Below are 286,570 nucleotides of genomic sequence, written 5' to 3' on the forward strand. Positions count from 1 at the left end.
CGCGATGACGTCCGGGCGACTCAGGAACAGCTGGTGCACGTTACCAGGAACACCTCCCTCATGAGGCACAGCTGCCCCTGGTGGTCCCTTCTTTGGGGGGGTGTCCCCAGACGTCCCTGGAAATGCAAGGGTCCTTCACAGGGCAGGTGGATTCATCGTCAGCATCATGCTGCTTGGATGGCGTCGTTAGCAGAGCGCTTCCTGATCTGTCAGTTCTCTGGGGTCTGCGTGGGAGGTGGGCTTGTAAGTTCTGTTGGGTGTAAAACGCCAAGGATCCTGGCCCCAGGAGAAGGGGAGGGGGTGGCATTTCCCAGGAGCCGGGAGGGAGCTCTGGGGACCTGGGTGAAGGCGCCTCTGCTCTGCATTTCAAGCACAGGTCCCAGAGTCACAGATGGTTGGGACAAAGGGACCCAGCGATCACCCCACCCAGCTGGTACTTTATAAGCAAAGAAGTGTGACAGCTGCGAAAGGAGAGTGCCCCCCTGGCTGGTGGCAGCTCGCTGACCTCTTCCAGGTCACCTAGTCGACTTGCGCGCCTCACCGATTGTCTTCCTGATTAAAGATCAGATGCTTCTAATTTCAAGTCAGTTAGGAAGTGTGGAGAAGCATCAAGGCAAACAAAAAACACGTGAAGGCTGGGCACCCAACAGAGACCAGCAGTACAGGAGGGAGATGTCAGAGCAGCAGAATGGGCAAGCAGGAGGGTCCGGGCAACCCTCTGTCCCCTGAGAGCCACAGCTGGCTTCATACCCTGGCTTCCTGCTTACTCTGGGGCTGTGTGCCCAAGGCACCTCCTTCTGTGCTCCTCGGCATCCGTGGACAGAAGGTGTGCGGTGTGTTTTCTCTTCCTTCCTGCGAAGGCTGCGTCCCTGCTCATTCCTAGGCAGGACCGTCCAGCCCACCAGCCTGGGGATCCCTTCGATGCACTACTGACTGTGATCACTGCTGTGTTCTTACGACATCCCAACAGATTCCGAACTTCAGGAGATGACCTATAAATGTGCATCTTTAAGGTAGGTGGCTCTGTAAGAGTACAGACACAGTGGAAATGATCAAAATGTTCTAAGTTTACTTTCTAAAGATACAAAATCAAAATGATTTCATTTCCTAGACAGTCCTATGGATACCCTGTGCTAAATTTTCACGAGCATCCCATTTCAGTGGTGGACGGATCGAGGAAAGTGCCGAGGCAGCTTTATGTATTTCCCCACAGCACTCCTGCCAAGCGCTGCTTGCCTGTGTGACTGCCCATCCCGCTCGGCGAGGGACGTGAGTCAGACGCTTGCTTTAGCTTCCTGCCTGGCTTCTTGCTGCTCATCTCTCAAAACGAAGCTCTCAGTCTTAGTGTAATGCCAGCTCTCATGTGACTCCAAAAAGCTCTGCTATAAATACTGAAGTTCTGAGGTGATCCTCTCTTTTCTTCCTTTTCATTTCTTGCACTTGAACTAGATTTTAGACATTCCTGTGAGAAGGAATGTCTTTAATCTCCAAGCATCCCCCTTAGTGATAGCTGCCAAGTGTTACTTCAGAGTGTCTTACTATGAGACAGTGCTATCTACTTTACTAAACAATATGCAAAACCAGCCTACAACATTCTTTTGGGGTGCACTCAGCAGCAGAAGGGGAGCAAATATCTTTAGTTTCATTATCAAAGGAACTGCATCGTATCTGTTGGTCAGATGAGACTGGGGAAGGAGGGTCAGTGGTGCAGAACTGACGAGACACGGCCTGGTGCCCAGCTCTTCTGGGACTTGCCGTTTGCCATCCCCGGGGGTCCCCTGTGTAGGGGCCCTCTTCTCACCTGCAGCCGGAGGTGTCCCCATGGAGGAGGAGACCACAAGGTGCCGCCTGCACACCGGTGAGGGGCAAGGGGTAGTGTGGGGCTCGTGACCCATCAGGGACCCAGAAGACATGCAGAGCCCAAGGCTGCCTCCGTGTCCAGTGTTGGGTGACTTCCAGGCCCTGGCAGCGTGTGGGGTGCACATGTTGTAGTCTCGTGTGAGAGAGGATGTGAGTGTATGTAAGAGTGAGTGTGAGGTACATAAGAAAACGTGTGTGAGAGAATACGAGAGAAGATGTGTGACCTTATGAGTGTGCAAAGATGTGTGTGAGAAAATATGAGTGTTGGCAAGTGTGTATGTGGAGAGTGGCTGAGATTGGGTGTGTGTGTGAGACTGTGGGTGAGGGATTGTGTGTGGGCGTGAGATTGTGTGGAGGAGAGTGTGTGAGATGAGTGTGGCAATAAACCATTTCTTTTGGCATTTATCCCACTATTTTTAAACAGAAGATAAGGACATAGTTTTCTTAGCATTATCCCTTCCACACCTGTTTTTCCTCTTGACTGTGTTCCTATAAAGACTCACAGGCCCAGGAGCCTGGCACGCTCACAAGCATCTTTATTCTTTGGCGTCCGGTGGGCAGTTCACTTGGAACTGCATTGCGTGGTTGCAGTCATTCCTCTTTAGAACTTTGAGGTCGTTGGTCCATTATCCTCTAGAATCTAATTCTGTGTTTGAGAAGTCCAATGCTATTCTGTTTTCTGAACTTTTTAAAAGTGACCTTTTTGGTGTTTTTCCCTTTCCCTCCCAGGAAAATCCTGGGATTCTGTCTTTGTCACCACTGTTCTTACATTGCACAGTGATGTTCTTGATGTCAGTCCATTCACTGGGTGGATACTTGGTGCATCCTTTTAATCTGGAACTTTCTGTCCTTCAGTTTGGGGGACAGTTCTGGTATTCTTTCTTTTGTGATTTTTCTCCTCCATTTTTTTTTCTTTCTGGAACCTCTATTTATCAGCAGTTGAACATCCTGAATTTATCTATTTTTGTCTCCTATTTTCATGTGTTTTCTTACTCTACTTTCTGAGAGATTTTGTCAATTATATTTTCCAGTATTTCTTTGGAATTATTTTGTTTCTGATTTTATATTTTAATTTCCAAGAACTCTTTTAATTATCCTGCATTCCTTTTATATAGCACCTTGTTCATGTTGCATGGATAAAATACATTCTCCTACTTCTGCAAGGACATTAATTATAGAATGTTTTCTGGAATTTTCTTCTGCTCCCTGCACTGTTCCCTCTGAGTTCCTTTGCTCTGTTTTGTCTGTGTCTCCCATGCTGGCATATTTCCTCAAGATACCTGGCAATCTTTAGTTGTTCTTGTTAATAAGAATAGGTCATGATCAGAAGACTGAGAATTCAAGCTGATTTGAAACTCTGTGGTTGATTGCTCATTCTTGCTCTGGGGCCGGAGTCAGCAAACTTTTTCTGTAAAGGACCAGATAGTACATATTCTGGGCTTTGTGCACCATAGAGTGTTGCAACTACTTCATCCCTGTTATGCTGTTGTAGTGTGTTGTAATGCAAAAAAAGAAAAAGAAAAAAAGCTATGGACAGCATGAAAACAAATGAGTATCACTGTATTCCAATAAAACTTTATTGGCAAAAATCAGGCATTGGGTGGATTTGCCAGCTCCTGGTGCAGAGCCTCACCCATGCCCTCAGCTATACCTTGAGACCAGCACCTCCCTGAACCAGTTTCTCCAGAGAATAGCTCTCCAGTCTTCTGTGTGGGTGGGTATGTTTGGGTGAGCAGCTGCCAGTACACACAAATTACGGCAATACAAGTTCCTGGAGACACCACACCTGCCTTTAGGTCTCTCCTTTACCCCTTCTTCCAGAGGTAGACGGCACCTCCAGACCCGAAGGATTGGCTACTGCTGACTTCCCACTAAGCAAACTTAGCTCCATCTTTTTCTAATCACTAAGTCAGGTTCCACTCACCCATCTACTTTCCATGTCTCCAAACTGTATTATCAATTTATCATGTCTACTTTCTTTTTCTTAGGAGTCTGAAACTTTTTTCCCCTTGCAGTCATTTTGGTATGATTTCAGGAGGACACCAAAGTATCATGTGCATTCAATCTGCCATATTTAACCAAAATCCTCCTGGGATGTTTAGCATGCCAACCAAGGTCTTGGAGAGAATGATGTCATGGGAAGGAAAATTTTAAAAAGGAAACAAAATGTGAAAGAAGAGAGAATGGAGGCCAGAAAGAAAACATTTATGTTTTGGGGTTTTTCCCCTAAGCACAGAGCAATGAAACATTAAAGCATCTTTTACTATGGCCTTCATTCTCTAAACAATTTTTTAAAAAGTAAGAAATAAAATAGTAAATAGCACTGAGAGAGACATTTTGCCTTAGAGACTGGAGCTGAAATATAGACAGGTTTCTCTAATTCACTTTCTCTATGTTTGCACTCAAAGAAAGCCAAAAAAATTGTACTAAACATGAAATATAACTTTCAGAGACCATTACTTGTGACAATAGTATTATTTCTGACAGTATTGCAGTCTTTTTTTCTTCCTGGAAAATTTTAAGGTAGGAATCACACTGAGATCCGATGTACAGCAATCACTGCTGTGGGATGACGTGAGTGTTAATCACTGCAGTTGTCTGCCAAGGTGGTATCGTTATTCCATCCATTCAGAAGCAGCACAGTGGTTCTCTCTGAAAGGTTCCCAAATCAGAACTTAATGTCATTATGACTGATTTTATACAGTTAAAATGCCATGGGATGCTTTCAGAATTAAATAATTGATTTTTAAAGCTCTGCTCTTTAGAGAAAGAAGAGAAAATAGCAATGCTCCAAAAACAAAAGGGTAACATCCCGCCACCCACCTCCCCTTCCTTCCGTCTGTCACACACAGCCATGTGCCCACGTCGAGTGTACACGCACACCCCAAATGTGCCGCTTTCCCCTGGCACAAAGTTCTCTTATTTAAGGTGAACTAACTTAAAATTTTAGTATATCTGAACACTGACTTTGAGGAACCCTGGGGCCAGGTGCTCAGGGCCCCGGAACTTCCCGGTGCGAGGTGCCCGGAGGCTGGAGAGACTCCCACGCGCTCTCCCCCTTCGCTGTGTCATCCCAGTTTCTTGGCTGTAGGTGGAGTTCAGCTTGACCTTTGGTTTTTCTGGCTGTTGTCAAAAGGATGGGGTGAAGGCAGGAACAAGCTCATTAAACCCACAAATCCAAGCCCAGACCTGCTCGCTGCCTATCTGATGAGCTCTCTGTCTGCACGGAAGGTAGCGGTTGCTCAAGGTCACCCTGGGAAGTGATGGAGCCGGGACGGGAGGACCGTGGGTGCAGGCCTCACGGGGACCTCGGCCCCAGGGTGCCCCGGGGCTGAGCCGAGGAGGCGGGCTGGGGGCCTGGGGGCCGATGCCTCCTAGGGCTTGTGCACAGGAAGAGCCCTGCTGGATGGCGGGCTCTTGGCCTGAGTGCCTTTGCCTGAGGGAGGCCACCTGACCTGGCGGATGTGCTGCCTCCTCCGCGACCTGAGGGGGACCAGCCATATAGGCCCCCAGATCCTGTGATTGCGACGTCATCGTCTGTGGACTTAGTTGTGATCTGTTGTTGTTCAACGTGTTTTCTGTGAAAAAGAACACAAACTCTTTTTAAGCAAGAAAACCCTGTGAGAGGCCAAGTTATCTAAGTTACAGGAGGTTTCCACATGGCTTTCAGTAAGACACTTAATATTACATGCACATCTCAAACTGCTCATCAACTGGCCATCTCCTTCCTTCAGCCCTGGGTCCAGTTCAGCACCATGTCCCACAGACTTTACCACCCTCACGCCCAGTTGCCCAGGGTCAGCCTGCATCTCCCCTTCTCTCCTCTTCCACCATGGGCCCAGCCACCTTCAGGCCCACGCCTGCCTCCCTCGACCGCACAGCCAGGGCAGCCAGGCGATGGCTTAAAACATCAACCAGTCGTGACCTGCTCCCACTCACGCCGCCGCCACACCGCGCTGCTGCAGCGCAGAGCCACACTGGCCCTTCCCTGGCTTCCTGGGCTGCCCTTCAGCGGCACGGATGTTCCCGCTTCTCAGACAAAGTCCAACTTTTCCTACCCTTTGAGCCTCCCTGATTGCTTTTTATTGAGGTGAAATTCACATAAAATTAACCATCTCAAACTGTAAAATGAAGTGGCATTTGTGTCTAGCCCAGAACCTGTTCATCTTCCCAAATGGAAACCCCATCTCAGTCACTGCCGTTCTCAACCCCTGACCTACTTTCTGTCTCTGCCCATCTACCCATTCTGGACATTTCCTGTAACTTACGTGACGTGGCCTTTGGCTTCCAGCTTCTTTCACGAAGCCTAGTTGTTTTCGGGTTCGTCCGTGGTGTGGCGTGGGTCTGGCTAGACCACAATGCATTTATCTGCTCAACAGCTGATGGCCATTTCGGTTGTTTCCTCCTCTCAGCTACTGTAAACAGTGCTGCTCTGAACAGAACATTTGTGGTCAAGTTTTGTTTAAGTCCCTGTTTTCAGTTCCTTGGGGTGTATACCCAGAAATGGAGTTGCTGTGTGTCAGGACTTTCTCAGGTACCGCCGAGCTGGTTTCCACGGCAGCTACACCAGTTTACCCCCCATGAAAAGTGCCAAGGGTTCCAGTGTCTCCACATCCTTGGCAACATTTGTCATTTTCCATATGTTGACTGTAGCATTTGAGAGGGTGTGAAGTGGTGTCTCATTGCGGCTTGATTTATATTTCCTTATTGACTAACAATTAACAATATTTCATGTGCTTACTGGCCATTCCTATATCTGTTTGGAGAAATGTCCGAGTCCTTTACCAATTTTTTAGTTAGGCCGTTTGTCATTTCAGTTTTACGTTGTAAGCATTCTTTATATGTACTAGTTAGATCCTTACGGGCATATGACTTGCCAATACTTCTCCCATCCATGGGTTGTCTTTCCATTTACTTGGGACAGTCCTTTAATGAAGAAAAGGTTTAATTTTGACCAAGTCTAATGCATCTGTTTTTCTTTTTCCTGTGCACGCTTTCGGCCCCCAGCTGAGTCCGCTGGGATTCGGACAGGACGGCGTTGAGTCTGCGCTCACTCCGGTGACAGTGCCGTCGTGCACGGTCATGACAGCATCAAGCCTTCCATTTGCCCAGATGTGCGCTTAGCTCTCAGCTCAGTGGACACTGTCTGCTCTGATTCCTCACCTCGTGTGCATGCACCACCATGCAGGGCTTAGCTTACCTGCCTGCTTGGCTGCTTCTGCTCAGTCTCCATCCACTCAAATGAAAGCTTCCTGGCAGCTGCCATGCCTGTTTGCTCACTACATTATCCCAGCATCTGGAATCGTGCTGGCACCTTACGTAGGTGCTTAATAAATATGGGTGATGATGAGTGAGTGAACAAACAAGAACCAGCTTGGGGAGCAGGGTGGGCCTGCCAGGGAGCAGAGCTGGAATGGTTCTCCCTGCTGACCAGGGCTGACGGGCATGGGGTTCGTGCTCCTGGCATACAGATGCCCACAGACGAACCTTAAAACTCTTAGGGCTCTGAGTTTGTTAAATGTAGGTTCACCTTCAAGCAGTAGCCATAAGAAAGTACATTGAAATTATTTTCATAGTTAAGAATTCACTAAAGACACCTCATTGTTACTACACTTACATTTCTTCCCATTTTGCCCTAAATTGTGTATTTTTCATCAACCTATTGATGCAACTAAAAGCCAAATGAAGTAAAAAGTGTGTCTCCTCCTTCATCTGTCCATAGTCCCTACAGTAAGATGAGCCATTTGAATCTGGAGGCCACAGCCACAGTATCTCTTGCCCCCCACATGATGAAGTGGCCCCTGGGCAGTGGCACCCGTTTCCTGCTCTTGTTCCTGTGCACCAGACACCCACTTGCCATAGTCTTTCTCCTTTCACTCACTGACTCTCCACCAGCTCAGCCCCTGGTCAAGTAGGAGGCACGGCATGCAGGGTATGGGCGACAGTGGAATAAGCCACCCAAGGGCTGATCATGGCCCAAGTGTGCAGGGCACGGCTGAGACTGAAGCTCCCAGAAATGTGGGCCTAGACCCACGAGGGCTAACAGACAGAACGTCCCCACAGCACACGTGTTGGCAGCAAAGGCGAGCCCTGACACTGGGAGACCGCAGGGCAGAGAGGCAGGTGAACCCCCAGGGAGGAGCTCATCCTAAACCCAGGGAGCTTATAAAAGAAGGAAGAGATGGGCAAGTGCCCAGGTCCCACTGGGAAAGATGCAGAAGTCAGGAAGGGGACAGTGGTGCCTGATTTCTGACACGCTCTGCTCTTGTGTAGCCTTGCTTGGAAGGTGAGGTGAGATGCACAACCATGTGAAGCAGGGAGAGGCAGGTGCTCGGTGGCAGCCACATGTGCTTTTGGTGGGGTTCCCAGAGGTCCTTACCACCAGCCTGGAAGTCGTCACTACACTGTTGGAGGGGGTGATGTTTGAATCTTGGACTCCTTTGGGAGCCCCATCCTTTCGGCCATGTGCCAGCGCACATGCCTTCTGGTGTGCCCTGGCTGAGCCGCATTCACACTGAAGCTGGGAGCACTCGGGGGTGGCTGGGGAGCTGCCAACACTCCCACTGCTGGCGCCCTGGCTGCGTCCTGCCCAGCCCGGCAGAGTCGCTCCCACTGCCCCCCACCCGGTCCTGCCAGCCCTCAGGTGCCCTCCCTGGGGCGGGGGGTTCCCTCAAGCTGGGTTAGCGTCCTTGGAGAATGCCATGTTCTTTACTCTTCTGTTCAGTGAGCTGGTCCAGCCCAGAAGGAAGGGCAAACTGGAGACTGGCTCTGATGGGGTGAGAGGGCAAGCCTGCAGTGGACTGGTCGCCTCGTTTGCCACCTGCCCCCAGGTTTCCAGGCAACGGCTCAGAGGAGTGAGGCTCACTGCTGTGTCCGCAGCTTGGGATACTCCTGCTTATGAACATGCCTTGGTTTTACTTGAAAAATAACAACTGTTTTAACCAAGGATCTCTTTAATAGGATGTTATAAAGCAAGTTAGGTAGAAGTGAAAATTCATGTCTTTTAGAAGGGGTCATACATTGACCTCCCAGGAGGGCAAGATCCTTGCACCTGTGCTCCTGACCAGCCTCTCAGTCTGCCTGTCTGTCCTCCAGGCACAGGGCCTCCTTTTGATTATTAACAAATGGAGACTCCAGCTAAATCACGTGTGGGAAAAGAAACTTGGAGGAATCCTTACATAGGCCCTAAGTACGAGTTTCGGAGGAGTCACTGATTGGGTCACCCACACAAATTATTCTTATGTGGATCAATAACTGAAACATTGTCTTCAAACTCCAAGAGGAAATTGCATGGGATATATAGATGAAAATGAAAAGCAGGCTTCTGCCCAGGACATAATGAGAGCTCGGGATGAATTTGAATCTGTGCACAATGGAGCCTTTCACACTTCAGGGCAATTGAAATGTCAAATAATTCTCAAGGCATAATATGTGGCTTGTCAATCCCCACAGAATTCTTCATGTTCTTTGTACAGTGGAGATAGAGTTGGAGCCAGGGGTGGTGAGAAGGGGACACTTGTGCAGAGCCCCTCCTGCCTCCCACGTGTGCCCCTCAGCCCCAAGAGCACCAAAAGGGCACGCTTCCAGACTCGGGATGGAGGGGGTGGACCCAGCAGCCTCGGGTTGGACGTGCTCCCCGAGTTTACAACCACAGACGAAGTGATTCACACGAGTCACTGATTAACCACTGCAACAATGCTCCCCGTGGTCAATACATAAAATACGGACCAGGCAGGAAAGGGCAGCGACTCCACTCCCGCAAAAATGGTCAAAGAGCTGAACGAGTATCCACGTGACAAAAGGCTGAAAAGACCAGTGAGCAAGTGGAAAATGTCCAACCTCACAAGTTGCTAAAGTGGAAAAAATATACATATGAGGTCACATACCTTTTTGCGCTATGCAGGATGGCAAGGGTTTCTTTTTGTTTAAATACTGATGCTGAGCGTTGGCAAAGATGCAGGAGGTGGCACACCCCACTGCTGAGAGCACCAGCGATGATGCTCCAGAGTGACTCACGCTCACGGGTGGATGCGGGGGTGTGGCGGCATGTGAGCCATGTACCCGCAGGGGCTCGTGGGCAGTACACGGTGTAGCTCCAGCCCCAGCCCTTCCACAGGATAAGAACTTAGAACCGCCCCGATGTCAGCTCACGGGGGCACGGCAGAGCCCGCTAGGGGTTGTCTCTCTTTTTCTCCATTCCCTCTGCAGCGGGAGGACTTCGTGAGGTTTTTACCTTTTTTTTTTCTTACTGGATTCGTGTGCACCAAATCGAATTATCTTTACCCTGGATTCAGGAACATTATCAGGGTCAGCTCCTGCATGGTGCTTTTCACAAGTGTGCCCCTGTACTACGTAATAGGGCCCTGCGAGCTCAGCGTGAAAGCTAAAGCCTTGGCGGTCACTGCGCGCCCCTAAGCGCTCCGCCCCTCGGGCCTCCGCGCCCTCCTCCGGGCAGCCCCAGGGTGACCCTCTCCTTGGACTCCTTCTCACATCACATTGCCTCGTATCATATGTGTGTGTATATATTCCAGAAAGTAAATTTCTAGTTGATTTTTAATTTTGCAAAAAAATCTGTCACACTGTATGTCATCTTTGAAACTTGTTTTACTCATTGAGTATTTGCTGCTGAGACTCGTGCGTATCATCGTGTGTTGCTGTGATTTCTTCACTCTGACTGCTGCGGCTTTCCGATGACATCATGGTTTATTGATCCACGTTCCTGTTGGTGAGCATGGGAAAGGTTTCCAGGCTTCTGCTCCTGAGCAGGGCTGGTACTGCAGAATGAGTGCGAACACATCCCCACCCACACCGGCTGGCACACATCTGCAGCTTTTCTCTATTGCACTAGCTTCCTGGGGCTGTCATAACAAAGTACTGCAAACTGGATGGTATAAAACAACTGAAATTTATTGTCTCAGTCAGGAGGCTGGCGTCTGAAATCAAAGCACCAGCAGGGCCTGCCCCTGGGGAAGGATCCTTTCTCGTCTCTCCCAGTTTCTGGTGGTAATGTTTGATTCCATTTATACAACATTTCTGAGTTGACAGAATTTTGGAAACGGAGACTAGACCAGTGGTTATCAGGAACCCCTGAGATGGGGGTGGGAAGGTAGGTGGGCTACCAAAGGGATCCTTGTGCTATCAGAGCTACTCAGCACGTTGACTGTGGTTCGCGGATACACAAACTATAAGGTCATAAGATTGTGCAGAACTTAATACCCACAGGTGAATGCACGTGAAATGGGGGACTCTGAAAAGATCTGTGTGTGGCATGTTCCGGTTGTGATATTGTTCTGTCATTTTGCAAAATGGCATTTGCGTTCAGGATTAAAAAGGCAATTTGTTTACCCCATATTTGTTTATATCTTTTTGGAAGAATTGCTTGCCATTAGTGCATGTAAGTAAGCAAATAAATATATGAGTGAATCCTGTTGCTCCCCTTCCTTGGAATGCTGCATGGACTAGCTCATTAACAAGCAGCTGGAATGAAAGATGGGTTCTCGGCATGTGGAGCGCCCTCTCTTGGGACGTTTAATCAGGGCCTCATGCTCAGGAGCCCTGCGTGTGTTTTTCTACCCACAGCAGCTCAGTACAGAGGCATTTCTCTTTAGATTGGCAGTGACACACGGCACTGGCCCTCAGGTTCAGCAGCTCAGGAGGATAACTGCCTGCTCAGATGAGGGCTCCACCCCCCACCCACCCCCCGCCGAGGGATGCCCACAGGTCGATTAGATAACACAGAGTCGGGTATGCCCACCAAATCTGGGGGCAAGCCATCCAGCCAGCTTTTTCCAGCACAGTAAGTAACGGCTATATGCTCCATTTTAGCCACAGAAATACTTCCTTCGGGTTTGTGTAAGCAACTGTGGCTTCATTCTCTCCTGCTTTCTGTGGGTAACAGCTGTGCGTGAAGAAGCCTACGGCTCGCTCTGCACTGGCTTCCGTAGTTCAGACCCAGATTCTCCCAGGGCGTTTATCTGTACCCCCACCCCCAATCCTAAACTCTCCCCGTGCTTGCAGAGTACAACTTAGAAACCTGCAATGCCTCTTAAAGCGCCCAGCAACAGTGCAGCAGGACACAGCCTGAGCTGGAGGGAACAGGGAGGACCCTGTGGAGGGGCCAGCCCAGTGGTGACACAGGGACATGCGGGCTTCTGGGGTGGCCCAGCCCAGGACGTGTGCCCGGAAGATGCAGCTTCTCATACAGCAGAGCACACTGTCCACCTTGGAGGGTCCTTCAGGTCACCACGTTAGACGCGTCCCGTGGAATCGCCGCAGGCACCCTCCTCCCACGGCTCCTTCCAAGCCCAGTGCTGCCCCCATGCAGCCCCAGTCACCACGCTCCCCCCTGCGCTCTGGCAGCCTTTCCAGCCGCCTGTCCCCTCTCTGCAGTCTTTGCCGTTTGCCTGTCTGTCCTGAAACTTCTTGTCTTCGGTGTGATTGATGAAGGGAAAGGTCTGTCCCTCTTGTACAGTAAAAAGCCTGACCTTTAGGGAGATAACTGCTGAATGCCCCAGAGGCCCTTCTTTGGCTGTTACTGGGTTTTTTTTTTGTTTTTATTTCTGAGTTTGAGGTCCTATTGCAGACGACCATGGTCAACAGAAATGGAGTCATGCTATATCTGTGCATGCACAGTTTATGCCAAGTTGTACTAAGTTAAAATAAAATACTAGTAACTGTCCAGAGGCCACTTGTGGACAGGATTCACGCTCATTTTTCACCTTCCAGTGCAGTTGACCTCTGTCATGTCCCCAGGCCAACCAAGTCCCACGTTTACTTTTTCTACACCTCAAGGCATATGCAAGACTTCTGGCTAAGAGGGCTCTCGAGTGCAGAACCAGCATCCCCCACCCCGGGTGCGGGGCTCCCCCACGCTGTCTGCACCTGCCCTTCTGGGTCTAGGCCTCCTGGGCCAGCAGGCCTCCGGCCCTCAGGCCTGGCTGTCCCCGTGTCCGGGTCTCCTGGGCGCTGAGCACCGGCCCCTCTGTCTGGCTGCTCACTCTGACTGACAGCCTCTCACCTGGTGCCTGAGTCGGGCTGGTAGCCCTGCCTCCACCCTCTGACTCTCCCCCGAGTCTGTTATCTGGTCCCCACCCTGCGTGTCCGTGCACACCCCACCTGGAGGCCCCAACCCGGGCCCCTCTCGCCCCCCACTGCAGCACTCTCTGGGCCCGCTCCCCATGCCAGTCGCTTTGCAGCCGCCGGGGCGCAGGCCTGCTTGACTGGGCCCTGCCGAGCTGCCATCAGACAGCACCCTGCCTCGGGGCAGGCCGCACACCCTCCCGCATTCACGACCCAGCAGTCCGCGCTCAGGAGGCCAGACAACACGGCCCTTGGGCAAGGCCATCCAGGGGACTTTGCCCCTCGCTCTCAATGGCATTATTATGATACGTGCTCTAAGCGACTGGCAAACCCTCACATCGACTCTTCCTAAAGGGTGAGAGACATTTATGGTGGGAAGGGCCAAGCAGAAGTCCCTAAAGCGGACCCCTTCCTTTGCAGCCCCACCAGGTAGCTCTGGAGCAATACCACAGTCTCGAAAGCTGTGCAGCTTCAGGGCTGCTGCTGAAGACCGCACAGGTGAGGAGGACCCCGTCATGTCCCACCGGGCCACTCGTCAGCTCCTGCAAGGAGCCAGACGCATGCATGATGGTGATGACAACTGTGAGCTGCGCCAGGGGACACGGTGGCCAGGCTGTGACCCAGCCCCTCCTCCCAGCCACCCTACACCTGTGCAGAGCAGCCACGGTGACAGGGACGGATGTGGGCCACTGCTCGCCAAGGGTGGGCCGGCTCCTGCCCCCGCTGAGTGCGCGCTGAGCCCATCACGGGAGGCCGAAGGAGCCCGGGAGCTGCTTGGTGGCAGTGTGGGTGAACCAGACGGCTTCTTCCCTGGTGGGGACAGTGATTTGCCCTTCCTGGAGCAGACCACTCTTCCAGGCAGTGCTGCAGCGGGGCTTCTGCGGAGCCTGCTGTGTGCACATCAGGTCATGCCCCTGGGCTTTCTGACCCTCACCCAGCAGATGGCTCTGCCTGCACTTCAGAGGCTCCTCAGAGGTTCCCCACGGAGGTCCACAGTGGCACCAGGCAGAGGGCACAGCCTCACGCTGGCCTGTGTCCTTGCTTCTGCACTAGGGTCACATTCCCAGTCATCACCTGCTCACGAGTGTCAGCCACAGGCTTGGCTTTTGGCTGAACAGGATGAAACACCAAGATCCTTGTTGGGTGGAAAACAAGGCAGTGATGGAAGGGGGTCTCCCGTGCCCCCCTGACTGAGGAGAACGAATCCTCTAGTGTCCTTCCCAGGTCTTGTGAACACGTGCCTTGTCTGACTTCTTGATACTGCTTTTGCCTCTAAAGAAATCGTCACTCACTGAGTGGATGGGGTCCTTCGGAGAGTCGAAGAGCATGAGCCTCTGAGGAAGACGGCGATGAGGAGGGAGGAAGGCTGGCAGGCAGCGCAGGGAGGCATTCCGGGAGCTGGGGGTGAGCCAGGCCCAAGCCAGCATGGCACCGTCCAAGTCTGAGGCCAAGAAATGTGTCCTTGGGCGGAACGACGGCTGCCCTTTGCTGCAGGCGTCTGCGTGCTCTGCGCTGTTGTGTTTCACATACACCGCTTGCGCTTCATGACAACCTCTGCGGGAGGCACTAGGGGCCCCTGGTCATGCAGGCCAGGACAAGGCATGATGACCCCTTGGTCTGCTGGCTTTCCCAGCACCCAGACCGGCGGGCCTGGCTCCCGAGACTGGGCTGTCAGGTTAGCCTTGGACTGAAGTTTCCATCAGAGATTTTTCATAGTGTTTTGTTCGTATTCATTTCTGTTGCTAAGTGTGTTTAGCCTGACACATCAACACGCAGTATGTTCGTCACGCGGTGGTCACAGTAACCTCAGCTGGGCTGGTGATTTTCTACCTACAAGTTGTTTTCTTCAGATCTCAGCTCAGGATAAAGTGCAAGGTTCAGTTTCCTTCCTCTTGTTGGCTAAGTGTCAGACCTATCCTGCTACTTTGGCAAAGTTTTTATGTAGCAATTTCCTGCGTCTTAAAGGTAAGCTTCAAAAGTCATTGAGTAGTGGAAGTGTCAGAACTAGAGAACATTAACAGTCACTTATTTTAGATTAATAAACTTATCCCCCAAGAAAAAGTGACTTACACAATGAGAAAATAACAAATCACCCTGAGAACACTAACCTCCTGTCTCCTATCCAGTTTCTTTCTGTGATGTCACTGTCCGAATAGCTCTCGGAAAGAACTGCTATGCCATAGAAAGTTATATGCCTTTGCTATACATCATTTGAAATTAAAACTCATGTTTGTTAGTGTCCAAAACTTTGCTGTTACCAACACCTACCTCTGGGAGCAATAATTATATTAAGGTACCTTTATGGACTAAATGTTTGTGTTCCCCCACCAAAATGCACCATGGGTCATAATAGCCCACCTGTTTTAAAAGAGACGACTGACCAAGGGTGCGGTCTGGGAGAAGTGGGTTTTGCTTTGCTTACTGATGCACTAGAATGAATCTGAGTTATTGCTACTATTTTGTTTTAATTGGGGGATTTAAATTACATTTCCCGAAATGTTTTACGCATACCACAAATGGCATAGGAAATTATTTTAGGTGACATTCTAACAGATATGTTTTATTTAAACATGCGTATTTTTTCCTATATATTAAAATATATTGTAAAATACATATTCGACAAAGAACTGGTACCCAAAATATACACAGTTAAATTCAACAACAAGAAAAGGAACAACCCAATTTTTAAAAAATGTGTAAAGAACAGACATCTCAACTAAGAATATACACAGCTGGCAAATGAACATGTGAAATGATGCTCCACCCAATGCTATCAGGGACATGCACGTTAAAACTGCAGTGAGATCCCACCACACACCTGCTAGAATGGCCAAAATCCAGAAGGAACCCTGTCAACGCGGATGCTGGTGAGGGTGTGGGGCGCAGGACTGCCTCCTCTGCTGGGGCCACGAGATGGTGCAGCCCCTTGGGGGACAGTTGGGCCGTTTCTAACAAAACTAAACACTCTTACTATGTGATCCAGCAATCATGCTCCGTGGTGTTTACCCAAAGGAGCTGATGATTTATGTCCACACAGAAACCTGCACACGGATCCTTATAGCGGCTTTATTCATAACTGCCAAAATCCCAAAGGAACTAAGGTGTCCTTTGATAGGTGAGCAATCAACTGTGGTACATCAGACGATGAAGTGCTTTTCAGCACTAAAAAGATATGAGCTATCAAGCCACAAAAAGGTCATGGAGGAATGTCAAATGCACATCATTGAATGGAGGAAGCCAGTCTGTCCCAACTACGCGACATTCTGGAAAAGGCAAAACAATGGAGACCGTAAAAGGATCAGGGGCTGCCGGGGATTGAAGAGTTGGGGTGAGGTGGAGGAGTGGCCAGGAGGGGCACGGGAATTCGAGGTGACACTATTCTGTGCGATCCCGTAATGGTGGCTACGTGCCGTGCATTTGTCAAAGCCCTAGAACTGCACAACACCAAGAATGAACCTGAGTGTAAAGTCTGGAATTTAGTTAATACTAATTATTCATACTATAATAGATTAACTGTAATAAATGTACCAACTAATGCAAAATTTTATTAATAGCAGAAACAGTGTATATATTGGCACGGAGGGTAACGGCAACTCTGTACCAGTGGCTTAATTTTCCTGTAAATCTAAAACTGTAAAGAAAATCTAATAATTAAGAAAACATCAGAGCTGTTGCTCAATAAGCAGGTGTTTCCTGTTACTGTAAGCGGCAGCCTGGGCCAGTCCAAGGGCGCCGGAGGCCAGGCCTCCTGTACGGCGCACGCCGGGCGTGTGCCTTGCTCCTGAGGGCGTGCTGGTGCCGGTTTGCCAGCAGGTGGCGCTCCTCTCCCTCCCTCGGCCCCTCTCACCCTTCTTCATATTCTCAGTTCTGTTCCTACCTTTCCCCTTTTCCCTTTCTGGGTATAAACCATCATGTCTGGATCTGGTAACATGGGATGGAACCTGGCCCTGGTCCTTTACACGGCCGGGGCTGCAGAAAGCCTAGGGGCCAGGAGTAGGATGAGCCCAGAGCCGGCTTCCCAGCTGCCCCTGACTTGGCGCCGGTGAGAACGGTGCCCGCACAAGCCTCAGGGCCCCCACGGCTGCCCAGGGCAGACAGCGCAGCCGACCTCCGAGCCACACCTGCCCCTCTGGGCCCCTGCACCTGTGTTCCATCCTCATCGCCCCGTGCCCCGGCCGTCTTCCCTGTGCTCTGGGCTCCTGCTGGGCCCCCCCCGTGCCCACACTCAGTCCTCCGGGTGTCCGGTATCTTCTGAGATGTGCTACCTGAGACCTGGCTTCGCTTCTGGCTCCCCAGCCCTGACTGGGGCGAGTTCACACCCAGACCACTTCCCCCCACCTCCTACGAACTCCCCCTGTTGAAGAAAGGGATTAAAACATCCGGATTTAGGAGGGTAAACAGACGCAGCCAGCAGTGCAGGTCTGATCAACGTGATTGCTGCGGGGTAACTTGGCTCATGACGCCACACAGCCTCGAGTACAGGTAATACTGTGGACACAGGTGGAAGGAGATGTGCGCTCAGGCGGCAGGATTAGAGGGGATCATGCATCTGATAACGGAAAACCTGAAATCTCCTTGGAATATGGAAAAAGGCTAATAATACATGAAGTTGCATTAAAATCCAAACTTGAATTTCTCAAGTAACAAAAACAGGTCCCAGAATGGAGAAGATACATAACACATTTATCTGATAAAATATTTGTATTCATAATGTATAAAGAATCACAAATAAACCAATAAAAATATATATAAATGTAATTTTCAAAATAGGCAAAAATAAGGACAGGCAAATCACTGATGAAGAAAAACAAATGAATACAATTTCAACCTCACTAGAAATTAGGGAAACTTAAACAAAACCCCACAGGTTAGCAAAAAATAAATCTGATAGTACCAGATGGTGATGAGGATACAGACCACCAGGAATTTTCAGACACTGTTGGTAGGAATGTAAATTATTGCAACAATGTTGGAAAATCATTTTAAACTCCAGCAACTTCACTCCTAGAGCCCACAATATTTATATCCACAGGAAAACATGTATAAGAGTTTCAGAGCAATATTATTTGTAATAGCTAAAAAGAAATTAGAAACAGCCCAAATTTCCTCTAGAGTAGAAAAAAAATTATGGTCGTACAATGGAACTGTTTATAACGGTGAAAATGAACAAAATACGTATGTCATCACAATATTGAAAGAGAAAACAGATGCATAAAAAATATATAGCATGATACCACTTACATAAAGTAGGCAAAACAATACCACACTTAGCTGAGAGATACAGACGTAGTGAATGGATAAAGATTGTCCTGCCTGCCAGTGGTAAACTCTACGTCTGTCTCTGTGGGTTATTCTTGGAGGGAGGAGCAGTGGGGGGGAAGGTGGCACACACAGGGCTACTCACAGCTGTGAGGGGGCACGGCATGGCCCCTGAAGTTGTGCAAAATAGTACTTGTGAGGACCCAGGCCTCCAACCCTGGCATCGTGGTAAGTTGGTGACAAGTATGTAGGAATTAGCAGCAATTTTATACCCTTTTATGCAGTTTGGTGTGACATAATAATGCATTTTAAACTTATTTTAAAATCCACAGTGCAGGAGTTAGACTATCCAAATATTTTAGCTCAGGAAGGACAAGGTAATCAAATTTCTTAATTTTAGAAAGATAACGCTGTTGGCAGGGCGGGAGATGGAACAGTGAGGGGGCGTTTGGAAAACAGCTAGGAGACGACAGCCCCAAGACCAGAGGATGCGGGTGAAGACTAGGCTCTGGCAACAGGGCCCGAGGGGAGGCGCCGGAGACAGAAGCGGATCGGTGAGGAGCTGCGCGCAAGCCCAGGAGGCCAGAGGGAGCAGGGCCTGTGCAGCTGCGCCAGCAAACGCTGCGCTAGGGACCCAGAGCCGCCGCGCAGGGGCGGGTGTGATGGGGAGGAAGGTTCAGGGGCGCAGAAGACGTGCTCTGCTGCGGGGCTCGGCCTCGGGCGTGGGGAGGCCCGCCCCTGCCGGGAGGCGTGGCTCCGGAGCCGTGGGCGGGGAGCAGGGCGCGCTCCCGGAAGTCAGGGGGACGTGGGCGGGGCCGGGGCGGGCCGCTTGGGGGCGGGGCTCCACTCGCAGGGAGGGGCCCGCGGAGGGCCCGCGGAGCAGCCGAGCTCACGGAGACCCTGCGGCCTGCGGTGGGGGCCGCAGACAGCCTTCAGCAAGGCCGGCAGGTGGAGGGAGAGGAGCCCTGGACCCCGTCTGCGTGTTCCGCAGAACTCTGGGTAGCGAGAGGTTTTCAGGTGCAAGATTTCAGGTGAGTCCCGCAACGGGGGAAAGCGACCCTCATCGGGTGTGAGCAGCAGGTGGGGAGGGAGGGCCCAAGGAGGCCAGGAGAGGGGCTGGAGAAGTGGGGGACGCGCCCCTTTCCTCTGTCACTCAGCAACACGGTGACAGGCGCGGGCGCCCGGCTGGCTGAGTCTAGATCCGAGGCAGTGGGGCGGGACACTGTCCTCTCTTCTGGTGGGCAGCGTCTGTGCCTCTAACCTCCCCAGAGAGGGGCAGCTGGCATCAGTGAGCTGCACAAACGAAGCTGGTGTCTGAGTTTGCTAGTGAATCATTACTACATTTTCACTGTTATTATAGCCAGTGTAACAAACTCCTGTGATCAATGGATAAAAGGAACACCCCAAACCTTGGGAGTGTATGTGCCCCAAAGCCATCGACATCAAACGCATGACATCATAGTGTTTGATGTTATATGGCTGAAGCATAGGGCAGTCCTAGAATATTAAAACTGCACGGGACCTCACACAGCCACTCATTCAACTTTCTCATTTACAGTTTGAGGCCTGGAAAGGCAAAGTGATCTTTCTGGGGTCACACCGTCTGACATCCGTATTTTCTGTGACATGAAAGTTCACTGTCAGCGACTATGAGGAAGCTATGGAGGAAGCGTGTTGGAAGTTTGTGTCGCGGAGCGACTGTCACACTCCGAGATGTTGCCTGTAGGACATTCCTGTGAACTGAGTGTGTGTGTCAGAAGGATGTGGTTTGTGGTGCCTCCATCCCACCTGAGCAGGTGCAGCTGGGGTTTATTTGAGGTCAGTAATAACAATAATAATAAGCAAACAGGCTTAGTTTATACAAAACCTCTTATTTTTAGGAAAGAATTGGACAGTTGAGGGTTCCCTGCCTCCAAAGATGAGATATAATTAAGAACATTTCTGTGTTTTATCTACTCAGGAGAAAAATGACCAGACTCTTGCTCCCACCAAAGAATGAAAACAGCTTATCTAATGTTCTGGAAGAATGAACCAAAGCTATGAGCTAAGGCTGCGGGCTCGTAGGCCTGGAGAATCGTTAGAGTCAGCATCCCCAAGGAATACGAACACACATGGTGTCCCTTTATCTAAGTGGAAGAACACACAGAGATTACACTTTGGAAATGATTGCCTATGTACTTAAATTCATACTGCACAATTGCCCTTGGATGTTTTCTGGAAAGAGAAATTCAAAAGGTTTATAGAGTTCATTTAAACAACATAAATCTGCATTTTATTTCACTAAATGGGAAGGCATGGCCACAGAGTTTGGAAAAGAGTAATACTTAGTTGTGTCAGAAGGGATGTATTTCATTGTCCCTTCCTAGAAAGGTTATTACCTTCCCCAGGAGTCAGTGTGGCCACAGGACACACACGCTGGGCTGTTCCTGTAAGACCTCATATAGTTTCCTACTGACATGAAGCCTTCAGCAATAAAATGAAAAAAAAAATCGCTGGAACATGGGTCCTTGATGAGTGTGCTTTATATGAGGAGTGTGCATGTTACGTCTTCTGCTGCATTCTCGTAGGAAATGGAGTCATAGTTGAAATAGGGATTTCTGCCTCAATCCTGAGAGCAAGTGAATAAAGGGAAAAATACAGTCAAAGAGCCAGAGGGCTGGAAGGTGCTGGTCTGGGATCTGGGCATAAACACGGACCATGGAGACAGAGCTGGTGTGGGTACAGATCACATGAGAAAAGCTCTGGGTTGCAGATCTGGAGGTCTCAAGAACAGCTTTGTTGTTTATTTCTGTGAACCTTGAGCAAGAAAGTTATTTCACCTCCTTTGGCCTCAATGTCTTCATGTGAAGTGGACTAACACTTCCTGTCTACCTCAAATGGTATTATAAGGATCAAGTGATAGCATAAGTGAAGCATCTTATTCAAGAGGGATAAATAAGTATTATTTTGAAAGTGTGAAATTTCAGAATGCCCCCAAATTTAATTTAAATGCCTCTTTGTCCCTATTATTTTGTTAGGATTATATATTTATATACAGAATTTTGATGTTTTGCCTGTTCTAAAGGATGATGATAATCTAGGAAAAGAAGGGAAATGTCTTCAATATGATAAAGAGCAACTATAAAAACCTATAGCTAATATCACAAGATGGTGAAAAACTGGCTTCTTTCCCTTACAACATCTACCCATTAGAACCAATAGTAGAGGGTCTAGCTGGTGCAGTAAAGTAAGAAAAAGAAAGAAAAGGATTGATATTGGAAAAGAAGTAAAACACCTTAGAAATCATAATGATTTATTTTAAAAAACCCATATGGAATCTACAGAAAAAGCTTCTGTAACTTATAAATAAATTTAGCAAGGTTTTAGGATTAAGAGCCAATACTGAAAAATCAATTGAACTATCAATTTGAAGCTAGATAAACAATATATTTAACATAACATCAGAGACACAAAGTCCTTAGGAAGGATATATTTGGCAAGACTTGACCACTGAAAACTACAAAACATAGCGGAGAGAAGTTAAAGAAGACTTGAGTAATGGGGAGTTACTGTGGCCACAGAGTTGATAACTCAATATTGTTAAGGTATGAGTTTTCACCAAATCAGATTATGGATTCAAAGCAAATGTATTAAAAAATCTCAGCTGGCTTTTTTTTTTTAAGAAATTGACAAGCTGAGTTTAAAATTAGGAAGTATCAAAAGGACTTGGAATACCAAAATAACCTTGAAAAAGAACAAAGTTGGAGAACTTACACTACTTGATTTGAAGACTTATAAAGCTACAGTAATACAGTATGGCATTGGAGAAAATATAGATAAATAGAATAGAACTGTGTCCAAAACAGACCTGTACACATATGATCAATTAATTTTAAACAATGATGACAAGGCATTTCAATGGAAAAATGATAATCTTTCAAACAAATGGTGGTGGAATAGTTGGATATAGTATACTGATAAAAGTGAAACTCAACCTTTACCTTATAGCATATACAAAAATTAACTCAAAATAGAGAAAACCTTAAAACTAAAACATAAGCATAAAAGCGACTTCCAGGAAAAAAAAATCTTCATGATATGGAGTTTGACAAAATTTGACAAATTTGACACAAAAACGAGGGAACAATTGACACTTGGACTTCAAAAAATAAAAATATATGCCATTCAAAAGACACTTATGGAAATGGAAAGGCAAGCTACACACTAGGAGAAAATATTGCAAAACATATATTTAACAAAGAAATGATATTTGTGATAATCAAATAACTCTAAAACTCAATAATGACCATCCAGTTACAAAATGGGTAAGAGATTTGAAAAACATCACATCAGTCATGATACATGGACTGCAAATAAACAGAAGAAAAGATGCTCAGCATCATATGTTATTAGAGAAAGAGAAATTAAAACCACAATGAGATACCATTACACACCTTCTAGAAAGACTAAAAATCAAACGGTTGAAAAACAGTGTTGGTGAGGAAGTGGAGCAGCTTGATACATGTTGCTGGTAGAAATAAGATGGTGCAGCTTCTTTGGAAAACAGTTTAGTAGCTTCTGAAAAATGTTAGACATACAACAACTATGTAACTGCCATTTCATTCCTTCATATTTATGAAAGAGAAATGAAAGCATATGTCCATGCCAAGACTTGACACAAATGTTCACGGCAGTTGTATCTGCAATCAGGCCAGCATAGGGGTGAGGTAAGTGGAACATTTGCACAAACCTTGGAGTGAGTGCCTTCTTAAATTCTGTGCACAAGTTTCTCTCACCCTAGCCTGGGTCCTGTTGAGAGTAGTCAAAACCTGAAAACAACCGAAATGTCCATCAACAGGTATATGGATAGAGAAACGGGTACACATACACAATGGAATACTATCCAGTGCTCACTTTGAGGCACATATGGTAAAATTGGAATGATTCAGAGAAGATGAACAAGGCTCCTGAACAAGGATGACATGCAAATCTGTGAGGCATTCCATAGTTTTTTATAAAATAAATAAGTTGTGGGCATATAAAGTACCCCAAGGGATGACTAATACTGTATTGTGCATTTGAAAGTTGCTAGGAGAATAGATCTTGAAAGTTCTCACAGGGAAAAACACTAACACTGTGTGGTCATGGATGTTAACTAGACTTATAGTGTTGATCATTTTGTGATATATAATTATCAAATCATTATTGTATACCTGAAACTAAAATAATGTTATATATCAATTATATCTCAGTTTAAGAAAAGAAATACTATTCAGCAATGAAAAGGATCAAAGCATTGATTCATACAACATGAACAATCTCAAAGTAGTTATTCTGAATGAAAGACATTAAACAGGATACATATGGTATGTTTCCATTTATATAAAATTATAGAAAATGCAATCTAATCTTTAGTGGCAGAAAGATCAGTGGTTTTCTGGGAAATAGGGAGGAGGGAGCAGAGGGGGAAGAGAGTACAAAGGGAACAAGGAGGTATTTGGGTTGATAGGACATGTTCACACCCTGATTGTATTGATGGTTTCACATCTGTATACATGTGTCAAAATTTATCAGACTTCACCCTTTTGTAATATGCTGTTCATGTATGTCAATTATATCTCAAAAGTGCTGTTAAAAATAAAATGAGACACAATAAAAATTTAAGACATGAAGCCTTACTGTATCCTGATTGGGAAATTAAGACAATTTAGAGACAATGGAGATTATTTAAATGTGGACTAGGTACTAAATATAAAAAGAGATTATTGATACTTTTAGGTATAATGTATTATGAATAATGTAAGAAAATGGCAGTATTCTTAGGAGACTCATGCTTAAGTATTTAGGGGTAAAATGTGATGTATATAGCTTGTTTCAAATAGTTTAACAAGAAAAATACATAGATGAAGGATACATTGCAAAAATATTAAGACTTGAATCTAGGTGTTCAGTATATAGGAGTTCATCATACAACTCTTTCAGCTTTTTGGGTATGCTTGAAAATTATATCATTAGAAAGTTGGAAAATTTTGTCAAGCAAATTTGATAAAGAATTAAATTACAAAATATAAAGAAGAAATACTAGAATTATCCAACTCAATGGATGGGCTTACTTGAAGACAAAGCAGGAGATAAAATTGATAAATTGCAAAATAAGTCCTAAAAAAGTATACAGAATGCAATACAGAGAGAGACAGACATTATTAAAGAAAAATTAAGAAATGTGGAGAATAAAATGAGAAGATAAATTTGGTTGGAATTCTAAGAGAAAGAGAAAGAATGAGGCTAAGGCCATATTTGTAGAAATAATTCCTGAGAAAGCCCAATGACTCCCTGAAAGTATAAATGAAAGAATCCACTTTTAGGCACACCCTTGTGAATCTGTAAGACAGCAATGGCTGTGAGGTCTTAAAAGCTCCTAGTAAAAAAAAATGGTGACTTCCACTATTTACAATAGCCAAGAAATGGAAGCAACCTAAGTGTCCATCAGTAGATGAATGGATAAAGAAGATGTGGTACATACACACAATGGAATATTATTCAGCCATAAGAAGAAAACAAATCCTACCATTTGCAACAACATGGGTGGAGTTAGAGGGTATTATGCTCAGTGAAATAAGCCAGGTGGAGAGAGACAAGTACCAAGTGATTTCACTCATATGTGGAGTATAAGAACAAATAAAAACTGAAGGAACAAAACAGCAGCAGACTCACAGAACCCAAGAATGGACTAACAGTTACCAAAGGGAAAGGGACTGGGGAGGGTCGGTGGGAAGGGAGGGACAAGGGCGGGGAGAAAGAAAGGGGGCATTACGATTAGCATGTATAATGTGGGGGGGAGCATAGGGAGGGCTGTGCAACACAGAGAAGACAAGTAGTGATTCTACAACATCTTACTACGCTGATGGGCAGTGACTGTAATGGGGTTTGTGGGGGGGACTTTGTGAAGGGAGCCTAGTAAACATAATGTTCTTCATGTAATTGTAGATTAATAATAACAAAATAAAATATATATATATATATATATATTTTTTAATGGTGACTTCCAAAAGGACAAAATTGATAACTGACTCTTCATCACCCATGATAGAAGCCAAGCTAGAAATGGAGTATTTTCAGTGGGTTGAAAAGAAAAAGTACCTTTTAAGAATGAAGGCAAAATAAAGACATTTTTAGATGAGAGCAAAATAGACATTATGAGACTGTTTGCTACTAGTCACGCACACTAAGTGAAATTGTAAAGTATGTATGAGACAGAAAGGAACAGTAGATAAGGTCAGAGATTCAAGGAGGAATGTAGGCCCCAAAATTTGTAATAGAAATAGGTTTTCTAGACATACTAGAGTAAATAAAATAATAATACTCTCTGCACTTTAAAAGTAGAATTAAAACAGAACAACAATAGTATACAAATTAGAAGAAGGGTGAAGATATTAACATTCTACTTTCATAAGTATATCATTAACAGAGTATATAACTTTCAAACTAGTAAAGGGGGAAAAATAGCATTAAAAAAAAGATGATCCAAAAAAGGCAAGACTGTAGAGAAAAGTAAACTCAGATGACTTGGGACAAAGTGAAAGCAAAATATAATAAATATAAATAATTGTCATACTGTATTAAAAAATAACTAACACCAGAAGATAAGTACAAGAATACATATAGCAGCATGTTCATTAAAAAAACAAACCACTAAACAATTTAAAAGTCCATCAACAATGGATTGAATCAATAAACGATGACATAGTCTTACAGTGAAATACTGTGTAACTGAAAATAAATGAACTTCAGCTACATGCATCAGCTTCAGTGAATCTCACAAGCACAATATTGAGCAGAGAAGCAAGAGATAAAAGAATTTGAAAGAACTTTAAGAAAAGTTCAAAAGGTGGGCCAATTGACCAGTATTTCATTTATTTAAAGACATCTAAATAGACTGTACAACCATAAAGGCAGGTACTCCTAGGAGGAGGATGCCCTCAGGGAGGGGCACATATGGGGTTTCCAGGGTGTTGGCTCTTCTCTAGAAGAGAACCATCTGTCTGGTGGTTCCAGGGAGCTTATGTTTTATGACCCCTTTTAAATATCTGATATAGTTACTAATTTAAAGGTGAAATGGAAGAAAAAAGCAGACCTCCTGGGAACCTTCTGAGACATCCAAGAGGATGAGTCTAGAAAACCAACCTACATACTACCTACCAAGACTGAATCGTGAAAAATAGAAAATTTGAGCAGACCAAGTAAGGAGATTGAAACAGTAATAAAAAATCTCCCCTAAAGATAATTCCAGGATCAGATAGTTTCACCATTGAATTCTACTAAACATTTAAAAAGGACTTAACATCAATCCTTCTCAAACTCTTCCAAAAAATTAAAGAGGAGGGAACACTCCCAAACTCATTTTACAAGGCCATTATTACCCTGATACTGAAGCCATTTGCCACTATAAGAAAATTATAGGCCAATATTGCTGATGAATATATATGCAAAAATTTTTGACAAAGTACTAGCAAACTCAATTCAACAGCACATTAAAAGGATCATACACCATGATTAAGTGGAATTTATCCTGGAAAGCAATGCAAATCAATAAATGCGGTATACCAAATTCATAGAATGAAAGGTAGCAACCATATGCTCATCTCAATAGATGTGGAAAAAGTATTTGACAGAATTCAATATCCTTTCATGATGAAAACTCTCAATAAATTGGGTGTAGAAAGAATGTACTTCAACACAATAAACACCATATGTGACAAGCCCATAGTTAACATCATACTCAATGATGAAATATTCAAAGCTTTTCAGATCAGGAACAAGACGAAGGTGCCCACTCTCACCGCTCCTCTTCAACATGGCCCTGGAAGTCCTAGCCAGAACAACTAGGCAAGAAGAAAGGAAAGGCATCCAAATCAGAAAGGAAGAGGTAAAATGGTCTCTGCATACAATATGATCTTATATATGTTATGTGTGCATTAAGTATATACATGGTATATACTTAATAAGGAAATAATCGTACAAAACTACATAGGGATAGAGCTGTCTTTCACAGTGAGAATCCTGTAACTAATCACATCTACTTCATTAGGGTTAAGAAACCTAGACTTCAGTCTTCTATTTGCTGTTTGTAGTTATGTAGGGGTTTTATCAGTTTAGGTACTCCCTTTGATTATTTTTTCATTTATCCTGATTTTATCTATAAACTTTTCGTTGATATATGTAAATAACTTCAAATCCTTGTCAAAGCAAAATAGGGTATATACATTTCTACACACTATTCAAGGTGATTTACAAATGGCCCTGGATTCTTCTGATCTGCCTCCAGTCTATTTTCTCAGCCTCATAGCCTACATCACCTCCAATACGTATATGGAATTGCTGTCACTTTTTGTCTAAATTTGCAGAGACCCCTCCTTTACTGCATCCAGATATGCTGGATTAACAGGTAAAAGGACTTGGTGAGTCTTGGATTTGCTTACAGGCTATGCAGACTTAAGTAAACTACAAACTCCTCTGGACCTCAGTGTCATTCTTAAAATGAATGGTTCCTTGCAGGACTGCTAAGGATTTAAAAAATATCTTTTGTAAACAACTAAATTGTAAGAGAAACAGCAGACGTTAATAATTGTTAAATCCCTTTAGCCATTCACTGGCTGGCTGATGTGCGATATTAACCTCTCTGAACGTGTTTCTTAAAAAATGTGGTTATCTGCCTATTTTTTTCAGGAACTGAACATAGACAAACATCAGTGAACATACATAAGGCACCTGACAGAGACTCCTAATTTTCGTTTTTTTCCTTTTTTACCCTATTGTCTCCACTTGGAGAGCCCTGTTGGAATGAAACCGTTCGCAAAAACTCAGTTAAAAGAGGGTCTCTCCTACTTATTTTTTAAAATTGTAATTAATCTTGCCCTTGCCAACGTTCTCTGCACGTTTTTATAAACCTCTTATTATATTTTTACGTTTCCTCTTTCTTGCCTCTTGGCTACAAGTTTGTTTGGGGTTACAATGTTTTACTTTTGTATTCCCTTATAATATCTTGCATGTAGTTGGGAATCATTATTTATTGCTTTGAATGAGTTTTTCCGAGGACACTGAACGATGACAGACCTCTTTGGCTTGAGCAGCCGTCACGCCTCCTCCGGGGAGCCCGCCTCTCCTTCCCTCACCGGCGCTGTCGAGCTGTTAGGATTGTGCGGGAGTCAGTGTGGGCAACCGCCACAAAAATAAAAGTTCAGCACATCTGAAATTATAACTTTTAATGTATTTCATCAGACACCAGGCACATCGGTGACCTGCAGGAACGTCCAAGACGGTCCTCAGCCCAGGGCCCCGGGCGCGCGTCCGCCGGCCTGCGGAGGGAGTCGCCCACGGCACCGCGCCCGGAGCTGCGGGAGCGCGAGCTGAGCCCGCGGCGAGGGCCCCGCTCGTCCCCTTCCTTCTCCCTGCCGCCTCTTCCTGGGGAGCTTCCTGACCATCTCTGACGGTTAAAGGGGTGCCTCTCCCGCTTCCTGTCCCGCCCGCGTGACTTCAGGGGCCGCACGCCGGGGTACCGCACGCCGGGAGGCAGCGGCTGCCAGGAGACCCCGGGCCGCCCGCGCCCCGCGGGCCCGAACCGCGGAGCGCGCATGCGCACGGCCCCGCTCCCAGCCCCCACCGCGCGCGCGCGCCCGACGCCCCCAACGCGGCCCGCCGGGCCATGGCACCCGCCAAGGCCGGCGCGGCTCTGGCCCTCCCGTTCGCTCGCTCGGGCGCGTTACCCCCGTGAGGCCCGCGGGCGCTCGGCCCGGGCTCGGCGGCCGCCCGCCTTCGCCGCTCGGCCGGGCGCGCGCCGCGCCCCCGCGGCCGTTCCCCGCGCGTGCGCGCTCCGGCGGGTGCATGCGCGCGAGTGTGTGCGCGGCCGAGGGCTGGGCCGCCGCCGCCGCCGACGATGCCGCGGGGCCGCCCCCCGAAACCCAGGGAGAGCCAGGCGCGCGGCGACACCGGTAAGCGGCCCGGCCGGCCGGCCGCGCTGTGCCGCTCCGCGCGAATATAGTCCCCGGATGAGGCGCCGGGAGCGGGCCGGGCCGGCCTGGGGCGGCGGAGCGGGGCCGGGGCGGGCCGGGGGCCGGCAGGGGGCTGCGGCCGGGAGGGGCGCCGCGCCGCCGCCGCCACAGCTGCCGCCGACGTCTGACTGCGGCCGCAGGGCGCGGGCGGAATGATACGGCGCGGCGCGCCGGCCCCTCCGCCGGCTGGGCCTACTTTCCGGGCCGGGCGGGCGCGGCGGGCCGGGGGCGAGGAGCGCGCCGCGCCCCCTCCCGGTGGAGGCCGCGCGCGGAGACGGCCCTGCCCACGGGGGCGGCCCGCCGGGCGGGACGCGCGCCGGGGTGGCCGGCGGGGAGGCGCGCGGGCCTGCGGCGGGCTCTGCGTCCCGCAGCCTCGCTCCCACAGCCGGCCGCCCGGCGGGTGACTCAGCGGCGCCTTCGCGCGAGCGTGGATGGGCCGAGCACCGCCGACGGGCGGCGCCCGGACAAAGCCGCGCGCTGGCGGCGGGGCCCCCCGGCGCCGGGAGGAAGGCGCGGCGGCTGGGCGCGCGTTGGGCACCTGCTCGGAGCCGAGGGGGCCCGCGGTTCGCAAGGCCCGAAGGCCTCGATCCCCGCCTCGGCTTGGCCTTATTTTATTCAGTGTTTACGTTTCTGTTAATACGCCCGCTGCCAAAACCGGTGTGAGGTGCGGCGCCTCGGGCGCCCCGGAAGGCGGGGGGTAGCGCGAAGCTGCCGTTGACGTGGGGCTGGGAACGTGTTCTTCCTCCGGCCTCAACTGGTTTGCCACATGGCGTCACCGTTGACCTGGTTTTTTCAAACCCCAACTGAAGAATGATTCTCATGCTCTTGCTCCTGAAGACACTTCATAATTAAATCTTGCAGCTTCTACCTCAAAAATGTATTTCCTGTGGGCCCTGTGCTTCCCATGCGGAGTCCCAACCCCATCGTCTCTCAGGCGGGCTCCTCTAGGAGCCCTCGGGCTGGGCTGGGCTGGGCTGGGCTTGTCCCTTGCAGGCCCCCTACAAGCCCATGTCCTGTCCGCCCTCAGGATCACTTTGAAAGGCAGATCAGGAGGCCACACCCTGATTCAAACTCTTAGGTGAATTGCTCATCCCTTCAACGTGGAATCCACACTCCTGTGGGGTCCTGATCTCGCCCTTAACGGGGCTCCTTCCCTGTTACCTTCTGGACCCTTCTGTCGTCTGTGTTTTCACTGGTGCCACAGGGGAGTCGGTGCCAGGGCCTTTGCCCTATTCCGTTCATTCGGTAGGTCTCAGCGCCTCGGCGTCCTAAGAGAGGCCTTCCTGAAACCCGTGAGCCTTTCCCTGCTTTACACCCGTCATTCTCTACCACAGGGTCTCAGTGTGGTTGGAGCACCCCTGGGAGGGCCTGGACACACTCGCAGGGGTCTGCAAGGTGTGCTCACAGTGACAGGAAGACAGCTTGGCTTCCCCAGTGCTTCACTTCCACTGGGATGGAACAGGAGCAGTTAGGGGTGAAACTGCTGACGCCTTAGCATGAGCTCAGCTGTGACGGAACCAAGCTGCGTGAAGCTGCATTGTCTCCATGTGTTTCGTTCATAAACAACGTATTACAACAGAGAGAATCCAGAAGCAGATCTGAGGATCCACCTGCCTTACATACTAAGTCAGACATTTCAAAGATTTGTAGAAGTGAAAACTCTTAACTTTTTTTGGAGAATATATTTTTCACAAAATTTATGTTAACGTGACAGATACATTTTTAAATAAATATCTTAACAATTGTTCAGTTTTAATTTCTAATAGGACAAATATCAATAGATACAACATGTATAAACCTAAGGTCTTTTGTGTCCTCAATAATACCTAAGAATTTGTGAAGGGGTCCTGAGACCAAAATGTTTGAAGACCGTTACTCTATCAGTTTATTCTCTCAATAATGTTTCTCCTAATTTGAAATTATTTTGTTTTGTGTATCCCCCATTATGAATCTTATTCCTAAGAGAAACCTGGAAGGTCGATGGGGATTTTTACAGATAGGGAAAATGAGGCTCAGAGGTTAAGGGATTTGGAAGGTCCACCCAGCAAGGAAGTGGCAGACTTGGGATTTGAACCTACCTTTGAGTTCAAAGTGTGTATTTTATTGTTCTGCCTTGATAAATATAAAGCCCTACATACAGGTTAATTCATTTATTGAACAGATATTTTAAAGCTCTGTGATAGATGGGCACTGTGGCAGAGGCTGGGGGATGCAGAGTTCAAGGGAGACATGATCTCTGCCTTGGCTCTTCAGGGCAGCATGTCCTAGGACGTCAGGAACACTTCATGGCAGCAGGGAAAGGTCAAAGGTAGGTCTCCCAGAGAAATTATGTCAAGAATGAAATCTCAATAAATAATTAGAAGGCCTACTCAAGAATATCTAGGACTTAAGTACAGGAGTCCCTGCTCACCCTTGGTTTCAGTAACCCCTTGTACACCGAGGTCATCAGAAGCAGATGACCCAGTGGTCGGAAGGTCAACAGCAGCCTAACACTAGGTTGCAATCTCCATCGCCTCCATCATCTGCCTCCATCTTTTCCTGTAGGCATTTCATCATTTCTCATCAGAAGAAGGGTCAGTTCTATAAATAAGATATTCTGAGGGAGAGACCACATTTACATAACTTTTATTACAGTACATTGTTACCATTTTCTCTTTCATTATTAATCATTGTTAATCTCTTGCTGCCCTAACTTACAAAGTAAACTTTATCATAAGTGTGTATGTACAGGAAAAAACAGTATATATAGGGTTCTGTGTGCTCTTCAGTTTTGGGCTTCCACTGGGGGTCTTGGAAGGCACCGCTTGCAGATCCGTGGGAGCACTGTAATGGAGTAAGCATCATCTCTCATTTGGTGGGGGAGTGCTTACTGAGTACTTGCTTTGTGCCTTTCCACATGAGTGAGATAGGATTTCTTCACAGTTATTTTAGTTTATGCTTAGTAAGCATTAATGTGACCTTGGCAGGAACTAATTTGGGGATCTTGTATGACTTCTGTTTGTTTTTTCCAATGGAATGGTGCAAAACGTTTTCCCTAGCTTGGACCTTAAGTTGGACAGTTTCTGTTTTCTGTTGGAAGGATATTTGTAATACTTCTTTTCCAGAGAGCTGAGATGGAGGGACCTTGAGCCAAATAAATAAATAAGTCCTTTCTTGCTCAGATTACAAGTTAGGCCATTTTAGATTTTCTTGGATGAATCCAGGAACTTTGTACACTTCCCTCCGAGAGCAGGAGACTACTGGGATAAGTTAAGAAGAGGAGAACTAAATTCTCACAAGGCAGCAGCAGACGTAGTGCCCTAGGTTTAAGGTGACTCGTCTGCCTCAGTGGGCAAAATCAGATACTAGATAGAGGTACGTAACAAGGGGAGACATTCTGCTTAAAATAACTTCCTCACAATATCAGGTATCCAAGGATGAAAAGATTTCTTCATAAAGGAGAAGAAATCTTCACTCTCCATAGCTGAGCTGTTGAGTTAGGCAGAAACTTGGACTATTTAGTATTTTGAGGAAGGTGTGGTTAGATAACATAAAATCTAAATATTTTATGATCCTGGAATCAAGTAGTGAGTTAACGTGGCTTCAAAATCTTGGTCTTTGACCCAAAACTAGCCTGCGAAAGCCATACTAAACCATAATTCTTCGTTAAAGTCAATTCAGCAGTTTTTATGCCTATTATGTGTCAGGGTCTCTGTATACAGAATGTCAGTGGGCTCGTGGGATCAGCAGTGCTTGCTGAGCTTCTTTCAGCCGTAGAACTTGACGTGAAGCTGCGGTGAGGCCTCCGTGGTGGTTCTTACCCAGGGCGGTGCGTCACGGCGCCACCTGGGGGCCTTCAGAGGTCTCAGGACCAGGCCTGATCCAAGTCCAGTTGGATCCAAGTCTGTGAGGTGGGACCAGGCATCACTGCTTGTAAAGCTCCCAGGCGAGTCTGCTGTGTGCTCCGTGTTGAGAACCACTGGCTGATGGTAAAGTTGTTCTGGTTGAAGAGAGGGAGGCTGAAGAATTCAGAAATAGCCCACAGCTCTAAGTGCCTTCCCTTAAACTGTCTCTCAGCATACGAAAACTATGGCTTTAGTGGATTAAGAATTTAGGTAATCAGCTGCATGAACAGGCTGTGTGCACTTAATATGAAGTGACTCCATCGGTGGGTGAGAAGCCGCTGAAGGTGGTAGGGACTAGCAGTTAATAGCTCTAGAGATTGTGGGGAATTGCAGAGCTCTTTGTCCACAGGGGCAGGCTGCTGACTGCTCCATTTAATTATTGCCATAGCTTATGGTATTTTAAGAGACGCCAGAAACTTGTGTGTGTTTTGAAACCTTTATTATTGCATTTGAATAATTAATGAATGGAACATCATAGAAAAGTGCACAGATTTTAAGTGAAGACATTAGAAGTATCTTAAAAATCCCTGCTGTTCTCCCCAAGTTACTGCTGAGCCTTCCCACCAAGGGTTATGACTTTTTGTTACCCACTTCCATAGGTTAGTTTTACCTGGTTTTGAACTAAATTGAGTCCCTAGTTTATACCCTTTTGTTTCTGGCTTTATTAATTTTAAATTTGTGAGATTCTCTGTGTTACTGTATAGCAGAAATGTGTTCATTTTCATAGTTGTATAGTATTCTATGAACATACTGTCATTTAATTCATCCTTTCTACTATAGATAGTAGATTGTGGAATTCAGTCAAGATCCCCTGCCTTTTGTAGTCTTGTTGCATGCATTTAAATTATATATAGTTCTTAGAGCTCAATAATAAAAAAAGAGACATTTGTTTTTTATTTTTGTGATAAAATAGATATAAAATTTGCCATTGTAACTACTGTAAAGTATACAGTTTATGGGTATGAGGTACTTTCATAGTGTTCTGCTAAGCTGTTCCGCAGCCCACAGCTATCCATTTCTAAAACTTTCTCATCACTCCAAATGGAAACTTGCTACCATTAAGAAGTCACTTCCTGTTCCCTGCCCCCACCCCACCCTACCCCACCCCTGTTAATCACTAATGTTTTCTGTCTCAGGATTTGCCTATTGTGGATACTTAATAAAATGGAATCAGGCAATTTGTGGCCTTTTGTACCTGGCTTCTTTGAATTAGCATACTGCTTTGAGGGTTCATATATGTTGTGGTATGTATCGGTATGACAGTCCTTTTTATGGCTGGATAATACTCCATTGTGTGGCTATAACACATTTAGTTCATTTGTTGATAGACATTTATGTTGTTAAAACTTTGTGGCTATTGTAAATATAGCTGCTATAAATGTTTGTGTGCGTGTTTTTGTTTGAACACCTGTTTTCTGTTCTTTTAGGGGTATACCTAGGAGCGGAGTTGCTGGGTCTCATGGAAATTGCGTTATTGAGGAGACAGCAGCCATTCCACAGCAGCTGTGCCATTTTTCATGCCCACCAGCAGTGGGTTGGGGTTACAGTTTTTTTGCAGTCTCACCAACACTTGTTATTTCTGCTACTCTTTTTACTTCAGTCATCTTAGTGGCTATGAAGTGGCACCTCATGCAGTTCCCTAATGATTAACGGTGTTGAGCATCTTTGCATGTACTTGCGGGCCATTTGTGTATCTTTGGAGAAATGTCTATTCAAATCCTTTACTTGTTTTTTAATGGGGTTGTTTTTGTTGTTGTGAAAATTCTTCACATATGCTGGATACTAGACCCTTATCAGATACATGATTTGCAGATATTTTTCCATTCTGTAGCTTGTATTTTCACTTTCTTAATAGCATCTTTTGAAGCAAAAAAGTTTTATATTTTGATGAAGTCCAGTTTGTCTATTTTTTCTTTGATTGCTTCTGCTTTTGGTGTCATATTAAGAATCCATTGCCAATTCCATAGTCATTAAACATAGTCATTATGTTTTCTTCTAACGGTTTAATAGTTTTAGTTCTTAAATTGAGGTTTTGATCCTTTTTTTTTTTGTATATGGTATGAAGTGAGGATCCAAATTCTTTCTTTTATGTGGATGTCCACTTGTCCCACAACCATTTGTTGAAGAGATTGTTCTGTCTCCAGTGAATGGTCTTGGCACCTTTGTTGAAAATCAGTTGACAGTGGATGTGTGGGTTTATTTCTGGACTCTCAGTTTACCCCATTGGTCTGCATGTCTATCCATGTGCCAGCACTTTACTGTTTTGATGTTATATTTTATACTAAGTGTCAAGTATCCTTTACACTAAGACACTTTAAAACAAATAAGAGCCATAACAATCCCTCCCCTGTTGCCTAAAATCGTTTTGCAAACTGCTGTTGCTACACTTGTCATACTTAGAAAACACTCTGCACAGTTTCAGTTTCAGGAAGTATGTGATTGCTCATTGTTAAGCAGCATGTGAGGGCCTTAATGCTCGCGGGTGCATTTATCAGCTTGCAAGTGCTTAGCAGAGACATTAGCAGGTGGGGTGAATAGATATGGGGTCAGGTATATTGGTATTTCCCAGGGTGGTGAAATATAGGCACACTGGCCTTCATTGTATTAATTTTCTGAAGATTGTGATTTAGGAGAGCATCCGGGCTTCCTACCGCATGACTAAGACAAACGTCCTTATTAGCTTTAAAGAGATTGTGCTTAAGTTTTAAGGCTATTTATGGTAGAAAATAACTCATAGTATATATAAACGCCTAATGCCTTTATCCCTCCAGGGCTTCACTGTGGTGCTGAGGAGCATGGAGGGTAGTAGAAATTCCAGGGATTAAAATAGTGATGGCTGTCTGGTTTGGGATCATGCTCTACTCTCTAAGGCAGGAGTCGGCAGGCTTTTTCTGTGAACGGCCAGAGGGTAAGTGTTTTAGGCTTTCTAGGTCCTAAGGTCTCTGTTTAACTGCTTAGATCTGTTTTGTAGCCTGAAAGCTGCCGTAGGTAATACATAAACCGATGCATGGGGCTGTTTTCCATGAAACTTTATCAGAAAGACTAGGCCATAGTTAGTTGACCCCAGTCTAGAGGAAAAGACAAGAATACAAAAGAAAGATATATATTATAGCACTAAACTTTTAAGTAACTTTATATATGTATATAACATACAGAGAAGAACAGAAATTGTGTTCAGCTCAGTGAATTTTCACGAGATATTTCTCATATAATTAGCACCCAGATATATGGGCTATAATAATAATCCATAAAATTACATATGTGATTTCTTACATTACCAAGTGGGACAGTGACAGCACCCTACAAGTCCCCATTATGCTTTATCCAGTTGTACCCTCACAACACTAACACTGTCCTGATGTCTAACCAGATTAGTTCTGCCCATTACTTGAATTTATGAGATGGAGTCATACGGAATGTTTTCTTATGTCTGAGCTCTTTTGGCCAAAACGTGAGCTTCAGGTGTCGCTGTTTATAGCAGTAGGTTGGTCACCCTCATTGTTGAGTAGTATTCCATTCTGTGAATGGCTTCAGTTTATTTACCCTTTCTGCTGTTGACAGGTACTTATGTTGTTTTTAGTTGCTGGCTGTTGTAAATAGTGCTTCTATGAGTGCTTTTAAGCGTGCCTTTCGGTGCACATGTGCGCACCTTCCGAGAGGAGCACCTGGGAGGGGAGTTGCTGTGGTACACGGTTTGCGCATACGTGGCTTCGGGTGGTGCTGCCTGATGAGTCTTGAGTGAGTGGGGGGATTTTCACCTTTCTAGCAGGATATGAAGTTTCCAGTGGCTCCATACCCTCCTCAATTCTTGGCTTTATCTGTCTTTAATGTCAGTCATTCTGGTGTGTTCGTTTCTTAATTTTTAAACAGTATTTTTTGGTTTCACATTTATTATATGGGAGCAGGCATGATTTATCAACATCATCTTTCGATGAAGACTTGAGCTGAGTGATAGGCAGTCTGGTTTTCAGAGTTGAGGCTCTTGACCCCAGTTTTGCATTCATCATTGTCCCCCAGTCTGTGACCTGTAACCCATATTTTAATCTATAGATAGCCATTTTTCAGAGATGTGTGTCCTGAGCATACAATATATGTTTTATTGGAAATCTGGACTAAATCTTGGAATGGGCTATCCACAAATTCTCCGTAGCGCTCTTTAGCTCTAATTGGCCGCTGTTGCGGTTTAACCTAAATCACATGTTTGTGGAGAGTATCACCCAGGTGTGCTTTCAATGCTCATTTTGTCACATTTGCATTTGCATGGTCTTCTGTTCATGCCTCACATTACTATGTTTTTAATGAATATCAATCCTCATTCAAGTATTTGCTTTTATTACCTGTAAATTTTTATTTTTAAACAAAGAATTTAAGCTCAGGTAAATATTTAGGTACTACATACACATTATCTACATTTAGCAAAGTACAGTATGTCAAAATTGTAACAATAAAACGTCAGGTATCTGTAGCCTCACCTTGCTAATCCTGACCCTATTGGGGATCATTTAATGAGTTTCTGACTAGGTATTTATCTTTTTTTTTTTTTTAGGGGAGCAATTGAGAGGCTTTTAGAGATAAAGCAAGAGGACAGAGCACCTGGCTAAGGCCAGGAGGGGACAAGAGAGTCCCGGAGTGGGGCATTGTCTAGGGGTTTTATAGGCGGTTGAGAGACAAAGGGCTTGGGATGAACACCTGCTGATTAGTTCCAAAATGTTTATCTTTGAAGAGAAGGTAACTTTCTTAGTAGTCTTCCTGGTTATTTTTTACTGTTTGATTTCCTCCCAGGATAGCAGCTTCCTGGTCTGAGAGCATACCACATAAGACTGCCTGCTGTGCTCCCAAGGTGGGCTGAGTTGTTATCTGTTTGTTAAAGAGCATGTTAAGAAACTTATTTTTTAACTAATTGCGTTTTAAAATGCAATCTTAATTTTCAAGATGGAATCCTTCCTGTTTTTACTACGTTGTTTTGGGCTAGCTTGCTACCTTGCCCAGGTTGCAAATCATTTGTTTAGGGCTGAAGGAAGAAAAGCAGCACCTGGGTAAAGTCAGAAAAACAAGCTGGGCCCCCCAGCAGGCCAAAGCAAATCTCACAATGGATTATCTTGCTTTGGTTTTTTCGGAGGCCCTCACCCTACTCTGTCTAAACCCACAGTCCCCGTCTCATTCTCCCCTCTACAGATGGAGACACTAGCTGCTGCTAGGGAAAGGGGGTGACGACCGCTCTGGCTGCTTCATGCTGAGAGGGGGCACAGTAAAGGGTGCAGCTAGGTCTCCATCACTGGTCAGTCCAGAGGGCCTCGGAAGGTTGGCACTTCTATCCTGGGTTCTATTTCCTTCACCATTTGCAGTTTTATGGCTTCAAAAGGATTTAGGAAACCAGCTCCATATTGTAGTAGTCGATGGACTTCAGGGCCTGACATAGCTTGGACTAGCTTTCGGAGGTCCTGGAGTGAATTAGAGACATTTTATGAACAATTTGTAATGTACATGCAACACCCAACTTTAATTATAGCACAGGTCCCACCTGTGCTGCTGTTAAGATGTCTAGTGCCATTCTATTTTGTGTAACTGCTTGGCTCATTAGTTTAACTTTAGTATTTAGGAGAGCTATTCCTTGGATAGTGTTACTTAAGGCCTTTTGAGTAAAACTGGTTAAGGATTTGATATGCCAAATTACATCTTCTAAACAAGAGATGGTAAAAAAATGGAGGCTAGGTGATCATACCAATGAAAAACACTCCTAGTCCATTGATGTTGGAGGCTGGGAAGTTTGCAGGGTGTGGGTGTAAGATAAATTCTTCTACAAGCTTTCTACAAGTTTCCTTTTATATTCAGTGTTCTCCCTCTTAAATAAATAGCTGTACTTTAGAACAATTACCTTCTTTTACTCTCAACAAAACGAATTTCCATTCTTTATACTTTCTCTTATTAAAACACACATCTTTTTAGCAAGTAGAGATGTTTCTTCTTTAAGTAGCTTTAATTAGACCTCAAAACCATTAGGAACTTTAATTTTCAGTTAACACTGATAAGTGGGCTATTGTAAACTATTGCACTAGCATTCTTTAGATTAACAAATTCATGAACACACTTTATAATTCCTGACACCATGTGCTTTACAGCATAATGTCTAAGCACAAAATATGTCTACTTAACTTAGCAAAACTTTTAAGATTCTAGGTCACTACAAAAATTTTCAGGCTGCAGGCAGGCACACACACTGCAGTACACAACCACTAGGATGTTCACTTGCTACTCCAGGCTCACCCACTCCCAACAACCACGCCAGACTACTTACAGAACGGCAGGTGTGGGGAGGGGTGTAGGGTCGGGAGAGAAAGGAGGCAGGTCTGGGCGTTGGGAAAGAGGGCGGTGAAGGCGGAAGGAGAGGGGAGGGGGTGGTGCAGCCACCGGAAGAGGAGAGGAGCAGGACGACGGCATGGTTGGGAATGCAGGACTTGAAGATGGCAGCCACACGGGGAGGACAAAGAACTTAAAGATGGTGGCGGAGGGGGTGGGGGTAGCGAGCTGAGGGAGGCGGGAGACCGAGGTCCTCGGGTGGATCTGAAAGTAAGGAGGACTGGGCGGAGTAAGAGGCTGACAATCCTTAACTGGAGGTCGGGCCGGGAGAACCTGGGTCAGTGAACACTTAACGTAAAGGTCTGGGCAGGAGCGCAATGTCCAAAAACCTGCACATATGGGACTTCACCCCACTCTCCGCTCCGGTGGCAATAATTAGTCAAGTCGGTGAGGAGGCCAAAATCGAAAGTTCCCTCAGGGGGCCAGCAGATTGGTTGTCCAAGGGGTACTGAGGCCCGGCCTCAGAGCAAAGGAAGACCAGCTTCCGTTTGCGGACTTCCCGGGACAAACAGAGTAGCCAGATTAGGAATGAGACACCGCTGTGGGGTCGGAGCCTCTGCTTTCAGGGGCTGGTCCCCCATGTCTGCGCCGCTCCCCAACTAATCCCGCTGAGAGGAGCGCCCAGCGTCCCAAGCACGCCAAGTCAGGGGAGATGGCCTGGGAGCCTGGGTGAGGGACGTCTCCCCCACCGCAGGGCCAGGGGCGGGTATCCCGGATGCCTCACCTGGACGTAGCTACGATTTCTAACGGACCAGGTGAAACGGAGTTGGGAAGGGAAGCAGACCGGGGGAAACTGAGGGACTCACCGGAAAATAGTCCACGCAGCGGAGAGCAGGCTGAGGTCCCGGGTCGGGGAAGGGGGGGGCGGGGCCCCGCACTCATGCTCCTTCCCGGGTTTTCCGGCACCAAGTGTAAGATAAATTCTAGCCAAAATAAGCAGGCGACGAGAGGCAACAAAGGGCCAGGCAGATTATTTGAGCGCAATCCCGGGCGAGGTTCACCAGTCTGCGGAAATACAGGCTGGGGAAGTCGTGCGCAGCCAGACAGGCAGGGAGTTTTTAAAGAAGGCAGGGGCAGGCAGAGCTTAGATTTGCAGCGGCGCGAGGATTGGCGAGCCCAAACACATTTTTCAGGTTGGGAGGGGGCAGCAGCCGGGGACTTTGGCACGTCATCAGGGTCGGACGTGCTCACCCCTCCCTCCGGTGCCTCCAACCTTACAGTGGGGTTTTCTTCACCCACCGTACTTGCAACCAGGGAGACGTTCAGTTACTACACTTTAGTTCGCTCGTTCTTAACAACCATGTTAGATTACTTACAAAACCTTCACTAAACATGACAAAGTAAAGTCTCTCATTAAGCATTCTTTTCTTTTGAAAGATTTAAGCTGGGCTGTAGTACAGGAAATAAATTTCTGTCTCAGGGAGTCTAGTTTAAAAACCTCCCAATTTTTGAGGATAATGATGAGCCCAATAAGTAGAATAGATTTCCAAAAAAAGGACTTAGAAAACCAGTTTTATATTGTAGTCGATCATGGGACTTTTGACCATTTTCCTTCCTTGTGGCAAAATAAGTTTAGCTGCATAACCTTATTGTATTGTATACGTTCCTCAGAGGGCCAAGCCGCTCCATCAGAGAGTTTGTATTAAGGCCAGGCTTGTGTGCCGAAAAAGATAAGACACTTCTTTTTCAGGCTGTGGGATCAAATTGCTCCCAATTCTTCAGAATGCATGCCAGAGGCGTGTCTGGCCTTAACCTAGAAGAGGATGCTCCCTCCTAGAAGAGAGAAGGACAGGTATGCGACACCTGGTTGGCCTTTTCTGTGCGGGCGTCCCCTCACCTTGGAGCCTGGGTGACAGTGGTCAGTCATCTCCTCTGCCGGGCCTACTGGACTTAACCACTCCTTACCAGCGTGGCCTGCACCTTGCCTCGATTCCCCTCTGGCCTTCCCACTCAGCAAGAGTCGCCTTGGAGCTCTGGATTTAGTGGGACCTCACCGGTGTGCTCCTACTTTACGCCTTTTGGGAGTTCTAATCCAGACCCTAGTTCCTTCTGCACGGGCTTTAGCATAGTACACTCGAGATCGTTCCTTGAGAGGCCCCTGCCTGTCTGATAAGCACAGGGACTGTGTGACCTCTTGCTGCCAGAGCAGTGGTCGCTCAGAGTCACAAGTCTGTTCTCCTTGCCTGGGACTGCAGAAAAGGAAATGCCTAGCCCCAGGATGACTGCCTTTAAGGAAGAGAGGTCAATAGAATAGAGCCATTTACATGCTGGGCTCAGTTTTCAGCTTGACTACTTCACAAACCTCATTTATGCTACACAGGAGAAAGCGGCACAGTCTCAAGAGGACTGCTTCGAATGGGGAGCAGGGGGACTTTTTCTAAGGTCAGAGATAAAATTCAGACAGAGGCTGCCATGGACGTTTATGAAGGGAGGGGGTCTATACGCTCAAACACTAGTTTCTGCCACTGCCTGGGAATCATCCTGCTAGTCACCCACTGTAAGAAATCTGACCTGTGAGACAAAAGAGGTCAGGGGTCGTCTGCAACTCTCACATAGGCAGCAGCCTAGCCCGAGGTTCACTCAGCGCCATCGGATCAATGGGCCGGAGCCGAGATTCAGGGACCACTGTCTGCTAGTCTGGTCCACCCTTGGAGTCCGCGGGTTAGGACGGGAAAGTAGGAAATCGGCTTAGCCACTCCCCAACATTCCTGTCCGGAGACGGGGGATCAAGAAGGGGCAGACACTGGGAAACCTTTCACCCGAGACTTCAGACTGGTAGCTGACGCTAATTGCCTTTTAAGTGGCTAACGGGTACCCGGACACATTTCATGAGATGAAAAGTACAGCATTTAGTCAGGAATAAGCGAAGTGTAAATCTCCTACCTTGTGGTTGTGGACATGGAATTCCGTGAAACTGATGAAGTTAGAGGCACACATAGAGTGTGGGAAAAAGTAAAGAGTGGCCCACCTCACTCCGAGGTCAGGGCGGCCTGAAGAGGCGGGCTGGAGGTCAGAGACAGAGAGACACTCCTCATGGACACCCAGCTGGGCTGTCGGGGTCTGATTCCAGACACACGGGCCTTTGAGGAGCCGCCAAAGTGTAGCCTCAGCCTGGACTCTCACAGGTGCCCACGGCCTTCCTCAGTCCCTCGCATCTGAGGAGAGGCCTCTGAAGGGAATCCTGGCCTCCGTTCAGGTGACTTTCCCAGCTCCCAAGGGAGACGGGATCCACTAAGGGAGACGCAGGGGAACCTGGCGCTCGAGACTTTGAGATCGGCAGCCAGGCTAGTCCCATGTAAGTGGCTGACAAGCGCCCAATGCTGGTGCCACAGACGGCTTCCTTCTATAAGGACGGTGAGAGAATAAGGCAGGCTCGGATGCCGATACTCACCTCCGAAGTTACCCCAGGCGAGCTCCCAAAGATGATGCCAGGGTTCTTGTTCACGGAGTTGAAGAAGGAACTTTGCAAACACTCAAGGTAGGAGAGCAAGTGAGAGGCTTTTATTTAGAGATAAAGTGAGGACAGAGCTCCTGGCTCAGGCCAGGAGGGGACAAGAGAGGCCCCCAGGTATTTATCTTTAACTCTGTGTCACAGGTAGATTTCATATCATTTATCCTGATACCAGTACCAGGGTTCTGGACTATAATTATTAAAACTATGCTTTCAACAATGAAGGGACTCAGGCTTGCCTCCTAGTGGTATATGTTTTATATGGAGAACATAGTCTTAGGCTTACAATTGGTATAAAATACTGTTGATAAAGTCCAAGTTCATCTGCTGTTTTTACATGGTGGAAACTGGGTTCTTATCTCAGAAACCATGACCTTCAGAGGTGTGGAAACATGATTAATCAAGAGAGACCCTGAATTATGAGTTGAAAATGACTCCTAGTTCTGTACTGGCTAATTGTGTGTGATTTTAACCAAGTATCTTAATTTCTCTAGGGTCTTAGTTTCCTTAGCTATTCAACAAAAGGTATGGACTGTATGACTCACCTTCCCTCCCAAGTAATGTGTATTTCTTACTTTGTAATTTAATTCCTTTTGAACAGGTAATACATTAAAATGGTTCAAAAATTTTAAATATGTAAGTCCTCTTTCCCAGTCAGATAGTTACCTTTTTTACAGGCAACTAATGCTATTTTTTTTTCTGTAGTACAGGGATATTTTATACACATCCAAGCAAAAGCATGGTGTATCTTTGCTCCTCCGTTCTTTTTTAAAGAAATGATATCTAGACCATATGGCTTTTCCCATTGATTACATTTTGAGGATTATTTCCCATGTGAGTATATTTCATTTCCAAGTGAGTACCTGCTTAACAGTAGATATATTTGAGCAGGTAACAGGTGAAATTTGTCAGTGCAGCAGCCTCCCCGATGCTGTCCGCTTGTCCGTGCAGGCACTGTTTGAGTTGACGGATGTTTTCTCCGTCCTGGAGGGAAACAGGAGGCTGTGGCTGGTACCGCATGGCTACTAGTTTAGAGGACTGGGTTTTGTGAAAGAGAGTCTCCCAAGAAACGAATGTAGCTGCATTTCAGTGAGCTCTGAGGAACAACCAATGGCCAAGGTATGTGCAAAGTAAGAATGGTTGGCAGGTACCGAACAAGCTGGAAACAGTACCTCTAACAGGTAATTCTGAGGTGGAGGGCATGAGTCAATGCGGCTACAAGTATAAATTAGAGATACTGGTTTTGGGAGCTTCAGACAACTGGGAAGAGACCATAAAAGCCATTAACTTTTATCTTATCTCCAAATATTTGGCAGCCATTTGTTAGGCACACATTTTGTGCCAGGTCTTGGGCGGGGCTTTGGAGACCCAGCGGTGGGGCAGAAAGGGTCTATGGGCCCGAACACTTCAGAGTTTTACCTGAGCTCTGCTGATGCCTGAATGCTGGCAGATGTAGGAGGAGTGAAGGAAAAATGGGAGAAAAGAAAGTGGAAGGGAATTAAAAAAAAGGAGATAGACTGGCAGAGGTTGGTCAAAGTGGTGCAGCTTAAAGTAGGGGTGATACTGTCAGACTTCTTGAAGACGTCTCTGGGGACTTCAGGGTGCGTTATATGTCAGAGTGAAAAAGTGGGAGCAAAACCTAAGGTGGGAGGAAAGGAGGGGATGATGGGGGAGGGGGTGTCTGTGGAGAACAGAAGATAGGGAGGGAGATGAACTGTATTTTGGTAAGATTTTTATTCAGAACATAAAAGCAGATAAAAGTTTGGGGGTAAGCTAAGTTACTTTAGAAACTGAAACTGGTGTATGTCTCATTTTAATATTCAAAATGCCTCAGGCTTTATGGATAGCTGAGCTCTTAAGTGCACAGTGCTGAAGAGTCACCAGGAAATGCAAATTTGAGTTAAGTCCACGGAATGCTGTAAGTGTGGTAGGTTTTGCTGCAATTTTGAATGTACTGCAGACAGACATTTTGTACAGGAGATCAGCCTCGGCTCTTTAGACTGGGGATAAGGACAGGCCTTTGCCAGTAAGACTCAGCGGGCCAGCCTTGTCTGCTGGGCCTGGTCTGGGCAGAAGAGCGTTCATAAGATGGGCTCATCTCGTCCCTGGTCAGTACACATCAGGCCTGCCTGTCGTGCTGGGACCGTGTAGCTGTGCAGCGGTGAGCCCGGCAGCAAGTGGCAGGGATGTGCAGCAAAGAGAAGGATGTGTGCCTAGAGTGTCGGCAGGCTCTTGTCGCCGGGGCATCGAGGGGCAGACACAACTTTGAGAGAGGCTTTATTATTTTGGGGGTGGTGGATGGACAACTATTATAAACTATTGAAAATCTCTATTTTGATTTTGAAACTAGTCTTCAAATTTTTCTCAAGGAAAACAAAGCCCAATTTCTGATTTTTCATTCGATCAGTTTTTGTTTAATTGTCACAGTGAACTTGAGCTCCTTGAGCAGGAAGGGTGAGCAGTTGCAGAGACTAGCGGCCGTGTTTGTGTGAGGTCATGGGGCCCACCACCTGGCACCCTGTATCCTGCGTCTCCGGCACCAGCAAAAATCTTACAGTGGTCCGTGCCCTGTCCCCTGGGGGCAGAAGTGCACAGTTGAAAAACACTGTTGTAGATGAACTCAGACTTGAGCGCAACTAAATGCAGGTAGCTTTGTGCTTTTTGTGTGTGTCGAGGGAGGAACTGCAGAGAATACCCGTTCCGACTGGGAGACTAGGCGTAGGGACTGCCGAGAACCCCCTGTGAAGCTCCTTAGCTGCCTGTCCTCAGGGTCGCTGGCCAGTAAGGGGCTGCCGTTCATTTGATTATACCTCTACCTGGATCCCTAGCCCCTTAAAAAATCTGATGATCCTTGTGGTTGCAGATACACCCACCCCCCAAAAAACAATAGACATATATGTGGATGTACAGTATTTGTGTATGGTTTTTTCAGGGTTCAGGGACCTCCTGAAGCCCATCCTAAGGATCCATTAATTTCATAGACCTCTTTCTGAACAACTGCTACTCTGGGGACCAGAAATTTGAGTGAACTTGAAGAGGTGGTGGACAAAAGGGGTAATTTTGAGGACCAGCACCCTTCCCAGGAAGGACCAACACTGGGCAGAAAGGAAGCCAAGTGTGGATGACAGAGGCCCACCCGGTAGTGGGAGAAAAGCTTCAGACCTCTCAGTGTGAAGGGATGTGGCCACATTTACAAAGCATGTTCCCCTAATGCTAAGTGACAGTCTAGAGATGCTGTGGAGTTTAGCGTAATGCTCAATGTGGAAACTAAAACATGTTTTCTTTTTTGTTCCCTCCAGTTATACTTTAATTTGACTTACTGTTTAAAATTTGTCTTTGAACCAAATTAATATTTTATTATCCCTGGGGTAAGGGACTTACTGAAAAAGTTTTACATTGGTTTGTGCTTTGTTAGAGAGGGCAGTCTTGCTTCTTAAGATAAAAATCTTTTCTGGAAAAGTGTTAATTCAGAGGCAAAAACGACATCCTTTTTCAGTTTTACATGTGTGGTTTCTTGTCTCAGGGTTTCATCTATCAGTTGCAATTACAATTAAATCCCTTCTCACCTTGGAGGAACATATTAAATAGTTTCAAAATAGAGGCTATGAAAATTGTTTAATTCTATATCCAAAATAGCCTTTTAATTTTGCATTTTAGTAATTAGGTTGAGGAGCTCTTTTATTATGGTATTCAGACTCGAGGTTAAAATACTTGCTACCGAATTTTCAACAGATACTTGTACCTTTCTAACCTTTAAACTCTTTCTTCCCATAGTACAAACTTTACCAAGGGGAATTAATATATCAATTGACGTGGCCCCAACAGTCAGTTTATTTAGGCCTGGGGAGTCAGAAAGCATTTTGTTACCAGTTTAGTAGAAATTTTGAGTGTACGGCCTTTAAGTAAAATGTAAATAATATTAAGAATAAACAATTAAAAATTATTTGTATCTTTTCCTTAAGTAGACTCCTTTTGTTTGTGAATAGATTTGGAGACTTTCGAATTACATTTGTATTTCTTGAAACTGGAATTTGCTTTACTCGGGGCTCTGTCAGGAGAAGTTCTGAAGCTGTGGCCAGTTTCCTCCGCCTGTCTCCGCCCCACCTGCCTTCCTTGGGGTTTCATGACTCTTGCTTTAGCACAGATTCTACTGTAGGCGAGGAGGTCAGTGAGATTCTACTGTTGGCCAGGGTTGGAATTGCAGGCTGTTTTCTCAAAAGAGGGATTTAAGGGTCTATAGCAAATTTGGAGAGCCTGTGTTTATTACCACATGGGTGTTTAAGAAAGAGAAGACTTAAAATTAACCCCTACCCTACTTCCAGACTTCCAAATTCTAATATTTTGGGGTCAAATTTGATACAAAGAGTCATATGTGACCTATTTCTAGTCTTTATATAGTCAGTATGTATTATGTATTTGTGCCCAAATTATAAGACTTGTAGTGTACTTACTTATTTTAAAGAATTGTAGAGGTATAGGATATCTTCATTTATGACAGTCTTGACAAATTTTTGTGGTCATCACATATTTGTTCTTATTTGAAAACTATTTTGTGCGTATAGCCGATAACCTAAGTGGGTTTAGGAGCGCCCTGTGAATCCGGTGGACGGTGCAGAGGGCGCTGGTTGCTCGCCTCTTCAGCCGGCCCACGTGAGAGCACAAGCGTGTCTCTGACTCGTCTTGCTCTATAGTGGTTTTCAAGTAGATTGAATTCGTGAATTAGCTTGTGTATTTCTGACAGAGATTTGCTTACTGAGTGATTTAAGAAACAGCTTCGATTTTTGACGAGTTCTCAGTGATTTAGAGGTGAACTGCCTCCACCATTTGTAGAGACTGTGAAATAAAATTAAGCAAGTAGGCAACAGTAAGAAACATGGCTTTTGTGTGTCTGTGTGGTATCATGCTCCAGGAGTTTAGTGTTGGGTTTCTGAAAACCCTGTGAATGTGTATGTAGAATTCTTTTGTCCTGTGCCCCAGTCATCTCCACATTCCCCATTCCTAACTTAAAAACATGTCAGTTAAAAAATTCAAGATATCATTAATTTCATCTAAAATCTCTCATAAATCTGACATAATCTGGTTTTGTGTATGCTGTGAGAATAACAAATGGTATTTATTCTCTGTGCTTACACAATTTTATAGATGGAATTTTAACATTGAATGCGGAGAACACTAATTATGCCTATCAAGTTCCAAGCTTCCATAAGTGTGAAATCTGTCTGCTGTCTTTTCCAAAAGAGTCCCAGTTTCAACGCCACATGAAGGACCACGAGCGAAATGACAAGGTAGGATTTTCTAAAGGGATGTCAGGAATGTGAACGCTGAAACTTGGATATACTGTACAAGTCAACATGCAAAATAAAAATTTTTCTCATAATTTAGATTCCTGAATTGTGGGCATTTTATATGATATAAATAAATATTTTGATATTTTGTTTTTGGTTCTAGTTATATTCCTGGTATTATTAGATAATGAGAAAAACTGAGAGCTTGTCCAGTGAATCTATGTATTGAGGCTATTTGGGTGGACAAAGAACTAATCTTCAAATACGACTTCTTCAGTAGTTTTGGTTTCATACATAACTGAATACACATACCTTGATATGGATTTGTCTTTCTCTAGCAGGAAATGTTATGTGGTCTTGATTTTAAAATGGTACTCGAGATATTTCAGGTAGAATTTCAGCAGGGAGCATCACTATCTTAAGTCAACTTGGGCCCTTTTTTTTAGTGCTCCTTGTGGGATGTCGAGAATTTTAGCATCTTAATGAAAGACCTGCCTGATAGAAAGTACCATTTACAGTTGCAGTCAGACAAGTGACTGCCGACTTGCTCCCAGGTCAGGAGGATGCAAGCTAGAGGCTGCTGGAGAGCAGAAGAGGGCCAGGGATCTCCCCCTGAGAGCAGGATGTGACCTGCCCTGGCCTGACCTCCCGCACGGGTGACAGCACTGTGACTCTCATGATCCACACTGACCACTGTGCACCTACAGGCATTTTCCTTGCAAGTTGACGGCCTGAGGTCCTGACTCCTTAGGGTCTTGATCCTTCAGACAGAAATACCAGGGATGGCTTTGTCTTTTGATTAGTAATTGGGAGCATGCCTTCCATTTGGGAACATCTTAGGCTGGTAAAACCTAATGAACACTTTTTATGATTTCTTAGTTTGTTTCCAGCCGTGGAGTTGGTCAGGAAAGAAGGGAAAAGGCCTGATGGAGTTGAGGCTTCTCATGTCTGTGTTCATAGACCCTTGTGGGCAGCATTTCTTCTATGCAGATGTGTTGTCCTTAGAGCCCTTGAGAAGTTCTGTAAGGAGCTCTACTCTGTCTGTTGGATTTACTGACTTCAGGTCAGAAAGAGACTTCAGGGGTTCCTTAGGAAAACGTCTGCAGGTTGTGGTGCTTGTTAATATCTGAATGACTTACTGTGGACAGATTGTATTTCAGTGGCTTATTGACTTTTCTCTCCAAATAGCCACATCGATGTGACCAGTGCCCCCAAACATTTAATGTTGAATTCAACCTGACCCTTCATAAGTGCACCCACAATGGGGAGGACCCCACCTGTCCTGTGTGTAACAAGAAATTCTCCAGAGTGGCGAGCCTCAAAGCGCACATCATGCTGCACGAGAAGGAAGAGGTAATTATTTTGGCCTTTACTTTATTGACTGATTTTTAAAGTGCATCTCATCCTTAGGAGGATTTTAAACTAGTTTAAAAAGCCTTTTGTATAGATTTCAAGGAATTAATTATCATTAAATTTGCCTTGGCTAATCTCCGGTTCATCGATAAAACAGTTTGTTTTCTGGCCGTATCAGTACTTTAGGGCAGAGACATATTAATGTCTAGTATATCTGGAGGATCAAAATGATGTCCACATTGGCTGGCAGAGGTCTCTCCCTCACCCTCACTTTTTTTTTTTAACAAATTAACTTTCGTAGGATTCTGCAGTAGCCAAAAGTAAGATTTCTGCCTCTGAAAATGGTAGAATTTCCTTACTTGGTTCATCCCCCAACATGTGGGAATTTGGCAAAAGAGGAGAAATTTATGATGACCCAAAGCAGTTTACACTTCAAAGTGAACAATCCTGAAAGGTCCCAGGTTAGTCTTGGGACAGCTTTAAGGCTGACGGGGCTGTACTGCTGATGTTAGAAAAGAGATGCCCCGTTGCTGGGGTGGGTAGGCCTGATTTGAAGTATAAATGGCTGTTGCTTTAAAAATATTACTCCCCCCCTTATTATTGTAGAATATTAGCAAAATGCAAAAAGTAAAAGGGAGACAATAAAAATCATCTCTAATTCTGCCATCCAGGGATAATTACAGACAACTATTTGGTGTATTTTCCTCTTGAGACAGAAAAACAAATACAGTATTTACATTGCATGTAAAAAATGTGCATGCTAAAAATTGAGTTCATACTTTCAACATAGGTTTGTATCCTCTTTTTATATATGCCTTCAATTTTTGATATAAAATAATTTACTTTTATCTTTTTAAATCTTATTATATAAGTAATGCATGAAAAAAGCTAAAAACTAAAGATGAACTAAAATAACAGTGCTAAGAGAACCAGTAAGCATGCCAGTTGGAGAGAATGTATGAACAGTCGTGCAGGCTTGTTTTTACTATACAGGCTTTCCATAATAGTTGATTTACTTAAGAATAGTTTTTTAATACAAAAATAGTTGTGCTACTCTTTGTGACCTGCCCTTTTACCTTAATATTTTGTGAATATATCTTTCTCCCGTTTTGCTCACTATATAATGAGTCTTTTCTCTCTGTCGGTATTTTAAATTAGTTTATTAGTCTTTAGTGTCTAGACATAGCATAATGATGTTTAATTATTCTCTTTTTATTTAACATTTAAGTTGTTTATACTTTTTCAGTGTTATAAATAACACATCTTCATATGTATCTTTAATTATTTCATTAGGATACTGTCTTGCCAGTGGGCTTCAGCCCTGGGCAAGTTCACTATGAATTCAATGTGACCAAAGAAAATTGACAGCAGAACACTCTTTGGGGTGAAAGGGTTAGACCCAACTTTATTTCCAGGTGGCAGGTCAGTCAGTAGAATCCCGTTCACTCAGCGAGTCTGCATGCAGCAAGCCAGTCTCTGCCTCTGGGCCCCTCTGTCCGCACAGCTGTCCTCTGGGCTGCTTTGCACAGTCATCCCGCACAGCTGTCCTCTGGGCCTCTGTCCTCAGTGCTGCCACCACTCCAGCCTCTGCTCTGCTCTCCTGCAGCCTTGCAGCCCTGCCACCGTGTCGCACCCAGAGCTCTGGGCAGAGCTCTTTATATAGAGTCAACAGCCATGTATTGCCCACAGGTGTGCAGTGAGCTAGTCAACCAGGGCCAGGTGAGAATCCTGGCCATAGGAACTCTCATTTTATCCACAGATAGATTCCTACAGTTGGCTTTACTGCATTAATGAGGCTTTCCAAGTTCTTTATAGAATGCCACATTGTGTTCCAGAAAATGTGTGCTGCCCTATGCCTTCTGCAGACTGTAGGCATGCCTGTCTCACTCAGCTGCAGCACTTCAGCAATGACCATTGTTTAAGTTTTTAAAAGCAGAGATGTTTGCATTAAATAATAGTATATTAAAATTTTGAACTAAGTTCTGCACTTGCATAGTGAGCAACCACGCAGTAGAGAAGGATGTGAAGAGAGAAGCTGAGTCCCTGCCGCCCCTGGCCGCAGCTCCCCTGGAAGTGGCCTCTGTTAGCAGTCCCGGTGTGTCCTTATGGGACATCTCTATGCCCCCTGTGACTGGCCCACACTGCTTTGGGCATTTTTTCTTTGGTTAACTTACCTTAGGTATTGTTTCCCACCTGCTCCTCACAGAGCTGGCTCCTTTTTAACAGCCACATGGTATTACATGGCACACATGTTATTATAATCACTGTTGTTAGACATACAGGTTGTTTTCAGCAGTTTGTCCATACAAAGCTACAACAAGCAATATGTTCTCATTCTTGTGAAATACTTGCTTTGAAATACTTGCCAAGTCTAAAATTATTATTTTTTAAAATCCTACCATGTCCTCCGGTGCTGGTCCACACACATAGCTCAGAAATTGTGAATTCACACTGGTATCTCCAATGCCAGTCCATGTTACAGGGCTCCCTTCCTCCACGGCGAGGAGCCTGGCTCTTCAGGGCGGGAGCATACTCACGCACTCATTGTGCCATCCTGTGTCACACTGAAGCGGTGGTCCAGTCGCTTGGCCCACACCGCTGAAAGTAAGCCTGCTAAGAAGCATCTTGGATTCGGAGTAAGTACAGGGTCGTTCAGCCAGCGGGCTTTCTAGTTTAGGCCCACCCCTTTCCCATCCTTAAGCTCTGCAGTCCTCGACTAACTGCCATCAGTTGGGGTTAGGTCAGTGTGACCACAAAGAGAGCCCAAGGCAGCAGGAATTGAGGGCTAGGGATCTATTCTGATATTTGGTTGTCAGCTTACTAGTAGAAGCCGGAATGACACAGAAGGTGCGCTCTGAGCCCAGCCGGTCTCGCGCCGGCCCCGCCCTGCCCCTCAGCCGCTCCCTGGCCCACCTGCGGTTTCTCTCATTTCTCTTTGCTGTGTTTCTCTTTGTAGTGATAAACAAATGTTTGTGTGTTTCTTATTTTCCTTTTCTGGTTTATTGATGTGAACTTTAGAATTTTGCCTTGTTAAAAATCAGTTGGTAGTTTTATTTTGATTGCGTTAAGTTTTTAGATTATTACAGGGTAGAATTGAACATGTTTCCAATACTGAATCTTTGCTGTCAAAACATCGCTCAGCAATGTTTTGTTCACATGGGTTCAGTACATTACTTAAATTTATTCTTAAATGTTTTAAGATTTTACTCAGTATCATTCGAGGGGTCTTTCAGTAATGTACTGTTTGTGATTTGTGGGAAAGCAGTGCAGTTTTGAATGTTAGTCTTGCAGTCTGCCATCCTATCAGATTGGTTTTGGGGTTTCAGGTATACAACCTCATTCTATAAATAATGATTGGGTGATAAGATTTTTTGTTTTGTTTTGTTTTCAACAAGCACATGGGGGTTTAAAATGAAAGTATCTTTTGATCAATATTATTCATCACAATTTATAGTAAGAGCCTATCCCTTGAAAAATTTCACTCTTGAAAGAATGGTACAATGGATACTCAACTGCAGTGAAGTTTACCTGATTCACTAATTGTTAAAATTTGCCAGCTCTCCGCTCTTCCCCTTTTGAACAATTTTAAACTAAGTTGCTGACATCATGTCACTATTTCACCTCTAAATATGTCAGTATTATTTCCCTAAAAACAAGACACTTTAATTTATCCTCGTAGAATAATCGTCACACTCAAGAATTGAGCCCTTTATGATGATCTGCCGTCACAGGGCCCCATCCGGAGTGACTGACATGGGAGGGGGAGACGTGAGTTCCAAATGGAAGAGGCTCCGCTCCCTTGGGCCCTGGAGGACAAGCATGAGGCTGGGCTCCCACAGAGTGGAAATGCAGTTTAGTAGTGAAATTGGGCAGTTCCTGCTCCATCAGAGCAGGTTCTCAGTGTTCTGTAGTCGTAGCCTCCTTAGCCTCATGTCTCTGCAAGTAAAACTGAAGCCAAAACGTATGAGTTCTTTTCAGTAAGTAGTTACATCCAAACAGTCTAATGAGTATTTGTCTTAATAGCTTAGTAGTCATGTGAAGAACTAACCATCTGTAAATTGGGTGCAGCACAGCCTTTTAGACCCTGGCCTTTCCTCTTCTGCATGGATTCTGTCTCCTGCTTTTAACCACAGAAGCTACTGAAACCCAGCTCAGAGACGTGGCATGAACCTGAGCCACATCCAGCTGGTTCTTAGCATGGCATGGGACAGTCGGGCATCGCATTTCCTTTGAGAGTGCCAGCCTCCCTTGGACTTTGTCATGGTGCACTGGCACCTTGCTCCTGGTTGGGACTGTGGCTCGATAGCCTCATTTTTCTCTGTGAAAGGAGACATTGCTCTGTCTTCACAGAAAAATGAGGTGGTTGGAGTTAGGTATGGAAAGCCTATCTTGGGAAGTGGAGCAGAATCTGGCTTGGGACAGATGTGTGGATTGTATTCCATGGAATACATGGTGATTGCTGGGAGCTGATCTGTGTTTGTTGGGTGGGAACGGGAGTGTACGGGTTCCTTACAGTGCCCCTCAGGCTGGGTAGGAGAGGAGATAGCTGAATGCATCAAGACTAGGGTTTATGAAGCGTGGTTTATGGAATAACAAAGGAGTCCAGACAGTGGGGATGTTGGCAAGAGAGTTGAAATAAAATAACATGGTGTAGGCTGGATAAGCAAAGAAGTGAAACCTGGTGTGTGTGTGTGTGTGTGTGAATCCTGTTACCATCACAGGGACGGGTGAAGATGGGGAAGCAGTTCTACAGGCCCTGCATCTGGGCGGGGCTGCCCCCAGGTGATGGTGAGCCCCAGTGTCGTCCTGTAGACGAGGCTGCTGGCCTCTCTCCAGCCCCTCCAATGTCCACCCACCCACAGTCACCAGGGCAGTGAGATTTACTGCCTTCCGTTCTTTAGAGAAACCTTTTAAAATTTACTCTGATTTCCTCCATTACCAGAAAGAGAAATAGCAGTAATCCATCATTTCCAGAAGTTCTTGGGTTTTTATACATTATTTTCAAAATCTTCCCTTCATTCTATTTTCTCTCCCACACACTTTGTCCAAGTTCTTTTCCAGATTGTTCCCCAGAATGGCCTTCCCCTCCTTCCCCTCTGATTCCTGTCCCCTGTTCACCTCATGTGCTGTGTCGGGTTTTGTTACTCTGCTCAGCTCTGTCATGCCATCGTCTCGTGAGGCGGGAGGCCGGATACTGCAGGCAGCTCACCTCATCAGAGCCCTTTCTTTCTTTGGTAAAACTCCAGTTGCCTTTGTCTTTGACTGTTGTGGTTGAAAGAATGTACATATTCCATAGTTTCTCACTTCCTTTGAGGACTCTGTGTTTCCTGAAATCACTCGCCTCTGTGTTTCTATGACTACTACCCATCCTCTGTTTCCTCTTTTTGAATATAACAGGTTCTCCCTCAGGTCAATAAATAGTCCCAGGAGAAGAAAAGGGTGGGGTAGTCAGGAGAGAGGCTTTGCAGGGCTATGGGCTGAGGCTGCTGCCCAGAGCTGCGAGGTCCTCACCTTCCTGGACTCCGCCAGCGTCCGGAAGCGGGGCCGTGATGCTCAGTGACCTGACCTTCCTAAGTCAGTGCAGGAAGGTCCTGTCAAAAACATGTTGAACAGGAATTTAAGACTAAGGGTTTTACATGAACAGAAGAAAAAAAGGGCTTGGCTGAGTGTATTTCAAATGTGAGAAGTGTTTAGCATCATGTAAAATATAGGGTGCTCTTTTTTTTTTAATGACTGTATCAGGGTAGAGGTTCAATGTTTTGTTCTCTCACCCAGTAGTCTAGGGCTTTAAATGTTACTTCTGTCACATGATTCACAGTGAAAAGGGGAGGAAGAGGAGCCCTTCTGCCCCTTTGAGGCCTGGTCTGCAAGCTCCTGTCAGTTGTGCTGATACACCACTGAGCTGAATAGTCATCACACAGGCTGCTTAGTGCTTAGGAAGCCTGGGAAATAGGGTTTTAATTGGATAGCCATATGCTCAGCTAAGAAACTATTACTGTAATATGGAAAAGAAGAATAGGTGTATCTGAGCACAATGACCATTCTTTGCATATGCTAAAATAATAGATTTTTGGCTACCTTTGTCTATTTGATATGTTTTTATACCTCAGTTAATTGACTTGAGTATGGTGTATTAGTAATAGCTACAGGATTAACTCCTGACTTTTAGCCATGTTTAAGAATCCAGCTAAGATGGAGCAGCTCTTTTATCCCAGGTTGGCCCTTTTACAACTGACCCTACTTAGTGATGACACAGCCAATAGATGTAGAAAGACTCTAGAAGGTGGAAAGAAGAGGGCAGGTGTCTGTGAGGCTTCAAGACTTGAGGAGCAACGAGGCAGTGAGTTGACCGGGCCAGGGTGCTGGAGAAGCCTTCTGCCAACAGGCATGGATGAAAATCTCTCCAAGAAAAGCTGGTTCCCCTTAGCCAAAACCAGGAAAAGAGTGGTCTAATAGCAAAATCTTTTTGTAGATGCCCACCCCACTCCAGTCAGTCACCAACTGGAAAACTGCTCAGGGAAGCTAAGTGGAGAGTGACTTATACCCCCTCCTGCTCCTGTGCCTTGGAAGCTGATGGCCCGCTGCCTGACTGTCTGGGACTGAGCAGGGAGCTAGTCTCTCATCCATCTCCTGGCAGAAGGAGGAGGAGCTGGATTCCCCCAGCTGATGGTATTAGCAGAGCCCGGCTGGAAGCTGACTGTTGATCAGAAGCAGGCAGTGTCAGAGGCTTGGGGGAGCTGAACCTTACCCCGCCCAGCAGCCTGAGACCCAATCAGGTGATGCAAGATGGACTAGTCTGCACCAAGCTTTCCTCCCCTGGGATCACTGGTGGCGTTAGTGGGGCCTTATGACGTGAGCCTTCACCTCCCCCCTGCTGCTGGGCCACATCTGAACAGGCTAACTGCTGACTGCCTGCTATAAGATAACCTAAGATCTAGAATCTCAGTGTGATACCCTACATGTCCAAGACACAACTGAAAATCACCCTTTAGACCAGGAACCAGGACAGCCCCAGCTCCAAGGGGAAAAGAGGACAAATACCAACACTGAGATGACCCTGATTGTTGGAATTGCTTAGCAAGCATTTTAAAGCAGACACCATAAAAAATGCGTAATGAATTGTCTTGAAACAAATGAAAAAAATAAAAGATAGAAGAACTAAAGGGGAATTAGAAAACTGAAAAATTCAGTGATTGAAATGAAGTCAACTGTAGCACTCAACAGTGGAATGGAAAACACAGAAGAATCAGTGAACTTGAAGACAGATCAATAGAAATTACTTACACTGAATAACTGAGGAAAATAGAGTGAAAAAATCAACTGATTCTCAGGGAACTTGGGACAATTGTAAAAGATCCAACATTTGTATCATGGAAATTGTAGAAGGATAGAGAAGAGTGTGAGGTTGAAAATATACTTGAAGAAAATTAACCCAGATCTGTTATAAGGCATAACTTCACATATTTGAGAAGCTGAATGGACTCAAAGATAGATCTACACCAAGATACATCATAATCAAACATTTGAAAACTAAAGACAAGAAAATACCTCGAAAGAGGCTAGAGAGAAATGACCTGTTGCCTATAGGGGCACACCAGTTCACAGGACAGTCAGCTCATCGGAATCCTGAAGGAAGTGGAATGCTTTTCAGTCGTTGAAAAAAAGAACTGTCCATTGTGAATTTTATATATGGTGAAGATGTCCTTCAGGAATAAAGGGGAAATAAAGACATTTTCAGGTGAAGGAAAATTAACAGAATTTGTTGCTAGCAGACCTGCCGTTTAAGAAATGGCTAAAGGAAGTTACCCAGACAGAAAGGAAGTGATGTCAGGAGGAGGCTTGGGAAGTCAGAATGCCAAGAGCAGAGGGAAGTTAATTCTGTGGGCAGCTTGGATGTTTTGGGTGAGATTAACTTTTCGATCAGTGACTTTTAAGTAAACAGATTTTCCTCTGTAATGTGAGTGGACCTCACCCATTCGGTTGGGGGCCTGAGTAGAACAAAATGCCTGGCCTTCTCCAGCAAGAGAGAATTCTCCAGCAGATGCCTTCGGACATCCTCCGCACCACGGCCCTCTGGGGCCTCTAGACCGCCAGCCCACCCTGCTGTTGGAGGGCCTGCTGGCCTCCAGTCCCGTGAGCTCGTTTCTTGTAATAAATCTCTTTCTCTGTATGTACACATCCTATTACAAACTTCTGGAATGAGTATAAATAAAAACTGGGGTGAATACAATACATATTCTTCCTCTCGAATTCTTACTTCATACTTATTGAAGCAAAAATTACCATAAACTACGCTCAGTGTACATAGGGGGAATACCTAGGACAGTTCTATTTAAAAGCGGGAGAGGGTTAAAGGGGCCCGAATGGAAATGAGGTTTCTGCACTTCCCTGAAAGAGGTGAAATGTTGATGCCAGTAGGTTATGCCGATTACGAGAACCTAGAGAACCTACAAAGGGCTGTACTAAAAAAGACCATAAATGAGTCGAAATGAATTCTCAAAAATTCTAAAAGTAGTCAAGGAAGTCAAGGAAAGAGACACAGAGGAACAAGAAGCTGAAGCACCCAGCCAAGAGTAAGAGGGCAGACTTGGCCTTTAAATGGCTTTACATTGTGGTCTAAGCACCATCACTGGAAGATTGAGGATGATGCTTGTCTCCAGTCACTTGCTGTCTCCGAGAAACTCTAACATCAAGTTGTCCCACGTAGCTCTGGATGTACAGCAGAACTCAACGAGTGGCAGCTGGGGAAAGTATTGCTTTTTTAAAGTATTCACCATTTACTGTTTTGTCAGAGAACCTACGGGAGGGCCTTCCTTCCTTCCGAGGCTGAGCCTGCACACGCAGCGTGGCTGGTAGAACATGCAGAGCTTTGAGTTGAGGAAAGTGAGGATTCATGGGAGGCTGGGGATTAGACACGACAAGATAAGGCAGGTAGAATGCTTAGCGGTGAGCTGGGTCTGGGACATAGTAACACAATGCGCCTGAGACCTTGAGAGTAGGACTGAGGTTGCCTTCTGGGGTCACACTGAAATCATCACGTAATGGACTGGAGAGGTAAAACGTTACATTTAAATGGGCGCGTGTAAAGTATATCTTCAGTGAAATCGATTTAAAAATAACTCTAAACGTATTTTCTCATATGTACTTGCAAACTACAATTAGCTTCTTAATGTAAGGTGTTCCATTTCCAGGGTTTTACTTCTAGAACACTGTAAGCTAATCTTTCCTTACTGCTCTTTTGGGATTGATAGTCTAAAATCTGTAGTGGTCACTACTCTGTCAAAATAAACCTCAAAACCAGAAAAGTAAACCAGAAAAAGACTGTATTTTAAAAAATTACTTGGAAATGTTTTCTTAAAATTCACGTAATCATTGAAGTTTGCATCTTTTCCTGCTTAAAGGGGTGTTACAGGGTGTTCGGGGAAATGGCACATGGTCACAAGCTCACAAACACACTGCCCGCAGGAGGCGGCCGTCCAAGCTCACTGGGCCTCTTGACAGGGACCTGGGGCTGCAGGGGCTGGGAGAAGGGGTGCGTTATATGGGGTGGGCTGTAGGGTTACCCTGGGCATTGAGCACCATTTGAGGTCAACAGAAGCAAAGTCCTATAGGCAAGGAACAGACTCGCCATCTGCACTTACAACGTAGAAAATACGTTCTCAGGTTGACTCCCTAACTCAAGAGCTATCTTCTGCACCCTGTGGACACCATTCACACCTCGAGTGTGATATAAGAAGGAAAAAAGTGTTTGTTCCAGAAGAAAGTATAATTTGTGTATCAGCCCTTTACAATCCTAGGTTTCTAAGATGCCCTTGCTCTGAAACGTTTGCTCTGCTCGCCGTCTTTCTCTGGCAGAACCTCATCTGCTCCGAGTGTGGGGACGAGTTCACACTGCAGAGCCAGCTGGCCGTGCACATGGAGGAGCACCGGCAGGAGCTGGCAGGGCGGCGGGCCCGGGCCTGCAGGGCCTGCGGCGGTGAGTTCGAGACGCCGTCGCAGCTGAAGGAGCACATGAAGACTCACTGCAAGACTAGGTATGAGCCTCCCTTGGGCACGGTTAAAGAGCAATCGATGCAGTGTGTTTTATATATATAATATGTACTATGATATGTAGTATATGATGTAATATTAATACATATACAGATATTATATATATGTATATAAAATAAAAATTGGCATACTTTGCTGTAATTGGTTAAAAATATTGGCTGCTTTAGAAACAGGAACAGAGCAGCTAATTTGGTGTGATGGGAGGATGTCTTTTATAGGATGTAGTTCATGAAAGATAAGCTTGAAAATTAAGATAGGAGTCAGCCTGGCTGGGTAGAAACTTTTAGTTAGTATTATAGTGTTAAAACCTGCGGCACATGGTACTGGCGATACATTTTTATAGACAGGTTACAGAGTATGTAACGTGGATTCACGGGTCCAAGTCAGTGTATTTATGAATTCATGTATTTATACTGACTGTTTCATGAATTCATGTATTTATACTTACTGTTTAGAACTTAATAGGTACCCAACACTGTACTGAAAAAATAATTAGTATGTATGTAAATATTTAGATATAAATCTTCATTTAGTCATTACAGACAGCCCATCAGGCCAGGATACTTTTTGAACCCATTTTACAGATAAGAAAACCTAGATCAGAGAGACCAAGTCACTTTCTCAAGGTTTTACAGCCTGTGAGTTCCAGGCACTGGGATTTAAACCATAATAGTCTGGTTTCAGAGTTTGTAATATTGGCAACTGTGCCTATAATCAAATACATGTACACAGCCTAGTAAAACTTAACGTGTTTTTCAAGTTTCGTATCTGACTATTCCTGATTGTATGTCGTCACTGACACTTCCTTTCCTTAATAAGGCCAAAGGCAAACTTCTTCCCGGCCCTTGGTGCTCAGGCCAGCTGATGGCGGTGACCAGCTGTCGCGCCCACTGAGCCGGTTTCTCCGACAGGTGGTCAAAGCCCACCCCAGAGGCCTCTTCACCTGCCACACGATCAGTTGAGCTTGTCCCCACTCCAAGCCCCAGCCTTAGGGAACAGCTACACCTTTAGCAGCCACCCACACCACAGCCTCCACGACGGCGCATCCCACACTGATTAGCAAGTTTATGAAGTGCCCAGACGTCGGAGTATGATTTATCCTTAGTCTCTGCATTTCAGACTCCTATGTGGACTGAACATCTCCGTGTGGTCAGCTTTCTCTTCTGTTTCCCTCTTCCTCTGCTGTGCCACTGCTGACTCATGTGGTACCCACCTAACGCGTCAGTGATCTTTAAACCCCAAAATGTAATGCGTGCACTCTGTCCCACTAGATTTTTATCTGATGAAGTTTAAACATAGGCAGTCTTGCTATGTCTGAGGGTTTTGGAGACATGGTTGATAATATCTATGTGGTCAGCACACAGTTGATTGCACTGACTTCTGGGTCTTCCGGGATCGAGGGCAGTGACCAGCTGAGCGGACCAGCAGGGGATGGCGGCCCCCAGAGCTCCTGCTGAGATACAATGGGTTGCTCTTGGGCTGTGCCGGGAGGGCGGGGCAGATTGGTGAGGTGGCTGTTTTACGCAGGCCTTTCAGAGGAGGCGCATTTCAAAGGAGATGCCTCAAGGGGTCCCTGCAGATCTAGGGAAGGGAATTCCAGGCAAAGAAGCTGACACAATCTTAGCTGCAGTGAGCCTTCTGCACTGGAAAATGGAAAGGGGGCCAGGACCCTGGGAACTCACTGCAGAGAGGCCTGGGCTGGGGCTGAGTCTGCAGTGGGCAGGGGTGTGGGGCCTTCGGCTTCCTGGGAATGACGATTTGATCCAAACGCAGTGGGAAGGCCTGGAGGCTGTTACACGGGGATGGCTTGCCCGGCCTTGGGCGTGGCTGTGGCTGCTGTTTGGGGGGGGCTGAAGCAGGAAACCGGCGACCAGCGCAGTGGTGGCTGGGGACTGAGAGATGTGAGCACGTGGGGGTGTTCATGGGTAAACCAGCGACTTTTGGAGATGGGCTTGAAGTCGGCAGAGGGAGAGTCTGGTGTGACGCCTAAGGTTTAAATTTGCACAGCTGGGAGTTGCCGTTTCCCGTCCTGGAAAGGGCAGTGTGGGGCTAAGTGCAGAGCTGTGTCTGGGACCTGCTAGGTCTGAGCTGCCAGTCAGCCATCCTCAAGGGGAGGCCCGGCGGAGGGTTAGGTTCTAGGTTGGTGCTCGGAGGAGCGTCGGGTGGTGGGAGGTAGGGCTTCGGAGACTGTCAGCAGCTGAATGGTAGTGAAGGCAAGGAGGTGGCAGTTACCATGACGATGCAGAAGTTAACACCTGCGGTCTCCACATTTAACCACCACAGGTAAAGCTTTGTCAGAGGCACAGTCCAATTCCCACTCCCCAAAAACCTAAATTTCTATTTTTATTAGGTATGCAGAAAATAAGTTTTCTGATATTGAATACACAAAATGTGTGTAGGACCCGCATGTGTGTGCATGCACACAAACACACACTTTCTGTGATTGAGTTCTTATTAGGGCATGTCCATCTGAAGACCAGCCAGCTAAACTCCCTGGTAGGATTCTAATTTTGAAATTCTAGTACAAGGGAGATGACCTAATGAGTATTCCCCCCATGTCACTCTAGGGTGTCAAGTACAAGGTCATACAATCGGAACATTGACAGGAGTGGATTCACATACTCATGCCCACACTGTGGAAAGACGTTTCAAAAGCCAAGTCAGTTAACTCGGCATATTAGGATACATACAGGTATGAAATACATCTACTTTTGGGTGATCTGTGATATAGGTTAAAGAAAGGAAATGTGCCTAGAGCCAGCTAGATCTGGAATATAGCCTTGGCTTTTCCATAGTTTGCTGTGTAATTTGGTGTTAACTTTTAAGATTTTGAGTAGGCGGTAGGACATATGAGCCTGTAGTTATGGGGAGATGTTTTGGCTGGAGGGATAGGTTTGGGTGTTGAATCTGTGTAACAGGTATTTCTTTTAATCCAGCTGATGCTCACACTGTGTGGAATTACATTTTGACCCTTGTTCTCCCTCCAGGTGAACGGCCATTTAAATGTAGTGAATGTGGAAAAGCTTTTAACCAGAAGGGGGCCTTGCAGACGCACATGGTTAAGCACACGGGTGAAAAGCCCCACGCCTGTGCCTTCTGTCCTGCTGCCTTTTCTCAGAAAGGGAACCTCCAGTCACACGTGCAGAGGGTTCACTCTGAGGTAAACCCCCCCACCCCGTGTGTGTGCGGCATTCGCGGGGTGCAGCATGTGGTGCTTGAGTTAATGAGTGAAACTGAGAAATTCCTTTCTACTTCGTAAATGCAGATTAAGAGATTGTTTAGAGCAGACCCTCTTCAATGTGTGTTTGTGTATGTGTGTGTGAGAGGAATTTGGCTTAGTGTATAAGGAAAAAGTATAAAACATTAGCTCATATCTTCGACAGGCAGTAAACTTTGGTGAGTAAGTGTTTGAAAATAATCATAGTACCTTTGCTAGTTATGATCCATCAATCTGAATGTTAATTTACTTCATCCCTCAAACTTGAAACACTATCAAGTGTATAAAATTGAAAGACAGGAAATGAAATCGAGGAAAAATGTATGGTTCCTCTTGCTGGTATCGCTGAACCTGTATTTGGCCCCCTGCCCCTTTTTTGTCAGACGGGGCCTGGTCTGTTTGTTTGCCTCCGTGCTGCCTGTCACCTGTTTCAGCAAAAGGGGTGGTTGCAATTTTTTCGTTGTCTACAGATCACACGATTCGTAAAGCCTCTGGAGTGTTTCTCTTAAGCAGGTTAACCTTTGCTTTTATTAATTGTCATGACTTGATGTCTTATTTACAGTCTAATGGTAGAATACAAAGACATTTTAATCAACACCAGTGCTTTCTTCAGGGCTCAGTTTATTTTTATGTAACTGCTTTGCAGAATGAAAACATATTTTTAAAAGCAAATGGTAGCTTTTAATTTTTTCTTTGGAATAATGCCTTAAGTAACACTGAAATGAAAAAGAACCTATCTAACAATTGATAAACAGATTCAGAATTCCATATGAGTGAGTTACTTTTAAAAATGAAGTTTTATTATCTAAGACCCAAAGATACGAGAAGGGGCATGTAACTATCAGAGAGGCAATGACTGTGTGGAGAGCAGTTTCCTTTGGATCAGAGGAATCGTTTGGGGTATAACTCAGCTCATTCAGCTGCCTCTCTGTAAAGATGAGGCTCAGGAGTAATGGCATATTGTGTAGCACCCACAGAAATCTCACTGGACCTTTAGAGTAGCCCTGTGGGATCTTAATAGTGCTCCTGAATTTAGAAAACCCCTTTAGGCAGGGTGCGGTTGCCTGTCACCCAGCCCTGAAACCCCCAGGCTTGGAATGCTCCAGAAACAACCTTTAAAGGTTAGGAGGCTGTAATGCCTTACATTTGGTTCTTAACAAGGTGCTAGAAATAGAATGGGAGTCCTATCCACGGTCAGAGAGGGCTGATCAATGTTCAAGACAGTCTTCCTGATTATAAGAATTATGGGCTTGAGTAATGAAAGAGTATTTCAGGGGCTCTCTCTGTGCTTGGATGTTCCCTTTATTTTCCTTTTTCTGTAGTCCACTTTTGCCTTTTATCATAGTTTTAAAAAGTAGTCGTTTCTTGGAATGCTTGGAAAATTTGCAGTATCAGCAGTCGCTGATATGGAATATTGGGTTAGTGATGGGAAATGTGTACGTTGTATGACCATCTTTCTAACTTACATGTTTCAGCCCATGGAAGGTTTAGTCAGAGTAATAGTTATATCTGTCTGCCTTCATTATTAAACATTGTGTTTCACCGTTTAAAAAATTGAGAACATGAAAAATTCAGATGTTTTATTTTTACTAAGTTACAATAACTGAGAGCTATGTTTGTTTGTTTCTTGTTTTTAACTGCTAAACCAGTTCTATTTTATAGAAAAGACAGTGACATGTCAGGTAATCTCCTGCTGGCAATATTGATTAGAGTTGGGTCATTGATTATAGAGCTATCTAATTTAAAATAAAAAAATGTTAAAGAGATTACTTCTGTTATTTTTAATGGAATGGTCAATTATGACTTGCCATAATTTAAATATTTTTATGCAATAATTAATTGTAAAAAATCATTTTTTTCTTCTTTATTCTTTAAGGTCAAGAACGGCCCTACATATAATTGTACAGAATGTAGCTGTGTATTTAAAAGTTTAGGTAGCTTAAACACTCATATCAGCAAGATGCATATGGGTGGGCCACAGAGTTCAGCAAGCTCTACAGAGACTGCTCACATTTTAACGGTAAGTTTAGTAAGTTTGTAGATGGAAGGTTATTCTTTACCACGTCTGTAATCAGTGAAGGCATTTAAAATCGAACATTATTTTTAGAATATTATTTAGCACCATAAAGGTGCTATGAATGTTTTGTATATGGAGGCAAGGTGCTACTTTCTGTTATTTAATTAGTGAAAGAAAATCAGTCTTCAACTTCAGAATAATAAGATGATCCTAATTTATGGACTATCATTGAACCAGTAGAAAATATGACAAAATATAATCATTAAGTTAAGAAATTATAATTCCTTCAGTCTATATTATTGATGATTATTATTGAATATTCTTTATGTTATAACTTAAGAATCAGTTATCCTTTTTAAATAGTATTTCTCCACGTCTAATGTGACAGTGATAATTTTTCCTCAGACTGGACTTTTGGGAAACTAAACTGTTTTCCAGTGCATGTATCTAGAATGGTATGACTCAGAACACAGGTGCTTTGATTCTGTGTTCAGAGGACCTGGGCCTGTTACACACTACCCTGTCAACTGATAATAAGTGGCAAAATCACATGGAATCTTAGCAGCAGTGGACGTTGAATACCAAGTCTCAGTGGTGTTTGAGCTTATCAGTGCAGTTGGCTTATCTTAAGTCAAGGACTGGCTTCTACCAGTATAGAAAATAGGCCTCCTCAGTATGTAGTTCCGAAGCTTAAGGTTCATGATTAGGGCTTGCTTCTTTTTTCTTTTCTCACAATATTTGCAGCTTGGGGTGACTACTCAGCTTATTGTCCATTAAGGAGAATGTTGTGAATAAGTTCTAAAACTGGAGAATAATTAGTTTCATAAGTAAGTCTTTAGAATTCTATTTTAGACTTTTTAAAATAAAATTTTTGGTGTGTAAATCAACCAAGTATTAGCATTTTCACCATTTCCTTTGGTAATCTGCAAGTCAAGTAGGTAGACACAGTGAATAACCTGTGTTAATCAGACTACTTTTAAAATTTACATTCTCAATAAAAAGCTGAAAGTGTAGTATAGGGGCTTGGGGACCTGGACCCCCACCCGCCTTGTTCCCTAATCTGCGCGTGGAAGGGCATCGGAGTCGTGCCGCCCTAGGGCCGCCCGGCCCTCCTGCAGCCTGCAGGGTTGCCTCTCACCCGCCTCTCACGCCTCGCTCCTGCCCTTTCTGCTCTACTTCTGAGGGTTTTCTTCAGCTTTATCTTACGACTCTCTTACTGGATGTTTTCTTCTGTGTTGCTAATTAGCTTTTTAACTTCTGAGGGCTCTCCTTTGTGTTTCTTTTTTAAGACATTTTTTCCACGTTTGATATACGTTCCTCAGAAATCTAATTAGTATTTTCTTTTTAAATGTTCTCCTCTGCCTATTGAGTCACATGCCCTGGGTCACCTCCCTGCTCGTCTGTCAGATAGCTTGTCGTTCCTGGTCACCTGCTTGTATTCCGGAATTAGGCGACGGCAAACAAACTCACGTGTGACTGTCGGTTGGCCTCCAGGTGATCACACACATTCGCATGTAACTGGCCAGGGAACCAGCTTTTAAGCTTGCAGTCCCTGGTGACAGAACCTAAGAGACTTTTTGATTAGTCTGGGGAACTCAGTGCCACAGAACGCACCCTAGTTCTCCCCAGATAATTTATTCATTTTCATCTCTTTTAGAGGCAGTCCCCATTTTTGCCTGAAGGTCAGTACCTAGCTGCCATCTGTTCTGTGGAGGAAGACGGGTTCATTGTCAGTCTTAAGTACCTTTTCCACCTTATTTCTTTTCTGTAATTAGTAGACTTTGTCTTTTAGAGTAGTTTTAGGTTTACAGAAAAATTGAGCACAGAGAATTCCCATATACCTTCCCCACCAAGTCACCTTTATTAAACACCTTGCATTGCTGTGCTGCGTTTGCTAAAGTGATGAATGATTACTGATACATTATTATTAACTGAGGTCCATAGTTTGTGTTAGGGTTCACTCTTTTTTTTTTTAAAAGAACAGTCTTTTGATAAGCAGGTGCATGTAGTTACAGGGTTCACTCTTTGTGTTGTACATTCCACAGGTTTGACAGATGTACAGTGTCCTGTGTCGACCATTCAGTATGATGCAGAATAGTTTCTGTGCCCTCTGCTGTCTTTTTGACATGGCATTTCAGATTTCTGACTTTCTGTGAGATCAGACTCTCTCTCCCCTTAGATCTTCTTGGTCATAGTTTTACAGAGCAGTTATTCCTCCAATACCCCTGTTTTCTGGAAATTTGTTCAATCTTTCTGACCCCAGTGGCTTCTTTCTTATTTTCTTTATTTTCTAACATTTTTCTATTCTTTCATTTTAGTGGACTAACAGGATGATGAGGTTTGTGTGTTCAATCTACCATCTTGAATTGTAGTCTGTATTACCACTTAAAAAACTTATAAAAAATTATAGTAGAAGAATTCATTGAACATGTTCTTTTAAGAGCCATTATTGTGCCTAACATAAAAATTACTGAGGATTTTTTTTTGAAATTTGTATTTGGGATATTGTTAGATTCTAATGTTCATGGGCAAGATATGCCTGTTTGTTTTATTTTTTTTTAATTGAAGTACAAATGAATATAACTTTACATTTTTAATGAAAATGTTGCTGTGTTTCAGGCCACGCTGTTTCAGACTTTACCTCTTCAACAGACGGAAGCCCAAGTCACGTCAGCTTCGAGTGAGCAGAACTCGCAGGCAGTGACCGACGTCATCCAGCAGCTCCTGGAGCTCTCGGAGCCGGGGCCCGGGGAGCCCAGCCAGGCCCCCCAGCCGGGCCAGCAGCTGAGCATCACTGTGGGGGTCAGCCAGGACATTCTGCAGGTGAGGCCTGCTTACCTGCTCTCGTCTGCTTGTCAGAGATTGGGTATCGTTGTTGAAAAATAAATACGCAGAGCTTGTCAAAGTAGAAGTATCTGCATTAAAAATGTGTCCTATATTGAAGCAAAATATGCTAATTTTAATTAATTATGGACAATGCAGAATTCTTCTTAATTTGTTAATTTTTACACAGTTAAAATTAGTTTTAAACTAATTTTTTCTCTGTAAGTGAATTTACTTGAAAAATGTAGGCTTTTCAGATCATTCTTATAACTCTCTGTTGACAAGCATAAGAACTATTTTATTCTTTCTTCAGGTTCGGGTGTAAGCGTTCTGAGAGTCAGTCCTGCCCCCTCATCAGTGTATGCGCGTCTGGTGCCTGTGGGGGTGGGAGCAGAGGGAGACGGGCACAGAGGCTTTTCTGCTTGTCCTGCCCCAGTCCAGCCCTACGTGCAGATTCTTCATTTCTGAACAGAGATTGTCTTCCTTTTTCTGTTTACTTATTGTAAAAAGTAACCTTTCTCCTATCTGTACCCCCGTGATGACAAGTTGGCAGGGTGTAAAGAGTCTCAGGATATTGTGACAGCTGATGTCTTCAGGGTAACCCCGTGTGACCTAGAACATGAGCCTCAGTCTAGTTAGAAACAGCCATGGGGGTCTGAGGCGAACTGTCCAAAAGTCAGTCATTCATTTTCATTCCCTTTGGTTGAGAAATGCAAATGCCTGCCCTGTTGCATTTTGGGTAGAAATGAGATGTCAGGTAGGAAAAAGAGACGTTTGAGCCCCCAAAGTTGGAAGTCTTGCTTTTAAAAAACTACTTGGAAATGTAGATTTTTGTTCCTAGGAGGGTGGAATTAAAATTCTATAGGGGAAGCTTGATCACATCTGTGTAATTGATGTTGGTGGGCACCTCGGCCATCAGATGTCCTAACCTGTTAGTTTTGTTCTGTCTCAGCAAGCCTTAGAAAACAGTGGGCTGTCTTCAATTCCAGCTGCAGCTCACCCGCGCGACTCCGGCCGTGCCAAGCCTTCTGTGGCTCAGGCTCAGCACCCAGACGCGCCCAACGTTCCAAGTGAGCAGACCGAGCCAGGCGCAGAGCCAGAAAAAGAACAGGAAGGCCAAGAGAAGCCGGATAAGAAGGAAAAAAAGATCATAAAGAAGAAATCACCATTTCTACCTGGTAATTAAAAAATGCTTTAAGGTTTAGGGGCATGGGATCGCCTAGTGTGGTTTTAAGAAATTCGCCCTCCTTTGTTTCTTCGAAGATGATAGTTGGTTGAATCCTCTGATAGTATCTTCCTAACAGCATTCGTGTGATATTTAAAATTAAAAACCGCAACAGTGGTAAAATGTGGGCTGCCTTCTTCCCCACGGTGAGAGTCTACTCGCGGGCACTGGGCCTTCCAGCCCAGCTGTCTTAGACTCCTCTCCTTCTGGATTTTTAAAGAGGATGATTTTAATGTTTCAAAATTCAGTGTGGATTTTTATGGCAGGTTTGTATAGAGATCTTTCAGATTTGGGGGTATTCCCTTCGGTTGTTAGCTTATTAAGGTTTTTTGTTTTCTCCTTTATGTTGAATATTATTAAATGCTTTTTTTTCTTATTGTTATGACCATGTTGTTTTCCTACTTTAATCTGTGATGTGGTAAAATCACAGTAACTAAGGTGAAACAAACCACATATTCAGTCTAGGCTACGTTACTTTCCATTTCTCTCTCTTTCTCTTTTTTCACCTTCTTTTTTCTTTATGACACATTTTTTAATTTGGCCATTTTTTTTTTCAATTTCACTATGTAAAATATACTGTTTTAGAAAAAAAAGTGTAACACCAGCACTTACTAATAAACCTGTTCATTTATGGAAACACTTCTTTCATAGAGTACACATTGGTGTTGAAACAATTTGAAGAAATTGTAACAATTTGAAGTAATTGGTATCTATAAAAAGTTTTAATTAGTATATTCCCCTATACTTTGTGTGTGCCAACACAAAAGAAAATTAAAATTTTCAAACATATATTCTGCCATTTTTAAAAAGTATACTGTTTTCCACAGCTATGGTCCTTTTGGAAGACTTGACTTGAAGTCTCAAATTTAAAAGACATTAAGGTAGGATAACTTTGCTGTAAGTTTAAACAGCATTTTTATATAGAACAACTTGAGTTGGCATGCAGGTAACTTCTCTCATTGTCACATTCCTGTATTTAGGGAAAATTACATGAGTTTTACAGGAAAATCTCAGTACATATACTGCAATAAAACTGAAGCCGTGTTGAAAAGACCAGTTTGGATGGCACAGTAAAATGGCCTCTTTATGCATTATTAACTGGAGTTCCTGATGATGGAGGCAGCACAGGGAGATTTAGTCCTTAGGGCTTTGCTCTCTGAAAGAACATCTTTAAGTCATTCTTAAGAACGTTTGCATCAGGCTGCTAGAGAGCTTGCCCAAACTCCTGAGTTGTTTGTGGAGCTGCTTGCCAGGGGGGCGTGTCCTCTGGTTGAAGACGGGAACACATTCTGGGCCCCGGTCAAGGTGGGCTGTTCCCAGAGTCCCTCCAGGTGCAGGCAGAGTCTGTGCAGCTGCCCGGCCGGGGGTTTGCTCTGGAGGCGCTGGGAAACACGCTCTGTGCTCACGAGCAGAATCGGCCACTCCCCACAGGCCAGTGTCAGCTTCCTGGGCTTCTGCTAGCTTTGAGAGGCTGAGAAGGCGTGTCTCTGTGCGATGGGGTCTGGAGATTCCACTGCTCCTTGCCGAGTGACCTCTGCGCCTTGCTCTGCTCCGACTTTGCTCATCCCACTGCCTGTGGCTGTGTGCAGAGGAGCAGAGTGCCCCCTCTCAGGCTGCAGACTGGCGTTTGCTGCTCATGGGGGCAGTACTTCAAAAACTGCGTGAAGCATGGGCGTGAATATGCATTGTAAAATGATGATTCCTGTGTCTTAAAAGTTGGCCTTAATCTGGTTGATAGGGGAATGAACTCCTGGTGGTCTTCTGCTTCAGTCTTTGAGCACTAATTCTGAGGTGGATGGGGAGAATTTCTCCCTGTAGGGAAATAATCATTCAATGAACTATACTTCTGAGAATATTGTTTTGTAAAAGACTTCTGGGGGCTGGTAAAAATGCCTGCAAGCAGTGCAAATAGACTTTGGAAAAGGATCATCCCACAGTCTGCTCACTGCAGAAAGCTGCTGGTTCTGCATGCACATTGAGCAGTGTGGTTGAGACTCTAAGCTAGAGATGCCTGCCTGTCTTCTTCTTGTGTCAGCATCCATTTTTCTAACAATTTAAAATTTCTTCATTAGTAGAAGTCAACAGATCCCTCATAATGCTTTCCCCCTTGCTGGGTATTCCCTGTAGCCACCAGCTTTCCAGCTATCTCACAAATAAGTAGTTGATTATGGCTGCTAATTAAGGACTGGTAACTCTTCTCAGGTGGAGAAAGCTCTAGTCAATCTTGTATTTATTTAGAAGATCCTCAATTAAAGGATTGCTTTTTTGTTGCAAGAATGAATGAGCAAGTCTAGACAGCAGTCAGCAGTTCTGTGCGTTTGGACTGAATGCCAGGACTCCTATGACCCAAGGACTGCTGTGGTTCACCTGTGAGAACTCCTCATATTGAACCATAGTTGGGAAGAATTCCAGTGTCACAGGCACATGCTACTGGGAACTAACTCCTGATGTTAGCAGAGTTCGCATCTCCCGCGGGGCACTAGCTTTGGAAACATCACCTGGAAAGTGAGCCCCATGAGGTGGTAGGAGAGCTTCTGCTAACTTACACAGCAGTGTTATTGCTCTTCCTGCTTCCATTAACCGTACGGTCCACCCATTCTCAGGGTAGAACAAAGACTCTGCCAACAGTCTAGCAATAACTGGTGACAACTGAGTGACGTGCCCAACAATAACTTCAGCTGTTTTCTATTTACTACAAGCATGGCTTCACCTTTACCTCATTTCAAACTTAGATTCTTCATCGTAAGTCACGTTTTCCGTAATGGCCAGTGTGATTGCCTCTACATCAGCTTTGGCTGATCGGAGAGCCCCATGAACAGGGTCCAGACCTGAAGATGGTAATCACAGCACCCAGTGATGGTGCGGGATGCCCCCATCCTCAGGACTCAGCAGCTACGATACCAGCACTGCTTCGGTAGCCACACCAGGGCTGCCTCTTGAGCAGCCTGAATGTCTCCACTCTTAAATATTTGAGTCCACTTAAGTTCCATTCCATTTCCAGCTTAAAAAATCTGGCCAGGAAGTCCACATCATCTTCCTGGTCAATGCTGAAAAACCTAGTAGACTGTGAGACTTGACAAAAAAATTGTCCTAGTTTCATTTCATCAAGTCTTCCTTTCTGTACAGTTTCAAATAAATGGTCACATTCTTCCTCTTATAGAAGTTACACTTGCATGTGACCTAGCTGCACACTTACAGACCTATCACTGGATATAGGATAAGTCCCTAAGAGGCCACCCACTTCAGGTCATTGACGTATCACTTCTGAATTAGAGTCCTGATAATTTTGTAAGGTTTGGTACCATGATTCCACCTGGTTTGGAATGCACCGTTCCCAGGTGGCATCTTTATCAGTGTTCCTGCAGCCTCCTCTGGTGTCTACAGCACGTGATGACCCACCAACTGGGTCAGTAGCCATAAGGATTCTGTGATACAGAACCACTCTCTAGGGTTTAGGTCCACTGCTGAGAAAATGTCAACCACCACCACCACCAAATAGGGCCATTTAGTAAGATATCGTGTAACAAAAAGGCAAAGATGTAGGCTGTATTATCTTATATGAATAAAGGTCTTCTCTGGGTCAATAGTTGTTAGCTTGGAATATTTGTACTTAACTTGATGTAGTACTTGGAAGAAGAACAACCTTCTGGGACTATCATGGTATGTCTTCTGGGCTGGAACCTCTGTGCACATCTGCCAGGCATCTGGGGAGTCTGACTGCCTGAAATAAGCCAGGGCCCTTTCCAAAGTCTGAGTCAGCATTTGGGTTGGCACTGAAAGAGTCCGTCTGTCCTCCCCTGCTGCTCTGGGCGCAGTGTTGCAGATACAGTAGGTGTGCCCTCCGACCCCACAGAGGAGCCCGTGTGCGTCTTCCTTCTCACTCAGCTCCACCCCTGCCGGCACCACCAGGGCCTTCCCGTCTTGTCAGCCTCGTGCTACACATGGCTGCAGCTGACGCCAGAGAGGGAGCGGGCTGTGTCCCCTGGCACCTTCTCTCACATGGGAACTGACTGAGGAGTGAGGAGGCCACATCCAGGACCTCGGTCTCCTGTGGGCAGGCTTTCCGTGTCACACAGGCTTTCCGTCATCTCCCTACCAGCCTCTCAAGCTCCGAGCCTGCTTGCTGATTTCCCCTGGACATCCCATGCTCCGGCCATGTTGGATTCAGTACCTGGCTTTGGGAACTTCAGACCTTGCTTTCGCTTCTTTTGCCTGGAGATGCACCTCAAACCAGGTCCTTCTTGGCAATCAAATACTTGCCTTTCACAGCTCAGCTACAGAGTCATGTCGTGCATGCAGACGTTTTTGAGGGAGGTGGACCATGGGCAAGGCTGTGCTGCCCGTGTGCCCACGTACGCCAGTGCAGATTCCTGCCGTAGCGCACCGAGTGCTCCACCACACTTGCGTGGTCACACCGCTGTACCTCGGCCCCCACAGGGGCAAGGGCCTCCTGGAGTGGCACGTGGTCCTTACTGAACATGCAGTCAGTGCTCTCCTTGAAGTCGCTGGGGGGACAGCCCTTTATGAAAGCTTTCACTCAGGCTGTAGAATCACACAGACCTCAGTGTGCACCCTGACCTTTTCCATTTATTGGCGTCTGAACTTGGTTAAGTTAACCTCTAAAATCTGTAAAATGGGGGCAATGATAGAATAAACAGAAGAAAACGGAATGAGAAAATCCATGTAAGGTGTGCAGAATAGTGCCTGACACAAGTGCTTAAGAAATACATATATTTTCAAAATTTTTAAATAGATGAAACTTGCTCATGCCACACAATTCAAATGATACAGAGCGGTGTACAGTGGTGAAAAGCCCCTGCTCATCCTTGCCGTCTACACACCCTCCTGGGGCAGCCACCATCACTGGGGTCTTCTCCGATGTTAAGTAAGCATAGGCATGTTTTTATATATAACATCGTTTTTTTTAGCAGAATGAGCATCATACCGCATGTATTATTTTGCAGTTTCCTTTTTTCAACATGATAACTTCTTTTAAGGGAATTCCATTTTATGGATAAATAATATTTAGGTTATCTGCAATTTTTTTCTAATAAAAGCAGAATAAATGTAAGTGTATCTGTTGGGTACATTTCTGGAAATGTCATAGGTTTGAAAGAATAAGTTCTGTGAAGATTGTTTTAGGGTTTTAATTTTGAAATGATTTCAGGCTTAAAAAAATTTTGCAGAAACAATGAAAGAATTCCCATATGCCTTTCATCTAGATTCTCTCCAAATCCTATCATTTTCCTTCATTTACTTTTCTTTACCTGTATTTCCTGAGTTTTCTGAGAATGACTTGCAGATACAATACCCCTTTAAGTTCTTCAGTGTGTATTTCCTAAGACCAAGGGCAGTTTTACATAACAATAGTATATTCATCAACAGAGTGTGAAAATGCATCCAGCCTACAGATCTTATTCAGATTTCTTTGTGTCATTCATGTGCTTGATGACAAAAGAAAAAAATTCATAAACTTGAAGTTTGGTAAATATTGCTGGTTCCCCTCCAAGGGGTTGTATCAATTTATAGTCCCAACAACAACATACTGGATGCTGTTCTCTCACATTTTTTTGGAGGTTGTTTTCAAACTTTTGGGATCCTTTTCACTCATTTACTAGATTAAAAAATTCTTTCTTTTTGTAGTTTTCATTTATCTTACAAGGAGTAAGGTTGAGGAGCTTTTCGTGTTGAAGGACACCTTTCCAGTGTTGGACTGACTCTTGCCTTTTACTTGTTATGATGCATTAAGGATGATAGTATTTTGTGATCTATATTTGTGGCATATTTTCTTTTCTAATTTGTCCTTTTGTGTTAAAGAGGAACATATTTTGTCTTTATAAGTCAAATGGGGAGAAGTGTTTTCTTTCTATATAGTCAAATTTGCCAAAGTTGTATGACTTTTGGGCTTGTGTAATACTTATACTTCAACATTGACATTATTGAAAAATAACCTGTTTTATCTAATGCTTTTATATTTTCATATTTTAAACTAAATCTTTGACTCAGTTTTATTTTTTGTTTCCAGATGGGCACCCAGCTGTCCAAACGCCATTTATTAAATAAGTCATATTTTCCCCATCAAAATGCAGTACCACCTTTATCATACATTACACTCTCAAAACTACATAGGTCTTTTCTGGGCTTTATTCTGTTCTGCTAACCTGTTTTTTTCATTCATGTGTTCTGGTACCAAATGGTTTTACTTTTATAGTGGGCTTTCATACCCAGGAGGCCTAGTCTTCTCTTGTTACACTTTTTTTAAAGTGTAATTTTGACTGTTTTCACGTATTTATCTTGTCATGTATACTTTAGAATCATCTGCTAAAGTTCCAAAACTCTAGTTCTCAAAGTCTTACTGTTATTTACATGTAAGTGACTTAACCAGGGAGAATTATTGTCTTTGTGCCAAAGAATAGAGTATGCAGTTCAATTTATTCAGATTTTTCTTTCATGTTTAAGTAGTATTTCATTTTATTCTTGATTTTGTAGATATAAAGGATGTTGATTTTCATGTATTAAAACATGGGCCTCCTTTTGAGTTTTAGTGTTTTTTTGATATGTAGTATCATTTATAAATAATGATTTTACCTTTTCCCTTATAGTTTATACTTCATATTTCTTTATCTTATCTAATTTCTTTGGCTACTATCTTTAGAACATGATAAATCAATGTCAGTGATAGTGAACTTTTTCCTGACTTTAGATTCTTTTAGTATTTTCCTATTAAGTCAAATGTATGGAGATGTTTTATTCACCTCTTGCTATTTTTGGACTATTTTATAAATGTTAAGACAAAGTGTTGAATTTCAGCAATTGCTTTTTCATCTTGAAGATGATCATAACATGTTTTTTCTTTTTAAGTGTATTACTGTGTTTGATGAGAAAAGCTGTTGCCCAGCCTCAGGATAGTTGCTGTGGGGAGATGCAGAGCTGGTCTTCGGGTCTTCTGGGGCTTGGCCATCTGGGGTCAGACTGAGGGGGCCAGACCAGACATGCGCTCGCCAGGTGTGAAGATAGCATCAGAGCCGCCAGCTTGTAATCTCTGTTCCTGTCTGTTCCCAGAGATAATTAGAACCTGGTGACAGTTTTATGTCATCTTATGTCATTAAAGATAGGTTTTCATTTTTGTTTGGAAAAAATCTGCTTTTGGTGGATGCTTTCCTAATTTTAGCTAGTGAATATTACAGTTCTCGCTCACCTTTTTATGCCATGCTTTTTGGATTTTTCATAAGGCTTTTAGGTAATTATTGTACTTTTCTGAATTAATTCTTACATACTTTTTTAAGCATCTTAAGCTTTGGACTTCCTTAATATAAATAATAGCACCATAAAATAGATGTCTTTCTCTCACTTTTAAAATCATTTCCCTTCCTTCCTCCTCTTTTTTCCCTTGCGGTTTGTGTATGTTCCCCTTTGTCCTTGTCTTTGTGTCACTGTTTATTTTTAATGCTTTTACCTACCATCCCTCCTGTGTTAATTTTGCAAAGAGCATTATATTTAAGAAAATAGATTTTTTCTCTTTACAGATTCACTTGCTCATAAGAATTCCTTGTATTTACTGATAAGAAAGAGAAGGAAATAAGAGATTTTCATTTTCCATAATAAAACCATGTCTGTACAGACACACTTAGAGTTAAAATCTTCTGAAGGATTTCGTAATATAGCCAAAATCCTTTTAATTTAAGTGGATTCTTTACCCTATAAGTGTCTATTTGATTGCACATGACTAAATCTAATAAAAATTAAATAAAAATGATTCTGTTGAATTTTGTTTTTGAAAGTTTTTATATTTTAGAAATCATTTTACTTACTATATTTCCATAAATTCTACTTGTGATTTTTCTTCTGATAGGAATAGTTTTAAGCCTAATTCAAAGTTGAATAATAATACCTAGAGTTACAAAAGAGAGAATTTTCGTATTTGGTCACAAACTAGTTCATGTCATATATGCTGCTTCTTTGTCTTAACTATTTGTAGGTTCCCCTGTATAGCCTAAGAATTTACCATTTCCTAAATATTTACAGTTTTATTTTTTTATTAGTGATATTAGATAGGCTCAAACAGTACTTATTTCCAGTTCACCCCTTCTCTTCATGTTCTCTGAGTTAACTTCGGAGTCATTTGATCACATCTACCCTCATGCACATTTATGGTGAGTCTCTGCCGCTAGCCCTGGTTTATGTCGCCTGCCCAGGTAGTGCTCTTACCTCTCCCAGGCTGGGATTGTTTTTCCACAGGATGGGTAGGATTCCCTGAAGATTGAACGATAATCCTCTATAATTTCAGTGATTATGGAAATCTCAGCTTTTTCCATAATGGATCATATACCTGCTGTGGCAAGAGGCATACAACGTTGTACAGGCATGGTGTGCTGTTTTAATCCCACCCTAGCAGGACATTAAAGGGCCTTAATATTTGGTGTACCATGGTTTCTAGGCCAAGCTGGACGGCTTTTGTTTAATTTTGCTCCAGGCTCAATCCGCGAGGAGAATGGCGTCCGATGGCACGTGTGCCCCTACTGCACCAAGGGGTTCCGGAAGCCCAGTGACCTGGTTCGTCACATCCGCATTCACACCCATGAGAAGCCCTTCAAGTGCCCACAGTGTTTCCGGGCCTTTGCGGTAAAGAGCACTCTGACCGCCCACATCAAAACGCACACGGGCATCAAGGCCTTCAAGTGCCAGTACTGCATGAAGAGTTTTTCCACCTCGGGGAGCCTGAAAGTGCACATCCGCCTCCACACAGGTGCGCCGGGGATCCTGGGGACGGCCCTCGGGCCGCAGACTGGTTCACCCGGAGTCTGTGGATGATAGCTGACACTCTGAGGACTCCTTTTTCTGTGTTTAAGTATTTATGATTATCTTCTGCAGACGAGGCATGAGGTATGGCTTAATGAGGGAGGTGGTAGCAGGACCACTTGGGAGGAACGAACACTCAGTGCAGAGAGAGGAGAGAGAGACTGTGTGGGGGCGCCTGGAGGTGGAGCCAGGTGAGGGGGGCCTTTCCCAGGAGGACCCATCATCCGCAGGGTGGGGGACCGCGACACCCCGCGGGCAGGGAGGCGGGCCTTAACACCGCTCTGCCTCTCAGGTGCGTTGTGATCAGCATTAAGGCGTGAACGCTTTTATGTTCAGGCTCCAATTTTGTTTATGTCAGCTTTATTGAGATAAAATTCGTAGATCATGAATTCACCCTTTTAAAGTATACAGTCCAGTACTGTGACCTGCACTGCCACCTAAATTTGAAACATTTTCTTCATCCCCAAAAGAAACCCCACACCCATTAGTAGTGACTTCCCCTGTCCCCTCGGCGTTTCTGGGCCGAACTGACCATGTGGAAGAGTCCCTGCAGGACCTGGAGTGGGTCGGTGGTGCTGTGTGTCCCATAGAATCTGCACTTTCATTTATTGATGGACATGTCAGTGAAGGGAGTTTTCTTCGGAGAAGGGAAGTGATAGCAGAGGTTGTTCAGACGATGTTCTCACTGTCATCGCACAAGCAGCAGCATTGTTTACAGTCCTAACAACTGCCGTTTGCTGCCGCTGACTGGGTGCTTGGCACCGCTCAGCACCATTTCAGACATTGGTGTGCACGGCCTGGCAGCACGCCTGGCGGTGGCATTACTCCAGCACGCAGGGGATTGGAGAGAGAGGGCAGTCTCGTGCACTTCGGTATCCCCAAGGGCTGCTAGTTGTTTGAATATCCACATTGTACTAGGTAAGGTTTTCGCCTGATAGCAGTAAATATTCTTTTTTACTTAGAATGCTCTTATTATATGCCTTATCATCTATAATATGCACTGTATGCAGACAAGGGAAAATAAGTCTATTCTAGAATATCCATAAAATAATTAGCATCATCTGACAAATTGAATGTTCGACTCAATATTAAAATCCTAGAATTTTATGTTGGCATTAAGTGTTGAGATGTGTTTCCTTGAAATAAATAATTCCATGGTTTGCTTTCATTTCTCGTAGGAGTCAGGCCTTTTGCTTGTCCTCACTGTGACAAAAAATTTCGAACTTCAGGCCATAGGAAGACTCACATTGCTTCCCACTTTAAACACACGGAGTTAAGAAAGATGAGGCATCAGCGTAAACCTGCCAAGGTTCGTGTTGGCAAGGCAAATGTTCCAGTCCCTGATATTCCTTTGCAAGAGCCAATTCTTATAACTGACGTAGGTAAGATTCTCTCCCCTTTGGTATCTTGCAAAGGGCATATAAATATTATGATCTACATAGTTAAATAGTTTTAGGCATGGTGTTAATGTATTTTTTGTTAAGCACTGTTTTGCTTTAGGAGCCAGTGTGTTCCATGATTAATTAAAATCCTAGCCCTGTCTAAACTATTGCTTAAATTATGTTCCTAAGAGAGAAGTAGTATGTTAAGTGAAGCTATTACTGTATAAATCCTCACTGAAGAAACGTATCTGCCACGTTGAAACCATCAAAGATGGACAAGTGCTCTTTATGCGAAGCACATAGCGTGCTCCGTTATTTTCACCTTAAAATCCTTACATGGTATGTAATAGATTACTGGGGTGCTTTAATCTTTGGATTCAGAAGTACTGCTGGCTTTTAAGGGTTTTTTAGACTCAATGTTACTATGATTTTGTTTATTAACTAATAGTAAAATACTGCTTATGAGAATCTTCAGAAAAATGATTTTTGTGCTAAAACAAATTAAGTAAACCTCATTAATTTTTTGTGATGACATACATTTTTATGCAGTTCTGTATTTTATCATTGTCTTAGACAAGATAATCCAGTCTATGAATTACATTAATGCCAAATAAAATATAATTTATTATGAAGATCAGATGGTATAGAAATATTTTAGATTAATATAATTTATAGTCCACTAATGAGATGATTAGCAGTTGTCTAGAAGCATAATATCAAAACTATAAACCAAAAACAATTAGAAGAAAGGAAAAATATTCAAATCCTGGAGTATAAAAGAGATCCTCAGATCAGCTTAACAAAACAGTGAAACTCGAGGATTTGAAACATGTTAGCTTTTTAGAATCTTTTAGTCTAAAATATACATTTTTAAGTATGCATGGATTAGAAATTGATCACATTCTAAGATAGGGAACTTTCAAATTTTCAAAAGTTGATATTGTACAGGACACAATCTTTGATTACAGTTCAATGAAAATATAAACTGATAGAAAATAGTTATTTAAAATTTAATTATATGGAAAAGAAAAACTAAAAACTACAATTATATAATATAAATGAAAGCATTATATACATAGATTGGATGGACCAAAACTGTCATCAGAAAAATGAAGACTTTTAAAAGGTATTTACTATAAAATAAGAAAGAATAAAAAATATACATATAATTTAAGCTAGAAAAATTAAAAGAAAATAGCAAAAAGGAATTAAGTAAAAAAGAAGTTAAGATAGAGGACAAAATTCTAGTGAACCTAAGTAATTAAAAAATTTTTTTAAATGAACAGTAAAATAGGTAACATGCCACTAGTAAATCAAAGACTGAGAAAACATTATATTATGAGTGAGAGGCTATTAACACAGAAGCACATGAGATAAAAATTGTTTGCAAATACTGTACAATTTTTGCTAATACATTTGAAAATTTAGATGAGATGGATCATTTCTAGAATAATGTACTTACCAGAATAGACTCCAGAAGAAATGGAAAACCCCAAAACACAATATTGAAGATCATCTTCCCCAAAATACTGATGATTTTATGTATGATTCTTTTAAACTTCCTAGGAACTGTGATTCTTAGAGTATTTAACTGCTATGGGCATAGAAACTCCCTATGACGCCCTTCTCTGCTTTGGTGACTCCCAAAATAAAACAACAGACCACTGTCACTTAATGTGTATTTAATCTTCACCATAGTCTACAGGTTCCCAGTGTTTGTGTTAGTCCCAAAGTGCAGAAAAATGTCTGAGAGTCAGGGCAGATTAAACATTTTCTAAATAGCCCTAGGATTATACTTGATACTTGAGGATTACCCTCTAATTACCATTTTTTTCAGGTTGCCATGAATCAAGTTAAACACCCATAGTTTTTCTTGACTTTAAGCTTATAAATCCTTAGTTGAGTTAAACTGGAGTCCTGATTGTCCAGAACTTTTCCCAGGGTTAAAATGGGGTATATCTGTTCTTTGGCTTCAAAGACCCTCGCATCTCAGGCCAGACCAGTGCAGGTGGAGTTCTCCTTCAGTCCAGGCTGAGTGAGACGGGGCCCTGGTTCACAGAGGCAACTCCATGTTGTCATATGTAAAATACTATAAATGCTTATTTTTATGCCTAACTTCATTGTTATTTATACTTGTGTCTGTCTGTTGAGCTCCTTGGGAATTCTAAAGAAAATATGTGACTGTGATAATCTTTGGGAGACAGATTTTGATAAAAACATGACAGAGAAGGTTTTAGCATAGATGAGTTAAAATTATTTGCTTAATTAAGAAATGAGATGTTCCAGTTCAGGGTAGTTAGCTAAAACACAGTGTGTTTTACAGTAAGACTGTCACTAAGGAAAGTATTAGAATGCATTAAAAAGTGCTATACCAACTAATTTAATCTCTGCATATTAAGGGAGCACTGTTGGGTGGTATTGTACCATATGGTCATACATTTTTAAAAACTTCTAGAGCTGCATGAGAACTTAATAATCTTTACACAAAAAAAGTTTCCTACATTCCTCATTCCTTATTTTCACAGATGTAAAAATGGGCTCGAGAGAGAGTTATAACATTGCTTTTAGGTTATATAACTAGTTAGAGTTCATGGTAAAACTGGAATCTGGATCCTCTGACATTCAGACCAGGACACGCTCAGCAAAGCTCATCTCCTTCCTGCACACATCGCCCTTGCGTTCTGGGCACCAGGTGGAGAAGAGCGCACCGTGATTCTCAAATAGTCATTGTATCTTAGAGCCGAGCACCAGTAGTCTTTATTAAACTTGAATATTATGTAGTTTATTGCATTTTGGGGATTGTATTTCACTAGATGTGTGATGTCTATTATACCTTAACTATTTTTTCTTCTAATTCAAGAACTAAATTTTAAATAAAATAATGTACAGACTGGGGAAGTTTTAGAGTCAAGGTGGTGATAATATTCTGAGGAAATTCACTACCACCATCATAAAAAGTTGAAGGATTCATCACCACCAGACCTGCCTTACAAGAAATGCTAAAGGGACTACTTTGAGTGGAAGTAAACAAACAGTAATTAACATCATAAATACCTAACTAGGTGGTGTAAATCTTACTGTCAATGGTAATACACAGTCAGGGTTAGATTCTACAATATGGTCCTGTGGTGCATAATTTACTTACAACTCTAGTTTTAAAAGTTAAAAAGGAAAGAACATAGTGAAAATATCATAACTACAACAATCTGTTATTAGTTACATAATATTAAAAAACCATATAAATTTTAACAGCAGTAACTTAAAATGTGAGGGAGAGGAAGAGTAAAAGTTAAAGTTTATGAATTTTATTGGATTTGTTATCAGTCTAAAATAGGATGTTATGATTATAAAATAGTTTGTGTGGTCCTCATGGTCACCACAAGGGGTCACCCTTCAGTAGTAGCACTAAAGACATGATGAGGAAGTCAAAGCATACTGATTCCAAAAGAAACCAAAGCACAGAAAAAGGCAGCAGGATAAGAAACAAGGAACAGCTGGTCTACAAAACAGCCAGAAAATAATGAACAAAATGGCAGTAGTAAGTCCTTACCTATCAAACATTATTTTAAATGTAAATGTATTAAATCTCTATTGAAAAGACATAGACATGGCCAAATGGATTAAAAAACAACATCCAATGGTATGCTGCCTATAGGACACTCACTCTAGCCTTAAAAACACACATGGAATGAGAGTGAATGGATGAAAGAACACGTTTCAAGAAAATGATAACCAAAAAAAAGTGGGTAGTTACAGCAAACAGAATGGACTTCAAACTAAAAATGGTAAAAAGAGACAAAGGAGGAGGTTATTCTATAATGATAAAGGGGTCAGTACATCAAGAAGGAACAACAGGTATAAATATCTATGCACCCAACATTGGAGTGCCTAAATATATAAAGTAAAAGCCAACAGAGCGAAAAGGAGAAATAGACAGTAATACAGTTATTGTTGGGAACTTTAATACCCCACTTGCAACAATGGATAGATCATTCAGACAGACTCAATAAGGAAACAGAAGATTTGAACAACACTGTGGACCAAGTGGGCCTAACAGCCCATTCTGTCTGAAAACAGCAGAATACACTTTCTTCTTGGGTGCATGTGGAACATTTTCTAGGATTGAGCATATGTTAGGCCACAAAACAATCTTAGCATATTCAAGACTGAAATCATACCATGTATTTTCTCTAACCACAGTGACATGAAACTAGAAATCAACAAGAGGAAAACTGGAAAATGCACGAACACATAGAAATTAAGCAACACACTCCTGAACAACCCATGGATCAAAGAAGAAATTAAAGGGGAAACAAAGATGGAAACACAATGTCCCAGAACTTGTGCGATGCAGTGAAAGTAGTTCTGAAGGGGGCATTCATGGCGATAAATGCCAACATTAAGAATCAAGAAAGATCGCAAATAAACAACCAAACTCTACACCTTAAGGAATTAGAAAAAGAACAATAAACTGATCCGTAAGTCTCCAGAAGGGAGAAAATAATAAGGATTAGAGCAGAAATAAATGAAATAGAGAACAGAAAACAGCAGGGAAGATTAACCAAACTAAGAGTCAGTTCTTTAAGAAGATAAACCAAATTGACAAATCTTTAGCTAGGCTAGCCAAAGAAAACAGGGAGAGGACCCAAATGGACAAAATTATGCGTGAAGAAGGTATTACAACTGATACCCCAGAAATACAAAGCGTTATATGAGGCTACTGCGAACAACTACATGTCAACAAACTGGACAACCTGGAGAAAATGGAAAAATTGTTAATAACATACCACCTACCAAGACTGAATCGGGAAGAAATAGGAAATCTAAATAGACCAATTACAAGAGTCAGTCATCAAAAATCTCCCAGTGAAGAAAAACCAAGGACCAGACAGCTTCACAGGTGAATCTTACCCAACATTTAAAGAAGAATCAACACCAGTCCTTCTCAAGCTCTTCCAAAAAATTAAGGGGAGGGAACATTCCCAAACTCATTTTACAAGGTCAACGTCATCCTGATACCAAAACCAGAAAAGGGCACTGCCAGAAGAGGAAGCTATAAGCTAATGTCTCTGAAGACTATAGATGCAGAAATTCTCAATAAAATACTAGCAAACTGAATTCAGCAGCACATTAAAAGAGTCATTCACCATGATCAAGCGAGATACATCCTGGGGAATGCAAGGATGATTCAACATTTACAAATCAATCGGTGTGGTGGTATATGACTGAAAGAAAAAATCCTATGATCATCTCAGTAGATGCAGAAAAAGCATTTGACAAATTCATCCAGTCATGATAAAAACTCTTGACAAATCAGGCATAGAAGGAATGTATCTCAACATGATAATAGCCATACGTGACAAGCCCACAATTGGGAATGTACTCAGCGGTGGAAGGTTGAAAGCTTTTCCTCTAAGATCAGGAACAGGACAGGGGTGCCTGTTCTTACCACTCTTACTTGGCATAGCACTAGGAGCCCTTGCCAGAGCTGCCAGGCGAGAAAAAGAAACAACAGGTGTCCAGAGTTGGAGAGAAAGAAGTAAAAAAGTCTCTATTGTAGATGGCAAGATTTTGCATATAGAAAATCCTAAAGACTCAATCCAAAATATTAGGTCTAATCAATGAACTTAGTAACATTGCAGGAGACAAAATTAACACACCAGAATTAGTTGCTTTTCTATACCATAACAATAAATTTTCTGAAAAAGTTGATTCCCATTTACAATAGCATCAAGAACAATAAAATACTTAGGAATAAATTGAACCAAGTTGGTGAAAGATCATTACTCTGAAAACTACAAGCCATTGATTAAGGAAATCAAAGAAGATACAAACAAATGGAAAGGTGTCTGGGTTTATAGATTGGAAGAATTAATATTGTTAAAATGTTGATGCACTAAAAGCCATGTGTTGGTTCAGTGCAATCTCCATCAAGATTCCAATGGAATTTTTTACAGAAGTATTAGAAACACTCCTAAACTTTTGGGGAACCACAGAAGACCCTGCATAGCCAAAGCCATCCTGAAAAGAGCCAAGTAGAAGACCTCACACTTCCTGCTTGTGAACTACACTATAAAGTGGTAGTCATCCCGACAGTCAGTGCGGCTGCGACCAGACGGAGGCCAGGGGGATACACTGTAAAGCTATAGTCTTCAAGACAGTCGGTATAGGTGTGACCACAGTGCTACACTGCAGGTAGGCCAGTGGGATACACTACAAAGCTGTAGTTATCAAGGCAGCTGGTGCTGGTGTGACCACAGACAGGTAGACCAGTAGGATAGAATATAGAGGCAGAAATAAGCCCAGGCATACACAGTCAACTAAATACTTGAGGGGACCCAGGAATACTCAGTGGAAAAAAGACATCTCTTCAATAAATGATGCTGGATATTCACATGTAGAAAAAAAGAAACTGGAACCATATCTTATATCACTCAGAAATTAACTCAAAATGGATTGAAGAGTATTGAAAGAAAACATAGATGATAAGGTCCTTAACATGGGTTTTGGTAATGATTTTTTGGAAATCACACCTACCTAAAGCACAAGCAACAGAATAAAAAATAAACAAGTGGAACAACATCAGACTAAAAGGAATCTGCACAGCGAAGGAAACCATCAACAAAGTGAAAAGACAACCTACACCTGGGAAAGAGTATCTGCAAACTATCTATATAATAAGGGCTGAAGAATTGACCATCCAGTAGAAATGACACAGCTGAGACCTTAGGCTCTGATGTATGTTTAATTCACCCATATTTTTTTTCTTCAGAGTTTGAGGCTTTATAATTAGCCTAATTTTTTAACAGAACTGTGTGTGTATAAAATTATTAGAGGTAAAAACTAAAGTATCTGAAAAATGAGGCCTATTACTTTGCTTCCTTAATAGCTCAAAGTAGAAAACCATCTACTCCCCGCCGAGCAGGCTCAGAATCATCTTGTGGGTGTTTCAGAATCCATATGCCTGGGCACCACTGCAGAGACTGTAATTCCAGGTCCAGGGGGGAAACACTACACTAAGGTAGCAGTTGTGTATACTAGATTGTGACAGTGCACCTATAGAAGCAATCAGAACACCCATCAAAGGTGTGCTCAGTGAACCGGGTGCATTCGTGCAGTGAATTCCTTGTAGACATCCAAAGGGTGACGGGGATGACTGCAGAGGTAATGATGCAGAAGAATGTTAATGTGTATGTGAAGTATGACAGGTAATTACAGAGCGATGTGCACGGTCAGTCTCAGTCCTGCGTGCACAGCAGACTCCCGTGTCAGTGCCTGCAGTGCGTGATCACGGTTTTCCCTGTGCTGTTACTGGGCGGGCTCTTCTACTGCTCTTTTTATGACCCAGATTATTTAAGAAGGGGCAAAAGGACTTGCAGGTCATGTCAGGGTGGATTGGCAAGGGGCTGGACAGAGGGATTTGCCTCATGGAGTTGCAGGCAGGACTGGGAAGGAAGGGAAGACAGACTGGGAAATAGAAGACAGGCCCAGACTGAGGAGATGCCTCATCAGACTGGAAGAACAGGTTATTAGGAATGAGGGTGAGGGCTTGGGGAAGCAGTATGACTAGAGACTGACTGTCATGGAAAAGGAATGATGAACTAAACATTCTGTGAGGTCATTGTTGGTGATAGAGAATTTATTTACCATGGAAGCTGCCGGAAGGAGAGTGGGGGGTAGATGGGGTGTTTGCTGCAAAGGTGAATGCTCCCCGCATCAGGGCAGTTGTGACACGGAGAGGAGGGACGGTCCTGGGCCTTAGGAGGGCCTGGTGCAGATAGCCAGGCTTCAGCCTCTGGGTGAGGCTCTGGAGTCATGCACCGGGAGAGCCGGGCCCCAGGGCTGGCAGCAGGTAGCCGGTGGTCTGTGCGCTGGGACTGAAACAGGGCAGCCCAGGGCCTGGTTGCTGCTGTGAGACCACAGCCCTGCCATCACATGGGCTCAGTGGCTGTATTTCAGAGCTCCAGGGAGAAAATCACCTGAAATCCTTATTTCACTAACTGACCTCAGGTCTGACTAGTTGGTAAGCTTTTGAACAGCTCCCCTACCTCCACCCCCACCTCTTGTAAAGCACATTCTTTTTTGGTGTGGGAAATGGCAAAGCAATAATTTGTTTTCTGACTTGTGAAGTATCTTATTTTTCCCCTATGAAACAGATGTAGGACAACAAAATTACCTTGTGAATTTAATTTATTTTACCTACTTCCATGAATTTATGTAATTTATATAACTAATTTATGTAACTTAAAAACAAGATTATCTCACTTTCCTATGTTTTTTTCTCATTTTTTAATGTATATATTATTGTCTAATAAAGCATGTAAAATTAATTTTTCACATTTATATATTTGTACAGTGCATTTTAGTTGTGGAAGGAGAGTTTTAACATTTTTTATTGGAGCTTATCTTAGGAACCATTCATTCCGTTATGTTCAACAAGAAGCAAGAAAATAGCTTATCAGATATTATTTACCTTTTATAATCTTAATTAAGTGGTACTTTTATGCCAATAGTTATGGAACCTATTTGCACAAAATTCCAAATAATGCTGCTGTGCATTATATCCCATAAGACCTTCTGCTGTGAGCATTTGAAGTTTACACGTTCATCAGCTTAGTGGTGACCCGAGGTACCACTCTTTTTAGTTGCCATTTGGGAGAATATTCACATTAGTTTTATGTTTTCTTCATAGACTCCAACATGATTCCCTGAACACAGTAGATGTCTAATAAAGGTTGACCCAAAGACATAAATAAATGATCTTGGTTTGAATCTGTGCGTGCTTCTTTCCTTTAAGCCCTAATTTTCCAGACCCTGAGAACAGGATCACCAATTTGTCTGACTGTGTAATTATGTGCACTAGTTGGTGGGTCCGATGTGGCCTCAGGGCTCCGTCCGTGACTGTGGGGTAGGTCCCAGCTCAAGGCGGAGTGGGAAAGAGACATGAGACAAGCAGTGCAAGAGCAGATGAGGGAACAAACTCTGATGGAGAAGTAGCAGGGGTGCAGAAACGGGAAAGTGTGCATTTGTTCAGAAAAACAGCAGAGCCTCGTGAAGGAGAGGCGCCAGATGAAGCTGCATGTGGAGGGTGGGTGCGGGTGGATGGAGAGGTATGGCTAGAGAGGGCGCAAGCCAGCGCTGGGATACCATGCGAGCAGCTCTAGTAACGAGGTGCTTGATAGTGAGCTGTTATTGGCATTTGAGCAAATTGCAGTTGGGATCATGGCTTCCTTTAGTAAAAATGATTTTCTGTCAGTGATATGAGAAGGGATTTGAACAAACTGAAAAAACAGGGATTTGAAATCCTGACTAACCTGAATTTGGGATATGGTTATGGAAAATCCATGACTGCAAATGCCCATATAGAAGGTACAGAAAGAAATCCATTAAAAATTGGTATTAGAACCAGGGGAAGTAACTATGACAATGTAGCTATTCTTTATGTGAAAAATCTCTATCTTATATTAACTTCATAAGCATTTCCCAGTAGGTGTTCTTTAAATAGCCAGTTCCTTCCTAACAGTTAAAATATCATTTAATTCCAACACTGGAATCTATACTTGAACTCCTCCAAATTTTCACCTTTTGGGCAAAGCAGGTGCCTTGACATGTAACTTTTTTAGTAGCATTGGCAATAAATTATTCCTGATTTTCTTTTGGTTTGTAGGTCTTATCCAGCCCATTCCAAGAAACCAGTTTTTTCAAAGCTATTTTAATAATAATTTTGTAAATGAAGCAGATAGACCATACAAGTGTTTTTACTGTCATCGTGCATATAAAAAATCTTGCCACCTTAAACAACACATCAGGTAAGGTTACATAGATGGAAATTTAGTGTAATTACAGTGATTTAGTGATCTGGTGACTTACAGAAATACTAAGGATAGTAGTGTTAGCTTTTGATAACTTAAAATGTCACATTTGACCTCAAAATGTTTATTGGTGATTGATATTTTTATCCTTTAGTGTCTTGACTAAAATATTTAACCCAGAAATTGCCATTTAATTTTTTACACTCCTAATATATTTGCATTATTTGTGATTTGTAGGACATGTCTGTCAAAGAAGTATTTGATTTACTCCATTAGAATTATGTTCTTTAACAGTTTTTCAGGTGTATTCATCAGAGTTTAGATCAGTTCTTTGTGTTAGCAACGGCGAAAAGACAGTAGAAGTTGATCATGAGACCCAGTAAGGTGTCATGAGAAGAGTTTAGAATGTAGAACAAGATTTGGGATCCAGTTCTTGCTCAGCTGTATCCAGGCCTGCGGCTTTACTGGGGATCCCTGGAGCCCTCCAGGACTCAGGTGATCTTGTTGGTAGAATGTGGAGAGTTGTACCTTTGCTGCTTAGCTTAAAAAGGTGATGATCAAGTGAAATAGTAATGAGAGTGCATTCTAGAATACAAAGCATATAAAAGTGTGAGAAGCTTATTCATTAAAACTTTTGTTCTTTTAGATCACATACAGGTGAAAAGCCTTTTAAATGTTCTCAGTGTGGAAGAGGCTTTGTTTCTGCAGGAGTGCTCAAAGCCCACATCCGAACACACTCTGGACTAAAATCTTTCAAGTGTCTGATATGTAATGGAGCTTTCACTACTGGTGGTAGCTTACGGCGACATATGGGTATCCATAATGACCTTCGTCCCTATATGTGTCCCTATTGCCAGAAAACATTTAAGACCTCACTAAATTGCAAAAAGCACATGAAAACCCATAGGTAGGTATAATCATGATGGTTGCTTTTTAATAATCTTTGTGATTCCCAGATGGTGGTGGATAAGGCTTTTAAGAAATAATTATCTTTGATTCCTATATTATTACTTCTAGCTAAGATGTATGGGCTAAAGAAACTTCTATATGTATGTCAAGTTTTTATTGAGAACCATAGACTAGAGCATTAACATTTTTATTTTTAACATTGAAGTAGTCCATACTGGACTAAATGCTTTGCAAACTTTAAAAAAAGTGCTAATAGTCAGTAATAGATGAAATGCTAAATACTAAGACTGTCTAGTGTAATTAGGTAGTGAAGAATTCAAAACAGGAAACCTTAGTCAGCCCTGTGATTTCTTGGCATATCATTAGTGTCTCTGAATCATAATTACTCTATGTTGTTGACTTAAAAAGAACATATGTTTTCATGCGTTTTAGCTATCACATAAATCCATCATCAACACCAACTTACATTTGTACATAATTAGAGGGCTATCTAATCTCTAAATGGAGGGCATCCACAAAGCCATCACAGAAGTGCATTTGTGACTATGTCTGCCACTTGCCCACTGGGTTTCTGTGGGGCCACATTATTCTGTACTGCAGAGGAAAGCCCAGGTAAGGTGGCCACATCCTAGGAGGCGCTGCCAACAGAGCTGCCTGGCCTGTCGTGAAAGGATGTCGGACTGTCTGTCCTGGAACATTTCCTTCTGGACCGTGTTTTGACCCAGTTTTCTCTTGCAGATCTTACACATAAAACAAACCCCCCAAAACATTAAAGTAAGTTAGCGCGACAAAGTTGTTTTAAGACTAACCACCTGGGTGCTGAGGGCATTTGGCAGCATGGGCTTCCTTGATTTGAAACTATTGGGTAGTTAGCCGAGAAGTTTACCTGCTCCTTGAGACCATATAAGAAGTACAGTGTCAGTGGTGTTGGTACAGGGGACTTCTGCCAATTATATATCCAGTTATACTTGACTGCATTTTGTGGAGGAAGTTACGTGCCCCACGTGCATTCGGGGCTGGGCATTTGTGGTTGCACTGATGCTTAGGATGCCGAGTCTCGCTCACTGTAGCAGGATACCAGGCTCACGAGGCTGAGCTTGGGTGTGACCTTGCCTGGTGGCATGTAAGAATGTTTTTCTTTGTCGAGAAGCCAGGCCTTTACAACATTCTTCCTGTGGTAGTGTTGGGAGTATGTGTTTAAGGCCCTGTTTGTGGACTCAGTGGCCAGTGGTATGGTACCTGGGAAGGAAATCAGCTGTTTAGCTGGGTCACCTCTATTATGGGGAGTGTTGCAGTGGCCACTGCTTGTCATGGGCTGTGCGGAGGGACACGTACCACGGCCACGTTAGGAGGTAAATGCATGATGTGGAGGTGACGACCCAAGGACTGGCAGGCCTGTCAGGTGTAGATGGGGTTTCTCACAGAGCGTGCACCTGCAACTTGCCTGCAGGCAGACAGTTGCCCCAGCATTTCATCCCCGTGCTTGGAGTGTTGGGGATTCCTAAATATCACATTTGGCTATGTGGGAAATAGGCATGACACGTTGCTGTAGTAAGCGTCATAAAAACTCCACAAACCAAGCAAACCACAGAAAGCCGGCTTCCACCAGCTTCCGAACACATGTTTCCTCCTAGCCAGGGGAGTGGGGGAAAACGTGTGAACGTCATGGTCTGCCTGAGCGGTGGCCGCATAGTAAAGACTGTGTGTGTGCTCTAACTCTCCACTGTTTCTATTATATTTTTGTTCCCCTTTCCTCAGTAAAAGTAGTTGAGAAGTGACTATTTTTGACGTCAGAAAATGGAGAGGAGAGATTTTGTTTGGAACTAAGAATGGAATTCTGAGTAGGCAGTAGATTGTGGAATCAAGCATATGGTGGAGCCTGTATGGGTCTGATCATGATATCTTAGGGGAATAGACCATTAACGTCTTAGGTATTTTACAGCCTGTTAGATAATTATTTGAATTATTGTTTTAAGTACTTTAATTTGGTCGCTGAATTCACTGTTCATTTTTCTCCTTGAAAGAGATGTTGCTAACCTTGTTGAAAACATACTGGACATATTTTGTATACAGAAAAGCAATATTAACATGAATAATGGACTCGCAGAAAATCAGGGTGACCAGATGCCTCGTGGTCTGTGTTCTGTGGCCCCAGACATGAGACAGCAGGATATAGACCTTTGCCCCACATATGCACCACATGTGTTTATAATATTAAAATATATAATATTAAAATCTGAGAGGTGCTGCCTCATTTTGTACAATTCTTTTTGAATATTTTAATCCTGAAGAATTTGAGTTGGCATCTTTTCTATTTAAACAAAAATTTGAAACTTCAGGTATGTGTGCCCTTCATCCCCTTTTGCTGCCTTCATGTCCCTATAATCTGTGAAAGCATTGAAAGATGAGGGAACATGATTTTCTTCAGAATTGTTAATAGTATTTATTTTTCAACTAGATTGCCTCACAACTTCTAAATGAAATATTTAAAATGCAAAGTGTTACTCAATGAACAACTCGCAAAGTAGTAGTCCGTGCAAGTCATTTTTGTCTGCCTAACTTCCTGGGTTTTCACTGATTTTTTGAAGATACGAGCTTGCCCAGCAGCTCCAGCAGCACCAGCAAGCCGTCTCCGTGGACAGCAGTGCCGTGGACCAGCAGAGCATGCACGTTTCCACGCAGATGCAGGTGGAGATCGAGAGCAACGAGCTGCAGCAGACTGCCGAGGCGGTCGCTGCAAACCCTGCGGCCATGCTGGGCCTGGAGCCACAGCACGGCGTGGGCACCGGAGAGTCGGGACTTGGCCCGCAGTTGACAGAGCAGCCCTTGGAAGCAGATGAAGGTGAACACTTCAGGAGTTCTAGCTGGTGGAATCATCCATGCAGTTCTGCAGCCCTTTATATGCACTTCAGTCTGTATCAGTATCTCTCATCTCTGACTTTTCAAGCCAGATTTGTGATTGAGTATGTGTGTGTGCATGAGAGAGAGGGAGAGGGTTTGACATGTGTATAGAATCATAGGAAGAGGACCTTTCAGCACACACTTCTTTGTAACCTGCTTTTATCCCTCACTGTGTAGAGCATAGCCTTCATTTTTAGTAAGTATACATCTGTGCGATCGTTAGTATCCCAGCACAGGGCGCTTGAAGTCTGATTCACAGTTGGGTGCAGGTCTGCGAACTGTTTGTTACTGGCCTGCAGGGACATCGGGCTCCCGCCCCAACACCTTGGCCATGGAGGATGTCAGCTCAGCTGTAAGCAGTGAACTTAGTGATGTAGCCGATTTGCATCTAGCACAGACTTCTTGTCTCATCCCTGCTAACAAACAGCTTGCTGCCCAGTCTACTGTGAGCAGGACTTTATCCTCTCCAAAAAGCTTTAAAATAGTTTTTTAATGTAATTGCATTTAGAAACTTTATAGAAGAAAATTGTCTAAGTTGTAGGATATTAAGGTGATATTCTGAAAGTACAAAGATAATGCCCATACCCCCTACACACATACATTGCCTTTCTGCTGTTTTTTCACACAATAAGGAGGCTGATTTTTAAAAACTCTCTAAAGTGTCCTTTTGGATAGACTGATAGATCTAAAATAACTTGCAAATTATGACTTCCCCCTTCTTTTGCATTTTCATCTGCAGAGAGGTTTGTGGCTCCACAGCATGCACTGCAAGGGCACATGGATCACTTTGAGGAGCAGGCCCCTCCCCCGCAGCCCTTCGAACCGGCCGGCTTACCGCAGGGTCAGTGGGGTCTTCCAGGGGGCACTTTTCAGTGAGCTATACTCGGTGGCTTTAATTGTACAGTGACCTTCAGTCCTTCTTTAAGGCCTCTCTGGAATTTATGGTTTCAAACTAAATAATGCTTTGCATGGAATGTGTGCGTGTTTGTGTGTGTGCACACGCTGTTTTGCGGTCTGCTCAGATTATCTGGAAAATGACTTTAACAATCATTCTACACAGAGTTTCTAGCCGAGTGGAAACTGGGACTTGGGGTCTGAGTACTTGCAGTTGGTCTGTAAGCCTGCACTCCAAGGATGTGGGTGCTGAGATATCAGCCTGCCGATGAGAGAACTAGTCCTGATGCTACTCCAGAAAGTGGAGGTGTCCCTCTGATCATCCTTAGTCATGAAACCCATGTTTTCTTGGCTTTTTTAATGTAACTTTAATATTTTTCATAGCATTCATATTTTCTAATTTTCTCATTTATTTCAGGTTTTACAGTGACTGACACATACAACCAACAGACTCAGTTTCCACCTGTCCAACAGTTACAAGATTCTAGTACACTGGAATCCCAGGCCCTCTCCACGAGCTTCCACCAGCAGAACTTGCTCCAGGTGCCCTGCTCTGATACGGTTAATGTAGTGAGTATTCATAGAGGGGATATTGCCCTTGATTAGCAGATTCTGTTTTATTCTTCACTTACTGGAGAGGGCATGCTAACTTCTTTTAAGATTATTGTGTTACAGAGAAGGGACATAGTGGATCTGTGGCAACTTGCTGCACTGATGGACAGTGACTGCATTGGGATATGGGTGGGGACTTGATAATATGGGTAAATGTAGTAACCACATTGTTTTTTCATGTGAAACCTTCATAAGAGTGTATATCAATCATACCTTAATAAAAAAAAAAAGATTATTGTGTTACCCTTGAAAACTTGAATGTTTAGCATATAGGGCTTTCTTTTCCCTTAAAACATTTAAGTTTAACTTAAGATTTCATTGCCATGATGTGCCTGTACCTTTTTAGTGATAAGTCAGGGAAGTCGTCAGAGTGCTGTGTCAGTAACAGCTGAAGGATGTGATGTTGCTTTAGTGATAAAACCTAAATACTGCTCTTTGTGAAATCTTAAAAGAAATGTGTTAGAATGAAAATACAACCAATGCTAACATACTAAAAATAAATACTTAAGTGCATCATTTAAATTTTTTTCTTAGGTTGGAGACATTTAAGTTTTTTGGGGGGTTTGATTTGTCCATTTTTGGAAAATTTTCAATAGTGATAAAAACATTGCCCATTCAGTTGCTTTCTCTTTTTATAAGCTACTGGTGGTAACTTTGCCACGTGGTAGCCCCAGACCCACCAGTGAAAATTTCAGGCATGTTTTCTTAGCTCAGGACTAACATGATGGGCAGCAGATGCTGAATCTGGGTAGTGGAGTCTGTGCCAGGGTAGCTCCCTCCACCGCAGAGGCTTCTGGGTGAAGCTGCACCCCCAGTTCAGCAGGGGCAGAACAGGGGTTATCTGAAGTGGCTGTGGAAGTCGGGTCCAAGCTGCTGCGCATGCGTGGGCTCCCCACTCTTGACGTCTGTCTTGAGCCTGTTCCATCCGCCTCTGCCCAGTGAGCATGGATGTTCCCTGGCGGGTCAGGAATCATCCACCAGGCCTTTGCCTGGCTCTTGCTGTCCTGGCCTGCGCTGCAGTCCATGTCAGGAGGTGGTTACCGGGTGCTCCCAGGCTGCTGCTGCCCTGGGTGCCGGAGGTGCTCTGTTTCCCCGTGGTTTTGGGACAGGCGAGGAGACTCAGTATCTTCAAAAGCAGGACTTCTATTCACTCTCAGTAAGAATAGAGGAGATGAAAGAGTAATCTCTTATTAAGATATATTAAAAGTGAAAAGTGTGGAAAGATCATGCTCCTTAAAAGAAAATAAGTATTTTTAAATAAAATTTGTATAAATGTTTTTTGTTATTCATCTGGCCAAACCATTGCCATGAATGACTTGAGGTTCCTCCTTTTAAATCCACACTGATGAATGTTCTTAGCCCTAATTGTTAGTTGTTTGGTATTTATTCATAGATATTCAAGTAGTCTGTTTTATACTTGTGCTAAATTTTAGACAACTCGCTTGATTCAAGAGTCATCCCCAGAGGAACTAGACCTGCAGACTCAGCGGCCCCAGTTCCTGGAGGACGGGGAGGACCAGAGCCGGCGCTCCTACAGGTAGACGCCCACTGGCCCTGTGACCGCGTGCCGAGGTGGCTTCCCCTGCCAAGGGCTCTGCAGTTTGACTCTTACAGCTTCTGAAACAGGGTCCGTTATCTTCCCTAGCTCATAAATAGAGCATCTGACACAGAAAAGATGAACTTGTTAAATTTTCTGCAGCTAATAAGTGACAGGGCCTAGTAAGTTGAGGTTGCAGCAGCCTGACCAGTGAGGCTGCTCTGCTATGGCTTCTGTCACCACCTTTTAAGCCTATTATCATGTTTTCAGAAATAACTTTAACTTACATTGAGACTTTCTGTCAAAGTTCTTAGTGTGCTTTATATATAACGAGCTGTGTGCCCCAGCTCAGCATGACTAAAGACAGATTTTAAATCAGTTCACCCATCAATCTTCGGGCACCCATTCATTCAGCAGGAGGTACGCAGTGCCATCAGAGTGCCACGTACATTCCAGATACTCAGGATACCCTGGGGAGAAAGAGAGACTCCTGCCCCAGCTCACTGTGGGACATGTACACTGATAGTGAATAAAATAAATACATTTTTGTGAAGTTAAATATCAGTATGTATGTAATATATAAAGCAAAATGGGTGTATCTTTATGGAGATGGTCTTGGCTTTATAATATTTTTATTTTTGCTTAAAAGACTTCTTAAATTCTAATATTTTTTTCCAGAGCCATTTAACTAAAACCTATGTCTCATTCCTTCATAGTTACTCTTTAAAAGTGTTGAGCTACCTTATCTAAAAAGAGTGGTCTTAAGAATTTTGAAATTGGTTAAGCTTTGCTAATAATGTTAAGCATGTAATTTTTGACATTCAGGTATCTTTGTTTCACTTTCAAAGCATGTGTTTTTCATACAAGATCTAAAGTACCTTGAACTAGTATTCTTATACATTAGCTTCTTTAACTTGAGAAGTATATTATCCTGAAATCTCTATGAATTTATAAATTCAAAACTTTTATTAGAGCAGTGTTCTGACTTTGGGATTCATGGATTCTGAGGGGATATGCATTGATGGGCTATAGGATTTCTATGCCTCTCCTGAAATTTTATGCACACTTTTATATACTCAACAAGTATTTGTTTGCCAATATTTAATTGGGGACTTTGCACTGTTATTTTTAAGTGAGATTAGTGTTTTCTCATGATTTCTTTGTGGCTGTGCTTGGGCATTGCTGGGTGTATAGCTTGGCATCATTCATGCATGCAGTTGTTCAGCATGTATTAAGGACTTGTTAGGTACTAAGCCCTAGGACTGTATTAGTGGGTGAAATAGGAAAACATGCCCTGTCGTCCGAAGTTTGCATCCTAGTGGGAAGAAATAGCAAGTGAACTGTACAGCAGATGAGCTCAGGAGGCAGCATTGCCATTGCAAGGGAGTGGTGGCAAACTCTGGGTATGTTTAGAAGGTAGAACCTCAGAATTTACTGGTAGAGATGTGAGAGAAGAAGGGTTAAGGATGACGACTAGGATTTGGACCTGAGCAACTAAAAAGATGAAATTACTATCCCTGGAAAGGGGGAGACCCTGGGGAGCAGGTTTTGGTGTCAAGACTAAGACTTGGAAATGGAAAAAGTAGGGAAATATAATTGAATACACTTTCTAAATCATTTTTTTTTAGTTTTTAATAATGTGAATAGGAATTTTGAAATCTATAATGATTTCATCCTTAAAGTAATTTTCATATAGTCCAACAACTGAGGGGAAGCTATACTGTGTACTTGATACTATTCCAGATATCCCGGTAAACCTGTTTTGTAAAGTATTTTATAAAGCATACAAGGATAGAAATTGGCATTTCCACGTGTCTAGACTCGGGAGTGACTCTGACCCTTAAGCTGTGGTGTCACAGCAGCTTACATCTTAGCAAAGAAAATACCACATAGTCAATGTTCTTCCTGTTATGTTTAAAAGAATAGTTTCTAATTAATCAGATATTTGGCCTGCTGGGAATTGCTATAGGACTTACTACTTTTGAAATATTAAAATATGTGTAAGACTACAGATACTCTGAGCAGAATTAGCTCTAAAAAATTATTATTGCTAATATTCCATAATTTCTTAGATACTGGGGAGTGTACCTAGTTTCTGTGACAGTTATGCCTGATCTTCTAATGATTGTCGGTGAGGATTGCTGGCTTTTCTCCTGTTCTCAGATGTCACAGTTGTAGTTGTGCTGTGAACTAACGTGGTCTGTACCCTTCATGTTGTGTTTATAGATGTGACTACTGCCACAAAGGCTTCAAGAAGTCCAGCCACCTGAAGCAGCACGTGCGCTCACACACCGGGGAGAAGCCCTACAAGTGCAAGCTCTGTGGCCGTGGCTTTGTCTCCTCCGGGGTCCTCAAGTCCCACGAGAAGACACACACAGGTCATTGTCTGCCGTGCCCCGGAGATAGTATGCTTTTCCCTGTGTTCACAGGGTCGTTCAGCTCACCACTACCTACCTCTGGGATGTTTTTATCACCCCAAAGAAACCCTGTGCCGTCAGCAGCCACCCCGCACCCCGTGGTGTCCCCAGCCCGAGCCACCCTGGTCTTTCTGTCTGTGCACATTTGCCTGCTCTGGGTATTCCACATAAAAGTGATGTACGACGTGCAGCCTCTCGTCACTGGCTTCCTTCCCTCGGCATGTGTTCAGGTTCATCCGCGTTGTAGCATGTATCTGTACTTCACTGTTACCGCCAGATGACATTCCACTGTGTGGTGGCCACATTTTATCTGCATTCATCAGTTAGACATTTGAGTTGTTCCCATTTTTTGGATACTAAGGTTAATCCAGCTAAACATTTCTGTATATGTTTTTATGTGGACGTACATTACATTTCTTGTTAGGAGTGGGACTGCTTGTCCCATAACTGTTTAAGCCTTTGCATTTACCAAACTGATTTCCAAAGTGGCTGCACCATCTCCTGGTCCACCAGCAGTGTGTGAGGAGCAATTTCCCTTTCTTGTCGCACTCTCTCCTACTATGACCGTCCTCCTAAGAGTGAAGTGGTGTTTAATTGTGGCTTGAGTTGCCTTTCTCTAGTGTCTCATGCTGTTGAGCATCTCTCATGTTCTTATTGAGAGATGCCCATTCTAGTGCTATGCCATTTTTAAATTAGACTATTTAGATTCTTATTATTGAGCAAAAGCTTTAAAAATATATTCTTTATTACATATATGATTTGTCACTAAATATATCACTTTTATCTGTTTAATACATTTAATACATAAATAATATATCTGTTTAATATCAGTGTATATTCTATATTAGACTTTATTTGAAAATAAAGGTGTACTGCTTAAAAACAGGAAGATCTTATGGACTAGTCCGTTGGTGCCTGGGGAGTGTTTTTAATGGCTCCTGGGAAGACAGACCGAGGTCCGAGTATGTGGGGCTTTGAAGGCCCTGCTAAGGGGCCAGCATCGCCCACGGAGAGAAGCCACGCACAACTTCTAAGGAGCAATGTCAGAGCCACTCTGTGGTTCAGAAAGTCAGGGCCACTGAACAAGTAACAGAGATGAGAAGAAAATACCCTTCTTAGCTTGCTTCCGTGTCATCCATCCAGAGGGGAGAGTCTTCTGTACTCTAAGGCAGAGTCCACAAACATGCTACCCATTTAAATGTGACAAACTGAGGGACGAAGAGAATGGACATTTGTTCAGAGAAATGCTCTCAGAGGCTTTAGTTTCACTAGCAAATGTAGTATGACACATTCTGTCAGTTTCCATGTTCTTAAAATAAATAAGTTCCTAAAAATAGTAGACTTTTCAAAAAGATAGTCTTTAATTCCATGGCTCCCCGAACATCTTTGCCTTCGCTGTGCTCGGTGCCCAGCACTGACGTCTGGCGTGGCCCTGTTTCTGTTGTCACAGGAGTGAAGGCATTCAGCTGCAGCGTCTGCCACGCATCGTTCACGACCAACGGCAGCCTCACCAGGCACATGGCGACGCACATGAGCATGAAGCCCTACAAATGCCCGTTCTGTGCGCAGGGCTTCCGCACCACCGTCCACTGTAAGAAGCACATGAAGAGGCATGAGCCAGGGCCCTCCACTGGGCTGGCCAGCGGAGAGGCGGAAGGAGGAGGTACTGTCCGCCTGTGATCCACGGCTCGTCAGCCAAAGACCAGCCTGGTGATGAGCTAGTGTACAGATTGCTTGTAAAGTCAGTTAATTTTTTCTGATTATGAAAGCAATACCTGCTCTTTGAAAACAGATTCAGAGAGGCCCAAAGAGGAAACGTCATCTGGCCAGTCACCACTCGCCAGGCCAGTAACACCACTGCTGGCCAGTATCCCCTCCACACAGACACCGTGTGCAGGGAGCGGTCCTAGCCCAGCAGCGCTGTCTGTGGTGGTGTTACCCACGCAGTCTTCCTTCCCCTGATGTCACCGCCATGCAGGGTGGCCGCAGACACAGATGTGCCGCACTTCCAGTGGCTCCATGCATCCCGTCGTCTGCTCTCACTTAGTTTCCCATTGCCGGGTCTGTAGCTTTCTCTAGCCTTGCTCTGCGGCAGTGACACCAGCGTTGTGGTGTGCGGCAGCCCTGGGCACAGCTGTGCCCCCACCTTCCCTTTCTCATCGACTTGACACAGAACGCTGTAGTCAGTCGCTACACAAGCCGATGTGCCCGCTTCCCACTCCGGGCCAGGGGGCTGTTTTGTGCTCACACTCTCCCTCCTCAGGTGGTTTCTTTCTGGCAAGTCCCCAGGTGGGTCCTGGCGTGGGAGTGCACATGCTGTGCGCCTGGGCATGGGACGCACACACCGTGTGAGTGTGCGACTGCCATCCATCTGTGTGCAGGGTGCCCTGTGCTAGCTGGGGTGCGGGCCTGTTGGCTTTCTCAGTAGAGTAGTGGTGGCAAAAACTCCTTACCATCTCAAACAGAACTTAATTGAGTTACTAATTTTAACATTCCATACTTGTTTTGTTAGAAACTTAATTTTTTATCAGGATTTGGTCCTTTTCCTGTGTTTTGTTTAGATGTGTGTGTGGAGGAAGAGGAAGAAAATTCCGAAAGAAGCGCGTCTAGAAAGGCCCGTGCCGAGGTCATCACCTTCACAGAGGAGGAGACCGCGCAGTTAGCCAAAATCCGGCCACAGGAGAGTGCTAGCGTGTCCGAGCAGGTCCTCGTGCAGTCGGCCGCCGAGAAGGACCGCATCAGCGAGATGAAGGACCGGCACGCGGAGCTGGGGGCCGAGCCCAAGTACGCCAACTGCTGCTCCTTCTGCCCCAAGAGCTTCAAGAAGCCCAGCGACTTGGTGAGGTGAGCCGGGGGCTGGGCGGGTGTGGCCCACGTGGGCTTCCGGCCGTCTTCATTGCGGAAGGGGACTTGGTCCAGCGCAGTCAGATATTTTGAGAGAGAGACCACATTCACATAACTTCTGTTACAGTATATTGTTACGATTTTTGTTTCATTATTAGCTGTTAATCTCCTACTGTGCCTGATGTATAAATCAAGTTTTATCATAGGTGTGTATAAGTAGGAAAAAACAGTGAATGTAGGTTCAGTACTATCCATGGTTTCAACCATCCACCTGAGGGTCTTGGCACGTGTACCCTGCAGATAAAGGGGAGCTGCTGCAGTAACAAAAAACAGAAAATCCCTGACGGGGGAAGCCCGGTGCTAAGCCTGTGGCTCGCAGAGCGGCAGCCATCCTCCCACCCACAGGACGGCAGCCTGCGGGGAGAGCAAGGGCACAGCGGCCAGCAGGTTCAGGGCAGAGGAGGCGCCGCCCGCAAGGCCGAGGGTCGGCCGGGTCAGCCAGGTAGTGGGCGCACGGTCACGCCCAGCAGAGTGCAGGGCTGGGCACCGGGGTGTGGGGAGCAGCGGAAAGGGCCCTGGGCGTTACCTTAGCGTAACGGCAGGGCTGCCCTGTGCGGGAAGGGGAGCGCTCGCACTTGCTGTGGGAGAGAGAACTCATGGGGGCGGTGTAAGGCGAGTAACAGCAGGAAGCACCGTTAAGATGTGAAGGCGGCGGCAGCAGACCGCCTGCTCCTCCTCGGCTCTCGGGGCTCCAGGGCTCGGGACTCATCCCGTGGGCGTGGGGGGCAGCCGCAGCCCTTGGCCCCACCCAGGCGGCAGGGTGGTGTGAGGCAGTGAGCGGGGGCAGGAGAAGCCGGCTAGGGCCAAGCAGCCCCAGGTCCCCAGGGCGCGCACGGTGCGCCGGAGAAATCCAGGAGGTGGCCGCTGTGATCTGGGTGGGGGGCGGGGGATAGGACACGAGGACGGTAACCTGGGGTGAGGCTCAGGGCGCAGTGATGGGTCTGGAGGCCAGCCCAGCACGTAGGCGTGCCCGGCGCAGAGGACCTGGTGAGCCAGCAGCAGGGGGGCGGTGTGGGATCCTGATGAGGGCCTGTGCTGGGCACGGGTGCCGTGGGACGGGCTGGGCCGCCCTCGGGTCCCCGTGCCGCCGCGGGCCCCGCAGGGCTCTGGCCTGTGGGTGGTGCTGATGAGCAGGCAGGACAGGAGGTCAAGGAAGCAAGAAACCGCGGTCCACTTTGTGCTAAGGAGGCCGTTATGCCCAAAGGGGCAGGAAGGCAGTGGCTGTACAAACACGGAAGTCGGCACGTCCCCAGGGCCCAGGAGACGCCTGCCGGCATCAGGGAGCAGGAAGTGCGGCCCAGCCTAACAGCCGACAGCTTGCGCTCAGGCCGCCCTTCTTTCTGAAAGCGTCGGAGGCCAGGCTCCCTGTTCCATGCCGAGCAAAGGTCATGGGGCAGCGGAGCCCCGTCGCGCCCTCTGCTGAGGAGCCAGCAGCCCGCCCCCCAGAGGCGGTGCTCTAGCGGCCTCGTGCGCGCGCTTCGGAAACGCCCCACGCCGCGGGCGTCGGCTCGCGCGGTCCGGTCTGACGTCGTGCGTCACCGAGGCTCCGACATCTCCGTGGGCGGCACCCGCGGGCGGCCTCACCCTTACATATGGCAGCGGCGGGTTCTGCCGCGTGGGCGCGCCCAGCGCCACGGTGAGCACCTGGCCTCCGGGGTGTGGAGGCCGCAGGAGCGCCACAGCCGAGGGGCTCCGCGTGCCGCCGCGCGGGCGCCAGGACTCGGGCGGCCCCTGGGCGGGCGGCGCGTTTACGCCCATCGCTCTCCGAGGCCTGTCGCCAGACCACCAGCTTACAGCCGGTCATCAGCCTGTCGGGGCAAATGGCATCTCATTTAATTCGCTCTTCTAAAATTTGCGCCAAGTGTGGGCGGACACCTTTCCATGCGGCTTTTGGCCGTGTATGTTTCTTCTCTGAGCTGCCTGAGCCCTGCCCATTTTATACTGTGGTATTGTCTTATTGCTGATTTGTAAAAGCTCTTTGAATTTGAGGAAAGACCCAAAAATAGGTCTGGTGGATTTTTTTTGCTGTCTTTTGGATTTGTTTTTGGTGGTTTTTATAGAGAGAGAAATTTGTTTTATTTGGCCCAATTTATTCAGTACAGAGCAGCACACAATTTTTACTTATGGATAGTTGTAAGTTTAAAATAATGAAGTTTGTAAATGTGTGTGACATTAAAAAGAAAAACTCTCAATTGCAAATACTTTCTGGTTAGGCACGTCCGGATCCACACTGGAGAAAAGCCATACAAGTGCGATGAGTGTGGGAAGAGCTTCACTGTCAAATCCACTCTGGATTGCCACGTGAAGACGCACACAGGTAAGCACCCCTCGGTATCCGTGGACGCCTGTCACATTTTATGTCTGTTATGTATTTTGTATACACAAATAACTCCAAAATTACAGAAAGCCTAAAAATCAGGAATCACAAAGATTTGTGGACATGGGGAAAATGGCCCGCGTGACCCCGAGGAAGAGGAGCCAGGCCCGCGCGCCAAGCCGTACGTTTCCCTGTGTTCTTAGTCAGGCTTCGGGGCCGCTGCTGACGCGACCACCTCGGTCTCACTTCAGCCGAAGAGATTTGGTTTGTCGAGGAGTCATAAAAACAGGGGATTATTGTTATCAGGTAGCAATTATTTCATGTGGGAGGAAATCAAAAGGGAAAATAATTAATGTGCAGTTTTCATGGCCATTTTCTTCACGTTATTTGAGGACCTGAGGGTTAATTGTCCTAATTAAACTACATTAAGCCTTCCCTTCCTGACTTCACCTCCTGTGCCCTGGCTGCTAGGCCGTCTCCGCACTCCTGCCGTTGGAATTCCCTGCCCCACCGCCAGCCCCACTCTGAGCCCCCGTTTCCTCATGTGGGAAGTGGGGCTAAGAGTAGTGCCCCCCTATTGGGAGTTCAAACTGCTTAGAAAAATGGCACAAGGAAAAAAACTCTCAGTAAATGAAAGAGTAGTTATTGCGATTCATCAGGTTGTAACTCTAACTAAATTATATTCTTAATGTTTGCCTATAAGCAGAATTAACCACAAGAATACAAGTGGAATTTCATACATTTATGTAAAGCGCTATGATTCTTTCCTGATGGGTTAATACTTAAGATTAAATGGCCGGACACATGCACTCACGCAGCAGGCCTCTTCTGTGGGCAGCTCTCCTGCTGTTTCACCCGGCTCCCTGTGTGCTGGGGGGGTCAGGAGAACCGGCCCGCCTGCCCTCGCGGTGCCGGGTCCAGTGTGCAGACTCGCCCTGGGCAGGTGCCGGCAATGTTGGGATTCAGTGTTGTCTCCCAGGCTAAGGAATAGAAAGAAAAGTCTTTAGCAGTACTTTTCAGAGCTTCATTCTCCACTCTGAGTTTCTGGGGTGACTTCAGAGGCCCTGAGCAGTATTAGGGTACCGGGCCTAGGGTGAGCCCTGGTGTGCCCATCTCCGATGAACATCAGTATTGGGTCCCGGGAACCGTAGAGGAACCCAGAGCCAGGACACTTGCCTCCACCTGGAGACACTCCAGGGCCGGTCTGCGCTCAGGGCAGGGCCTCAGGTCTGCATACATGGCCTTTGACACACACTGTACGCATCAAAAGGACTAGTGTCCCAGGAACTGGGTATGCACTGTGGGGTGCACGGCTCTGCGAGCTCAGGGCGCTTTCTCCTAGGTGGTGTCTCTATGTGCTGGTGTCTGGGGTGCCCCTTCACGGAAAGGAAAATAGAGGATGCTCAGCTGGGAGTGTGCGCTTCGTGGCCAGAGAAGGATGGCAGCCGTGCAGGGCTGGGCCATTCAGTCACCTGCCCCAGGGCCCCCTGGCGCGCAAGACACCATGAACGCCCCAGTGCTGTGATGGGACTCAATCCAGACGGTCAACTATGTACTTTTCTTACGTCTAAGTTTCTACGGCAGCGTTATCCCATCCCTAACGTCCTGTAGGAGAGACTCTCCTTGAAATGTGTGGGGCCACCGAGTCCGCGCGGCCCTGTCCTGCGCCCCTGGCTGATTCTCGGCTGACCTTTTCGCAGGTCAGAAACTCTTCAGCTGCCACGTGTGCAGCAATGCCTTCTCCACGAAGGGAAGCCTGAAAGTGCACATGCGTCTGCACACGGGAGCAAAGCCTTTCAAGTGTCCCCACTGCGAGTTACGCTTCCGTACGTCTGGACGGAGGAAGACTCACATGCAATTTCATTACAAACCAGACCCAAAGAAAGCCAGGAAACCGGTGGCCCGAAGCTCACCAGAGGGTCTCCAGCCTGCCAGCCTCCTCAGCTCGTCCTCCGCGGACCCTAACGTGTTCATCATGAACAGCTCTGTGCTGACGGGACAGCTGGACCAGGGTCTGCTTCAGCAGGGGCTGGTGAGCCAGGCTCTGCTCCCCGCGCCCGTGGCAGGTGAGCACCGGGCTGGGGGCCGGGCGCTGGGCCTGGGCCGCACCCATGTGCCTCGGAGCTGCTGCCCCATGAGGCAGGGGGAGGGGCTCTCGCCCGGGGCCCGGGGCCCGGGGCCCGGGGCCCGCCCGCCTCCCGCTCCTGCCCCCGCAGCGCTGCTTGGTGTTAGCTCCGTGCTCCGCGCCTGCTGCCGCTGGCCCTCCACTTGTTTCTTTCTCGACTTCTCACAGATTTAACAGTGAGGTGTGCAATTCATGCTGCTCATGAACATTGTCTAATATGCTAGAGTTTTCTAATTGCTGCTGGGTCACACAGCGCTTGAACAGCATTAAATTTTAACCAATAGGGTTTTTTGTGTACTTCAAATAGCAGCAGATGTTAATAGCTCTTAGATGTCTTATGTGGCTTGCTTTCTGTTTATGTGATCTGTGGCTTGATTAAAGCCTAATAACACAAAATTATTATTAGTTTTAAGTCTTGGGCTAATCAGTGTAATCTCTCTGAGCCTGGTTTCCTGATATGTTTAAAATGGATAATGTTATTACCTATTTCACAGGGTTCGTTTTGTGGTGATTAAATTAGATAATACATGTATGGTATAAAGTAAATAACAGTATTATTCATTACGTGCATCATACTGATATACATATAAAACTTATGTATTTAAAATACCTTATACACATGGAATTTTTCTATTTAAGAAGTTTTCTGATAGCCATTCGTGTTCTGTCTCCGCAGCTGGTGGCGACTGGACCGTGTCCTTGACGGACGGAAGCGTGACCACTCTGGAAGGCATACAGTTACAGTTAGCTGCCAACTTGCTTGGACCAAATGTTCAAATTTCTGGAATCGATGCCTCCAGCATCAATAACATCACGTTACAGGCATGGCATCTGCTCTGGTTTTCCGTGCTTCCCTGTAGGCTCTCTGGTAGTAAGCATGCCGTTTTCATTGTAAGTGTCTGTGTTGCTTTTCAGATTGATCCAAGTGTTTTGCAGCAAACATTACAGCAGAGCAACTTGCTTGCTCAGCAGCTGACAGGGGAGCCTGGCCCGGCCCCACAGAATGGCTCTGCTCAGGCAGCAGATGGTACGGTCCCAGCCAGCGTTGTCATCCAGCCCATCTCAGGCCTGTCCTTACAGCCCACGGGGACATCTGCCAACCTGACCATAGGCCCGCTGTCTGAGCAGGACTCCGCACTGAGCTCCAGCAGCAATGGTAGGAGCCATTCACAGTGTTGATTTTGACCACGAGAGTTTCAGCTTCTTGCTTAGAGTCACATAGTGGATTTTAGGGCACTCTGCCGCCATTTTCTCCTCTTTGTAAAGCTCAACAAATGAATCAGGTGCCCGAAGGATAAAGTAAGCTTTTCTCGGGGTAAATGGTGTTAACCGGGTGTGTGTGCATGGAGTGCTGCCTCATGGGAGCAGTTTGGTCTGTGGACTTCCTGGTCTGCATAAGGCTTTCTTGTTTGTTTCGATGAATGAGGTAGAGGTGACTAGTGCTGTATTTTGAATCTTTCTCTTTTTGAAATGACAGTTTTACTAAAATATTTTTTTAATTTAAAAGGAGAAAATTATTCTTTTTTAAGCCCAGCTTTGTTTTGTTTCATAACGATGACCAGGGACCCAAGACCTCTCTCAAGCGATGACCTCCCAAGGCCTGGTGTCTACCTCCAGTGGCCCCCATGAGATCACTCTGACCATTAACAACTCCAGCCTGAGCCAGGTCTTGGCTCAGGCTGCGGGACCCACGGCCGCGTCGTCCTCCGGGCCTCCTCAGGAAATCACCCTGACTATCTCTGGTAGGTCACTGTGGATCTCACGCACCCTTCCATCTGCAGTTTGAGTGCACCTTCCTGATATTTCTTGTTCTGCAACACTGAGCTGTGCATAAACCAGAGGTCAATAAGTGTCTACTTTTTGTGAGAAATTCAAGTTTAGTGAAAATAACATAGCATTCAAGCCCAATACAGAAATGAAAAATGGTAGCTCCACATGCCACTTCCAGTTTGAGTTCTGCTCAATAAAGCTTCATAATTCTTGCTCATGCTCCATTCAACTGAAAGAATGTAATTTGTGTAAACTGTGTGCACCTGGACAGTAGACACCTAATCTTTTGTCTTCCCCGAGTCCCACTTAGATGACATAGGAGACTATTGGTAGTTAAATATGGTAGAGCGCTGAAAAGTAGGTAAACAGGTAAATACCCTTTGGCAGTGTGGGGTCACTTGAGATTGGCAGACAAACCCTGTGTGTCCATTACCAAGCTAGCACAGGCCGTTTCAGGCTATAAGGGGCAGTCAGATTTTTCTCTGTTGTATCACTGACTCTCACGCTTGCCCTGACTGTGTTAGTCTGGAGCGTATTTTACAGGCATCCTTTTGCCCATGTGCTTCTTAGCTACAAACTGTTTATGTCAACCAAGAGTCATTTTAAATTAGCAACAATTTTTATGACCCTTTCTATGTGCTGAGCACTATTCTAGTAACTTTTACAAATATTAGCTCATTAGTATCTATTCATTAAAGCCTCATAACAGTCTTAACCTCTAGCAGGTTATTGTTAGAAATAAGAAAAACTCCTTAGGAGTTGGAATAACTTCCCTGAAGATGTGGTGTGACCATGGAGTGAGCAGCCATGTTTTCCCTGAAAAATACCCAGAATAATGGTGGACAGAATACTGGGCCCACCCAGCCATCAGAGTGATCCAGAATGGGATTATGTTTGTTTCGGTGAGATTTCTGTAAAAATTATTGGACTAGGAGGAAAGTAACTTAGAAGGAAACCAGAAACTTTTTTTTTGAGGTTACTTTATTTCTTTTAGTATATTAGAAACTTGAGGAACTATTCTTGGATGTAGCTTTGCTTTTGAATGATATGCAGTGATTTTTAGATGCTATTGGGTAACAGAAATTAACTTTGAATTTTATATAATTCAGTGACCTTCCTCTTTTCATTATGTATGCATCTGAGTTGTAGTGCCAGAAATGTAGGTAAGTCATTTTGAGAAAATTGTTTTGTTCAACAGTTGGCATTATCTGAGTATTCTCGGGGTGTGAGGCAGTGCGTTGGCACTGTGCAAAAAATCACAATGCAGGATTCTTGCTTCTGGTTCAGAAAGTGTTATCTATTTGGTTTGTGGATTGTGCTTCTGTTTCTCTTGTGTTTTCCTATTAATGATCCTTTAGTTATTTTGTTGTTTAACAGTGTATTCAAAAGGGTAGATAAATCTAATTATTTTTAAAATTTGGCTTAAAAAAATTACCCTATGACAAATTTTTTAATCAGTTGATGAGATGAGGTTTGCCCCAACTTGGACCTTAAGATTTCTTATTTTCTCAATTCTCATTATTATGCATAATGAGAATTGGCTACAGTGACTCTAAGTCAACATTTCCTTATCCTGTTCTGAAAAGGTGTGAAGCTTCTACCTTGTGGCCGTCTGTTGAAAGCATCTCGATGTGCTGTAGAAGTTTTCAGTCATGTTGTAGGATGTTCTTTTGTCGATGAATGCATAAAATTATAAATGCCTAAGGATGGTAGAATGCCCCTGTTACTTCAATTAAGTATTTCAGACTTTTAGCAATTCATAAATCATTTGAGACAAAAATTAAGCATGGGGTAAAACGCAAGGATGGTCCTCAGTGTCTGCAAATTATCGAGCACACATATAGTAAAAAATCCTCTTACCTGATGCTTTTAGCCCAGTTACCAATAAAAGCTGTGTCAAACAAAGAAGTGATACCTGCGTACTTTGCACATTCATCTGCAGGTATTTCGAATGGGTCTGCTCTGCTGATGGGAATTCTACCACCTTTTATGTCACCCGTATTCCCACTCATAGTGCTCAGCTTCATTTCTTCCTTCTCTCCCTTTGGGAGGGCATGGGACTGGTGGTCCGTGTAAAGCAGAGAGAGATATCGTTTTGTTTTTCAATGTTTTCACCCCTCCAGTTTTGTAACTTTTCTTGCTTATACCTAACTTGACAGCAGATTTTTAAGAAGCAGCTTGTCTTTGTCACGTCTTCCTGAGGTATTCAGTTTGGTTTTCACTGAAACATCGACAGGTTTTTTAAATTCTCATGTTTGTTTCCATTGTAGTTGGTTTTGTTGCACAGTTAAGATACCTGAGGAAGCTGGCATGTGCAGGTTCAGAGCCAAAAGCCAATGGCTCTTGGTAGGAGTACACCACAGGCACACTTGTGTTTGAGTGTGTGCTTTGGGGCATCCAGGGTAACGTGCTGGCAGGAAACCTCACGGGGAAACCACAGCGTCCGCTGCTTCCAGAAGCCACCTGGGTGGAGGCCAGCTAAGCGAGGCCTAGTACCATTTCACAGTGTCCCTTTGAGCCACTTAAATGCGTCTTTGCGATGGCTAGTGGTCCACCAAGTAGTTAGAGCAGAACTCTGAGAAGGCACTTGAAAATACTTCGCAGCTTAAGAAGTATAACAAATACTTTGATTTAGGGGAATGTATTTCATGGTTTTCTTTTTTTTTCTATAAATATTATTACAAATGAAATAGCTTTCATTTTCAACAAGATGTTGTTATGTGTTTACCACACTTGCCAATATGTAAATTAACATATTACTTTCAGATATCACAATATTAATCTCCATTTAGGTCCAGATCTTATGCAACACAATTCTAATGGAAGTAGTGAACTAAACGGAAGCGTAAGGTTGTCAGCACCTGCAATCAATAACCAATCTACAGGTGCCACCTTAACGATAAGCAATGATCAGCTTCTCTCACAGAGGGGAACAGTAAACTCCTCAGGCATGCAGCTAATGATTTGGCCATGGAAGACCCTAGAAGATACCCTAGTTAAAGGGCTGTGTGGCACATCAGTGGAAAGAATCGACCATCTTTTAGCATGAAGATGTGTTGGCCACGTGTCCCCTCATATTTAGTAGAGTTCCACAAGATGAGTGGCTTCTCTGTAACTCAAGGGTATAGAATTCTCTCTAGAGTTGCCAACCAATTAATAATTCTACCTTTTAAGGAATGAAAAGTAAATAATCTTATCCACATACACAAGGCATTGTACATTTATGCAAAGCTGTGTGTTGGTGACTCCGTCCTGAAGCTGCCCCTTCTCGTCTGGGCCGGAACCTGTCAGCTCGTTGCTTCTGCTCTGCAGTGGCACTTTCCTGACACCAGCTGGCAGTAGGAGAACGAAATTAAAAGGACATCTTTCTAAGTGTTGAAGTATAGACCTTTAAAAAAAATAAAAATAAGTGAGCCCAGTTAAAATAAAAAGAGCTCCAGTAAATTAAATTGCAGCTTCATAAGTAGACACCAACAGTTTAGGTTGACACACTAATCTGGCTTTCTTTACCTTGTAGAGATTTCATTAATTTCTTAGCCCTCTTATTTTCCAACTCCATATATACTTTTGGAGAAAAAATTTAATCTTTAGATATACTTGTAAGCTAGATTTTTTTCATGCTTAATTGAAATGCTTTCTTACTCAGTAATCCACTTATTCAGTAAAATATTGTAATGTGTACTATGTGGTAAGAATTATACTAAATCTGGGAACATAATACTGAGCAGGGCAGACATAGTGTCCATGCATTTTGGATCCCTGAAATAATGAGGAATTCTATTGAAGTAGCCATAAAGCAATGTAAAATTATAGCAGAAGCAGTATATAAGGGAGAGAGAATGGTGCCAAGAACAGGTAATGGAGAATTTGGCCCAGTCTGGGTCCATATCTCTGTAGATGTCCGGGCTGAGAGGAGAGAGGCCTGCGAATGTGGGGAATGTTTCCCAGGGAGGGGTGTGGGGCTCTGCAGCCAGGGCGGCTTGCTGGACTTGGGGAGACCCATGAGGCGGATGGCGTGCTGCGAGATTTAGCTGGAAATCCAGGGAGGCCGCGGGCATGCATCTGAGGGCCTGGGAGGAGCTCTGGGTCCAGTCCTCATTTGCGAAAAGGTGAACAGAGGCCTGAGTGGTAAAGACTTGTGTCCAGCTCACGTGCTGACAGAGCTTGGCAGATCCAACTCAGGACGCAAGGCCAGTGTCGCTGGCACCAAGGCTCTGCCCTCTGGGTGTCACCGTGTCACCTTTGATCTGCCTCTGTTCCTCGCTTGCCCATTTGCTTGCTGAATTTGGGTTATAGAACCTAAGTCTTTTCTATTAATTTGAAATAAGAGAGGCTTCTTGTTTGTTCTGCTTTTCAGTTAAGGAGAATTTTGCTTTACATTCTAATTGACTATGACTACAAGCTAGGACTTTCACGTTATAGTTTGTTCTGTGATAGGCAGGAGAAGGACATCTAAAGTGCCGTCACATACTATTAAAGTTACATGGCAAACTTTGTATGAAAGTCATGGTGTATTATATCTTTTTTTTAAAGGACTAGACTTTGTGTTCTTGCCTATCATCTCTAAAATTCTAGTTATAGGCTGTGAGTTTTTCACCTTTCCCACTCTACATGGTGCCTGTTGGACTTGGAAATGTATTTCTTGTGCGTGGGCCAGAGTACATAGCTCTCTTGCTCTGGTGCGAGCCTGTTCTGGCTCGTTGGGGTCTGTGCTCCCTCGCGCTTCCTACACTGCGGGGCATACTGGCCATCAGTGCTGGCGTCCTCGTGTCCCCGGAAGCTCTCATTGACATCTTCCATGAGGCTTTTGCAAATCAGTGAAAAGACAAGTACAGTTTTAGATGTTTTCATTTAAATGGAGTGGTTTTTTTGTACCACTGTCTGATCCTGGATGTTTGCTACCACAGCAGATGACTTAATTTAAAATTGGAAGTTTTCTCATCAGCACAGAGAAAGTGTGTGCAGTGAGAGCACATGGATGGTGAGGACTCCGTGTTTGCTGCCAGCATTTCTTTAAACCACTGTCTCTGCTCAGTTAGACAGGAAGTATTCACCTCAGGAAGCTGTGCCCCCAGATTCCCAGGGAGGGTCTTGCACGCGGGAGGAGGTGCTCAGGGCAGTAGTGCTGACGGCGACAGGTTGTGTACAAGGCTACTGTGTATTGGGCACTGATGTTTGTTTAAAAACAGCAAGCATACCACTTTTTCTTGATTTGATTTTCTTCTTTCCTTTAGACTTGCTGTTTTAGAACCAGCTGAGAACATTTCACTCTTTGAAGCCACCTCAGCTTAATTTGGTGCCTTATTTTTTGTTTGTTTGTTTTTTTAATTTTTTGAGGGATTTGGTGATACCATAAAAGATGAGCTCATAATTTAAAAACATTAGTTTAATAATGTAATATCAGCTATTACAAGTTTCAATAGCAGGATTAATTTTATATGATCAGGTTAGTTGTATTATTTGGCATCTGTGAATATTCCTGGATATAGAAAGAGATTCTTCATATGTTGAACCACTCAGTCCTTGATATCAAGTAGATACCTGTACAGAGGTTTGCATATTCCGTTAGTACTGGCCGTGATGAAGTAGCTGGTCCCATCTAAAAAGAGATGGCATCTTAATGGGCAGTATTTATCTTAGATCCAAAGTCAGCCCCAGACCCAGCTTAAGAGCACACCAGTAGGAATTGATATTAAGCTGGCTTTGTTTGAGATTAAATTCGCTTCTTCTAAGATAAACACTAAAATAAAAACTAAGCCTTGCCAGGTAACACTTGCGTAGCCAGTCATTGATTTCAGAGCATCATGAGTGTGCCTGTGGCTATTATTTTTAATTCTCTGTGTGAACAAGGCTTGGTAAGTCTTACCAATCTGGGGGCATCTCTGGCTGTTTGTACCTTAACCAAAGGCACTGAAACCTGTTAGGGGTTTGCGAATAGATGGAAGCGTGGCCTGCAGCAGAGGGTTCACATGCAGGGCAAGAGCACGTGCTTCCAGTCAGATGTGGGGTGTGGGCCAAAGGGCGTTCCAGACAACATGCAAGACAATTTCTGACACAAGTAGTTTTCCCAGAAAATGGTTGAATATGATGTGACTTCCATTTCAGAGGCAGAAAATTTGATTAATGGAGGCTTGAAATTGAGCACAGCTTTTTAAGTAATTCATCTCAAATTGGTATTATTTTTTTGTTCTTCTCTGACACCACTTTTAAAATAATTTTGATGAATAACCTGAGTTCTGCTTTAGTGAAAGACCAATTCTTTACTAGTACCTTGTAAGTTTATTTTAGCCTTCATTTCTTCTAGATTTAAGTGTGATCAATTGCTTATTTGCCAACAGCTCAGAAACTTTCCTGTTTCCCATTTCTGGGTGCCTTTTAAAATTGAGGATATTCTCCCCACTTTTCATCCAGAATGAATGGTCAGACTAAGGCCTCTCTCCTCTTCATACCACCACCTCCCCCAGCTCTCCTGCCACATTTTTGTTAATCTTAAGAAAAATTATCTCCTATCTTTTAAACTATTATGAAACCTTCCAAAATTATAGGTATGTTTCCTTAAAAGCGGTGAAAACTTACCCCAAAAAAGATTTAAAACAGCTACATTTGTTGAACTTACAGAATTGATGACTCTTTTGAAGGTTACCATTTTTGAGTCAGAATCTAGGACTTAGACTGTGTGACCTATCCTAGAGGAATAGTGGTTTCAGAGAAAATCAGTGGAACTCAAAAGTGAGTCTATGATGTTTACTTAAGTACTGAACCTTCATTTTCATGTTGAGTATTTAAATTGAATTTAAAATTGTGGCTTCTAGAGCTTTGAACAGATCTTTTATATTGAACCAAGGTAATTATAATTTGAATTAGTTACTTAATTTTATGCTTAAGAACATTTCCAGTTTTCCTGTTTTATCACATGCTCTTTTCCACCGAGTTCTACTTGACCTGGTATCATCCTGTTTGGGAAAATCTCTGGGACTGAAAGCATTGCTAAGGGATCGTTCCCCACACTAAGTTGAAGTGTGATCTGAGTTTAGTTTCCCCACTGAGCTTTGTGTCAGGATTCATTTTAGGTAAATAAGCACACAGGCTTCTGTTTTCTCTTTAAATTTGTGCAACACAGTCCTGGCCCCTCTTCTATGTTAGTCATCAGGGAGCCAGAAACGCCTTCATGGGGGAGGGGAGAAGATCTCTGGTTGCCTTATTCTGGGAGTTGGGTGAGGTTTGGAGTTGGCCTTCCAGGTTGGCACTGTGCCCCTTAAGCTTTCACTTTGCTCTTCGTAAACAGAGTCCTGGTGAGCCTCATACAGCATGCTTCTCCCAGGCCAGTGGGTGCACTGCCCGTCCAGCCATCCAGCCAGTCTGACCCTTAGTGACCTTGACCGCACACAGCCCTTCTAGCTGCTCATCGCCGTGTTCCTCAGGATTCCTCTTTTTAATCTCCATCCACTCACACTACAGTCACACCACGTTTGCAGATTAAGGGTGTGTGGAGGTGACGTCAGAGGGGTGCAGGGCCACCCTATGTGCTGGTAACTGGGGTGCTCAGAGCATACGGCCTCCGCAGATCCACACTCCTCCTCCCAACCTAGGGTCCTGGGAGTCCCCTCTGCAGAGCGGGGCGAGGCGGGAGGGCTGACGAGGTGGGCGTGTAGCCCCAGTGGCCGCTGCAGAGCAGACTCCTCGCCCCTAATGGTTCTACTGCTTTTGAAGGTTCCAGGTCTGTGCAGCACAGTGTGGGACTCCGGGAGTGTGGATCTGTGGAGGCATTGTATCTGGAGGACTCCAGTTACAAGTAAGTAACCTGGCTCCCCACCGGCCCTGGCTCTGAGCACGGGCTCTGGCGGATGCCGCCCAGGTCGCAGTGTAGTATTTCCAGGGGTCTTGTTTTGTTTTATTTTTAAACCTAGTTAGGAAATGGTATTTTGAGCTTCTTTAGTTATCATCTTGGTACCTCTAGCACCTCGCCCAGGGGCTGACATAAGTGGATGATAAACTGTTTCTCAGATGAATGGGAGGATAGACTATGAGACTGTGTGGGTGTTAGTGTGTATGTATGCACGCATGTGCATGTGTATTAGGCTTACAAATGAAAACTTTAACAAATGGCTTGGTTGACCTTGGATAATCCCATTCTAGGCCCAACTCATTTGCTGGTAGGGTGCATGAGTTTCTGTTTTGTACAAGAAAAGTCCTTTCTTTCCCAATTATGTTCCAGATACCTTCCTTTCTCTTATCATTGGCTACAAGGGGGAAATTATGAAAATGTTTTGTTGTCTTTCCAAAGAAAATTCAGCTGTCATGCGGGATAGTCAGTGTTACAGGACAGCAAGAGGTTACCTGCCTGCTTCAGGACAAGTAGGTGTGCGGGAGGGGGTGTGGCCATGGGCAGAGGCGGCTGGCTTCGGCACCAGGGACCAGCCTCTGCTCGGTGCAGCATGTCTGACGCCTCTCTTCAGGCTGCTCTCGGGGCCTGGATGGGAATGGTGTCCTGGGGAGTCTTGTCTTGGTCTCCTTCTGCATTGTCAGCAGTGACTGGGGCTGTAGGGCCACATTTCTACTCTTCTTTCACTGTTTTCTTTGTCTTTATTATACCTAAGGAGCAGAGTATACTTATGTATAAAGATACTTGAGACTACAAAAGCCGTGTCATAAAATTGGGATCAAAGATTCTATGATTCCCTTGATGCAGTTTCAAAGGTGTAGGCAGCTGAAATGCAGCTTAGGACAGATCAGTCCCCTGATGAGAGCCGTTCCCATGCCGTTTAATGTGGAGGCATCCAGCTCTTCTATTGATCTTGTTTTGCCTCTTTTGTAGAACTTAATACTACAACTGGGAGCCTTCCTTCCACCACCCCGATGTCTCCATCTGCCATATCTGCTCAGAACCTGGTCATGTCTTCATCAGGAGTGGGGGGAGATGCCAGCGTCACACTGACCCTGGCTGACACTCAGGGCTTGCTCTCCGGGGGACTGGATACAGTCACACTCAACATCGCTTCTCAGGTAAAGCGCTGCTCTGTCTGCGTGGTGGGATTGGGGCACTCTTTCAGAGCAGTCTTGAGAAACTTCATTGATTTATGCTTTCCTAAATATATATTCTGAACATTTTCTTTCAATTTTCAAGTGTTTTCTTTTCTGATTAATAAAAAAGTAATATGTTAAATGCAAAAAGGGGAAAGCAAGAAAATTCAAACACTACAGAAAAGTATTTTTTAAAAAACCCTCTACCCAAATATAACTATGATTAACATTTTAGTGTATATATCCTTCTGAACCTTTAAGGATGTTTTAGAATTTTTACATAAACGAGTTCATGTATATATCATGTAGTGTAAATGTTCCCCCTCTTACTGTGTTGTGAATATCTTCCCTATCAATGATTTTAGCAGTACAAACATTTTGATGGCTATACAGCATTTAGTTGTTTACATGAGTATACTGAGGGGTGTTATATTGCATTCCAGGTTCCAGTAAATAGTTGTTTATACAAATTCTTGTGCCCTTAATCACTTACATCTGTAGGTGACTCCTGGTGGGAGATAAACTGGATTGAAAGGTGTACATTCTATATAAGGTTCTGAACTAAGATGCTGAAGACCTTTCAGGCTTGAATTAGAAAAATCATTGTCATAAATTATGACTGATCATAATGAAGATTTACTATAATGAAGCTATGTCAGAATTTTGGTAGCTGACCTATCAAGGAGTTCCCATTCCTATATGCCTGCCCCCGGCTGTGGGAACAGCAAATACAAACAGCATGAGAAAGTGCGTCTGCCCTCTGTCCGACCGGGTACATCCTTGTACTGTCCTGGCCTCCGCGTCTCAGGCTTGCTGCACAAGAAAGGTGTCCAGGGGAAGCACCTGGAGCAGGGTTGGTTCTGTCCTGTCACAGCCATGTGCTAGCTGCTCCGGCCCTGGAACAGTGACTGCCCGCATCTGGGTCTCGTCCTTTGCTCTGTACAGCAGTGGCATGTCCTCCACTTCACTCCTGGGGTTCCGATCAGCACAGCACAGATCGCTGTGGGCAGACGGCCCTCTCAGGGTCCCTCACGGAGGTAACCCCCCGCCCGCCCTGAGGGGACACAGGGTGCCCTGCAAGGGGCCCGGGTGCTCACTTGGAGATGGGCTTCCATCTTGCCGTCCAGGCTCTGTGCCAACTAGCCCAACAGCCAGGGTGGGGTGGCCCCCTTGCTGCCTCCAGGACCCCGCAGGGGCAGCCCCCACAGGCCACGTCTCATTCTCAGCTGCCTTCCTTTCCCGAGGCTTAGCAGCATTTCTGCCACTGGAGGAAAGAAGGGTCTTCCTGAGTTTTCTATAGTGAACAACTGTTTAAATATTTTAACATTTATTTGTTCATATATATTACTCAACACCTATATGTCATGACATTATTATTACCCTTCTAAATATTAACAGTCAGCATTTTAGAATTACTGTTGGAACAAAAGAAGCCACCTTAAGATAGAAGTCACTGGTGTATTTTTCTTAGATGCAGGATGTAGGAAGCTTGTTTCTTTCATGGTGAATCACTGTGTTTTCCTATTTCCTATCCATGGTTCTAGTCACTCCATCACAGGGCCAGATTCGGGTCATCTGTGAACTGGGGCAGGTGGGTGGAGGACAAGGGGAGGCTGGACAAAAGAATACTCATACTTACTTGCCATACAAAGAACATATTTCCAGTCCAGGTGCATAACTACATAAACTTAGTTTAGTTAATTCAGCTTCGCTGCTAAAATACTGTTTTTACATTCACACACTAATAACTGTAAATACAACCTTATATTCCACTCGCCATTTGAAAGTCTTAAAGCCTTAAATAGGTGACATGCCACCTTACCACTAACCGTTACCAGCCAGAGTATGGTTATGTTTGGGAAGGGACTACCGTCCTATGACATATGTTAGCCTCTAGGGTCATTGGTATTTTTCTCATTGTACACTTTTAACTCTAGTAGTTAAACAAGTAGTCATGTGGTAACAATGATTTAAAATATAAACTTCAATGAAATTTAATGCCTTTGAATAACTTGGGGGGGGTGATCTGAAAAAGCCAGAAAACCATTTGTTTGTATGATTACAAGTTTATTCTGTCCATTAAATTATATCGCTTTGAGAATTAATTATTCATTACTGTTAAAGTGAAAGTGCAGGGAGTAGTTCTGAACATTTGCTAGGTTCCATTTTTAAAGGCTGGGAGTGTCTGGCTGGGCCCTGCCCCGCTGTGCACCAGCCAACAGGGGCCTTGCTGGCAGGGCTCCGAGCTTGGGGCTGGGGATGGTCCTGCTACCAGGAAAGGTTCTCCAAAAAGGGCTTCAGAATGAAATGTTAAACATGGCCATGTCCGCGCTCTAGTGACCCAAAGGCCATCAAGTGGTACGAAATGTAATATTAAAAATTTTCAACAGAAACTTTACAGCTTTTCTGTAGCTACTAAACTTCATTATACTTACACTGATTCAATACTCTTGAAAATGAGAAAACAGATCAAACCTTTCTTAGCTTTATGAGTGGCATTTTTAAAAATATAATAACATCTTTTTATTGCACAAGTAAAATCATTTTATTGTTGAGGTTAGCGAACATATGTGAAAATATCTGTAAATTCGTGAATTTTTAGGGTTGTTTACCATCATAAAAATTTGACCTGAAAATCAAAAGGTGGTTATGAGAAATTAACCAGTTTCTAATGATAAATGTTTGATAGAGGTAAGAGTTATTCACTAAGATGTAATATCAAATGGTTTAATATTATTCCCTTAAAATTACTCACAACATGTGCTACTTGAATTTAATGAGAAAATAAGGACTCTGAAATGGAATCAAATGTCAAGAAATCAAATGACCCCACATTGTTCTCCAGAGCACATGAAAAAATCAGGGTTTCCTTAAAGGTACTGAGAGGAAACAGGAGTATAAGCATATAAATTACAAATTTTAAAAAGTTACAAAAATAATATTTATTTATTGAGTATCATTTTAAAATTTTTTCTTTCTTTATGAAATCCACAAAAGACAGTTGTTCTAAAGACAAAGCAAGGCAGTCTTAAATAATTTACTTAAATAATATTAAATATTTTATGTCCAAGGGTCAAAGTTGAGTCCATAACAGGAGAATGTTTAGAAAGAATACATTCTTGTAAGTCCATAATTAATTACAATTTAAAATTTGAAAGTAGCCCAACTTTAGAAGAATATTATGCAAGACAAGTGGTCCTTCTGATGTGGAGCAAAACTAGTTTATTTAAAGATATAATTTGTTGAAGTGGAAGTTAAAGTGCAGTGATGGGAAATAGACCTGCATTAAAAAGTACCTTTGTAGGGAAGTTATAAAAAACTAGTTAATGAGTTATAAAGATTTCTTTTTCAGTTGCAAACCTGAGATGGGTTTTTCTTTCCAAACTTTGAACGCCGGCGGTGGTGGGAGCCAGGCTGCTCACAGTTGGGGTCACTGCTGGGCCACTGACTCTGGCAACTTTATATGGAAATAATGCAAACAGACACTTTAAAAATATTTAAGAAAGCAAAGTGATTTTTCAGTTCTTGTTCTGTAAATAAAACAAACTAATTGATTTATTCTTGAAGGGAATTCTGTTTATGTAAATTCTTGTAGAATTTTTTTTAACTCTATTAATGCAGTTGGCCTGGTGCAGAACATTTAAAACTTGATATATTTAGACATGTAAATGTAATTGTGGAGGTTTTAATAGTCAAAATTTGACTTCAGGCTGAGCCAGAAATTGACAAGTCTCATTAAAGACTTTTAATGTGCAAAAAAGCCAATTCTAAGCAGCCGCCTTGGATTTTAGTTAAAGTGGACCTGTTTTCGCCCAGCTGGGTAAGGCCGTCCTAACTCGTGCCCCACCTGGCTTTCATCTTCCTACAGTTTCTCATGCTGATCCTTATCGGTTCTAAATATCTGGACATTTTCATCAAGGCACAGGGTTTATTTTAAGTCTATTAAGAGTTGTATAGGTCAATGAAAGTATGAATTGCTAAGAAAAAATATATAGAGTACATGCAAATAGTAAATTAGGTTTATTTATAGGTGTTCAGTAGCAAGTCAAATATGTCAGCACACCGTCAGTGTGGCCAACCCTTGGTCATTTTTAAACAATCTTTCCCAGATCGCACATCAGAATTTGGGTCTCACCGTCCAGAGTTGCCTCAGCAGGTGTGGTGGGGCTGGAATCTGTGTTAACCGCTTCCCTCCCACCCATGGGATCCTGGCGCAGCTGCCAGGCCCCCACCCCTTGGCCGCGCTCACTTGCTTGACGGATTCATGGGCACTTGGGGAAGGAGAGTTACTGTAACTTCCACCTCAGTGTGTGTAACCGAATGTGACAAGGAAAGAAACACAGCCAGTAATGACAATAAAGCCAGAGTAAGTGGCTCTCAGGTGACACGGTGTTAGCAGATGCAGGTCAAGGGTGTATTTCATCAGATGCTTGCTTTTGAATGGGGGTGTCTGCATTTAGGGTACTTAATATTAGTCCTTGAAACATCAATGAGAGGCTGATAAGTTATTGTATTCAGGGTGTTCTTTAAATTAACCTTTTTATTTTGAGACAATTGTGAGAAATAACACAGGCCCCGTTTGCTCTTTATCCAGTCTCCCCCTGTGGTAGCATCTTGCGAAACTGTAGGGCATCACTACCACGTGCTGTCCCTGTCACCACCACCACACAAACTGTGTCCCTCCCAGCAGGCCCCTCAGGCTACTCTGGGGCAGCCACACCTACCCACTGTCCCTGGCGGTGCAAATCTGTTCTTCATGTCAATGATTTTTTTCATCTCAGAATGAAAAGGAATTGTTATCCTCTTGATAAACCTGCATAAGAGTCTTAAATATCTTAGATTTTGGCTAAGATAATATATCGATTTTTTTGCGCCAACACTAGTTCTTACATGTGTCAGAATTTCTGGCCAGCAATTGTATTTGTTTTGGATTAAATCAAATGAGATGTGAATTTACTAATTTTGATTGGCACCATTTTTCCAGATGGGGTGGTCTGATACGAGTGGTGACAGAAGACACATAACAAAGAGCTCAGAAGTAACAGCTGTTGGAAAGCAGCCATATTCAGCTAGCTTCCCTGTGGAAGGGACATAGTGAATGTGAAGCTTTATTGTATATATAGGAACTTTGCAGTATATTCCACCTATGTGCAAAAAAATACTAACTGATAGGTATATGGGGATGCCGAAAATACCATCGTCGAGTGGATATGGGTTTTCATTTCTCTTGGACTTGCTGGTGTTGCTGTGGTTGACTTTTTGAGGACTTGCCGGCTTGGTTTCCAGAGCAACTGTACCATAAACGATCTTTAAATGATTACTGGGTTCTATAATGTCACAGCCTCTAAACTAACCATTCTTTCCCAGGGCCAGCAATTCCCAGCCCTACTCACAGACTCCTCCCTCTCCGGCCAAGGGGGTACAGGTTCACCTCAAGTCATCTTCTTGAGTCACACCCCACAGCCATCATCTGCTTGTGAAGAAATCACCTACCAGGTACAGAAGATACGTTTTTATTCATGATCATTTGTAGTTTTTTATTTTTTTAAGAATTAAGTTTGTTTTAATTGAAGTATAGTTAATATATTGTCTTATATTGGTTTCAAGTATACATCACAGTGATTCAACACTTACGCACATTATAAAATCCTCACCCCCACTGGCATAGTTACTACCTGTCAGCACTGGAAGATGTCTCAGAATCACTGTCTCTATCTCCATGCTGCACTTCCGTCCCTGTGACCAACTTAGATTATTGAGAATTTTTGTGCCCTATTATCTCCCTCCCCACTCACTCGCCCCAAACCCTCTCCCATGGTAACCGCAGTCACTTCTCAATGTCTGTGAGAGTCTACTCCTATTTTGTTTATTTTACTTTGTTTTGTTTTTAGATTCCACAAATAAGTAAAATCATATGGTATTTGTCTTTCTCTGCATGGCTTATTTCATTGAGTATAGTACCCTCTAGGCCCATCCATGTTGTTGCAAATGGTGGGATTTCTTTTTTATGGCTGAATAATATTCCATTGTGTATGTGTACTGTCTCTTCTTTATCCACTCATCTATTGATGGACACCCTGGTTGCTTCCATATCTTGGCTATTATAAATAATGCAGCAATAGACATAGGGGTGCATATATCTTTTTGAATCAGAGATTTGTTTTCTTTAAGTAAATTCCTAAAAGTAGAATTACTGGGTCCTACAGTATTTCTATTTTTAGCTTTTTGAAGAACCTCCATACTGCTTTCTACAGTGGCTGTCCAGTTGACATCCCTACCAGCAGTGTAGGAGGTGTTTCCATTTCTCCACATCCTCACCAACACTTGTTATTTCTTATCTTTTGTTTGTTGGCCATTCTGACTGGTGTGAGGTGATGTCTCATTGTGTTTTTGCTTTGCATTTCCCTGCCAATCAGCGATGTGGAGCATCTTTTCAAGTGCCTGTTGTCCACCCATATTTCTTCTTTGGAGAAATGTCTGTTTAGGTCCCCTGCCCATTTTTTTAATTGGGTTATTTGTTACTTGGGTATTGAGGCATATGAGTACTTTATATACTTTGGATGTTAATCCCTTTGTTCTTAGATTTAAAAAAACATGGATTCGGAAGGTCTGGGGTAGAGGGTAGAGGGTCCTGGGGAGTGAGGAATGGGCGCGGAGCCCTGGGAGGTCTTGGGCAGCATGTGCTGAGCGGCTTATATGGAATCTCATTGCGTGGTTGTTTTTCCGTGGGGTAGGGTTGTCTTACCATAGGTGAGACCTAGTGACTAGTAGTGTATAAGTCTGGTTTTATATTCACTAATATGTCCTTATATTTGCCTCCTGATCACATGTCACCTGGCCACTTGCTTGTGTTTAGTTCTTGAAGGTTTTCTTGTGATACCTCTGCTGACTCTCTCATATCTTGTTGTGTGCATGTCGTGTTATGTGTGTAGTTTTTCATATACACATTAAGTATGTGTGTGTGCGTGACTTGTCATTTGACTAATCTTTTTTCCAAAAACGCATGTTTTGTAAGGCTAAAACATTCAGCGAATGGTAGTTTGAAATACAGAAGTATCTAAAAACTCTTCCCCTAAAACTTTTCAGGGTTAGAAGTAAAGTATTCGTCATAATCTCTGACTTTATGAAGCATGAAATTTTATACTTAAGTAGTTTTAGCAAATGAGTTTCAAGATAGTTACTCACTGATCTTTCATAAATCAGACCTCGGCGTCCCTAGGAGTCTCCCCCAGTGACCCCAGTAGCCAGAGCTCACCTAGCTGGATTTTCACCTCCTATACCTTGAGCACATTGCCTTGGGGGCCGCCAGGACCCCACTCAAGTTCAGTGATGTGTTGGAAGGACTCGCAGGACTCTCGGAAGCCGGTCGCGCTCGTGGTCACAGGGCAGGGGCACAGTCGGATGCTCCCTTCTCGTGAATGGAGGGTCTGACTCAGAAGCCGTATCTGCGTGTGTGTGGGCGGGGACTGGAAGCGCTACAGGAGAATGTCCGGCAGCCTGCTGACCGGGGCTGGTCGCCGTACCTGGTCAGGCACCACCTGCCCGACCCGTGCGGTTGCATCCACAGCCACAGAGCAGCCGTGAGTGGCATTTACTCTAGTGGTTTCCAAACTCCTTTTGACTCAGAAGAAAATGTACTCCATGCAACAGTCTGAACACACACGTTTGGGTTCCTTTTCTTTATACACAGACGCTTGTAACTACACACACACCTGACACAGGTGTTTCAAAATAGTGCCCACCTTTTGGCAGGTGACATATTGGCATTATCTTTGCTCTTCTGATCTTTTCTATTCCTTTTTATTACAGCACAGATTAATAATATTGAAAACCTTGTAGAAATCTTTTGTTGTTATTTTTCTTTAAATTTTATCTTTTTCTGTATATTCTGGTATTAGGAAAAAGAGTATTTGATAAATGGGAAATAACAGAAATATTGACTAATCCCATCAGTTTTCTTATTAATTGTCTGTGATTATCTTTCACTAAATCATGACATAGAGATTTTCATCTGCAAACTGAACTCTGTAGTTCATGAAAGCTGAGTAGTAAATCCCTCCTGCTTTATTTATTTACTTTTAGGGTGTTGATGGAATCCCATTAAAATATTTTGAAAACCTACTAATTGATTGTAATCCAAAATTTGGGGAAAATGTTTTAATTCAGTCAAAAGCTAAAAACACCTTTCCTACTAAGCATTGTTTCTTGTGCATTTGGCTGAGAAAGACCCTTGGGTGAAGCCAGAGTGTCCTCAGCAGTGTCCCCCGTGCCAGCCTCAGAGGCACTGAGCGTCTGCTGTGTGCCAGGCGCCCCCTCAGCACCCACCTGCCAGCTCATCAGCGGCCGCCAGCCCCACATCGGGAGGCACTCTCTCCACACAGCGCTTCAGGGCACAGCACAGAGGCCACGGTAGTGTTGGGGCTGGACTTGCGCCCGTGTGTCACGCGCTTGTGGGGCTGTGCTGTGCTCTGACCCCTGGGCCCAGGGCCCTTCCAGCATCCTGAGCGACGGGCGCATGCCAGCTAACACGATGCTGAGGTCCCTGGCTGACCCAGGATGGCAGACTTCACTGGGGCTGGGTGGATCTGGCATCATTTTGTCATCTGCGATTCACAAAGTGCACCAGTTGAGTAAAGACATGGGATTTCTGACCCTCCCCAGGTAGCTGACGTCCCTACCAGCCTGGTCCCGACTGGCCAACCCGAGAAGGAGGGCCGGCTGCACCAGTGCTTGGAGTGTGGCCGCACCTGCTCGTCGGCCGCTGTGCTCCTGCACCACAGCAGGGAGGTGCACGGCCGGGAGCGCATCCACGTCTGCCCCATGTGCCGGAAGGCCTTCAAGCGTGCCACTCACCTCAAGGTACACCCGCGTGGGCTGCGTCACCCCCAGGGCTGCAGCTTTTTCCCCGAGGTCAGACACGCTCAGCAGGTTCTCCAATTCGGTAAAGGTCACAGATCTTCCTAGTGGAAAGAAAAGATCAGAGTAACAAATTTTTCATTTTCTTTGAGGAAAATGTCGATGGAGGTAAATGCATTAACGAGGGTCTTTTACTTTTAATAGGTCTGTTGGGTGGACAGAGGAACGGATTGCATATTTGTGTGTGGTTCAGATCAGTGTCTAATGCAAATTAAAGTAACATTTAGATACCATTTCTCACCTTTGGGAGTGGTGGCTATAGAAAACCTGTCAGCACCTATTGGTGTGGGGAGTAGGGGCTCCCGCACTGCTGGGGGACTTGGCACAGCTTCTTGGGGGGAATCAGGTGGTGCCCCCAAGGTTATCAGCCACCTCAGCTGCTCAGTGCTGCGTTGTTTGTAACTGCCAAGGGTTGGAAACCACCGAATGCCACAGGTGCACAGTAGCTGAATAAACTGGGCATCTCGGGGTGGGGGCGGTGTGCACAGTGCGGCGTGACCTTCAGGCCAGTGTGCCCTGCTCCCTGGGTACTGCAGCAGCACCCTCTGGCCGATGCACCGTGGATCCCAGCTCCCCCTTCGGTCTGGTGCTTCTCACCTGTCGTCTGCCGATTTCCTGAGCTGAGGAACCCACCATTTATATACTTTGAAAAGAGGGCTCCACGTTCATCTTTAGACACCGAACACGGGTCGCGCTCTCCTTGCAGAGGCTGTGCCTGTGAGGGTGTTGCATGCTGCTGACGAGCCGGGCCCCGTTTGAATTGACTCTACCACTGAGAATCTCTGTGACATTGCTGGTCAGGTCACGTGACATCGACAGCTTCCGTTTCCTAATTTACAATGGTATAAGGCTATTAGTACTTACATTTCTGCTTATTTTGAGGAATATAAAGTGCTCTCATGGTGCTTAGCTCCTAATAGGGAGGATAGAAATTACTCAAATTACCCAAAAGGCTGACCAATAGAGAATCAGCCCTTGTAAAGAAGCAGTAGAATAAAAATTGGTAAATAAAATGTCTTAAGATGTTTTAAATAATATATATAACTATATATAAGGTGTAACTTTCCCATAAACATTCTGAAATGGTATTACACAGTTTGAAAGACTATCTGCCATTTTAATACCTTTAAGCTACTTTCTCTTGATGACCTTAAGAAATTTGGGATTAAAAAAAATCACGTTATGCCAGAAAATAAGGAAATGCTATCACACACACACACACATCCGGGGAACATGTCGAAGGCACAGAGGAGCCAAGTGGAAGAGCACCCAGTGGCCACAGGTGGAACACTTGGAGCAAGAAAACAAAGACTCTTGGATTGTAACCCACAGTACAGAATAAGTATCCGTAGATCCTTGCTGACATAAGCATGGTTGATTGAATAAATTAAGGAGAGAGGAGACAAATCTCCCATGCAGAAGGATTCCAGGTAAACTACGTAGACATGCCCTAAGAGAGCAACCTCCCCACCCCTACGTGTGAGCTGCAGGCAGTCCCTTCCCCTCCCTGCCAGAGGGCACATGTTGGCAGAGGGTAGAAGGCAGACGACTGGACACTGGAGGAAGCTGACAGGCATCACCGCAGCCAGGGGGCCCGGGGACGCCAGTAGTCATGGAGCATGGTGTGAGTGTCCTTGAGGCGGCGGCCCATGGCCTCGGGCTAATCCTAAGAAAAATTTCAGGCAAATTGGCAGTTGAGGGAGGTCCTCCGAAACCAGGTGGGTCATCCACGACAGGGAAGCTCTGAGACCACTGGGCGCGTGGCTCCCCTGCCGAGCCCAGGCTGGCCAGGCCACTGGGCTGCACCACCCCTGGTACGGACCCCTGAGGACACTAAACGGGGAGACTTTTGTCCTTGCTGACTTGAGTTTCTGAGCTGATTTTCCTTTACTGTTTAATGTCCGTAAAGTTCCCTTATGTTAACTATGTCTTCATTTCTGTTGTCTTTAATAGGAGCACATGCAGACCCATCAAGCTGGTCCTTCCTTAAGCTCTCAGAAGCCCAGGGTGTTTAAGTGTGACACTTGTGAGAAAGCGTTCGCCAAGCCGAGCCAGCTGGAGCGGCACAGCCGCATCCATACAGGTGCGGTGGGCAGGGCACTGTGGCTGCAGGGCCTCGGAGCAGACTGCAGGGTCCGAGAAGGCAGGGTGCTACAGGGAACGCCCCTTTATGATGCAATGCGCTCTTATAAAGCACGGTCCACATACTCCTCTTTTTCTCTAATTTTTCGTCAGTGTGTCATGCTAACTTTGCCAAGACAATATTTTGCTCTTTACCTTATGACTATGCAAAATAGAAGCCTTCCAGTTAAGGACTGCCTCACTGGCCGGAAACACTGATAGCATCTCCCAGGCCCCCCTCCCGGGTCCTGTCTCCCAGCCTCCCCCCAAAGCCCCATCTCCCAGGCCCCCCTCCCAGGTCCTGTCTCCCAGCCTCCCCTCCGAAGCCCCATCTCCCAGGCCCCCCTCCCGGGTCCCGTCTCCAGGCGCCTCCTCCTCCTGTCTTGGATGACTTCACATCTGATCTCTCCCTTATACCTTCAAACTCTTCTTTATTGGCTTTGTTACCCCCTAAGTCTGCTCAAGTCTTTCGTCTTAGAGAAAACAAACAGACTCCCGTCTTTCTCTGCCCCTTGGCCCATCCCTGTGGTGACCCACCTGAGTCCACAGACACACCTTTGCCACTGGCTCCCTGAGGCCAGGCGTCAGCCCAGCATTCAGCCCGGCCCCAGGCCTGGATTCCGAGGGCTGCCCCTACCTCCGAGCCTGCTTCTGCTCTGCTGCCCCAGCCCTGCCCTGCTGTGGGCGCCACAGTCTCCCCAGGCCCACAGGGCCAGCCTCCAGTCTGTGCTGGCTCTCCTGCTGCTCCCACAGCCCTGTGTTTACACAGTGGCCAGACTGAAGCCCAGGAGACAGATAGAACCTTCTTCCCATGTGAGCACCTCCAGGGAGCCAGGTGTCTGCCAGCGGCCCGCCAAGCCTTCCTGACCCGTACCTCTGTCCTGTGCGCCCCGGCTCTGGGGAAGTTCCCTGCTTACCTTGGACCCCCCACTCCCACCCCCAGAGGCCCCGGCCAGCACAGGGGGCCTCATGGTGCTAGCGGACATACACCATCAAGCCCTGCCTGGGCGCTGGCCAGGGCAGGTGCTCCGGGAGCCATCGTGGCGCCGCGTGCCGGCATGGGACCCAGGGGAGGGACCAGGAGGCAGCTACGCAGAGCGGGTGGGGAAGGACCCTCCAGGGCAGGAGGAGAGGCTTGTGCCGAGCCCTGCGACAGGAGACAGCTTGGCTCCAGGGCCTTGAGAGCAGGTGGGACAGCCCGGGCCCCGGGAGGCCCACTGGGAGGGGAGCTGGGCACTGGGGGCCGGTCCCAGGGGTGGGGCCCACCGAGGCAGGTTCCCGACACCTTGCCTTCCATTTTCAGTTTCTATAGTAACTTGAAAGCAGTTAAATAGCATAGTTTTAAAATACTGTGTAAATCATACTTGTAATTAAGTGGATTTGATATCCTCATGTCCTTAACAGCTTTTTGCTTCACTGTCCAAAATGTATTGGGAACATTTTGTTTAAACCGTATGGGCTCTACCTTATTTCCAATGCTTCTAGAAAACTCGGGCACTGGGACTCCTAGGGCTTCGGCGGCTCCCCTCGGAGGGGATTCGCAGGATTCCTGGGAGTCAGCGTCTGAGGGCAGCAGCAAGGCCGTGGTGGTCCTCCGAGCTTGCACGCGTTCTCCAGGATCATCTGTCCTGGAAGTGCCGGAGGGCGGCCTCAGGAGGGGCCTGACGTGACTGTTCCCCCAGGAGAGCGGCCGTTCCCCTGCACCCTGTGCGAGAAGGCCTTCAATCAGAAGAGCGCCCTGCAGGTGCACATGAAGAAGCACACCGGGGAGCGGCCCTACAAGTGCGACTACTGCGTCATGGGCTTCACGCAGAAGAGCAACATGAAGCTCCACATGAAGCGGGCCCACTGCCACACAGGTGAGACGTGCTCCCAGCCGGGGGGCCAGTTCCACGGGCCCCGGGGACGCGCTCACCAGACGGTCCTCTCTAGGAGCAGGCAGTGCCCGTCCCCTCCGTGGCTGCCGGGAGCCCCTCCCCTGTGGTCTGTGGCCTGGGGCTGGGGTCAGGCCAAGGCCAACCTACAGGGGGACGGGGGTGGGGGGAGCTGCCTGCATCCTGCACCCCCGAGAGCAGGCGCGGGGGCGAGTCTGGACAACACAGGCCAGGTGTCTCCATACTGACTTGCTGGCGTGGATGCCACAGAGCAGGTGACTCTGCAGGGGGCCACTGCCAACTGCGACTGCCTCCATACAGCGCCTGGGAGCACCCCTGGCCTTATGCAGGCAGGCCTAGGCCCCGGTGGTAGCCATGCGAGGGGGATGAGCTGGGAAGGGTGGGAGTGGCTGGGCCTTCGGTGCTTCCACAGAGGAACCCCAAGTGTGCGGGTGGCATGTCAGGGTCACTGTGCTGTCGCAGTGCTGTGGGCCATGGGTGAGGTCAGTGTCCAGGGGCACAAGACTGCATGCTCTGGGGGTTTGCCAAAGAAAAACAAGAGTCCGACTCAGATGCCCTAGTGCTCCCTGCCTTACATGTGTTAGAAAAACCATGCGTATCATTATTAATATAATTAACTGTCAGTTGCTCGTCACTGACCTGTTAGCAGAGCCTTCGCGGGAGTGAGCTTCTGCCACAAGTGCCCTCATGTTCAGAATTCAGACACCAGTAATTGTCATTACCAACAGAGTGATTTAACCTGCAACTCAAAGTGTTCTCTTTCCACTGGGATGGTGAGCAAATCAGTTGGGAAATGTGCCCTCTCTCTTTAGGTGGCCTTTATCTAAGTGTGATTAATTTTGTGACACTGAGTGTCTCAGACTCAGCCTGTCATTTCCTTGTCTGCACCGCAGGAGCTTTGCAAGACTCTGCCAGCCACCAGGAGCAGGGAGGAGAGGAGCTGAGCCGGACCCTTCAGCTGGAGGAGGTGGTGCCGGAGTCGGCAAGCGAGTGGCAGGCCCTGGCCAATGTGTTCTGACGCTGCCTGATGGCACCTGGGGACCCCGTGTCTGCAGTACATGTTGTGAAGAACAAAGCACTTGGGATTTCTGTTTTTGAAGCTTCAAGTGTTAAAAATGTTACCACAGTAGTTTTTAGCTATAAAATTATCTAAAGAATCGTCGTCTTTTAGAGACCTACAGGAAAAACTGGGGAAGACGTCAGTGCGGCGTCTCCTCTGTCTGCAAATCCCTGAGCTCAGGTACTGCAGTGGGCGGGCCTCCTGCCCTGCGGCCATGTGTCTGGTGTAAGAGAGGTTGACTGGATCCTTCGGCCACTGTAGTGTGATTTCTTTGTATTAGCAAAGACAAAAATAACATGGAAAAGTTAAGATAGATTTTCCTTCATGCTTTCTGTTATAAGAAGCATAGCTTATAAAACAAACATAAGATAGGTGCGTGAAGTTCAGAAAAAATACTAGAACACAGAGAAGTCTTTCCATTTTTTTCTCTGTGCATTTTGAAATTAGAACTTGACTCTTTTTAGTCTACCATAAGTTAATATAACTAATTATCTTGAGAGATGGCTGGACCAATTCTCTCTCCACTGCAGATCACCTAGTCTTTAGTTAGAAGAATGCAGCATCTGGGGCATAACCAAGGGCAGTTGTAACCCTGACATACAGATACGGACCCAGCTGTCTGCACTGGACGATGCCACCCTCATTTCAGAAATCAGTATTCAGGTACTTGGGTTAGATTTTTTCAGAAAGCACAAGCCATACATTACAAATAGGAAGAACAGAATTGCCTCCTAGGAACAAAGTAACTACGGCCCTGCCCACCCAGTAATTAAGAATTATATATGTAGTTTAAGGATGAGAACCCATACAAGCCCCATGATTTTCTCTTCATGCATAAGCAGGTGTATTTTTTATTTCAGGGAATTCTTTGATACCATCAGTGGTGCCACAGTAAACTTGTCCCAGACCAGACCCCACCCCGTGCTGGGTCGGGGTGTGTGTGTCCCTACAGCATTCCAAAGATGGAAAGTTCTTTATTTCATGTGAATTTCTCCTTTGAAATTATTTATATGTTCTATATATAAATACATATGTACATAGTCAGATATATGGGCCTCTGTGTGGCTGAACAGTATATTTTGTAAATATAAGCACTAGTCCTGGCTACAGAGCGAGAGCACCAGTGTCTCCCTCCCTCTGAGCACTTCAGATCAGTATTGTATTCATTTTCTTAATAAATGGATATCTTTTTCATTGTAACATAAAGCTGGGGTTGTTTTTTGTTCTCTTTTTGTTTTCCTGAAGAATAATTGCCTTTATTTTCTCCCGTTGCCTCCCTGATTTCAGAAGAGAGTGGTGTTGTTGTAACTGGCATGTGGACTGTGTATATTAAGGGAGGAGCTCATCTGGGATTCCTAAAGAAAGAAACATTTCACTCTTATTTTTTGAGAGGGCATCTTTGGATTCAAAATTTTTGTTGTTCACTTTGGCATATGTATATAAATAATATTTGTGATATAAAAACTTGTTATGTAAAAATATTTAAGTCAGAGAACTGTTAAATAATATTTCTTTTTTCAAACTGCTTGTGTATTGTATATTTTTTTAAGGAAAAAAGCCTTATTTGACTTATTCTTGTGATACTGGATTTATTATATATCCTGAAGTTTTCTTTGAATGTCAGTGTGTATACCTGGCTGTAGTTCAGTATGTTCAGAATAACTGTAATTGTGCCAGAGTTTTAAAGGTTCTACTTCTAATGCACTTTTCTTTTATAATTTTGTATTTAAAAATTTTAGAAATATTGATGAATTTTGGTGAGCAAATATCCCCAAAGTTGAAATTACTAGAATTAAAAAAAAATTATTTGTCCTTGCTAGGTTATTTATTTTGGTTGTAGCATTAAATATCATCTCAGGAGAGTCTCTAAAAGGGATTTAATTCCTAATTGTACAGAAAGCATAGTTTAGGGAAACTCTATTGGTGACTGCCTGTTTAAGGCCTTACCAAGTGAATCTAAAGCTAACTTTTATTTTGGTTTAAAGAAAAGGAAAAAAAAATCTATTGATCCATTTTGTGAGTTTTCTTAATTTATTAGCAAACATGAGACATTAATGTATTATTTCGATTTATTTCCTAATTATAAAAGTTGCTGCTTTGCAAAACATTTCTTGAGGATGTAAGGTTTTGTAAAGACATGATTTCACTTGAACCTTTGGTGGAGTACAGATTGTTCTTTGTATTTCACTCATTGATTAAAAAGTCTGATGAGATTTCTGGCCTCCTGCATAAGCAGAGTGCTGAGGATTAGATAACTATTTTTAGAAATACCTCATCATAGCATATCTGCTTTGTAATAATAATAAAAAGTGAAGCGAGGAAATGTGATTTTTTAAAATATTTAATATAGAATCGTTTGGCACATGAATTAATTTCAAGACAATTTTTAACAGAAAAGAACTTCAAATCATATTTTCTGGACCTCTGTGAAGTCCAGACGATGAAGCTTAACCCTTGCAGAGTCTGTTTGAAGAGCTTCATACCTTAAAAATCAGGATGGGGCCAATGACAGGCATGTCATCTCTTTTAGCTACATATGTCATTACTGTCATTCTCATAATTGGCCATGCTGAACAATACCCTGAACATTTAACTCCCTCTGAATGTTCACGACTGTTGTTAGCCCACTTTTGTGGTAGAATAACTGTGAAGCACTTAAACAGTGGAAAAGATGGGTTACCTTTCCACAGACACTGCACTTAGAACTGGGCACTCCTGCGATGGGGCGGCAGCTGGTACGCACAGGATCCAGCCATTAGGGATGCACTAGTGGGCATATTTTCATAGGCTATAGATTAAAATAACATCTTTTCAAAATGTAAACTCAAATGCTCCTACCCCCAAGCCCTCCTTTTCCCCCAATTAACACTTGGGTGCTTGGACTGGAAGCAAGAAAATCGTGCACGGAGTAGGGCCAACCTGCCGGCCTCCAGCTCCAGGTAGGCCCATCCTCTGGCCGGTGGCAAGGCAGACGTGGAGGTGATCCCATCATTCTATCCAGCTTCCTTTCATCTGTTTCCAGCATTTAACCAGGGAAGGTTCCTTTGGTACCATGTCGTGGGCTCTCTGGCCCTCTGTTGTTTGTTAAGGACATGTGGACCTGAGCTTTACAGTCCCACCCGGGGTCCCCGACTTCGGCCGTGCTCCTACCCATTCCATGCAAGAGATGCGCATAGTAGTACAGGTGCAAGATTCAAAAAGCAGTAGATTTCTCTTCCATGGATTTTCCTCTTTGCGGAAGACTATTTTCCCTTCATCAAAAGTTAACTGAAGTTTTGATCATTAGTATTTTATCCCTTTTCTAAAATCTATTGTATAAAGTGAGGCAGAGATGAAATGTAATTGATACCTTCTGAATTGAGATTTCTTCTTTTTGCCACTTAATCTCTATTCATGTAATGTGCGTTGGAGTTCTCAGAATAGAATTTCTAAAGTGCCTGACTACACACACGTTTGGGGTCTCTCTCTTTACCTTATTCTGAAGAAAACTAGCTTTTTGCAATCTAGTTACACCTTATTTGTTTAAAATGTGAGGACAGGCATACTTTTTTATAGGGTTGAGAAGCCCAGCATACCCCTGGTGAAGATGTTTTTTCTGCCTGGTAAGGTTGCTAAACCGAGGGCCTCATTGTCCCTGTTGCTCTGAAGTGACCCCCTCCCTGCCCAGTGGCACCGCCGCAGAGACCCACACACACACCTTCACATGGAGGTGCTGGTGGTGTATTCGGGTGACCAGTAATATATTTAAAGCACTAAACAATAAAGATCAAGTGGCAATGTAAGAGGCAGGAGCAATGGGCAGTAATCATTAAAGATTGTGCTTTTTAACCTTTTTTATGTGTAAAGCTTTACAGCATGAAGAATTGTGTATTAAAATCAAGATTTGTAATCTAGTTGACAAATTCTAAAATGACAAGTGATTGATTCAAGATTCACCACTAGAGAAAATTTTAATTTTTTTTTATTTACAGAAGAACTCTCTTTAATCTTTAAAATTGTTTCATGGTCTATTTATACATTGGATGATATTTATTTAATCCAATTTTGTATTCAAAATGGGAGTTAATGCCAAAAGCCACTGTACTGGCTTTAAGAATAATAAAAATAGTCTTTGTATTATCTTAAAACTCCTGTATATTTACTTATTCCAGTTTGGGGTGAGTTACACCTATTTAAAGATGGACATTTTTCACCAGGTGACGTTTTCAGTGTGGGTTCACACAGCAAGGAACAGATGCCCCCGGCTTTGCACAGCGTAAGGGCACCTTCATGCCTGAGGGCATCTAAAGCTTTCTTGCTTCTCTCTGAGAGTGACTTGAAAATGAATCATAATGTCCACTTATCTGTTCATAAGATTTATGGGAAATTGGACCTCCCCCGAATACCAGTGGAGTTAGTTTACATTATAGCACCTAATCCTTTTTAAAAGCATTTTCAAACTTTTAGAAGCTCATAGATAGAGTTAGTATCAACTTGAAATAAGAAATTGAGTGTGTTTTTTTCTTAGTCCACTTGTTCCCATCTCAGAGCTGGGGACTTCATTCATTTTGGGGTTGGAATAGCTAAAATGATTTTGATTTTTCCCCAGACTCTGCTCAGAGGGGATGGTAAGAAACTATTTTGCCATTCTTGCTTGTTTGTAGGAAGAATGTTGCTCTAATGGTTTGTAAAATATGATGGGTGGGGAAGGAGGTGGTTGGGTTTTTTGAATTAGCAGATGATGGAAGATTTGTCCCCTCTTCAGTGGACTGCCTCAACGACTTACAGTGCTTCTCCAGAGTTTTCCAGAACAAGTGACTTGTGGTGTAAGAGTGTTCACATTTAGACATACCCAAAGGCGTGAGTTTACAAACTGCCTCGTGCCCTGGCCCAGCTGCCAACAGGGCCCCTGGAGCCCAGGCCCAGACGGTGCTGACGGGCTGGCTTCCTCGGGCCACTCCGCCTCCCTAGGCCTGTGCCCTGTGTCTGAAGTCGGCTGGTGAGTTTTATCCCTTCCCACTCTGCAGCCTGGTTCTGTGCTCAGTGGCTGTGCTGTGCTGTGCTGGGAGACGGTTCCCCGTAGGCCTCTCGCTTCTGCCAGTCCTGCCAGCCAAGCACTACCTTCGCCCGCTGCCTTTCCCGGCTGTTTGGTAGGAACGGCCCTGGGAAATCGTCCCCCAGCAGAGAGGCCTGCTGGCCGGCTGAGCAGCGCTGGGGCCCTTGCGGAGCACGAGAGGTCCTGCCGGCCGGGCCTCTGCAGCACGGCTTCCCAAGGGGCCGTGAGCGCCCCCGGGGCCTCGCGCTGCTGGCCCGCCCTTCTCAGTCAGCTTTCATGGCTTGAAGTCAGGAACGAAACGGCCTTAGAGCTGAGAGGGCCCTGGCCGGTGCTGATACAGGGGGCAGGGGTAGTTCTTGTACAAATGCTTGTGGTCTTGACCTAGAAATGCCTTCCTGGGGCAACTCAGCCCGGCCACCCTGTGATGGCCTGTCATGGGGGCAAGCGAGCGGAGGTGGCTGTGGCGGGACCCCAGCCGCCTGCGGGGCGAAGCTCACCTTCCGGGGGCCAGTGAGGGTGCCTCCTGAAAGCAACGTGCTTCTTGAAAGTGCAGAATTGATTGCACTTGCTAGGCAGATGCTGCCAAAGCAAGCCGCTCCAGTGTCTATGAACTATCATCCATTGCACCCACCTGACCACCAGACTGCGTCCTCACCTCAGCCCTCTGTCCAGAGTCAGCTCCCTGGGTGCCCGGCGCCTCCCACTTGCAGCCCTTCCACCCCCTCCAGGGCCAGGCCTGCCCCGGCGACCAGGGGGACCTTCACAGTCCCAGCGGGATTGAGCGGCACGCGGGAGCCCAGGCACACCGACAGGATACCCTGGAAGCATGACCGTCCGTGGTTTGTGCTCCAATGGGGAGACCTTCCTTCGGTCCATTGGCCCTCTGGGCGCCTATGGCTCTGCTATCAACGGGTCCCTGAGGGAAGCCCCCCAGGTGAGGGCGAGGCGGGGCCCCGGCAGCCCCCTCCTGGGCTTAGCCTGACAGATCACTTTGCACTCAAGCTTCCGGACGTATGCAGACCTCTTTAGAGAAGTGTTCAGTGAAAGCACGCGTTCCATGCTTCAGCTCTGATTTTGCACTGTTATACTTAAAAATGTTTATCTGAATGATGTATCAGCATGGCAAACTATGTCACTCCGGGATATACCCTCGGTTTACCACTTACTGCATTTTCTATACGTGTAACATTAAAATAGGCTTGCCAACTAAGAGAATGCAATTTTTAAAATGTGGTTAACTTTGAGTGATTTTCCAACTGCCTCAGTTCAGAAGGGTTTGGGCGGAGAAGGGCAGAGGCAGGGGGTGGCCTGGATGTGGAGTCTGAGGGGCCCGAGCTGGCTGGGTCATTCTGCCCCCGCCCCCACCCGGGGCTCCCCCGGCTGGGCCCGCAAGTGCGGACAGCTTCCGACAGCTGCTACTGAGGCAGAGGGAACCTTCGTTAAAAGCAAAACAAAACAAAAAAAGGTTTTTCTTTTTGAAAGAGAATAATCATAATCAAAAGCAGCTAACCCGAAATTTCCCAAATCACTATAATTGTCGATGTTTCTGGGTGGCAAACAGTAAATTTTCAGAGATTCAGCAGTTCCTATTAACTGAAGCGTTGACATGATGGTAAGGTAATAAAATGAAAATCCACTTTGAAACATGGTCTGAAGACACACGGACGAACCTCTTCCTTGTGAGTCAGGGGGCTCCCGGCTCAGAACCGCCGCCCCCCTTGTCTTGCCAGCGCCCAAGCCGCGCGCCGCCCCTTCCCGCAGGCAGCCCTGCGGGCGACTCCCGCTCGCCGGGGGCCGTGGCCTCCGCCTCCCGCGGGCTCGCGCCCTGCCGGCCGGGAGGAGGGAAGGAGACAGCCACGCAGACGTCGTTGAACGTTTGCTTTATTGTGACACTCGGGGACGGTGCTCTCCCCGGGGCCCGTCGCCACAGTGCGCGCCCTCCCGCGGGGCCACGGACGGTCGCTCGGCTCCAAGTGGTGGAGCGCGTGCCGGGCGACCTGGAGGTTTTGTTTCCAAACATGTGTTCCTTGCTTCTCTCTCTTACCGTCAGGACTGGGCTGTGTGTTAACCGTGTTAAATGCACGCCGCTCGGTCGGGTTAGAAGCGGGTTAGCGGCCTTCCGGCGTCGCGCGGCTGCTCCGCATCTTCGCTCTGGGAGACGGGCGGCAGCCCGGGCTCTTCGCGCGGCCCGTGCGCGCTGCGCAGCTCGGGGGTCAGCACGTTACCGGGGGGCGGCGTGGGGGCAGGGTTAGCGGGCGGGCAGGGGGTTAGTAGGTCACGGGCACCGCCGTGGTGACGCGCCGCGGGCCACCGTCCGCCGTCCACAAGACCAGTGTGCACTGCGAGGCCACCAGAAAACTCCTCGTGCCGCTCGGAGACGACGCGTCTCCCCGCACCGTCGGCCGGGCTCCGGCGGGACACAGCCCGTCGCCGAGGCCGCGCCGGTGCCCGGGCTCCCGACGTCCCCAAGATCCGTGTCCCGCTCGAGGCCGCCGCCCGGCCTCCGCCGCGCCCCGCGCCCATCTCGTCTGCGTGCGGCGCCCCGGCCGGGCCGCCGCCTGGGCTCGTCTCAGCTGCCCGCCGCCGCCACGTACCGAAGCCGCCTCGGTGCGAGCCTCCCGGCCTGCGCGTCCCCGGGCCGTGCTCCCGGGGCGCGCAGGCAGGGCCGGCCCGCCGGAGGGACGCAGCCCCCCGCGCTCCCGTCCCCGCGGCAGCGTCTCCACGGCGGTGCCCGCACGGCCCGCGGGCCCGGCGGCGGGGGTCCGGGGCCGGTTCCGTCCGCGCCCGCGCCGAGCCGCTGCCGGGCCAGGAGCGGCCTGCAGGGGGCGCGTGCCGGCGCCGCGGGCGTTAGGCGAGGTCGCTGCTGCGACTGGGAAGGGGGCGAGCGCGTTAGGATCGGGCGCGGTGGGTTAGGAAGCGCAGGACGGGGCTCGGTGGCGAGGCGGGGCCTCAGCGTCTAGCCATGGGCGACCCGGAGCGGCCGTCTCTTCCTCCCTGAGAAAAGGAAGCAGAGGCGGGTGAGCGTGGCCCTGCCCCGCGGGCGGCCCTCCGCGCCCGGCGATGGGCACGTGCCCCGTGGGGCGGACCCTGCCGTGCCGTGGCCCACAGCGTCCTTCGGCAGGTGCGGAGTTTTAAAGGACCACAGACCCCTTCCCTTCCGTTCGGTCCCCAGGACCCCGGGAGCTGATGCCCACTGCAGGAACACGGCCGTGTTACTATGCGGCATGGGGGCTTTACTTCTGGGGCTGGAGATTCCAGACGCCAGGGTGGCTGGGGAAGCTGTCTGTGACAGTGACAGTGACAACCGCACCTACGAGAGGCTTCGGTGCTGATGAGCCCCCAGTTGCCACAGCCCCCAGCAAAGAACCAGCCGCGCCTCATCCCTGGGCCCCCCCTCTTCCTCGGCCCCGCTTCTGCCCCACAAGGTGCAGCGCCACAGAGGGGCCGTCCACAGACTTGGACTTTAAGGGGTCTTAAGCCATGAATTGACATGGCTTCTGGATTTTGGAAATTCTGGAAACCACATTACCTAAAGGGAGACCCCAGCTCAGCAAGGCCTCCCTACCACCTGTCAGCTGGGAGCATAGTAGTCACCCAGTAGGGCACGTCTGTACGCCTCAGACCAGAGGGAAACCTACATCTGCAGGCATCCGGCTCTGCCCTGGGACACGCGGGTGCAGGGAGCCCCGGGGAGCACCGAGTGGTCTGGGCTTCACGGGAGACCTCTGGGCCAGGTCCCGGGTCCCTGGTGGAAGCACTGCTGTTCCGATCACAGTCTGGTTTGGGCCTTGGGATCCCACGGGATCCCCACCCTCACTGTCTTACCATCATGCTCCACGGCTCAGCACCAGCAAGTATAACGTGATGGTCTCTTGAGTGTTTGGGGTAGAACTTATTTCCTCACTCAGATTTGCCTCAGAATTTTCTGTGAGGAGTGGGCCCTGCCTGCCTTTTACCCGATATGTAGTAGGCAGACCCACGGGCGGGACCCCACACCCGCGAGCTCTCCCAGTGCAGCCCGTGCAGCCCAGACACGGGACACACCCACACCCGGACCTGATGCTGACTCCGAGATTAGGTGACCGAATCCATATGTACTTGGGTTACAGAACAAACTGTTCCACTGTGAGCTGTAAACCCGTGATGGACCAATAAGCCAGTGAGAGGGTAGTTGCACAGGGCAGAGCTCTCTGATCAGTGGTGTTCGGGGTTGGGGGAGCCTTCTGTCCTGAGGGCAGACACTGAGCCCTGACCGCGGTGACCTGAGCCCACGGGGAGCCCGGCCCGGCCGTGCAGCTGTCAGACCTCACGCGGGGACGCAGCAAAGCCCTGCGCGGCAGAGCCTTCAATGTTAGCGTCGCCTGCTGTGGCCCCGGCGGGTGTCCTGAGAACAGGAGACGGTCGTAGATGGCCAAGACCCCCAGAGCACTGGCACCCGGGGACGCCCTCTTCCAGTCGCCGTCAGCGCCCTCAGGCGGGTCGCAGGGCCCCGGGGAGCCCCTTCCCTCCCCCTGCTCACCACCTCCCCTCCTGCACCGGGCCGGCCTTTGGCCTCCCTCGGCTGGAACGCCGCCCCTCCCCTAGTGTGGCCAGCCCCTCCTCTCCTTCACGTCTTTGCCAAATGTCACCGGCTCAGGGAGGCCTTGCCCAGCCACCCTCCCTGGGTTGCAGCTGCCTACCTGACTTCCGCCCTGCGTCCTCCCGACCACCTCACCCCAGCACTGGGACACATGCTCCTTGGAAGGCTCTGGACTGGGTGAGGTGCTCCCAGCACCCAAAGAGCACCCACAGGTGCCCTGCCCGCCGGGCAGCCTCTGGCCCCCGGTGCGCTCGCACAGATGGCCTGGACTCAGCCCCTGTGCTGGGGGCACTCGACCAGTCTGCCGCTCACCCACAGGGGCAAGCCTGTGGCTGTGTTGATCCTGAGGCCTGCCCATTGGGACAGCCACCATCAAGGCTGGCATTGTTACTAGCGGTAGTGCAGCTCGTTTCTATGCATCCCTGCGCAGGACACCTCACTGAGCACAGTGCACGCGCTCACCACCGTCTCCCCTCACAACAGTTTTCATCCTACGTTACCCTATTTTTAGAGGAGGAAACCCCGTCTCAGGTCACAGGTCAAGGCCACAGCGCTAACAGATAGTGGGCTTGTGTCCATGTGATGACGACGCCTGTGTTAGTCGATGAGATGGCCCTCCTGGGGGCCTCGCGTCTGCCCGGGGGCAGCCCTTTGTCAGCTTGGCTCCTGCGCCCTCCCTGGGGGCAGAGATGCTGCTGCTTTGGCCTGACCTTCCAGAAGGGGTCAGTACCCCCGGCTGCCCCCACCTCCCAGGGCCCGGCCAGAGCCTGGTGCCACCCACCGCAAGCTCCCCAGGGTGCTGCATGGGGCACAGAGCTCGCCCAGGAAGCCCTGGAGAAATGCTTGCTGCATGGGCAAGCGGGCCGCACTGCCTTGTGGGAAAGCAGCGGGAAGAGGCCAGGAGGCCACCCCAGCGCCCCCGGCACCCCCGGCCCCAGCGCGCCCCAATGTCCAGAAGGGTTACGTTACCAGTTTGAAGATCTTGGAAAGCGTGCCCTGGGCGTCATGGGCCCCCTTGAGCCCCTTGTGAGCAGATTTGTAGTCGGAAGCCCGGCCTCCATAGCCGAATCCCGGCCTCTGCCCCTCGGCCCCCTGTAAGACAGCAGAGGCGGCTGGGCTGAGCGGAGAGCTCTGCCCGGTGCTGCCAGCCCGACTGCCGGCGTGTTCCCAGATGCGTGCCTGCTGATTTCACGTAAAGACCAGACCTCTGCCTGCAGCAGCCGCTTCCCTTCACGCCATGTGGTTGAAGAGAAGACCCTTTACCCATGCGGGCTGCGGGAAGGGAGCACCCGGGGTCCCGAAACGGGCACACCCTCTCTCAGGAGGCACCGCGTGCCCCTCGTCTGCACAGACTGTCCATGTCTGCTCGGCTCTGCTGAGCATCTGCGGCACCAGGAGGGGCTCAGTGACATTTCCCAGCTCGGACCTTTCTAAGGCCTAAGGACAAAATTCTTAATTCTCTGGCCTTGGGGAGTCTCTCCACGGATGACCAGCAGCCCCGGCCATGGCTGGGGCACCTGGAGCGTGGCCCTGTGGGCCTGGGACCTGCGCCTCCTAGGTAGGGCCTGAGGCTCTCCAGCTGGTCAGATGCAAGGGCGCAGGTCAGGGCTGGCCAGCCAAGTTCCCATGCTGCGCAGCAGAGCCCACCCCAGGCACCAGCCACCTGAGCCGTCTCAGCCTGCCCGCCGGCATGTGACCTGGGGCAAGTGTCGGAACCTCTCTGACTTTGGTTTCCTCTTCCATAGAATGGGGGCAGTAATGGTCTCTTCCCTACAGAGCTGCTATGTGGATGCCGTGAGTCAATGGACGTGTGCCCTGAGGACGCAGCTAGGACTGGCCTGCCTGCCATCACTGTGGCAGCAAGATGTTGCACTGCGGCCAGCCCCTGCCTCCAACCAGCCTTCTCACTGCAGGGAAGCTAAGAAAGTTTGCTCTGTGGCACATAGTAGTGACAAATGCCTGCTGAAATATATTTGTGTCCCTAGGACCATTTTATTTTTCAGCGTGTTCTGGTTTCAAATGAGAGCATCGACTATAAGCAGGCAAACAGGCCTTGGGTTGGTGGACCCGCCCACACCTGGGGGCAGGGTGCCCCAGCCGATTGTGTGGTACCCGCAGGTGGGCAGGCTGCTGTGCACTCTCGGCTCGGGCCCTCCTCGCCACGTCAGGGTCTGAGATCTCACTTAGCTTTGCAACAAGAAATGGAGACTCTCCATAGGGTCCTGTCCTGAGAATTCTAGTAAACAAACCCAAACCGTGCCCTGATGGAGACCCCAGAACCCCCTGCGTCAGCCTGCAATCCTTTTAAGTTTCATAAACGTGTTTTCAGGCAGGAGGGAACTTGGGAACCTTCTAATGCACCCCTTTCCTTGGAGATGGGGTCTAGAAGTTTCAAGGGTCATCCAGTCCGCCACTCAGTTTTGGCAGGACTGGAGCTGGGCCATCTGACCAGGTTCCCCTCTCCAAGCTACTTCTATGGTTTCCTTGTCATGCAGCCTGGACTTGGGGACAGACACTGGCCACTCAGGACTGAGGCGGATGCCGCCATGGAAGATTTGGTTTCGAGGGTTATCAAGTGTTGCGAGGGACAGAGAGTGTGGCAGAGAAGGTTTAAGACCAGAGACAGAGGAAGGTCGGCACTGCCCCGAGTCAGGAGGTTTGCAGGCACCTGCTCTATGATGGCACAGAAGGAGGGGGGACGGCTAACAGCTGTGGTGCCCAGTGTAGGCACACATGCAATGGTAGAAAATCACACCCACTTGCCAGCACCAAATCGTTCTATTGCTTCCCTGCAAAAGTTAAACACTTCTGAGAAATGACTTAATGATTGCTTTTCAGATTGACAGTCTGCTCGACTCTTCCTCCTTTCAAATTCTTGGTCCTTTGTTTCTTTGGACAACCTAGAATTTACCAGAAAACATACAATATAGTTTACAAAAGGGATGTGGGGACTTTTTCAGAAACTGCAAACAGCAAGACAGTCCTGCAGCTCTAGAGAACAGACACACAAGCAAACGAAGTACAGAGAACTTTGCTTTGAAGAAAGAGAAATTTAACAAACATTAGTAGGACCAAAACGGAGGGGTGGAAAGGCATGCAGGGGTCCTCCTGGTCAGCAGCCAGGCACAGAGGCCTGCAGGGACGGCGGGAGGCCGGTCTGCCCTGCCCTCACTGCGCCTCCTGGGGGGGCTGCACAGTGCTCAGGGTCGGCGCCTAGGAAGTTAAGAGGCAGATCAAGCGGTTATTAAAATAAGATTTCTGGGTCAAAACTGAATTTCATTCTTCAGTATCATCTTTGTCTCCTGCCAGCACAGAAAGTCAAGAACTGGCTGTGAGCACTCTCCCATGCAAGCTTTCTGTCATTATCATCCTTTTGTGAAAGCGTTAGGTCAGAGAAGGGCTCACATGTCTGTATGGAAAATGTTCCAGCAAAAACTCAGTTCGTAAGTCCATGTAATAATGTTTTGGAGCAATTCAAGACCTTTACAGAATCGTCTCCTTGTCTCTGAGGGCACCCTCGACCCCTTTCCCTCCCTTTCTGTTTTTTTGTCCTTCCTTGTTCTTTCTTTCCATCCACCTATCTATCCATCCATCCATCCATCCTTCCATCCACATGATGCTTATTAATCCAGCCGTGCACATGGAGGCGTTGCCCTAGAGAACAGTGTATGGGCTTCTGAAGACAGATAATCCCTGGCCATAGGTTAGTGGTTTTTCTTCTAAAAATGTTGACTTTTATGTAAGAACCATGTGTAGTACTTACTAGTAGCTACTGTGTATAAGTTTGGTTAGAATACACTGAGAGGCATTTTAAGTTGGCCCAGACAACAATAATCACTAGTATCTAGAAAGTGAGCAAATTGGCCATTTAAAATCTTCATTGACCCCCTTGTTCTCAGTATTACAAAGCCTAATGTTCCAAAAAGGGTCTCCCTGGTGGCTTGCTGTCTAAGCTTCAGTGATTACTGAAACACAGACAAGACCAGCATCTTGGGATTGATGAGGTTATTATAAACCAGATGACTGGATTCAGCATCTTTCTCTCTCCTTAGCAGTGTCATTGTTCCTCAACAAAACTCCAGCACCGGAGGGAGGGCTGCTTGTTGAGACAGGCCCACCCTCAGGCTGCTGGGACTGGGCTCTCGTAGCCCTGGGAGGAAGCCGGGGGTTCCCTAAACAGGGCACTGCTCTTGCCCCAGGCAGGCGCCCGGCCCAGTCCTCTGGGAGCCCTTGGGGATGCTGGGCTTGGCCTGGAGGCCTGGGCCCTGCTGGAAGCCAGCTGCGGGGAAGCGCCCATCTCCCTCAGGGAGAGAACACAGCCCCCAGAGCTGGACAAGCCTGGCTTGGCGGGAGAGAAAGGTGAGGCCGCAGAGCAATGGAAACAGAGCAGAATGTAAAGGTGAGGGGCTGTGAGGACGGGAAGGGAGAGGACGCTGCATGGCACGCGTTTGTCACCTACCCAGCTAAGTCTGCCCAGGGACAGTCCCCGGCCCTGTGTGAGGAAGAGAGAATGACACTGGGGTCAGTGCAGGCAAAGAACATTCTTACAATAAACAAGGAACAAATCAATCTAGCACTGAGACGGCAGGCAGGTATTTTCACACTGCATATCCCAGGGGTTGGCGGCGGCCACCTGGAGCTTCTCAGGGATGCTTCCGAGGGGGGCTTAGAGGGAAGGAGTGTGGGATCCACTGGCTCTGTCTGCACGGTCGTAGGAGGGGCAACCGCCATGCACTTCTCAGCCTGGGATCCACACGGCAGAGCATTCTGGGATGAAGTCAGGTAGCTATGGGTCCAGCCCTCTCTTTGGTACATTTAGAGATTTGGGGGAAGATCTAGACATGAAGTGATGATTCATCAAGAGGTTCAGAGCTCTTACCTTTCCTTGCGATGGAGGAGGTGTGCGAGGTGTCACCTACAAGACACACAGGGAAAGGTGAGGGGACGGGACCCCCCTCCACAGTAGCCCTGACCCTCTTTGTCTGAGTCGCATTTGTCCCCTCCTTGTTCCTGACTAGCCCCCGTTTGCGGACAGGGTCTTCGTCTATTAGAGATGGGAAGCCACGCACACTGCCTGGCTTCCCCATTTCTGTCCTAGTTGAATGGAAACACAGAACGTGAGAACCTGAAATCATCCGGTGCTCGGCAGCTCTCCCGGGGCACCGGGCCGTACTTCCGAGGACGGGGAGCACAGCAGAGGCTCTACAGCTAGGAGCTGCGCGTCTCAGCGTGCGTCCTCTGACACATCCGTTAGACACTGAGGGTGACGGCGAACTTCACTCACCACCACCCTTCTTTGAGGTTGGAAGAAAAGTGTCCCCCGATATTCAGAAGGAATGCCCTCAGGTCTGTGGCTTCTAAAACCCACGTACGAACATGCAAACTATCATCTTTAAGTGTCTGCTGCACAGAAAGTTTTTAATTAGAAGATTGTGGTTTTGCTTCTGTGTCTCTGGACTTTATTTTTTAGAGCAGTTTTAGGTTTCTAGAAAAAATGCGCAGAGAAGTCACCGAGGGCTCCCAGGGCGCCCCCTCGGGTCCTGCCGTCTCCCTGTACATCAGTGTGGCTTGGTCGTTAGGACTGGCGACCTACTGATACGTCACTACTGACCAGCGTCCTTGGGTCCCGTTAGGGCTCCCTCTCTGTGCGGCGCGTCCCATGGGTTTGGACATTGTGTGAGGTGTGGCCACCATCGCGGTGACCTGCGGAGTGGCTGCCCTGCCCTAAAAATGCCCTGGGCTCTGCCTGTTCATCCTCCTCCCCAGCCCCTTGTCACTGACCCGTAGTTTTGCGGAGCCTGTTTTAAACCGAGCATCTCATAGCAGCTTAGCAAAAGGGGCAGGTTCCTTGGAAGGGCACAGAACTCCCTGAGATGAGCGCCCCCCAGGGAGGGGCAGCTGACACCCAGGGGCATCCCCGCTCCCCAGGGACTCGGACCCCAGTCCCTCCTCCCTGCGGCCGGGCCGCCGGCAGGGGCGCACTCACGATGTTCTTGAAGAAGTGGACAACCGGGTGCTCCTCTTGGGGCCGGCCGTGCGACTTCTGGGGCAGGGAGCCGTAGTGGGTGGTTCTGGCCGCGTGGTGCCCATCCTGAAAGACAGGGCACAGCCTCCTCAGGACGGGCCTGTGGCCCCAGGGAGCTGCCCGGGCGCTCTGTGGGTCTGGGCTCCCCTGGACCTGGACCTCGTGCTAGGAAGCCACTGATGCAGCACTGCCAGGCCTGTGGAGGGCTGGGGACACAGAGGGCAGGGGGCGCGGCGGGCAGTGGGTGCAGAGGGCAGGGGGCACAGGGCAGGAGCACGGCCGCAGGGGCCCGGGGTGGGACGCTGGCGGTGGGATGCGCATCTGGCGGCGACTCGGTCTGCGAAGGGCGGGGAGGGAGATGCGGGCGGCAGGCCGTGCCCCCCAGGCTGCCGGCGTGGCCCCAGGGCGGTGGGCGGCGGGCGGCGGGGGCCCCTGCCCGTCCTCGCTCCGGCGCCGCGGCTGCCGCCCCAGCCACACCCCAGCCGCGCACCTCCCCGGGGTCCCAGCCTCTCCCGGCCCAGAGCCCCCGCCGCCGCTGTCCCCCCGTGCGTCCTGCTCCTGCCCCAGCACGGCGGCTTCTCTCCTCCGGCCCGGGCGCCCTGGGAGACGCGGTGCCACGCGGCCTGCCCCGATTTTCCCCGCGTCCTGAGCCCTTGTCTCAGCCCCGGGTGGGCGCCGCCTCACCGTCCCTCGAACAAGGCGCCTGCCGGGGCCGCCCTGCTCAGCCCCGGGTCCAAATCCCTCCTCCTCGCCGTGCTGGCGGAGCAGAGGCTTCGCTCCCAGCCGCTCCGTGCTCCGCAGAAGGTTCCGGAGCACAGGTGAGGGCCCCCGTCCCTGCCCTCCACAAATAGCCGGGGGCCACCTGTGCCCACTGATGAGCGCATTCCTGGGCAGGTGCCCCACGCTGTCCTCAGCCGCCGTAGGAGCTGCTTGGCAGCCCCACCGCGCCCCTGCCGCCCGCTCCGCGGGGCGCCTGCCCCTCCCTCGGCCGTGCCCAGCACCACCCTCCTGATCCTCAGAGGGGACCACCGGTTGTCGCCTGCGTTTGCACGAGGGCCTCCTGCTGGCTGCGGTGCCCCTCCCCCTTGTGCCCCTCTTCAGGCCTGTGTGTCCTGCGCCGACTTTTCCAGCTCCCCTGGGCAGCACCGGTTCTGTGCCCTGCACTCTAAAGCCCCTCAGGGAGGGGTGCCGACAGCCTGCCCATGTGCTGTCTCCCTGTCCTCACCGGCTTTGGGGGCGCTTGGGATTGGAATTGCCCACACAGAAGCAGCAGAAGGAACTAGGTCTTGCTGTGCACATGGCAGGCAGGCAGAAGATGCTGTGGGCAGAGAGCTGGCGCCTTGCAGGGACTGTGGAGACCCCTGGTCCTTATTCTAACTTGTTCTCCCTGCTGATATTGCAGGAACCTAAATAAGCTGCTTCTCCTCCTCTCTCTCACCCAATGCCTTTCTGAATTTACTGACCAATCAGACTCATTCACTGCCAGCCAACCTCATATGTTCTTCTCCAGTGAAAGTGCGTGTATGAATAAGAATCAAAATGCAAAACAGGTGAGCCGGGACAACATGGGTGTGAACTGTGTGGGTCCACCTGTATGTGGGGTTTTACCAATAAATATACTGGAAAATGTTATTGGTAAGGCTTCCAGCCAACAATAGGAATCCATAGTTAAGTTTTTTGGTATTTTTAGTTAATTCAAAAGTTATACACTGATTTTCAACTGCCCTGGCTGTCAGGGCCCCACCCCCTGCTAACATTGTTCAGGGTCAACTGTACTTACTTTACAACAAGTATCTTCATATGTCTAATGTCTGCCAGGGGAAGTTATTTATTAGACACCATCCTAGTGGCCTGATAGAGTTAAAGCAGCTCAAATTTAGTACAACTTACTTTCCCCTTGATGTTTATCTACCATTTGTCTGCATATGCCATGTATGGGATATTGAGTCACAGGAACATCATGCACCTTTAATTTCTATAGCTATATGGAAATGGAAAGAACCAAAACAGCCAAACAATTGTGAAAAAGAAAAAAGAAGTCAGAGGAATCAGATCACTTGATTTTCAGGCCGCTCCGTACCTGCGGTGACTAAGGCCATGCGGTAATTGGGGGGGAGACAGACCCAAAAGATCAGCAGGACACTGTGCGCCCAGAAACAGACCCACAAAAATGTGATCAGGGGATTTTTGACAAAGGTGCAAAGATAATTCAGTGGAGAAGGGATAAGCTTTTCAGCAAAGGGATTGGAACAATTTCACATCCACATCCAAAAAGATGAAACTCAACCCAGTCACACCTTATACAAAAATTAACCCAAAATGGATCATAGATCTCTACCTACAATATAAAACTCTAAAATTTTAGAAGGAAACATAGAAGAAAATCTTCATGACCTGGGAGCAGACGATAAATTCTGACACTGAAAGCATGAACCATAAAAGAAAAAACTGATAAATTGTTTTACAAAAGATGCTGTTAAGAGAATAAAAAGATAAGCTACAGATTGAAAGGAAATATTTGCAAATCACATACATGACAAAGCACTTGAAACCAAATGATTTCAAAACTCACTCTCAAAACTCAATGATTAAATGACAACCCAGTAAATATGGACAAAACATTGAGTGAATGCTTCATCCAAGAAGACAGATAGAAGGCAAATGAGTACGTGGAAAGACATCGTCAGCCTTTAGAAAGATGCAAACCAAGATCAGGAGATACGACTACACCCCCGTAAAAATGGCTAAAATAAAAAACACTGACAGCATGAAGTGTTGACAGGGATGGGGAGCAACTGGAGCTTGTGTGCATTGCTGGCGGGGATGGAGAATGGGACGGCCACTCTGTAAAACACCGTGGCGGTTTCTTAAAAGTTAACCATAGGCTTCCCATGTGACCCAGCAATCCCACTTCCTGCTTTGAATGACAGAAGAGAACTTACATATATTTTGGAACTGATTTTTCTAATGCATAGATTAGTCACCAATTTTTTGATGGAAAAATAATTTAAATCTTAAATGAAAACTGCCATACATAAAAAATAGCTCTACACGTATGTTTATTAGCAGCTCACTTCATAATCATTAATCCGCAAACGACCAAGTATCCATCAGTGAGAGAGGGGTGGACTGCACACGGACACCGTGGGGGCCTAGTCAGCAGAGGGAACAGAAGTTCTGCACATGCCACGGTTCACAGGTGTCCCCAGCGTGGTGTGCCGAGTGCATTATTCTGAAAACATTTCGTTCTGTGTAATGTGATCTCATTTAGGTGACGTTCATCAGAAGTTAAACCCCAGGGAGGGTGGCCAGACAGCAGTTGTCAGGGGAAGGGTGGGGTGTGGCTGATCGAATGCAAGACAGTGGGTTTGGGGTGAAGTGTCTCTACTGCGGTGGCCACACGGAAGTGTACATGTGCTAAAATTCACACACCGGTACACCCAGACCAGTCAATTGTACTGCATGTTAACATACACACGAAAATCAGGCCTTGTGATATGGCAGGTCAGCGGGCACCCCGCCTCTTACTCAGGTAAGCCTGATCGTCCTAATGAGCGTGTGCCCCCTCTGCCAGCAGGTCTCCGCCTTCCAAATCTGTTTTCTGACCCACGCGGCACCTTTAGGCCGTTACCCCTCACTTGGCAGGCAGCTGGCCTCTCAGCTAAATTTTGATCTTCTGAGGAGAAGATTTTGAAGGACAAGAGTCTGTGTGACTCCCAGAGCTCCTGACAGTTCGCCTCACATAGCGGAGCAGCCACTGTGAAATGGGCAAAGGAACAAGAAAGAGGCCATGCACTGCTGCAGCCTCGGGGAAGAGCACGCGGCTGCGAGCTGGCCGGCCCTGGTCCTGACCCCAAACCCGCAGGCCTGGGCCAGTGCCCGCACTTGGCGCCTCTGCCTCCAGCGCGAAACGGCCAGGCTGCAACCGAGACTCGGGGAGTTTCCAGCTCTGGGCTTCGCTGAGACGCCACCGAACAGCAGCCGAGGCAGACAGCGCGTCTCGGCCGCCCGTGGCTGGGCGCTTCCTGAGGCGGCACCTGCTCCTCCGTGAGCCACCCAGGAGCTCCTGCGAGCACAGGAAGGAGGCAGAATGGCGCCTCGGCAGTCATGCGATAGTGCCCGCGTGCCGTGGGGGCGGCGCCCTGAGTCACCCTCGAACGATTGCTTTTGTGGTAAGATGCACATGACGTGAACTGTGCAGCTTTAAGCATTTGAAAGTGTGCAGTTCAGCTCCATGGGTACATTCATGCTGTCGGGCAGCCTTCCCCACCATCACCTGCAGAACTTTCTGCCCCCAAATCATCCCATGAAACAGCTCCCCACACGATGCCCCAGTCCCAGAAGCACCACCATCCCTCCTGCCCTCGGGCCGTCCAGCCTAGGACCACCTATCATGGACTCACAGGCCTCGGCCTGCAGCGTCCGGCTTCTCTCACTCGGCCTGTTGTTCTCCGGGCCCCCCATGCAGTGGCCAGTGGCAGATGTACTTCCTGTCTAAGGCTGGATAATATTCCACCACGTGGACATGGCACACCTCGTTTATCGGTTTGTCCATTGCTGGGCATTTGGGGTGTTTCTACCTACCATCTGGTGGCTGTGCTGCATCCCCTGGTCTGGTCTGGCCACGACGTTTCCCTGGCCCCTGATGACTGGCAGAAGGGAGGCCCCCAATCCCACCCCCTCCCTGAGCAGCTGAAGCAGGCTGGCTGGCAGTGAGTGCTTGATGGAATGGCACACACCCGGTGCCCTACACCAGCTGCTCTGCCAGGCGTGCCCATACCCGTGGATGTCAGCTGGCGGGCCTGCGTCTCCCCCTCTCGCAAGTGGTGGGCTCCTTACCTGCAGTGCATCCAGGGCTGCTGGGCACGTGGTCAGTGTGGGGCTACCTTCAGCCCGGCAGGAGCCCCTGGCAGGCCGGCGGAGTGCCTCACAGACAGAGGGCTTTGGGCTCGCCTGTGATTCTTTACATCTCATGCGGCACAGTACTTAATATTTTCTCACACCTCGCTGTCCACAGGGTGAGGCTCCCAGGGCAGGAAGGTGGCCCCATCAGCCTCACTGCCCAGCTGGGGCTGAGAATCCCTGGGGGGCCTGGGCCGCTCCCCCGGCTGCTGCCTCAGATGAAGAGGTCGCCTTCACCGAGGCCCCCAAACCCGGCTGCCTAACGCAGGAAGGATTTGTGTTGCTAAGTTAGTCTTTAAGACACACGTTTAATAATTCTCTGATGAAGCACCTCTTGGGTTCACTAATGCTAAAAAAAAGTGCTCAAATGGCTCACATTCTATAGTCATCGCCGAGCTCGCGGCTCCTTGTCCACGTTCACTTGCTATGTGCTAAATTTACCCTGCAGGAGATTAAAGGCAAACGAGGAATTCTGAGGTCAGGTGCCTTTCCTTGCATCCTGATTAATAAAACAACACCTTCCTGGTGGCAAACAACCGGGTGCAGGGCAGGCAGCACCTGCTGGCTGGCCGTGAGTGGCCCAGGAGGTGGCGGGTCGCGGGAGCCCACCCCACTGCCCTCGTCTGTAGCGAGGCTGGGGCCTCTTCACAGCACCTGCACAGTCTGTGGCGCCCAAAATTTGGGACAAGTCGATGCAAAAAAGTAGTCTAATTTTTTTTAAATGAAAGCTTTTTGATTGGTGAAAAATCATACTAACTATATAAAGATGTTAAATAAATAGTTTGCAGAAGAAATGGTCCCACTTAGGGGTGACCTTGGTTCCCTTTGGGTGAAACCGTGCTCAGACCTGGCTGTTGCAGAACCACAGAGGGGCAGGCACCTGGAAGCGTGGCTGCAGCTTGCACAGCATCACAACTGTTGTTGTGTTACTCCTTTTTTTGCGTCCTGATTAACAAAACACCACCTTCTTGATGGCAAATAACAGTATGCTGAAAAAGTTTCCAAGACCATGATAGGAGGGCTGTGGGACAACCAGTTCATTAATTTTTAGGTAAGTTGCTCTTTGCATCTCCGTTTCATTGGCCTGTTTTTGTAGAATTAAGTTTATTTTTCCTCCACTCGCGATAATGTCCTTCACCAGAGGGGGGAGCTCGTGCTCCTGGCTTCTGGGCAGCTTCACTTCCTCTCTCCAATGCCAGGAGGGGATTTGAATTGTTTTCCAGTTGGCTAAAGAGTTGGAAGTTCTTAAACTTTTATGTAATACCAGGCGATTAGTGTTCACCTGACACATCTGAAGATCGAAGGTCACCAGGTCGGGTAAAGATCCATTCCTTTGTCTATAGTGGCTGTTCTGTGTAAATAAGGATGGGGCATTTGTGCCATTGTCTGCTTTTGGATATGACTGGAGACATGTGGATGGCTTGTTCCTGCCCAGAAGAAAATGATCTATCTGGAAAAACTTAATATTCGTTGTACCCAGTGTTCTGTGGCTGGGGAGCGGTGGGGAAGGAGTCCCAGCCCTTTATTTCTTGTCTCACAGAGGAAGTTAAACTCTTTCCTAAATCAGCTACCAGAATGCCAGTGAATGAATTAGGGATTCCATGGTTCTGGGGCATCCGGGCCTCTGTGTGCCCCCCCCACTCACAGGGCTGCGCCCCCTCCCCGTTGGACCAGGCACTGCCCAGACATCAGTTTGCCTGTTTTTTCTCTTCCAGATCAATGATATGGGACAGGTGCCAAGGTGGAGCCGGGAGAATATAATGAATCACGAGCTACATCAGCATAAATAAATGCACCCGGGAGGCTGCCCACATGCAGACTGTTTACAGTAGTTATGTCGTCAACCACAAGCCTGGCAGAGGACCAACTGTCTTTCTGGTATTTTAAACTAAAATTCCTAAAGCCTGCACCCCTGTACCTCTCCCCAGTATAAGGACTGTTTGTGATGTGGCGGTGTGGGGTGCCCTGCATGCTAGGACATCTTCAGGCAGCCAAGCATGCCCTGGCCCCCTTCAGATGGCCTGCATTAACAGAGAGCACACGTGCCCCTCCGCTTCGGCTCTGCTGCGCGCTAGCTGCGGGGAAGTCGGTCCTTCCGACCCAATGCGTTTCTGATAAGGAGTGTGGGCAATATCTGCTCCTTGTTTTCTACATGATGGAGAAGACATGAGCTCTGTGTGGAGCTGCTATTTGGAAACCTCTGTCCTGTTATACACTTGGAATCGAGCACTGTCCTAGGGGCCACCAAGGCAGGCGTTCCTCCCACCAGGCTTTTACCATCTCCACCCATTGGTGGCCTGGGGTGGTGTGGATAAAGTGCAGGTTCCTGTGGCCAGGATTCTCACCTGGCCCTGCTTGGCTAGCTCACTACACATGTGTGGGCAATACGTTATTGACTCTATATAAAGAGCCCCGCCCAGTGCTCTGGTGGCACGGCTGCAGGGCTGCAGGAAAGCAGAGCGTGGAGGCTGGAGTGCTGGCAGCGCCAAGGACAGAGACTGAGACAGCTGTGCAGGCAGAGAGGCCCAGAGGCAGAGACTGCTTGCTGCCTGCAGACCCGCTCTAAGTGGACAGGATTCTAGTGATTGACCTGCCACCGTGGAAATAAAGTTGGGTATAAACCCTTTCACCCCAAGAACATTCTACTGTCATTTCCTCAGTCTCATTGAATCCGTAGTGAACTTGCCCTGGGCTGAAACTCATTGGCAAGACAGGTGAGTCACTGCAGAGTCCTCCATGGCACTCCCATTTGGCGGTCACCCGGGTCGCCCGACGTCAGCAAGCATCCTGGGAAGGGGGCCCTGACCCCGCTGGAGGCCACCTGTCGCTGCCTCCGTCTGTATCACAGTCTGTGAGGCCTCTACAGAGCATCATGTTACAAGGTTGCCTCTTGATTTGCCTCAAATATGTCCAGAAAGTAACACCAGTGGCTGAAAGCAGTGATGATTTTCTTCTCGGCACTCTGGTAGTCAAGTAAATCATCCGCATGGTAAGAATGTACATTGTCTCCATGCCCCCAAAGGGTCCCATGTAGGGAGCAAAGAAAGTGGCTCTACTCAGGTTTAAGACACAGGTGCACTGACGACGTGGCTCAGCACAGCTCTGAAGTGACCACGTTGTTTTATAGACATGGAAATCGATTCTCGGGGGGCTAAGTGACGTACTTGCCAGGTCTCCTGATTTTTAGGGCTTGATGTTTGTTTCAGCCGCTTCACCAGGCAGGTGAGACTTGTGGATTCGCGGTGGCACCAGAGGCTGGTGTCCAACCCTGAGACTCGGCAGCTGACAAGAGAAATTCACAGCCCAGCCGTGCAAACAAAGGAGGAAGTATGGGGGGAAGAATGACTTTTTAAGATTGTGGGTTTATTTTTTTCAAGGACTGTACACTTCTTTTATGTTAAGTTGAGAGGGTATGATGAACTAGAAATAAAAATGTGCTCATATATAAGAAAAAGAAATTAACATCCATTGTTAGAGTCAAAAATGACGGTTAAGGTCCAGAGAATTTGGGAGGTGCACGTCTGTTCTTCACTAGAAAACCAGTTCCTACTCATTTTGGTAAATATAGATAGCAAGATTCAACAAATGCCAAGTCTAGTTCATGAGTTTTGAATCTCATTATCACTTTAGAGGATGCATGCTCCGTAATTAAAGCAAGGGCTGCTGGCCCCACTTCCCGTGGAAATGTTTCCCCACGACACAGGGAGACCAGGTTGCCTGCGTCTCTCGGCTTTGTTCATATGATCAGCACTGACCAACCAACCAGCCAGCCATCCAACAGGCACCTGATTTGTACCCCTTTCATTTACGGGTTGAACACCCCAGAATTCTGCATATATCCACCAAGTGGCAATAAAGACCTTTGCTATTCATTTAAGTGGCTTCACCAGAGGTGCTGGGAGGGGGAGAGTAAAGGAATTTGCTTTTCTTCCCCAGAGAAATCTTTGCTTTTGTGGCTCTTTCAGGAAACTCAGATCCAGAGAGCAAAGCGGTTAATCTCTGCACCCTCTTTGGACCCAGAATGTAGGCATCGTTTCTTTGACCTGCTGACCGTAGGGCAGAGCGACAGTGAGGCTTGGGACCCGTAAAGTGATTCTTTCTTGTGGAAGTGACACTAAGACCAAATAGGCTTCTTCTGTATGCTGTTCTTGATACTTCAGGTCCACGAAACACGGTTCACTGGGAAACTGAGGCTCTTTCTGTCCTTTTCCTCTCGCCCCACACTTCTTCCATGGCTTATGGAAATCCCTGACATGCCTCAGAAATCTCGCTTCGGGACTCATCATCCTCAAGGACTTCCTGAGAGAGGCGGCAGCGTGAATGGCCCCCTCCCTCTTGTAAACCCAGAAGGTCAGGGGACAGGGCCGTGCTGTCCTCCGCATGGTGGCCCAGGTGCTGAACGAGGCGCCGGTAAAATCAGTATGCCAGAGCACAGCGTGTGCGCCCCAGGTTGGCAGTGCGGCTGTGAACCGGCACATCCGTCTGCGAGCCGTCTGAGCTCTGAGCTTCCTCTCAGGGCAGACCCAGGCAAGCTCGGCGTGAGTCCGAGGCGGCGTCCTCAGTCCCCACACCCCCACCCCGACGATGCTCTGGCCATTCCCAGAACCCTCTCGACCAGGGGTTCCCTCGTTGCCACCCTCCCGGCCATTCGGCCTTGCTCCTAGTTTTGTTAATTCTTTCGGAGGAAGCACTTACTCCATTTCTGCTCAGACAGCTTCTGATGTGCCTCGGGCGTCAGGCTGGGGCCAGTTCTTTCTGTCTGAGCGTACGTGCCGTTTGCCCTGTGCTTTCGCCCTTTGCAAGTTGGACGGTATGTGTGCTCCTGAGTCCCCGACTGGAGTGGGTGTGATGACAGACACAGCCTTTCTTTCCCTGGAGCCACCTGTGGGTCACCAACGGCAGGCTCTTCTTCCCTGAAAAGATTAATTCACAGGCCAGCCTGTGACCTAGATGGAGGCCCGGGCCACCCGCTGGCTGTTCCGGTAACGGCCTCTCCTCAGATCCTGGGGGGTGAGGACGCAGGCAGGCGCGGAGACTGCAGGCCACAGCGCTGTGCGCCCTTCACGTTGTCCCTGGTTCTGCTCGGATGGGGCTGTCGCTTTGCCCCATGACCAGAGGGACCGGTTTCCAAGCTCGAGGGTTCCTGCTGTGGGCAGACTGCGGATCTGCAGCCAGAGAGGCAGACGCCGCTGTCCGAGACTCCGCGGGGACCATGTCCTCTGCTTTCCTCTCTGCAACGATGGCGTGAAAACGCCCTGCACCTCCTCTGTGGAGACGGCTCTGCCTTCATGCGAAGGCCAAGCAGCGGCTGGGATCAGGCCCCTCGGCAATGACAGAACGATGCCCCATGAATCACGGGCACAAGGCTGTTACCCTGGGCATGGAAGGAGTGCAGGGCCCCAGCCCAGAGCCTGCCGGGCGGCGATGATTGCTTCTCTGACCTGGGGTTTAATCTCACAGGGGCGCTGCGGCCGCCTCGTTTCCAAATCTCTGTCCCGGCAGGAGGAGGCGACGAGGAGAAGGCAGTGCGGGGGGCCCGCGGCCCTGTCAGAGCTCCTCTGCTGGGTGAGGCTCACAGACATGCTCTTTCCACCTGCAGGTCTCAGTCTGGTCCTAGGTCAGTGCCCCGTGTGCAGCCTGCCTCATGGGCCGCGTCGGGAGGGAGCGTGTCTGCGGTGGTCAGAGTGTCTCCACTGCTTATCAGATAAGCAGCCGCTCGGCTCCTTGTCTCAGGGAACGAGGGCTCAGGGCTCGGGGGCCCGATTGCTGCCCTGCAGGGAAGGCCCCCCACACCTTCCCAAGCTCAGGGCTGCTGAGCTGGTGGGGGTCCAGCTCCTTGCTCTCCTTCCAAACCGTGGGACTCGGGGTTGAACGCTGACTTTAACCACTCTGATTTTTTCACTTTGCCACTTTTAAAGGCCTCAGTGTGTGCAAAGTGTGTAGTACCTTGCAGCGTGAACACCAAGCAAACTTCCTAATAGAGGCATAGGCACACACCAAACCCAGGAGGCCTTTTCTTGGCTTGGAACTGAATTGCCTCCTTGCACAAATTGTGGGCAAGCAGTTTTAGGGACGGGGGGTCTGGAAATTTTTTCTTTGCAGGGAAAAGCTGAATAGCAGCAAGCTTTCCAATAGGGGGAGGCCATGAGCCGGGGCGCAGCTGCCCAGGAGCGGCCCCAGGGGACAGACCTCTGCCCATTCCAGGAAAGCGAGGCCCCGGGGGCAGCCAGATGGCCTCCCACACAAGCCAGCTCAGTCTTGATGGGGTGCCATCTGTGCTGGGTGCCCACGACTGGGTCTACAGGGCCCACCAAAATGCGCAGCCTTCAAAACTACTCAATGCTGGTCAGGGCCTTTTATTTGGCAATTATGAAGAAATATGACTCAGAACATCTGGAGCTGCAGGACCAGGGCCATCTCTGGACAGCCTTCATGTGTGGGCAGCGCCCTGGACACTTGAGGCTGGGCTTCTCGTGAGCAGAACGTCTTATCAGCCTGACGCATGAGGAGTTGCCCAGATACCCTGCTGACCGCCCTGGGCTGGTGAGAACTGTGTGACCACAGGCCGTTCCACAAGGATACACCGGTGGGGTCGTGGCCTTCAATGAAACATTCGGGACCGCTGATCCTGACGCTTTGCTTGACAGTTGAGGAAACAGGCCTGGGAGCAGAAGCCAGTGGCTGCAGCCAGGGCTGCTGAGTTGCAGATGGGAGACCCGGGCCTTCCAGGGCTGCACAGGCACCGCGTGTCGTCCAAGAATGGGGGGGAGGGGCAGGGTCGACGGCTGATTCACACGGGCCTCTGTGTTTCTGCCAGTTGGCACAGGAGCCCCGGTGTCGGCAGGACAGAAGGTCGGGTCGGCTGTGGTGCTGCCCCACAGGTGGGGAGGGGACAGGCAGGGCCAGGGCGGCGGGCAAGGTGCTGGCACTGGACCCAGGATGGGTGTCTCTGGTTCTGGCTGTGCCTTCCCGCAATGGGCAGGACTGGGCTCCGTGGGCTGCGGCGCACTGTGGGATGGGTGGCTGGTGTGGTCAGAGCTGGAGTGTTTGGGCACACATGGCACCCCGAGCTCTCCAGCAGCCAGGCCCCCGTGACCTCCCTGCAGAGGAACCAGGGAGGGTGGTGGGAGGGCGGTGAGAGCCGGCGCTCCCCTTGGTGCCTGACCCAGGGCCTGGACACAGTGCAGGCAGGACCAGTGCTTGTGCCGCCCCCACCCTGTGGGCTTGGGGGCGCCGGTGGCTGTGGCTGCAACTGCAAGAAGAGGGGGTGCTCTTCCCATGTGCGTGTTTCTCAGGTCCTCCCGTGCCGTCCGGCTTCTCCACTGTGTCTCTGGGGCTCAGGTTGGATGTCGTTCTTGTCCCAGCACCTTCCTCTCCCACCGTCCGTCACCAGGTCACGCCCCTTGAAGGAGAGCTCTAAGGGACATGCTGTGTCTCCTGAGCCGGGGGGCTCCGGGCTGGGGGGTCTCGTTCCTGAGGACCAGCGGCAGCCCTGGAACTACTCTGCTCCTTGAGTGTCACCTCCCATGTCACAGCTGGGGGGTCTCTTACCTTCCTGGGGTATTTGCACAGAGAGACAGAGAAGCACGTGCCCTGGAAGGTCGGGGTGCAGGTCGGCTGGGCATCAGGCAGCCACACCTTTGAAGTTTCCGAGCTGGGGGGGAGGGAGGTCTGTCCTGGGCCTGAGCTGTGCACCGGACGATGCAGGCTGCATCTCTGTGAGCGGCTTCAGGCTCATGCGTGTCTGGGAGCCTCTGTCTCCTCTGCAGGCCCACCTCGCATTTCTTCACAGGTTTTGTCATTATCCTAGTGTTGTTTTCTGCAAGCTGATCCAGTCCTAGCTGGACTGGAAGGAGTTTCCATAAAGAACAAATAATAAATGCAGGGAACCCGCTACTGGCAGCAGCTGTGGGTCCTGTGCGCTATGATGTGGCCACTGGGGGTGAAATGCCAGCAGCCACACACAGGTGGCACGCAGAGTGTTTGTCCGTTTCGGCCCGGATTTCACAAGCACACAGGGTGGTCTGGATAAAGATGTGGAGAAAAGGGCCCCGCTTTTCCTCAGCCAACGATGTTTTAAAAGAGAAAAGGCAAATGCTTTGTTGAAAGCTTTCTGACATCCAGTTACTGCAGGCTACTCGGCGTCCCAGGATTCTGGCACGGTCTCTGCAGAGTGGGTCTGCTTCTGATGGCAACGTGTCCGCAGAGGAACAGAGGAGGGGCAGGGGGGTGACCGTGTGGTTTCAGGGTGACGGGAGCAAGTCCAGGTGTCCATGACCAGGCGCTCTGCCCGCCCTGCTCGCCGCCACGCCACACATCCCTTGCTGCAGGATCGAAGTGCGCCTTCGCCCAGCCCGTGTCTCCGCTCCTGAGTGCCCCCGAATCTGTGCCCCCTGGGGCAGGCACGGGCCTTGAGAACACCCGGGGAGGGCTGTTTGCTCTGGCAAAGAAGCCACTGAGCGAGGCTTTGTATAGCATGCAGCACCAACAGAAACAGGCTCAGGGCTACAGGAACTCGGGGTGCGGCGCGCTGCCCCTAGTGGCCCAGTGGACGGGCCTCCCTGTCCCGCTGCCCCCGGAGCACAGCCGCCCCAGGGGGGACACGGGACAGGTGGCAGTGCTCACACTCCATCCGGGGAGGCTCAGCAAGGCTGGGGGTAGGACAAGGGCACCACCAAGGGCTTCTGAAGGGCACGCGTTGTGCGGTTTAAGTCAGGTAGGATTCGGTGAGCGCTCAGTATCTGCTATGCTCCGACCATCACAGACGGCAGCAACAGGCCGTCAGCGCCTCAGGGCTGCCAGCTCTCTGCGCCATGGTGCCCGTGGCGTCCGCCTGACCCGGGGACTGTCCACGCCCTGACCCGTGGCCAGCCCTGCCCGCTGTCCACATGGGGGCCCACACGGAAAGCGCTTGCCCATGGCCTTCTGGAGGACTTTGCTGGTGCTCCTTTTCCTTGCTGGCCTCCCCGCAGGAGCTGCCCTGCACCGTGCCCCACGCCGTCAGGCCGGCTGTGTCCCGTGTGACCTCGGGCTCTCAGTGGGGCCTCAGGAGGGACCTGGGTGGGTGGGGGCATGTCTTACCTTGTACATGTTGCACAGCCCGGGCTTGCTACGGGCATGAGAGGGCAGAGGGCTCCTGCTCTGCGTGAGCCAGGGTACCTGCCAGAGGGACACAGAGTGGCCGTTTGAGTCCTCCGGCAGCTGCCCCTCCTGACAGGGCTTGGTGAGACCCTGGGCGTGAGGACGGAGGGGAGGGGCGTGTGGAGGCGGGTGGTGGAGGGGCCAGGGAGAGGCCGTGGGGTCAAGGGGCCCCAGGGAAGGGGGCAGTGGGCGGGTGTCCCCAGGACTGCGGGTGGACGCGCATCACGAAAAGGAGCAAGAAAGATCAGGGAAGAATTCTTTCCTTTAGAGCTTTCCGGGGCCCTGCATCTAATTAGGTGACCGAGTTTTCTTAAAACTGTATCAGTCACCAGACATATAAGATTTCTAAGAGAGAAAGGAAAGAGCATTTTTCATCCAAGGAGAAGTGGGCTTCCTCGAGTCTTTAATGGGGTAAAGACATTTTACACTCAGTTTTATATTTATTATTACACTTCTCTTTTATAGAAAGTGTGTTAGCTTCTGTTTTGGATTTATGGGTAGACACCACTCCTGCTCTGGCAGTCCACTGTGGCTGTCTTGTGGGGCCTCTTCAGTTTTCTATGGAGTAAACAAAATAATTTTTTGGTTGGCAGAGTTCAAAATCCCTCTAGCCAACTGTCTGGAGTCACTTTCTCGTAGATGTTCTTCGTTGCTCTTGATGACCTGTGGGAGCTTGACTCATAGGAACTTAGTATTCCAGGACCTGAGCTACGCGCTCTTGTTATAAATCTTCCCAAAGAATATTTGCTCGTAATTTAGTGTATTTTCTCTATTCTATTAACTGTAAGATGGCACCTGCCATATCAATTATGTGGATGAGAGATTATCATCACGGCACGAAGTAAATGGCCTGCAGGAAGTTCCTGCCTTTATACTGTGCACAGGGAAATGGCGAGAGAGAGGGAGGGAGGGAGCGCCTTACAGAGGTCAAGAGATACAAACATAGAATAGACTTCAAGGGATGTCTTATGTTGCCTACAGATGAAGTAGATTTTTTAAAAACAGTAAATAGTGGTCATGCATGGCAAAAACAGTAGCTATGACACAGAAGGAGGTGTTTTCACTGTGGCCTAGAAACATTACTGTAAGTGGACACACCAGGATCCCACAGGCAGATCTGTGGGGTGCCCACCTGTGCACCCCGTGCTCCATCCTGGCCACCTTAGAGGCTATTTCTGTACCAGCAACGAGCCCCAGTGGCGGTGATTACGGTGTTGGGCACTTGAAGACCAAGACAGTCATGTATTCATTTTGAGTATCTCGGTGGACGGGCCTCTGGGGGTCTCTGCCTCGATAGGCCGCTGTCCCCACAGGGAGTCATACCCCTCAAATGGTGGCATATTGGTGAGTCCCTTTGCACCCCTGGTCAGAAGGCGAAGTAGAATTTTCTAATTTCTTTTCCTCTGTTTAAGACAATGTCCCCTCTTATGGAAGAGGAGCACCTGAGATCTCCAGGGCTCTGGGCTCGGCGCCACAGCCCTGTGCTGGCTGTGCAGTGTGGGTACACAGAAGCTGGGTGGGCAGAGTGGGGCTGAGCCCGCGGCCAGGGAGCCGCTCGGCTGGCAGGCCCCAGCCCCAGCCTGGCCTCAGGCAGCCCAAGGAGGACCAGCCGGCCGCCTGTCCTGCGTGAGCGGCTCGGGGCCCCACGCTGGCCCTGCAGAGGAGTGGGGAGGGCACCATGCAGTGGGCAGGGTCACCCAACAGGGACTGGTGTCTACAGTTGGGAGGGTCACCCCAACAGTCTGGGTGTCCCCAGTCAGGAGGGTCACCCTACAAGGGCTGGGGTCTGCAGGAGGGGCCTCTCCGAAACTGCAATGGCCAGGCTCACAGTTACAGGCCCTCGAAGGGCTCACTTTTTTAGATTCCCCCTGTTCACCACCGTGTGCGGAGCGGGTGATTTCAGGGCACCTGCTGCGCACAGACCCACGGGCACGCCAGGGGTGTGTGGCCGCAGGGTCTGCAGCTTCCTGGCCATGGGCGTGCTGAACCCTGAGGCTCGGGTCCCGTGGAGGAGGACCCCCCTCGGAGGTCGCTGGGCCCCCGTCAGCCCCTCAGAATGCATCACCTTTTACCGAAAGGTGGTGGGAGATGATGGAAACCTGGTGTGGGCTGCGTTAGCACAGGGGGCTGCTGGTGGTGGGCTGCGGGGGGCTGAGGCGGCCTGAGACCCCCTGGCCGGCTTTCCCTGCCGGTCAAGGCCCCACGCTGGCCCTTCCTGGGGCCCCTCCCCTCAGCCTCAGGAAGTGGTGGCTGCCTGTGCCCTAGGCGTCTCGAGGGCACCTGTGGTCCCAGGCACCCCTCCCAGACTCCCGGCGTTTGTGGGCACAGCTTTGAAGGAAACATCACAGCCATCAGAGTTGAGGCAAAGAGCCTGGGGTACCCCCAGTCAGGGAGACCCGCGTGGCATGTCTTCTGTGTGCAAGCGGGCCAGGGAGGAGTGTGCCCTGCATGTGGGAGTGGCAGGCATGCACCCCGGGCTCAGCTGGGTTGCCGCCTCAGGAGCCCAGGAAACGCCACTAACAAACCACCCAGTAAGGGAGGGGACACCAGAAAAGGCAGCTTAGAAAATCCACGTGCAATCAGCACACCAGCCTCGGTCTGTCGGAATGTTTAATCGACACGTGGGAAGGAGGGGCTACATATAAAGCCAAGGTTCATCACAAAATCAGATTGGAGCACAGTCACCACTAAATACATCGTGTGATTTACAACGTGCCCCCCGTACAGAGGACGCAGCAAAGGGGCCCTCGACACAGGGTCACAGCCGCCTAAGTGAACTATCGCCTGTTTACGACAGTGACAACCCAGCGTCTGGGGGTGGCAGGAGGGCGCAGCAAACAGCTGGGACTGAGCCACGGAGATCGCTGTCAGCGGCTGATCAAGGCAAGGATGCTTCAGAAATTCCTACAGGAAATCTCAAAAAGGATTTGTTTGGGTCAGAAATAAGCACACCTACCATACTTGGGTTTTCTCTAGAAAGATCTCTGGCCAAAACTCTTGGCCAACAGATGCACTATGGCTGGATGGTTGCCAGTGTAGACTTGAGGGGGTTTCAATTTGGTCCTGTGGGCACAGCTCGTACTGTGGGCAAAGGCACCCTCTGCTGCACGGAGTGGGGCTCTGTGCCTCCTCCAGCCACCGACTCGGGCCACACAGCCCCGCGGGGTAGACGCCCCCCCCCAAAGCTGCCTGCTGTGTCCTGCAAGCTGCTTCAAGCGCTGCACTCCCACTCCCCACGGATGACAGAATACAGCTGCAAAGCTGGGACTGCACGTTAACAATGAAGGATTGAGTTACCATAGTGCTGAAATGTTACATGAAATTGAAATGCAATAAAAAAGAATCAGGAAACAGAACATTGTGATTAATTTGTAAGATTGATTACACCCCACGGCACTGAATGACAGAAATGGTTCTTATCCCATACAGTCAAAATTGGAAGGAATACTGAAAAAGAAATAACAGAATGCTGAGAATAGCTGCCTAGAAATGGGGCTTTGATTGAAAATTGAGAAGAACAGTTAAAATCATCACTCTAGAAACCAGCTTGGAAAAACTCTACGCTGACCCGGAGAATTACTGGAGAGCTGTCCCGGTGTTCTGTCACTGCGTCAAGCTTAGTTATTTCCTAAAACCTTATCACTTCTTCCATAAGAAGGAATGAGAACGGTTTCCCCGGCTACCAGCCTGGCTGGTTAGGCCGCAGCAGCCGCGGACACGGATGTGGGAGCAGCCCAGGGACAGAGGGGAAGCCGCGGCTCAGAGCCACCCTTCGGAAGCAGACCAAGTGCCCTCTCCTCTCCCTCCTAAATGCCCATTCTTCATGAGGCCCGCATTCCAGGGAACTGGAAACCTGTTCCTAAAAGGCAGTAACAGAGTCCCTCTTTCTTTCCTCTTGTGACAAAGGAGCATGTTTTCCATGAATGCACTTTTCATTTATGGCTCTCAAAAGAATATGCCTCCTCAAGGAATTTCTAATGCACTTTCCTTGAATGTCAGCTCCCCAACCACACAAGTGTGGGTGGTGGTAGTGCATTCCTGGGACTGGGGGCGGCAGCAACGCCCGTGGCCCTCGCGCCCCCCAGGACCTCAGGGACGGGGCCCAGGACAAACAGTCCCCTTCCTGGGGCCAGCCATGCAGTCCTGCATAATCCTACTGTGAGAAACCTCCTCTGGACAGATAGGCAGCGAAACTGCTTTCCCCAAAAAGCATGCCAGGCGGAGAGGCTGCTACTCAGGCCTGTGTGCGTGGCACTGTCTTGTGTACTTACACACAGAAAACCCAAACCCAGACCGGAACAGGCCCTCAGCAGCCACACTGGCAGACGCCCCAGGCTTCCAGGACCACAGGGTACCCCTGGAGCAAGAAGCTCCCGTCTGCAGTGCTTAGAAGCAAACAAGGACACCACCTTCACCAGGAGAACTGAACAAACACTGAATCAGCAAAGGCCCCGCAGGGATGTACCGCGGGCCTGCTGGCACTAAGCTGTGTACAGACACGCAAACTCTGCGATTGCTTTGGCATCAAAGGGCGAGGCTGCTCATTTTACATCTTTATTTGGCATTCAGTACTGAACAGAGCTGATACTTCAAAAATGCTAAAACAATTATTTCAACATTGTTTTTATTTTTAAACATGCTAGGAAAATATTTTGATTTCTCTAAATCTTTGATAATCCAGCAACACTATTTTGCAAAGAGGATGAATACTTAGGAGGCTCTTTTCTTTGAATCTATTGAAGAGTACAGGAGACTTAAAGCAGGTGGTAATTCTACATAAAGGAAGAAAAACATGTATGTATGTCTCTATCTATTTTGAGATAAAGTCATAATGATTAAATGCTTTCACCATTTTAACTTAAACCATTACCACTGAAATGAAGCTTGTTTTATAACATGTGCTATCCAGCTATTTAATCTTTTTTGCACAGTTTAAATACATTTTTCCTGTTACTTGAGTTAAGTAGAAGAGCCCAAGTTCTCAAAGCTGGTGATGCCACGTGCACAGGGCGCTCAGCCCGAGAGCAAGACCCCTGGGGTGGCCTAGAGCCTCCTGTGCTCTGAGGGCTGAGCTTGCAGAGCACCTCAGACTGAAATTAGCCTGAGAAACCGCTTCAAGGTCCCCACGTCCAGGCTGAGGGAGGACTGCCTGGTAGGAAATGCAGAAGCCTACAAATGCACACAGTAGGGACCAACCAGCAAATGCATTCCCTTGGTTCTTTAGAGCAGGTGTTAGTCACAAAATGTCCTGACAAGTGTCACGTAAGAGACCTCGGCTGGAGCAGCCCAGGGCCTGCGACCAGGCTCTCTGATACCCTCACAAGAGGCCACGCTGACACTCATGTTGGTCTGCAACCATTTCGTGATTGTCAGGGATTCCAGGAACCATGGTCAGGGACTAAAGCAACTTCTAGAAACTCCTGACCTCCTAAGTCTCCCCGGGGTTTTTATGCTCGTCTATTACCATGGCAAGGGCCCTTGGCTCCAGCCTTTGCTCAAAACCTCTCACATCTGCAGTGGCCTTTCAGAGTAAGCACAAAATGCAGCCAGAAGAGCCCATCCTAGGTCTTTGGTGAGAAGGCCCAATAGCAGGGCCTTCTTTGAAAAAACCTCTCTCCTTCCAAAATAACCCAGCTATCCACCAGCCTAAAAAGACACGGGCCATGCCATGTATTTGCCATCAGATGCCACTCGGGACTGACTCTTCATCAGCCACGGGTGACCTATTCTCCAACAACTCCAGAAGCCACTGTCGGAAACTGGAACCAAACAGGAACGTTTTTTCTTGTGATACAATTTTGATCTACAGAACATTCAAATAATGAAACCTCACAGATTCTACATTCAAATTAATGGAATAACAAAGCAATACTGTTTGATTCAAGACACACTCCACCCCTTCCTCAAGCGACTCAGACAAAAGAGAAAGTTTGCTCAGGCGAATTCAAATTTCAAATTTCTTCAAAAAATCTTCAATCGTGTAATTGTTGCAAAGCAACAGAAGCCACAGCATGGACGCCAAGAAAAAATTAGCATAACCCACAGCTGAACCCAGAGGCGTGGGCTGCAGAAGCCGGATCAGCCGGGAGGCCCCCAGCACAGGAGGCAGACGCCCCGGGAAGGTGGCACCCTCCCGACAGCCCTGTCCCCACGCCACCCAGAGCAGCAGTGCCTGGCACCCTGCCGGCCTGAGCACCTCCGCGTGGCAGTCCCTCGTGAGCCGGAGGAGGGGGTGGCAAGGAGGTAAGCAGCCCCCAGGCCCCGCACATTGGCAGCCAGCAGCCAGGGCAGCAGCTACAAGCTAAGAGGCCGCAGCGGGGCCGCCGCCACGGGCTTGGCTCACCTGCCAACTGTCCTTCCCCTTCACTGCACCCGGAGTGGGCACACGAGGCGTGCGGCCACTACTCCTCAGAGCTCACCTTGCCTGAGCCCCGCTTGGGCGAACCCCTGTCGCCACCAAAGAAGCGCCCGAGGGAGTCCAGGATGCCCGTGTCTCTGTGCCTGGGCAGGAAGCCATGCCTGGCATGATCCACGGCGCTGGCAGAGGCCAGGTACTTTGACCCGTGCCTCTGGGAGGGTCTCTTCTGTGACGCCATTGCATCCAGGCCCTCGGCAGGGGCTGCACTGTCTTCTTGGATGGTCTGGAGTTCGTCTGACTCCGAGGGCCTGTCTTTGAAGGTGTTGTCCTCCCTGCCTGGAGCATCTCGGGAGAAGAGGCGGACCAAGTGGGGGCGGCCCCCGGGGTCAGCTGGGTTGGCGTCCGGCCAGGCGTTCTTTGGGTCCACTGTGCGCTTGGAGTCTGTCACCGCTGTTCCCTGAGAGCGGGTCCCATTGTTCGGGCCCACATCTGCCTCTCCTGCAAACAACAGTGAGACGTGAATACGGGCTGTGCAAAGCAGAGCCCCGCACAATGCTGCTTTCTTCCGGGACCCGCGAGCTGGCCGCCTCCTACAAAACCCCCGGAATGTGGGCGGTGCTGTTAAGCTACATGGCAGCCCCAGAGCGCCTTTGGCAGAGACCAGCCTGGACTGAGCATCCTGGTTGGCGCTCCGTGTCTCCAGGGGTCCTGGAGTTGCCCTCGTTGCTCAAGATTTGGTGCCCTACATGCAGGGCACCGGGGCTTCTGTTCAAGAGGCCTGAGCAAGCAGCCATGGTGCCCAGATCTCCCCTGGGGGCTGCCATTACTGCATGCAGAGAATCTGGACTGTACGAACCTTTACGGGACATCTGTTATGCACGGGTGCATAAGCTAATCGTGTTGGGAGCATTTGACAAAAGGTATTTTTAGTGCTCTTGGTAAAAATGGAACTTCCCACATCTTTTTGTAATTCATGCCTTAAATAAGCGGGGCATTTAGAATTCTTTAGTTCCCAGATTCCACAAGAGGCCTCCGGCATTAGAGAGCTGCTTACTCAGGACATTCTGATTCGGCTTCTCCTCTGTAAGCAGCAACGGTTAGACTGCTGGAGGTGGGAACACAGCATTTCATCTTGTGTAATAATCTCTCAGCTTTTTTTTTTTTTTAAAGACAGCATTTCTCTCCAGAAAATGCTCTCAACTTACAAGTTAGGTTAAAATGGATGGCATTGAGTGTGTCTCCTTTCCAAACTTACTTACCTACAAGAAATGTGGGTTTACTCACCACTTTCCTGTAATGCCACCCATCCAACCACTCAACCACCTGTTCACTGACATTTACCGAACAGCGCCAGCCAGCCAGCCCCCGGCCCGCTCACCCACCCACCCACCACCTGTCACCGACTGGGTACCGGAGGAGTACGGACCTGAGCTGGGAGTTCGGGTTGCAGTGAACGTCAGCACGGCCTTGTCTCATGAACACAGATGAAAATGAACGTTCAGGGTCGATAGCATCCCTGAAATCGTGTGTCCACTTACTAACCCCCCACTACCTATGAATTGACCTTATTTGGAAATAGGATCATTTGCAGGTATAATCAAGGTATGATGAGGTCCTACTCAAGGAAGAGTGGGCCTAATCCAATGTCCTGAAAAGAGGCGGATTTGGGTCCAGACCCACAGACACAGGGAGGAGGTCATGTGACGGTGCGACCACGGGGATGCGGGGCTGCCAGGCCACGGAAGTTAAGAGACACGGAAGAGGCCCTCCCCCGGGGCCCAGGGTGTGGCCCGGCTCCTACCTTGAGTCCAGACCCCTGGCCTCCGGAAGGGAAAGAAGAGATTCCTGTTGTACTAAATCACATAGTGTGTGGTAATGTGGTAATTTGTTGGGGCAGCCCTAGGAAATGGGACACAATGTATGATTTCATATCAGATAATGAAATGAAAGAATCAGAGCAGGAAAAGGGGCTTGGGAAGGCCCCCTGCGGGACATCGGGATGAAGCGAGGCTGGGGCGGGGTGGGCGTGCTCCTGCAGAGAGGAAGGTGGGCGGGAGGGGTGCCCCCTCGGCCTGGAGCGGCCGGCAGGGGACGACGGGAGGCAGAGGACATTTTCCTTCTGTTATACGTACTTGTGGACGTTTTCATATCTACAGCACACACATCCAACAGTATCTAAGTAACAGAAGGTAAATGATTTCACAGACTCCCCCACAAAATCACAGGGGTCAAGAGACAGTCCCACGGGTGACCCCCATCAGGGGGTCAGATCTGACCCATGTTTCAAAAGCAGAGTAACTCGTTTCCAACGTAGATGATAAATGCCAGTGACAGAGTCCAAGGCACCCAGGCCACGGTGATCACATCCAGGCTCCTAGGAGTGCGTGTGCTTGTCTGGGTGCCTGATGCAGCCATGCTTGCTACATGCTCTCACGCGGGCTGTGGCAGAGAATTTCACAGATTAGATTCAATTCCATGTGATCACTAATAGGTGTAATGTCTCTGTAAATGCCTCATGGCATCGCAGCAACATGAAGAATGCTGAAGCCAGGAGAGCCGTGGCTCTTTGCAGGGATGCGATGCCGATTTACAGGCCTGATTTTCAAGTTGGGGTTTGTATTCTGCAGCTATAAATTAATGCAAATGTGAAAGACAAACAAGGGCTATATTGTGCGTAATTAAATGCATTAACAAAACACAGGCGCATGTGAATACTAATATTTTTACAACAGTTGGGCCTTGTGTGCCTGAATGTGGTTGTTTGTGAGGCCCCGAGAAGGCTTCTGTGTCCTGTGAGTAGCTTCCCCCGCACACGAGGAGTTCAGGAGAAGCTGGTTTCTGGGTGTGGAGCACCTTTGTGGGGGCAAGTGCAGTTTTCATTTGTCAATCGCTATCCTCTTTACTCAGATTAAAGCCCAGGGCTGAGATTCATTTAATCTACAACTGTGAGCAGAATGCTCGGCCCTCAGTTTGAGGGACAAGGACCCAAGGCTGTGTGAGCAGGCCCTTAGCCACACTCTCTGTCACTGCTCCAATTCCACAGGCATTTGCAAGGAAACTTAAGAAACCTGGCCTCAATCTAATTGCTAGAATGACCGCAGAAACCTTAGGTGGGAATGTGCTGCTCTGAGGCGGAGGTGGGGAAATCACGGGTCAGCTTCCCGGTACACCCCTGGGAATGGATGTTCCCAGAACATCAGAGGAGATGTCACGCACTGCAGAGACACCCACCAAACAGGGTGGGGACCTGGGGGTGCATTTCACTACTGACAGCAACTCACAGATGTCATGACCGAGGAAGGCCGCTCTGAAGGTCACAGTGGCCCTGTCCCTGCAGGTCATCTGCTGCCCCCACCTGCTCCAACCCCAGCAGTCCCGTGGACCCTCCCTGACGATGGTTTCTTACCAGACTGACTGCAGCCGCCGTCTTCCTGCTCTGCCCTCGTGGCTAAGCCCAGGCACTTCGGCTTCCCTCCTGGACACCCTGGACACATGGCTGCTGAGATGCCCACAGAAGGCCCCCGTGGTCCCCGCTCCTCATCCTCATCTGCCTGCTTCCTGCCGCTCTCCGTCCCCTCACGGGCGCCCCACCCCCTGTGCCTGTGCCTCCGTCATCTCAATGAGGCCACCGTGGCCTGCCCCCCTGTCTGCATCCTAGCCACCCCCTACCAGGCCTGCCCTGGGCAGCTGGACCCCGGTTCTGTGCACGCAGGTTCTACTGTGCTCAGCTCCACAGCGATGCCTCAGTTTCCCTTTTACCATCTGTCCCCTCCAGGGGGGCGATGACATCTCAGAGGCAGGGGCCCTGTGGAGCTGGTGCCGTGCTTCGTCCTGCACGCTGCCAGGTCTACACTAGGCACTCGAGACTCACCACCTGGCCGCAGCAGTGTGATGTTCGCTGGGCCCTTGCAACAGAGGAAAGGACAGAAACCAGACCTCCTGCTCCTCTTTGCTAGAAGAACTTGGCTATTGGCATTATAGCTGTTAACTTGTTTTTTATATACTTATTTTTAAGTGAGAATTTTCCCCTTCAATCCTGGAAGGTTCTGCCCTGGCTCTAAATCATTCTGGCTTAGAAATGAGTCTCAATTTTACAATCTGATTCTTTCTGGCTGTGCAGGGATTTTGCACTACTCTGACTTCGACGAGTCAGCGTGGCCCTGGGGTGCCAGCAGAAAGGACTTAGGCTTCCTACTCTGTTCTTTCACGGTTCCTGAATCCGAACTCACGCATCTGGGCTGGTTTCTCATCCTGAACATGGCTGGTTGAGTGGGACTGACTGGCCAGGCCACCGCGTCTCCCTGTGCACTGCGGTTTGCATGGAGCAAACTGGGCCACGCACAGCAGAAAGCACTGCTGTGTTGTGCAGAGCTGCGCATGGCTGGGTCCCGGCCCTAGGCCTGCAGGCGGAGAAGGACCCCCTGCAGGCTGACTGAAGCCCCCACCGGCCGCCGACAGCCTGGAGCAGCCCCAAGTGAGCTGCCACTGGGCCCGGGGCCATGAAGCAGGAGGGCAGGCCCGTTCCTGCGGTGACCCCCTCAGGGCCCTGCTCTGACGTGGGAGCTCAGCGGTCAGCCACGCCGCCTTCCCGAGAAGGGCAGCTGCCATGGAGAAAGGAGGCCGCTCATTGCTGCTGGCCTGCCGCCTAGGCGTCTCACATGCATGGTCAACATTACCAACATCCCACGTGAGGAAACTGAGGCAGGAGTTTCTAGAACTGATATTGATTCCGGGTCCACACGGCCTCTCCACATTCTGCAAACTAGAGGCAGCCTCCCTGTCTGTGCTCCTCACAGCCTTTCCAGCCCAACTGACTGGAACTGCAACTAGGTTTCACCTCTTAAGGCAACATTTAACTACAGAAAATTGATGGCTAAAACATTTCTGGATCACAGCTGCTTAACGAAGAGGACTGGCCAGGGGAGCCGGGGGGCTCTCTAGGAAGCTGCCTACCCTGAGCTAAGGGCTCGGCCAGGGCCCCGGCCAGGGGCAGCGGAGACCTGGGACCCCCAGTGGGCTCAGCATGTCTTTGGGCACCGGGTGACCTGCAGGTGTGGGAGGGGCTGCCCCCTGCCCCAGCCCCCCGAACCAACAGGCACTGACTCACAGGGTACACCGGCCGGCCTTGGCCGAACCTGTAACAACTGTTAAACACTGAAAGAGGCTGAGCTCAGGAATCCTGAAAATTATACTATTGCTCAGGCAGCTGTGCTGCCCAGGGACGTCCAGAAGCTCAGACACAGTGACTCTGCGCCTGCTTAGAAAACCGCCACTTACCCGTCACCTTACTATGATTGGAAGATGCCACACATCAAATATTCATACAAGATCATCTCAAATAAAATGTGATGACAAAGGGAATATTTTCCTATATTTAAATATTACTTTTTAAAAATCTACAGTGTATATTTTATTCTTCATTCTGTTGCATCCATGGAAACCATAGTCCATGAATAATTTTCACCACCAAAACTGTGTGTGTGTGTGTGTGTGCACGTATGCATGAGAAAAAAAAGACAGGTGCTCCCTAGGTACGTCCTGGACCTAGTAAATCAGAATGCATGGGATGGTGCCTGATTCGGCTGTTTTGACAGGCTGGGGTGGAGGGGCTGGGCCTTCATTCCCCGGGTAAACGGGTCCACTCTCCACACTGCAGTGCCCCGCATTCAGACACCTCCCGCCACCTACGCCCATGATCACTGTGAGGAAGTTCAATCTCAGAGGTGCTAGTGACCTTGAGCCTGTCATGGTGCGTGGGGCTGCTCACTGCCCAGTGTCCAGCGCTTCCCACCCCCAACCCTGGACAACGCCGCCCCAGCTGCCTGTGTCCCCGTCCGGAGAGGGCACCTGCTGCCGCTGGTAGGGCTCGAACTCAGTGCCATTCACACCTTCCGGCGGACCCTGAGGGTGGCTTGCCACGATGGGGCGTCCTGAGGCTACAGGGCTGGAGGTGGTGTGAGCACGGCTGTGGCCCTTCCTTCTGGGCTTAGCCAGAGTGTCGTGGGTTGATGTGAATAGAAAGCTTTTATTTAGTTGCACAGAACATGGACATTGCTCACCAAGCCGGAATAAAATGTAATAGGGAAAGTGTTCTTGACAAAGGTAAGACACTCTACAACTTTAACTAGAAAACAAAAAACTTTCATGAATAAGATGTAAGTGATAATGTCCCTCCCTACTACTAATTTAATGTTTCTCCTATGATTAGAGACCCAAGGCTCATGGGACTACAGGCACTGGGAAGTTTAATAAGATGTCATATTCAGGGCTGGTGTTCAATGAGACTGGAAAAAATGAGAAATGATCACTGCTCTGCTCCCTGGAGGTCTGACCAGCAGCAGGGGCGTGGCCCCCGGCTCAGCACCGTGGGTGTCGTATTCCCACGCCCTCCCGTCTAACAGGCTCCGCGGGCCAGTCCAACAGTGACGATGGGGAACGGCGGTGGGTCTCCACGAGCCGCCTCAGGGCGTGAAGAGGCTTCTGTTTTGCCAGCTGAGAGAAAACGAGTAGCCACCACGACCAGACCACAGTCTCACTAAGGAAAGAGCTTTGGTATCAAAGGAAGAGGAGAGGCGTGGGCCGGAGCAAAGGGCTGCCAGCCGCGCGGGGTGGCCTCTGGTCGTGCGGCCAGGAGCCGCTTCTGACCGCCCGGCCTCCCCAGGCCGGCCCTGCGTGGAGCTCGGCGTGTGCGGCCCTGTGGGGGACTCCTGGCCCCTGAGGTGAAGCCTCAGGGGGCCCTGGGTGTCAGTGGGCCTGAGGGTCAGAGGGGACCCCTGCCCTCCTCCTAGGCTCCAGCCCCTCCGAGGAGCCCATGACCCCTTCTGCTGCCCCACGGGGGCTCCGTGCAACCACTCCCACACGTGGATTTCTCCCCATGACATCCAGCAGATATTTTGACAGAAAATAGAATGTTCTTGTTCATTTTGAAGGATCAGACCCACTGGTTTCACTTGTATTTTAACCTTGGTTTTAAAAACAATTGTTTTGAGAACACATATCCAGTCAGGTTGACCACCCAGAGTACAATTTTAGCTTGTTTTGAGAGTTTTCAGTTCCCATAAAACTACCAAAAAAATCCCTGCCCAAACCAAGGTACAGCTGAACTGATGTGAGGGGTCGCCTGCATCACCCGGACTCTCGCCCAGAACGAGGGCTTTTCCTGGCCCAGCACCAGGGGTTCCCAGCTTCCGGTCCATTTACCTCTGGTGGGTCTCCCACACAGGCTGGGGGGCGCCACACGACCCCACCCCAAACTGTGGCCTGGTTGCTTAGTTACCTACGGTTGTCTAAGGACATGTAAGGACTCCTCATGTTAAAATACAAGCAGCCAGAAACCAGAGCTCCCAAAGCTGAGGCAACAGTCAGCAGGCTTGTGAGTGGTTCGCGGGCATCCTGTGGTCCCAGCCTTTATTTTCCACACTTGGCAGCCCTGCTGTCATGTCATGTAGGACCTGAGGCAGAAGATGGAGAATGCAGGGACCCTGCAGCAAAAAGTCCTAAATGCAGCGGTGACCTTCCTGGGCTGGAGAGAGCATTCGCCCAGCCATGGGGACTCAGGTGCTGGGGCGCTTGGTGACGCTCACCTACACACACACTGGCAGGACTCGGAGGCGCTTGGTGCCCTGCTGTCCTGGTACCCTGCACGTTTTCTCCTGCAGTGACTCGCGGTCTGCTCTCCTGGCTTGCAGTTCCTTTAGCATGTATTACCCTAAAGTACAGCCATAGATCCAAATGCACCAGCTGTGCTATTTTTTCTAATTGTTCAGATTAATTCTTAGTTTCTAACTCAAAGCAGCAGCATGGAACAGATACAGAAACATTGTGGAGTCCACAAAATGGAAGAAATCTTTTAATAATTTGGTCTCCGATTTGGTGTTTCTAAACTCACGCTCTGTAAACTTGAATTTCTTTTCTGTACTTTTGCATCAAGTAGTTTATTGTAAAGATTACTGAGACTGTCAAAGCCATCGTACAATCGGGACGACCTCCACTGACCCTCTCTTCCTGGGACAAAATGACTGGGCAAGTTCCTGCCTCCTCAGGAAGTGAGCTGGTGCCAGGAGGAGGCGGGGGTCTCAGGTCACACACTATTCTCCACAGTCAACAAAGTCTGAAGAGATACAGAGATGGCTGCAGAGGGCCAAAGAAAGGCGACCCCATCATTCAGCCCATTGCACAGGAGTTCTTACTTCCAAGCACCGGGAGAAGGTGAGACCGTTTCCTACGGCCCAGAAAAAACTATATAAAGGCTCCGAGTTCTACACTGAAGTAAGATACTGTAGCTCTCCTGAGGTCTGTCTGAATTCTGATTCTTAATTCGTGAGGGGGGGGGGGTCTGCTGTTACAGGATTCGCGGCTAAGGCAGCTTTGCGTATAAGCAAATAGCTCCCCAGAGCCTGCACACATGCCCACCTGCCTGCCCATCATCCCCTCCTGCCCCCCCGCACCTCCACGGCCTTGGGTGGTTCCCTCCAAGCTTGACAGCAGAAAGCCATCAATAAAAACCATCAATAAGAGTGCAGAACATGAGCTTCCTTCTGCAGAAACATGCTCCAGTTTTCCCCAGATTCCAGGAAGCTAAGAAAAAGGAGGCAGAGGTTGTTACATTTGTTTAGACCTGAGGCCTGGCCGGATGCCCATAAACTGGATGAAGTTCCAGCCCCCTTTTCTGTAAGTGAGGATCTTAGCACTGTGTGCTGGGCCTGCCACCTGATAGAAGGTGGATTTGTCCCATTTGACATTAGAAGCGTCAGAAGGAAGCAGCTGCCAGTTCTGTCCGTGGCCAGAAGCCCTGGTCCGTCCTGGTGGGGGCTGGAGGCTCTGTGCTGGCTGCCAGCTGCGTGGCCCGGCCTGGACCTGACTGCACACAGGTGGAGCTCCTGCCTGGCTGGGCCTCCCTGGGAGAGCCAGGCGGTGCCTGCAGGGAGCAGGCCTGCAGCTCCCGACTGGGGACAGGGCTCCCGCTGGAGCACTGGGCTCCTGAGCTGCGAATAAAGACAGGTGGGCGCCCCGTCCTGCAACGCGCTGCCTTAACTTGGCGGGCCCGAACCACATACAAAGCTCAGTAGCTGGACAGAGCCTCAAGCTTAAAGGGTGGCGACAGGCACTGTGGACTGTTGTCCAGTGGGGTAAAGGCTGTGGGGCAGCCGCACGCTAAAAGCACGTGACTGCTCTGGCTGACCACCCCCAGCAGAGACGGGGCCCTGGGGGGCGCGCGTGTGCCCCTTATGGCCAGGCCCGGCTGCTCTCTGCCGATGAGCTGGAGGCGCCCTGGGCGGGCAGAGCGTGGAATTTGCCAGTGTGGGCCAGGGCTGAGGAGGACACCCATTGTTTGCAGAATACTTGTGTGCTGGCACAAAGCGCTTGGGGTCACTGGGGAGGGCAAAGGAAACAAAAAGGCCCATGGTTGCGGCCGGCGCATGTGCTGTGGCAGAAAATCTGCATCTATGAGAGGCATGCGGCCGCCCGCAGAGACCACTTTAAAACTTCTCCACAAACGAGTCTTATCAACCCACCCATCTCACACTAATGCCTCCTTTGTGTACCCAGAACATGTAGTTTTTATTTTCCCTAAATAGCTCACCCCTCGGCCCTCCCACAGCAGGGATGGGGTCATGGGCAAAGCAGCCTCATGTGCAGAGCAAGAGGCCGGGGTGGCTGGGGGACGGGGCTCCCCAGGGAGTCTGCACCTCGTGGGCCTGAGCGTCCCCATCGTACAGTGGGGGTGAGAGTCCATGCATCTGGCTTCCCAAGGGCAGCTGGCGTCAAGATCTGAGACTGAAACAAAGCGTACTGTTCACGTAGGTTCCGTTCCACGTGCAGGCCCCGGCGAGTCTCACGGTAACTCCTTGCCGCCACTGGGCAGCCCCAGAGGCTGCAAGACTTCCGCACAAAAGTGCCCACAGAGGCCACTGGAGATCCTCTTCAGGGGGAATAAACAGGCTGACAAAGTTTATGTCCACCACTGACTGTGCACTGAAGCTCTGCAGCAGGCAAGCCCTGCTGACGGGGACCCCGGCTCTGCTGCCTGCCGTGCGGTCGTGGACATGGGGTTCAAGCTCTTAAGCCTTGGGTCCCTCACCTGCAATGCCGGGAGAATAGGTGGCACTCCCCGCGGTACTGTGACCAGGACTTGAGGCAGGTGTGACACCTACGATCCCTTTAGTGCCCGTGCGCAGTGAGCCCTCCATGAGGACTCTCATCATTGGTGCTGTCATTATGGTGTTTATAAAACTAGTCTGGGAATACCTGTGCACGGGGTAAGATCCTGTGCATTGTCCACTAGCCCACCCACCCACACACCCACCCATCTGTCCCTCAGATATCCTGGCTGCACGGATTTGGGAAAGACAACCACCTGCCAGGAGGCCATGGTGGAGACAGAAGCATGTCGTGAAGGCCGTGTAGAGGTCGGTGTCAGCCAGTTCTCCTGCTGCTGTTCCTCCCATGTGTGTGTGCCTGTGTACTATGTGCACACGTGTGTGTGCATGTGTGTGTGTGGTGTGTGCGTGCATGTGTGGGGGGCAGGAGGCAGACTGGGTGTGCCAGATCCTGTTTCTCCTTCCAGCGTGTTGAAGGACTTGTGCCCTACTGGAAAGTTCATGCTGTCATTTGACCAGAAACTTGTTTTCTTTTATTAGTTAGGAGACGGCGGAGGACAGATCTGGGGGACACACGGGCCCTGCTGACCCGCTCGGGTCTCCCGTGTGCTCCCAGCCCCCGTCCCTCGCGGCTCAGGCCTCCCCGGCCTCACCTCCGCGGCCCTGAGTCCTGCGGCATCAGCCCTGGGAGCCCGCCCCCTCTGCAGGGCCCCCCTCAGGGGAAGCTGCCTGTCCTCCGGGCCTCCTGACCTGGGGGCTGGACAGGCACCAGCAGGAAGCTTCTGGCCCCAGCTTCCTCCCCGATGCCCGCTCCTGCTCCCCGGGGTGCAGGGTGCAAGCATTCAGGTAGGGCAGCCGTCCAGGCCAGCAGATCCCCCCCGCCCACAGCTCAGCCCCCAGCGCCCTGCACACTCTGGCCTCCTGTCTGCCCGACTGTCATTTATCTGGTACAGCCAACAGGGACATCAGCTCTGGGGACATATCCAGGACAAGAGAAAGGCAGGGCGCTCTGCTCCTCGTCAGGAGTGCACCCAGGTTCCCGGAGAGGGACTGGCCAGAGGCCCAGAGGCGGCTGCAGGGGCTGTTCGTGAGAGGCTCTCTGGCTCTCCTGGCTGAGGGTCGCCGGGCAGGACCGGGGAGCGGTCGGGGGTGGGCTCTGCAGGGGAGACACAGCGCTTAGCTGAGAACAGACCCCCAGCGGGTGTCCGAGTGTGCCGCTGACCGGTTTGGGGCCCAGAGAGTGGGCACACCTCGTCTTCCCGGAGGGCTGCCTGTTCTCTGCGAGGGAGGCAGCGCGCGGGCCCTGGGGAGGCTGCTCCACGCCCAGGAGGCGCCCGGACACCCTGCTGCTCGGGGACAGCGGCGAGACACCAGGAGCTGGCGAGAGCTGGGAAGTGGCCACACGCTGGCGGGTGACAGGCCTCCAAGCTGGCCTCCGGTGTCAGGGCGTCTTGACCAGTTACACAGAAATGCTCAGTTTTGCAGTAAATCATACCCCGTACCTGCAGGTTATTCCTGTTACAAAGCCGTGGGAGGGAGAGTAAGCCGACCGGTGGGAGCCCCCCGCCCGCCCCCACACTGCGACGGCTCGCAAAGTTAAAAACCGTTCTTGTAAATATGGCTTCATCTCCACCAGGGCCCATAATTTAACCCAGTTACTACGTGTTAGAAGACTGTTCAGTGAATCACCACAGGGACCAATATTGAAGGTTTAATAAAATCTGCACGGTATCTCCTGGAGATTAAGAGTTCGTGCCAGAAATCTTAGATTAAGGGAAATGGGGACACCAGCTCAGTTTAAAGGAAAAGAAATGGGCTGGCAAATAAGAGAATGTGGGTGGATTCGGAAATAATGACTCAGAAGCACAGGGAGGCTGGTCCCCCACAACTGGCACGCCTGGGACCTCAAGTTTATGGTGGAATTCTCAAGGTGTCTTCAAATTTTGTCCCACTGCGAGCAGACCTCACAGCCCTAATTTTCCGTGTGAGGGAATCCGACTGGGAGGTCGCACACGGAGCAGAAACTCGAACCCACACGTTTCCCGCCGCCGCACTGTGTACTTTTTCCCGGCCCTCCATCACCGGTCCTGGGATTCAGACAAACCTAAGCCCCCAGATCTGTGACAGTCTCTCCTATATTCCCAGCACCCCAGGACTTGCCATGGAGTAGCTGCTATGCATGGATGCACGCGTGGGTGTGCAAAGTGGGCATGTGTGTTTATGTGTGTTGGGACACACGCATATGCATATGTACATGTGTATCACTTGCTTAATGAAATGGTTATTCATCACTTTTTTCATACGATGGGTGGGGACTTTTAGCTTTCATGTAATATTTTGAAAGCACAAGAAATTTTTTGACTAGCAGGCAAAGTTTTCCTTTGCATTTTGTACTAAGCAAAGCAGAAACTAATGTGGTTTCACCTGTTAGGACCCTGACATCATCAGTGATGCAAAGGTGTTGGTGAACTATGCCTATGGCCAAATCTGGTCCACCTCCTGTTTTGTACAGCCTGGAAGCTAAGGATGTTTTTTTATCTTCTTAAATAGTTAAAAAAGAAAAAATAAACAGTATGGCATCACAAATGGACTGTCTATGAAATTCACGTTTCAGTGTCCATAAATACAGTGTTACTGGAACAGAGCCACACTCACTCGCTGGCAGATCATGTATGTTTGCTTCCTCCCCTCCAAAGGCACAGTGAGCACCACAGAGGCCTCCTGGCTCTCAGAGCCTAAAATATGTACTATCTGCCCCTTTACTATCAACACGTTTGTTGATCTCTGCTATCTAGATCTATATTCCAATTGTCAGCTCTGAGAACAGGAGTAATCAGTCAGTGCGGCCTCAGTGGGATATACAACAGACAGGTAACGCAACACAACTCCAGAAATGAGATTTTTGTGAGCCCAGATGGCAGGAATTTACTTAACTCAAAAATACATTTTTAATACCCAGGGTAAAAGAAAACTCGACAGTTAAGGTGCTTTTGAAAAATATACCTGGTTTTAAGTTCATGAGTAAAATTAACGACCATTACTCTGAAACGAGAAGACGGACGTGTTTGCTTGCCAGAAGTCAGCCCTCTGGGACGGTTCTATTGCCTTCACACCCCAGGGCCTCACAAGGACTCTGCAGGGACCCAAGGCTGGAGACCCACAGCCCAAACCTGAGGGTGAACGTGAATAGAGGCAATGGTGTGATTTAATCTAACTGGACTGGGTGTCAGGTGAAAGCCGTTCCTTGGACGAAGAAACGCATGGATCAGGCAGGAGCTGTGCTTCCTGGGGAGGAAGAGCGGGCTAGAGATCATTCACCCCTGGGAGTCGGAGGAAGGAAAGGGTCGGGGAAACTCGGAGGGGAATCTGCCCCAGGATAAATGTCTGACATGTGACAGTTCACGAAGAGCACTTCCGAGCTGAGAGAATGCCTGGAACGCTTGCCTCACCTGCCTGCATGTCTACAGACTTCTCTACAGGTTACTCTCCCTATTCTCAGGGTGGTTAGATTGCTCTGATCATTGAGGAATTTATTTATTTATATAGAACCAGATATAAATGATAAAACACTAGTTATATATGTGAACATGCACTTACCCTACCACACACATAGGTCCTACACATCTTCAGAACTGAATGTCAACAATATTCTTACATTATCTTTCCTTTTTCTTTCCTTTCAATTCCAAAGTTTGTTTGAAAAATGGTCAGATGACGTATGATTGTCTATTTTGGAAGTATTATCAATAAAAGGCCTCCAGAAAACTAAAGCGACTAATGCAACAGAACCTACATTAGCTATTCGTAGCCTACAAAAAGATGTGAAATTTCTAGTAAACACAGCACTGTAAAAAAAAAAAAGTCAAAGTCAAACCTGAAGCCACCCAGCATAAAGATAAAGAAAAACTACTACTTCACAATAAAATGGAAATGACTACCACCCATCTATGGCCTTCTGGAATTTTTGCTTGTTGAATGCATGACCATCCAACATTTACCTGTAATTATTCCAAATGAAAGAGACACAGGAAGGCAGTGAGCAGAAAACAGCATGCTTTCTTATGCTTTCAGCAAAGGCACACGTTCTAGAAACAGTCTCCCTCGAACACCTGGCATCGGCCCCTGGCTCCGGCCTCTGCTGTCGTCAAATGAAGAGGCAGCCAGAGTACAAGACTTAACTAGTTTTGATTGGCATCCCCTCTCTCAGCAGAAACACAATATGAGGTTTAAGAATCACACCTGTAAAAGTGTTTACGGGATTTCGTAAGTATTCACAGAATACTTTTATTATTTGTTAATTGTCAGAAGTGGAAACCTTTTGTATTTACTATTTTAGCAGGACAGGCATATCCATGGCTTACAATGTGAAAAATAATTGATATATTTAAAACTCTTGGGTGTTTTAATAAATGAGAGCTATTTTTAGATCTTTTCTTGGGGACAGTTGCAGAGCTGTTTCTGCAGCACTTTCTGTCCCTGGAAGCCACAGGAACAATGGTGTCAAATGTCTGGCACAGCAGAGACGGGGGCCCTTCACACAATGTCTGCTTTTCACGGAGGGCGTTCCAGCTCCGGGAAGAGCCGATGGGGTGCCAGCCTGGTACCAGCTCGTGTTAGCTGCTGCTGTTTTTTAAGGATAAAAATAACTTGGAACCTTTCAGGTTATTAGGAAACATTCACTAGAAAACTTTGTAAAACTCAGGAAATAAAACTTGAATTTTCAGAGTAAGAAAAGGTGATGTAACAATCAGATAAATAGGAATAAAGAAGACATTCCTCAATGTCATTTATAAAAATGGTTTCTGGTAAACTCTCTTTAACTTACCAGTGAAAATATATATTGTTGCAAAGTGCATACATTAGCTTATAAGGTTTTTATTTATTTGTGTATTTTCTTTTTAGGGAATCATTTTGAGACAATTTATTATGATCATAAAATCAGATACTATTTGGTTTTTATAGGGTATCTGGTTAAGAAGGCTGAAAATATTCCCTATCTATTCATCTAGTGGAGGTAGATACTTTTAAAGACTGGTGTATGAAAATTCTAACTCAACCACAATGGGTACTTACAATAATATATTTTTGTTTCATTGCATAAACCTTGAATAAATTGATAATTTTCATAAGGAATTATCATAAGTAGAAAGTCACTATTTCCATGTCATGAAAATAAGGTCATACATACACTCACAAGTATTGTGTATTATACATTTCTCCACAATTGAGGAGAGGTTGATCATGAATCTCACTGCAACGTTTAAGATTTTAATCACAGACACAATTGGACATCTTTGCCTACAAGTCTTGGGTAGTTACCAAGAGGTCCTGGTTACCAAGTATCTAAAGGATGTGATAGCATGAAGTGCGCAATCAGGTGGCTGCAGAGGCCCCTGAGAAGGAGCTGGTGTCACGGTGAGGCCTGGCGGCTCCCCCAGCGTCAGACCACACAGTGGGCGGGAGTGGGCTGCCGAGCCCCTTTCCGGCTGAATCTCTACAAACGTCCAAATGCAGTGTTGGTGTTAGGAAGTGCTCATCAGGGTCAAAACTTTAAATCCCCATGCCTACTCTGCACTGTAAGAGCCCCAGTGACCGCTTGGTGCTGTGACCTGAGTGGCACGGTGTCTCACGTGCTTCCTGCGTGTGCCCAGTGCCAAGGGAGAAGGGGGAGACCCCAGGAGGCTGACCCCGCCAGCCTGTCCCCACACTGCCACCCCGCCCCAGCATCAGTGGGGCTCAGCCACAGCAGCCTGCCCCCCTCTCCAGGCTCTGGGGTCTGTCCCTGCAGCCCAGCTGGGCCTTTGCTGACCCTGACCCAGCTCACGGCATGCACATCCCTCCTTCTGAATCTCTGACTGGGCCGCTCCTCACCTCTGCCCAGTGGCTGCACGAATCCTGCCCCTGCAGCACGTGGCCCACTCCCAGGATGCTGGCCTGGGCTGGACTTGACGTGCCCACTGCACTCGCTCAGGAGGCGACTCCGTGTGCCCTGTGCCCACCACAGGACGCAGCCCCATGCTGGCCACAGCGCTGTCCTTGCAGACTGACAGGAGGGAGGGTCAGCCGGTGACCTGTGAGGGAGGGGGCATCCCGGGAAGGTGGTTCTCTGTGGCCTGAGGGCATCACGGGCTTGGCCATGACCTGGGGACTGTTTGGGGCCGAGGACTGGCCCTGCTGTCCCAGCTCCTGCACTGTGACCCTCTCCGCGCCCACGGCCACCTGGCCGCCAGCTCGGCAGCCTTGTCCTGGGCCCCCAGGGTCTGTCCTCTCAGATCTGCAGGTACAGGCGCAGTCAGCCTGGGCAGCGTCCCCGGGGTGCTGGCCCATCGTAGCTGCCCTCCAGGTGTCAGGCCTGCCCTGCCCTTCAACAGATCTGTAGCAATTAGCCAGGCGCCCAACCCTGCTGGCCCAGCCACTTGCTGTGTAAACATCTGACCTGCTGTGTGAACAATCAGATCCCATGCGAAATGACTCAGCTTATTCAAGGAGAAGAAGAACACTTGTTTAAAAAGAGGTGTAATGTTTTTCTTTTTAAATAAATTTCCTTCTAGGAAATGGAAATGTTTGTTCTCATAACAACAGCTGTTAGGATGGTTGCAGGCTTTCCTTTTGTTATGCTGTGTGTGTGAATGTGTGTCACATGTATGTGCCTAAAGGCTGCCCTTCCTAACAAGATACACCACATACAAGGATAAAAGGATGACTATGATCTTGATACATTATGACCAAGGCTTGCTTTTCTCAGTAATCAGCTCACGTGCCCTGAGTTAATTTGCTTAATCTTTCCCATTAGAAAATTTACTGGAGAAAATTGATGACAAGTGCGAAACTAGGCAGCCTGCGAGAACAGCAAATGGATGGAGGGAAGCGCCCATCCTCTGAGCTCCATGCAGACCCCACCGACCACCCGATGGTGCAGAACTGATGACTGATTCACAGTCAGCCCCAGCGCTACCTGACCAACGCCGACAGCCACACCAGAGATGTTTAAATGACCGATTTCCTAACGAAGGCCTGCACCACCGCCCCAACCATTGAAGTACATTCTGAAAACCGCTCAAGGCTAGAACGCCAGCCTGCAGGGCTGGGACCACTGAAATCCATGGTCTATCACACAGTCCCATGGGCCTCAGCAATTTCCATCTTTGGTAGCGAAGTCATTGTCAAAGTTAGAAAATTGCTATCGTGAAAAAAATGGGCGGAGGATATGAAGAGACACTTCTCCAAAGAAGAAATTCAGATGGTCAACAGGCACATGAAAAGATGCTCCACATCACTAATTATCAGGGAAATGCAAATTAAAACCACAATGAGATATCACCTTACACCAGTTAGGATGGCCAACATAGAAAAGACTAGGAACAACAAATGCTGGCGAGGATGTGGAGAAAGGGGAGCCCTCCTACACTGCTGGTGGGAATGTAAACTAGTTCAATCATTGTGGAAAGCAGTATGGAGGTTCCTCAAAAAACTAAAAATAGAAATAGCATTTGACCTGGGAACTCCACTCCTAGGAATTTACCCTAAGAAAACAACTTCTCAGATTCAAAAAGACATATGCACGCCTATGTTTATCACAGCACTATTTACAATAGCCAAGATATGGAAGCAACCTAAGTGTCCATCAGTAGATGAATGGATAAAGAAGAGGTGGTACATATACACAATGGAATATTATTCAGCCATAAGAAAGAAACAAATCCTACCATTTGCAGCAACATGGACAGAGGTAGAAGGTATTGTGCTCAGTGAAATAAGTCAGGCAGAGAAAGACAAATACCAAATGATTTCCCTCATTTGTGGAGTGTGACAACGAAGCAAAACTGAAGTAACAAAATAGCAGCAGACTCACAGACTTCAAGAAGGGACTAGTGGTTACCAAAGGGGAGGGGTGGGGGAGGGCAGGTGGGGAGGGAGGGAGAAGGGGATTGCGGGGTATCATGATTGGCGCACATGGTGTGTGTGGGGTCACGGGGAAGACAGTGTAGCTCAGAGAAGACAAATAGGGCCTCTGTGGCATCTTACTACACTGATTGACAGTGACTGCAATAGGGTATGAAGGGGTCTCATAATAAGGGTGAATGTAATAACCACATTGTCTTCACTGTGAAACATTCATGAGAGTGTATATCAATATACTGTAATAAATATACATCTGAAAAAAAAGCAGTTTTTACTCAAAAAAAATTGCTATGATGAATTAATCTTTTTCTTCTTATTAAAAAGTGCTAATTAAAGTGAAGTTGCTTACATGATATCACGTGGTCAGCACAAAGGGAAAAGGACAAAGCCCTGGCACATGGCTCAGAACTGCAAAGCAGAGTGCCGCTTCACTCTGGGGAGCACCTCTGAGCACGGGCTGTAAGCATCCTGCAGGCACCAACGCGCTGTCTGGAAAGCCCCGCTGCAAAGCTGAAGCGCAGCCCAGTGGGCCTTTGTGCCCGGATGTGACGTGTGTGTTTTGGAAACACCAGGAGGGAAAACATTTTCTTAATGTAAATCATTAACTGAATGTACAAAATATTTAGTAATCTTACACACTCAAATTGCTGGGCCAAGTTGCAAGTTAACTCTAGATACTAATTTTTTGCATCCATGCATCTGCAGTCCCTTCACCTCCTAGACTGTCAGAGATGTTTGCTAGTGAGGCTGTCTTTGGGGCAATTTCAGAATATTCAGAGATGCAGACTTACTTCTGCCCAGGCAAGGTACCCAGTTCCATTAGCGTGCTGGAGAACGGCCCTCAGCGCGCCCAGGGGAAAGCTGAGGGATGCGCCTGCAACTGCCCATGGCCACCTCGTCTTGGGACACCTCCTGAACTCCACCCTCTCTGCCTGCCTGTCCTTCAGCACAGGGACAGGCAGCTTCTTAAGATGGCAGGGACATCTCAATGGATGTGTATGTATTATGCAATAAAGGAATCAGAGCTGTTAGTCTTCAGAGGAAAAGTCTGTGCAAAAATTAAAATTAAAGTACTACTGAAGACTACTGAAAAGCTAGAAATCTAACAATTAATTTTCTAAAATGTGACTGTAAACAATGCCGGTAAGAAATATGTCAACCATCAATTTTAGAATTAAAGATTTAAGTGTGATAGGTGCCTGACTCTCCACTGGGAAGCACGCCCCTTCCACACAAAATTCCCTCCCAGGGACTCAGCACGGGAATCTGGTGAGAAGTTGCACCGCGGGCTCTGTTTCGTGACGCCATTCCCCAGGACTGCCCTGGGCTTACTTCCCTGGTGGGGTTTGGGGATCGCCAGGGGCACAGAAGAGACAGGAACATCCCACAGAAAACTGTTCCTGATCTGTGATTAAGGAGGCAGGGGTGGAACAAAGAGGTGCCGGGCTGATGGGAAGAAGGAAAGGAGGAAAAAATTAATATATCATTAAAATTAAAATCGAAGCCTTGTGCTGGTATCTGACCTCATGTCCCGAATCACTGCATCAGAGGCATTCAAATCTCCATTTTATAGACGGTGGCAGCAAGGTCAAAGAAGTCAAAACACAAACACACCAATGAAGCAACAGAGGCAGGATAAGAACCCAGGTCAAAAGTAATCTCCCCAAGGGCACCGTTTTTCATCTGCCTTTTCAGGCTGGGCCCCTGCACCCAGATGGTGCCTGGTGCGTGGAAACGGCTGGACAAACATTTGTGGAATGAGTCATCCTTATTTCAAAACAACAGAAGCACCTCTGTGAGACGCGTCATGACTGCAGGATCTCCGGGGTGAGTGGGAGACTAGTTTCGGTCCAAACCCTGCAAGCACGGAGGCCAGTTTTATTTTGCCTCTTCTGAAGTTCCTGCAGGTTGGCAAAGCTACCCGGGAGGCTCAAAGCGGACCTGGTGCTTGTGCTCAATTGGTTTGAAAGGAGCATTTTATCCCTGTCAGGTTGTCAATACTCAGATTTACTCACTAGCAGGAAAGGGCTGGTTGTTATTACCACTTTCCAGGCTGTGGGGTCTGTCCTCTGCAGATGCACAGTAAGTATTCATCGCTGGGTAACCACTGACCCCCTTAAACTCCCCAAACAAGCCCACCTCTGTAGGTACGGAAACAAGTTCTGATTCAATTTTTGCTAAGTACAGAGCCGTCACTCCAGATGTTCGTAGCAGAATAACAACCCCAACAAGCTCCAGGCGTTTCACGGACCCACGCTATTCCTGTAGCCCCAGGCCCCTCCTGACTTCCCGAGGTGACATATCTAAAAGTCATTACTGGTCTGCGGAAACGTTTCCAAACTGGTGAACTGCTGAGTCACTGAGACACCCAGGGCAAAGGAATCCCTCCTGGCTCAGCTGTCTTGCCAAAGAGAGAAGCAATTGCAAAAGTCGAAAAAGATTTGAAAACTGTAATTTTTTATAATTTTTGAAAACGGAGTTCTGAAACAAAAATATAAGCTTTCCTTTAACATTTCAGATGTCAAATTACATACTCTTTCCCCCTAGAGAGGCTTTGTGTCTGGCTTGCTGTGGTACCAGCTCTCTGCTCACAAAGGTAGGGCTTCCCTGAGGACGGGAACCCCGCTGCCTACGGAGCTCACAGGGGCTCCTGAATTCAAGGTTCTGCGTGAATGGCTTGTGGATTCCAACTTCTGAAGAACTTGTTCCAGTTTTGTGCAGTATTTCAAAGTGACAACTCTTTATGAGTGGGTCAAAGTGCAGTTGACCGATCAGTTGTCTAAACCTTTAAAAGAACATTTATTGAAACCTAAGAACAAGAGGTGGCAAAGGGCCCTACCACGCCATCACCCTTCCCTCCAGCTGAGGTCAGGCTCACCACCGACACGCCGGAGGGCTGAGTCCCCACGAGGCAGGCTCTGCTCCCTCCCCACGGGCACTGGGTGACCGCTGGCTGACGCTTCTGTACTTTCTGTTCCCTGCTCCCCTGCCTGGCTCCCCACCCAATACAGGAATTTATTTCTTTGAGTCAATTTTAATGAGAATGAGCAGGAGTGACTTGGAGGAGACAGCATTCCCCTGGAGCAATGAGGCAGAGAAGCCAGAAGCAGAACCTGCTGCCCACAGGGACCGTGAGTGAGCCCAGGTCCTGCTGTGTGAGTCCCTCCCAGGCACTGTCCTGAAGGGCAGCCACACCAGGACAGCTGAGCACGCACCCAGCAGGCAGCTGCCTTTGCTGTTAGTGAAACTTCCCCAGCCTTTCACTTTCAGTTACAGGCAAACAACTGCCTGCAGGGAAACACCCGGATGACTGCCCATCACACGGGGGACAGAACTGCAGCCCGCTGCCCCCTTAACAGCAGGAGGTCCCTGCTGCACCCGCCAGCCTGCACAGTTCCTCCACCCGATGCCCACCTGGAGCACTGCGAGCCACCCATCCTCTGTGGATGTGCATGTGTGCATGTGGGCCAGAGCTTGTGAGCGTCTGTGTAGTGTCCATGTGAGCGGACAGCTGCATGTGTCTGTGTGAGTGTAACAGCCTGTGTGTGAACGTGTGAGTGGACAGTCTGTGCGTGAACATGAGCATGACAGCCCGTGTGTGAAGGTGTGAGCGTGACAGCCTGTGTGTCCATGTGAGCATGATAGCCTGTGTGTGAACGTGTGAGCATGACAACCGTGTGCATCCATGTGAGCGTGACAGCCTGTGTATGAATGTGTGAGCATGACAGCCTGCGTGTGTGTGAGTGTGACAGCCCGCATGTGTCCGTGTGAGTAGGCATCTCACTGTGGTTGGAGTGGACTAAACCCTGAGGTTACCTGGAGGTCACGGAACATTCCAGGGCAGCTGGGGCAGCCGCATTACTGTCCCTGTCCCACCCCCTGTGGCAAGTCCTATTCTGACTAAGAGTCACATAGCAGTTAGGGGCCACTGGTTGTTCCAGGAACATGAAATGGAACATTAAGACATGACTTTTTCAAGCAATTTCAATTTAAAAGTTCCAACTAAAGGTGAACTTTCCAGTAACCTAAGCTCGTTACCCACAAGGCCCTCGGTGTCAGAGCGACGGGGGCCAAGGGGACCTTCCTGTGCGCATTCACGTGATTCAAAGAATGAGTGTCTCGGGGCCCTGACACGACCACGGCCTGGACGAGACAGTCAACAGAATGGAGCATTTCACATTCCATGCGCCCACATTGCACCACGTCACCCGGGTTTCACCTGCTGCTGAGCGACGTGAACATCTCTAACAGCCCAGTGATTCCTCAGAGCTGCCAACACACCCGTGGTCGAGGTTAAGAGCCACCTGCTACTGCCACCAGCCCTGGGACTGTGAGGCCCAGCCTGCACCACTGGGGCCGCCGGGCCCAGCAGTGAGGAGTGAGGGGTGTGGCGACAGGTGCGCAGGGAGCCGGGGTGGGACTCGGGCAGGGGCTGCCGGCACACAGGGCAGATATGAGAAACAGTGACTAGCCCCCAGCACGGCACGTTTAATGCCCCCAAGGAGAAAACTGGTTACTCAGAATGACCTGGAAAGCGGAACTCGGTTGCAGCCACAGTGTGCAGAGGACGGGGTCGGTTTCGGCTGGGGGTTAGGGATGGGGTGCATGTGGCCCACAGCGCTGCTAGAACCAGAGCATGGCCAGGCGTTTATTTCCCTTTTTAACGACTACATTTCTTCAGTTTAAAGATGTTGCTAGTGATGTCCTGGGGTAGTGAGAGTGGGCGGCCCAGCCCTGGGCCCATGGCAGAGACACGGGGCAGCATCCCTCACTGGGGCAAGAGAAAAGCACGGTGGTGGCCATCTGGGCAGCTGGAGGGGATGCCAAGCTGGGGTGGACAGCTCCCACACGCAGGTTACAAGTTTGGGCTGGGCGTACAGGGAGGGGAAAGGTGCCCTGTGTAAAGAGAGCCACATACGTGCTTTCAAACGGGGGCCCATGACCCGCAGGCTCTCACGCAGCAAACAAGGCGGTGGGTGCACGGAGAGGGCGAGCTGGGTGCTGCTGCCCACCTGCCGAAGCCCTTCACAGCTGCTGTGCCACTGTGGGGCTGTATTCCCTCTTTGTTCTGGAAATCTCTCAGCTGCCCTATTGTGGCTCCAGTGGCCTCAAGTGACTCCCAGCAGCACATTTTATATTGAGGGCAGGACCAAGGGGTAAGCCCAGGGCAGCCAACCCCAGGCCTCTGGGATCTGAAGCCCTGCACTGGCCCTGACCGGACAGCCCAAGCGCTCCCTGGTGCCCACGGCTGCCCCCGGCCACTGCATGTCCCCCACCTGATGCCACCTGGGGACACATGGAGGAGGGGCTGGGACATGTGAGCCCAGCCGCCTGGAGAAGCCTCTTAAATTTAGAAGACCTGAAGGAAGTGGTCAGCACCGGCTGCCACTGCCACAGGTCAGTGTGGCCTCAGGAGCGACAGGACAGCAGCCAGCCAGCTGGGGGCTGCACACGTGGCCTGCAGGGACTCCTCCCGTTCCTGCCCATCCTCATAGTCCCTGGGTGTCTGGCAGGGGCCCCGGAGGAGCGTGGCAGACACGGGACATGTGAGGACAGACGGACCAGCTCCTCAGTCCGGAGCAGCTGCCGAGAGGCCTGCGTCGGCCGGTGGGGCTCCCGCAGGGGCTGGCACGGTCCCGGGCATCGCCACCACCTGAATCCACTCACGGCGGGTCAGACCAGCGAGACCGACTCCAAACCCCACCTATAAACAACAGTTTCATGAAAATACTGGAATCAAAGTGGTTGGGCAACTCCCAGTTTCAAAGAACAAAAGCACCTCTCAGAGTTTCAGAGATATTCTATAATTTGGAACATTTTTACATGTGTGTGCATGCACACACCCACACACACATGCACACATGTACTCTGGTGCACAGCTCCGTGCGGGTCTACATAAGGCTTGCTCAGCAGTAGCTCAGAGGCAGAATTTCTCAGGGTTTAGAGCTGGCGCCTCGGGATGTACATTTTTGGGGAATACAGCATTTTGCAAAGGTGGTCTTCACGGAAGGAGGGGACAGGACTGCAGAATGAGGTGCTGTCCCTGGTCACTCCATCATGGGCAGATGTTGGGGGGCCAGGCCCTCAGGGGGAAGACAGAGTGTCTAGATGCCTGCCTCATGCTCACCTGCCCTCAGGGGCAGTGGGAGAGGCAGACGGCCCCCAGATCAACGGTGGGCGGAGAGCTGACAACAAGCAGCCGCTCACGCTGCCCGTGCTCCCCTCCTCTGGCCCCTCGCAGCCAGACCGGGTCCTGTGCTGGGCCGTGTGAGTGCTTCTGGACCACCCGGGGCCTCGGTGGAAGTGCTGACCGCCCCTTCCTGGCAGGGTGTGCCACCCTCTGGCCCCCCACACCCCCAACGCAGGGGAGCAGCCTGGGTCTCTGAGTCACTGCTGGGAGGACAGCCACCTGACCTTGCTGGGCTGAGATGTGGGTGAAGGTCGAGCCATCCGGCCGGGGCTCTTGGAGTTCCTTTGGTAGGTCGGCGTGGTCCTCCTGTCCTAATGCAGCTTCCTTCTGAGCAGGCTGGCCGGAGGAACCTTGTGCAACTTGACATTTGGGAGTGGACCTGAAGGGGAGCTCTGGACTTGCCTTGCAGACGTCTGCACAGCACAGCCATGCAAAGGCCCTGTGCGCCAGGAGTGCAGTGAGGGAGGCAGGAAAGGGTGGGAGGTACCCCAGAGAGGCTCTGAGCAGAGAGGACATGAACCCAGGGGTGCCTCTACAGCAGTGCTGACAACAGACCACAGTGGGTGTGAGGGCAGGGGTCAGGCTGTCCCCCGAGAGGGGAGGGCTGCGCCAGAGAGAAGAGCACCTGCTGGAGGCTGGACAGGGGTGTGCCCGAGTGCTGCCTGGTGCTGTAGGGGCAACGTAAATGACCAAATGAGTATTTAGGTTGTAAAGATACAAAGTGCCATTGATATTCACTCAGACGCACAGAGAAATACACGTAAAAAGGTGTTTCACGTTTAACGTTATCTGCCGGACACAGAAATGAGAGCTGCCTCTGCTCCCGGAGGGCCCCTGGGGACAAGCCATTGTTTCCTGGGGTTCGGAGCTGGTCTGGGAGAACTGGGCTGCGAGCTTGCCTCTGTGGACATCGGGCTTCTGTCTTAGCTGTCTGGCTGCCAGACCCTCACCTCTACAATGAGGGGTCGGACAAGGTGACTTCTAAACATTCCTTCAAGTTCTCAACTTGAGATTTGGATTCTGTGATTTCTACCCACCCCAAGGGCACAGGCACACAACACTGATTCTACTGCTCATCCAGGTATGAACAGAGGCCCCAGGCAGCAACTGAATCAGAGTAATAAATCAAAGCATCAAATATTCTCCAGAACAGATTGTGCAACAATCATTTCTGAAGGACACTGACTGTATCTGTGGAAGACCATAAAGGGGGCCCACAGGAAAGTCCGGAGGGGACCCTGGGCTTTCCTGTCTCACTGAGCTGAGAGAGCATTTTACGACAGCAGTGATGGCTGCTTACCAGTTTTGTAGCTTAATCTAGTATCATGATATACTCAATACAAATACCACTTGAAATGGCATCTCCAAAAGATCTCTTCATGGGAGATTCTTGGAAATAAAAAATGCAATGATTTGTTTAATGCTACATGAAAATTCTCAGGGAGAACATTTGTCTGTAGCAGACAGTGTCTCCCAAACGTGGCAGAGCATTATCTTAGGCACACACGATCTTACAGGTCCTCCCCACCAAGAGGGGAGCCCCCCGTCCCATCCCAGGAGGTCCTCGGGGTGTGCATGCCGGGTATGGCACCTCCAGGGCCAGGTCATAAGCTAGCATGCTCCCCAAACTGAGCTCTGAGCTGGAGGAAGCTTATCACAACTGGCATATGACATTGCCCCAAATCACACAGCTACACAGCAGGGGCTCTATTACGTCCTATGTAAACGGAAACCTTAATCTGACCAGGGCCCATTTTCCCTTTAGGAGCTGGGGAGCTCCAGGTGACAGGCGCAGTTCACCTACAGCCACTGCTGAATGGCTGACATGTGTGCTCTGCCCTTGATGTCAACTTTGTGCTTTCTTACGTTTTTTTTCTTTGAGTATTTTTCTATTTGATTCCTTATGTGTTTTCTTACTGTAACCAATTCAAGCTTAATATATATATAATAACAACTGTATATGTAATTGCATATATACTATATATATAAATCAAGCTTACAATATATATACTTGAGTGTTTCTAATGTGAACACGCTTTCCCTAAGCATTAAAAAGATAATTCTATCTCCATAATTTAAGTAATGCGCTAGTGAACGTTTTCCTAGTGACTTTTCATAGCATTTTGCCCCTACGTGCAGTGTGCACACGGTTTAGCCATGTACCGTGCTGTGAGCGAGCAGAGGGGCGGGGCCCGCAGGAGGGGTCATCTAGGGCCAGCGACGTGAAGGAACTCATCCTGCTGCCTCTTCGACCCGTGGGCCCGCCTGGGTGCCCGGGGAGGAGCAGGGGTGCCCTCTCTTGGACACTCTCCTTCTTCCTCAGTGGAACAAGGGAGACCCAAGGCTTCCACTCGCCTGCCGTTGTTTAAGCCCCACGACCTGTGAGCTCTGCGGGGCCTCAGGTGGAGGGGACAATGTCCTGTCTCCCTGTGTGCCTGGTTTTCAAATGACAAAGACAGTGTGTGCCAATCTGTGTGTGGGCGGGTGGGTCCATGGAAGCTCAGAAACTGGCCTACGGCAGAATGACCTGCTTCCCCAAAGCTCAGACAGCATGTGGCTCTCTGGACTGCCAGGCCTAAAAATGTTCTCTTCCCCTTTGGGTAACCAGACAGAGCAGCCTGAAGGGTGACCACATACTGTCAGAAAGAGATGTACCAGGGCACTGTGCTGACTCACTCATCTGGATCTGAGAGAGCCCTTCGGTGGGATTTTCCCCTCTAATGACAATGCAGATAGAGTCCCAGGTGCACTGCGTAGTTGATGCCCGGCGCTCGCCTCACAAAGACACGGAGATGCCAGCCTGGTTCTAGTTGTGCGCCCAGGGGTCCTGGGCATGCCGCGTGCAAGCCAGCAGCCTGTGGGGCCTGCGCCGTCCTCAGCCCCTGGCCGCACACGTGTCCTGGACTGATGCCGTCCTCGCCCGGAGCTCCTCTGCTGAGGCCCACACTCTCTCTCCTTCATTCAGAGGCCGTGGTCCGCGTGTCCCGCAGAAACGTGTCTGGTAAAGGACAAGGGCCCTCTCCAGACCCGCACGCTCCCTGACCATCCTGACACATGGACAACATGATCACCAGGAGCTCAAAGATCACCACCAGACAGTGCCGATGACACGCGGCTCACAGAACACCACGGAAGTGTGCGTCCTTATCAGGCCCAGGGTTTTCTGTCCAGTCAAGAAAAGACCTTTCTGTAGAGTGGGAGGGGGCTGCTGTCTCACCTGCAGTGACACCTGGACACATGTCAGGATTTAAAAAGGGTTCTCAGACATACTCTGCAAGGTTACACAGTCAAGACTAATGGCCGAGATTATCTTAGCCTCTTTCCCCTCGTCACTCTGTACCTTGAGACGGGGCTTTCCCTGTGTTCAGGGGCAGCAGTACGAGTGGGGGACTATGGCATCCAAAAGCGGACTCCCCACAGCCTGCAGGGCCCTCCAGACATTCGTTACTCAGGATGGCTGAGCACAGCGTGAGCGGAACCCAGGAGGCCTCCGGGACCCCCTCACTCATGTCCTCAGGTGGCGGGCGTCCCCTCTGCTGTGACTGCACCTGTGTCCAGTGCCAGCCGCACGTGCTGCGCCGGAGGCAGTTAGGGAGCCGCTTCCTGGTCACTGGGATGGGCCAAGGGCCTGGCGGGGGAGAGCCCCACTCAACCGTGTGCCGGGCCACCTCCTAGCGCGCCAGGACTGGGCTGTCACGGAGAACAAAGCCGGAAGCATCCCGAGGCGCTGTCCTCCCTGTGCAAAGACGGACCTGAGCGTGTGGTGTGACTGAAAGGTGTGCATTTCCACTCCATCCCTGGATAATGTCTCCAAACCGTGCCACTACTTGAGAGGCTGCAGCGGCTCCTTTGGAAGAGTGTCAGGCACCATTCCCCACGCACAACGGAAGGAACAGCTGTTAGGGAACCCCTCTCTCACGTCGGACCCGGCACATGTTCTGTGTGCCCGTATATGTGTGTGTAGTGTGCGCTATCTGACAGTCACACAAGGGCTGACCTGGTGACCAACGATCCTGAAAGTGACTAACCAAGGGAATAATGGTAAAGACAACGTTTGCTTTAAAAATACGTAAGCTTAGCCAAAATAATTCTAAAACTTATTCTTATTCATAGATAAGACCTAAAACTTAACTCTGGTATTTTGTCATTTTCTTTCGTCTGTTTCTATACATACATAGTTGGAATAAAGGGAGTAAAAAGATGGTCTAAAGAAACCTTTGTGTTAGAAGTTCACAGATGGATTTATTCCTGAAATCACGGACACAGACATTCCCCCCTAACCTTCCCTCCGCGCTCTGAAGAAAACACCCCGCGCGCCTAGCCACCGACCTGCCGCCCTGGCCATCTCTCCTCTGCCCACTCTGCCCTGAGGAACGGAAGCCCCCTCCTGAGGGCAGCGGTCTACACCCAGGCATGCCCCCCAGCAAATCCCCGTGAATATCAGTATGAAGCATGTGGAAGGGGCTCCTGACCACCCGGTTTCCATCAGACCGATCCCCAGGGCCTCCTGGCTTGGGCCCTTACGTCAGTCATGCTGATTTTCACGGGAAGTTTACGACGCTGAAAATGTGGGCAGCAGTACTTTTAGTTCTGTGTGCTTGCTCACGGAGGCTGGAATGAGAGAGACAGAAGGGACTTTGAAAAACTGCAAGCAAATCAGGACAAAATCGGGGTAGATGTTCCTGGCTGACAAGCGCAGCATAAAGAAACCCTTTCCACGCACAGGCAGAGCCCAGCCAGGGAACACGGCGCGGGCGTCGGAGGCAGCAAGCGGGGCTGCCCGTGGCTGAGGGAGGCTCACGATGGCAGCCCTCGCGTCCTTGCGTTTGCTGGCGCTGCAGTGCGACCGCCCCTCGGGGCACAGCCCTGCGGCTCTCCCTGCCGTGGGAAGGCGTGGACGGGAGGGGAGAGCAAGGCCCTGGACAGGCCGGGCTGCTGCGCCGCGAGGCCCGGGGCAGGTCGCTGAGTGCCACCACCACGTGCGATTTCAGGATGTAAGACTCAGATGGGAGCTGTCCACTCACTCCCCGGGGAGCGGAAATGAGGGTGAACAGCACCATGTGACGGCGACTCAGGCCAGCAGGGCACTGAGAAGAGGGGGGCCTCCACAGACAGAGAGCTGCCATCGCATCCCGCCTCCCGAGTCACTCTTCACAGTTAAAATATCTAGGCGTTGGGACGATCTCACTTCCTCCTGAGTTATTGTTTATGGGCTCTGATAGGCTATTACCCGCACACAAATGATCAGACAGGGGATAAGAACAATACCTCACAGCAAGGAAAATCTGGGAACGCTCTGGGGCCTGCATGCCCAAAAGTCAAGCAAAATAAAAACAAAAACAAGAACATGATGGGGACAAACAGACTGGGTCACCAGGGTGGCCATGTGGTGGTGGGAGAACAGACTGTAAGATGCTAAGAGGACTTAGCCTCCCTGTTACTAGAAAGTCCACATTTTTAATAATGAGAACAGATTCATAGATGATTCAGGTAATTAAAAAACAAAAACCTTCCCCAAAGGAGAATGTATTTTCATACAATTATCATCTGAAATCACGTCTCCTAATTTGTACGTTACATACCAAACACGTCGTTGTCTTCCGAGGTCCCCTGGGAAAGGGTGAGAAGTTTTCTCTTTTTCTCAGATTCTCCTCTGTTAGTTTCACTGTCCTAGAAATGAAACAGAACAAAACCCTTTCTTAAGATACAGTGTTTTATCTACAAAATAACTGTAATGCATTTTCCTCTTTATTAATTTTGCAGCAGATAATCACAGTGTCATGGTGCTGGGCCTTGGTTCAGGGTGGGTGGGCTGCAGAGGACTCTGAATTCTGGCTTGTTTCCCTGCCGGAGCATGCAAGCATGTGCTTGTTGCAGTGAACACACATTTATGCGAAGGAAGCTGTGATCCCAGAAGAAGAGCATTAGCTGACATCATCCCACACGTACCAGGAGCGGGCCCCCTTAGTCGCCCTGTTGGGGTGCAGGTGAAAGCATGGGATGGAGCTGACACTGAACGACTTCCTTCAATCCCCCTTTGGCCACCTAGACGCCAAGCCGCACAGCCCGCAGGAGAACTGGCCCTTTCTGGGGCAAACTGATGCTGACGTCCAACGGGTGCCCTGGCATCCAATCCAAAATGCACCCTGGGGGTCACAGTGAAGAGAGCCTGCTCCCCCGCCACCTCCCATGGCCTGCTTTCTGCATCAGCTAAACAAAGATGGGCTCAGCCAGTCACGCTGCGGCATGTGAACAGTGCAGGACACACGACATGGTACTTTTTGCAGGATACCCTGGAGGGAAAACCACACAGGGATTGTTCCAACCCCACAAGGCTTAGCAAGGTAAGTGGTGACGTGAACCCTGCTTCCTCACAGCAGGAAGCTCCTTTGGAATCTTACATGTCACCGACGGTACCTTAAAAGAAAGGTACCCAGCAGAAATTTCATTATGACCTCTCCCAGGCACATCATTCCTCGTCCACATTTTAGACACTTGGCCTTCCAGAACATAGGCTCAGAGGCCTCACGGTCTCCTAGCCAGCCCGATACCCTCATCTAAGGGTCGCGTGTGGGTCCGGTTGCCGCCTGCTGTTTCTCAGAGCACCACATGTCCTGGAGGCTTAGGTCATTTTGGAGGGGATGTTACTAAAAGACAAATATTTGTTTATGGTCTTCACGTCCTGCCATATTCACCAGAGTGGGTAGATTTAATCCACCCAGAGGTTCACTGAAAATTGTTTGGGGGCCTGAGATCAGCGACATAGTTGAATGTTGTATTAAATTGTTATTTGCACAATAGCTGAGAATTCTGGCTCTGAAGCCCACTGCCTGGGCTGAACCCGGCTGCCCTGCTTGACCCATGGGCACTGGGGGGAAAAGGTTTAAGCTCTCTATCCTGTTTGCTGAACCATAACATGAGCATCGTGACACATCTCACGTGGCTTGGTGAGGGGAGCATTCAATAAATGTAGCCTACTTTTTGCAAAAATACACAAAAACTACTGAAAACACAGATCACTAGCTTATCAGGTTTTCCCTGCTATCAGAATAAGCCCTTATTTTTTCTTAGAACCATGGAACCAACTCTTAGGGGCCCTTTGGTCAAAGGTCTCCTGGTGCAGAAAGATCAGGTCGTTGTGGGCCAGACCATTGTTTGGCCCCCATACTTGTATTCAAGGTGGGGTCTTCAGGTGACCTCTTTCTGCTACTGTCCCCAATTAGGATAATGATCCTCATCTCTTAGCATCACTGAGAAGACAGGAAATGTGTAAATTTATGGAGGAAAAATTACACAGTGATGCATTCACGTCTTTATAATGCCTACGATGTTTGGCAAGGTAAGTGCAGAAGATCAGTTCATTAAGAGCAATTTCAACATTATCTATTTCTATAAAGAGGACCACAGCTGCCAGGTGCTAAGAACAGTGAGGAATGCGAGCCCCGCCTCGGTGCGGATTGACAAGCTGGCCTGCCACCGTTTCAAGGATGCTGACAGGGGACACGAGGCTCCGGGTCCCGGACGAAGGATGCTTTGTCACACACAGTGGTCCCCAAACCTCAGGGGCTGCCCCTGGAATGGGGAGGGCTCTGTCTCCCAGATGCCCCGGCTTGGCACCTTCCCAAGAAGGCGGCTCCGGGTGCCCAGGGATGAGTCCACAGAAACAGGCCAGCTGGAGGTGGGGACCTCATGGGAGGAGTGCCACAGAGCAGAGGCCGCCACCCTTCCCTGGTGAGCTGTGCTGAGACCATCCATGCTTGCAGGCTGCAAGGCTCCAGGGTCTGCAGAAGGCAGATGGCAGCTCCAGTGTGCTGGCGGTCAAAGGGCCTGAGACTGTCCCCGAGAACGTCATCAAACTGCGGCTGTGCCGGTCCTGGCAGGGTGGCAGCTCTCTGGAAGGCAGCGCCGCTGGGAGAGGTGGTCTGGGCCTGCGGAGCAGCGTGGCCATGGCTGTGGCTCAGGCTGTGCCGAGCACTTGGGGCTTGCAGCACTGCAGCTGCCGACAAGCCCAGTCCTCGCTCTGGGCCCACTGTGTTTGTAAGAACTGCGCAATCTTGCTAAGAGAACTCACTTTCCCATTTTTTTAAGAAACAAAACATTCCTTTCATGCAGAACAAAATCAGGCCTCGTATGGGGGGCGTGCTTAGTTAAATTCCTATAGTCCTGGCCTCAGGTCATCTCAAAGACTGCAACTGCCACACAAATGAGGGAGGAGGAGCAGGTGCAAACGCCCTGCCCAGCCCGGTCCGCCCGGGCCTTGTGCACAGCCAGGATGAGCCTCCTTGTGTGGTATGTGTGCCCAAGTCCTCCTGCTCATCCCTGTTATGAAATCTGGTGATAAACTTTGTTTGAAACCATGAAAGTACTAAAGTATTAGCACAGGAACAAATCCTGTGTGTGTGTGTGTGTGTGTGTGTGTGGTTAATATAAATGGTTCTCATAACCTTGTACTTATTATTTCCTTCTTAAAAAGAGAAGGATCATTCTTATTCTTGCCCTAGGCTGAGTTTGGATAAGTAACAAAAGGTACTAGCAAAATACTGGAAGCTTTTAGGATCAAAGTAAAGAATATGAAGAAAAATTGAAAACCAGAATCATAAACTGACTCATCTCAAAGGCATGTCCCATTTAAAGCAGGATTAGAACAGGATGGGGATATTAATGCCAAAGAGCAGGCCTTAGATGGTCTAGACCAGGGCTGCCTGGGGTGGGATCACTGGCACCTGGGCTGGAACCACTGTTGGGGGTGGGCTGTCCTGTGCACTGCGGGGCATGTAGTGGCCTCTGCCCCCGAGATGCTGCTAGCACCCTACAACTGTCACAGTCAGAAACGTCTCCAGACAATAACAAATATCCCAGGAGGGAGAGAAAACTATAAATCCATTTACTTGTGTACTTGCTGGTGACAAATTTTTCATAAAGACACTTCCAAAACTCTACTTTTGAGTTTAATTTGAGAGCAGAGACAACATGACAGGGATCAAGACTGAAGGTGAGAATCAGATCTAATTTAGCCACTAAAGCAAGTGCTGTCAAGCCGGGTCTTTACATATGACACCAGAGGCCCAGGCAACAAAGGACGACGGAGAAACTGGGCTTCATCAAAAATTAAAAATGCTGGGCTGCAACTAACACTGTAGAAGTAAAACAGCCCAGAGAATGAGAGATGATATTTTCAAATCATACATCTGAAAAGAGCCTGGTGTCTACAATATATAAAGAGCTCCTACAATTCAACAATAAAGACAAATACTCCAATTTTAAAAAATGGGCAAGGGATATGAATTGACATTTCTCCAAAGATTCACAATGGCCAAGAAGCACCTGAAAAGTTGCTTCACATTGTTATCCATCAGGGAACGCAGATGTGAACTGAGCTGAGATTCCACTTCACCCCCACGAGGATGAGTATAGTCAAAAGACGGATAACCATAATCACTGACGAGGATGTGGAGAACTGACAAGCCCCACATGTTGACAGTAAAATGCTGCAGCTGCTGAGGAAAACTGTTTGATTCACTCAACCGTATCACAGAGTCACCGTATGACACAAATTCTACTCAAGAGAAATGAAAACCTACGTCCACACAAAAACTCACAACTCACACATGATGTTGGTAGTAGCACTATTAGGAATGCCAAAAGGTGGAAATGACCCAGAAGCCCACCAACTAAGGATGGGATAAATAAAATGTGCCATTTTCCAACCATGGAATGTTGTTCGTTAATATAAAGGGAGGAAGTGCTGAGACCTGCTGCAGTGGGATGACCCTTGACAAGAGCCGGTCACCGAAAACCCCGTGGTGTGACCGCACACCACACAAAGTCACAAGAGGCGAGTCCACAGGGACTGAAAGCACACCAGCGGCTGCTAAGGACCGGGGAGGAGTGGGGTGGGACACGGGGCTGACAGTGGGTATGGGGCTTCTCTTAGGGGTGATGAAAACATAATAGGACCAGTTTGAGGGGATGGTTGTAAATCCTGTGAATATGCTAAAAATACTGAATTATACTTTTTAAATGAGTGAATTTAATGGCATATGAATCAATAAAGCTATTAAGAGAAAAAAACAAACAAACATGTATGTACCCAATAGCCAGGGGCCAGTGAACCTCTGGCTGGGCGCACAGCCTGGGGGAGGGGCAGTGGAGGGTGAGGGGTCACTCCTCACGGCAGCTGGCTGGTCACGGTGGGACTGCAGGCAGGCAGCGCCAAGACCCCGGCAGCATTTGAAATGCAGAGGATTAAAATTTTGGAAGACTGACTCTTCTCTCTAATTACAAGGCTGGTGAATTCTGCATCTGGCTAGAGCGATTAACTTAAATGGATTTATGAATAAAGGCACAGAAAACACTTTCTACTTAACACTGCGGATCCCAGAAGGAAAGTAAGAGGACATTAGAAATTTCAGTGGGGTGAAATCTCAGTGCCAGGACTCCTTTTCTAGACCTGTTTTAATGGTACCAGAGGAAAACGTAGGAAGCATTTTTGATAACACAAGTTTATGGAAATCCAGGGGTTTTTTTTCCTAAGAAAAGAAGCTAAAGGAAATGAAAATACATCCACACAAAAACTTGCCCACGAGTGTTTGTGTACAGCAGCATTATCTATAAGAGCCCAAAGTTGGAAACAATCCAAATGTTGACTAAGTGGTGAATGGTTACATGAAACGCGGTCCATCCATAGATGAAATATTGTTTGCCACAAAAGAGAGTGAAGCGCTGACACATACACATCTGGTGAGCACCAGAAACATCTGCTACGGGCCAGAAGGGACCGCACAGCGTGTGAGTGCCTGTGTGCGACGCCCGCAGGAGGGAGACCTGGGGACCAAGCACACTAGTGGTTCCTTAGGGCCGGGGGCATGGAGGCTGGGCTGAGAACTCTGGTTTCTTTCCGACGCAATGAAAATGCTCTAAAATTGACTGGTGATGGCTCCATATCTATAAATAAGCTAAAAGCCACTGCCTTGTGTACCTCCAACGGGTGAATTGTATTGTATATCTCAATAAAGGTGTTTTTTAAAGACATAAATGCTAAGTTTGCAGCATTTAAATGCATGAAAATGAAATGTCACAGCATTACTGAAAGGGAGTTTGGAACTTCATGTTTGAGGCGGCTGATGGAGCCAGTATCTTAGGTCATGAAATGGCCCTCCTAAGCACTTAGTTTTAAAGCCAGTCTTCACCCCGATTGTTCTGTAGTGTGATTAAGATCACAGAGTTCTTCAAATAATGAATGCAAAGAAATGAGCTCAGGATTTTATTTAAGCACTGACTTTTAGGAGTCAAAGAAAAGTGTGTTAGCTGGTGTCCGAGTAAAACTGCTTATCAAGGCCTCTTATTTGTACTAGCTTCTATTTCAGGAACACAAACATCTTAACACAGGAACACAGAATAAAGCAATGGAAAATTCTATCTTTGCCATTTATTCCTGGAAGCCTCTGCTCTATCTGCTTATTAAGTAAAGTAAGAGGGAAGGTCACACAAGGCAGGATGTGGGGCGAGCGTGGGGGAGGCAGAGAGAGACAGAGAGAGAGGCGCTGGGCAAGACAGGTGGATTCTGCTCAGGGCAGCTCTTTCACCTAAAGTTTGAGAGTCGAGCAAACTGCAAGTCTGACGAGAGCCCCTCCCAGGTAACTCACGCGCGGGTGCCCAGTAGTTCAGAAGGGCATTCCTCATTATTGAAGGCAGAATAAAGCAATGGAAAATTCTATCTTCTTAATTTGAGAGTGAATACATTCCATTCGTTTTATGTCATAATAACCTATCCTACTTAATTTCCCTAAACATATGGCCCTGTGCCTGTACATGTTTATTTAATTGCTTCCTACATTGCACATATGGGGCAAAGGCAATTAGGCCTAATATTTGGAAAAAGATGAATCTTTGGTTGAGAGACAAACATGTTGCTACACCAGAGCATAAACCTAAATATATCCCTCAGCTCTGCGATCCCCTTGACCTCTCATGAGCCCCTTCCACGTAAGGCAGACGTACCGCTGCCACCCACCACGCAGGGCGGTGTGAACAGGAGCTGAGCCCACAGGTACGGGCTTGGTCTGCTCTGGCCCCCGGCTAGCGGAGTTGAGGCCATGACATCCATCATTGTTTTACTATGATTCATCCCTGTTTCCCATACTTCAGAAAAGATGGAGGTAAAAATCTTAAGTAAAAAACAGGTTTTGAAGTGCATATTAGTGCAATAAGACTAAGAAGTAAGGGGGAAAGAGAAGTTTCAGGGAGAACTCCACCTGCGCCCGCACTCTGGCTCCCTGGCCAACGGAGTCAACAGGACTGCAGAACGGGCAGCACCTGCCCCCAGATGGTTCTCTTCAGGCTGAGTTCTGTGCTCCTGTGATCAGAGAGGTGAACCCCCAGAAGAGCAAACTTGCTTCATCTTACCCTCAGCACCGGGGACACAAATGAGGTACAAATGACCCGTCACCTGAACTTTATTAAGACACTAAAGGCGTTTCAAGACTCTCAGAGTTACGACTGCTGACAGATGACGAGCCTCAAGATCAGTAAGAAAAATTCCTCACTTCAAGAGTCTGAACACGATGGTCTCTGCAAATGCATATATTCAGGAGAAATTTTAGTTTTTAGGCCAGGCCTTTTGTTTCATGACTGACAATAAACCAAGACAGAGCACAGTTAAGAGAATATACAAGTGAGAAAAAACACTTTTAAAAACCTCTTTATGGAGGAGACAGCGCATTCTCATCGGTCACGTGGCAACTAGGCCGCCAGGAAAGATGCACATCTTATGGGTTTCTCTGTTACTCACAAAACAATACTCTAAGTACTAGAGGAATCGTGACTTCAAAAAAACTCACTCAGCTCCTAGTTTTTACAGCATGATCATGTGATCAAGAAAAAAAAACATGCAACCAAAGACTGATTCTCTTAAATCTCTTAAATCACAGAGTTGCAAGAAAAGCCTGAGATGCCATGTTCCTGAACAGAGTGACTGAATGTTTGTATCCCAACAACAAAAGGATGGGTCTATGTACTGAGAATGTCTCATCAAAAGCAAGTATTATATTATATGCACCTGGAATATTCTATAAATACTATGTTCTGTTTTACTCCCAAATGCATTGCAATAAACCACTTTAAAAAAACTAAAATGGTGACAAAGTAGAAAAGATCAGCAAAAAAGGATTTCACATTTCCATTTCATTTGAAAAGTGTCATCAGTCATTAGTTTAACAAAAATAGAAATCTGAGCCATGTGACTTTCAGTGCAAAGCATACCCAGAACCCTGCATTGCAAATGGAAGCAGGAACGTGTCATGTGTCACCCATTACCCGCAGGCCTGACCCAGGTCGGACCCTCGTGCTCTGGGTCCCTCGTGAGACGGCAGGACGATGCACGTGGGGTGACGCATGCTGAGGCAGCCCGGGAACTCGCTGGGCGCGCACGGGGCTCTGGTTTATGGAGACCTTGCTTTCAAAGAAAACCACACATTTGCATTTGCTCCTCCCTATCTCCTTCCTTCTTTCCTTCCCCGAGCTCAGGCTGGGGCCACCGCACCCCACAGCTATCCTCAGTGTGGAGCCAGCCTCCAGCATCCCCACTGGCCTCAGAGAGAAGGCCCGGGTCCCCATGATAGCCTGTCAGGCCCCGGGGAGCCCGGCCTTCCCACCCCCGCAGCCCCCCACACTGGCCTCCCGGCCGCCTTCTGGAGCAGAGGGAGTGGGTGGCTGGCTCAGGTTTTTGCCCTTGCAGTGTCCTCGGCTTGGCGGGCCCTGACCCCAGGGAGCACGTGGTCCTGTCTCCGTTTTCCTGGCTGTGGTTTCCCTGGCAGCCCCACCCCTACCTCCTGGACCCCAGCCACATCTGAAGCATGTTGCTTGCATGCCAATTTGATCGTCTGTCTCCACAACCACACGCAGGTGGGCTGGGGACGGGCCTTTGCACGGCCGCGCACCCTGGCCCTGGTGCGCACGTGTGACTGCATGAGCACCTGAGTCTGTGTCGGAGTCCGCTGCTCCCCGAGTGCACCCGTGCGGGACCAGGGAGCACCAGCCAAGGCAGGCCCCGCCTCCCCCTGCTGTGCCGAGGACAGGCCCCCGCCCCCGGGCTCTAAAGGGCGGCGCGGGAGGCGAGGCTCCACATGGCCCAGCTGGCTCCCTTGGCTTTTATTTTCCCTTGATCAAAAGAGGACAGTTTCTTTAAATGTATCTGAAAAAGTATTCTCTCTCCCAACAGCTGCTTCCAGCAGAAACAAGCAGGCCCAGCAGGGCCCGATGTCCACTTCTGGGACCAACTGACCAGCAAGCGGACACAGTGAGCCCGGCCCTTCAGGTGGGGATGCTCGAGCGCTGGGGACAGAGAAGCCCGGACAGGCACGGGGGGGTGGGGGCGAGGGCCCCGGGGAGGGGCGGGGGCAGGGGCCACGTGGGATCCTCACTCACATTCCGAACAGCATGCACGCCAGCCTTCCCCTCTTACATGTCAGGATGCTGGTAGTTTGTTAAGTGCCCTGATGCCCCCACGAGATGGCAGAGTGTGAGCACACATACGTCGGTGAGTGATCTGTGTTGCGGAGATCCCAAGTCACCATGTGTAATTAATGTGATTACCAACTTGCCTTCTTTATTTACTTGCATCTTGTGTTTGGTTATATGTGACTTGGGTTGAAGCATCATTAAGGATGCATTAAATAACAGAGCCTGTTTTGCAAGTACCAAGAGCTACAGAAACATAATAATGAATTTTATCCAGGCTTTTAACTATATGATGACTAAATTAATGTAGGCACCAAATCCCAATTGGGAGAATGATGTGTTTAGAGTCATCAAGGGCAGAGCTGGAGCTGAGATAAGGTGTCCGTGGGCTGCTGGTCAGCATCTACATGCTTGTGTGTGGTAGGCAAGAAATATCACACACATACATGTTCACAGACACACCTGTTTACACATACACATTCTCACATACATGTTTACAGATACACATACACAGATACACACGCTCACAAACACGCTTACACATACACACAAACATGCTCACACATACACTCACACACACACAGAAAGATCATTTTTCACAAGTATATTCCAGGATATAAATCTCATGCTTCCAATAAATACCATTTTTAAAACTGGATTTTTTAGGTTAGGTTTCACTGCATTTAAAACATTGTAAGAGGGTTTTGTTAAACATAAAATGTTCTTTCTTAAGAGTAGAACAAGCACAGGGTTTTCACACGAAAGGACATGCTTTTTACACTGTCAGAGTCTGAAATAAACTCGTCTTCAAAGACAAAATTACATGGTGGCGTTTCTGGAATCACCTGGCATGGATGAGAAACACTGGCCGGTGACCCTGGGCAGACACACCGAGCAGCAGCGACTGCAGACTGTTTGGGGAGGAACACAACTCACCAGCCAAACCCCTTCCCGCCCCAGGCAGGCACCAGGGCAGGAAGGCACTCGTGCCCTTTCCCCTCCCACGGACCTAACCCAGCCGCCCTTGAGGCCAAGAGCTCTGAGTAAGAAGCCGCGCGGCTCTTGGCCAAACGCAGATCCGCAGCTGAGCTGGAAGACTTCCACCTCAGCGTGTCCGTCAGGAGCCCAACCACCTCCCCAACTTAAAAACCCCCTTAAAGCAGTAAGCAGCGGGCCCAGCTCTCTCTTTCCCTCCCTGCCTGTCAGCGGCATAATGTGATTTAGCATTACAGACACAGGGACAGAGTGATTGTCCCAGGGACATTATGCAGTGAAGTAAGAAACGAGGAGGAAGGCTTTGTGCACCCAGCAAAACAAGGTGACAAACAGGCCTGTCCCACAGATCAGCCGCCTCCAGGCCCAAGGGCACACGCAGCGGGGCGGGAGAGGAGGTGTGGGTGCGGCCTGTGGGGTGAGGAAGACACAGAACCCCTGCAGGCATGCTCTCCTGTTTCTCTACAGTTTCACAGAGAACCATTATACTGTCATGTCATTTACATTTAACACCCAGTGTTAAATGTATCACTTGTATTTATTGGCTTTTATGGTCCAAAGTCAGGTGCTTGCGAATTGGGTCGTGGTTTCTGATACAAACTAGCTTTGCCAACTAAATCCCAAACGTAATGAACCCCATGTAGTGAAAGCACAGAATAGGAGCCTCTCACAGCCGGGGCCCTGTGCCTGCAAGCCCTGGACCCTTGGCCACAGCCATGGAGGTCCTGAGCCCAGGGGCTGTGGACCCCTCTCACCCTCAGCCCAACCCCAAGGTCCTGAGGCCTCCCCGGGCGCTCCCTGAACATCACTGAGCAGGAGTGAGGCAGCAAACGCTCCATGTTGGGGTCATGAGCTGCGAGCTCTAAGATGGGGAGTGGGCCAGGCAGGCGGGGGTGGACAGAGGTGGGCCAGCTCAGGCCACGACTGAGGGAGGGGGGTCAGGGTGCCTGGAGGTGGGCCCACCGGGGCAGCCGGCTGAGTCCATCAGTCATGTACTGGCGTGTCGACTGTGTTGGCTTTAGGTCACATGGGGCACCACTTCATGATTGCCTGCCATTATTTTTATTAAGGCTTGTCGAGCAGTGGCTTTGTTAGCTAATTACACCTCAGGCCTTTAGCAATTACACCTGTGGTTGTGAGACTTGCTGTCCTGACTTACAAAGTTGTGAGTGTTCCCAGTTCATGAGGGAAACACAATACCCACTTGCATTACTGACATTCCATGCAAAGCTGTGAAGAGACTCCCTGGGCCTCCTGTGAAGCAGAGGCCAGGCCGGCTGACACGGGCAAGGCTCTGCTCTAACATGCTGAGGGAGACCCTTCTCCCCCGCAGGTGGCGTGGCTGCATCTCGCCGCCAACACTGGCTGGCGGACCACGGCGGTTTCTGGTGGGCACAGCAGCCCACCCGGCATGCCCCCTCCTCAGGGATGGCTCTGGCTCACAGACACGGTGTTACAGAACCCAACTAGAGCAGGATGTTCCCCATTACATTCTTTGGGTTCCTTCCCAAGTGAGATACAGATGCATTTTGAGTTTTTCCAAACTCTAATCAGGTTTTTGCCTATTCACAGATTTTGGAAAGCCTCTTTAAAAGGTCATGTGTCCAGATTATTTTATTTCTCTCTTGAAGCACATAGAAGTTCTTCCAGAAGCACTAAACGGTCAGGAGGGTGGTCTCTGAGTGCGCACTGAGCCCAGAGGCCATCCATATAAATGTGCATTGCTCTGAATGCACGGTTCAGACTCCTGCAGTAGACAGCACACTTTAGAGGACGCACGGCCAAGCAGGGGCTGTAGGACCTTCAAGGCCGAGGGGAGCGAGCAGGAGGTCACATTTTCGCATGTGCACTTCCCAGCACACCAGCGCCATTCTTTGAAGGTCTGGTACTTATACGTGTTTCTCAGAGAACTTTATCTTTTAAACTAGATATTAACTTTTCCAAGAAATTGTGTGACTTTGAGAATGACTGGACATAAAAGGAGCTGATGGATATCTGGGAGGGTTCTGGGTGCCCTAAGAACGAGGGTGACATACAGCAAGCCCCCAGTAGGACCACACTGCTACAGGAAACATGTGGCTGTTTAAATCTAAATTTTACAATGCATAACATCAAAATTTGGTTCTTCAGTTGTACACCCCCATTTCACATGCCTCTTAGCCACATGTGTCCTATGCCTACCCTACTGGAGGGCACAGATAAGCAGAACATTTCCATTATTGCAGGAAAAGCTTCCGGTTGGCGCTGCAGCAGGGTAACCACGTGGCGAGTAATCGTCATACGGCAGCTGTTGGCCCCCTGCGCTGCCTTCCTAATGCACCGTCTACCCGTGAAAGGTAGTGCCGTGCCCCACAGCTGAGGCCAAGAGGAACTCTTTAGGGTGTGTGTGTGCAAGTGTGGGAGGCAGAGAAATAAAGACAATGGGCTCTGAAGATGCTGAACACACAGGGCGGTGAAGCCGGCCTGCCCTTTGCCTGAGATGCTCACGAACCGCCGTCTGGCTGCTGCCCTGTGCCCGAGGGTAACCCTCGACGGGCACGGCTCTGTGGGGAAATGCCTTCTACTTTTCTTTTTCAGCCCTCTCAATGTTTGAACACACATTGTGTGATTAACTTAAGAATTATTTGAGTTCTCAAAAAAATTTTTGCTTCTGGGACTTTCCTGATAAGATAGAAATGATATGTTTATGGGTTTAACAACAGCCAACGCCCTGCGGTCAAATCACAAAGGTGAGATTTCCGGGTGAACTGGGTGCTCAAAGGCACCTCAGCCCTATGGCTCGATGCTCCAGGCAGGGGCTGGGGGAGCGGCAGGAAGTGACTTAGTGATTCTGCTCCCCACTCTGTGAAACAGCGATGGCGACAGCAGTTGGTTTTACAAGGAACTGTGGGAGGAAGCGTGACACAGAGAAAACCACGATGCTCCGGCGGGAGCTCAGCCAGGTCTGCTTGCGGCTCAGAGGACAGCACCCCACCCTGGGCTTGCTGGCTGGCATCCTCAGGTGAAGCCTGCTGGCAGTCACCGGGCTGGATCTGGCAGCAGGGAGTGGACACGGGACACAGGGCAACAGACTGAGGTCAGCAGCCCATCAACAGAGGGACACAGGTCAGGCCCTCACTGAACTGAATCTCCATGCAGAGTGGCAGCTGCATGGAGCAGCAGTGGGTGATGGTTTTGCACAAAACATGTCTCATTCCTGAGGACTGTCGAGCAAGAACAGAGCTCACTGACCAAGGGGAGTAGGCTGACAGTGTCCTTCCATGGGCTGAGATGTTCAGGACCCAATTCCCAAGAGGAATGGCCTTCAGGAATGAACCCACAGGTGGAAAAGTCAGCCCATCCCACAGCTGGGAGAGCAGCAGCTTTAAAGGATACGTGCCTCCCCATCAATGTGAAAGACGGTCACCCGCTAGCCGGTCAGCACCTCTGTGTACACTTGCAGACCAAATCTCCCATTATCTCAGTGTCATTCTAATATTATCTGGAGAGTCTCATAAGAGAGCAGGGTTTAAATGATGATTAAATATGCAAATGGCTTCTCCAGGGGCATGATGCTCCCCAGAGAGATGGCGAGCATGTGCCTGCTGTCCCGTGTGGCATACACTTGGCTTTGAAGAGCTGACCAGCTTAATTTGAAAAACCACACTAAGTTACTCCCACTGCAAAATTTAGATGTGAATCTAAATTTTGCAAGCTCTTGGAGATCTTTTCCATAAAGCAGATTAAGTAGGAAAACTCGGAAACATGACTAGACTAGAACCTCTTTGAGCCAGACACACACGCAGGGAAGGCACAGAGGCAGCCTCGTCCTGGCCACCCACACCTGGAAGCAGGTGTTCAAAATTATTATTACTTGTCAGATTCCACACCTTCGTAGCTCATGGCTGGATTTCCCGGGAAAAGCTAACCTACTCGTTGTCTTTATTTTTCACGTTTCCTAGTTATAATGTCGCAAACTAGCAAAGCTCACTAGTTTCATGGAGAAAAAGAAATCATGAGATTCTAAGGTACCTTTCTTCATTCCTCTGTCAACAGAGTCTGTTTTCAAAAAAAACCAAAGCAAATGAATTCAGGTGTTAGGAAACAGGTTACGGCACTGGGAATCCCACTCTCTCGCGGTAGGCAGGGAACCGGGAGGCGGGAGAAGGCAGTTTCCCAGCAACCAGGCCTGGTCCAGAACCTTCCGTTGGCCCCCTCTGGGCTATTCCAGTGGGCCGCACACAGGCAGGCTCGGTGGGCGCAGCGGCTGGCAGTTCCCGCCTGGACCACCGCCTCCCTCCGAGGCCCGCCTGATTTTCCTGCCTCTCTGCAATAGTCTCCATGGAGGGATCTTCCTCCAAAGCAAAAACTCACCCTGAAGTCCTTTCCTGCAGGACGTTGCTGCTCTGAAATAATGGCATTTAGGGCATCCTCAGGTTCAAGAGGGAAGGAGCCTGCGCTGCCCACCAGATGAGAGAGACCCGCGGCCCAGGGCCCCCTGCGGGGCTGAGCGTCACCTCTGTGCAGAGCCTGGAACATGCCTGGGTCAGTGAAGGGCAACTCCCCTCGCACTGTTAACAGCGGACACGCCAATGGAGCTGCAGCCACCCCCACAGCAAGGGCACTCATCACGAAGACCCCCGTTCCCAGCCACCACCCTGAGAGGTATGATTTGACTGACAGGCAGGGCGGCTACTGTGCACACGGGGGGTCTGTGGGGTGATCTGGGCCAGGGAGGTCCAGTCACTGGGACACCCAGAGCCTGCAGCCCTCAGCGAGGCTCCAGGACTTAAAAAGGGGCAGGGACTGGCAGAAAGGGCCAAGACAATGGGTGCCCAAACTCAAATCTTTTTACAGCACCTAAACGTTTTGCCCAGTGCCCTAATCCTAAGCTCATGGTCCTTCCTCCTGCTTCCTGAGGAGCCTCTTCTCCCGGCCCGAGACTGCGCTCCGTGGGGTTGGCCAGCCGGCCCGGGCAGGCCAACGTGCTGAGCAGCGTGACCTGCCCTCCTGTGGACCCCCCATTAACAGGTCCATAAGCAGCACCCCAGAACAGACAAAGCTCTCCTTAGAGTCTCTCCTAGGAAAAAAAAGTCCTCCCAGAATTGCACTCAGAAACATACAGAATGATGAGCAGGAGGCCTGGAGCTCTGGAATTTTTGTCTGTTCTGGTTGAAGTTTAAATGCTGTGCCACAGCACAGACCCAGGCACCCAGGCGTCACGTATTTTTCTCTCGTTACAACAAATAAAATGAAAAGAGCTCTTACATGTAACAACTACCTATAGGAACCACTGTTTTCAAATTACCAAATTTTTATTTGTCTTTAGCTCACCAGAATGTTAAAAATTAGACTTCAGGAAACAAAACCACAGGCTTTACTGTTGCCTAACAATCATGTTTTGGTACAATTAAATCAAAAATATGTTTGGGTGCTTTACAACGTCGAACAACAGGAAATAAACTGCAAGCCACAGACAGGTTTGTAAAGCGGGAGTCGCAAATCAGTCATTACAAGACCCAAAACACCACAGAGCTAACAAGCCAGAGCCGTTTGAGGGGGTGTCATCCACTTTCATTTCTGGTCAGGGCTGAACCTGTTCAGTTTGGACACCGCCCGAATCCCTGGTCTTCATGGCGACTGAGCAGCACCAGCTCACAGATCACTGTGAGCTGTGAGCACAGAATCATGGGTAACATGGGTCAAGTATGAGCTTCAGGGAAGCCAGGCCCCATTCAACACTATTAGAACCATTCACGTGTTTATAAAACGGGCTTTCCTTCCAGGGGCGAGGGGAAGACTCCAAGCCAGTAGTAACATTATAAAAACGTAAACCCCTTCTAGTTCACCTGAAATCACTAAGGTGGGCACTAGATAACATTGGAACCTTAATTACAATAAAATATGAGCAAGAACAGGATGCCGTCACTCACTCACCATGCATGGATGATTCAAAAGCAAGTTATGGAAATGCACCCACTTAGCTGACACTGAAATTGAGTCCAAGTACAGATCAGAGAAGGACCTACTCCTGCAGAGACCCTGGTCAAGGGGTCTTGAGGCTGGAATTCAATGCAGCTGAATCCAGTGGGCATTTTAAAAGCACTTCCCTGTGTAAGTTGGTGTGGGGGGAGGTGCGGGATCCCATCCTTAGCCTCGTGACATTTGAGTGAACTGTCATTTGCCTTGAGTTATAACACATAAATATTGAATTGAACTACCAAAAAAATTGAATAATTTATCTTTTCCACCTAGGGTTTAGGGTGATTTCAAAGTTTTGGGCACAATGTCAGGCCTGTTTCCTCATAATCTGTAATGACTCTTGAGCGAAAGAGGAAGCAGTGGGCGTCTGGGGCCATCAGGACCCCTGGTGATGGGTGGCCTTGTGAGCATCATGCATTGTGAATGGCTCAGTAGGAAAACTGCTAAGAACCACTATCTCAAGGCACCCCAAGGGCACTAAGGGCAATAGAGGGCAGCAGAACCAGAGGAAGCCGATGCCTGTAAAGTAAGACAGAGAATGGCCACTGTGATGTTAAAAACACCAAGATTAATTCTGACTAGCTGGACGCATCCAGATGGTTCTCATTTGCAGTCTCCCCATTTGCTCATCTGTGTTTCTCAAGTTCTCTATGCTCAGGTGTAGACAGATGCAAGGCAGACACGGCTGCAAAGTCACAGTACGGTCGTCCTGGGTCGGGGTGCAGGCTGAGGAGCTGGGTTCCCGTCTGCATGCTAAGTACCGCCCTACAAGTTCGTGGGGAAGTGGGTCACAGTCCACTGGTGTAGCAGGACACCCTGGTGGCCACAGCATGTACCTAGAGGGTTTGCATTTAAGCGCAGAGGCAGAAGGCACACTTTGCGGACTGTGAGCAGCTGGCTTCTTACCTTACCGCCTTTCTCTGCACCCAACTCTCGCTTCCCTGCGTGGTTCCCCATCCTGGGCTGACGAGCTGCTCAGAAGCTAAAAGAAGCAGAGAAGGTCAGCTTACAACTTGTACTGAGAGTTTTCTGCACTGCTTTCAATCAGAACAACAATCCCGTTAGATGCTTTGCCCACTGCGAGAAAATTAATGCCCCCAAAACTCAAGAGATGTGCCACAGCCTTGCCAGCGATGCCCCTGCCTTCCGACCCCATGAGAAAAACCTGGAAACAGGACAGCTGCCCCACCCCAATTCCGTTCCTGAACAGAAGCGTTGGGCACTTCCCCATCTGCAAGGCTGCCAGTCTCAGCAGACCTCAGGTGGTTTGTGCACAGATACAGACATGCGCAGCCCCAGGTAGATGCAGGTGCAAGACCCCCTGAAAACAGCAGGGTTGTAAGTTCCCATCACTGCTGAGGGGTTGTGTGTGCAAAGAAACAGAAAGATAAAGTTGCATAAAAAGCCTGTGCTCCTCATTTTTATATTTTCTAACCCAAACTTTATCAGCAAATTCATTATTGTTCCCCGCAAAAGACAAAACTGAAGAATTCAGCCAAACCATTCCACACACATCCCGAGGACCACGACTTGAGAGCACAAACCAGTATGTATAAAGAGCGCTTTTAACGCTGGAAGACCAGCTTGCAGATGATTTGAGTGTCCACCGTCAGTCAATCATCCACCTTCCCAATTTATTCAAATTGGGCCACCAAAAAAAGCCTTTAGGGGGAATCTCATTGGGAAAATGGAGGTTGGGCACATATGGTACTCTTCTTGGTAGGAATGGTACAAAAAGGGAACGAGGATTGGCTCTTGTCCTCTTAGGGTCTGAGGTGGAGTCAGACGTCAGGAATGGGGGGCCTTGGAGACACTGGCCTGACAGCTGTGTGTGAAGTAACTGTGTTTCTGATTTGACCTCTCTGGTTCCATTCAGGATTTTAGCTAAATACTGAGAACTTGTCATATGTATACAATACACAGACTGAATGCATCAAACAGCTGTGGGTCACCCTCCCTGTTTAAGAATCACTGGTCTATTCAAATCTAAGCACAGACGACCACAGTTCTCTTCTTTGGAGCTGACAACATGGGCTTGCTGGGTTTTCCCACCCAGGCATGAAGAGCCCCCTGCTACCATCTCTGGGGTCGCCCGGTGGCCCCTCTGACCCCAGCCCAACTTCCTGCTGTGTCCAGCTGCTGCTCGCCTGGCTGGTGCTGGGGAAACCCCAGGTAGCATCCCTCCTTCCAGAAAACCAACCCCCAAGGTGTCCACCCCCATCAGCGTGGGAAGTGGGAATATTTGGGGGCTGCTATGGACAAAAGGGGAGCTGTTTCAGGACTCAGGTTTCTCGAAGCACAGCTGAAATCGAGTACGGATGCCCCCTGCCCTCCTGGAGACACCAGGGCTTCTTCCCAGGCTTCAAAGGCACTCCTAGGCTGTGCTTGGAAAAACCGTTCATAAAGTATTTTAATCAGTATTTAGAAAACTCAATAAGACTATTGCATCCCCAAATAAACTGCCGTAAGAAATGCCAGGTCTGAATGCATAAAAAATTAGTTATATTTTACCAGCTGCTCAGGTTAACAGAGAATTAATTTTACTATATGTGTCATTTCAAGGAGGTAGGCTCTGGCCTTAAATGTACAACAGACATACCAGCAGGTAAAGACAGACAGGAAGTGACAGCTGACATATGATGGCCTTCTCACACGGGGCCCTTCTGCACGGGCCTGGGGCACAGGTGTCTGCAGTGTGCTCGCAGTACGGGGAGGGCCAGGGAGCGGGGCGGACGGCTGGCGCTGGCTTCTTCCAGCCTCACTGCCCCTCGGCCACCACAGCAGGAGCTCGAGGCCCAGAGGACGGTTCTCCTGCTGCAACCCCGACGGGGCCCAGCTCCCAGCCCCAGTCTCCCTAATATGCCGGAGATAACATCTGCAGACGAAAGTGCTGGGCGTTTGGAGGTCATCTTCCTTTCATTTCATTTTTGCAATTAATCAAATTGGGAGAGCAAGAGAAAAATGTGGTAACCATGTGGAATGCCGCATGGAAGTCAGGCGGTTCTCAAGCATCTCTGGGTAATTTAATAAGCTTCCTGTGAAATCAAAAAAAAAAAAAGGATCGTGGAGGGCCCGGGCAGGGAGAAAGAAAGGCCTTTTGGCTACATTGGATGCTCACATCCTCCTCAGACTGAAATTCAATTCCAGATATTTCTAAACAGCCACAGGGATTATTGGAAATTTCCATAATGTTTCACCATTATCCACACTTTGTGTTAGCTAGAGGCCACAGTTTAAGCATATGGAGTACAAGTGAGTAAGCCAGATTTACTGGAAGCCATCCAGTCTTAACCGTGTGGATTTCATTTTTAATAACATTCCTACTGCAGCCGACACAACGTCAGCAGAGACCCTGAAGGAACCGGCCCAGATAAAACCTGCCACCGGTGGGCTGCTGCTCAGGAGCGTGAGGCCGAGCGCGTGGGGTGTGAGGGGCAGCGCCGCCCAGTGTGTGATTCACCGAGAGCTTTCTGCAGGTCCATCTCATCCTGCCCGTAGCTCTGCCATGCTAAGGGGCAGCCACGCTACTGTGGGCGGCCTGGGCCAGCTCCTCCACCTCTCTAAGCCTCAGGGCCTGTAATGTGGAAACAATAAAGGCTCACTCACTGTCTGTGGGGGGAATGCCATACCCCAGGGGTCAGGGAGCTCGGGGGCTGGCTGGTCTCTTTCTCTGCCCTGGTGCACGTTACAGGGTGGGAGTGTGGGGTGGGGGGTGGTGAACGGCTGAGGAAACACCCTCTGGCTACCTGCCACTGCATGCACACTGCAGGGACCCTCACATGGGCCACCACCTGTGTGCATATCCACTCTTAGGTGGACAAGGTCAAGGAAAGGCAAATGGATGGAAACACCAGAGGCCCCTGGGGAGCCCAGAAGGGCCGTTCCACAACAAGCCCGCAAGGACAGTCCTTGCTCGAACCCAGCACGAAGCACAGAGGTACCCCAGCTTCTCACTTAAGGCTGTGCTGGGACAGGGCCGAGGGAGGGGGAAATGGTGAGCAGGAGACGGCAGACAGCCGTTCCCCACGCCCTCCACAAGGGGGGAGGCCTGCATCCGCTCTCAGTGCTGACATGTCAGCTGCAGTGATGCAAGACCCATGTGTGACCCTGCCGGACTGACCTACAATCAGCCTGGCTGGTTGTTTTTATGTCCACGTCACAGGAAACAGATCTGTTGTACTATGTTGACAGACTTACAGTTCTTTTCACTTTGGTTTCAAAAGATGTCGACTGTACCAAATTTTTTGAGTCCCTGTTCAAGAAAGCAATCCTAAAATTAATGTTTCCATGGAGATACAGGATTAAATTTACAGTATTTTTTTGCTTTACTCCTCACATTTCTATAAGCCTTTTATGTCATGTAATTACAGGAATAACAATGTAGCTTTATCCCCATTTTACAGTTGAGAAAGTAAAGTTTAGAGGCCTGGGTCTAGTTACCAGTATACCAATGCCTCTAGGAATGTATTTTAGTTAAAAATAGGGATTACTGGACATCACTTACATGACAGGCATGTCTCATGGGGTGAAAAGCATTCCAGTAGGTCTGAGACGTCAGCATTTCTACGTTAGTAATTAACTCAGCAGAGAGAAGTAAGACCTTACGGGACCAAGGGACCTTGAGGAAATACATGAATGAAAAACACCTGCTCCTTGCAAACACCTGTACATAGATATACAAGTTCTATAATGAAAACAGCAGATTTCCTACCTAATTAACTGCCGACCTAATACCTTACAACGACATCTGATGAAAAGTGCATATAGGGAATTACCTGGATTTTTAATTCGGCACCTGCCAATCGTTAATTACTGTAGAGCTCAGCAAATCTAACATCTCTTGCCTTTGGGTTTTCATCTGTGAAAATTGAGATCATAACGCCTGCAGTGTGGTGTTCAAGCCTTGCAGGGGATTAACTAAAATAACAGACTCAGAAGCCACAGCCCTGACACCATACCAATAACACTGCCTTCTCTCCTTCATCAGAGAAGGGCAGGCACCTCAAGTAAGGCCCAGAAGGCAGAGGAGATGAACAAGGAATTGATTATGACCCCCCCAGGCTGATCCTCCATGTATCTCAACTGTAAAAGTTCAACATTCTTGTAATAAATCTTTTTCTGTAAATATATTGCTTCATGATCAGCAGAGAGCCAGAGGGTGGTCTTTTTTATCACTCTCTGGTGCAATTATTTATGTACAGTATTTCAGAGTGACTTTCTCTTTGTCCTGCAGGCACTTGTGCACACGTGAGTGTGAACGGTGAGAGGCCACTTGCAGGGGGAGAAGGATGCAGGGACTGAGGTCCCCGCTGGGTCACGGAGGTGCGGCAGGCGAGAGAGAAGCCACAGACACGCTGAGCACACAGTGAACGGCGGCATCTACCCACCAGAATCCACTCACTGCCGTTCCCAGCAAAGCGGAGTACTAACAGGTTATCATGGAAGCAGAAATTAAAATCCCACCGGTGGTAAGTTTGCATCCTCTGTCTTTTAAAATCACTAAAGCAATGGTTTCACAATCCCATGCACTTTGCCGTTACATTAATGGAATCTTTGCTTTTTATTAGACTTTAAAGGTAAATGCACTTTACTGTTATCCCAACTACAATTCCCACTTAACCGATCCTGCATCCAATTGCTCTCAGAGTCTAGATCCTGGAGCCCAGCGGTGCCGGCACCGGGGAGATGCTGGTGGGCACACGCTCAAAGGGTGGACGACTGGACCTTGGGGGAAATACATCACCCCCCTCCCCAGTATTGGCTGAAAAACTGGCAACCTCACTGGTGGGTTCTTGTACTTTGGAGGTGGCCTCACTATACATTCGAGAAGAATGAGAAGTATGGGAAAGATTACTGTGGATTTGCATGTGACAGAAAAGGCTCCTTTGACCTCTGGATTGTGTGCTGAATATTGAGAAGAAATCTGTGAATTCAGACTGACAGTGTAGGCAGGGGTCCCAGCAAAGGCATACCTGAATATAGGTAATAACAGGAAACACAGAAACTTGAAGGGACATCCTTTCCTTTTCGGCAATGCTAAATGAGAGCAGAAGAACCCCCTGGAGAGATGCAGCCAGACCCTCCACAGACGGCACCATCACCCACCATCCCAGGCCTCTGCCTGCCCTGCAGGCCAAGGGCCAGATTCTCCAGGGCCCGGACCCCGTGCGCTGCCTGCACTCACCCCAGCCTCACCCTTCCCGGTGGGGTCTTCTGAGGGGCCGGGACCCCCCAGTCCCTGCAGATACAACAGGCACCCCCACCCAAAAGGTGCGCAGTGACAGCGTGAAGTCAGAAGGACAGACATACATAACTCTGCTACTGTGACCTTTAATAGGAAACCCAAACAGCCAGTTTAACAGAGAAGGGAAGTCAGTATAAAACACCCACGAGACGTCCAGAGGAAAAACTGAGATGAAATAGCAAGGCTGTGCTCCCTGGGCGCCTGTGCTGGCTTCTCTCACCCTTGCTCCTGACCCCCATCTGCCTCCTCCGCTAGCACCCACGCTGCACGCCTGCTCTCTGGAGGCACTGTTCTCGTGTCTCAGGTCATCAGCATTCTTGCAGGGCTCCGAGTTAGGAACACAGTGAGCAGCCTCCAGCGTCCCCACAGGACAACCGGAACAGGACGCGCGCCTGCACGCGCCCACGGGACCCGCGGGCAGGCCCCTGCCCGACCTGGGCGAGGACGGGGGGCTCGGGGAACCACCGCGGTGACGGTCGCGTGGGCCAGCCGACCTCCGAGCACTGCCTGCGGGCCCCAGCTGGGCCCTGCACGGCCAGTGTGGGGAGGGTCCCTGAGAGCCGGGGTCACCCCTCGGCGCGGGTCAGCGGGCGGAGAAAGCGGCCTGCTGCCCTATCCTCTCCGGTGACCCCCACACCCCCTCACCAAGTTCACCGAGAGCACACGAGGACTACTCTGATTGTTTCAAACCAAAGGATGAAGTCTTCGTAGCCCAGCAAGCCCGAGTATTGGAAGGATTTGAGGCTACTTAACAAAAATAGAGGCGGGAAGGGAGGGTGGCTTTCTCACGTTGGAAGCTGATTCTCCAGGTGGGGAACAGCATGGGCTCCAGACCAGGTGGGCCGCCCGCCTATCCGAGAGCGCGGGTTACATGGATGCAGCCTCGGCTCCCGCCCGCAGAGCAGGGCGATCGCACGAGCCTGCCCCACAGGACAGGGGCTGTGACGTGCAGACGACACCCAGGAGCTAGTTATCTCCGTCTCCACCTTCTCCAGGCTTATCAGATTCGGTAAGATTCCCAGCATAGAACAGTGCCTTCAAGTTATCAAAATCAATTCAAAAGAAAATTAGAGAATTGCAGAAAAGTGGAGTTTGTGGAAATCTGATGGTTCCCTCGAGCTGACCACCAACAGCACGGGCTAACTGTAGGTAAGGCCACCACGAGAAGGGGCCGCAGACCACCTTCTGGAGTCCCTGCTGTGGCCAGGCTGGAACGTCATGCCACTCAACTGCAACAAGGATTTTCTTGAAGGAAATAAAAGAAGCAAACAGTAGCTCACTAACACTTCAGGTGCAGGACTCTCAAATGTCTTGTGAACACAGTCATGAGTGTATGATTAGGTGAGCCGCTTGGAGTGCACAGCAGCAGGTCACAGGCAGCTGGCGTGCTCTGTAATGCCTGCAGGCCAGGCCCACAGAAGCGTGGAGACTGGCCTTCCTGGCGCAGGGAGGGGAGCGCACTCAGGCACAGGGCACCTCCTGAGGGGCGCAAGGGCTGCAGACTTCCAAGTCCGGGTGGCCTAATGCGGTCATGGCAAATGGGTGTGGGGCCCCACTGCTTCTGAGAGGCTCCCTAACAAGCCTGCTGTGCCTGGAGCCCCAGCTGTTGGCACGAGGTGGCCGGGTTTCAGAGAGAACGTCCCTGGAGCCTGAGGAGCAGGGCCTGGGCATGCCCCTTCTCGGAGGCGTTCTCCTGCGTCTCTGAGTGCCCTGGGCCATGCTCCTCCTCACCTGTAAACGGTGTCACTTCCGGAGGTGTTGTGGGAAAACAGTATTTCACAGGCACCTGAGGACACAAACCATTCATCAGATGAGCTATAAAGCTCAGAGGGGCTTTGCCTTCTGACCGGTCCAGGTGCCCTGTCTTACGTGGCATCTCCCTCCTCAGCCACGGCAGAGAGTTGGGTGTGTGCCGCATGGCCCGGGACACTGACCTTGGCAAGGGGAGGAAGCATGTCCACCGCGGGCGTTGCTCGTGGCCAGGACCAGGGATCAAAGGGCAGAGCAATGTTTGGTTGACTCAGTGTATTTTGATCCGCCTCCCGAACAGCTCATACATTCCTCGGCATCGGGCATGACAGCTCCGACAGCTACACGCAGGGAAGAGACGTGTTGACTCAGGCCGTAGGTTTGCATGCGGCCTGGAGCCAAAAGGCTATATTCTGAGTCTTGACTAAAATAAATGTAATCTTTCCAAACACATAGAGGACATCTGAATTCTAGAAATGTTGATCTAAAATCTCCAGCTTTAAATCACCAGCCCAGGGCAGCCCCACAGGAGAGAGCTCTCCCCATTGATGCCTCATCTTCACAGAGCCATGAGCTATCTTACTGCATGGCTTCCTTCCAGAACCTTCCAGAACTTTCCAGATTCTAATCAGGGAAAAGAACGCCATGCACGGTCATCAACCCCACCACGGTCCACAGGAGATGTAGCTCGGCCCCATGTCTTCACACGGGTGTGCAGTGTTTCCTGGGTGAGTCCTTACTTGTTAAGACACAACAGAAAGATAAAGGATGCTAGCAAGTGACAATTAGATTTGAAGGAAAGGGAGGGAGACATATTCCAAGAGAGCCCAGGGGAATGAGAAGGGCTGTGGGTTCGGCTCGGGAAACCTCTGACGACAGCCAGCAGGACAGGGTCACTACACGTCTGGGGCCACCCACACGGTTCAGCAGGCCAGAAGCCCATCTTCCTTGTCCTCTCCTCCCTAGGCTGCGGCGGGGGCTACTACTGTGCTCCTCATTTTACAGAGGATGGAACTCCAAGATTCACAAAGACTGGGTAACACAAGTTCACACACCAGTGGCTGGCAGGGTGGGGGAGCGCGTCCTCGCGGGGTAGTGGCCGCACAGTTCGCCCCCTCCGGAGCCCGGGCTCGAGGTCGGCCACGAGTGGACTGCACGGGCTGGAAGCAAGGCACTTACTTTCTTCAAAGGGAAGCTTCTCGGATGCATTAAGTCTTGTGTTTACTAAGGAGAAGAGCTCCACTGAAAGGCTTCCATCTTCAACACAGGTTCTGACGACACAAAATATGTGAACGACAACTTCCACAAAATCTTCCCATGTCAGTTCCTTTTACATGAAAACCACCTCAGAGCAACAGTAAATAATGAAGTGTTACAGGAATATGTCATGAAATGAAGTCTCTTTTAGAACTGTTACTGAAAAATGGTGTTTGAAGAATACAGAGTGCATAACATATTATGAGCATAAGACTGCCAACTCACATTTTGAACTTGAACTTTTCAAGTGTTTTTTTTTTCTGCAAGCCATTTACTTTCTAGATATACCTTCAAGGTCTAAAAAAATCAATATCCTTTCAGAATGCAATAATTTATCACCACTAGGTTAAGACCATATAATTTTATGGCTCCATCAAAATCAAGATTATCCAAGAAGGCTTTTTACAGGACAAAAGGGTGTGATGTGAAAAGTGCAAAAAGTCTCCACTGAGAACATTCACAATGTTGTGTGTCTCTGATAAACTGTGACCACACCGAAGTGTCTTAAATCTCATATATTAAATGCAATACACATACAGATATACTGAAGTCTCTTAATCATATATAATGTCCCCAAATTACATTTCTTATCTGACCCCAATCACAGCACTCAGATGAAGGGTGGTAACACCTAAACACGGCACAGAACCACTTTAAAGGAGGAAGCTCGTGAGGAACGGGTGGCAGTGGGTCTTGGCAGGAAGCCGGAATTCTGGTTCCATCTGCCACAAGAGGCCGGTGACCGTGGAAGGGTCAACTGGCCTTACCAGCCCCATGTGCTGCCGTTCTGGGGAAAGAGGCCTGGACCAGGTGGCTCAGAGCCACCAGTCAGCACCAGCACCCGGCGTTGCACAGACTCGGGCTCGCCCACTCCGCAGCACCCAGGACCTTCACACACCTGGTGCTTCCGGGCAAGGCTTGAGCAAAGCCGCCCAAATTGTCAGCCAGCTGACAGATGGAGTCCTGATGCTAAAGGCCAATCCCAGACGAGGCGCGACCGTGCCCATTACCTGAGCATCTAGTGGGTGCTGGTGCCAGATAGAGGAGGGACGGGGCAGAATAGGGGCTGGGTGCCACCGGGCATGCACACAGAAGCACACATGTACACACAAGCATGGGCATGCTTACACATGCAGACATGGGCACACAGGCTGGGTTCCTCTTCTGTCTCAGGGCACTAGGAGGGCAAGTAAACACACATTCTCCAGCCTGTCCCTTACGGGCAGAATCCTCATGCCTGACCTCAAATCCTTTCTAAAGTGAGGCAGACGGTACACAGGGAAGTAGAATTCCCAAGGGCTGCCCTCATGTATGGCAGTGTGACCGCCAACAGCAGAGGCAGGGCCTTTGGGCTGAGCATGGCTGCACCCCTGGCCCCTGGAACAGTGAAGAACAGAGGGTGCTCAATAAGTGCTCAGGGAAGGGAGAACTCAGGATGCAGCACTGGTGCGACCCCCTCCCCCAACCGCGGGTGCACAACTAGCAGGGCTGCTCCCCCTGGAAGCACGGCCCTGAGCTCCGAGGGCGGCAGGCGGTGTCGCGGTCCCTGGCCTGCAGACAGACCAGCCTTCCTCGACTCTGGCTGACACCACCAAGGCCTGGGGACCAGGAGGGGCTCGAACGCCAGGGCATCAAACCTAGGACCCCACAGCCGGGGCCCAGTGCCGTGGTCAAAGGCAAACGCAGACCCTCTTCGGGCTGGCAAGGGGTGCAGCACAGACACAGGGGCTGCATCAGAGGCAGGGGGACTTGGGGTCACATAACAGGTGTCTGCTCAGTGCACGAATGATCAGTGATGACAAGTCTGGGTTATAATATGTAGAAATGATCACTAACAGGTTTGGGGGACGGTTCTCACATGAACTAAGCACCCTTTGCAAAGTGCTAATTTAGAGATTATGCTCTAACGCAAGCATCCTCCAAGTGCTGTTAAAATAGAAACATCGGAAACCAGGTCAACCAGGCAGCAACTGGCTTTCAGGTGGGGGTCAGCCTGGTTACCTAGTTACCAGGCTGGTTACCTGTGCAGGCAGGCTACCTACCATAGGGTCTCAGTGGGGACCGTCTCCGAGAAAGCCAGGCCCACAGCTGGCACCTAGCAAAGCCCTTGGCATGGTTTCCCCTTCTGTCTGTCACGAAGCCCATGGATGGTGGTTTGGGTCAGGGCCCCACTGCTTTGAGGAATGCATGGATACCACCTCTGTCCTCTGCACATTTTCACACCCTCCTCTCCTGGGTCCCGTAAAAACTACCAAACTGGGCAGTTAGACACAAAATCCCCGACATCAGCTCTGTGCAAGTGCCTAGGAAGACTAATCTAAGAAAAGGATGGGGAAGACACTAGGGTTTGGACAAAAAGCCCCTGCCTCGTCTCCGAGTCGTGGCAGGCTCCTGGAAGAGGCCAGGGGCAGTCTCTGTGGTAGAGTCCGAGGGCACATTCCTGAACTTCCTCTTTGACACGTCATGAAAGCAAATGAAGTTAAGTGTCAGAAGATTTACGATTCAGTGAGATGACTATCACATTACCCCACATAAAACTACCACCTGAGGCCTCTTCTACCTTCATGAACAAATGTTTTTTTTTTAAACTGTGAAATTTTGTCCAGGTTTGAACCTACTCTCACATTAAAATTTACTTCAAGTTCCTGTAGCATACGCGTGTTCGCTGTTACTAATTCTGTGCAGACATATACATTTAGTGTTTGGACTATTACCTAACGTGGCTTTAAACATGACATTTCACACATTTTCAGAAAGGTCGTCTTCTAGGTCTGCACACTTCTAGATCCTACCTCCCCTTCACATAACAATTTTCAACTGCCAGTCTGGAATGAATAAGTTAGCTTTTAATATCTGGTTGAAATCCTTCTCTCCTCAAAAATAGGTCTTGACATGTGAGAACAGTGACAGCATGGAAGAGCCGTCATCCCCCTTTCAGAGCCACACCACCTTGTGGGCAGCGATACAAACGACGCGTGGCCTAACGCTGAGGTACCACCTGTCCGCTTCGCATTTCTGGGAAGACAGCGGGGGCTGAGCTTACCCTTCCTGAATCCCAGGTCTCAGCCATTCCAGGACCATCACATGGAGACGTCCAAAAGAACCAGAAGAAAACAAAGCACCCCCCCCCACCCCACAAACTAAGAGACCCGGAGCTCCGAGACTACAGATCATCTTTGTTTTATTAAACTTCTGCTTTAATTTGTCCTTAGAAGGCAGCAAGGGAAGCTGAATACATCATGTCCCACAAGCTGCGACTGGTGAAGAACAGAGGCAGGTGTGTTACCTCCAGGAAGTTCAGGCTCTGCCATGCGACCGCTGCATGATGATGGCCAGGATCAGGGGACATCCCCCCACCCCCAGGAACCCCCCCACACCGTGGATACGGCACACACGTGAGGCTGACGTGAGCATGAGTAATATGTACTGTGAGTTTCCCAGAATGTAAGCATGGTGTGACGCCAAGCCCTTTATTAGCAGGATCCTGCCAAACCCAGAGAAGAGGCCACTCTCGCTGACCCTCCGCACGGGAGGCAGATGTCCTGGACACAAGGTGAGGGAGCAGCTCCAGGAGGGCGTGAGCAGAGAAGGAACCAGGGATCCCAGGAGGAGCCCCTAGAATGCCCAGACGGAGAGGCAGGGGGCTGGAAGAGACCAGCTTTAAGGTGGAACAGCCCCCTTACACCAGCCCAGCCCCTGGTGGGAGATCGGCGGTGGTCCTCCTGGCACACTGCGGCTGGCAGCCAATGTCTGACCCTGGGAAACTTGTGGGCCTTCAGTTGCTTTTTAGCACTACAAGGCGCTTCGAGCACAGGGACCGCATCTGCCCTTCTCGGTAAACCTGCGGGCGCCGAGCAGTCAGTGCGTCACAGCTGACGAATCCGTGAAACTAATCATGCATCTGTTCTATGTGGGGACCTGTGACACAGCGCTGAGGCTTTTTTTGCTTTCATCGCAAGCTTGGCAAAAATGTTAGTTGCCAACTATACAAGAAACTGGAAGAAGAAAATGAGTATCCATAAATATTCCTCGCCAGAGATGCCAGCACTCGCAGGCAGGAAATGGACTATTATTCTCAAAATGCAGAGAAAGTGCCAAAAACAAGGAATGCAAATAAAAATATATTGTCTGGATGGAATTTTACCTTCCATGAGTCATTGTTACTAAGGTAAGGTCGGTTCATCGGTGAAGCGCACAGAATTTCCTGGTCTCACTCAAGTGCGTGCCCGTATGCCCAGGTGTTCAGACAAGCACATGCTGGCCCTGACATACATCCAGCGCCCGCTCTCCCTCTCCTTCCCTCCCTGAGAGCAAGGGGTCCCCAGGGCTTACTTAGGAGCCCGTGAAGATGCACGTTCTCAGGCGCATCCCCAGGACCGTGGCCCTGCGTCACGAAGGCGCGTGCTGGGCTGGCATCTCCCTAGCGTTAAAACCAGCTAGAGAACCGTGACTCGTGCTGACGTTTCTTCAGGAAGTGGTGCTGACTCAGCCGTGTCTCTGCGTCAGGTGTCACCTGGATCTGTGGTCGGCACTCAGAGTCAACCAGCCTGACGCTTGGGGACAGTATCTCAGGCCAGTGCGCCTCCTCCCTTGACCGACACGCATGGGCGCCTGTATGTTCATCAACTGCACTGAATGGCTCTTGCAACTATTTCTATATTTGCATTTTCACATTTACAATCCATACCAAGGAGAAGTGTTACACCCTCAGGAAAAACAGCTGGGGGCCTCTGAGGAACAGCTCATTTCCTGTATGAACCCCCTGGCTCCCTGGAAGGTGGCGCCCCTCCGTCTCCATCCATCAGCCACAAACCACTTTTCAAAAGCAGAATGTCCTGATGTGCTGTGTTCCACTGCCATTAAGAGAAATGCCATTATGTCCCTGTATTTTAAAGATGTGAGCATTTTCCTGTCTACTTTTCTCCAAATTGAGCTGTGTGCAGAGGCCCGGGGTTTTGAGTGGTCCCCAGATGCTTGTGTGGGGCTGGTGGGGGCCAGAGGGGCCTCTGACTCAGGAGGTAAAGGCCAGGATGGCTGGAGGGATGCCTGAGGGCAGGGCAGGCGTGGCTGGCTGTCACGCGCCTCGGGGGACCAGGTGGAGGAGGCACAGGATCTGACACCCTCACCCAGGCCTGCAGGCCCGAGAACTCAGGTTTCCTCACTAGGGAACCGGCCGCTGAGGGGCCCAGAGAGATGAAGGTGGCTGGACCCTGGCCAAGCAGCAGGCCGCTCTCACTGGGGTCCTGTGTGGACACCATCACTGTAGTTCCCTGTGTCCTTCTAGAAAATAAATGTTTGTGGGGAGGAGGGACGTTCGGTCTTTCGTGTACGACATCGTGTCTGTCATAAAAAATATATATATGTGAACCAAGATGTCACATAAAAATAAAGCCCTGAGGTGAGAAGTTCAGAGGATTAAGCCTTACCTAAAATAACATTTTAAGGGGAGGGGCGGGGTGTGTGTGTGTCAGAGGCGTGTGTCGGAATGCGTGAATGTGAGGGTGAGTGTCAGGGTGTGTCAGGGATGTGCACGTGTCAGGGGTGTGTGAGTGTCGGGGATGTATGTGCGCGTCAGGTGCACGTGTCAGGGGTGTGTGTGGGGAGTGGCCATCGCCCAGGCCCTCAGCTGCTGGGAAGGCCTGCCTCCCCTTCTGCCCCTCCCCCACCCCTGCCACCTGCCCCATCTTCCCATGCCCTCTCTCCTTTGTCATCTGCCTTGTGATATAGTTTATATATTAGTCTTTACTATAAAACCAAATATGTAATTTGGTTGATTGCTTATTGTGAATAAAGCCTCATTTTTCCCTTTGTCTTGGAAAATTGGTGAGCTGAACGTTAACCCCCTCCCTCTCAGCGAAAGGGGATTAATTTAAAAGGAAATCAATTAAGGACCCTTTTTCTGGTTACTTCAATGTCCCTGCCCTTGGCCAGCCAACCCTGCAGACAGACAAGTCGCGGCCTGGGACATGCTGGGCCCTGGACACCCAGTGCGAAGAAGCCGGTGAAGACTTCCTGCCTCGTTCTTACCTAATTTTAGTAACTGAAACCCAACACCTACTTGCAGGTTCTCCTTTGTGGCCCCTGACCTGCCCAGCTTTTCCATCACCTCACTCCCCAAACTTTACATTGGTCTGTTTAGTGTTAATATAAACTATTACTAGAGCAATAAAAGTACAGAAAGTAATACACAATTTGTTTACCTCTTCCCTGAAAAAAACTAACACATTTTCTTGTCTAAAATTTCAAAAATATTTTTAAAAAATAGAGCAACAAAGCTGTAGCAAATCCTCTGCCTCCTGTACAGATGAGAGAGAGGCATGCAGCTCCCTAGGCCGGCAGGCAGCCCCCCTTCGCTGGATTTCTGTATTCACTATATACGCATGGGATCACAACTAGTGTTCTTTTGTTCTTCTAAAATCTTTCAGTAAATAGAATGATTCATTCATTTGCAACTTGCTCTTTTCCACTCGACACTGTTCCTTTTAATTTTATCTATGTTATGTGAAGTTTTGGGTAATTCACTAACTTCTGCGGCTTCGTCACAGTATATATCCATAACCCTGCATGTGGGCAATTAGCCTGTTTATCTCTCTTAGTTTCTAAACCTTTACTTACTCATCAAAATACTTGCATAGCACCAGTCGTGCTGAGAGGGGAATATGTAGCACTAAATTCTTACATCAGAGCAAAGGAAAGGTCTCAAATCAATAATCTAAGTTCCAACTCGAGAAACAGAAAAAGCCTATATACATCCAAAGACAGTGGAAGGAAGGAAACAGAAAACAGCAGAAACCAGTGAAACAGAACACAGTAGCAAAAAATCAGTGAAATAAAATGCTAGTTCTTTGAAGAAAATCAATAAAATCGGCAGTTCTCTAGCAAGACTGACACATAAAAAAGAGAAGACCGCTCTCAGGAAGGAACCTAGGGGAATCACTACAGACCCTGTGGCTACTAAAAGGATAATGAGGGGCTCTATGAACAGTGTTGCACTCATGAATTCTACAACAAATAAGCCAGTTCCTCAAAACACACAAACTACAAAAATTCAACCAAGATGGAATAAATAAGCTGAATAATCTCATAACTACTAATGAAACTGAATTTGCGATAAAAATCCCAACCCAAACATTTCCAGGCTCAGATGATTTCACCAGAAAACTCTATCAATCATATGAAGAAGAATTAATGCCAACTGTACTCTATTTCAGCAATTAGTACAGGAGAGAACACTTCCCAACTCATTGTATGCAGTCCGTATCACCAAGGCTACCACTTAAAGAATGGGAACCACTGACCAGTTATCGCTCATGAACTTAGAAGCAAAATCCTCAACAAAGTATCAGCAAAGTGACGTCAGCTCATGCGCAGCATCCCAGCACCCCACCCGCCCACAGGCCTGCCTTGTCAGCCCCAATTCCCGCAGTAAGTCACTTACGGGTATCTCCTTCCGCTTCTGTTTCTCTGGTTAATGCCTGGCAGCTACACATTTAGGTGGTCATTTGAAATGGCTCAGCAAGCTGGACCAGCCGCTGGTCCAGCACCCATGCTTAGCGGGCACATCAGGGTCTCCCTGTATGTCTCCTATTATGTTAACCCAACTCCTGGGGCCCCCACATGCAGGCCAATTTCAGCTTCCTTCAGTGGCTCTAATGGACCAAAACAAGTGTCTCAATGCTGAATGACTATGTATTAAAAATTATACTAAGTGATCAGAATATTTTTTCTCCTTATTGAGAACTAAGGAAGTCAAGGAGAGTATGGCAGACACATGACGGCAGTGCCCCACTGTCAGGTCATTCTGAGGAGGAAGCATGTTCTCTGGGTGTGGTCACTGGTTGGTGCTGGAATTTTTCAAAGAAAAAAGAGAAACGGAAGGCGGCTCTGCCAGGTCGGCAGAGTGTCCCAGTCATGAAGCGTGCAGGGGAGCGCTAAGGGCTGGTGCAGACCCCTGGGACGGAATCCTGTGCGTCCCAGGAAGTCTCTGTTCCGTGGTTTCGTCTCCATATAAATCTTTTAGAACAGAGCCTAGCAATGCAATATGTACACGGTCAACAAATGCTATCTGGGTAGAAAAGGCAGTTGCTAATCCTAAGAGTGTCAAATGGTTAAATAATCTAGAGAGAAAATATAAATCTAACAGAAGAGCCTTCAATTCGCATTTTTAATTTCAGGCAGCAATAGGAAAAACGTAAAACAGGTGGGTTTCTGCTCTTGTTCGACTTTCAGGGGACGCTTTCACCAGGAACCTAGGCGCCGCCCCCACTCAGCGGAAGGCGGGGCCCGCAAGCCAGAGCCCGACGCAGCGGGAGGATGGGGGACTTCTCTTAACCTTTCTTAGCTTTGGGCAGAAAAAGGATACTTGAGAAAGATTTTTCAAAGTAGATTTGTGCAAATAGCTTTTGTTTAACAATGAGTTAATAGAAGTAGGGATCTCAGAACACTTAAATCCTTGGGAGTTACAGTTAACCAGTATTTCACAATAGTTTTTAACTGGACTCTTTCACTTCTGGTTTTTATTTATTCCACTTAAAAAAAAACTTCCGATGGGTGCTTTCTTTCGGCTGTTGGAAACCTGTGCTTTGAGGCTGCTGGCCTCCTTGCCGACCACTCAGCCCACCTCCACTGGAGGCCCTGATGTCTACAGAGGTCCCATCACACGGACAGGTGGCAGGTGGTGCAGGACTGAGCCCCGTTCAGGATGGTGCCTGACTTGTGGGACACAGCCGGTAAAATGTCTCCCTGAACTTGTCAGGCTAAAACCGCCCAAACCCACAGGTCTTAAATAGGATGCATACTAAAGCTCCCGTCCTCCAAAAACCTCTCCTGCTTACCAGGTGTTGCCAGAACAGCCAGAGGCGCCCCACACCAGAACCACATTTACACTCTTCACAACCCATTCCGGCTGCCTCACAGCCCTTCCACCGATTCAGAGACAAAAAGAACACGATGTTGATTCTCACTTTGTCACAACTGGAAAACAGAGCCAGGAGCCAGAACCCGCTGATTTCCTGCCGTCTTACCCAAATCACCGAAGAAACTTAGAACTGTTTTCCCAAGCCCTACTGCACCTTCCAAAATGGGGGTTAAAGTAGACCCTAAACTAAGAGATACTGCTGCCCCACCAGCATACCCCCAGAGCTCCAGCCACCTGGGCTCAGGGAGTGAAACACGGCACCCTCTGGTCCACCAAGCCCGGACTGGCCCACGTCACGGGGCCAGGCACTCAGGTGGCTGCACTGGGACCCAGGTGGTTACAGGGAGGGGCAGGTGACTGCAGGCAGGTCACAGCGGACACAGGTGGCTGCAGGCAGGTTATAGGGGAACAGGTGGCTGCAGGCAGGTTACAGGGGGCACAGCTGGTTGCAGGTGAGCCCAGGAGGGGTTCACGGGGGCGCAGGTAGCTGCAGGAGGCTTACAGGGGGGCGAAGGGGGCTGCAGGAGGCGCGAGCCAAGCCCAGACAGGCCCTGCGAAAGCGGAAGCTGGGCGAGTCTCCTGTCACCGCCCTCGGTGCTCAAAGGGAAACCACTTACTCTGGGGCGGGGGTCGTCCCTGGGCTCGGTGTGAATTGAGGAAGCATTTTAAGCTGGCAGGGACCCCAGCCTGCCCTTCAGGTCGCCGCACGCAGCCATCGCCTACCGCCCGGAGCGGCCTCTTTGACCTCTGTCACCTCCCACCCCTAAACTCCACTCCCCCCCCACACCCCAGCCCAAGCCCGGGCCGTTCGCTCAGGCAGAGACCCCGGCCGCAGGGGTAGCTGTGGGGGCCCAGCGCCCACCCTCGCAAGGAGGCCGCCACCTGCCCGCCACCTGAGCCGCCGCCCGGCGCCCGCTCCGGCCCTGCCCGGCCCCCCGGTGCCCGATCACCCGGTCCCCGGCCCCGAGGGCGCGGAGACAAAGCGCCGGCCACCCGCCGCGGCGACGCTCACCCACCGCGCTCGCTGCTCCGAGGCCGCCCCGGGGTCCAGGCTCCCTCCACCGCCCGGGCCCCCGGCGCGCCGCCGTCCGGGGGGGTGGGGGCAGACGCGGGCCGCCGGGGCCAGAGGCTCGTCCTCGCTGGCGCGCGGCGCGGAGACTGGCGGCGGCGCCGGCTCCTCCGGCCCTGCGCGCGCCCCGCCCCGCCCGGCTTCCTGCGGGCCAGGTGAGCGCGCCCGCCGAGCCCGCCCCGCCGCCTCAGCCCGGGGCGCCGCCTCCGGACGCCTCGGCCCCGCGGGGCCGGGCCTGGCAGCATCTCCTCCCGCCCCGTCCCCGTCCCCCGCGGCGGCCCAGCAGGAGCGCGCGCCCAGGGACGCGTCCACGCCGCCGGCTACGGCCTCTGGGAACGCCGGGTGGTGAGCTTTGCGTGCACGGCAGCACCTGCGACAGGTGGTCCGCTGCGCCCAGAAAACCCAGACCAGAAAATGCCCAAGTGGGCCTCGCAGCCGCGAAGCACCTGTTGGCTGTGGTCGCTGCCATCCCCTGGGTCTAAGGAAGTCTATGTGGACATCGGTCACTTGGACACACAGATTTGATGGCTTCAGATGAACCTTTGTCCTGGTTCTCAGCCTCCTTCTCATGGAAAAGCAGGGAAAGATGGGTGGGAGGAGAGAACATGGGGATCCCGGAGTTTGAGGGGGGAGGTCAGGAGGGGCCGCGGAGAGGGGTGCTGGCCGAGCCATTGCTCTGCCGCGTGCTTTCACACCCACGTCCGCTAGTGGGTAAACGTGGTGGTGGTGGGGAGCCACACAAACCCTGAAGATGTGCAGGGCAGTGGCTGGAACCAGAAAGCTCCCACACCCTGGCCTTAATCCCCCCAAACTTATTAAAGCTCAGGCCAGGGGGCCCCCAGAACTGGGTCCCATTTGGATGTCTGTTTTGGCATCACAAACACCGCGGCCTCCCCACAAATGTCTCCTTGCTTCCTTCTGGTAGCACTGGGAGGCCGAGGAAACTGGGTCCCTGCCCAGCAGATGGCAGGCAGGCTGGCACTGGGGGTCACAGCCGCCCTGAAACAACAGTGTGCCGCCCACCTCACGCCAGTTCTGCTGATTTTTCAGTGGTTTTGGGAAACTTCACATGTGCCCACAAGCCTTCTCTGCAGACGTCAGGCTTGCCAGTTAAAACTGTTTTAAAAGTATTTATGAAATCATACCATGTGTATTTTTGGGCATATAATGCTCCCAAATTCACAGGTACCTCAAGGAAAACGTACCCGAGGGGGTATTTAACAAAGCAGTGGGGGCCTGTGGAAGGTCCCGTCTTCACCACCTCCTGTCCCTCCCTGTCCCTCTCACCTAGGGAGACCCCAGGCACAGATGGCAGAGGCCAAACCCTCCCAGTGGAGAGTCACACTTCACCCAAGGTGGCCAGCCATGCACCCTTTCTCAAAACAGAAATTCATTTTGCTGAATCAAATTGAAAGGGGTCTTTTTGACAAGAAAAGGGTGACTGATCTAAGCTTAATTACCTCTTCAGTATTTCTAAGAAAATCACTTTGCAATTCCCTCCATCTCTGGTACACTTCAGACAGTGAGGGCAGGAACCTTCAGCATGTCATATTGCAGCAAATAGCACAATGTCCTGTGCGTGATACATGTTCAGTAACTTTTTGTTCTGTAGATTTAAATTCTAAATTACACAAGTGAAAGGAAGGAAATTCATTTAAATAACTTCCAGTAGACAAGACTGCATGCATTTTGAGTTTTCCTTATTTTCATCATCAACAGACTTACCTTTGTAATTATATTCTTGCTTAGACAAGGACTGAACTTTGTTTTCATCCCAGTCTGTAATTAATTTGCTGGCATATTATATTCACAAGGCAGACAGTCTACCGGTACAAGGTTGATGGTTGACTGTTTCAGTTAGCGGGTGGACAGACTCTGCTGAGGTCACAAATACAAGAAAAGTAGGTGCTGAGCTCCCGAACATGCAACATGAAGCGCAACAGGTGAACACAGAACACGCTTCAGGGCTCTAGGGCACAGCTCCCCCGCCCCCACGACCGCACACACCTCTGCATGTTCATACATACACACAGCTACACACGCAACCCCACACACTCACAAAAAGCACCTGTCACTTCACTTCTGCTGAAACACCAGGGGGAAAAAAAAGAAAACTTTAGGACCGGTTAGGTGGGATAAAACAAAATACCTTTCACACATATTTTTCTGTCATCAGTTTGTTGATAACGTATTTTAAATTGTTTTACAAAATGTGTATATATACATAAAATATGCATAATATTTTTCTTAATGCTAGCTCTGTAATTTTATTAAATACTAAATTAAATATTAAAAATAAAAGTAAATGTCTACCATAATGAACTAAAGAAATAGACAGTTCACAGTATTTGAGAAGAAAACGTGTATAATTCAATAGGTTTCATACTATGGTAGATATGTACCATTCCACTTCTGTCCCAAATTTCTGTGTTTTCCAACGAGATTCCCTAACTCGTTGGGGTGGCTTACTTTTCAGCACACCTGTTAAATTCCTTGGGCTCATCTGCGCTGCCAAGCAGATACTGTGAGATCACGTTTGTGTGGTGGTTTCATTTCCCACAGCTGGCCCCCACCCTGCATTCACCCCCACATACCCCCACTGATGCTGTGGAGAAGGGGGTCTGTGTCCCACCCCCTGGAGTCCGGGGGGCCCTGGTGACTACTTCCACCAACAGAGTGATGTGATCAAGTCAAGAGGGGCTTTAGGGTGGCCCTGTCCCAACGTCACTGCTGCTCTCACAGGAAAGGGAGAGAAGGCACCGGAGGCCGTGTGAAGACGGAGGCCAGGATCAGAGCCCTGCAGCCCGGAGTAAGGGGGCGCCCGAGCTGCCAGGAGCGACAAGAGACAGGGAGGACCCTCCCTGAGAGACTCAGGCTTCCACCAGGGTGGTGGTGAAATTTGGCCAAAATAGAGAACGTCAGGGTGGTCGGCTCTGGTGGAGAGAAGGGGAGACAAGGACTCCTCAGGAGCAGGCTGGATGCAGGCACGGGAAGCTCAGACAGCCCACTGGGGTCGTAGCCGTGTCTCTAGGGCGCCTCAGCTGGGGTGGCCTCCTCCTTCTCACACCCTCTTGTCGCCCAGAGCCCATGCTGAGCACCCAGGACTCCTTCCCCAGTGAACGGTCCCTGATGGCCAAGTGGGTGTCCCCACGTCCCAGTGAGGGGACTGCTGTGCACACAAAAGGGGCACACCAGCAGCCAGGTCACCGGTAGCCGGAGGGCACTTCAGCAGGCTGCCTGAATATGGGAGCTGCTCCCTAAGGAGTACTGAGGGGGGGTCAGGCCGGTGCTGGGGGGAGGCTGGTGCGCCGACATGCATGGGAAGGAGGTGCAGGCCCTGTGCATGGGGGCTGCACTGCAGGAGAGGTGAATGGTGAGTGCGTGCCTGGGCTTCCAAAACGTCGTGGGAGCCCACTGTGCCTGGTGGAAAGAGGACTGGAGGGGGCACTCTAGGGGGAGACCAGAGATTCGGGGCTGGGGACACCTCCCCAGGCCTGTTACCTACTGGATGACCACTTTGGTTCTGCCTGAGCGGGATGAGATCTGGGGATAGAGTGAAATGGGGAAGCGGGAATGGAGACTGTTGGGAAGTGGCTGCACTCGTCCAGGGCAGTGTGGGGGGCACAGCAAGTGCTAAGTGGTGCCCGGCGCCGGATGCTGGCACCTGCAGAGCAGGGAGGGCTGGCAGCACACGGGTGGCTGGGGAAACAGAAAGGCCAGGTGACTCGAGCAACCAGAAGGGGGGCCTTGCCCGTCAGGTGTCCAGGAGGAGACTGGGGACATGGTTTAGTTCGGGGGGCTAGGCTGGGTGGGAGGCAGAGGGGGAAGTTTTCTGCCGTACAGGCGGCATTCTGGATCTTGGGACTGGATGACATTCCTTAGGGGTGGCAGCAGCTGGAGAGCAGAAGCGCCATAGGGACCCAGCCCGGCGTTACGGGGGGCCTGGGGGAGAAGCCGGCCATCACCCGGGGACCCAGGGGGAGCCCCACGCAGAGGTGTGGGCACCAAGTGGGCGGAGGCCTGGCAGTGTGCTTGGGGCAAAGCAGCCGGGAGGACCTGGGTCCCCTTCACCAGGACTGGGGGCAGCCTGACTGGCGGCCTCAGTAGTCTCGGGAGTGGAAGACACAGGGCCTGTGCGCCCTCCTTCCAGGAGCTTGCTGCCAAGGGGCTTGAGGAAATGGGGCGGCTGGAGGGGGTCAAGGACTGGTCAAGTTTTAGGGTGAGAGAAAGGGGGCCCATTCGAACCCTGGTGGGAATCTTCCAGAGAGAAGGGCCCCGAGTTCCCTACGTTCATGTTTGCAAGTGTGTCTTAAAGGCTGTAAATGTCTAAAATTAACTTCCCCTTAACCTTGTTATGCTTGTGGGCACAGGTTTTGTGGGGCCCAAAGCTCATAAAATTTGGGGGCCCTTTTTAAGAGGCAGAACACAGCCTCTGAGCATGCAGGGCAACACCAGGACGGGAGGGACCTCCGTGGGTTCCGGAAGCCTTCTACTTCGCCCCGGGGTCCCGGGGGGTAAAAGCACTATGGACAAGCCCGTCCAGGCCCCTCCTGTTTGTGTCTCATCGGCTGAATATTGATGTTCCTTCTTGGACCAAGAGTTCAGTGTTTCTGTGACTTCATTTCATCCTGGTGCAAGTGACGTGGGCGTAGTGATTAAGACTTTGCAAATCCCACCAGCCCTCAGGGGGCTCCACCGCTTCCATGAGTGGCTTCGATGCAATGACCGCGTGATGCCAGGACACTGGTCTGGCATGTGAAGCTTCTGGCCAAGTTGCACAAGACAAGCGGAGCCCAAGTGTGCCCCGAAGTGTGAACCCTGTGACTTCTCGGTGTCTGATGCCACTTGGTGGGGAAAGCGAAGGAAGCCAAGCTGTCTTATAACTGTTCTTATGGCAAAACTGAAAACTTCAATTTCAGAGTCTCCTTTTGGTTAGGAAAATAGAATTTGCTTCTGTTTTTGCAGATGGATATGTAGCCAGGCTATTAACATACATGTCAACGAGCCTGGGTTCTATGGTGTCATCGGTGACTTTATCTCTGTGGAGACATAACATACAGTCAGGTTTGCATCAAGAAAAGCAGTCTCTGCAACTGGGTATGGGTGGGGACTCAAAAATATGGGTAAATGTAGTAACCACATTGTTTTTCATGCAAAACATTCATCAGAGTGTATATCAATAATACTTTAATAAAAAAACAAAAAAAGATAAAGGAAAAGCAGTCTATTCTACTCCAGGTTTTAAAAAAGGTTTAATTTCCCTAAGACCTGTACCCTCAGGCCTGGCATCACTAATTATCCCAGGGGCAGAGGCTGGGGCCCCGTGGCCCCACTGCCCAGGCGGGAGCTGGCCATCTCGGGAACAGCTTCACTGGCTCCCGGGCTGGCGCCTGCATGAGTAGCACCCAGGATTCTTCACGTCCCTGAGTATCTGACTTGTGGGACAGCAGCTCCCGTCACTGTCCCCTAAGACCTTCGGCTTCCCTGCCTCTCCAGGCCTCAGCCTGGGCCCAGCTCCCTGAGACTGGCCACCACAGCCGTGGCCTCCTGGGGGGTCCACACCGTTGCTTAACATCTCCCATGGTGCCCGTACGCTTTGGAGTCAAATCCACACCCCTTCCCTTTCCTCGGCTGGGTGCTGCACCCCTGCCCTCCGCCCTGCTCCTCAGGCCCACCCCTCTACCCCCTGTTTCCGTTAGCCAGGCTCTCTGCAGGGTGGCCTTTCTGTGGAGCAACCATCTAGCGGCTGTTGCGCATCACACTGTTCTAACTCTGCAAAGCACCCATGACATGATGTGACATTTTCTGGCTCATTCACTGGTCACTTCCGGCCATCCTGACCCACCCACGTTAGCATATGTGCTCCACACAGGCAGGGGCTGAGTCCCTCTGGCTTCCCTGGGCAGTGCCTGGTGCACGGTGGGCCCTCGGCACACATCTGCTGGCCCTTGCTGGGCATCTTGAATTACAGCCAGGCCCCACGTGGTCCAGTCTGGCTCAGGGTTGCACTCGAATGAGCACCATATCAGCTCAAAGTAATTGCAGGCAGTTCCCATGCACCTTGCTTTCCTTCGGAGCTCTGCATAGGGAGGGGGCCATCCCAGGGACCCCAGAAATTGAACTGCTCTCTTTACAGGGCTGCTGCACTCCCCACACTGTAGTGTGGACAGCTGCTCCTCCCCTACATTCTCTTCTTTGAGATTGAATAAGTTATTTTATTTTATTGTTTAATTTAATTTAATATTTTATTTTATTTTATATTTTATTTATCTTATTATCATTTTATTTTATACCCTGCTTATCACCTCCTCTGAGGAAGGGCAACCAAAGCTCATAAAGGCGTAGCAAGGCAATTGCAAAAAGAGTAGTGTCGGCAAGGGCATGGAGAATAGGGAGGCGCTGTGCCCTGCTGGTGGGACGTAAACTGGTGCAGCCCCTGGAAAACAGTGTGGAGGTTTCTCAGAACGTTAACGGAACTACCCCGTGAGCCAGCGATTCCATGTGCGGGCCTTTATCCAGAGGAAATGACATCAGGAACTTGAAGAGACAGCTGTTTTCCCACATCAAAAGCACTCACAATGGCCAAGACATGCAAATGACCCGAGCATCAGTCTGCGCTGCCCAGGGTTGAGCAGTGTCCTCCCCCACAAAATCTGCGTCCACCTAGAACCTGAGAACGTACGGGCCCGGGCAAATTCAGTCATGTCGGTTAAGATGAGTCGTACTGGAGTGGGAGGGTCCCAATGCAATGACTGGTGTCCTTGTAAGAAGACGGCTGTGTGAGGACAGAGACAGAGGGAACACGGCACATGACGACTGGAGGATGCGTCCCAAGCCGAGGGGCACCGAGGACCCCTGGGCCCACCAGAAGCTGCACGAGGCCAGGGGGTGCCTCCCTGCACCTTCAGGGGCAGCAAGCTGCTGACGGCGTGACTGTGAGCTCCTGGACTCCCCGACCCTGGGAGAACACATTTTGGTTTTAAGTTTTTTTTTTTTAAAAAAGGAAAGAGGCTCAGTCACTACCCCAGGTGGCTTGGCTAGTGATTGCAGAGGCAGGATCTGAGCCCAGTTTTCAAGGAGAATGAGAACGCACCGCCCCACGTGGGTGGAAGTGCGGGTGCCCAGCGGGCATCTGGGGTGGCTTGTCCCTGCAGCTCCTGACCCGTGACCAGGACCCAGCAGCTCTCTCCCTCCCTCCATCCCACTCAGCTCCTCAGAACGGGTTCCCCACACCGTCCACGGGGCCGCAACAGCTCCTGGGCACCCAGCTTTGCTCTGCTGATCTAGGGCCTCTGTCGCTGGGATCCTTTGAAGTCTGGGGCCCACCCTGACCTGCTGGCTGAGGCCAGGGAGGTGGGATTCTGGATTCGCTTGAGCTTCCGCCCAAGCCCAGGCCCTGGGCCAGTGTCCCTGGGGCACCGGTACTGTCACTGAAGAGACCAAGCAGGACTCTGCACAAGGGGCGCTCGCGGGCCCCAGTGGTGGGAGGGCTGGTTCCCCCAGGCCTTCTTCACACAGGACCCGTGCCCTTCCCGCAGAGGGGTGGCCCCATTCTCCCCAGGCAGGCTGCCGCCTTTGCTCAGGGTGGCACTGCAGTGAAGTCCTCTCTGCCTGCCTGGGCGCGGCCCTGGGCCTTGGGGACCTGAGCTGCCCATTGCCTGGTAAATGGAAGGGTTACCTGTCCCGAAGACCCCATGGAAAGAGGGGTCAGGCACTGCCGTACGAGGCTCTGTGCCCCTAGCCCTGACCTCTGACGGCAGAGCAGCCCAGCCCCCGGACCAGCTGTCTGTCTGGGGTGCGTCCTGCAGGCCTGGGCCCTCCCGGTGCCGCGATGAGACGCTGCTCTCCCACGAGGGGTGGGGGCCCGGGTGTTCGCCTGGGCTGAGCAGCCCCCTGTCCATTTTAAAGCCTCGTTGACAGCCCTGCGTCCTGACAAGCCAGGCTCCTGCCTTACCCAGGACTAGTGACCCAGCCAGCCATCTTACACAGCTGCAGGGTCTGAGCCCAGAATGTGGGGAGGCCGCTCTACCCCCTCTGCCCCACGTCCCACCCAAGGGCTCTGTCCCCGGGCAGCACTGGTGGACACGGAAGGGCTTGTCATGAAACTACATGCTTTTCAAGTGAGTGAGAAGCGTCCTCTGTCCCCCAAGAGCTGGGAGCTGGCTCTCAGCCAGAGCCCTGCGAGGGGCCCAGATGTCCCTCAGCTGAGCAGGGCCCCGCGGGGCTGGCGGCGGGCCTCAGCTGCTGCGGGCGGGGGGTCGATGCTAACTGCCGGCCGCGATGGGAGGAAGAGCTCACAGCACTTTGTACCTTTTCCTACACACTTGCTCCGAGCTTGTGCAAATAAAAGGCCGATCAGACAAAGCCACTCCCTGGTTAAAAAGAGGCTGCATTTTTTTAACACACAGTGGGAAGTTTACTGGCTCAACCCTGCCTTTCCAGATAGTTTCTACGTATAGATCTACACAGCCCGATGTGGATTCATAAGGCCACCTCACACGTGGGGCTGAGGGCCTGTGCCGTGGGATGGGGACCGAGGGCCGGTTCTTGGCAGTGGTAATGCCACTGGAGGCTGCTGAGCGTGAGTGACATGTGGTCTCTCAGCTTAGGAGGTGTTCGTGAGAAAGTCGTCTTGCAGACCAGGAGCAGCTTTGTAAGTGGGGAAGAAGCCTGATGGTACCCAGGGGAGCATCCCGGTCACACGGCATCCTGCTCCTGCCTGAGCCTGGGGCTGGAGAGGGGGCAGGAGGCTGGTGCCCGGGGCTGGAGGGGGGCAGGAGGCCCGGGGGAGGGCGGAGCTGCCCCGTAAGTGGTTAGCTGTGCACTGCCTCTCGCACACTACATTACTCAAGCTCTCCCTACTTACTGGTGAAAGTTAGAAAATGCAGAAAAAAGTCAGAAAAAGCTTTTAAAATAAAAAGCTCCAGGTTACCCTGCTGATAAACAGTTGCCTGGACAAGTGTGCTGCTCACTTTCAGCCATTCTCACTGCCTGTATTTATAAGCTGAAATTACTACTTTGTGATCTGCTTTCTCCACTTAGCAGAGCGTCATGAGCTTCTCCTGCCATGCCAGGGGGGTAGGTGCCCCACCTCCCGTTCGCTGCCTCACTCGCGGGCGGGTGGCGGCCTTGCTGCAGGGTCACGTTCTTGCATGTGAGTGAAAAGGCCCCCGCTGTTCACATCATCAGCCTCTCTTCATTCTGACTGATTTTCAAGGTGTTCCCAGAGACAGTATGTGTGAGACACTCGAGCAGGACCTCGTGCACGGTAAAGACTGAATCAGTGTCGCCACATGCCCGGAGGAAACTGGTCACTAGAGCAACACCTTGAACCGAATAGAATAAGGTCGTATGTTTGCATTCTCCTCTGTCCCTGGGCAAGAAAGATACTGCTCTCCCGTCGCGACACAGCTGACACAGAAGCCTCGGGCGGGGTGCGGGCAGGTGAGCATGGGGAAGAGCACCGGAGGCGTCAGGGCTGTAAGACCTGAGATGGCGTGAAAGGGGGGGACCCGCAGGATGAGTCACGTGTTCCCCTTAAGGTACAGCTTCCTCACCTGTGAGGTAAGTTATGGCATGATGGGAGTACTAAATGAGAAAATGTGCATGAAAACACAGTGACAACTTGACGAACCAGTAGAATTATGGCATGCTTGTTGTTACATAATAATAACAAAAAGTCTAGCACTGTTTGACTTAATCTACATAAGAGTCCCAGCTGATACATCAACTGTAAAACTAGGTAAATGCACTGATGGTAATTTTGGCAATGATTATGGAATGAGTATTGCTAGAATATTCTTGTAAATTGAGTCAGAAATCACTGGGCTCCTGGAATAGGCTTATGTACTGGTTCGGTTAGAATGGACATGCTCCCTGCTTTGAGCAAAGTCAACGAAAATCTAGAATAACAGAGAATTAAAGAAAACATAAGATTCTTTTGAAATGAAAGTTCCCCTCATTCATTTAAATGAATTATTTATAATTCCACTTATGATTCCAAACTGCCTTCATAAAATCATAGGTACCATGGATCTGGACCCAGAAATCACAGTGTTTTTTAACGTGCACACGCACACATATACGTGATGAAGGGGACAGGGGCCGGCGTGGGCTCAGGGGTCCGTTTGTCTTTACAGGAGAGTATCTGGTGCCTCCACCTTCTAGGAAATGGAGGGTAATGCCCCTGGGGACGATCCGCAGCTCCCACTTTTCATTTGGAATGTTCACAGGCATGAGCTCGAGGGAGAAAGCTTTGGGCAGAACTCTTCTAAAGAGTGAAAGTGGCTCCTCCATTGGTGCACCTGACTTTGTCATAACCCGCCCTGGGAAATGAGATGCGGAGTCATGAAGCTGACTAAGAATTAGGTGCTGAGCCACCACACCTTGGAGCACCCTAAGGCTGACCGGGTGCCTTTGTGCTGTGTTTATAGAGTGCAGATTCCACGCGCACGGCTCTGACTTCTGCAGAGAAAGCACGCAGTACCAGTAACAATGAACTGGATCTTTAAAGTTATCCTGAAAATAACAGAGGACCCTCTGGAAGCCATCCTTCTTCAGGACACTGGAGTCACTCAAGCAATTTGTTTAGGACCCTAGGGTTTTGGTTTGAAAAACTGATTCTTGACACAAAGAATCTATTCACTAAGACGATATATCTAAATATATTCACAGGGCCTTTATCCTTGAAAAAATTAACAGATACGGTATGTAAATTAATCATTATCATCATATGGGAAGGTATGTAAGTCAGGGTTTTCCCTGACTTTAGGACAGACATCAATCCGTCTGTCACCTATGATGAGTATTATTTTAAGGAATGGGTCTCATGATGGCGGGGCTGGTAAGTCTAAAATCTCCAGCGCAGGCCAGCAAGACTCAGGTGGGAGCTGGTCCTGCAGTCTTGAGGTTTCCTGTTTCCTCCAGGAAACCTCAGATTTTGCTCTCAAGGCTTCCAACTGATTGGATGGGTTCCAAGCATATTATAAAGGGTAATCTCTTTAAAGTCAACTAATTGAAGAGATTAATCATGTCTACAAAATAGTTTACAGCAATATCGAGATTAGCATTTGACTGAACAACTGGATAGTACAGCCTAGCTAAGTAGACATACAAAATTTTCCTATCACTGAGGCATTGACTGTTTCATCTGAAAAATCTGGAAATTTGTGCAGACTTCCTTGGCTAATATAGATTTCCTGTTATTGACTAAAATGATACATAGTCCCTTTTCCATACAAGTTTTAGAGTTGCAGTGCAATTTAATGCTTAACTTCTATGGCCAGGGGACAAACATACACATGTTAAAATGTGTTTTTCTTTTGTCTTGACTCTTTATGAACTTTAAGGAAATAATTGCCTTTGGGATAGACATCTGGATGCTTTTAAAAAATAGCATTTGGAAGAGCTGAAAGATAAAGTGCTTGAAAAGGCCTCTAAGATGTGCGTGCCTGACACTCTGGGGCGTGATGGCCTTTTTGTGCTAATGTGCTCCTCTGAACTTCTTTAAAATGTCAAATTATCCTTTTCTTGGAGTGATGCAATCAGTTCTCTCCCGACTATTATAAAAAATACAGATAAAAGCAAAATTTCAAATGCTGTTCTACAAAAGTTATTTTATCATCTCGGGACCATTGTGGAAATTTACATGAGACGTGTGTTGCTGTGGGGCTCTGCAACCCCACTTTGGCAGTTGCAATAATAGCCAGTTTTATGAAAAATTCAGTTTATCCATCTATGCAACATATACTTTCAGGATGCCAAGAGTGCAGCCTTACAGGAAGGGAGAATGCAATTTGAACTAGGAGGCATTTGAAAGGAGACATCCTCTCCTGCCTTCTCAATAATACCAATTTTGTACCAGCTGAAGATGGGAACTCTAACATTATATAGGTATATTTTAAAGCTTTGAATCATGATGAAATGCAAACGCCACTGAGAGAGGTAAATGAAATGGCAATTATCAGTTATTTCCATTTTGGATGAATCCGTTTTGGGTCTTCCCTGATCCAATTTCTAGAGGCTGGAGCAAAGATCACTGGTGTCAGTGGGGAGGCAGCCTTCCTGTAAGCTTAAATGGGCTGCATGCCATCTTTTGCCTACCTCCTACCTCCCAATTTTGTCTAGAATGCACCTGATGGCAAATGTTTTTAAAAACATACAAACAAAAATAAGCATTTCAGTGTAATTTATATGACATTAAGTGCTAATGAATAAAAAAATAACTACAGGATGTAGAAGGGTCTAGAAGTGGGGGAGCTTGTAGAGAAGGCAAGGAGTGTCCTGAAATAAGACGGGGTCCACAAGGAGAGGACGGATCACTGCTGAGACTCTGAGGTTTATACTGAAGAGAACTGCTAGACGTTAAGGAGTCAGGGTGGGGTAATATGAGATTATATTTGCAGGGATATAAGTAAAACCTCTTAAATATTTACATAAATGATTGAAGCCAACACCACCTTCCAGACTGATCCTTTGGGTTCTTGGATTCTGTAGGTGTGGCTGTCGGTCTGCATGCTGTCCTGGTTCTCGGCTCATCTGCCTCACCGCCCAGGGCACCTGGATGCCGCAGGTACCTGGTCTTGATGACCTTGGGTGAGAACTTGGGATGGGGGTGGGGGGAGTGCACGTCCCCCATCCCCTGGCGGCTCCCCCACCGTCTAGCCCACCCACGTGCCGTTTAGAATTCCTTACTGACTGAAGCTCCTAAAGCAAAGTTGACCTTGTTCTGTCAACTCCTCAGAGATGTATTTTCTTTTTGTCTTAAATGTATAAAAACTGCCTGCCTCAGTCATTTCTTCTGTCTCACTGTCATTATTGGGCCTCTGTACATAATGAAACTTTGATTTTTAACCCTGTTATTCTGTCTCAGTCAATATGATTCTTACACCAGCTTTGGGAGCCTTGAAGGGCAGAGAAGATTCTTCCTCCCCAGCACCGGGATGGGACCCTGTAACAGGCAGTCAGGCATGTTCTGGGGCAGCGCGGGTGAGGTTGTCCGTCACAGCCCACCCCCTGCTCTTCCCCTCTGGGGGGGTGACCTGGCCTGAACCAATCCTCTTTTCTTTTGCTAATAATTTCCTTGTCCCTCCCTCCTTATAAAGCCTTCCACCTGTACAATTCCTGAGTCCTTCCTGAATCCTGAATAAAGCCAATTAGATCTTCAAGTTCACTTGAATTTTTTAACATCTGTTTTTCAAGTTGTCCTTATTTCCCCACTTCCTTTTAACATTTAGTCGCATTTGAGGCTCAGCGGGGTTCCTGTAAAATCAGGCGCCCAGCCTTCCGAGTCCCGTGTGAGTCGCTTCCTGAATGCCACGTGCTCCGGAGGTGACCTCCACACCGTCCCCTCTCCGACCTCAGGTACCACTGACCCTGTGGCTGCCTCCGCAGACACATTGGATCAGTTATCCTCTGCCCCCCGGGGCTCTCAAAACCAAATAGGAAGGCAGAGTTTGGGCACAAAGACTGACAGATGGCGCCCCTGCATACTCGTGGTATAAGCCTTGCTGGCGGCTGGCAGCTGGGTTTACTCATGTCCTCCAGTGACGATCTCCGGATTTTTTAAGGAAGCCTAACGTGACACTGCGCCATCTGTGGGTTCTTTTATTCTGTCTTCTGTACGCGCTCCCGAAACTGTGACTAACAAACACCTACAAGCTATCTGTTCTCACATTTTCACATCCTGAGGTGCCTAGAAGAATGGCTTTGTGAGTGGGAGTTGGAAACGTAGTGGGGAATTTGAATGGGGCCGACTGACGCAACTCAGCCCCCAGGCAGGATGGAGGCGGGAGCCTTGAGCTCTGATTGTGCTACTATGTTACTTGGATACATTTCATCCACCTACTTCTGACTTAAGTCCCCCAACACCCAGAACTAAACGGATAGTATTCACAACACAGTCATGTGACTGCTCATGCAAGGCTTTTAGGAAGCTCATTTATTTTAGGAATTCACAGTATCATCCGGCGATCTTGAGCCGCAAAAGTCACTGAATTTTTTTCTACGCCTCAGTTCCCATCATTTAAATGATAGGTTTGAACCTGATTTTCTCTCTGCAAGGTTCTTTGCAGTTCTGAATTCGCATGACTTTACAACTCTGAACAAGGAAATGTTTAACCGTAAGGCATTGTGATCACCACTTTCTTTTTTATTGTGTAATTATGGCCGTGTAAGAAAAATGCTTCTTTTTTTCAGGCAGGCCTTTTTAAAAGGCAGATTTAAGTGTTCCAAGTTACTTTTCTTTAATCTTATGACTCCTTATGAAGTAAGAAACCAGCAGAATATGAATCATGTTATGGATCTGGGTGCACTTTGAGCATTGGGTGCACTTAGAAATAGTAGACAAATAATGGAACGCAAGTCCCACACAAGCATGACAGAAGACAATGCCTTCAAATAATGTGTTGGCTGAATTGTTGAAGGTCCCTCAGCATTTTGGCCAGAATAAGTAATTACAAATTGAGGAATATAAATAGTATGCAACTTGAAAAACTGAAACTCATGACACAAGTTCATTTTGTATTTACACAAGACTAGACAATTATGATACAAGTTCATTTTGTATTTACACAAGACTAGACAAAAACTTGAATTTTATTTACAAATACTGGTTATTGTTTAAAAACTTAATAAATTCCTTTGCATTATAAATATTGGAAATACATGACAGTATAGAATCTCAGTTTCTAAACTGTGAAAGGCCGAGGGAAAAGTTGATTTACCAATAACTACGCACAGTTGATAATCACAGGAGACTCTCCTCCAGCCTCGGCACCAGAACCAGTCCTGCTGAAATCAGCAGACTTCCGGGGTTCTGTGTCCGGAGTCCCAATCTCAGTCTTCCTCTTCCCTGGACCATCACTACCAGGGGACAGATTTAACTACTGCACCCAGTGGCTTGCTTAAGTCCCCTTGACAATGTTGAACTTCCCCAGCCCTGTTCTGCCAGGTAACAGTAATGGTTCCGAAAGCCCCTCAGCCCCCTGCAGGTGGGACATGTTCTGGGATCAGACCGACCTCTGCCTTCTTCAAAAATTCTCTGGTTTCATGAACCCCAGGGTTTCCTACCCCTGCGTGGAACCTTCCTCGTGAAAACACCTCTGTGCCTAAACAAAAGCAACTTGTTAAGCGTTGGTGCATTTTCATTTTCACACGAGGTGCTCTGATCTGGGAGGATCGGACTTGTCTTGCATCCCGGTTTCTCTGCCTGCCTCTGTACTCTGCCTTGGCTGGGGGTGAGTTTTCCTTCTGGCCCTGTGCTCCTACCCCTTCCCCTGGTAGCCTGGTGTGGGTCTGCACTTGATTCACGTGATTATGGGTGCCGGATGGTTCTGGTTTTGTTACTGATGCCGGGGTTCTTGTTCACAGAGTTGAAGAATGAACTTCACAAATGCTCAAGGTAGGAGAGCAAGTGAGAGGCTTTTATTTAGAGATAAAGTGAGAGGACAGAGCACCTGGCTCAGGCCAGGAGAGGACAAGACGTCCCTGGTGGTGCATTGTCTACGGGTTTTATAGGTGGTTGAGAGACAAAGGGCTAAGGATGAACACCTGTTAAGTGGTCCCAAAATGTTTACCTTTGAAGAGACATGAAGTTTCTTAGTAGTCTTCCTGGTTATTTACAAGAATTTTACTGCTCTGATTTCCTCCCAGGATAGCAGCTTCCTGGTCTGGGAGCATACCACTTAAGGCTGCTTGCTTTGCTCTCAAGGTGGGCTGAGTTATTGTCTGTTTGTTAAAGAGTATGTTAAGAAACTTTTTAACTAATTGGGTTTTAAAATGCAATCTTATTTTCAAGATAAAATCCTTCCTGTTTTTACTATGTTGTTTTGGGCTTTTCCTGCTACATTGCCCAGGTTGCAAATCATTTGTTTAGGGCTGGAGGAAGAAAAGCAGCACCTGGCTGGGTAGTCAGAAAAAAAGCTGGGGGGTGGGAGGCCCAGCAGGTCAAAGCAAATCCCACAATGGATTATCTTGCTTTGTTTATTCCAGAGGTCCGCACCCTGCTCTGTTTAAACCTAGGGTCCCTGTCTCATTACCGGGCCACTTGGTGATCTCAGCGTGGTTAGTGGCATTTGGAGAGCTCGTCTTTTAAGTGAAATAGGAGACTCTGGCCTGTTGCTCTTTTCTCTTGTCAATTTTGTGCTCATCCAGTTTTACACATTAGGTATATTACCCAGTCTCCTTTGAAAATGGGGCTTATCATTATTTTTATAGATATTTTGTCTAAAACTCATTTGGATTGACCTTTCATCTTGTGTTGAAACCACGAAACCCACTAAGCTCCTGGCAGTGGTGACATTCTCACAGGAACTCACTAGATCTTCACTTGCCAAATTATCAGCGATAGGTGAGCCACCGTCATTTTAAGTCTTTTATCATCTATAGGTATTTTTGTTTTGCTCTGATGCTTTCCTGAAAACGCTTGCAATTGGCTACGAGCAAGTGCTTCATCTTCCCGAAGGAGGATGTCCTACAACCACGGGAGTAGCATCCAACAGCAACCTTGGGACACTGGCTTCCGACTGTATCATTTCAGTAACTTGGGGCCATACCAGTGGCTGAGGTAGGATTTCTAAAGCTCTAGCTAAAAAACAGATGGGTTCCTGAGCCTGTTAACTCAAGATCAAGTTGAACATGGGTTAATTCCATAGAAGTGAACAAACTGATAAGGGATGATTGTGGGCTTTATGGATGCTTTCCTGTTTTATTTTCTGGATCTACAAGGAAGTCTTTTCCCTTTACTCTAAGTCATCCAGTATTCATAACAATTTAGTAGACTCTGCTTCTGTAAACAGAAATGAAACATTTAAATGACACGTTATTATCCCCACCTGGTGCCTCTAGAATTCTGAAACTCTTACTGAGTCTTCCTGTGTTCATGGCCTGCGGGGACAAGCACTGCCCCTTGTAACCTTTTGTCCCAGAAGAACCGTGTGTCCCCATGGCCCCCTCCATCGGGTGGTGCACTGAGTCTACGGTATGTTGATAACCCAGGGCCGGCCAAACCTAGGCCCACCTTATCGGTGGAAACATCTTGCTGGAATGCAAGCCCCTCTGACCAAGGCTTCATTCCTTAGGGCGCTGCCCATACAAGAGCCTTTCCTTCTTGCAAAGCACATAGCCTAGCTGTGAATCACGCAGCACTTTGGCACGCACGCCGCCTCTGTCCCTCACCCCTTGCGAGCGGTTCGCTCCCAGTCCCGGGCAGCTGTGCACAGCCTCGTCCAGCCAGCACTCCTCGCCCCAGGAGACCCTCAGGTCTCCTTCCCGTCCCTCGGTCTTTCCTTTAGTCTGTCCTGTGCCTTCCCACTGGACTTGGTGATCACGCACGGCCAGTTCCCTATTAGGGAACGATGCTCTCTTCATTGACTCACATAGGACCAGGTACTTTCAAGGAGCCAAGGCTGGCTTTGGGGACCTTACAAAGTCCTCTTGGGGAAACGGGTCTGGTACTTGGCTTACAGGGTTCCTGGCCTTATAAGTGAGCCAAAACAGTCACTTCCTGGCAAAATTACGAAACTTAAGACATTTTGGAGATCTCAGGAAGAGAGGAATTCACCCAGATCAATAGGAACTGCAGGGGAAGTCTGACGGTGAATTCTTGGCCTAGCTTTTTAAGCCTCAAGAGGATTTTATGATCCAGTCTGAGATTCCTTATAAAACTTCCAGCAAAGCCATTTTAAGAAGGCCTATGTGGTAAATTATGATTCTGGTAGCACCTATATAAACAAATAAGCCAAGTCTAATGAGAACAGTCTTATTCTGTGCACAAGAATAATCTTTCAAGATTACTTTTGATCAAAGGCAGCAGAGAGAGATTGTGCGTTTCAGTGGGAAATTGTGCATCATCGATAGGCAACACACCCTTCTGACCTGCCCGATTCTGGCCTCGTTCATTGTCTGAACCATTTTACTTTTTCATGGATCATGGTTAGCCAATCGATACGCAAACTCCTTCTGTGTGGTGGGGATTTAATTGGCTTTTCTCATTGTGGAAAAGCAGCTTTAATACCCTCTGCAAACTGGATTGGCTCCTGCTGCCTTACCCAGACTCAGCTCTTACCAAATTTAAGGTTTTCCCAGTTTTCTTCAATATCTGGCTACCACTTTCCAACTCTTTCTTCATTGTTTCTCACTTCCCCTGATTTGAAGTCACTTTGTACTAAAACTTGACTGCCACCTCTCTCCCGGTAGCCTTTCAGGGTCCCGTCTCCCCAGGATCTGGAAAGAATTGGAATAAATTCAGAGAGAAGAGGGAAAATGCTTTAAAATTTTTGATTTGTTATCTTATTATATACTTGTCTAAAAATATTTTTCTTGCAAGAGGAGATATGTAAACAGGTAAAGATAAAACGTTTAACAAACTGTGGTGTCACCTTTCCCGGACTGTGTGCTGGTTTAGAGAATATGAGTAGATTTGGCTCCTGGGGTCTTTTGTGCGAGGTCTAGGAGTGTCAAAACTTAGTTTTGGTATTTGTGAAAAACGTTTGTTTTTCTAAAGCAAACTAATGCAATTTAATACTTTTCTAAGAAATTAATTTATCTGTGAGCTAATTCTTTCAGTTGTATAATAATTTTTCTCAGACAGGATATAGATGCTCCCTGTAAATGTCTAGGAGAAATGTTTTTAAAATATTGTGACTTAATTGCTTCCATGCAATTTTCTGTTGACATCATTACATGAAGAATCAGAGGCACAAATGGGCATTTGTATACAAGTATCCATTTCAATTACTCACTCTGTGCATAGTAATACAGACTGTGATGCATCTTTTTGTGCTATTCAAGGATTTCAACAAGCGATACCTTTAACAAGAAGAATTTTCCCAAAAACATGTAGCTATATTCAATATCTTTGCTTAGCTGAGCCCTATCAATAGAATATTGAAATTAGTGTCTATCTCTATTTTTATCCATAGTAAGAAATAAATGAAAACACTGCAGAAACATAAGGTCTTTATGATGTTATCACTAGGAGTTTATAGGAATGGTCCCTATAACATTTAAATTTAAATTTAAAATTTGGGTCCCTCCTGAACTATTACCTCAGTGTTTATAGGACTGTGAATGTGAATACAAGGTTTAAATGTGAAAGTAATTTGAAAAAACGCATTAAAATTGTTGACTTTTTATATTGCTAAGGGAATGATAATAGGAAATTTTAATTTTATATGTCATGATTTCATTGCTCAGATTTTAGTTTTAGTGGGAAATTATGCCTTTTTTTATGCATTTACCTATTCCTGATGTATATCCAAAACTATCGTAACTTCCGTGACACTTCAGTGAGGCTCTCAGGACCTCTCTCCCTCGGCCCCACAGATGTGCCTTAAAGAAGCAGAGAGCCAGTCTGAGCCCTTCCCTGAGCCCTCCGTGTGTCCCTCAGCTCCCAAAGGGGAAAGCTGAGGGATCACAGGACGCTGTCAGAGCCGGCGGAGACTCCCTCCTGAGTTCATGGCACCTGGGCCCTCGGGGGGGGCATGGGGTCCGGGGGGGGGCACTGGGTACTGTGGGGGAGGCACTGGGGGAGGGAGGCACTGGGTCCTGGGGGGGGTCACTGGGTGCCGGGGGGAGGCACTGGGTACTGTGGGGGAGGCACTGTGTCCCGGGGGGTGGCACTGGGTGCCAGGGGGAGGCACTGGGGGAGGGAGGCACTGGGTACTGTGGGGGAGGCACTGGGTCCCGGGGGGAGGTGCCGTGCTGCCTTTCTTGTCCCCACCCTATCTGTTCAGAGGTGCCATCCTCTCCCCATGGGACAGTAAGGGTTTCCGTCTTCAGTGCACCTTCCCAACCTGTGAGCAGCCTCTGCCACGTGACATGTTAGCCCCGTTTTCTTTCCCTCGGTTTGTTCTAGATCTGCTGTGTACTCCTAGCTTCTCAAAGAGGCCTTCCAGCTTGGTTGCTCCCTGTGGGCCTGCGAATTAGTGGGATCTGAGGCACTGGACAGCTGCTTGCACTGTGGCTGGTGAAATCTTGGCAGCTGGGGCCTCGGGTGAGGGAGGAGACCGTCCTGCCCCGTCCCAGCCTCCTGCCCGCTGTGGTTGAGTCTGCCATTTGACCTGGGGGTAGGCCGCACTGGAGGGCCCTCCCTGCCCCAGCCCCTCTGCTCTGTGCTCGCAGACCCCTTTCTCTGCTATTGGCTGGTCTGTTTCCTCCAGCACTCACTCAGCGCCCATTTCAGCTTCTCCCACCTGGGCACATTGAATCCGGGAAACCACCGTATGCCCCTTGGCGTTTGCGACCATTCTCTCTGCCGAGCACCGCGCACCGTCACATTCAATACTTAGGACGCCTGGGAAGATGTCGCTATCGCCACCGCGTGGGTGACACTGAGGCACACATGACTGCCCCACAGTCACAGAGAGGGACTGGTGGAAAGCACCTGGGGCCATTTGGGGCTCCCCCTGGCCCTGCACCTGGTCTATGGCACACTGTGCTCTGCCCATTACCGTGGGCCATGACTGAGCTTCAGGTCCCTGCACACCCGGTGTCCACACCAGCCGGCCTCAGCCACAGGATGGACTGGTGGCCAGCGCTGCTCCCTCAGCGCCCTGCCCAGGGGTGGGGGTCCTCTCGCATGACCGGGAAGCAGGGTCTTGACCTCTCCTGGCTTTGACACCCAGGCCAGGTGGCCTTTTGCTCTGCGTGCTCACTCCCTCTTGCAGGGGTCCATGCAGCTCGCAACAGAGTCAAACGTGCATTTGGTTCAAAAACAGACTCTTGAAATTGATAGTAGAGATGATGGTTTGAGAACTAATGGGTTTTGATGAGCCACCACAGGCCTTTTGAGAGAGAAGATGGATTTTTTTGGAGCCATAAAAGGCTGAGAGCCGTGAGGATTCAGAACACAGATTCCTGCCATAAACAACGACGGGACCACGGCGTGGTGACCAGAGCAGGGATCCTGCCGCCGGACAGGAGAGGAGGTCACGGCGGGCGGCGCACGCGGCCCCAGGTGTATGGCAAGTGGGTGCACCTCTGCCTCTTGGACCCCTACTGGAAACCCCGTTCCCCGGGAGGGGCAACCCAGGACGGAGAAGGCTGTGTCCGGGCTTCCCGACCAACTTCCTAGGGGCCCACGCGACCTGGAGGAGCGGCCTGCATGCAGGTGGTGCCTGAGGTCAGAGTGGAAATGGCCCTGCGTGTCAGGGTGTCTTGGCAAGGGACCTCAGGGGACCCCCGTGCTCCTCTGGGCCACAGAGCAGGGAGAGAGGCAACGAGAGCCCTCAGACCCTGGGGGGTTCCGTCCGGTGGGCTCGTCAGGCCCGTGTCCCGGAGCCCCGTTAGCAGAGCCGACAGGGACCCAGCCTGCAGCCGCGGACTAGACACGGTCCTCTCCCAGGAGCGTCGTACCCCAAACAGGGGGACAGGAAGATGGGGGAGAACCTCAACTGACCAAGTGCCCAGGGAGGGCTTTAATCTGGAGAGTGAACAAGGTCCCTTGGTGGGCAAGCGTCCAGTGCCGCTCCAGAGGGCCCTGAGACCTTTGAACAATTTTTTGGAGTAAATATTTTCATTTTTGCAAACCTCAGTCGGTGGCAAAATTCATCCTGCACCCTGGACACATCACTCAGTTAGTTTCTCAGGACAGCTTTATGAGTGTATGTCCTCATTATCAGTGTATGTTCTTCACACACGAGGGAGAAGGTGCAGAGAGCTCCCCCACCTGCCGGACATCTGCCCCCGTGACCAGCCCCGCTGCTGCCTCCTCGGTGCTGGCTGGCCTGGCGTGGTGACCCTCCCCATTCACTCGTTCCTGAGACCTCACCAGCCGGGGAGCCCCACCTAGGGGCAAATCGAGGCTGTGCAGGAACTGCAACGCTCGAGTGCGGTCTCTCTAGAAACAGTGTGGCGGTTCCTCAGGAAAGCCGAACAGACATCCCACACCCGCCAGCTAGCTAGACAAACAGCTGCGGTGTTCATCCAGAGCCGCAAACAGGACACTGAAGAGCTGCCAGCGCTCCCACGTCCACGCAGCTCCTTCCGCGCCCGCTGAGGGGCGCAGGCAGCCTGAATGTGCTGACGCACGGATGGATAAAGGTGTGGGCTACACGTGTGATGGAGTATTAGCATTAAAAAGGAAAGAAAGCCTATAACATGCAGTAACATGGGTGAATGTGGGGGACATGATGCTGAATGAAATATCCCAGTCACAGGAAGACCGGCTCTGCATGATTCCACTTAAGTACTTCAAGTTGTCAAATTCATAGAAACAAGAAGTGGAATGATGGCTGCCCGGGCTGGGGAGCGGGAAGGGGGAGTCACTCAGCACAGGGCATATGTTCTGCTAAGCGTGATGAATAAGTCCAGAAGCTGGCGGTGCCACACCGTACCTATAGTGGGTGATGATACACGGCACACGTGAGCGCTTGTAACGAGGGCAGAGCTCACATTACGTTCTTCCCACCAGGAGAAAATAGCAGTAGTCTCTGGGACCTTGCGCCGGAAGCTCTCTCTTTGATCAAGGGGGCTTTGGGTCTCTCTTTTCAATGCTTCCTATGCTGCTTTTGGTCCAGCCACCGCCCCAACCCTCACTGTCCCCGTTTCTTTCGATGCCTTCCTGGGGCTTTGCGTGTCCTCCTCTCCAGTTTGGACCTCAGCAAGGTATTTCTAGGACCTCTGCTCGCCTCTTCCCCAGAGCCCCTTCTCCTTGACCTCCCTCCAGTCCTGACCCCTAGGCGAGCCCCCTGTCTTCTTCACTCCTTCAAGGGGTGTAGCATTCCCAGAGAATGTCACGGCCACAGTGATGCGGCTGTGTGTCCTTGCTGAGGGGCCTTGCTCTGCTGGGGGTGCTGTTAGCCTCCAGGGGTTCTGTTCTGCATTCTCCAGAGCATCACAGGATCCTTCAGTTTCCTGACTTGCAGGCTGAGAACCTCTTAGGTTCCAAACCCCTGTCCTCTCCCTCTCTTGCCGGGCCCCCACCTGCCCGGAGCTCAAAGGGAGCAAGTCTGTAAGAAACCCTATTCTCAGCACTAGGTCACTGGACGTCATATCCTAAGGCAACATCATTGTCACCACGACTAGCCGCTTGCAGCAAACACCCCGACTCCCCAACCCTTAAGGGTATTCAGGCAGCATGCTAATGGCAAATGTGTGGGACCTGGAATCAGGGATGGGTGGCTGGTTCAACCCTCAGTTTTACTACCAGAGGCAAACTTCACATCTAAGAATCCCGGTTGCCTCCTGGCTCCCAGGGCCACTCTCAGAAACAAATATGAGAAAACATGAAAAAGGGCTTAGTACAATTCAGGGTGCACAGAGGTAGGTACTATTCTTACTAGATTCTAAGTTTCTTGAGGACAAGACTTGTGCACATTTTATCTGTAGAGAATCTAACGGATGCTTCAGGCATATGTCAGGAGCTGACTGGGGGTCTGGGAAAAAGCACGCACCCTTCTGACTCAGCTGCCACCGCCCAGGAGCAAAGGGGGGCCTGATGTCCAGGGTCATACACCACCTCAAGATCCTTAACTTTGTCCCATCTGTGATGTCCCTTTTGCTACAAGGTGACATGATCACAGGCTTGGGGTTTAGGATGCAGATGTACTTGGGGGCTTTTGATGAGGGCAAAGACAAGGGTCTCTGTCTGGATGTGGGACAAGGACCCCTGGGGTGGGGTTGGGAAGTGTAGTGCAATCACTGTCCCCCGGTCCCCACCAGCTCCAGCTTTTTCAGTATGCATGACGGGGGGAACACAAATGCTCGGGTCTGTCTCTTCCGGGCTTCAGATCCCTTTGAAACTTCCTGTGTTGTGTAAAACTTATGTTAAATATACCTGTTTTCTTTTTTCCTGTTAATCTGTCTTTGTCGATTTAATTTCAGACCCAGCCTGGGACCCTAAGAGGGCCTCCCTCCTCCTGTGCACTCTCCCCCACTACAACCCCCATTCCCCCCACAAAGTCCTCCTCCTCCAGTGGCTCCAAAGAACGTGGCCACCAGGGCTGAGTGCGTCCTGGAGCTGGGCTTGACCAACTGGGGCCTGACGCTCGCTAGTAACGGGCACGGCACAGAACCAGCTGCACGAGCCCCGCAGCAGGGACGGGTCGGAAGGAGTGGGTGAACGACAGTGAGGGGGCCGCCCCCGTGCTGGGCGGGGTGTGCTGGGCTCCGGCGGATGGAGGTGAGCCCTGGGAGGTGAGACGAAGATGCTGTGGGTCTGTGAGCTAAAACTTCTCAGGGAGTTTCAGCTTCATCCCGAGGACAGGAGGGGTAAGTGCAAAATGATGTTTAATATTTTCTTTCATAAACATTTTCTTTTAGGAAAAAATCACTCTTTCCTCAAGGGAGCAATTAGATAAGAAAAGGGCTAAAACTGGAAGCAAGAGAAGACAGTTTAGAGGCATATTTGGCAGTAATGAAACTGAATTTGTTTGAAAATGATTTTCACATTGTGTCTTTCTGTAATTCAAACTGAATGCATCATCGTGAAAATTTACAGAGAACCATCTATAACACAGTCTTACGTGAAATTTCAGTCTGTGTCACTGGCAAAGCCACGCGGGAAGATTAGACTGGATCTGATTGCAAAGCTGTGTTACCAGTTCTGCGATGGTCAGTGTGAGGACTACTTCTGGGCTGGGAGCTCTGCATTACCTTGCAGTTACTTATAGATCAGGCTGATACACAATTTACTAATTTTATACAAACATTAATTGTGGAAGAAATCTGAAGAAACGAATCTTTGCCAGAGGTGGAACTATTCAGACTGCTTATATGCTCACCTTCGAGGAAAGCTCTGGTCCAGGGCAGTTTTTGTTGAAGCTCTTGCAAAAGTTTTAGTTCTCCAATTAGAAGGCATGTTGCAAGCACATGGGCCGCAGGGTCTGGGTTCAGCCAAGAGCAGTTAACCGGAGGGAGCTGGTGGCACTGGGGTACTGGTGGAGATGGTAAGGGGTCAGCTGTTTGATACAAAATACCAATTAGAAAGTACTCACAATTGAAAAATAAGTATAGTATGCATTTTCACCTCCCCCAGTGCAACATGGAAAATGGGAAATTTTGTCTTAATATAGTACATGTGGGGAAATCTTAAGTTATAACTTAGAATTAATAATGAATAGGTCAGCACTCCTTAAGAATTTCTGTGGCAGGTAGATTTAATGCACCAATTCAGTTGTGTAAGCTGTGGCCAGACAATAAAGTAGAAGGGTTGGAAAGGGATTAACTCTCTTAAAAAAGGTAATGAGATGGGACGGCTCCCAGGTCAGCAGGACCCTGAGGACGGGCCGTGAGCCAGCAGCAGCGGTGTGGCCGGCCGGGGCCAGATAGAAACACAGACCTCAGCCCAAGACCACGCTGCTGGATCAGACCCCGGGGGGAGTGGGGGAGCCTCAGTGGCCCCCAGGGCATCTTGATGTACCCCAAGTTGGACACGCCCTGCTGTGTTTTGTGATTTCACTTTCTTTGGTGAACCTTATCTTTCAACTGCCAAAAGATATTTTCACCAAGATGCTTGTTGACTGTTAACAGAGGACTGTGAGCAACTTAAAGCAGATCCTGCACGGAGTTAAATTCGAATGGCAGAGAGTGGCTGAGGCCTTTAATGAGTAGAATTATAGAAAATCCAATATTTATTAATTTATTAATACACGCAAGGCAATTCTTGACCCTGTATTCACCTGAGCTCACTGCTTCTGCTTTATTTTGCTGGAGAATGATTCCCTCAAAGCAGTGATCTGATGCCAGCAAGCCAAAGGCGCTCAGGGAAGCCTAGCTCGATCAACAAAAACAGGAATATTTGGTGCGCCGTAATTTACATTAGACTGTCATTCAGCACATATTTGAAAACTTTATAAAGCAATTGTATGCTATATTTCAACTTATTCCAGCCTATTTGTGGTTGGAATGAATAAAAATGATGTTTTGATCGAAATCTTAATAATTTTCTGTGGATATTCACTGACTCATTAGATTTTTCTTTTTAGTGCTTACAAAGCTTGGTGTGTATATAAATAAATAAATAAATGTCTTAAAAAGTCTACAGAGCAGTTGTCCCAAGATGTGTGTCACCAAGACCCACACTAAGAAGTAAATTTTTACGTCGCAACACATACACACACACACCCGTGTACACAGTGCTGCAACGAAATGAAACAATTTCATGACCATGCTACACCCTCCACTGAATCACCTCGCCTGACTCAGTCTACTCCACCGTGATCCATTCTAGTTCTGTCACTTACCAGCTACGGATCACAGCACACGAGACTCATCTGCGGCCCTCCAGTGGGAGTCGTGCTGGGCATTTCCAAGGGCCCCGCCAGGCCCCCTCTGCATCCTTCTCACCTCTGCTGGGGCCTGGCTGGCCAGACTCACCTCCATGGACTACATGACGGGCATGTTTGCTTTGAACTTTGGGAGGGTTTGGCAATGGGGACCATGCTGGGGAATCTCAGGGTGGTAGGGCTGCCAGCGCCCCACACAGTCACAGTGAAAGGGTGGGGTTCAGAGTGTTCTGATATACCAGCTCTGTAATGGCTGGTAGGTCACTGGATTCCCAGGTCACGGATGCAAGGGAGACTTACCAGGGTGCCCCTGCCTCGTACAGGTGGAAACACCCTAGGCGTGTTGGTGCAAAGGCGACTTCTGTCCCCATGGCAGGGCATTTCCCTAAGAAAGCAGCACAAGGAAACCCGGCCACAGCACAGTCGCGTCAGAAAAGGCCACACCCCGGGAAATGGGCACCGATCTGACAAGAAGACAGCTGATTTCCTGTAACACTGCTGTGATGGCTGACAAAACGACACTCATAGAACACCTATTTTCAAAGTGGTTATGATCTTAATGAGATACCAAGTACTGTTCAGCTTACATTTATTCAGTATTTGCCGTCTTTCTTCAGTTCCCAGAAACAAAAGGATTTTTTTTATTAAGGTATCACTGATATACACTCTTATGAAGATTTCACAAGTAAAACAATGTGGTTATTACATTCACCCTTATTATTGAGTCCCCCCCATACCCCATTATAGTCACTGCCCATCAGTGTAGTAAGATGCCATGGAGTCCCTATTTGCCTTCTCTGAGTTACACTGTCTTCTCTGTGACCCCACACACACCATGTGCACCAATCATGATACCCCACAGTCCCCTTCTCCCTCCCCCCCCTTTTGGTAACCACTAGTCCCTTCTTGGAGTCTGTGAGTCTGTTGCTATTTTGTTCCTTCAGCAAAGAAAAAGGATTTTTAAAAGTTAAAAACCAAGGATGGCATAAAGGAGCAAAGTGGAAATACTTTTATTTACTCATTCTCAACATTTTTATCTCAGGAGAGTAGTGGGGGTCCTCTTGTCTTCAGAGGCACTGAACCAAATCTCCAAGAAGTCTCCCTATAATCCTAACGGCTCAGGTACCATAAAACCTCTTGGCAGATGGACAGATAAGTAAGTACAATTTCTTTCACAAAATAAACTTCTCAATTAAGAAATTTAATAGTATTTAAATAACCGTTCCTGATTACTCAGATAAATATTTTTGACAGATACAGTTGTCTTAGTTCTTGAGGCACACCCAATGCCCTCAGTAACTGTTTCAGTGTTCTTGCATTCTCTAGACATTTCTTCAGAAAAACTCAAGGAGGCGCTATAGAGCCATGATCTGAAAAACACGAAGATGGTCTCGGTGTGTTTGTGGGCATCTCGCAGGTGTATTCCGGAAAATCAGGATTATCCTCTGCTGACTTTATTGTCCACCACAGACGCAGGGGCTTTTAGCTGTGAGGTGGCTCAGCTGTTAGTCAGACGGGGCAGAATCACCAAGTCACAAAACAGCCACGAATGGCAAGTGACTGTATCTGAATACAGGAAAATGTTTTACAATTATTGAACAATTGAACATTCCCATTTTATCATTAAAAATCTATAAAACATCCACCCAATGAATGCAATCGACCTACACAAAATGTATTTAGTGGAAAGTGAGAGATTTCCCTTCAAATTTTCACTCACATTCACTTTCCAGAGTTTGGCGTGGGTCCTGCTATATTTTGCCACCCACATACAGGTCTGACTCCATGTGCAGAAATATTTATGTTCATGCAGAAAATGATTCTAAAAGGTATGATCAGGCCACACCCAGTGTTTTGTGCTTTTTCACCCCTCAGCATGTCTCTTGCCGCCCGCCCTTCCCCGTGAGCACAGGCTTGGAGGCGTGTTAGCTCAGGACGGTCAGAGCACCTCACAGGCAGGATGTTCCCCAGTGGATGGATGGAAGACTGTAGAACAGGTTTTCATGATTAGTTCATCCAGCGCAGTGTAGACAGGCATTTAAATAATCAATAATTCCCTTGCTGTTAAAAAATACAGCAGGAGCATCTTTTTCTATGAATCTGTTGAAATCCATTTATTTCTGCGGAATGGTTCCTGAAAGGCAAGCAGCCCACGTTAAGTCCCTGAGTTTATTTCAGAAAATGTCATGGCCTTTCTTATAATTTACTCTTCCAGATGAGGTTTAGAACTGCATTTGTCAAATTCCGCTCCCCCCTTCTCCAACCGTAATGCAGTTTGGACTGAAAGTGCATTGAGTTTATGGATTAAATTGGGGGGGATTTACTATCGAGTAGGTAGGACATTGATTCTTCATCATTGACTTTTTACACAGTGTCTCTATGCACTTTGTGTATACAAAGAAATGTATCTAATTCTTTGATTAGTTCATAGGGACCTTACTGCTTTTCCACGTTAACTTTATGTTATCTGTTATTTAATTGGTTTTAATAAATTTCTAGTTGTTTCCTCTAGATGTTTAAATAATCACTCATATGCAAAAAATGACAGCTTTGTTCTCCTTTTCAGTATTTTTTTTAGTATTTTATTTATTTTCTTGCCATCTTCCATTAGTGATATTTAACATGAATGGCAACAAAATCATTTAATAGTTTCCTTTTGTGTCCAGATGCCAATATTGCCTACCTTGGTCCAGTGGAAATAGTCCAGAAAGTTTTGTTTTTCCCTTTGTTCTGAAAGAGTTAAAAGAAAAAGAACAAAGAGGTAAGGTCCTTTGGATCTTGGTAGATTGAATGCCTTAGGCTTTTGAGCATAAAATGAGTATTTCATTTTCTCCTCCTCATTATTGGCTTGCACCAATTTATTTAATCTATTAAATTAACATAGATTAACATATGGATTTCTACTACTCAATATCCTTTCAAATCATCAGTGAGTACAACATTTCTGAAATTATTTCAGTCTTATATAATCCAGTGGAGAAAAATGGGCAAAGGCCTAGAAGCTATAAAAGACAAGATGATAAAGAGAGGGAGAGAGAAAATCAGAGCCTTTAATTTTAAAAAATTACAGTACGGAATTAAAAAACAATGTGGGCAAATTCATCTTAGGAACAACAAGACTTTTATTCACAAGAAGAAAAAGAGTAGCTTTAAAAATATTAAAACTGTCTATTTGAAATAAAATGTTATTTTTGAATGTAAAACAACATAAGAGTTTAAGTAAGAGTCTCAAGGTCTTTGAAACAGTAAAGGGCAGAGCTGTAAATAGTAAAAGCCAAATCTAAACGCTTGGAGCCCAGATTCCGTGCTTTATTCTCAGCATATCACAGCAGGCCAAGTACTCTGTGCTCGTGACGTGCCTTGCCTCTGCAGGCTAATGTCAGGAGAGCTATGTCGCTAAGAAGATAATGTTCAAAGTGTCAACATGTCATGAATTCTTTCCCTTGAGAAAGTTTTTCCATCAGGTGCTTAAAATTATGTCATGATAGAGCTTTAATTCTTTCCTGTGCATTTCTAGTTATTTTTTATTTCTCATTGACAAGAGAAACATGTGCCTCCAACATATCTTCAAATGCACCCAGTGTCTCATTTATACCTTGTATGGCACTGCATCTTGTATTCCTGAGGAAGATCCCTTTATGACATCTCCAAGCATCTTTATTAAAAAAAGCTACAATTTCCAGGTTATTCCACATGCATGGGTGTCTGCCTTAGCCGTCCCTGTGGTTGGTAATGCAGCTGGTGTAGGGAGTCTCAGAAGGGACCTGGAGCTGCGAAGGAACCGCCGCAGCCAGTCCCCTTCTTGGTCACAGACGCTTGGCATTATTTTCTCTCTGGGGGTTTGCTGTTTTCTCTTGCTGGTCTCAGAATTGTCAAGGATATTTCCAAAGATGATTCTTTAAAAACTCATCTTACTTGTCTTTGAAGGGATCCTTTCTACCTGGAAATGTGTGCCCCCTCTGGCGTGCTGGCCCATCTCTCCCACACTCCTTTGCAGCTCCTGCTCCCTGTCTGCTTGCTGAGGTCTGCGTGGCTCAGGCTGGACGACACACAGTTTGCCTCTGCCCTACATTCCCTCCTGCTTCCCATTCTTTTGTTTTTGTTTCATTCTGGAATACCTCCCTGACTCTATTTTGCAATACTGCTATGTAGGGGCCGGCCTACGGCTGAGGCTGAGTCCCACTATGGCTGAACACCGCCCTTCCACTCTAGTTGACCAATGCCCTAAGATGGCGCACGCTTCCTGGGCGCCACCCTGCCTGGTTTGGTGGCATTAGCATAAGGAAGTTGCTCCTATAGGCTTGCATGGTCTTGATCACCATAGGCCAGCTTCCTTTATATAAGGCATAAGCAGGAAAGAGAGGCACTCTCTCACTCTCCCACTCTCTCAATCTCTGTCTCCCTCTCTCCCCTCATTCTTCCTCTCACTCGCTCCCCCCCGCTGTTGCTTCTTCTCACTCACCTTCTCCCGGCCTTCCGAGCGACAATAAAGAACTGAAGTGAACCAGGTCTGTGTACGTATCGCTGTCGTCACCGTCTCAAGGGGTGAACGCGGTACTGCTATATTATTTTTAAGGTTGAAATCATATTTTAATGTCTAAAAGCCTTTTTGTTCTCTGATCCTTTCATCTCAAAGCAAACTAATTTTGTGAATATGCTATCTTCTTCAATCTCCTCAAATATTAATTAAGGTTCATTTCCCACCAATCCCTGTGTTATTTCTTTGTTTCCTGTTTCAGTATTTATCTATCTTTCTCTTCCAGGTTCCTCCTTTTCTCTACATGTCTGATGATCTTTGACGACCCATTTATACTGCATAGATTGTTCTTGATAGTTTTTTCTCTGATATTGTAGAGGATGTTTACTGTGATATTGCCAGTGTCTCAATCTCGTGGTGCAATTTTTCTCTTTACTCAACCGTGAACAAGAGGAGACGTGCTCAGCCGGTGTGTGAGCGCCCTGGGTCTTTGCTGACCACCACCATGTCTGGGCACATTTCTATTCCCACAGCTGCCAGTCCGGTTCTGAATTTATCTTAGCTTTTCCCTCTGTGATTTACTGAGATGCACCACTTCCAAACTCTAAGGTCTGTGTCTTTCCCACTCTTAAGCGTATGAAGATTTTGACAATTAAAAATCCCAGGCTGCTTGTCCACACGTTGTTTCAGAGCCTGGTCCCCGCCTGCCGACTTCCCTCTGGAGGCTCCTCCCGCCCATCTGGAACACACCACACCCGTTTGCCTTCTCCTCACTCGCCATCCCATTTCTGCTCTGGATTTTCAGTCTGAGATGCACTCTGTCTGAACACACTGAGATGGGGTGTGATGCGTGGAAGGAGCAGCCAGAGGGGTGTTTTGGGCGCAGTACTGCTCAGCAGGCGAGGGGAGGAACACCTGCCCAGATAGCTGGTTTGCGTCCCCTGCTGCTGCTTTATGTCAGGAGCAGTGTCTTGGGATTTAGGAAGACTGTCAGCTCCATTTAATCTTTCAGGTAGTATCAATTTTTTGCGGGTGTTTTCACAAAATGTTGAGATTATCTTTATTTTCATTTCCCACAAGATTTTTATATTTTCTGGCTGCCACTCTTCATTTTTGGTGATATTAAAAGTTTGACATTCTGGAGCAATTTGGGAGAGACTTTATTAGTCTGCCAATGAGATGCGTGTTCCGTGATACTTGAGAAGATAACAGCTTTTTGCTAAGAGCACAAATCTTGACTGTCAAGATTAATCATGTTGTTTATTCATCTAAGTTATTAACCAGAACTTGTTCTGAAATAAAGATGCCACTCTACAGCTCTCCACTATGGCTTGTTAATTCTGTGAAGGAGAAATAAAGGGGCACATGCAGACCGGCTGAGGGGCAAGGAACTCATGCAACACGGGATCATTATCTTCGGGGCTGAAGACCCCTGCTGCTTATGGGGATTTGGCTTTGACTGTATAGTTTAGCTTTTGAGTTCTTAATAAATCATTTCTGTCTAGCTTGAATTAACCCACATCTGAATATAGTGCTCTCTCTCTATACAATATGATGGTAAACTTTTTAAATAATGTAAGGTAAACAAGTGATTTATGTAATTACATAAAAGTCTGTTGAAAAATTTATTTTTTCTAGTGATGCACTATCTTATTCTCATTGGACTGAGACTAACCTCACCAAACAAGGTTGTTAGATGCCTTGAATAATATGAACATCTTTGAAATACCTTTTTAACTAAGTATTTGGACAAAAAGAGTTTGTTACAGGGTACTGGGCAGCTGGCAAAACCAGAGCTCTCAGAAGGTTACTTACATACACAGCCCTTTGAAAGAGATTTCACCCCTTTTTCCGGGTTCTGTTTCTTTTACGCAGCTGTAGAGTATTTGGGGAACAATTACTTCTAGTACTTTACTTCTTTTTAAAAATATCCAAAAAATTTATTTTTAAGAATATTCAAAAGTATTTTAATTGGTCAAATTCAATATTGGATTAATGTTTGGCTGGTCACTATTAGTGTTACAGTCACTTAAAAATAGTTGCTTTGCTTGATGTAGCTTGGAAAAATATTAAGGCAAGTCAGTAAACAAGAGAAGGATTCCCCAGCCTTACTGCTCAAATAGATTATGAATAGGCTTAAATTTATGTATGGGGAAATGACCTCTAATTATTCAAAATATCTTAAAATTACATTATTGCTTGTATTCATTAATAAGAAAACTATGACCTGGAGAATATAAGAAACTCAGTCACAGTCCCGTGCCTGGGTTGAGGCCACGCAGACCCGGGCGCTGGGCTGCTGCACACACCTGGACGCACAGCTGAAGCCCCGGCTGGGCGGATCTGGGCGGGTCTGGGTCTCACGCACTTCTCTGAGGCAGCTCTTCCCTGGGTCTCCTCCATTTCAGTAAGTGGCAGCTCTGTCCTCCGAGTTACTCGGGCCAAGAATCTCAGCATGAACCGAGGTCCTGAGCTTCAGGGACCCCCATGGCTCACCGGTTGGTAGATCCACCTGGCTCTGCCCTTCAGAGCTAGTCCAGACACTGACTACCACTACTGGGGTCCCAGCTACCCACCCTTTGCCTGGATTATGGTGACATCTTCTTATAACCCTGCTTCTGTCTTTGGCCCCCGCAGGGCTTTCATAAAACAACAGATGGACTATTCCTGAAAACCTATGCTGTGTCATGTTTCGCTGCTGCTAAAGATCCTCGACAGCCTCCCACCTCACCCAGAGTGGGCGCTGAGCGCTCTGCCCGCCCTTTTCAGTCTGCTCTGAGACCCACTGGCACCCGTCTGCTCTGCCCTCCTGGCCCCTGTCACTGGGACGCCGGGTCCGTGGGCAGGGACACCTGGTACCCCCACACCTGGGCCCGTGGAGAGCCGAGAGAGGAGAAGCCTCCTAGGACACCTGCCAGGCATCTCATTGGCAGTATCCCATCTGCCAATCATCTTGTAGAAATTGGTGGTGATGCATTAGGCAGAATGCAAGTTAAATTAGAGGTCTGTCTAAATTAATTGAGAGTCCATAGTCATTAGGGGAGCAAAGATCAGGAGAATCCAAACGGCCTGGAGGTGGGCCATCTGCCTGCCTGAGGTGCCTTCTCCAGAAGCCGTGAATTCTGCTCCTGTCCCGCAAACCTCTCTTCCCCTGCTGACCCGCCCTGCCAGCCCCGTCCCTCTCTACGCCTCCCCACGGTGAACGCCTCCTGTGTCTCTGCGGTGACTTCCGACTGGATTCGCGGAACCTGCCTGAGATCATCACTGGATGTCCAGTGGCATCAGACACCGACCATGTCTGAGTAGGAGCAAGTGATTTTCCCCTTCGAATCTTCATCCTGCATCAGCTCCATTTTAGGAACTGACACCACCATCCAAATACTATAGACTAAAATATTAGGGACTGTCCTGCTTTTCTTTCCAACATACTCAAACCTCACCATTTAACTTCTTCACTGTTAATCTTGATATCATTCATCTGATGTCAAGCCACTGTTCTGTGTCCCCTGCACCCAGGGCCCAGCCACTCCTGCCCTGCAGCCCGCTGTCCACAGAATCACAAGAATACATTTAAAAGTGTAAACTCTTCCTGTTACTCCCCAGCGTCAACCTTCACAGAGGTGTCCCTGTGCAGCTTAGAGGGGGACCAGGAGCCTGCCCAGCGCCTCAGAGCCCAGGAGACACCTGGGCTCACTGCTCAGCTCTCTCCTTCCACCTGTTCCCACGCCGCTTCCAGGAGAGACATTCTGGGTCTTGAGTGTGTCAGCTGAGGCTCAGGGCCTTGGCCCTCGCTCTCTTTTGCAGCATGTTCTTTCCAGAATGTTCTTTGTACCGCTGCTGTTTCCTCCCTGAGATGTCGCAGCTCATCCACCACCTCCTCAGGAAGGCTCTCCGGTTTCCCACCTGAGACAGAATCCTTGCAACCCACCCTTGGGGTCACTGTTCATACACTGTCTGTCTCCTGCGCTTGGAATAGAAACCCCTTCCGGGCAGGACTTCATCCTTTTAAATACTATAGTTCCAATAATTAGGACCCAGACAGACACACTGTGGGCACACAATCAATACTTCTTGTTCTATTGACTGAGACAGAACCAGAGGAAGCCTTGAATGTGATCAGCTGCTTCTTGGCACCACGTTGCATGAGAGACTAAACAGCCACTTTCGGAGATGACATTCTCGCCATCATAAACAGCATCAATTGAGTGTCAGCATTATTACAATGTTGGCATCATCATATTTAAAACCCCTCACAAGAGCAGCTTGAAAACATCTACCATTTGTCCCTATCCTGTCGCTATCTGGAGGAAGAACTGACTCACAGACCATCATTAGCGGACTGGAGCAGCCTTGTTAAAAAACTGTGACTATTCGTGTAATAAGCAAAAGCACAGAGGATATAAGAAGTATAAGAGCTTTTCATTTGCTCATGGTGAGAGATTTTCAAGAAATATGAAGTGAAAAACAAGTAAAATCCAGATCTTTGTATTATGCGATATTCCTACTCATGCAAATAAAAATGCTCATACTACGTATCTCTATGTAAAGGACTATGTGCCTGTAATTTTTTCCTTAAAGGTTACTTGTTAAACCTTTCTAGTGGTGTTTTGGGGGAAAGCAAAGACAGAGGAAACGGTTTTTATATCCATTTTTTCCTCTTGTTGCCAATGTTTTGAGTTTATTTTATTTTGGTTAAATATACATAGCATAAATGTTACTGTCCGAACCACGTTCAAGTGCGCAGTTTAGTGGCACTCAGCCGTGGGCCATGCCGAGCAGCCGTGACAACCTTCCATCTGCAGAGCCTTCTTGGCATCATCAGCTGGGTGTCTGGCCCTGTCCAGCAAGCCCCCCGCCCCGCCGCCTGCTCTACATCCCATCTCTGGGAGTGTGCCTGCACAGCCCGCTTTGCGCCTGTCGTTACTATGTGGATTTTCTGACCATGAGCCTGTATTACTTTCTTCTGTCATAAAAATATCAAAATGCTTATCAGGGCAAAGGGATCATGGGCCATTTTTATTCCCTTTACACTTTCATGTTTTAAAATCATCCCAACAAATGTGCTTTTACATAATCTCGCTGCGAACAAAGTAACTGACTATACCTGGGTCAGAAAATGAAGCAATGTGCTATTTCTTTCAGAACCCTCTTTTCTATATAATTCCCAATGATACTGTACTTTATCAGGCAATTTATTGGCCGCATCACAGAAAGGGGTCATTCCTGCATTAATATGCAATGACTAATTAAGTGGAACTTTCTGTAACAGGCTGATTAAAGCATTGGGTCATAAACCATGAGAGATTTATTTCACAGCTTTTGATAAAATTGTTAAACTACCTTAATGAATAAAATAACTTGATATATTAAATAAGCAGAAAATAATAGAACTAGCTTAATTTTTGAGGGCATAACTGCCACTGGCTCTAAGCACCCTGAATAAAATTACCATATTTCTGGGCATTTATCCTAAGGAGGATTCATTATGCTGTTTACATGTCCACAATCACTGTTGTTCTATGTCCATACATGTCACCATTGTAAGCAAGCATGTAGAGGGTTGCACATTCCTGGTCAGATTCCATGATGCTCCACAAGGGTGGTATGAGTGTGGCTTTGATCTTTTTATCTTGCATCTCCCACCCGAGGCTGCCATGTGTACTGTGGGAACTTAATGATACCCCGAAACAGGGCCAGAATGAATCAATCCTTAGGTAGTAAGTCATGATGTCAAGTAAGAGATTCAGAATTCTGTCTCCTGGGGCTTCTCATTCATGGACAATAGATTCAAGAAAACAGTAATTCTCAGTCAGATGTCCTTTTTTTGTCATCCGTCACTTCCAGATTCTGTATGGGCTGTGGGGGATTGCACCCCTGTGGGAGGGGCGTCTTCTGGGCAGAGCTCCCGTCCTATGGCCTGTTCATGTGGCACTTCGGCCAGGTGCTGTGAGCGGGCGAGACCCACGTCACACCGCACGGATTCACTGTGCTTCCAGGGCTGGCTTCTTCTCTCCTCTGCTTGGCGACAGGCCCTGGTTGTTCTCAGCAGGATCCTACGCTGAGGGCCTGGAGGGCCAGCCCAGAGCAGCAGGCCAGCTGGTGAGGGATGCGTGCTTTCTGCAGGAAGACTCTGAGTTTTGATGTTTTGTGCTGTGTGGGATTGATGTGGCAAAAAGCTGGCTGCAGTCAAGGTTAATGGTGTTGAGAAAATACTGCATGTAAAGATACCAGCCTACCTGATGAGGATGGCTGGAAAATTACCCCTGACTGGGGGGCAACTGGGCTCAGCCTATGCATGAGTGAGCAAGGAAGGTGGCAGGGAGCCCATGGCCTTGGGGGGTCCTGGAGCCAGTCCCCTCTTCCTGAGCCTTGCTGCAGTAAGTCCTAGTCGGTCTGAGGCTGAAAAGAGCAGGTGGTAAGCCAGGGTGGGTTTCAAGTGTAACCCACCTGTGGGAGTTCTGGGTTTGGGGCAAAGGCGTGTAACCTTTTGCTGGGGGTAGAGAAGGAACTGCTTTTCAGTCCCTGACGTGGGAGGGAGGTCTGAGAGCAGAGAGGTGCTCCAGACCAGAGCCTTCTCCACGGGAAAGCAGGGAGGTGCCTGCAGTTCCTGACCCAGGGGAATAGGCCCTCGGGTCTCAGGAACCTTGACATTTTGACCTTTGTCACCAGAGGTGCCTAAAGGATGCACAGGCCAGACTGGGATACTGGCTGTTCTTCCCCAGTTTAGGGCAAAGTGAAAAGGGAAAACTCTGTCACCATCAGCCCCGACCGTAGTCACCCTGGAGTGTTCCTTCTCGGCACAGTTACCTTCTTGTCTACATAGCCGCCAAATAGGAAGAGGCCCCAACATTCATGGCTTTACTTTGGGGACAAGTCAGGCTTTATATTATTACCCACAAGTTTCAGTGTTTTTAAAAGCAAATAATTATTTTATTTTTTATTGTTACAGAGATAAGTTGACTTACTTTAGGGCTTAAATTCTTCTAAAAGGTTTTTTGAGACTTTCCATCTGAAAGTGTTTCTTCCACTTGCTGACTATGAGATGCAAAAGCGCCCTGACCTTTGAAGCCCACTCAGAAGCCACCTTGACGGGCAGCGGTTCTTACTTCAAACTGCAGAACAGGAAATACAATGTGGGGCAACGGCGGAGCTTTTTGCTTTGACATGGACCCAGTGTGAGGGGTGTCCCTGGTGCTTTTAGACGTGAACAGGTAACCGCCTCTCCCGGACCACTTGCCCCCACCCGCAGGCACATGTGGGGGGCGAGGGGAGAAGCAGCTGACCTCTCCCAGCTCGGCTGTTCCATAATATTCTAAAAATCCAAAAGTAATTTTGCTATTTGTTTTATTTTACCATTCATTCCATATTCCATGTTACTTTCCATAAACAACATTTGTTTGTCCTCATGGAAAACAAGTTTGAAAATATGGAACTCTGTCGTGGAGCCCTTACATCTTAGGATTTACATCATTGTAAATATGCATTCAACATTCAGGCGGGTCAGGGGACAGGAGGACAGGCCACCCAGGGAAACTCAAGCCTAGCGTCGGCCTTCCTGCTGGTCAGGAGAGGAAGTCAAGGCTCAGCACGTAGGCGCCCGGTCCAGGACAGTGTGGTCAGTGGTGGGCGCGGACTGGTACCTGGGCTCAGCTGCCGCCTCCGCCCGCCTCTCCGCCCATCAGTCCCAGGTGCCGAGTACACGGAACAGCCCTTCACCCCCGGGACTGCACGTCCGGTTACCTTCTATCTCTTGGTCTGTTTTCTTCTCCATAACAGTCACCACCGGGCAGGACATATTACAGTTTTATGTCTTTTCTAATGTCTTGTCTCCATAACAAAACATACCATCCATGAAAGAAGGGACTTCACTGAGTTCATTTTTCCATTTCCTGAACATGAAATAGTTCTTGGCAAGTAGCAGTCACTCAAGGGAACCAGTGAAAGAATAAACACAGGCCATACTCCTTCCCCTCATTTTAAGTTAGGAAGAAAACATGTTAAAATGCAGCTCCAAAGATGTCAAAACAGGTGAGGTAAAAGGAAACATGGAAATAGAAGATGAATTGAAAGTATAAAATAAAATGTTAAAAATAAGTCCACATAGATCAGTAATAACAATAAATGTAAACAGACTAATCTCATCAATTAAAACACTAGCGACTGTCAAATTAGATTTTAAAATGATCCAGTTATGTGCTGGTCTAAGAAATACCCCTAAATCACAGGACATAAAAAGATTGCAAAAGATAGAACAGGCCAAAAGGCAATGGACCCTGGTTTATCTATAGGATCACCAGACAAATCACACCTTAAGGGAAAAGTAATTCCAATGCCAACAATGTAACATTAAAATAAAGCAAAAAACCCACAATATATTATTTAAGAATATATGCATATGCCCAAATGCATATGTCTAAAGAAATGACTGGTAGACAACATATTCAGGTTGCCTGGAGCCGGGCGGGTGTGAGGCTCTGAAGAGCATATAAAGGTGGTTTCAACTCTATTGATTATTTTTGTATTATTCTAAGTGGGGTGGTGGGTACATGGGCATTTGATAGAATTTCATCATATCATTTCCATGTTAAAAATAGTTTATAATAAAAACAAACTGTCTCAAAGAATACAACTTCTCAGATTCAAAAAGACAGATGCACCCCTATGTTCATCGCAGCACTTTTTACAATAGCCAAGAAATGGAAGCAACCTAAGTGTCCATGAGTAGATGAATGGATAAAGAAGATGTGGTACATATACACAATGAATACTATTCAGCCATAAGAAGAAAACAAATCCTACCATTTGCAACAACATGGGTGGAGCTAGAGGGTATTATGCTCAGTGAAATAAGCCAGGCAGAGAAAGACAAGTACCAAATGATTTCCCTCATTTGTGGAGTATAACAATGAGGCAAAACTGAAGGAACAAAATGGCAGCAGACTCAGAGACTCCACGAATGAACTAGAGGTTATGAAAGGGGAGGGGTGTGGGAGGGAGAAGGGGATTAAGGGGTATTATGTTTAGTACACATGGTGTGGGGGAACACGGGGAGAACAGTGTAGCACAGAGAAGGGACATAGTGGATCTATCAATCATACCTTAATAAAAAATTTAAAAAAACAAAACACAAAAAAAAACTGTCTCTAAAATCTTATTACAAATAACTTTCAAATACAATAGAGCTGCCCAGCACAGGATACCGTGAACTGGCTGGTCACAGAACCCTCTGGAAAGAAAGGCACTCCCGAGAGGCAAAATATTTAAGGAAGTTTGGTGGTATCTTCTTTGCAGGGAGCATAAGAGCCTTCTTGATTTGGCAAGATAACTCAGGCAAATAAACTCAGTTTCATCCTCTGGGAAATGTGTGTGGCTACAACAATTTCCTTGCAAGGAATTGTGAGTGTTAAAAGAAACAGTGTAGGGAAAGTACTTGCTGCATAGTCAGCGTTCCTTGAATTGCATCAAAATCTTTCTGGAAATGAGACAGAAGGGAAAGAGGGGATGGAATAAAAAAGAAATGAGAGACTGCAATTCCCCCACTCCCCCAGGCGAGGCCCGCCTTGCTCCCCCTTGTGCCTGCTTCTGCCCACTTGTGCTGTCTCCAGGCAGCTCTGTCTCCTGAGCAGGTACACCGCACCGCAGGGACACCGCACCGTTTGTATTACCCTTCCCAGGAGCTCTGTATCTGGCATAATGGACTCACTCATTATTTGGAGAATGCTGGGAATGTACCCCTTTTTGAAAATGAATAGAGATAAATCATGTAAACAATGCAAATGAATGACAACTTCAGCTTCAGCTCTGTAGCGGGAACTGGCAAATTTTAAACTAAAGGTTGAGTAACACCACTATACTAAGTTCAGTTTCTTGTGGGGTATTCTTGTAACAGGGACACCATATTAACCATGCTCTTTTTATTTTCAAGTATTTCGTGTCAGTGCGCGGGCTGATGTCACTCGGATGAGTAGGATAAGGCGAAACTGATCTGCGCCCGGGTGATGTCAACATGACACCTTCCCTTTCATGTTGAGCAAACAACCCCCCCGGGCAGGCCGTTCGTTTTCCTTCCCTGCTCACTTGCTCCCTAGCGGCGGGCACGGAGGGGGCGGGATGGGGGCTACAGAGCCCCAGGCAGCGGCGCCAATCATGAGCTCCCGGGGTTTACTCCCGGGGCGGGGGGCACTCCCACGTTCAGCCACCCAGAGAGAAGCCCGAACGGCGCTGCCGGGGCAGGAGGCCTGCGCGCCCGCCTCCCGCCCCGCGCTCTGGGCTCGGCTCGCCCGCGGGGCCGGGCTGCGTCCGGCAGCCGCCGCCTCGCGGGACCCAGGCAGCTCCGCCGCGCTCGCGGCCCGCGAAGAGGTGGGCGGCGACCCGTCCCATTAGGGCCCGGCCAGTCCGCGCGCGCGCCGGGACTTCCGGGGGACGGGAGCCCCCCAGGGGGCGCGGATTGCGGCCGGGCTGAGCGCTCCCGACGTCTCAGTTGCCACAGAGAAGCCCCGGAGCACCGGCCTGCCCGCCGCCGGGAGAGCGAGCGCCCTGCTGCCGCTGGGGACCCCGCAGAGGCCCTGGAGCGCGGCGGGAAGGAGCGGCCGGAGCAACAGGTGCCAGTCGGAGCCCGCCCGAGCGAGCGAGCCTGCCGGCAGGGGCCGGGGCCGCAGCCGCACGCGGGCACCCCCGCCCCCACGGCGCACGGGCGGTCTCTCCTCCCGGCTCGGGGGCTGCGCAGCGGGCAGTGGCTCGCGGAGGGGGACCCCGCGCTCTCGGGGCCGCCGCCTCGCCCGGGAAGGTTCACCTCGGGGCGAGCCCGCACAGGACGGTGCCAGGTGGCGCGGCCCCCCGCCCGCGCGCCTGTCCCGGACGCTCAGGCTTTCAACCCGCGCTCTGGCTGCTCGCTCTGGGGACCCCCGGCGACCCCGCAGCCTCCTTCCCCGCAGGTCCCCTTCCCAGCGCGACCCGGGCTCCCCCGCGGGCCATGGAGCCAGCCGCCGGGAACCTCAGCGAGGGGAACGCGAGCGGGTACGAGCCCCCCTCCCCGGAGCCCCGGCCGCTCGTCGGCATCGGCGTTGAGAACTTGGTCACGCTGGTGGTGTTCGGCCTCATCTTCGCGCTCGGCGTGCTGGGCAACAGCCTGGTGATCACCGTGCTGGCGCGCAGCAAGCCGGGCAAGCCGCGCAGCACCACCAACCTGTTCATCCTGAACCTGAGCGTCGCCGACCTGGCCTACCTGCTCTTCTGCATCCCCTTCCAGGCCACGGTGTACGCGCTGCCCACCTGGGTGCTGGGCGCCTTCATCTGCAAGTTCATCCACTACTTCTTCACGGTCTCCATGCTGGTCAGCATCTTCACCCTGGCCGCGATGTCGGTGGACCGCTACGTGGCCATCGTGCACTCGCGGCGCTCCTCGCTGCGCGTGTCCCGCAACGCGCTACTGGGCATGGGCTTTATCTGGGCGCTGTCCATCGCCATGGCCTCGCCCGTGGCCTACCACCAGCGCCTCGTCCACCGGGGGATTGGCAACCAGACCTTCTGCTGGGAGGAGTGGTCCAACGAGCGCCACAAGAAGGCCTATGTCGTGTGCACCTTCGTCTTCGGCTACCTGCTGCCTCTCCTGCTCATCTGCTTCTGCTACGCCAAGGTGGGCGCGGGCGGCGGGGCCCGGTGGCGTCTGTCTCCCGGGTCCCCGCAGCAGCCCGGCCCCGCGCCCGCGCCCGGCGGCGTTCTGGGCGGGTCGTGTTGCGGTTCGTCTCCACCGCTTGGGCCTGCGCGTGTGAGGCTCCGCGAGGAAGCTGCTGGGGGTCGGGGAGATGCCCGGCAAGTCCGCAGCCCCCTTCGCAGGCGCGCCGCCGCGTCCCCTTCTGGCCACCGCAGCCCTTGCGCCCACGGCCCCGAGCGCGTCTCACGCCGGTCCTCCCGCGCCCAGCGCCCTGCCCTGCGCGCCCCCAGGGCCTCAGGGTAGCTCGGCCCCTCCCGGCCCTCGGCCGGCATGGAGGGGTCCGTGCGCGGCCAGCCTTTCCGCTCTGCGGGGACCTGGCTCTTACCAGAAGTTTAGCTTTATAGTAGAGCAGTATTTCTTCGCAATCTCGTCCGGAGTCTGCAGAGAGTTTAGGATGAATGGGTTTCAGCCCTTTTCAGGAAGGCTGTGTGAAGAGTATTAAAGGATTCCGGGTCAGGGCTAAGCCCCCAGCTCTGCAGACACCCCTGCCGGCGGCGCCCTGCGCCGCCTCCTCCTTCCCCTGCAGAGCCCGACAGAGCGCAGCCATCTCACGTTCTCTTTCCTAGCAACACGTGGGCTTGAAGATTTTACACTGGTCAAAATGTCCTAAACCTTTTAACACAACTGATCTATGTTTAAAAGTATATGCTTAATAATCATGGGATGGTGACTCGTGGGGGAAAGTCCATTGTCATACATGCTTTGTCCAGGTTCCATCATGTTAGAAAAACATGTTTGCAACCAAGTTCTGAAATTTCCACCATTTAATCTTCATCTCTCTCTGTTTCTCATTTTGTTTCTGATAAGGCTGTGGCTCTAGGGTGGTGAATAACCAGGTGAAATAACAATAATTTCTTATAGTCAATTCACACAGTATTTTTCCCAGCAAAAATTGTTTAAGGCAAGCCTCCTCCCATATCATTGATGCAGTTACAGCTCTTTGAATGGTTGGTAATAGTGTTGGATACTATCTGAGCGAATGGCCAGAATCAAAGAATTATATGTAAAGAAATAGAATAGAGATAGGGAATTTGAGCAATAACCAGCTTAGGTCTTTGGAAAGAGGCTGGTTTATTCATTTATTCTTCTGCAAATGTACAACACAGGCTGGCTGTACTTGCCCCAGGGGCTGATGCATGCACTCTCTAATTTAATCTGTGCAGCACCTATGGATTGGCATTTTGTTCTTTCTTTTTAAACAAGGAAATTGTATTCCAGAGTCACCTTCTGCTTTCCAAAATCTTACGAGTTTTTAGAGGAACAGTTCTTTGTATCTGACACTCCCTGGGGAAGCAGGGAGAATGGCCTCAGAGCCCTCTGTGCCTCTGTGGGGCTGTTCGTGTGCAGGGCTGGCCCCTCACTCTCTTCCCTGACAGGGCCTTCTTGTCCTGGACCCTCTCCAGTCTGCCATGAGGATGCACTCTTGATATGAGCCTCCTACACACACAAATTCCTCCACATCCTCACAGATGTTTGGCTCAGGTTTGTGTTTTACTGCACACACTCCTCTAAGTGTACAGAAGGATAGAGAAATGCCTCCAGGCCATCATCATCTTGCAAAGAAATGCAACCTGTCATGATACTTACGTTCTTTCTCCTTGGAAGGCAAGACCTCATTAACTGTATTTCAATATATGCATCATAGTGTGTCAATATGTGCTCATAGTACGGTCTACAGAAGGGAAACTTGGCTCAGAAGAATACACATGGGCATTTCCTCCGTTGACCACTCAACAACCTTCCTTGGGCCCTTGGAGCCATTCAGATGTGGCCCTGGGTCTGTTGGCAGAGGGAGTAGACCCCTGGTCAGCACCATGAGGCAGGTACTGTTCACCTTTTCTGGGTTGGCTTCCTCCCCAGGTGCCCCTTTCTGATTCTTGTTTGCTGCCTCTGCCTTGTTCTTCTGTCCCTTGCACTCAGTGGTTGGGGAAGGGCTGCCACCAAGGAGCCCGGCCAAGGCCTGTCTTCTCCTGGCAGGGTCCTATTCCCAGCCCTTTCCTTCTGCCTTGAAAGGCTTCCTCATTTGCCTCTGTAGAAGCTCCTCTCTTTGCCTCACATGCAATGTTTGTGCCTCAACTTCTGGTGGCAGAGCAGTGAACTGACCCACTGACAGTGTACCGGGAGGGTCCCAGGTGTCACTGTGACAGGTGCAGTCCTGGCCCTGAAGGGGCTGCCAAGCCGCTGCAGGGAGTGGGGAGTAGTTTAGGGGGGCTGGGAATTCGGAGCCAGGAGCTCACACTCCAGTGATGGCTGCTGACCTGCAGAGGGCTGGTGGGACTGGTCGAGACATCCCTGCCTTCTTGGTGAATAGCCGGTCACTCCAGAAGAGCTATGTCCAGCTGAATGGAGCAGGCCATTGCAGCGAGTACAATGTGGTTATGTTGCTTCTGTGCTGCGTGCTGGACAGAGGCAGGAGTCCAGAAGGTGGCCTCTGGTTCTTGGACAGCCTCACTGGGAAAGCTGTGCTTAACCAAAGGCCTTGTCCCCCGGAGCCTAGTCTGCCCTTTAGACCTTCACTCAGACGGGATGTGAGAAGGCACTCCAGCCCCCGTGTGCAGGGCTGGCTCTGTTGTATGAGTCAAGCTTAGGCTGCAAATTCCTGTAAATGACCCATGCGCTTCATGTCCTTTCTCCTGAGTATCACACTGTGAGAAAAGACAAACACTGCTTCTCTAGTGAACGGAGCCTGGGTCTCTGGGAAGAGACTTCCTGATAGGGGCCTTCATTATAAAACCTTGCTAAAAGGTCTACCAGTCCTCGGTGAGGCTGAATACCCCAGATGCCGGTGGTCTGAGAGCACAGCCCAGTGGGCAGGGTCAGAAGGCAGAGGGAGGAGGCCGGTGGGCAGACAGCCTGCACGCCCAGCAGAAGGCATGAGGGGAGGCGTGGTGGCCGTGGGGGGCCAGGCGGATTTCTGGTCTTCACCAGCTGCTCTCTCCCTGCTGTTGCATGGAGGAGGGCACTAGTCTCCCCAAGGTTCTAGGATCTAACACCAGGTCTGACATATAGTAGGGACCTGGAAATTGTTAAAAAGTAGAATCGTGGGGGAAACCAAGGTGTCGGGCGGTGGCAAGGCTGCATACAGGGTAGCAGAGTGGCTTTCTGCACGAAACCCCAGAGCCCTGGGCACACAGGTGCTGCGACCAGTGTGGGGAGACCGGGTTCAGCTGGCGGTTCACAGTCAGTGGCACATTACCAGCTTATGTGTGTTTCCACTTGGATGGTTTGGAAATAATGCTGCGACCATTTCAGAATGTCCAGAGTTGTCAGTGCAAATAGACCGTGCATGCAGGGTCCTGGCCACCTGGCTTATTAGTCTATGTTTTCCAGGTCCTTCATCATTTGCATAAAAAGTTGAAGAACATGTCAAAGAAGTCAGAAGCATCCAAAAAAAAGGTAAAGTATATGCGTATTATATTTGTCAAGCTTATTTTTATTCCTAATTGTCCTCCCATTCACCCAGTGCATGTAAAATTTAGGTCCAGTGGTGTAAAGTTTTGAAATGAACCTCTTAGATGCAGGTGGAAATGGAGCCAGCTCATGGGGGGCATCTCAGGTAACCACAAGTTGCATTAAGACTTAGATGGAGGTCTGGGGAGGTGAGGAAACACGCACTCTTTGGATTCTGAGCCTCTCGAGGAGGCGCGCTCTAGGTTGAGAGGGAGAGAGTGAGGAGCTGTGACACCCACAATTTGCATGGAACAGGAGTCGTTTTATTCTGCATTTCCCTTCTGGAATGATTCCTGAAGGCCCTGGCTTCCTTGTCTTCCACGAGAACATTGTTATTATCTCTCTCTTAAGCCCCGGGAGCAGATGCTACCCTTCATCTTCCTCCGGGACTAGGCTGACACTGGCCCCAGGGGACAGAGTCAAAGACGGGAGGAGATTCTTCCCCATGTCAGTCGTCTCTCCGGCCAGAGGGAAATCCTGATTTAAACAAGCCTTCTCCTGAGTAGAGGGAAAGCAGTATCTATCCTCCTTTCCTCATTTTGAGGAAAAAGTGTTTTACAAATCAGGATTAATTATTTAACTCTTTTTTCAGATAACATCTACATAATTTCTGATCTTAGTAAGTAAGATGAGATTATTGAACAATATGATTAAGGAGGTGATTATAACCAGATGTTTTACCCACAAATATTAGTCACAACATCTTAAAATACCTTGTTTTCTCTTCTAAATAGGTATTATGATCAATGAATGACACATCATTTGGAGAAATTATAATTTAATAATGTTTATTTTAAAAAATTCTACTTAAATAAACCTCAGCTCTTCTCGACTTCTCTTGTTTATAAACAATAAAGTGGCTAAAAACACATCTGTTCCCAAAGTTGGTGAAAAGGAATTGTAGACAGTTGGTTAAAAAGCACAACATTTTGCTAGTATTTGAAATTCATTCATGTAGTTTTTTGGGTGACCTAAAACATACGACGTGAATGGCAACACCGTCTTACTGCTTCCCCTCCCCGATCCGTCCCGACATCGCACAGTTGTATAGGTTTTATTTTAAGCTTCCGAATCCCTCTTTATAACAGCTGACAGAGTGTTAGGTTGTATGAGTGGAGTAACCCCTAAAAGCCGCTGTTTCCCTCCTGTTTTCAATGATGGGTTGTTAGGCTGGGGTTTTTCCATTTTTTTAGTCTCTTAGTTTTCCCTCTGAGCCACATTTCTCATCTCCAAGAAAATGATTCATTTAACTCCATTAAGGGTTGTCTATAATTTCCCCTAGGACAGTTATTTATGCCTACCCTGGGATAGGACGGAGCGGACCCACGGGATTCTAAGAGGACCCGGCTCCGCCTGAAAGCCGGCACTGCCGCGAGGCGGGGGAGACAAGTATTCTTCCCCGAGCCCAGCGTCTGGAGTCAGGGCAGGAAGAGGTTAATGTCCTTGGGAGGGAGGGGGCTTGCTGAACTTTCATAAGGTGGTGCCACTGGTACATGTTACCTGCTTATTATTGTTGCAAAAGAGTCTATGTTTATAGGAAAGAATGAAGTAGGACATCTCAACTGGCTGGGCTGTATTTGTGTGCGATAGCTAGTTTGATCTCTGTATCTGCAAAGTATTGGATACAAGTTATGAAAGTCCCAGAGAATAACAAAGTCATTAAAAGAATGAAAATAGGTCTTATAGCAAATGACTGGAAAAACTTCTGTTTTACAGTAAAAAGATCTAAAGATAAGTGTTTAATCAGTTTTGGTTTTAGAGATGTGTGTGTGTATGGGCATGTACGTAGATATGTATATGCATGGATATTACATATGTGGGCAGTTATGTTATACATGCTGTGTGCATGCAGTCTTTCCTAACATAGGACACAGTTTTAGCATTTTGGGGAGGGAAGATTTCCTCCTCCATTTGCACAGCTTCTGACCATAATAGCCACTGAACAGATGTCACTGCTCTTTTGATATATTTAATTGCCTCCTTGTTTGCATAGAACAGATAAAGTGTGATGCTGGGTGCGTGTGTGTGTGCACCTGTGTCTAAGAAACAGCTAAAGAGAGGAGTGGGGGATGGGAGGAGGCCCTGGGGAGGCAGGGAGTAAGAGGTGGGGGCTAGGATGGAGCGAGGGTGACTGCACTCACCTGAGGGCAGAGCCTGGATCAGCCCACTGCAGGCACTCCCAGTTCTTGGCACAGAGAGTGGTGCCGGCACAGGTATTCAGTCTGGTAGGTGGTGGACAGACGTGATGTGGATTTGACAGGTTGCTCATTACGACTTCGTTTGTTTCCAGCTCCTCTTCCCAGTGGCCAGGAACCTTTCTCTTTCCGTGAGCTGTGTGCTCCACGCAGGCACTCCCTGGTCAGGCCCACAGCGGTCACGGGCGGAGAGGCAGGCCTTCGTGCTGAGAGTGCCGGGCAGTCAGCCCACGTGTCTGGAGGCAAACACGGCAGGCCCGGATCTCCACCGCAGAAGCAGTCGTACCGGCACAGACCCTGCGGTCGGCTGAATGCCTTACTCAGGCTGTGCTAGCCATGAAGAAATGCTGGCATAAGGCCAGTGGGATACTAAACCAATATGCTGGAATAACTCTGGGAGACTTCAGAGTGGGATAGGCATCCATACTGGAGGGTTACTGCTAAGAGGAAGCCACGTGAGAAGCCCTCGTGATGCCCTGTCAACCCCTGGGTCCTTTCAGGGCGGCTTCTTGGCACCCCCCTCCGGCTCAGAGCAGGTCAGAGCTTTTTGGCCATCATCTACACAAATTACAAATGTTTCTTATTATTCTCATCCTTTAGTCACTTTTTCTTTCCAGACAAGTTCCATTAGACACATTGTGAGTAAAATTCTTTGAAGAAAGAACAGACATCTCAGATGACCTTAAAAAGAACATTTCATAGGAAGAAGAGAGGTGAATATTTTTCAGATGCTTTCAGCACGAGGAACAAAAAGAAACCAAACTGATCAAGGACCCAATGTCAAGTATTATAAGAATTAGAGATTTGGTGCATGACTTCACACAATGACGTTTTCTCTATCAAAGGTAGCATTTGATTCTGTGGACAAAGGGACACTGGGTGTGTAGAGATGCTGAGGGTGACTCCATCTCCAATCGAGGCAAATAATAGTAGAGGAAATGAAAAACAAATCCGCCGCATTCTCCGCAGAGGGCTCTCTTGGGGGCATCTCAAAGGGGATTCTGGCATCAGAACGGGAAAGGGCAACATCTCCTCCAAGTCTCTGCAGGAAGAGCCTGGTGCAGCCGTGAGCACCGTCAATATTGAGAAAACACTTTGCCTTATTTTGGGGTGGGTAAGATAATTTTCTTCTGTTGTGGCTTTTAGGTGATTCATCAGTGGTTCTTCAACACCAGTTAAGCTCTTTAGAAAGGCAGATTCCTGGATCAGCCCCTAATAACCATGGCCAACTGCAAGGGGCCATGGGGTTGAAGTCTGGATGAAGTTTGGCCAAGCGCTGTCCTCGGTCCTGATCTGCCTCAGTCCCAGGTTGGGGATTTGTACAACATTATTTCGACCAGATCTTTAACTTGGAGCCAGCTTATTCTAGGCACACGGTTCTCTGTGTTGGCGGGAGGCAGGCGTGAGTGAGCAAGGCCGCTGCTGAGCCAGGGATGGGCTTCTTTCCTCCGTCAACTCCCATCCTCTTGACTCCCCAGCCCTGGAGGCCTGGGAGCATCCGTGCAAGGGAGACAGAAGGAAAAAGCCAGCTTCTGTCTCCAGCCACCCGCATGTCGCGTTGACCCAGGTCAGCCCACAGTGCAGGACTCAGTGAAAGCCGGAGCCTGTGTGCAGGGCGTCAACTTGCAGAACCGCCAAGAGAAGGTCAGCACCGGGGGCAGGTGCACTCCATGAACAGGGAGAAAGTACTAAATCCTGGGAGGTGCTTAGCTGGCAGCACAGTCAGGGCTGACAAGTGTTCTACTGAACTTAGGGGAGAGCCTTAGGTAAATGTTGTAGTTCATGTGAGTCCCTGGTGAGTATTCTTTCCCGATATTTTTACTCTCTGTTAACCCATTCACATTTCAAAACTCCAGGTAGCCCAAGTAAAAGAGGCTTGTTCATGGCTCTGAGACAGGTGGAGTCACTAAAAATAGAAAGGTAAATTTTGAATGAACTACAAACACTCATAGTAGCAAATACTACCTAGGAAACATCCCATACTGCTGTGGGTCTTGTGGGCTAGGCAGTAAGCTGTCTATTTCTGCCCTAAATTTGGTATTCTGTAACATTTTCCTAACAGACGCTATGAAACGGAATATCCAGGGGGTATTCATTTTGCAAGGTAGGTGTTCTTACTGTCTTCGAAGAAAAGATGATGTTTTCTGTTTTATTTGTAGGTGTAATCGTGTCCTGATTGTTTTGATACATCATCTGGGAATGGGATCTCGCAGGCTAGCAGAGAAAGGGATTGATGGCAGGTGCTTCCCTCGTACATGAGTGGGTGGTTTGTTTGCTTTTGGGTGGGCAGAGCAGCTCCGTGTTACCCCACCGCCCTGTGACAGCCTGTCACCACAGCGATGCCTGACTTGCTTTACATGCTTGGATGGACAAGGCAATCAGGGAACCATATCTTGGGGGTCATCCTCTCTGCAGACCAGGAAGTTGGGGTTCAGGGCCTTTGTGTTGTTTTTCAAAGGTTGTACAACCTGTTCATCGTTACTGTAAGTTTTGGGCTTTTGCACTGGCCATGGTGCCTTTTGTTGGCTAGCTGCACCCTCAGGTCCTGGCCCTCCTGAACGGTCCCCACCTTGCCCCCACCCTCTCTGCTTCCAGCTGGTGAGAAATTTCCTGCCTTCCATCCTGTCTCTTTGATGGTCTGATGGTCTTCTTACGCTGTGGTGTGTTACCTAACATCAGTCCTGAAGAGCTGGCGTTCTGGGTGTTGTTTTCTCTAATACTAGGAGTCGATCTGATTAATGGGAAGGAACAGAAAGGTCATTTGGGGGTGTGAGAATGGCCCTGTAGCAGTGTGGAGGCATGGCTGCCCTCTGTAATGGCCCCGCTTTGCACACGGAAGGCTTTGCGTGTAACGGATCTCTGTGCCGTGGAATCCCTTTCTCCCTTGGGGCGTGGACATGAGATGCGTGAGCCTCGGGGATTGTCTCACTCTTCATGCTTCTCTGCTCTTCTCTCCTCCCGCTTCCTCCCCTGCTCATTATTTTACCAGGATTATTTCTGTATAGAAGGGAAGGGAGACGGGCCAGCAGGTTGACCTCCTGCTGCATTGCCACGTCAGATAAGGGGACATGTGTACTTTTTGCTTTCCTGGTCTGAAACTTGCAGTAATGACCAGTGGTTCCGGCTTCATGTCTCCCTCCAGCAGTTCAAACACACTCTTTAAAACATTGCAACCTGAGAGAGTCTGAGAAAAAGAGAGGCTACTTGATTCTGAGCCTGTAGGCAAGGGGCAGGCAGGGCATGTTCGGGCACATTGCAGGCATGAAGGGCAGAGCGTTCATCTCTATGCATTTCTATTTCCACAGTGCAGAATGCACCTGCCATAATCCCCACGCGCTTCACGTGATGATCAATTCTTCCTATAGGAGGTCATGGCAGGTCCTGATGTTTTGAACAGAGCTATTATACGAAGTAAAGGTGATGCTTAAAGCCGATGTGCTGTCTCTTTGACCCCATGAGAATATGCTGATATTAGCTTCGGGCATGCCTGGAATGCTGCATGTTGTCCTGTTGTCGCTGATGGGCGTCTTTCTCCCTTGCAGACGGCGCAGACCGTGCTGGTGGTGGTCGTGGTCTTTGGTGTCTCCTGGCTGCCGCACCACGTCATCCACCTCTGGGCTGAGTTTGGGGTCTTCCCGCTGACCCCCGCCACCTTCCTCTTCAGAGTCACCGCACACTGCCTGGCATACAGCAATTCCTCCGTGAACCCCATCATTTATGCATTTCTCTCAGAGAACTTCAGGAAGGCCTATAAGCAAGTGTTCAAGTGCGACCTGCACAGGGAATCACCTCTTAGTGATGTGAAAGAAAATAAAAGCCGAATAGATGTCCCATCATCAACCAACTGTACTCATGTGTGAAAAAGGTGGAGCAGAGAGCTTGACTGCAGAGCCTCTGAACGTGGGGCCAGACACATGAGAGAGGGAAATGAGATAGTGAGCAAGGCTGCCACCTGCCATCCTAGCGACGGTTCATATTATCTTGGCTCAGTTCCATATGTGTTAAAAAGAACTTTGATCCATTTAGGAAATCTCTACGTCTGGTGAAGATTATCCCTACATTTTATTTCTAAATTCTATGAAAACAAAAGAAAATGCTATGTAGTTTTATAACTCTAAAGAAAGGTGTAGTAGAATTCCATGGATGTTCAATTCTTCAGAGAATAAGGAATAAGGAACATCCTAAAAATACAGCCAGGAATATTTGTGATCTACATTTTGAAGCAAATTTATTTAGAAAAAATATTCATGCTTTGATTCTTCAATTTTAAGAGAAGAGGTAATATTAAAGCTACATGTTTTGAAGTGTGATCATGGGCACACAATGGAAATTTTACTTGAATTTGGTTTTTGTGTGGCCATTTTTACAGAGATGCATCTTTCAGATGGGAATAGTACTTTTCTCAAATCATTTTATTTGCACAGGTCATATTTCAGGGTTTCTGATGATGTGCTGCATCTGTCTGTGGTCTTGAGGTCCATGAGGTTTATCTCAGGAGGCCAACGGGTCCTGTGTCAGTCCCTCCAGGCTGTCACCCTTGGCACTGCCAGTTAAAATCTATTCTGTGAACTTAGGCTTTGTTAACTAAAAAAATCAGGGCAAAGTTCCAAGTGTGACTATCCCAGTAGTGGATGCTGAGAATGAGGTTTTGAGGATGAAGTGGTTGTTAGAATGTCATATACATACTTTGCCAAAGTATTAGCTGTATGTCACTGAGCATGATGTGTAGAAAGTGATTTCTGTGGTGCCAAAGGCTCACCAGAACTCAGTTAAGTCACATGAGGTAATGGTCAGGCCACATGGGGAAAGCATATCAAGCATTTGGCTCAGATAATGTTTGAAGAAGACACACCTTGCAAATGGATATTCATGCAGATGTTGCACAAATGCTTTTCTCCTTACATTGGTAATCATGTTAGATGCACATTTACCCCAAATATTACTCCCTCTGGGAATGTTAATTTGAGGTTAAAATCATCACGACTTGAATTTTAAATGTAGTTTTTATGGCAATTTCATATTTATTCATGTTTACAATGAGAAAATGGGATGAGAAGATTAAATTATCCTATATTAGAAAAGTAGATTTCAGACTGCAAGACTTCCATACATTTTAGGGAGATACAAAAGCAAAATTTTCTTTGAAAAAGGATTTTGTGTAATGTAGACCAGGGTCACATCAGGATGCTATGTGAACTATCAAATTTTAGCTCAAAAAAAAACTAGATTTAAGGATTTGCATGCTAACTTCTGCAGTGCATCGATTTATTTTCAGTAATCATATTCCTCTGGCAAGCAGTGTTTACATTTGCAACAGTTCAAATGACTTTCTGAACCAAGCAGGAGAAAGTTGTTAGACAGGTTGGGAGGGCATGAGCTTTCCTGTTTGGTGGCAGGGAAAGAAGGTGTGTGTATGTGTAGGTGTATGTGAGTATTTTAAAGACAAGCACACATCCCTTGCATGGAAACATTTATGCACTTTATTCGGATATAGCAGCAGAAACATTTTATCCTGACAGCAACACCTCATGTGCTCTGTGGGATGTGGGGTTACCATTGCCAACACCAGCACTTTGCTGTGCACAAGCTATGCGGCTGTGTGAGCAGGTGCCTCCTGGCTGCCTGGGACTGCACCGGTGACAGTAATGTCCTGCACCAGCTAATGTCCTCGCTTTCCTTTTCTGATTCCTGCACACATGCGTGAAAGTATTACAAACTACAGCAGCTAATACTGCTATTTTCTAAGAATCATGCAGAGATGTGCTTCCTCAGGGTTCCTGTCATCCCTCCCGGTGGCTGTGGCCTGATGGAAGCTAGAGACATAGCCCCCAAAACATGCAGAACTCTGGAACCCCAAACTTGCTGAGTGTGGATGTGAACCACTTTGTCTGATGGTTGGAGAGGCTGTTCTTCCTGCCCGTCATCATTTTATTCAGTTCCTCTTATTCAGAGCTCCGGTCCGATGGTCTCCTCATACAGCCGCTCTGATACTGATGCTCGCCTATGTCCTACAAAGGTCTGCAAGAAGCTTCCTGGCAGAAGAGCTCCCCAAGGACTTGCAGTGGACTTCAGCCACCCGGCAAGTCTGAGGAGTGCCTTGCTTGGCCACGCAGCTGTCTTCTGGGAGGCTGATTCCCTAACAGATGAATAACGCGGCCAACTCAGAGGTGCCTTCTCTTCTTCATCAAACAAAGAGGGCCTCCCAGACACGTGCTTTTCCTTCCAGCAGCCGGAATGAAGGAGAAACACTGTTTGCTTCTGGAGTCAGGCTGTTTGAACACCACGTATTTCAGTTAACTTCAAAGAGACTTTTCCCTTAGGCTTGGCTGCCTCCGCGCCCCAAGGCAGCTGCTATTTTTCTGGGCTTTTTGCTTTCATGCAGGCAGACAGGCTCTGGAATATTTGAGGAGCTGAAGTGCTTGCTCTTTCGTACGGATAAGCGACAAGTTGCCCCCTGTGTGCGGACGGATACAGTGATGTGGTTGGAAAGTCTCCCTTGTCTGTGTCCCCTGGGAGAGATCTTGAATCGGTTCCTTCTGCTCCTGTGACTAGGGGTGTGCTCAGCAATGGGACCATATCCTGAATATTTTAGATGATGTTTTTGCGTTTAATGAGATTGTTCTACTGCACACCTTGGGAGAAAAACCATCGTTTCTTTCTCTTCCTGACCCCCAACCTCTTGTGCCTCTATCATAACTTGCTTTTACCCGAGTTCCTCTCTCTGCTATTTACACACTGCAAGTCCTCCTTCAGCTCAGGCATAATGAGGTGGAGTGGAGAGGGGTGATGGCTGCTCAAGTGCATGAGTCGTGCCAGGCTAAAAGCTTCTTGTGACTCATCTTTAAATTGTGACATTATAGCTGATTGCATTTGCTCAGTGTCTCAGACGCATTGACACAGAGCAGCAATAATCCCGATACGTTAACTGAAACCCAAGGCTGGCCTGCTTCTGAGCAGCAGAGGCTAATTTATCCGAGCCTCCAATTCCTTCCCACAGAGGCCACAGAATCCTGTAAGTCCTGAAATGGTTGCTGAGGCAACATTACCTGTTGAGTAAAATAATGTGCCCTCCAGCTTCACCATGTTCTTGCTTAAAAGGGTCTGTTAAATACATGTACATGAACGATGTAGCCATGTAAAGTGGGTAAATATATCAGGGTGGCTACTTCCTTTGGAAACTTAATCATCTAAAATTTGTAAATTTTGATCTATGCTGGTTGCAAATATCCCCCAGGTTTTAAATTTGTAAGTAACTTTCTATTGAAGGTAATCATATTCTTCTTGGCCATTAAAAAATGATGCATATTAGGTTATTTTTCAAGTAGATATTAATGACTTGTTTATTTTTAAAA

The 286,570-nt window shown here is 48.3% G+C and overlaps 3 protein-coding genes, 2 long non-coding RNA genes and 1 other non-coding gene across 23 annotated transcripts in view; 4 read left to right on the plus strand and 2 right to left on the minus strand.

Moving 5' to 3' along the window:
* Nucleotides 1–19,022: 19,022 nt before the first annotated feature.
* LOC118911809 (uncharacterized) lies at nucleotides 19,023–20,696 on the plus strand. The gene is made up of 2 exons (XR_005024607.2): nucleotides 19,023–19,229; nucleotides 20,159–20,696. It is a non-coding gene; the product is annotated as an uncharacterized LOC118911809 (long non-coding RNA).
* A 2,387-nt stretch (nucleotides 20,697–23,083) lies between these two features.
* On the plus strand, nucleotides 23,084–23,189 carry LOC118911849 (U6 spliceosomal RNA). Its single transcript, XR_005024626.1, has one exon. It is a non-coding gene; the product is annotated as a U6 spliceosomal RNA (small nuclear RNA).
* Nucleotides 23,190–28,352: 5,163 nt separating this feature from the next.
* ZNF236 (zinc finger protein 236) lies at nucleotides 28,353–136,156 on the plus strand. 7 transcript variants are annotated; one of them, XM_057504294.1, is made up of 32 exons: nucleotides 28,359–28,729; nucleotides 28,764–29,165; nucleotides 48,060–48,202; nucleotides 49,391–49,555; nucleotides 59,411–59,589; nucleotides 62,173–62,297; nucleotides 62,593–62,765; nucleotides 64,699–64,842; nucleotides 67,459–67,662; nucleotides 68,615–68,840; nucleotides 77,361–77,633; nucleotides 78,865–79,068; nucleotides 88,736–88,877; nucleotides 89,527–89,787; nucleotides 92,378–92,631; nucleotides 93,430–93,531; nucleotides 94,003–94,154; nucleotides 95,630–95,733; nucleotides 97,960–98,111; nucleotides 99,601–99,813; nucleotides 100,712–100,994; nucleotides 103,268–103,371; nucleotides 105,072–105,437; nucleotides 106,173–106,318; nucleotides 106,412–106,652; nucleotides 107,059–107,238; nucleotides 116,082–116,269; nucleotides 121,655–121,783; nucleotides 124,949–125,146; nucleotides 127,157–127,286; nucleotides 129,007–129,183; nucleotides 130,113–136,154. In XM_057504294.1, the coding sequence occupies exons 2-32, from the start codon at nucleotides 29,111–29,113 to the stop codon at nucleotides 130,235–130,237; spliced, it is 5,538 nt and encodes a 1,845-aa protein (XP_057360277.1). In that variant the 5' UTR covers nucleotides 28,359–28,729; nucleotides 28,764–29,110; the 3' UTR covers nucleotides 130,238–136,154. The 7 variants fall into 7 exon arrangements, with proteins under 7 accessions (XP_036740064.2, XP_057360278.1, XP_036740062.2 ...); XM_057504295.1 differs by having other exon boundaries at nucleotides 28,358–29,165; nucleotides 94,003–94,127; nucleotides 130,113–136,155; XM_036884166.2 differs by having other exon boundaries at nucleotides 28,359–29,165; nucleotides 105,246–105,437; nucleotides 130,113–136,155.
* LOC118911743 (uncharacterized) lies at nucleotides 117,135–128,999 on the minus strand. 2 transcript variants are annotated; one of them, XR_008998391.1, is made up of 6 exons: nucleotides 128,790–128,999; nucleotides 125,837–126,032; nucleotides 125,141–125,247; nucleotides 121,681–121,776; nucleotides 117,725–117,869; nucleotides 117,135–117,551 (listed from the first exon to the last, which is right to left on the minus strand). It is a non-coding gene; the product is annotated as an uncharacterized LOC118911743 (long non-coding RNA). The 2 variants fall into 2 exon arrangements; XR_008998390.1 differs by having other exon boundaries at nucleotides 117,725–117,900.
* A 1,023-nt stretch (nucleotides 136,157–137,179) lies between the features above and the next one.
* MBP (myelin basic protein) lies at nucleotides 137,180–231,251 on the minus strand. Of its 11 annotated transcripts, none has more exons than XM_036884174.2 (10): nucleotides 231,106–231,251; nucleotides 212,829–212,904; nucleotides 196,094–196,181; nucleotides 166,381–166,817; nucleotides 159,902–159,979; nucleotides 145,880–145,984; nucleotides 144,773–144,808; nucleotides 144,353–144,385; nucleotides 140,863–140,985; nucleotides 137,180–138,308 (listed from the first exon to the last, which is right to left on the minus strand). In XM_036884174.2, the coding sequence occupies exons 2-10, from the start codon at nucleotides 212,877–212,879 to the stop codon at nucleotides 138,264–138,266; spliced, it is 996 nt and encodes a 331-aa protein (XP_036740069.1). In that variant the 5' UTR covers nucleotides 212,880–212,904; nucleotides 231,106–231,251; the 3' UTR covers nucleotides 137,180–138,263. The 11 variants fall into 11 exon arrangements, with proteins under 11 accessions (XP_036740069.1, XP_036740071.1, XP_036740070.1 ...); XM_057504297.1 differs by lacking the exon at nucleotides 137,180–138,308 and adding an exon at nucleotides 140,320–140,570 and having other exon boundaries at nucleotides 231,102–231,212; XM_057504296.1 differs by lacking the exon at nucleotides 137,180–138,308 and adding an exon at nucleotides 140,321–140,570.
* Nucleotides 231,252–272,629: 41,378 nt separating this feature from the next.
* Nucleotides 272,630–286,570, plus strand: part of GALR1 (galanin receptor 1) — a 15,008-nt gene continuing 1,067 nt past the window's right edge. Inside the window, exons 1-3 of the mRNA XM_036884299.2 lie at nucleotides 272,630–273,495; nucleotides 276,904–276,969; nucleotides 282,761–286,570. The exon at nucleotides 282,761–286,570 is cut by the window's right edge and continues 1,067 nt beyond it. Of these exons, the coding sequence (XP_036740194.2) occupies nucleotides 272,833–273,495; nucleotides 276,904–276,969; nucleotides 282,761–283,078 (1,047 nt within the window). The 5' untranslated portion in view covers nucleotides 272,630–272,832 and the 3' untranslated portion in view covers nucleotides 283,079–286,570. The remainder of the gene's footprint in view (nucleotides 273,496–276,903; nucleotides 276,970–282,760) is intronic.

This window comes from Manis pentadactyla, chromosome 6 (genome assembly GCF_030020395.1).
Source record: "Manis pentadactyla isolate mManPen7 chromosome 6, mManPen7.hap1, whole genome shotgun sequence".
Taxonomy (NCBI): Eukaryota; Metazoa; Chordata; class Mammalia; order Pholidota; family Manidae; genus Manis; species Manis pentadactyla.

Bases quoted from the DNA above. Each gene is read 5' to 3' on its own strand.
- ZNF236 (XM_036884163.2), top strand. From the start codon at position 29,111: ATGCCGCGGGGCCGCCCCCCGAAACCCAGGGAGAGCCAGGCGCGCGGC. The intron at 48,203-49,390 runs GTAGGATTTTCT...CTCTCCAAATAG, and splicing joins ACCACGAGCGAAATGACAAG to CCACATCGATGTGACCAGTG. The intron at 49,556-59,410 runs GTAATTATTTTG...TTTCTCTGGCAG, and splicing joins TGCTGCACGAGAAGGAAGAG to AACCTCATCTGCTCCGAGTG.
- MBP (XM_057504297.1), bottom strand. From the start codon at position 212,879: ATGGGGAACCACGCAGGGAAGCGAGAGTTGGGTGCAGAGAAAGGCGGT. The intron at 140,986-144,352 runs GTAGGTGACAAA...GCTGTCTTACAG, and splicing joins CCCTGGGCAGACTTAGCTGG to GGGGCCGAGGGGCAGAGGCC. The intron at 140,571-140,862 runs GTAACGTAACCC...CTCTGCCCCCAG, and splicing joins TTTCCAAGATCTTCAAACTG to GGAGGGCGCAGGAGCCAAGC.